Below are 277,054 nucleotides of genomic sequence, written 5' to 3'. Positions count from 1 at the left end.
GACACTTCTCAACATTATACCTCAGTGACACTTCTCAACATTATACCTCAGTGACACTTCTAAACATTATACCCCGAGGGACACCTCTCACCATTATACCTCAGTGACACTTCTCAACATTATACCTCAGTGACACTTTTTACCATTATACCTCAGTGACACTTCTCACTACTAAACCTCAGTGACACTTCTCAACATTATACCTCAGTGACACTTCTCAACATTATACCTCAGTGACACTTCTCAACATTATACCTCAGTGACACTTCTCACCATTATACCTCAGTGACACATCTCAACATTATACCTCAGTGACACTTCTCACCATTATACCTCAGTGACACATCTCAACATTATACCTCAGTGACACTTCTAAACATTATACCCCGAGGGACACCTCTCACCATTATACCTCAGTGACACTTCTCAACATTATACCTCAGTGACACTTTTTACCATTATACCTCAGTGACACTTCTCACCACTATACCTCAGTGACACTTCTCAACATTATACCTCAGTGACACTTCTCAACATTATACCTCAGTGACACTTCTCAACATTATACCTCAGTGACACTTCTCAACATTATACCTCAGTGACACTTCTCACCATTATACCTCAGTGACACATCTCAACATTATACCTCAGTGACACTTCTCACCATTATACCTCAGTGACACATCTCAACATTATACCTCAGTGACACTTCTCAACATATACCTTAGTGACACTTCTAAACATTATATCCCGAGGGACACCTCTCACCATTATACCTCAGTGACACTTCTCAACATTATACCTCAGTGACATTTTTTACCATTATACCTCAGTGACACTTCTCACCATTATACCTCAGTGACACTTTTTACCATTATACCTCAGTGACACTTCTCAACATTATACCTCAGTGACACTTTTCAACATTATACCTCAGTGACACTTCTAAACATTATACCCCGAGGGACACCTCTCACCATTATACCTCAGTGACACTTCTCAACATTATACCTCAGTGACACTTTTTACCATTATACCTCAGTGACACTTCTCACCATTATACCTCAGTGACACTTCTCAATATTATACCTCAGTGACACTTCTCAACATTATAACTCAGTGACACTTCTCAACATTATACCTCAGTGACACTTCTCAACATTATACCTCAGTGACACTTCTCAACATTATACCTTAGTGACACTTCTCACCATTATACCTCAGTGACACATCTCAACATTATACCTCAGTGACACTTCTCACCATTATACCTCAGTGACACATCTCAACATTATACCTCAGTGACGCTTCTCAACATTATACCTCAGTGACACTTTTCAACATTATACCTCAGTGACACTTCTCAACATATACCTCAGTGACACTTCTAAACATTATACCCCGAGGGACACCTCTCACCATTATACCTCAGTGACACTTCTCAACATTATACCTCAGTGACATTTTTTACCATTATACCTCAGTGACACTTCTCACCATTATACCTCAGTGACACTTTTTACCATTATACCTCAGTGACACTTCTCACCATTATACCTCAGTGACACTTTTTACCATTATACCTCAGTGACACTTCTCACCATTATACCTCAGTGACACTTCTCACCATTATACCTCACTGACACTTCTCACCATTATACCTCAGTGACACTTCTCAACATTATACCTCAGTGACACTTCTCAACATTATACCTCAGTGACACTTCTCAACATTATAACTCAGTGACACTTCTCAACATTATACCTCAGTGACACTTTTCAACATTATACCTCAGTGACACTTCTCAACATTATACCTCGGTGACACTTCTCACCATTATACCTCAGTGACACATCTCAACATTATACCTCAGTGACACTTCTCAACATTATACCTCGGTGACACCTCTCACCATTATACCTCAGTGACACTTTTTACCATTATACCTCAGTGACACCTCTCACCATTATACCTCAGTGACACTTCTCAACATTATACCCAAAGGACACCTCTCACCATTATACCTTAGTGACACTTCGCAACATTATACCTCAGTGACACTTCTCAACATTATACCTTAGTGACACTTCTCAACATTATACCTTAGTGACACTTCTCACCATTATACCTCAGTGACACTTCTCACCATTATACCTCAGTGACACTTCTCACCATTATACCTCAGTGACACTTCTCAACATTACAACTCAGTGACACTTCTCAACATTATACCTCAGTGACACTTCTCAACATTATACCTCAGTGACATTTCTCAACATTATACCTCAGTGACACTTCTCAACATTATACCTCAGTGACACTTCTCAACATTATACCTCAGTGACACTTCTAAACATTATACCCCGAGGGACACCTCTCACCATTATACCTCAGTGACACTTCTCAACATTATACCTCAGTGACACTTTTTACCATTATACCTCAGTGACACTTCTCACCACTAAACCTCAGTGACACTTCTCAACATTATACCTCAGTGACACTTCTCAACATCATACCTCAGTGACACTTCTCAACATTATACCTCAGTGACACTTCTTAACATTATACCTCAGTGACACTTCTCACCATTATACCTCAGTGACACATCTCAACATTATACCTCAGGGACACTTCTCACCATTATACCTCAGTGACACATCTCAACATTATACCTCAGTGACACTTCTAAACATTATACCCCGAGGGACACCTCTCACCATTATACCTCAGTGACACTTCTCAACATTATACCTCAGTGACACTTTTTACCATTATACCTCAGTGACACTTCTCACCACTATACCTCAGTGACACTTCTCAACATTATACCTCAGTGACACTTCTCAACATTATACCTCAGTGACACTTCTCAAAATTATACCTAAGTGACACTTCTCAACATTATACCTCAGTGACACTTCTCACCATTATACCTCAGTGACACATCTCAACATTATACCTCAGTGACACTTCTCACCATTATACCTCAGTGACACATCTCAACATTATACCTCAGTGACACTTCTCAACATATACCTCAGTGACACTTCTAAACATTATATCCCGAGGGACACCTCTCACCATTATACCTCAGTGACACTTCTCAACATTATACCTCAGTGACATTTTTTACCATTATACCTCAGTGACACTTCTCACCATTATACCTCAGTGACACTTTTTACCATTATACCTCAGTGACACTTCTCAACATTATACCTCAGTGACACTTTTCAACATTATACCTCAGTGACACTTCTAAACATTATACCCCGAGGGACACCTCTCACCATTATACCTCAGTGACACTTCTCAACATTATACCTCAGTGACACTTTTTACCATTATACCTCAGTGACACTTCTCACCATTATACCTCAGTGACACTTCTCAATATTATAGCTCAGTGACACTCCTCAACATTATAACTCAGTGATACTTCTCAACATTATACCTCAGTGACACTTCTCAACATTATACCTTAGTGACGCTTCTCACCATTATACCTCAGTGACACATCTCAACATTATACCTCAGTGACACTTCTCACCATTATACCTCAGTGACACATCTCAACATTATACCTCAGTGACGCTTCTCAACATTATACCTCAGTGACACTTCTCAACATTATACCTCAGTGACACTTCTCAACATATACCTCAGTGACACTTCTAAACATTATACCCCGAGGGACACCTCTCACCATTATACCTCAGTGACACTTCTCAACATTATACCTCAGTGACACTTTTTACCATTATACCTCAGTGACACTTCTCACCATTATACCTCAGTGACACTTCTCACCATTATACCTCAGTGACACTTCTCAATATTATACCTCAGTGACACTTCTCAACATTATAACTCAGTGACACTTCTCAACATTATACCTCAGTGACACTTCTCAACATTATACCTCAGTGACACTTCTCAACATTATACCTTAGTGACACTTCTCACCATTATACCTCAGTGACACATCTCAACATTATACCTCAGTGACACTTCTCACCATTATACCTCAGTGACACATCTCAACATTATACCTCAGTGACGCTTCTCAACATTATACCTCAGTGACACTTTTCAACATTATACCTCAGTGACACTTCTCAACATATACCTCAGTGACACTTCTAAACATTATACCCCGAGGGACACCTCTCACCATTATACCTCAGTGACACTTCTCAACATTATACCTCAGTGACATTTTTTACCATTATACCTCAGTGACACTTCTCACCATTATACCTCAGTGACACTTTTTACCATTATACCTCAGTGACACTTCTCACCATTATACCTCAGTGACACTTTTTACCATTATACCTCAGTGACACTTCTCACCATTATACCTCAGTGACACTTCTCACCATTATACCTCACTGACACTTCTCACCATTATACCTCAGTGACACTTCTCAACATTATACCTCAGTGACACTTCTCAACATTATACCTCAGTGACACTTCTCAACATTATAACTCAGTGACACTTCTCAACATTATACCTCAGTGACACTTTTCAACATTATACCTCAGTGACACTTCTCAACATTATACCTCGGTGACACTTCTCACCATTATACCTCAGTGACACATCTCAACATTATACCTCAGTGACACTTCTCAACATTATACCTCGGTGACACCTCTCACCATTATACCTCAGTGACACTTTTTACCATTATACCTCAGTGACACCTCTCACCATTATACCTCAGTGACACTTCTCAACATTATACCCAAAGGACACCTCTCACCATTATACCTTAGTGACACTTCGCAACATTATACCTCAGTGACACTTCTCAACATTATACCTTAGTGACACTTCTCAACATTATACCTTAGTGACACTTCTCACCATTATACCTCAGTGACACTTCTCACCATTATACCTCAGTGACACTTCTCACCATTATACCTCAGTGACACTTCTCAACATTACAACTCAGTGACACTTCTCAACATTATACCTCAGTGACACTTCTCAACATTATACCTCAGTGACATTTCTCAACATTATACCTCAGTGACACTTCTCAACATTATACCTCAGTGACACTTCTCAACATTATACCTCAGTGACACTTCTAAACATTATACCCCGAGGGACACCTCTCACCATTATACCTCAGTGACACTTCTCAACATTATACCTCAGTGACACTTTTTACCATTATACCTCAGTGACACTTTTTACCATTATACCTCAGTGACACTTCTCACCACTAAACCTCAGTGACACTTCTCAACATTATACCTCAGTGACACTTCTCAACATCATACCTCAGTGACACTTCTCAACATTATACCTCAGTGACACTTCTCAACATTATACCTCAGTGACACTTCTCACCATTATACCTCAGTGACACATCTCAACATTATACCTCAGGGACACTTCTCACCATTATACCTCAGTGACACATCTCAACATTATACCTCAGTGACACTTCTAAACATTATACCCCGAGGGACACCTCTCACCATTATACCTCAGTGACACTTCTCAACATTATACCTCAGTGACACTTTTTACCATTATACCTCAGTGACACTTCTCACCACTATACCTCAGTGACACTTCTCAACATTATACCTCAGTGACACTTCTCAACATTATACCTCAGTGACACTTCTCAAAATTATACCTAAGTGACACTTCTCAACATTATACCTCAGTGACACTTCTCACCATTATACCTCAGTGACACATCTCAACATTATACCTCAGTGACACTTCTCACCATTATACCTCAGTGACACATCTCAACATTATACCTCAGTGACACTTCTCAACATATACCTCAGTGACACTTCTAAACATTATATCCCGAGGGACACCTCTCACCATTATACCTCAGTGACACTTCTCAACATTATACCTCAGTGACATTTTTTACCATTATACCTCAGTGACACTTCTCACCATTATACCTCAGTGACACTTTTTACCATTATACCTCAGTGACACTTCTCAACATTATACCTCAGTGACACTTTTCAACATTATACCTCAGTGACACTTCTAAACATTATACCCCGAGGGACACCTCTCACCATTATACCTCAGTGACACTTCTCAACATTATACCTCAGTGACACTTTTTACCATTATACCTCAGTGACACTTCTCACCATTATACCTCAGTGACACTTCTCAATATTATAGCTCAGTGACACTCCTCAACATTATAACTCAGTGATACTTCTCAACATTATACCTCAGTGACACTTCTCAACATTATACCTTAGTGACACTTCTCACCATTATACCTCAGTGACACATCTCAACATTATACCTCAGTGACACTTCTCACCATTATACCTCAGTGACACATCTCAACATTATACCTCAGTGACGCTTCTCAACATTATACCTCAGTGACACTTCTCAACATTATACCTCAGTGACACTTCTCAACATATACCTCAGTGACACTTCTAAACATTATACCCCGAGGGACACCTCTCACCATTATACCTCAGTGACACTTCTCAACATTATACCTCAGTGACATTTTTTACCATTATACCTCAGTGACACTTCTCACCATTATACCTCAGTGACACTTTTTACCATTATACCTCAGTGACACTTCTCACCATTATACCTCAGTGACACTTTTTACCATTATACCTCAGTGACACTTCTCACCATTATACCTCAGTGACACTTCTCACCATTATACCTCACTGACACTTCTCACCATTATACCTCACTGACACTTCTCACCATTATACCTCAGTGACACTTCTCAACATTATACCTCAGTGACACTTGTCAACATTATACCTCAGTGACACTTCTCAACATTATAACTCAGTGACACTTCTCAACATTATACCTCAGTGACACTTTTCAACATTATACCTCAGTGACACTTCTCAACATTATACCTCGGTGACACTTCTCACCATTATACCTCAGTGACACATCTCAACATTATACCTCAGTGACACTTCTCAACATTATACCTCAGTGACACCTCTCACCATTATACCTCAGTGACACTTTTTACCATTATACCTCAGTGACACCTCTCACCATTATACCTCAGTGACACTTCTCAACATTATATCCCGAGGGACACCTCTCACCATTATACCTCAGTGACACTTCTCAACATTATACCTCAGTGACATTTTTTACCATTATACCTCAGTGACACTTCTCACCATTATACCTCAGTGACACTTTTTACCATTATACCTCAGTGACACTTCTCAACATTATACCTCAGTGACACTTTTCAACATTATACCTCAGTGACACTTCTAAACATTATACCCCGAGGGACACCTCTCACCATTATACCTCAGTGACACTTCTCAACATTATACCTCAGTGACACTTTTTACCATTATACCTCAGTGACACTTCTCAACATTATACCTCAGTGACACCTCTCACCATTATACCTCAGTGACACTTTTTACCATTATACCTCAGTGACACCTCTCACCATTATACCTCAGTGACACTTCTCAACATTATATCCCGAGGGACACCTCTCACCATTATACCTCAGTGACACTTCTCAACATTATACCTCAGTGACATTTTTTACCATTATACCTCAGTGACACTTCTCACCATTATACCCCAGTGACACTTTTTACCATTATACCTCAGTGACACTTCTCAACATTGTGCCTCAGTGACACTTTTCAACATTATACCTCAGTGACACTTCTCAACATCATACCTCAGTGACACTTCTCAACATTATACCTCAGTGACACTTCTCAACATTATACCTCAGTGACACTTCTCACCATTATACCTCAGTGACACATCTCAACATTATACCTCAGGGACACTTCTCACCATTATACCTCAGTGACACATCTCAACATTATACCTCAGTGACACTTCTAAACATTATACCCCGAGGGACACCTCTCACCATTATACCTCAGTGACACTTCTCAACATTATACCTCAGTGACACTTTTTACCATTATACCTCAGTGACACTTCTCACCACTATACCTCAGTGACACTTCTCAACATTATACCTCAGTGACACTTCTCAACATTATACCTCAGTGACACTTCTCAAAATTATACCTAAGTGACACTTCTCAACATTATACCTCAGTGACACTTCTCACCATTATACCTCAGTGACACATCTCAACATTATACCTCAGTGACACTTCTCACCATTATACCTCAGTGACACATCTCAACATTATACCTCAGTGACACTTCTCAACATATACCTCAGTGACACTTCTAAACATTATATCCCGAGGGACACCTCTCACCATTATACCTCAGTGACACTTCTCAACATTATACCTCAGTGACATTTTTTACCATTATACCTCAGTGACACTTCTCACCATTATACCTCAGTGACACTTTTTACCATTATACCTCAGTGACACTTCTCAACATTATACCTCAGTGACACTTTTCAACATTATACCTCAGTGACACTTCTAAACATTATACCCCGAGGGACACCTCTCACCATTATACCTCAGTGACACTTCTCAACATTATACCTCAGTGACACTTTTTACCATTATACCTCAGTGACACTTCTCACCATTATACCTCAGTGACACTTCTCAATATTATAGCTCAGTGACACTCCTCAACATTATAACTCAGTGATACTTCTCAACATTATACCTCAGTGACACTTCTCAACATTATACCTTAGTGACACTTCTCACCATTATACCTCAGTGACACATCTCAACATTATACCTCAGTGACACTTCTCACCATTATACCTCAGTGACACATCTCAACATTATACCTCAGTGACGCTTCTCAACATTATACCTCAGTGACACTTCTCAACATTATACCTCAGTGACACTTCTCAACATATACCTCAGTGACACTTCTAAACATTATACCCCGAGGGACACCTCTCACCATTATACCTCAGTGACACTTCTCAACATTATACCTCAGTGACATTTTTTACCATTATACCTCAGTGACACTTCTCACCATTATACCTCAGTGACACTTTTTACCATTATACCTCAGTGACACTTCTCACCATTATACCTCAGTGACACTTTTTACCATTATACCTCAGTGACACTTCTCACCATTATACCTCAGTGACACTTCTCACCATTATACCTCACTGACACTTCTCACCATTATACCTCAGTGACACTTCTCAACATTATACCTCAGTGACACTTGTCAACATTATACCTCAGTGACACTTCTCAACATTATAACTCAGTGACACTTCTCAACATTATACCTCAGTGACACTTTTCAACATTATACCTCAGTGACACTTCTCAACATTATACCTCGGTGACACTTCTCACCATTATACCTCAGTGACACATCTCAACATTATACCTCAGTGACACTTCTCAACATTATACCTCAGTGACACCTCTCACCATTATACCTCAGTGACACTTTTTACCATTATACCTCAGTGACACCTCTCACCATTATACCTCAGTGACACTTCTCAACATTATATCCCGAGGGACACCTCTCACCATTATACCTCAGTGACACTTCTCAACATTATACCTCAGTGACATTTTTTACCATTATACCTCAGTGACACTTCTCACCATTATACCTCAGTGACACTTTTTACCATTATACCTCAGTGACACTTCTCAACATTATACCTCAGTGACACTTTTCAACATTATACCTCAGTGACACTTCTAAACATTATACCCCGAGGGACACCTCTCACCATTATACCTCAGTGACACTTCTCAACATTATACCTCAGTGACACTTTTTACCATTATACCTCAGTGACACTTCTCAACATTATACCTCAGTGACACCTCTCACCATTATACCTCAGTGACACTTTTTACCATTATACCTCAGTGACACCTCTCACCATTATACCTCAGTGACACTTCTCAACATTATATCCCGAGGGACACCTCTCACCATTATACCTCAGTGACACTTCTCAACATTATACCTCAGTGACATTTTTTACCATTATACCTCAGTGACACTTCTCACCATTATACCCCAGTGACACTTTTTACCATTATACCTCAGTGACACTTCTCAACATTGTGCCTCAGTGACACTTTTCAACATTATACCTCAGTGACACTTCTAAACATTATACCCCGAGGGACACCTCTCACCATTATACCTCAGTGACACTTCTCAACATTATACCTCAGTGACACTTTTTACCATTATACCTCAGTGACACTTCTCACCATTATACCTCAGTGACACTTCTCAATATTATACCTCAGTGACATTCCTCAACATTATAACTCAGTGACACTTCTCAACATTATACCTCAGTGACACTTCTCAACATTATACCTTAGTGACACTTCTCACCATTATACCTCAGTGACACATCTCAACATTATACCTCAGTGACACTTCTCACCATTATACCTCAGTGACACATCTCAACATTATACCTCAGTGACGCTTCTCAACATTATACCTCAGTGACACTTCTCAACATTATACCTCAGTGACACTTCTCAACATATACCTCAGTGACACTTCTAAACATTATACCCCGAGGGACACTTCTCACCATTATACCTCAGTGACACTTCTCAACATTATACCTCAGTGACATTTTTTACCATTATACCTCAGTAACACTTCTCACCATTATACCTCAGTGACACTTTTTACCATTATACCTCAGTGACACTTCTCACCATTATACCTCAGTGACACTTTTTACCATTATACCTCAGTGACATTTCTCACCATTATACCTCAGTGACACTTCTCACCATTATACCTCACTGACACTTCTCACCATTATAACTCAGTGACACTTCTCAACATTATACCTCAGTGACACTTCTCAACATTATACCTCAGTGACACTTCTCAACATTATAACTCAGTGACACTTCTCAACATTATACCTCAGTGACACTTTTCAACATTATACCTCAGTGACACTTCTCAACATTATACCTCGGTGACACTTCTCACCATTATACCTCAGTGACACATCTCAACATTATACCTCAGTGACACCTCTCACCATTATACCTCAGTGACACTTTTTACCATTATACCTCAGTGACACCTCTCACCATTATACCTCAGTGACACTTCTCAACATTATACCCAAAGGACACATCTCACCATTATACCTTAGTGACACTTCTCAACATTATACCTTAGTGACACTTCTCAATATTATACCTCAGTGACACTTCTCACCATTATACCTCAGTGACACTTCTCAACATTATACCTCAGTGACACTTCTCACCATTATACCTCAGTGACACTTCTCAACATTATAACTCAGTGACACTTCTCAACATTATACCTCAGTGACACTTCTCAACATTATACCTCAGTGACACTTCTCAACATTATACCTCAGTGACACTTCTCAACATTATATCTCAGTGACACTTCTCAACATTATACCTCAGTGACACTTCTAAACATTATACCCCGAGGGACACCTCTCACCATTATACCTCAGTGACACTTCTCAACATTATACCTCAGTGACACTTCTCAACATTATACCTCAGTGACACTTCTAAACATTATAACGCGAGGGACACCTCTCACCATTATACCTCAGTGACACTTCTCAACATTATACCTCAGTGACACTTCTCAACATTATACCTCAGTGACACTTCTCAACATTATGCCTTAGTGACACTTCTCAACATTATACCTCAGTGACACTTCTCATCATTATACCTCAGTGACACTTCTCAACATTATACCCCAAAGGACACCTCTCACCATGATACCTTAGTGACACTTCTCAACATTATACCTCAGTGACACTTCTCAACATTATACCTTTATGACACTTATCAACATTATACCTTAGTGACACTTCTCAACATTATACCTCAGTGACACATCTCAACATTATACCTCAGTAACACTTCTCAGCATTATACCTCGGTGACACTTCTCAACATTATACCTCAGTGACACTTCTCAACATTATAACCCTGGTGACACCTCTCACCATTATACCTCAGTGACACTTCTCAACATTATACCCCAAAGGACACCTCTCACCATTATACCTCAGTGACACTTCTCAACATTATACCCCAAAGGACACCTCTCACCATTATACCACAGTGACACTCCTCAACATTATACCCAAAAGGACACCTCTCACCATTATTCCTCAGTGACACTTCTCAACATTATACCTCAGTGACACCTCTCACTATTATACCTCAGTGACACTTCTCAACATTATACCTCAGTGACACTTCTCAACATTATACCCCAAAGGACACCTCTCACCATTATACCTCAGTGACACTTCTCAATATTATACCCCGAAGGAACCTCTCACCATTATACCTCAGTGACACTTATCAACATTATACCAAAAATGACACCTCTCAACATTATACCTCAGTGACACTTCTCAACATTATACCCCAAAGGACACCTCTCACCATTATACCCTAGGGACACTTCTCAACATTATACCCAAAGGACACTTCTCACCATTATACCTCAGTGACACTTTTCAACATTATTCCCAAAAGGACACCTCTCACCATTATACCTCGGTGACACTTCTCAACATTATACCACAGTGACACTTCTCAACATTATACCCCAAAGGACAACTCTCACCATTATACCACAGTGACACTTCTCAACATTATACCCAAAAGGACACCTCTCACCATTATTCCTCAGTGACACTTCTCAACATTATACCCCAAAGGACACCTCTCACCATTATACCTCAGTGACACTTCTCAATATTATACCCCAAAGGAACCTCTCACCATTATACCTCAGTGACACTTCTCAACATTATACCAAAAATGACACCTCTCAACATTATACCTCAGTGACACTTCTCAACATTATACCCCAATGGACACTTCTCACCATTATACCTCAGTGACACTTTTCAACATTATACCCAAAAGGACACCTCTCACCATTATACCTCGGTGACACTTCTCAACATTATACCACAGTGACACTTCTCAACATTATACCTCAGTGACACTTCTCAACATTATAACCCTGGTGACACCTCTCACCATTATACCTCAGTGACACTTCTCAACATTATACCCCAAAGGACACCTCTCACCATTATACCTCAGTGACACTTCTCAACATTATACCCCAAAGGACACCTCTCACCATTATACCACAGTGACACTTCTCAACATTATACTTCAGTGACACTTCTCAACATTATACCTCAGTGACACTTCTCAACATTTTACCTTTATGACACTTATCAACATTATACCTTAGTGACACTTATCAACATTATACCTCAGTGACACATCTCAACATTATACCTCAGTAACACTTCTCAACATTATACCTCAGTGACACTTCTCAACATTATAACCCTGGTGACACCTCTCACCATTATACCTCAGTGACACTTCTCAACATTATACCCCAAAGAACACTTCTCACCATTATACCTCAGTGACACTTCTCAACATTATACCCCAAAGGACACCTCTCACCATTATACCACAGTGGCACTTCTCAACATTATACCCAAAAGGACACCTCTCACCATTATTCCTCAGTGACACCTCTCACTATTATACCTCAGTGACTCTTCTCAACATTATGCCCTAAAGGACACCTCTCACCATTATACCTCAGTGACACTTCTCAATATTATACCCCAAAGGAACCTCTCACCATTATAACTCAGTGACACTTCTCAACACTATACCGAAAAGGACACCTCTCACCAATATACCTCAGTGACACTTCTCAACATTATACCCCAAAGGACACCTCTCACCATTATACCTCAGTGACACTTCTCAACATTATACCAAAAATGACACCTCTCACCATTATACCTCAGTGACACTTCTCAACATTATACCGCAAAGGACACCTCTCACCATTATACCCCAGTGACACTTCTCAACATTATACCCAAAGGACACTTCTCACCATTATACCTCAGTGACACTTTTCAACATTATACCCAAAAGGACACTTCTTACCATTATACCTCAGTGACACTTCTCAACATTATACCTCAGTGACACTTCTCATCATTATAACTCAGTGATACTTCTCAGCATTATACCTTTGTGACACTTCTCAACATTATACCCCAAAGGACACCTCTCACCATGATACCTTAGTGACACTTCTCAACATTATACCTCAGTGACACTTCTCAACATTATACCTTTATGACACTTATCAACATTAAAGCTTAGTGACACTTCTCAACATAATACCTCAGTGACACATCTCAACATTATACCTCAGTAACACTTCTCAACATTATACCTCGGTGACACTTCTCAACATTATACCACAGTGACACTTCTCAACATTATACCTCAGTGACACTTTTCAACATTATAACCCTGGTGACACCTCTCACCATTATACCTCAGTGATACTTCTCAACATTATACTCCAAAGGACACCTCTCACCATTATACCTCAGTGACACTTCTCAACATTATACCCCAAAGGACACCTATCACCATTATACCACAGTGACACTTCTCAACATTATACCCAAAAGAACACCTCTCACCATTATTCCTCAGTGACACTTCTCAACATTATACCTCAGTGACACCTCTCACTATTATACCTCAGTGACACTTCTCAACATTATACCTCAGTGACACTTCTCAACATTATACCCCAAAGGACACCTCTCACCATTATACCTCAGTGACACTTCTCAATATTATACCCCAAAGAAACCTCTCACCATTATACCTCAGTGACACTTCTCAACACTATACCCAAAAGGACACCTCTCACCAATATACGTCAGTGACACTTCTCAACATTATACCCCAAAGGACACCTCTCACCATTATACCTCAGTGACACTTCTCAACATTATACACAAAGGACACATCTCACCATTATACCTCAGTGACACTTCTCAACATTATACCAAAAATGACACCTCTCACCATTATACCTCAGTGACACTTCTCAACATTATACCCCAAAGGACACCTCTCACCATTATACCCCAGTGACACTTCTCAACGTTATACCCAAAGGACACTTCTCACCATTATACCTCAGTGACACTTTTCAACATTATACCCAAAAGGACTCCTCTCACCATTATACCTCAGAGACACTTCTCAACATTATACACCAAAGGACACCTCTCACCATTATACCTCAGTGACACTTCTCAACATTATACATCAGTGACACTTCTCAACATTATACCTCAGTGACACTTCTCAACATTATACCTCAGTGACACTTCTCAACATTATACCTCAGTAACACTTCTCAACATTGTACCTCAGTGACACTTCTCAACATTATACCTCAGTGACACTTCTCAACATTATACTTTAGTGACACTTCTCAACATTATACCTCAGTGACACTTCTCAATATTATACCCCAAAGGAACCTCTCACCATTATACCTCAGTGACACTTCTCAACACTATACCGAAAAGGACACCTCTCACCAATATACCTCAGTGACACTTCTCAACATTATACCCCAAAGGACACCTCTCACCATTATACCTCAGTGACACTTCTCAACATTATACCAAAAATGACACCTCTCACCATTATACCTCAGTGACACTTCTCAACATTATACCGCAAAGGACACCTCTCACCATTATACCCCAGTGACACTTCTCAACATTATACCCAAAGGACACTTCTCACCATTATACCTCAGTGACACTTTTCAACATTATACCCAAAAGGACACCTCTCACCATTATACCTCAGTGACACTTCTCAACATTATACCTCAGTGACACTTCTCATCATTATACATCAGTGATACTTCTCAACATTATACCTTAGTGACACTTCTCAACATTGTACCCCAAAGGACACCTCTCACCATGATACCTTAGTGACACTTCTCAACATTATACCTCAGTGACACTTCTCAACATTATACCTTTATGACACTTATCAACATTATACCTTAGTGACACTTCTCAACATAATACCTCAGTGACACATCTCAACATTATACCTCAGTAACACTTCTCAACATTATACCTCGGTGACACTTCTCAACATTATACCACAGTGACACTTCTCAACATTATACCTCAGTGACACTTCTCAACATTATAACCCTGGTGACACCTCTCACCATTATACCTCAGTGATACTTCTCAACATTATACACCAAAGGACACCTCTCACCATTATACCTCAGTGACACTTCTCAACATTATACCCCAAAGGACACCTATCACCATTATACCACAGTGACACTTCTCAACATTATACCCAAAAGAACACCTCTCACCATTATTCCTCAGTGACACTTCTCAACATTATAACTCAGTGACACCTCTCACTATTATACCTCAGTGACACTTCTCAACATTATACCTCTGTGACACTTATCAACATTATACCCCAAAGGACACCTCTCACCATTATACCTCAGTGACACTTCTCAATATTATACCCCAAAGGAACCTCTCACCATTATACCTCAGTGACACTTCTCAACACTATACCCAAAAGGACACCTCTCATCAATATACCTCAGTGACACTTCTCAACATTATACCCCAAAGGACACCTCTCACCATTATACCTCAGTGACACTTCTCAACATTATACACAAAGGACACATCTCACCATTATACCTCAGTGACACTTCTCAACATTATACCAAAAATGACACCTCTCACCATTATACCTCAGTGACACTTCTCAACATTATACCCCAAAGGACACCTCTCACCATTATACCCCAGTGACACTTCTCAACGTTATACCCAAAGGACACTTCTCACCATTATACCTCAGTGTCACTTTTCAACATTATACCCAAAAGGACTCCTCTCACCATTATACCTCAGTGACACTTCTCAACATTATACCCCAAAGGACACCTCTCACCATTATACCTCAGTGACACTTCTCAACATTATACATCAGTGACACTTCTCAACATTATACCTCAGTGACACTTCTCAACATTATACTTCAGTAACACTTCTCAACATTGTTCCTCAGTGACACTTCTCAACATTATACCTCAGTGACACTTCTCAACATTATACTTTAGTGACACTTCTCAACATTATACCTCAGTGACACTTCTCAACATTATACTTCAGTGACACTTCTCAACATTGTACCTCAGTGACACTTCTCAACATTATACCTCAGTGACACTTCTAAACATTATACGCCGAATGACACCTCTCACCATTATACCTCAGTGACACTTCTCAACATTATACCTCAGTGACACTTCTCAACATTATACCTCAGTGACACTTCTAAATATTATAACGCGAGGGACACCTCTCACCATTATACCTCAGTGACACTTCTCAACATTATACCTCAGTGACACTTCTCAACATTATACCTCAGTGACACTTCTCAACATTATACCTCAGTGACACTTCTCAACATTATGCCTTAGTGACACTTTTCAACATTATACCTCAGTGACACTTCTCATCATTATACCTCAGTGATATTTCTCACCATTATATCTTAGTGACACTTCTCAACATTATACCCCAAAGGACACCTCTCACCATTATACCTCAGTGACACTTCTCAACATTATACCCCAAAGGACACCTCTCACCATTATACCACAGTGACACTTCTCAACATTATACCCAAAAGGACACCTCTCACCATTATTCCTCAGTGACACTTCTCAACATTATACCTCAGTGACACCTCTCACTATTATACCTCAGTGACACTTCTCAACATTATACCCCAGTGACACTTCTCAACATTATACCCCAAAGGACACCTCTCACCATTATACCTCAGTGACACTTCTCAATATTATACCCCAAAGGAACCTCTCGCCATTATACCTCAGTGACACTTCTCAACACTATACCCAAAAGGACACCTCTCACCAATATACCTCAGTGACACTTCTCAACATTATACCCCAAAGGACACCTCTCACCATTATACCTCAGTGACACTTTTCAACATTATACCCAAAAGGACACCTCTCACCATTATACTTCAGTGACACTTCTCAACATTATACCCCCAAAGGACACCTCTCACCATTATACCTCAGTGACACTTCTCAACATTATACCCCAAAGGACACCTCTCACCATTATACCTCAGTGACACTTCTCAACATTATACTTCAGTGACACTTCTCACCATTATACATCAGTGACACTTTTCAACATTATACCCAAAAGGACACCTCTCACCATTATACCTCAGTGGCACTTCTCAACATTATACCCCAAAGGACACCACTCACCATTATACCTCACTGACACTTCTCAACATTATACCTTAGTGACACTTCTCAATATTATACCTCAGTGACACTTCTCACCATTATACCTCAGTGACACTTCTCAACATTATATCTCAGTGACACTTCTCACCATTATACCTCAGTGACACTTCTCAACATTATAACTCAGTGACACTTCTCAACATTATACCTCAGTGACACTTCTCAACATTATACCTCAGTGACACTTCTCAACATTATACCTCAGTGACACTTCTCAACATTATACCTCAGTGACACTTCTCAACATTATACCTCAGTGACACTTCTCAACATTATACCCCGAGGGACACCACTCACCATTATACCTCAGTGACACTTCTCAACATTATGCCTTAGTGACACTTCTCAACATTATACCTCAGTGACACTTCTCATCATTCATTATACCTCAGTGATACTTCACAACATTATACCTTAGTGACACTTCTCAACATTATACCCCAAAGGACACCTCTCACCATGATACCTTAGTGACACTTCTCAACATTATACCTCAGTGACACTTCTCAACATTTTACCTTTATGAAACTTATCAACATTATACCTTAGTGACACTTCTCAACATTATACCTCAGTGACACATCTCAACATTATACCTCAGTAACACTTCTCAACATTATACCTCGGTGACACTTCTCATCATTATACCACATTGACACTTCTCAACATTATACCTCAGTGACACTTCTCAACATTATAACCCTGGTGACACCTCTCACCATTATACCTCATTGACACTTCTCAACATTATACCCCAAAGAACACTTCTCACCATTATACCTCAGTGACACTTCTCAACATTATACCCCAAAGGACACCTCTCAACATTATACCACAGTGACACTTCTCAACATTATACCCAAAAGGACACCTCTCACCATTATTCCTCAGTGACACTTCTCAACATTATACCTCAGCGACACCTCTCACTATTATACCTCAGTGACACTTCTCAACATTATGCCCTAAAGGACACCTCTCATCATTATACCTCAGTGACACTTCTCAATATTATAACCCAAAGGAACCTCTCACCATTCTACCTCAGTGACACTTCTCAACACTATACCGAAAAGGACACCTCTCACCAATATACCTCAGTGACACTTCTCCACATTATACCCCAAAGGACACCTCTCACCATTATACCTCAGTGACACTTCTCAACATTATACCAAAAATGACACCTCTCACCATTATACCTCAGTGACACTTCTCAACATTATACCGCAATGGACACCGCTCACCATTATACCCCAGTGACACTTCTCAACATTATACCCAAAGGACACTTCTCACCATTATACCTCAGTGACACTTTTCAACATTATACCCAAAAGGACACCTCTCACCATTATACCTCAGTGACACTTCTCAACATTATACCTCAGTGACACTTCTCATCATTATACCTCAGTGATACTTCTCAACATTATACCTTAGCGACACTTCTCAACATTATACCCCAAAGGACACCTCTCACCATTATACCTCAGTGACGCTTCTCAACATTATACCTCAGTGACACTTCTCAACATTATACCTCAGTGACACTTCTCAACATATACCTCAGTGACACTTCTAAACATTATACCCCGAGGGACACCTCTCACCATTATACCTCAGTGACACTTCTCAACATTATACCTCAGTGACATTTTTTACCATTATACCTCAGTGACACTTCTCACCATTATACCTCAGTGACACTTTTTACCATTATACCTCAGTGACACTTCTCACCATTATACCTCAGTGACACTTTTTACCATTATACCTCAGTGACACTTCTCACCATTATACCTCAGTGACACTTCTCACCATTATACCTCACTGACACTTCTCACCATTATACCTCAGTGACACTTCTCAACATTATACCTCAGTGACACTTGTCAACATTATACCTCAGTGACACTTCTCAACATTATAACTCAGTGACACTTCTCAACATTATACCTCAGTGACACTTTTCAACATTATACCTCAGTGACACTTCTCAACATTATACCTCGGTGACACTTCTCACCATTATACCTCAGTGACACATCTCAACATTATACCTCAGTGACACTTCTCAACATTATACCTCAGTGACATCTCTCACCATTATACCTCAGTGACACTTTTTACCATTATACCTCAGTGACACCTCTCACCATTATACCTCAGTGACACTTCTCAACATTATATCCCGAGGGACACCTCTCACCATTATACCTCAGTGACACTTCTCAACATTATACCTCAGTGACATTTTTTACCATTATACCTCAGTGACACTTCTCACCATTATACCTCAGTGACACTTTTTACCATTATACCTCAGTGACACTTCTCAACATTATACCTCAGTGACACTTTTCAACATTATACCTCAGTGACACTTCTAAACATTATACCCCGAGGGACACCTCTCACCATTATACCTCAGTGACACTTCTCAACATTATACCTCAGTGACACTTTTTACCATTATACCACAGTGACACTTCTCAACATTATACCTCAGTGACACCTCTCACCATTATACCTCAGTGACACTTTTTACCATTATACCTCAGTGACACCTCTCACCATTATACCTCAGTGACACTTCTCAACATTATATCCCGAGGGACACCTCTCACCATTATACCTCAGTGACACTTCTCAACATTATACCTCAGTGACATTTTTTACCATTATACCTCAGTGACACTTCTCACCATTATACCCCAGTGACACTTTTTACCATTATACCTCAGTGACACTTCTCAACATTGTGCCTCAGTGACACTTTTCAACATTATACCTCAGTGACACTTCTAAACATTATACCCCGAGGGACACCTCTCACCATTATACCTCAGTGACACTTCTCAACATTATACCTCAGTGACACTTTTTACCATTATACCTCAGTGACACTTCTCACCATTATACCTCAGTGACACTTCTCAATATTATACCTCAGTGACATTCCTCAACATTATAACTCAGTGACACTTCTCAACATTATACCTCAGTGACACTTCTCAACATTATACCTCAGTGACACTTCTCAACATTATACCTCAGTGACACTTCTCAACATATACCTCAGTGACACTTCTAAACATTATACCCCGAGGGACACCTCTCACCATTATACCTCAGTGACACTTCTCAACATTATACCTCAGTGACATTTTTTACCATTATACCTCAGTGACACTTCTCACCATTATACCTCAGTGACACTTTTTACCATTATACCTCAGTGACACTTCTCACCATTATACCTCAGTGACACTTTTTACCATTATACCTCAGTGACACTTCTCACCATTATACCTCAGTGACACTTCTCACCATTATACCTCACTGACACTTCTCACCATTATACCTCAGTGACACTTCTCAACATTATACCTCAGTGACACTTGTCAACATTATACCTCAGTGACACTTCTCAACATTATAACTCAGTGACACTTCTCAACATTATACCTCAGTGACACTTTTCAACATTATACCTCAGTGACACTTCTCAACATTATACCTCGGTGACACTTCTCACCATTATACCTCAGTGACACATCTCAACATTATACCTCAGTGACACTTCTCAACATTATACCTCAGTGACACCTCTCACCATTATACCTCAGTGACACTTTTTACCATTATACCTCAGTGACACCTCTCACCATTATACCTCAGTGACACTTCTCAACATTATATCCCGAGGGACACCTCTCACCATTATACCTCAGTGACACTTCTCAACATTATACCTCAGTGACATTTTTTACCATTATACCTCAGTGACACTTCTCACCATTATACCTCAGTGACACTTTTTACCATTATACCTCAGTGACACTTCTCAACATTATACCTCAGTGACACTTTTCAACATTATACCTCAGTGACACTTCTAAACATTATACCCCGAGGGACACCTCTCACCATTATACCTCAGTGACACTTCTCAACATTATACCTCAGTGACACTTTTTACCATTATACCTCAGTGACACTTCTCAACATTATACCTCAGTGACACCTCTCACCATTATACCTCAGTGACACTTTTTACCATTATACCTCAGTGACACCTCTCACCATTATACCTCAGTGACACTTCTCAACATTATATCCCGAGGGACACCTCTCACCATTATACCTCAGTGACACTTCTCAACATTATACCTCAGTGACATTTTTTACCATTATACCTCAGTGACACTTCTCACCATTATACCCCAGTGACACTTTTTACCATTATACCTCAGTGACACTTCTCAACATTGTGCCTCAGTGACACTTTTCAACATTATACCTCAGTGACACTTCTAAACATTATACCCCGAGGGACACCTCTCACCATTATACCTCAGTGACACTTCTCAACATTATACCTCAGTGACACTTTTTACCATTATACCTCAGTGACACTTCTCACCATTATACCTCAGTGACACTTCTCAATATTATACCTCAGTGACATTCCTCAACATTATAACTCAGTGACACTTCTCAACATTATACCTCAGTGACACTTCTCAACATTATACCTTAGTGACACTTCTCACCATTATACCTCAGTGACACATCTCAACATTATACCCCGAGGGACACCTCTCACCATTATACCTCAGTGACACTTCTCAACATTATACCTCAGTGACACTTTTTACCATTATACCTCAGTGACACTTCTCACCATTATACCTCAGTGACACTTCTCAATATTATACCTCAGTGACATTCCTCAACATTATAACTCAGTGACACTTCTCAACATTATACCTCAGTGACACTTCTCAACATTATACCCCGAGGGACACTTCTCACCATTATACCTCAGTGACACTTCTCAACATTATACCTCAGTGACATTTTTTACCATTATACCTCAGTAACACTTCTCACCATTATACCTCAGTGACACTTTTTACCATTATACCTCAGTGACACTTCTCACCATTATACCTCAGTGACACTTTTTACCATTATACCTCAGTGACATTTCTCACCATTATACCTCAGTGACACTTCTCACCATTATACCTCACTGACACTTCTCACCATTATAACTCAGTGACACTTCTCAACATTATACCTCAGTGACACTTCTCAACATTATACCTCAGTGACACTTCTCAACATTATAACTCAGTGACACTTCTCAACATTATACCTCAGTGACACTTTTCAACATTATACCTCAGTGACACTTCTCAACATTATACCTCGGTGACACTTCTCACCATTATACCTCAGTGACACATCTCAACATTATACCTCAGTGACACTTCTCAACATTATACCTCAGTGACACCTCTCACCATTATACCTCAGTGACACTTTTTACCATTATACCTCAGTGACACCTCTCACCATTATACCTCAGTGACACTTCTCAACATTATACCCAAAGGACACATCTCACCATTATACCTTAGTGACACTTCTCAACATTATACCTTAGTGACACTTCTCAATATTATACCTCAGTGACACTTCTCACCATTATACCTCAGTGACACTTCTCAACATTATACCTCAGTGACACTTCTCACCATTATACCTCAGTGACACTTCTCAACATTATAACTCAGTGACACTTCTCAACATTATACCTCAGTGACACTTCTCAACATTATACCTCAGTGACACTTCTCAACATTATACCTCAGTGACACTTCTCAACATTATATCTCAGTGACACTTCTCAACATTATACCTCAGTGACACTTCTAAACATTATACCCCGAGGGACACCTCTCACCATTATACCTCAGTGACACTTCTCAACATTATACCTCAGTGACACTTCTCAACATTATACCTCAGTGACACTTCTAAACATTATAACGCGAGGGACACCTCTCACCATTATACCTCAGTGACACTTCTCAACATTATACCTCAGTGACACTTCTCAACATTATACCTCAGTGACACTTCTCAACATTATGCCTTAGTGACACTTCTCAACATTATACCTCAGTGACACTTCTCATCATTATACCTCAGTGACACTTCTCAACATTATACCCCAAAGGACACCTCTCACCATGATACCTTAGTGACACTTCTCAACATTATACCTCAGTGACACTTCTCAACATTATACCTTTATGACACTTATCAACATTATACCTTAGTGACACTTCTCAACATTATACCTCAGTGACACATCTCAACATTATACCTCAGTAACACTTCTCAGCATTATACCTCAGTGACACTTCTCAACATTATACCTCAGTGACACTTCTCAACATTATAACCCTGGTGACACCTCTCACCATTATACCTCAGTGACACTTCTCAACATTATACCCCAAAGGACACCTCTCACCATTATACCTCAGTGACACTTCTCAACATTATACCCCAAAGGACACCTCTCACCATTATACCACAGTGACACTCCTCAACATTATACCCAAAAGGACACCTCTCACCATTATTCCTCAGTGACACTTCTCAACATTATACCTCAGTGACACCTCTCACTATTATACCTCAGTGACACTTCTCAACATTATACCTCAGTGACACTTCTCAACATTATACCCCAAAGGACACCTCTCACCATTATACCTCAGTGACACTTCTCAATATTATACCCCGAAGGAACCTCTCACCATTATACCTCAGTGACACTTATCAACATTATACCAAAAATGACACCTCTCAACATTATACCTCAGTGACACTTCTCAACATTATACCCCAAAGGACACCTCTCACCATTATACCCTAGGGACACTTCTCAACATTATACCCAAAGGACACTTCTCACCATTATACCTCAGTGACACTTTTCAACATTATTCCCAAAAGGACACCTCTCACCATTATACCTCGGTGACACTTCTCAACATTATACCACAGTGACACTTCTCAACATTATACCCCAAAGGACAACTCTCACCATTATACCACAGTGACACTTCTCAACATTATACCCAAAAGGACACCTCTCACCATTATTCCTCAGTGACACTTCTCAACATTATACCCCAAAGGACACCTCTCACCATTATACCGCAGTGACACTTCTCAACATTATACCCAAAAGGACACCTCTCACCATTATTCCTCAGTGACACTTCTCAACATTATACCTCAGTGACACTTCTCAACATTATACCCCAAAGGACACCTCTCACCATTATACCTCAGTGACACTTCTCAATATTATACCCCAAAGGAACCTCTCACCATTATACCTCAGTGACACTTCTCAACATTATACCAAAAATGACACCTCTCAACATTATACCTCAGTGACACTTCTCAACATTATACCCCAATGGACACTTCTCACCATTATACCTCAGTGACACTTTTCAACATTATACCCAAAAGGACACCTCTCACCATTATACCTCGGTGACACTTCTCAACATTATACCACAGTGACACTTCTCAACATTATACCTCAGTGACACTTCTCAACATTATAACCCTGGTGACACCTCTCACCATTATACCTCAGTGACACTTCTCAACATTATACCCCAAAGGACACCTCTCACCATTATACCTCAGTGACTTTTCTCAACATTATACCCCAAAGGACACCTCTCACCATTATACCACAGTGACACTTCTCAACATTATACTTCAGTGACACTTCTCAACATTATACCTCAGTGACACTTCTCAACATTTTACCTTTATGACACTTATCAACATTATACCTTAGTGACACTTATCAACATTATACCTCAGTGACACATCTCAACATTATACCTCAGTAACACTTCTCAACATTATACCTCAGTGACACTTCTCAACATTATAACCCTGGTGACACCTCTCACCATTATACCTCAGTGACACTTCTCAACATTATACCCCAAAGAACACTTCTCACCATTATACCTCAGTGACACTTCTCAACATTATACCCCAAAGGACACCTCTCACCATTATACCACAGTGGCACTTCTCAACATTATACCCAAAAGGACACCTCTCACCATTATTCCTCAGTGACACCTCTCACTATTATACCTCAGTGACTCTTCTCAACATTATGCCCTAAAGGACACCTCTCACCATTATACCTCAGTGACACTTCTCAATATTATACCCCAAAGGAACCTCTCACCATTATAACTCAGTGACACTTCTCAACACTATACCGAAAAGGACACCTCTCACCAATATACCTCAGTGACACTTCTCAACATTATACCCCAAAGGACACCTCTCACCATTATACCTCAGTGACACTTCTCAACATTATACCAAAAATGACACCTCTCACCATTATACCTCAGTGACACTTCTCAACATTATACCGCAAAGGACACCTCTCACCATTATACCCCAGTGACACTTCTCAACATTATACCCAAAGGACACTTCTCACCATTATACCTCAGTGACACTTTTCAACATTATACCCAAAAGGACACTTCTTACCATTATACCTCAGTGACACTTCTCAACATTATACCTCAGTGACACTTCTCATCATTATAACTCAGTGATACTTCTCAGCATTATACCTTTGTGACACTTCTCAACATTATACCCCAAAGGACACCTCTCACCATGATACCTTAGTGACACTTCTCAACATTATACCTCAGTGACACTTCTCAACATTATACCTTTATGACACTTATCAACATTAAAGCTTAGTGACACTTCTCAACATAATACCTCAGTGACACATCTCAACATTATACCTCAGTAACACTTCTCAACATTATACCTCGGTGACACTTCTCAACATTATACCACAGTGACACTTCTCAACATTATACCTCAGTGACACTTTTCAACATTATAACCCTGGTGACACCTCTCACCATTATACCTCAGTGATACTTCTCAACATTATACTCCAAAGGACACCTCTCACCATTATACCTCAGTGACACTTCTCAACATTATACCCCAAAGGACACCTATCACCATTATACCACAGTGACACTTCTCAACATTATACCCAAAAGAACACCTCTCACCATTATTCCTCAGTGACACTTCTCAACATTATACCTCAGTGACACCTCTCACTATTATACCTCAGTGACACTTCTCAACATTATACCTCAGTGACACTTCTCAACATTATACCCCAAAGGACACCTCTCACCATTATACCTCAGTGACACTTCTCAATATTATACCCCAAAGAAACCTCTCACCATTATACCTCAGTGACACTTCTCAACACTATACCCAAAAGGACACCTCTCACCAATATACGTCAGTGACACTTCTCAACATTATACCCCAAAGGACACCTCTCACCATTATACCTCAGTGACACTTCTCAACATTATACACAAAGGACACATCTCACCATTATACCTCAGTGACACTTCTCAACATTATACCAAAAATGACACCTCTCACCATTATACCTCAGTGACACTTCTCAACATTATACCCCAAAGGACACCTCTCACCATTATACCCCAGTGACACTTCTCAACGTTATACCCAAAGGACACTTCTCACCATTATACCTCAGTGACACTTTTCAACATTATACCCAAAAGGACTCCTCTCACCATTATACCTCAGAGACACTTCTCAACATTATACACCAAAGGACACCTCTCACCATTATACCTCAGTGACACTTCTCAACATTATACATCAGTGACACTTCTCAACATTATACCTCAGTGACACTTCTCAACATTATACCTCAGTGACACTTCTCAACATTATACCTCAGTAACACTTCTCAACATTGTACCTCAGTGACACTTCTCAACATTATACCTCAGTGACACTTCTCAACATTATACTTTAGTGACACTTCTCAACATTATACCTCAGTGACACTTCTCAATATTATACCCCAAAGGAACCTCTCACCATTATACCTCAGTGACACTTCTCAACACTATACCGAAAAGGACACCTCTCACCAATATACCTCAGTGACACTTCTCAACATTATACCCCAAAGGACACCTCTCACCATTATACCTCAGTGACACTTCTCAACATTATACCAAAAATGACACCTCTCACCATTATACCTCAGTGACACTTCTCAACATTATACCGCAAAGGACACCTCTCACCATTATACCCCAGTGACACTTCTCAACATTATACCCAAAGGACACTTCTCACCATTATACCTCAGTGACACTTTTCAACATTATACCCAAAAGGACACCTCTCACCATTATACCTCAGTGACACTTCTCAACATTATACCTCAGTGACACTTCTCATCATTATACCTCAGTGATACTTCTCAACATTATACCTTAGTGACACTTCTCAACATTATACCCCAAAGGACACCTCTCACCATGATACCTTAGTGACACTTCTCAACATTATACCTCAGTGACACTTCTCAACATTATACCTTTATGACACTTATCAACATTATACCTTAGTGACACTTCTCAACATAATACCTCAGTGACACATCTCAACATTATACCTCAGTAACACTTCTCAACATTATACCTCGGTGACACTTCTCAACATTATACCACAGTGACACTTCTCAACATTATACCTCAGTGACACTTCTCAACATTATAACCCTGGTGACACCTCTCACCATTATACCTCAGTGATACTTCTCAACATTATACACCAAAGGACACCTCTCACCATTATACCTCAGTGACACTTCTCAACATTATACCCCAAAGGACACCTATCACCATTATACCACAGTGACACTTCTCAACATTATACCCAAAAGAACACCTCTCACCATTATTCCTCAGTGACACTTCTCAACATTATAACTCAGTGACACCTCTCACTATTATACCTCAGTGACACTTCTCAACATTATACCTCTGTGACACTTCTCAACATTATACCCCAAAGGACACCTCTCACCATTATACCTCAGTGACACTTCTCAATATTATACCCCAAAGGAACCTCTCACCATTATACCTCAGTGACACTTCTCAACACTATACCCAAAAGGACACCTCTCATCAATATACCTCAGTGACACTTCTCAACATTATACCCCAAAGGACACCTCTCACCATTATACCTCAGTGACACTTCTCAACATTATACACAAAGGACACATCTCACCATTATACCTCAGTGACACTTCTCAACATTATACCAAAAATGACACCTCTCACCATTATACCTCAGTGACACTTCTCAACATTATACCCCAAAGGACACCTCTCACCATTATACCCCAGTGACACTTCTCAACGTTATACCCAAAGGACACTTCTCACCATTATACCTCAGTGTCACTTTTCAACATTATACCCAAAAGGACTCCTCTCACCATTATACCTCAGTGACACTTCTCAACATTATACCCCAAAGGACACCTCTCACCATTATACCTCAGTGACACTTCTCAACATTATACATCAGTGACACTTCTCAACATTATACCTCAGTGACATTTCTCAACATTATACTTCAGTAACACTTCTCAACATTGTACCTCAGTGACACTTCTCAACATTATACCTCAGTGACACTTCTCAACATTATACTTTAGTGACACTTCTCAACATTATACCTCAGTGACACTTCTCAACATTATACTTCAGTGACACTTCTCAACATTGTACCTCAGTGACACTTCTCAACATTATACCTCAGTGACACTTCTAAACATTATACGCCGAATGACACCTCTCACCATTATACCTCAGTGACACTTCTCAACATTATACCTCAGTGACACTTCTCAACATTATACCTCAGTGACACTTCTAAATATTATAACGCGAGGGACACCTCTCACCATTATACCTCAGTGACACTTCTCAACATTATACCTCAGTGACACTTCTCAACATTATACCTCAGTGACACTTCTCAACATTATACCTCAGTGACACTTCTCAACATTATGCCTTAGTGACACTTTTCAACATTATACCTCAGTGACACTTCTCATCATTATACCTCAGTGATATTTCTCACCATTATATCTTAGTGACACTTCTCAACATTATACCCCAAAGGACACCTCTCACCATTATACCTCAGTGACACTTCTCAACATTATACCCCAAAGGACACCTCTCACCATTATACCACAGTGACACTTCTCAACATTATACCCAAAAGGACACCTCTCACCATTATTCCTCAGTGACACTTCTCAACATTATACCTCAGTGACACCTCTCACTATTATACCTCAGTGACACTTCTCAACATTATACCCCAGTGACACTTCTCAACATTATACCCCAAAGGACACCTCTCACCATTATACCTCAGTGACACTTCTCAATATTATACCCCAAAGGAACCTCTCGCCATTATACCTCAGTGACACTTCTCAACACTATACCCAAAAGGACACCTCTCACCAATATACCTCAGTGACACTTCTCAACATTATACCCCAAAGGACACCTCTCACCATTATACCTCAGTGACACTTTTCAACATTATACCCAAAAGGACACCTCTCACCATTATACTTCAGTGACACTTCTCAACATTATACCCCCAAAGGACACCTCTCACCATTATACCTCAGTGACACTTCTCAACATTATACCCCAAAGGACACCTCTCACCATTATACCTCAGTGACACTTCTCAACATTATACTTCAGTGACACTTCTCACCATTATACATCAGTGACACTTTTCAACATTATACCCAAAAGGACACCTCTCACCATTATACCTCAGTGGCACTTCTCAACATTATACCCCAAAGGACACCACTCACCATTATACCTCACTGACACTTCTCAACATTATACCTTAGTGACACTTCTCAATATTATACCTCAGTGACACTTCTCACCATTATACCTCAGTGACACTTCTCAACATTATATCTCAGTGACACTTCTCACCATTATACCTCAGTGACACTTCTCAACATTATAACTCAGTGACACTTCTCAACATTATACCTCAGTGACACTTCTCAACATTATACCTCAGTGACACTTCTCAACATTATACCTCAGTGACACTTCTCAACATTATACCTCAGTGACACTTCTCAACATTATACCTCAGTGACACTTCTCAACATTATACCCCGAGGGACACCACTCACCATTATACCTCAGTGACACTTCTCAACATTATGCCTTAGTGACACTTCTCAACATTATACCTCAGTGACACTTCTCATCATTCATTATACCTCAGTGATACTTCACAACATTATACCTTAGTGACACTTCTCAACATTATACCCCAAAGGACACCTCTCACCATGATACCTTAGTGACACTTCTCAACATTATACCTCAGTGACACTTCTCAACATTTTACCTTTATGAAACTTATCAACATTATACCTTAGTGACACTTCTCAACATTATACCTCAGTGACACATCTCAACATTATACCTCAGTAACACTTCTCAACATTATACCTCGGTGACACTTCTCATCATTATACCACATTGACACTTCTCAACATTATACCTCAGTGACACTTCTCAACATTATAACCCTGGTGACACCTCTCACCATTATACCTCATTGACACTTCTCAACATTATACCCCAAAGAACACTTCTCACCATTATACCTCAGTGACACTTCTCAACATTATACCCCAAAGGACACCTCTCAACATTATACCACAGTGACACTTCTCAACATTATACCCAAAAGGACACCTCTCACCATTATTCCTCAGTGACACTTCTCAACATTATACCTCAGCGACACCTCTCACTATTATACCTCAGTGACACTTCTCAACATTATGCCCTAAAGGACACCTCTCATCATTATACCTCAGTGACACTTCTCAATATTATAACCCAAAGGAACCTCTCACCATTCTACCTCAGTGACACTTCTCAACACTATACCGAAAAGGACACCTCTCACCAATATACCTCAGTGACACTTCTCCACATTATACCCCAAAGGACACCTCTCACCATTATACCTCAGTGACACTTCTCAACATTATACCAAAAATGACACCTCTCACCATTATACCTCAGTGACACTTCTCAACATTATACCGCAATGGACACCGCTCACCATTATACCCCAGTGACACTTCTCAACATTATACCCAAAGGACACTTCTCACCATTATACCTCAGTGACACTTTTCAACATTATACCCAAAAGGACACCTCTCACCATTATACCTCAGTGACACTTCTCAACATTATACCTCAGTGACACTTCTCATCATTATACCTCAGTGATACTTCTCAACATTATACCTTAGCGACACTTCTCAACATTATACCCCAAAGGACACCTCTCACCATTATACCTCAGTGACACTTCTCAACATTATACCGCAAAGGACACCTCTCACCATTATACCCCAGTGACACTTCTCAACATTATACCCAAAGGACACTTCTCACCATTATACCTCAGTGACACTTCTCAACATTATATCTCAGTGACACTTCTCACCATTATACCTCAGTGACACTTCTCAACATTATAACTCAGTGACACTTCTCAACATTATACCTCAGTGACACTTCTCAACATTATACCTCAGTGACACTTCTCAACATTATACCTCAGTGAAACTTCTCAACATTATACCTCAGTGACACTTCTCAACATTATACCTCAGTGACACTTCTCAACATTATACCCCGAGGGACACCACTCACCATTATACCTCAGTGACACTTCTCAACATTATGCCTTAGTGACACTTCTCAACTTTATACCTCAGTGACACTTCTCATCATTCATTATACCTCAGTGATACTTCACAACATTATACCTTAGTGACACTTCTCAACATTATACCCCAAAGGACACCTCTCACCATGATACCTTAGTGACACTTCTCAACATTATACCTCAGTGACACTTCTCAACATTTTACCTTTATGAAACTTATCAACATTATACCTTAGTGACACTTCTCAACATTATACCTCAGTGACACATCTCAACATTATACTTCAGTAACACTTCTCAACATTATACCTCGGTGACACTTCTCATCATTATACCACATTGACACTTCTCAACATTATACCTCAGTGACACTTCTCAACATTATAACCCTGGTGACACCTCTCACCATTATACCTCATTGACACTTCTCAACATTATACCCCAAAGAACACTTCTCACCATTATACCTCAGTGACACTTCTCAACATTATACCCCAAAGGACACCTCTCAACATTATACCACAGTGACACTTCTCAACATTATACCCAAAAGGACACCTCTCACCATTATTCCTCAGTTGACACTTCTCAACATTATACCTCAGCAACACCTCTCACTATTATACCTCAGTGACACTTCTCAACATTATGCCCTAAAGGACACCTCTCATCATTATACCTCAGTGACACTTCTCAATATTATACCCCAAAGGAACCTCTCACCATTCTACCTCAGTGACACTTCTCAACACTATACCGAAAAGGACACCTCTCACCAATATACCTCAGTGACACTTCTCCACATTGTACCCCAAAGGACACCTCTCACCATTATACCTCAGTGACACTTCTCAACATTATACCAAAAATGACACCTCTCACCATTATACCTCAGTGACACTTCTCAACATTATACCGCAAAGGACACCGCTCACCATTATACCCCAGTGACACTTCTCAACATTATACCCAAAGGACACTTCTCACCATTATACCTCAGTGACACTTTTCAACATTATACCCAAAAGGACACCTCTCACCATTATACCTCAGTGACACTTCTCAACATTATACCTCAGTGACACTTCTCATCATTATACCTCAGTGATACTTCTCAACATTATACCTTAGTGACACTTCTCAACATTATACCCCAAAGGACACCTCTCACCATTATACCTCAGTGACACTTCTCAACATTATACCGCAAAGGACACCTCTCACCATTATACCCCAGTGACACTTCTCAACATTATACCCAAAGGACACTTCTCACCATTATACCTCAGTGTCACTTTTCAACATTATACCCAAAAGGACACCTCTCACCATTATACCTCAGTGACACTTCTCAACATTATACCTCAGTGACACTTCTCATCATTATACCTCAGTGATACTTCTCAACATTATACCTCAGTAACACTTCTCAACATTATACCTCGGTGACACTTCTCAACATTATACCACAGTGACACTTCTCAACATTATACCTCAGTGACACTTCTCAACATTATAACCCTGCTGACACCTCTCACCATTATACCTCAGTGATACTTCTCAACATTATACCCCAAAGGACACCTCTCACCATTATACCTCAGTGACACTTCTCAACATTATACCCCAAAGGACACCTCTCACCATTATACCACAGTGACACTTCTCAACATTATACCCAAAAGAACACCTCTCACCATTATTCCTCAGTGACACTTCTCAACATTATACCTCAGTGACACCTCTCACTATTATACCTCAGTTACACTTCTCAACATTATACCTCAGTGACACTTCTCAACATTATACCCCAAAGGACACCTCTCACCATTATACCTCAGTGACACTTCTCAATATTATACCCCAAAGGAACCTCTCACCATTATACCTCAGTGACACTTCTCAACACTATACCCAAAAGGACACCTCTCACCAATATACCTCAGTGACACTTCTCAACATTATACCCCAAAGGACACCTCCCACCATTATACCTCAGTGACACTTCTCAACATTATACACAAAGGACACATCTCACCATTATACCTCAGTGACACTTCTCAACATTATACCAAAAATGACACCTCTCACCATTATACCTCAGTGACACTTCTCAACATTATACCCCAAAGGACACCTCTCACCATTATACCCCAGTGACACTTCTCAACATTATACCCAAAGGACACTTCTCACCATTATACCTCAGTGACACTTTTCAACATTATACCCAAAAGGACTCCTCTCACCATTATACCTCAGTGACACTTCTCAACATTATACCCCAAAGGACACCACTCACCATTATACCTCAGTGACACTTCTCAACATTATACATCAGTGACACTTCTCAACATTATACCTCAGTGACACTTCTCAACATTATACCTCAATGACACTTCTCAACATTATACCTCAGTAACACTTCTCAACATTGTACCTCAGTGACACTTCTCAACATTATACCTCAGTGACACTTCTCAACATTATACTTTAGTGACACTTCTCAACATTATACCTCAGTGACACTTCTCAACACTATACTTCAGTGACACTTCTCAACATTATACCTCAGTGACACTTCTCAACATTATACCTCAGTGACACTTCTAAACATTATACGCCGAGGGACACCTCTCACCATTATACCTCAGTGACACTTCTCAACATTATACCTCAGTGACACTTCTCAACATTATACCTCAGTGACACTTCTAAATATTATAACGCGAGGGACACCTCTCACCATTATACCTCAGTGACACTTCTCAACATTATACCTCAGTGACACTTCTCATCATTATACCTCAGTGATACTTCTCACCATTATATCTCAGTGACACTTCTCAACATTATACCCCAAAGGACACCTCTCACCATTATACCTCAGTGACACTTCTCAACATTATACCCCAAAGGACACCTCTCACCATTATACCACAGTGACACTTCTCAACATTATACCCAAAAGGACACCTCTCACCATTATTCCTCAGTGACACTTCTCAACATTATACCTCAGTGACACCTCTCACTATTATACCTCAGTGACACTTCTCAACATTATACCCCAGTGACACTCCTCAACATTATACCCCAAAGGACACCTCTCACCATTATACCTCAGTGACACTTCTCAATATTATACCCCAAAGGAACCTCTCACTATTATACCTCAGTGACACTTCTCAACACTATACCCAAAAGGATACCTCTCACCAATATACCTCAGTGACACTTCTCAACATTATACCCAAAGGACACTTCTCACCATTATACCTCAGTGACACTTTTCAACATTATACCCAAAAGGACACCTCTCACCATTATACTTCAGTGACACTTCTCAACATTATACCCCCAAAGGACACCTCTCACCATTATACCTCAGTGACACTTCTCAACATTATACTTCAGTGACACTTCTCAACATTATACCTCAGTGACACTTCTCAACATTATACTCCAAATGACACCTCTCACCATTATACCTCAGTGACACTTCTCAACATTATACCCCAAAGGACACTTGTCACCATTATACCTCAGTGACACTTTTCAACATTATACCCAAAAGGACACCTCTCACCATTATACTTCAGTGACACTTCTCAACATTATACCCCCAAAGGACACCTCTCACCATTATACCTCAGTGACACTTCTCAACATTATACCCCAAAGGACACCTCTCACCATTATACCTCAGTGACACTTCTCAACATTATACTTCAGTGACACTTCTCACCATTATACCTCAGTGACACTTCTCAACATTATACTCCAAATGACACCTCTCACCATTATACCTCAGTGACACTTCTCAACATTATACCCCTAATGACACCTCTCACCATTATACCTCAGTGACACTTCTCAACATTATACCCAAAGGACACTTCTCACCATTATACATCAGTGACACTTTTCAACATTATACCCAAAAGGACACCTCTCACCATTATACCTCAGTGGCACTTCTCAACATTATACCCCAAAGGACACCACTCACCATTATATCTCACTGACACTTCTCAACATTATACCTTAGTGACACTTCTCAATATTATACCTCAGTGACACTTCTCACTATTATACCTCAGTGACACTTCTCAACATTATACCTCAGTGACACTTCTCACCATTATACCTCAGTGACACTTCTCAACATTATAACTCAGTGGCACTTCTCAACATTATACCTCAGTGACACTTCTCAACATTATACCTCAGTGACACTTCTCAACATTATACCTCAGTGACACTTCTCAACATTATACCTCAGTGACACTTCTCAACATTATACCTCAGTGACACTTCTAAACATTATACCCCGAGGGACACAACTCACCATTATACCTCAGTGACACTTCTCAACATTATACCTCAGTGACACTTCTCAACATTATACCTCAGTGACACTTCTAAACATTATAACGCGAGGGACACCTCTCACCATTATACCTCAGTGACACTTCTCAACATTATACCTCAGTGACACTTCTCAACATTATACTCCAAATGACACCTCTCACCATTATACCTCAGTGACACTTCTCAACATTATACCTCAGTGACACTTCTCAACATTATACTCCAAATGACACCTCTCACCATTATACCTCAGTGGCACTTCTCAACATTATACCTCAGTGGCACTTCTCAACATTATACCTCAGTAACACTTCTCAACATTATACCTCAGTGACACTTCTCATCATTATACCTCAGTGACACTTCTCAACATTATACCCCAAAGGACACCTCTCACCATGATACCTTAGTGACACTTCTCAACATTATACCTCAGTGACACTTCTCAACATTATACCTTTATGACACTTATCAACATTATACCTTAGTGACACTTCTCAACTTTATACCTCAGTGACACATCTCAACATTATACCTCAGTAACAATTCTCAACATTATACCTCGGTGACACTTCTCAACATTATACCACAGTGACAATTCTCAACATTATACCTCAGTGACACTTCTCAACATTATAACCCTGGTGACACCTCTCACCATTATACCTCAGTGACACTTCTCAACATTATACCCCAAAGGACACCTCTCACCATTATACCTCAGTGACACTTCTCAACATTATACCCCAAAGGACACCTCTCAACATTATACTTCACTGACACTTCTCAACATTATACCCCAAAGGACACCTCTCACCATTATACCTCAGTGACACTTCTCAATATTATACCCCAAAGGATCCTCTCACCATTATACCTCAGTGACACTTTTCAACATTATACCCAAAAGGACACCTCTCACCATTATACCTCAGTGACACTTCTCAACATTATACCTCAGTGACACTTCTCATCATTATACCTCAGTGATACTTCTCAACATTATACCTTAGTGACACTTCTCAACATTATACCCCAAAGGACACCTCTCACCATTATACCTCAGTGACACTTCTCAACATTATACCGCAAAGGACACCTCTCACCATTATACCCCAGTGACACTTCTCAACATTATACCCAAAGGACACTTCTCACCATTATACCTCAGTGTCACTTTTCAACATTATACCCAAAAGGACACCTCTCACCATTATACCTCAGTGACACTTCTCAACATTATACCTCAGTGACACTTCTCATCATTATACCTCAGTGATACTTCTCAACATTATACCTCAGTAACACTTCTCAACATTATACCTCGGTGACACTTCTCAACATTATACCACAGTGACACTTCTCAACATTATACCTCAGTGACACTTCTCAACATTATAACCCTGCTGACACCTCTCACCATTATACCTCAGTGATACTTCTCAACATTATACCCCAAAGGACACCTCTCACCATTATACCTCAGTGACACTTCTCAACATTATACCCCAAAGGACACCTCTCACCATTATACCACAGTGACACTTCTCAACATTATACCCAAAAGAACACCTCTCACCATTATTCCTCAGTGACACTTCTCAACATTATACCTCAGTGACACCTCTCACTATTATACCTCAGTTACACTTCTCAACATTATACCTCAGTGACACTTCTCAACATTATACCCCAAAGGACACCTCTCACCATTATACCTCAGTGACACTTCTCAATATTATACCCCAAAGGAACCTCTCACCATTATACCTCAGTGACACTTCTCAACACTATACCCAAAAGGACACCTCTCACCAATATACCTCAGTGACACTTCTCAACATTATACCCCAAAGGACACCTCCCACCATTATACCTCAGTGACACTTCTCAACATTATACACAAAGGACACATCTCACCATTATACCTCAGTGACACTTCTCAACATTATACCAAAAATGACACCTCTCACCATTATACCTCAGTGACACTTCTCAACATTATACCCCAAAGGACACCTCTCACCATTATACCCCAGTGACACTTCTCAACATTATACCCAAAGGACACTTCTCACCATTATACCTCAGTGACACTTTTCAACATTATACTCAAAAGGACTCCTCTCACCATTATACCTCAGTGACACTTCTCAACATTATACCCCAAAGGACACCACTCACCATTATACCTCAGTGACACTTCTCAACATTATACATCAGTGACACTTCTCAACATTATACCTCAGTGACACTTCTCAACATTATACCTCAATGACACTTCTCAACATTATACCTCAGTAACACTTCTCAACATTGTACCTCAGTGACACTTCTCAACATTATACCTCAGTGACACTTCTCAACATTATACTTTAGTGACACTTCTCAACATTATACCTCAGTGACACTTCTCAACACTATACTTCAGTGACACTTCTCAACATTATACCTCAGTGACACTTCTCAACATTATACCTCAGTGACACTTCTAAACATTATACGCCGAGGGACACCTCTCACCATTATACCTCAGTGACACTTCTCAACATTATACCTCAGTGACACTTCTCAACATTATACCTCAGTGACACTTCTAAATATTATAACGCGAGGGACACCTCTCACCATTATACCTCAGTGACACTTCTCAACATTATACCTCAGTGACACTTCTCATCATTATACCTCAGTGATACTTCTCACCATTATATCTCAGTGACACTTCTCAACATTATACCCCAAAGGACACCTCTCACCATTATACCTCAGTGACACTTCTCAACATTATACCCCAAAGGACACCTCTCACCATTATACCACAGTGACACTTCTCAACATTATACCCAAAAGGACACCTCTCACCATTATTCCGCAGTGACACTTCTCAACATTATACCTCAGTGACACCTCTCACTATTATACCTCAGTGACACTTCTCAACATTATACCCCAGTGACACTTCTCAACATTATACCCCAAAGGACACCTCTCACCATTATACCTCAGTGACACTTCTCAATATTATACCCCAAAGGAACCTCTCACTATTATACCTCACTGACACTTCTAAACACTATACCCAAAAGGATACCTCTCACCAATATACCTCAGTGACACTTCTCAACATTATACCCAAAGGACACTTCTCACCATTATACCTCAGTGACACTTTTCAACATTATACCCAAAAGGACACCTCTCACCATTATACTTCAGTGACACTTCTCAACATTATACCCCCAAAGGACACCTCTCACCATTATACCTCAGTGACACTTCTCAACATTATACTTCAGTGACACTTCTCAACATTATACCTCAGTGACACTTCTCAACATTATACTCCAAATGACACCTCTCACCATTATACCTCAGTGACACTTCTCAACATTATACCCCAAAGGACACTTGTCACCATTATACCTCAGTGACACTTTTCAACATTATACCCAAAAGGACACCTCTCACCATTATACTTCAGTGACACTTCTCAACATTATACCCCCAAAGGACACCTCTCACCATTATACCTCAGTGACACTTCTCAACATTATACCCCAAAGGACACCTCTCACCATTATACCTCAGTGACACTTCTCAACATTATACTTCAGTGACACTTCTCACCATTATACCTCAGTGACACTTCTCAACATTATACTCCAAATGACACCTCTCACCATTATACCTCAGTGACACTTCTCAACATTATACCCCTAATGACACCTCTCACCATTATACCTCAGTGACACTTCTCAACATTATACCCAAAGGACACTTCTCACCATTATACATCAGTGACACTTTTCAACATTATACCCAAAAGGACACCTCTCACCATTATACCTCAGTGGCACTTCTCAACATTATACCCCAAAGGACACCACTCACCATTATATCTCACTGACACTTCTCAACATTATACCTTAGTGACACTTCTCAATATTATACCTCAGTGACACTTCTCACTATTATACCTCAGTGACACTTCTCAACATTATACCTCAGTGACACTTCTCACCATTATACCTCAGTGACACTTCTCAACATTATAACTCAGTGGCACTTCTCAACATTATACCTCAGTGACACTTCTCAACATTATACCTCAGTGACACTTCTCAACATTATACCTCAGTGACACTTCTCAACATTATACCTCAGTGACACTTCTCAACATTATACCTCAGTGACACTTCTAAACATTATACCCCGAGGGACACAACTCACCATTATACCTCAGTGACACTTCTCAACATTATACCTCAGTGACACTTCTCAACATTATACCTCAGTGACACTTCTAAACATTATAACGCGAGGGACACCTCTCACCATTATACCTCAGTGACACTTCTCAACATTATACCTCAGTGACACTTCTCAACATTATACTCCAAATGACACCTCTCACCATTATACCTCAGTGACACTTCTCAACATTATACCTCAGTGACACTTCTCAACATTATACTCCAAATGACACCTCTCACCATTATACCTCAGTGGCACTTCTCAACATTATACCTCAGTGGCACTTCTCAACATTATACCTCAGTAACACTTCTCAACATTATACCTCAGTGACACTTCTCATCATTATACCTCAGTGACACTTCTCAACATTATACCCCAAAGGACACCTCTCACCATGATACCTTAGTGACACTTCTCAACATTATACCTCAGTGACACTTCTCAACATTATACCTTTATGACACTTATCAACATTATACCTTAGTGACACTTCTCAACTTTATACCTCAGTGACACATCTCAACATTATACCTCAGTAACAATTCTCAACATTATACCTCGGTGACACTTCTCAACATTATACCACAGTGACAATTCTCAACATTATACCTCAATGACACTTCTCAACATTATAACCCTGGTGACACCTCTCACCATTATACCTCAGTGACACTTCTCAACATTATACCCCAAAGGACACCTCTCACCATTATACCTCAGTGACACTTCTCAACATTATACCCCAAAGGACACCTCTCAACATTATACTTCACTGACACTTCTCAACATTATACCCCAAAGGACACCTCTCACCATTATACCTCAGTGACACTTCTCAATATTATACCCCAAAGGATCCTCTCACCATTATACCTCAGTGACACTTCTCAACATTATACCAAAAATGACATCTCTCAACATTATACCTCAGTGACACTTCTCAACATTATACCCCAAAGGACACCTCTCACCATTATACCCCAGGGACACTTCTCAACATTATACCCAAAGGACACTTCTCACCATTATACCTCAGTGACACTTTTCAACATTATTCCCAAAAGGACACCTCTCACCATTATACCTCGGTGACACTTCTCAACATTATACCACAGTGACACTTCTCAACATTATACCCCAAAGGACACCTCTCACCATTATACCACAGTGACACTTCTCAACATTATACCAAAAATGACACCTCTCAACATTATACCTCAGTGACACTTCTCAACATTATACCCCAAAGGACACTTCTCACCATTATACCTCAGTGACACTTTTCAACATTATACCCAAAAGGACACCTCTCACCATTATACCTCAGTGACACTTCTCAACATTATACCTCAGTGACACTTTTCAACATTATACCCAAAAGGACACCTCTCACCATTATACCTCAGTGACACTTCTCAACATTATACCCCAAAGGACACCTCTCACCATTATACCTCAGTGACACTTCTCAACATTATACCCCTAATGACACCTCTCACCATTATACCTCAGTGACACTTCTCAACATTATACCCAAAGGACACTTCTCACCATTATACATCAGTGACACTTTTCAACATTATACCCAAAAGGACACCTCTCACCATTATACCTCAGTGGCACTTCTCAACATTATACCCCAAAGGACACCACTCACCATTATACCTCACTGACACTTCTCAACATTATACCTTAGTGACACTTCTCAATATTATACCTCAGTGACACTTCTCACTATTATACCTCAGTGACACTTCTCAACATTATACCTCAGTGACACTTCTCACCATTATACCTCAGTGACACTTCTCAACATTATAACTCAGTGGCACTTCTCAACATTATACCTCAGTGACACTTCTCAACATTATACCTCAGTGACACTTCTCAACATTATACCTCAGTGACACTTCTCAACATTATACCTCAGTGACACTTCTCAACATTATACCTCAGTGACACTTCTAAACATTATACCCCGAGGGACACCACTCACCATTATACCTCAGTGACACTTCTCAACATTATACCTCAGTGACACTTCTCAACATTATACCTCAGTGACACTTCTAAACATTATAACGCGAGGGACACCTCTCACCATTATACCTCAGTGACACTTCTCAACATTATACCTCAGTGACACTTCTCAACATTATACTCCAAATGACACCTCTCACCATTATACCTCAGTGACACTTCTCAACATTATACCCAAAGGACACTTCTCACCACTATACATCAGTGACACTTTTCAACATTATACCCAAAAGGACACCTCTCACCATTATACCTCAGTGGCACTTCTCAACATTATACCTCAGAGGCACTTCTCAACATTATACCTCAGTAACACTTCTCAACATTATGCCTTAGTGACACTTCTCAACATTATACCTCAGTGACACTTCTCATCATTATACCTCAGTGACGCTTCTCAACATTATACCCCAAAGTACACCTCTCACCATGATACCTTAGTGACACTTCTCAACATTATACCTCAGTGACACTTCTCAACATTATACCTTTATGACACTTATCAACATTATACCTTAGTGACACTTCTCAACTTTATACCTCAGTGACACATCTCAACATTATACCTCAGTAACAATTCTCAACATTATACCTCGGTGACACTTCTCAACATTATACCACAGTGACAATTCTCAACATTATACCTCAGTGACACTTCTCAACATTATAACCCTGGTGACACCTCTCACCATTATACCTCAGTGACACTTCTCAACATTATACCCCAAAGGACACCTCTCACCATTATACCTCAGTGACACTTCTCAACATTATACCCCAAAGGACACCTCTCAACATTATACCTCAGTGACACTTCTCAACATTATACCCCAAAGGACACCTTTCACCATTATACCTCAGTGACACTTCTCAATATTATAACCCAAAGGATCCTCTCACCATTATACCTCAGTGACACTTCTCAACATTATACCAAAAATGACATCTCTCAACATTATACCTCAGTGACACTTCTCAACATTATACCCCAAAGGACACCTCTCACCATTATACCCCAGGGACACTTCTCAACATTATACCCAAAGGACACTTCTCACCATTATACCTCAGTGACACTTTTCAACATTATTCCCAAAAGGACACCTCTCACCATTATACCTCGGTGACACTTCTCAACATTATACCACAGTGACACTTCTCAACATTATACCCCAAAGGACACCTCTCACCATTATACCACAGTGACACTTCTCAACATTATACCAAAAATGACACCTCTCAACATTATACCTCAGTGACACTTCTCAACATTATACCCCAAAGGACACTTCTCACCATTATACCTCAGTGACACTTTTCAACATTATACCCAAAAGGACACCTCTCACCATTATACCTCGGTGACACTTCTCAACATTATACCACAGTGACACTTCTCAACATTATACCTCAGTGACACTTCTCAACATTATAGCCCTGGTGACACCTCTCACCATTATACCTCAGTGACACTTCTCAACATTATACCCCAAAGGACACCTCTCACCATTATACCTCAGTGACACTTCTCAACATTATACCCCAAAGGACACCTCTCACCATTATACCACAGTGACACTTCTCAACATTATACTTCAGTGACACTTCTCAACATTATACCTCAGTGACACTTCTCACCATTATACCTCATTGACACTTCTCAACATTATACCTCAGTGACACTTCTCAACATTATACCTCAGTGACACTTCTCAACATTATGCCTTAGTGACACTTCTCAACATTATACCTCAGTGACACTTCTCATCATTCATTATACCTCAGTGATACTTCTCAACATTATACCTTAGTGACACTTCTCAACATTATACCCCAAAGGACACCTCTCACCATGATACCTTAGTGACACTTCTCAACATTATACCTCAGTGACACTTCTCAACATTTTACCTTTATGACACTTATCAACATTATACCTTAGTGACACTTCTCAACATTATAACTCAATGACACATCTCAACATTATACCTCAGTAACATTTCTAAACATTATACCTCGGTGACACTTCTCAACATTATACCACAGTGACACTTCTCAACATTATACCTCAGTGACACTTCTCAACATTATAACCCTGGTGACACCTCTCACCATTATACCTCAGTGTCACTTCTCAACATTATACCCCAAAGAACACGTCTCACCATTATACCTCAGTGACACTTCTCAACATTATACCCCAAAGGACACCTCTCACCATTATACCACAGTGACACTTCTCAACATTATACCCAAAAGGACACGTCTCACCATTATTCCTCAGTGACACTTCTCAACATTATACCTCAGCGACACCTCTCAACATTATACCCCAAAGGACACCTCTCACCATTATACCTCAGTGACACTTCTCAATATTATACTCCAAAGGATCCTCTCACCATTATACCTCAGTGACACTTCTCAACACTATACCGAAAAGAACACCTCTCACCAATATACCTCAGTGACACTTCTCAACATTATACCCCAAAGGACACCTCTCACCATTATACCTCAGTGACACTTCTGAACATTATACCAAAAATGACACCTCTCACCATTATACCTCAGTGACACTTCTCAACATTATACCGCAAAGGACACCTCTCACCATTATACCCCAGTGACACTTCTCAACATTATACCCAAAGGACACTTCTCACCATTATACCTCAGTGACACTTTTCAACATTATACCCAAAAGGACACCTCTCACCATTATACCTCAGTGACACTTCTCAACATTATTCCTCAGTGACACTTCTCATCATTATACCTCAGTGATACTTCTCAACATTATACCTTAGTGACACTTCTCAACATTATACCCCAAAGGACACCTCTCACCATGATACCTTAGTGACACTTCTCAACATTATACCTCAGTGACACTTCTCAACATTATACATTTATGACACTTATCAACATTATACCTTAGTGACACTTCTCAACATTATACCTCAGTGACACATCTCAACAATATACCTCAGTAACACTTCTCAACATTATACCTCGGTGACACTTCTCAACATTATACCACAGTGACACTTCTCAACATAATACCTCAGTGACACTTCTCAACATTATAACCCTGGTGACACCTCTCACCATTATACCTCAGTGATACTTCTCAACATTATACCCCAAAGGACACCTCTCACCATTATACCTCAGTGACACTTCTCAACATTATACCCCAAAGGACACCTCTCACCATTATACCACAGTGACACTTCTCAACATTATACCCAAAAGAACACCTCTCACCATTATTCCTCAGTGACACTTCTCAACATTATACCTCAGTGACACCTCTCTCTATTATACCTCAGTGACACTTCTCAACATTATACCTCAGTGACACTTCTCAACATTATACCCCAAAGGACACCTCTCACCATTATATCTCAGTGACACTTCTCAATATTATACCCCAAAGGAACCTCTCACCATTATACCTCAGTGACACATCTCAACACTATACCCAAAAGGACACCTCTCACCAATATACCTCAGTGACACTTCTCAACATTATACCCCAAAGGACACCTCTCACCATTATACCTCAGTGACACTTCTCAACATTATACACAAAGGACACATCTCACCATTATCCCTCAGTGACACTTCTCACCATTATACCTCAGTGACACTTCTCAACATTATAACTCAGTGGCACTTCTCAACATTATACCTCAGTGACACTTCTCAACATTATACCTCAGTGACACTTCTCAACATTATACCTCAGTGCCACTTCTCAACATTATACCTCAGTGACACTTCTCAACATTATACCTCAGTGACACTTCTAAACATTATACCCCGAGGGACACCACTCACCATTATACCTCAGTGACACTTCTCAACATTATACCTCAGTGACACTTCTCAACATTATACCTCAGTGACACTTCTAAACATTATAACGCGAGGGACACCTCTCACCATTATACCTCAGTGACACTTCTCAACATTATACCTCAGTGACACTTCTCAACATTATACTCCAAATGACACCTCTCACCATTATACCTCAGTGACACTTCTCAACATTATACCCAAAGGACACTTCTCACCACTATACATCAGTGACACTTTTCAACATTATACCTAAAAGGACACCTCTCACCATTATACCTCAGTGGCACTTCTCAACATTATACCTCAGTGGCACTTCTCAACATTATACCTCAGTAACACTTCTCAACATTATGCCTTAGTGACACTTCTCAACATTATACCTCAGTGACACTTCTCATCATTATACCTCAGTGACACTTCTCAACATTATACCCCAAAGGACACCTCTCACCATGATACCTTAGTGACACTTCTCAACATTATACCTCAGTGACACTTCTCAACATTATACCTTTATGACACTTATCAACATTATACCTTAGTGACACTTCTCAACTTTATACCTCAGTGACACCTCTCACTATTATACCTCAGTGACACTTCTCAACATTATACCCCAGTGACACTTCTCAACATTATACCCCAAAGGACACCTCTCACCATTATACCTCAGTGACACTTTTCAACATTATACCCAAAAGGACACCTCTCACCATTATACCTCAGTGACACTTCTCAATATTATACCCCAAATTAACCTCTCACCATTATACCTCAGTGACACTTCTCAACACTATACCCAAAAGGACACCTCTCACCAATATACCTCAGTGACACTTCTCAACATTATACCCCAAAGGACACCTCTCACCATTATACCTCAGTGACACTTCTCAACATTATACCTCAGTGACACTTCTCAACATTTTACCTTTATGACACTTATCAACATTATACCTTAGTGACACTTCTCAACATTATACCTCAGTGACACATCTCAACATTATACCTCAGTAACATTTCTCAACATTATACCACAGTGACACTTCTCAACATTATACCTCAGTGACACTTCTCAACATTATAACCCTGGTGACACCTCTCACCATTATACCTCAGTGACACTTCTCAACATTATACCACAAAGAACACTTCTCACCATTATACCTCAGTGACACTTCTCAACATTATACCCCAAAGGACACCTCTCACCATTATACCACAGTGACACTTCTCAACATTATACCCAAAATGACACCTCTCACCATTATTCCTCAGTGACACTTCTCAACATTATACCTCAGCGACACCTCTCAACATTATACCCCAAAGGACACCTCTCACCATTATACCTCAGTGACACTTCTCAATATTATACTCCAAAGGAACCTCTCACCATTATACCTCAGTGACACTTCTCAACACTATACCAAAAAGGACACCTCTCACCAATATACCTCAGTGACACTTCTCAACATTATACCCCAAAGGACACCTCTCACCATTATACCTCAGTGACACTTCTCAACATTATACCAAAAATGACACCTCTCACCATTATACCTCAGTGACACTTCTCAACATTATACCCAAAGGACACTTCTCACCATTATACCTCAGTGACACTTTTCAACATTATACCCAAAAGGACACCTCTCACCATTATACCTCAATGACACTTCTCAACATTATACCTCAGTGACACTTCTCATCATTATACCTCAGTGATACTTCTCAACATTATACCCCAAAGGACACCTCTCACCATGATACCTTAGTTACACTTCTCAACATTATACCTCAGTGACACTTCTCAACATTATACCTTTATGACACTTATCAACATTATACCTTAGTGACACTTCTCAACATTATACCTCAGTGACACATCTCAACATTATACCTCAGTAACACTTCTCAACATCATACCTCGGTGACACTTCTCAACATTATACCACAGTGACACTTCTCAACATAATACCTCAGTGACACTTCTCAACATTATAACCCTGGTGACACCTCTCACCATTATACCTCAGTGATACTTCTCAACATTATACCCCAAAGGACACCTCTCACCATTATACCTCAGTGACACTTCTCAACATTATACCCCAAAGGACACCTCTCACCATTATACCGCAGTGACACTTCTCAACATTATACCCAAAAGAACACCTCTCACCATTATTCCTCAGTGACACTTCTCAACATTATACCTCAGTGACACCTCTCTCTATTATACCTCAGTGACACTTCTCAACATTATACCTCTGTGACACTTCTCAACATTATACCCCAAAGGACACCTCTCACCAATATACCTCAGTGGCACTTCTCAACATTATACCTCAGAGGCACTTCTCAACATTATACCTCAGTAACACTTCTCAACATTATGCCTTAGTGACACTTCTCAACATTATACCTCAGTGACACTTCTCATCATTATACCTCAGTGACACTTCTCAACATTATACCCCAAAGGACACCTCTCACCATGATACCTTAGTGACACTTCTCAACATTATACCTCAGTGACACTTCTCAACATTATACCTTTATGACACTTATCAACATTATACCTTAGTGACACTTCTCAACTTTATACCTCAGTGACACATCTCAACATTATACCTCAGTAACAATTCTCAACATTATACCTCGGTGACACTTCTCAACATTATACCACAGTGACAATTCTCAACATTATACCTCAGTGACACTTCTCAACATTATAACCCTGGTGACACCTCTCACCATTATACCTCAGTGACACTTCTCAACATTATACCCCAAAGGACACCTCTCACCATTATACCTCAGTGACACTTCTCAACATTATACCCCAAAGGACACCTCTCAACATTATACCTCAGTGACACTTCTCAACATTATACCCCAAAGGACACCTTTCACCATTATACCTCAGTGACACTTCTCAATATTATAACCCAAAGGATCCTCTCACCATTATACCTCAGTGACACTTCTCAACATTATACCAAAAATGACATCTCTCAACATTATACCTCAGTGACACTTCTCAACATAATACCCCAAAGGACACCTCTCACCATTATACCCCAGGGACACTTCTCAACATTATACCCAAAGGACACTTCTCACCATTATACCTCAGTGACACTTTTCAACATTATTCCCAAAAGGACACCTCTCACCATTATACCTCGGTGACACTTCTCAACATTATACCACAGTGACACTTCTCAACATTATACCCCAAAGGACACCTCTCACCATTATACCACAGTGACACTTCTCAACATTATACCAAAAATGACACCTCTCAACATTATACCTCAGTGACACTTCTCAACATTATACCCCAAAGGACACTTCTCACCATTATACCTCAGTGACACTTTTCAACATTATACCCAAAAGGACACCTCTCACCATTATACCTCGGTGACACTTCTCAACATTATACCACAGTGACACTTCTCAACATTATACCTCAGTGACACTTCTCAACATTATAACCCTGGTGACACCTCTCACCATTATACCTCAGTGACACTTCTCAACATTATACCCCAAAGGACACCTCTCACCATTATACCTCAGTGACACTTCTCAACATTATACCCCAAAGGACACCTCTCACCATTATACCACAGTGACACTTCTCAACATTATACTTCAGTGACACTTCTCAACATTATACCTCAGTGACACTTCTCACCATTATACCTCATTGACACTTCTCAACATTATACCTCAGTGACACTTCTCAACATTATACCTCAGTGACACTTCTCAACATTATGCCTTAGTGACACTTCTCAACATTATACCTCAGTGACACTTCTCATCATTCATTATACCTCAGTGATACTTCTCAACATTATACCTTAGTGACACTTCTCAACATTATACCCCAAAGGACACCTCTCACCATGATACCTTAGTGACACTTCTCAACATTATACCTCAGTGACACTTCTCAACATTTTACCTTTATGACACTTATCAACATTATACCTTAGTGACACTTCTCAACATTATACCTCAATGACACATCTCAACATTATACCTCAGTAACATTTCTCAACATTATACCTCGGTGACACTTCTCAACATTATACCACAGTGACACTTCTCAACATTATACCTCAGTGACACTTCTCAACATTATAACCCTGGTGACACCTCTCACCATTATACCTCAGTGTCACTTCTCAACATTATACCCCAAAGAACACGTCTCACCATTATACCTCAGTGACACTTCTCAACATTATACCCCAAAGGACACCTCTCACCATTATACCACAGTGACACTTCTCAACATTATACCCAAAAGGACACGTCTCACCATTATTCCTCAGTGACACTTCTCAACATTATACCTCAGCGACACCTCTCAACATTATACCCCAAAGGACACCTCTCACCATTATACCTCAGTGACACTTCTCAATATTATACTCCAAAGGATCCTCTCACCATTATACCTCAGTGACACTTCTCAACACTATACCGAAAAGAACACCTCTCACCAATATACCTCAGTGACACTTCTCAACATTATACCCCAAAGGACACCTCTCACCATTATACCTCAGTGACACTTCTGAACATTATACCAAAAATGACACCTCTCACCATTATACCTCAGTGACACTTCTCAACATTATACCGCAAAGGACACCTCTCACCATTATACCCCAGTGACACTTCTCAACATTATACCCAAAGGACACTTCTCACCATTATACCTCAGTGACACTTTTCAACATTATACCCAAAAGGACACCTCTCACCATTATACCTCAGTGACACTTCTCAACATTATTCCTCAGTGACACTTCTCATCATTATACCTCAGTGATACTTCTCAACATTATACCTTAGTGACACTTCTCAACATTATACCCCAAAGGACACCTCTCACCATGATACCTTAGTGACACTTCTCAACATTATACCTCAGTGACACTTCTCAACATTATACATTTATGACACTTATCAACATTATACCTTAGTGACACTTCTCAACATTATACCTCAGTGACACATCTCAACATTATACCTCAGTAACACTTCTCAACATTATACCTCGGTGACACTTCTCAACATTATACCACAGTGACACTTCTCAACATAATACCTCAGTGACACTTCTCAACATTATAACCCTGGTGACACCTCTCACCATTATACCTCAGTGATACTTCTCAACATTATACCCCAAAAAACACCTCTCACCATTATACCTCAGTGACACTTCTCAACATTATACCCCAAAGGACACCTCTCACCATTATACCACAGTGACACTTCTCAACATTATACCCAAAAGAACACCTCTCACCATTATTCCTCAGTGACACTTCTCAACATTATACCTCAGTGACACCTCTCTCTATTATACCTCAGTGACACTTCTCAACATTATACCTCAGTGACACTTCTCAACATTATACCCCAAAGGACACCTCTCACCATTATACCTCAGTGACACTTCTCAATATTATACCCCAAAGGAACCTCTCACCATTATACCTCAGTGACACATCTCAACACTATACCCAAAAGGACACCTCTCACCAATATACCTCAGTGACACTTCTCAACATTATACCCCAAAGGACACCTCTCACCATTATACCTCAGTGACACTTCTCAACATTATACACAAAGGACACATCTCACCATTATACCTCAGTGACACTTCTCACCATTATACCTCAGTGACACTTCTCAACATTATAACTCAGTGGCACTTCTCAACATTATACCTCAGTGACACTTCTCAACATTATACCTCAGTGACACTTCTCAACATTATACCTCAGTGACACTTCTCAACATTATACCTCAGAGACACTTCTCAACATTATACCTCAGTGACACTTCTAAACATTATACCCCGAGGGACACCACTCACCATTATACCTCAGTGACACTTCTCAACATTATACCTCAGTGACACTTCTCAACATTATACCTCAGTGACACTTCTCAACATTATAACGCGAGGGACACCTCTCACCATTATACCTCAGTGACACTTCTCAACATTATACCTCAGTGACACTTCTCAACATTATACTCCAAATGACACCTCTCACCATTATACCTCAGTGACACTTCTCAACATTATACCCAAAGGACACTTCTCACCACTATACATCAGTGACACTTTTCAACATTATACCTAAAAGGACACCTCTCACCATTATACCTCAGTGGCACTTCTCAACATTATACCTCAGTGGCACTTCTCAACATTATACCTCAGTAACACTTCTCAACATTATGCCTTAGTGACACTTCTCAACATTATACCTCAGTGACACTTCTCATCATTATACCTCAGTGACACTTCTCAACATTATACCCCAAAGGACACCTCTCACCATGATACCTTAGTGACACTTCTCAACATTATACCTCAGTGACACTTCTCAACATTATTCCTTTATGACACTTATCAACATTATACCTAAGTGACACTTCTCAACTTTATACCTCACTGACACCTCTCACTATTATACCTCAGTGACACTTCTCAACATTATACCCCAGTGACACTTCTCAACATTATACCCCAAAGGACACCTCTCACCATTATACCTCAGTGACACTTCTCAATATTATACCCCAAATTAACCTCTCACCATTATACCTCAGTGACACTTCTCAACACTATACCCAAAAGGACACCTCTCACCAATATACCTCAGTGACACTTCTCAACATTATGCCCCAAAGGACACCTCTCACCATTATACCTCAGTGACACTTCTCAACATTATACCTCAGTGACACTTCTCAACATTTTACCTTTATGACACTTATCAACATTATACCTTAGTGACACTTCTCAACATTATACCTCAGTGACACATCTCAACATTATACCTCAGTAACATTTCTCAACATTATACCACAGTGACACTTCTCAACATTATACCTCAGTGACACTTCTCAACATTATAACCCTGGTGACACCTCTCACCATTATACCTCAGTGACACTTCTCAACATTATACCACAAAGAACACTTCTCACCATTATACCTCAGTGACACTTCTCAACATTATACCCCAAAGGACACCTCTCACCATTATACCACAGTGACACTTCTCAACATTATACCCAAAATGACACCTCTCACCATTATTCCTCAGTGACACTTCTCAACATTATACCTCAGCGACACCTCTCAACATTATACCCCAAAGGACACCTCTCACCATTATACCTCAGTGACACTTCTCAATATTATACTCCAAAGGAACCTCTCACCATTATACCTCAGTGACACTTCTCAACACTATACCAAAAAGGACACCTCTCACCAATATACCTCAGTGACACTTCTCAACATTATACCCCAAAGGACACCTCTCACCATTATACCTCAGTGATACTTCTCAACATTATACCAAAAATGACACCTCTCACCATTATACCTCAGTGACACTTCTCAACATTATACCCAAAGGACACTTCTCACCATTATACCTCAGTGACACTTTTCAACATTATACCCAAAAGGACACCTCTCACCATTATACCTCAATGACACTTCTCAACATTATACCTCAGTGACACTTCTCATCATTATACCTCAGTGATACTTCTCAACATTATACCCCAAAGGACACCTCTCACCATGATACCTTAGTGACACTTCTCAACATTATACCTCAGTGACACTTCTCAACATTATACCTTTATGACACTTATCAACATTATACCTTAGTGACACTTCTCAACATTATACCTCAGTGACACATCTCAACATTATACCTCAGTAACACTTCTCAACATCATACCTCGGTGACACTTCTCAACATTATACCACAGTGACACTTCTCAACATAATACCTCAGTGACACTTCTCAACATTATAACCCTGGTGACACCTCTCACCATTATACCTCAGTGATACTTCTCAACATTATACCCCAAAGGACACCTCTCACCATTATACCTCAGTGACACTTCTCAACATTATACCCCAAAGGACACCTCTCACCATTATACCGCAGTGACACTTCTCAACATTATACCCAAAAGAACACCTCTCACCATTATTCCTCAGTGACACTTCTCAACATTATACCTCAGTGACACCTCTCTCTATTAAACCTCAGTGACACTTCTCAACATTATACCTCAGTGACACTTCTCAACATTATACCCCAAAGGACACCTCTCACCAATATACCTCAGTGACACTTCTCAATATTATACCCCAAAGGAACCTCTCACCATTATACCTCAGTGACACTTCTCAACACTATACCCAAAAGGACACCTCTCACCAATATACCTCAGTGACACTTCTCAACATTATACCCCAAAGGACACCTCTCACCATTATACCTCAGTGACACTTCTCAACATTATACCCCAAAGGACACCTCTCACCATTATACCACAGTGACACTTCTCAACATTATACCCAAAAGGACACCTCTCACCAATATTCCTCAGTGACACTTCTCAACATTATACCTCAGTGACACCTCTCAGTATTATACCTCAGTGACACTTCTCAACATTATACCCAGTGACACTTCTCAACATTATACCCCAAAGGACACCTCTCACCATTATACCTCAGTGACACTTCTCAATATTATACCCCAAATTAACCTCTCACCATTATACCTCAGTGACACTTCTCAACACTATACCGAAAAGGACACCTCTCACCAATATACCTCAGTGACACTTCTCAACATTATACCCCAAAGGACACCTCTCACCATTATACCTCAATGACACTTCTCAACATTATACCCAAAGGACACTTCTCACCATTATACCTCAGTGACACTTTTCAACATTATACCCAAAAGGACACCTCCCACCATTATACTTCAGTGACACTTCTCAACATTATACCCCCAAAGGACACCTCTCACCATTATACCTCAGTGACACTTCTCAACATTATACCCCAAAGGACACCTCTCACCATTATACCTCAGTGACACTTCTCAACATTATACTTCAGTGACACTTCTCAACATTATACCTCAGTGACACCTCTCACCATTATACCTCAGTTACACTTCTCAACATTATACCCCAAATGACACCTCTCACCATTATACCTCAGTGACACTTCTCAACATTATACCCAAAGGACACTTCTCACCATTATACATCAGTGACACTTTTCAACATTATACCCAAAAGGACACCTCTCACCATTATACCTCAGTGGCACTTCTCAACATTATACCCCAAAGGACACCACTCACCATTATACCTCACTGACACTTCTCAACATTATACCCCAAAGGACACTTCTCACCATTATACCTCAGTGACACTTCTCAACATTATACCCCAGAGGACACCTCTCACCATTATACCTCAATGACACTTCTCAACATTATACTTCAGTGACACTTCTCAACATTATACCTCAGTGACACTTCTCAACATTATACCCCAAATGACACCTCTAACCATTATACCTCAGTGACACTTCTCAACATTATAACCCTGGGGGACACCTCTCACCATTATACCTCGGTGACACTTCTCAACGTTGTAACCCAAGGGACACCTCTCACCATTATACCTCAGTGACACTTTTCAACATTATACCCAAAAGGACACCTCTCACCATTATACCTCAGTGACACTTCTCAACATTATACCTAAAAGGACACCTCTCACCATTATACCTCAGTGACCCTTCTCAACATTATACCCCTAGTGACACCTCTCACCATTATACCTCAGTGACACTTCTCAACATTGTACCTCAGTGACACTTCTCATCATTATACCTCAGTGACACTTCTCAACATTATACCTCAGTGACACTTCGCCACATTATACCTCAGTGACACTTCTCAACATTATACCTCAGTGACACTTCTCACATTATACCGTAGTGACACTTCTCACCATTATACCTCAGTGACACTTCTCGCCATTATACCTCAGTGACACTTCTCAACATTATACCTCAGTGACACTTCTCACCATTATACCTCAGTGACACTTCTCACCATTATACCTCAGTGACACTTCTCAACATTATACCCCAAAGGACACCTCTCACCATTATACCTCAGCGACACTTCTCAACATTATACATCAGTGACACTTCTCAACATTATACCTCAGTGACACTTCTCAACATTATACCTCAGTGACTCTTCTAGACATTATACCTCAGTAACACTTCTCAACATTGTACCTCAGTGACACTTCTCAACATTATACCTCAGTGACACTTCTCAACATTATACGCCAAGGGACACCTCTCACCATTATACCTCAGTGACACTTCTCAACATTATAACTCAGTGACACTTATCAACATTATACCTCAGTGACACTTCTAAATATTATAACGCGAGGGACACCTCTCACCATTATACCTCAGTGACACCTCTCAACATTATACCTCAGTGACACCTCTCACCATTATACCTCAGTGACACTTCTCAACATTATAACTCAGTGACACTTCTCAACATTATACCTCAGTGACACTTCTAAATATTATAACGCGAGGGACACCTCTCACCATTATACCTCAGTGACACCTCTCAACATTATACCTCAGTGACACTTCTCAACATTATACCTCAGTGACACTTCTCAACATTATGCCTTAGTGACACTTTTCAACATTATACCTCAGTGACACTTCTCATCATTATACCTCAGTGATACTTCTCACCATTATATCTGAGTGACACTTCTCAACATCATACCCCAAAGGACACCTCTCACCATTATACCTCAGTGACACTTCTCAACATTATACACCAAAGGACACCTCTCACCATTATACCACAGTGACACTTCTCAACATTATACCCAAAAGGACACCTCTCACCATTATTCCTCAGTGACACTTCTCAACATTATACCTCAGTGACACCTCTCACTATTATACCTCAGTGACACTTCTCAACATTATACCCCAGTGACACTTCTCAACATTATACCCCAAAGGACACCTCTCACCATTATACCTCAGTGACACTTCTCAATATTATACCCCAAATTAACCTCTCACCATTATACCTCAGTGACACTTCTCAACACTATACCCAAAAGGACACCTCTCACCAATATACCTCAGTGACACTTCTCAACATTATACCCCAAAGGACACCTCTCACCATTATACCTCAGTGATACTTCTCAACATTATACCTCAGTGACACTTCTCAACATTTTACCTTTATGACACTTATCAACATTATACCTTAGTGACACTTCTCAACATTATACCTCAGTGACACATCTCAACATTATACCTCAGTAACATTTCTCAACATTATACCTCGGTGACACTTCTCAACATTATACCACAGTGACACTTCTCAACATTATACCTCAGTGACACTTCTCAACATTATAACCCTGGTGACACCTCTCACCATTATACCTCAGTGACACTTCTCAACATTATACCCCAAAGAACACTTCTCACCATTATACCTCAGTGACACTTCTCAACATTATACCCCAAAGGACACCTCTCACCATTATACCACAGTGACACTTCTCAACATTATACCCAAAAGGACACCTCTCACCATTATTCCTCAGTGACACTTCTCAACATTATACCTCAGCGACACCTCTCAACATTATACCCCAAAGGACACCTCTCACCATTATACCTCAGTGACACTTCTCAATATTATACTCCAAAGGAACCTCTCACCATTATACCTCAGTGACTCTTCTCAACACTATACCGAAAAGGACACCTCTCACCAATATACCTCAGTGACACTTCTCAACATTATACCCCAAAGGACACCTCTCACCATTATACCTCAGTGACACTTCTCAACATTATACCAAAAATGACACCTCTCACCATTATACCTCAGTGACACTTCTCAACATTATACCCAAAGGACACTTCTCACCATTATACCTCAGTAACACTTTTCAACATTATACCCAAAAGGACACCTCTCACCATTATACCTCAGTGACACTTCTCAACATTATACTTTAGTGACACTTCTCAACATTGTACCTCAGTGACACTTCTCAACATTATACCTCAGTGACACTTCTCAACATTATACTTTAGTGACACTTCTCAACATTATACCTCAGTGACACTTCTCAACATTATACTTCAGTGACACTTCTCAACATTATACCTCAGTGACACTTCTCAACATTATACCTCAGTGACACTTCTAAACATTATACGCCAAGGGACACCTCTCACCATTATATCTCAGTGACACTTCTCAACATTATAACTCAGTGACACTTCTCAACATTATACCTCAGTGACACTTCTAAATATTATAACGCGAGGGACACCTCTCACCATTATACCTCAGTGACACCTCTCAACATTATACCTCAGTGACACTTCTCAACATTATACCTCAGTGACACTTCTCAACATTATGCCTTAGTGACACTTTTCAACATTATACCTCAGTGACACTTCTCATCATTATACCTCAGTGATACTTCTCACCATTATATCTCAGTGACACTTCTCAACATCATACCCCAAAGGACACCTCTCACCATTATACCTCAGTGACACTTCTCAACATTATACCCCAAAGGACATCTCTCACCATTATACCACAGTGACACTTCTCAACATTATACCCAAAAGGACACCTCTCACCATTATTCATCAGTGACACTTCTCAACATTATACCTCAGTGACACATCTCACTATTATACCTCAGTGACACTTCTCAACATTATACCCCAGTGACACTTCTCAACATTATACCCCAAAGGACACCTCTCACCATTATACCTCAGTGACACTTCTCAACACTATACCCAAAAGGACACCTCTCACCAATATACCTCAGTGACACTTCTCAACATTATACCCCAAAGGACACCTCTCACCATTATACCTCAGTGATACTTCTCAACATTATACCTCAGTGACACTTCTCAACATTTTACCTTTATGACACTTATCAACATTATACCTTAGTGACACTTCTCAACATTATACCTCAGTGACACATCTCAACATTATACCTCAGTAACATTTCTCAACATTATACCTCGGTGACACTTCTCAACATTATACCACAGTGACACTTCTCAACATTATACCTCAGTGACACTTCTCAACATTATAACCCTGGTGACACCTCTCACCATTATACCTCAGTGACACTTCTCAACATTATACCCCAAAGAACACTTCTCACCATTATACCTCAGTGACACTTCTCAACATTATACCCCAAAGGACACCTCTCACCATTATACCACAGTGACACTTCTCAACATTATACCCAAAAGGACACCTCTCACCATTATTCCTCAGTGACACTTCTCAACATTATACCTCAGCGACACCTCTCAACATTATACCCCAAAGGACACCTCTCACCATTATACCTCAGTGACACTTCTCAATATTATACTCCAAAGGAACCTCTCACCATTATACCTCAGTGACACTTCTCAACACTATACCGAAAAGGACACCTCTCACCAATATACCTCAGTGACACTTCTCAACATTATACCCCAAAGGACACCTCTCACCATTATACCTCAGTGACACTTCTCAACATTATACCAAAAATGACACCTCTCACCATTATACCTCAGTGACACTTCTCAACATTATACCCAAAGGACACTTCTCACCATTATACCTCAGTGACACTTTTCAACATTATACCCAAAAGGACACCTCTCACCATTATACCTCAGTGACACTTCTCAACATTATACCTCAGTGACACTTCTCATCATTATACCTCAGTGATACTTCTCAACATTATACCCCAAAGGACACCTCTCACCATGATACCTTAGTGACACTTCTCAACATTATACCTCAGTGACACTTCTCAACATTATCCCTTTATGACACTTATCAACATTATACCTTAGTGACACTTCTCAACATTATACCTCAGTAACACTTCTCAACATCATACCTCGGTGACACTTCTCAACATTATACCACAGTGACACTTCTCAACTTAATACCTCAGTGACACTTCTCAACATTATAACCCTGGTGACACCTCTCACCATTATACCTCAGTGATACTTCTCAACATTATACCCCAAAGGACACCTCTCACCATTATACCTCAGTGACACTTCTCAACATTATACCCCAAAGGACACCTCTCACCATTATACCACAGTGACACTTCTCAACATTATACCCAAAAGAACACCTCTCACCATTATTCCTCAGTGACACTTCTCAACATTATACCTCAGTGACACCTCTCTCTATTATACCTCAGTGACACTTCTCAACATTATACCTCAGTGACACTTCTCAACATTATACCCCAAAGGACACCTCTCACCATTATACCTCAGTGACACTTCTCAATATTATACCCCAAAGGAACCTCTCACCATTATACCTCAGTGACACTTCTCAACACTATACCCAAAAGGACACCTCTCACCAATATACCTCAGTGACACTTCTCAACATTATACCCCAAAGGACACCTCTCACCATTATACCTCAGTGACACTTCTCAACATTATACACAAAGGACACATCTCTCCATTATACCTCAGTGACACTTCTCAACATCATACCCCAAAGGACACCTCTCACCATTATACCTCAGTGACACTTCTCAACATTATACCCCAAAGGACACCTCTCACCATTATACCACAGTGACACTTCTCAACATTATACCCAAAAGGACACCTCTCACCATTATTCCTCAGTGACACTTCTCAACATTATACCTCAGTGACACCTCTCAGTATTATACCTCAGTGACACTTCTCAACATTATACCCCAGTGACACTTCTCAACATTATACCCCAAAGGACACCTCTCACCATTATACCTCAGTGACACTTCTCAATATTATACCCCAAATTAACCTCTCACCATTATACCTCAGTGACACTTCTCAACACTATACCCAAAAGGACACCTCTCACCAATATACCTCAGTGACACTTCTCAACATTATACCCCAAAGGACACCTCTCACCATTATACCTCAGTGACACTTCTCAACATTATACACAAAGGACACATCTCTCCATTATACCTCAGTGACACTTCTCAACATCATACCCCAAAGGACACCTCTCACCATTATACCTCAGTGACACTTCTCAACATTATACCCCAAAGGACACCTCTCACCATTATACCACAGTGACACTTCTCAACATTATACCCAAAAGGACACCTCTCACCATTATTCCTCAGTGACACTTCTCAACATTATACCTCAGTGACACCTCTCAGTATTATACCTCAGTGACACTTCTCAACATTATACCCCAGTGACACTTCTCAACATTATACCCCAAAGGACACCTCTCACCATTATACCTCAGTGACACTTCTCAATATTATACCCCAAATTAACCTCTCACCATTATACCTCAGTGACACTTCTCAACACTATACCCAAAAGGACACCTCTCACCAATATACCTCAGTGACACTTCTCAACATTATACCCCAAAGGACACCTCTCACCATTATACCTCAGTGACACTTCTCAACATTATACCCAAAGGACACTTCTCACCATTATACCTCAGTGACACTTTTCAACATTATACCCAAAAGGACACCTCTCACCATTATACTTCAGTGACACTTCTCAACATTATACCCCCAAAGGACACTTCTCACCATTATACCTCAGTGACACTTCTCAACATTATACCCCAAAGGACACCTCTCACCATTATACCTCAGTGACACTTCTCAACATTATACTTCAGTGACACTTCTCAACATTATACCTCAGTGACACTTCTCAACATTATACTCCAAATGACATCTCTCACCATTATACCTCAGTTACACTTCTCAACATTATACCCCAAATGACACCTCTCACCATTATACCTCAGTGACACTTCTCAACATTATACCCAAAGGACACTTCTCACCATTATACATCAGTGACACTTTTCAACATTATACCCAAAAGGACACCTCTCACCATTATCCCTCAGTGGCACTTCTCAACATTATACCCCAAAGGACACCACTCACCATTATACCTCACTGACACTTCTCAACATTATACCCCCAAAGGACACTTCTCACCATTATACCTCAGTGACACTTCTCAACATTATACCCCAGAGGACACCTCTCACCATTAAACCTCAATGACACTTCTCGACATTATACTTCAGTGACACTTCTCAACATTATACCTCAGTGACACTTCTCAACATTATACCCCAAATGACACCTCTCACCATTATACCTCAGTGACACTTCTCAACATTATAACCCTGGGGGACACCTCTCACCATTATACCTCGGTGACACTTCTCAACGTTGTAACCCAAGGGACACCTCTCACCATTATACCTCAGTGACACTTTTCAACATTATACCCAAAAGGACACCTCTCACCATTATACCTCAGTGACACTTCTCAACATTATACCTAAAAGGACACCTCTCACCATTATACCTCAGTGACCCTTCTCAACATTATACCCCTAGTGACACCTCTCACTATTATACCTGTGACACTTCTCAACATTATACCTCAGTGACACTTCTCACCATTATACCTCAGTGACACTTCTCAACATTGTACCTCAGTGACACTTCTCATCATTATACCTCAGTGACACTTCTCAACATTATACCTCAGTGACACTTCTGCACATTATACCTCAGTGACACTTCTCACCATTATACCTCAGTGACACTTTTCAACATTATACCTTAGTGACACTTCTCAACATTATACCTCAGTGACACTTCTCCACATTATACCTCAGTGACACTTCTCACCATTATACCTCAGTGACACTTCTCAACATTGTACCTCAGTGACACTTCTCATCATTATACCTCAGTGACACTTCTCAACATTATACCTCAGTGACACTTCTCCACATTATAACTCAGTGACACTTCTCAACATTATACCTCAGTGACACTTCTCACATTATACCGCAGTGACACTTCTCACCATTATACCTCAGTGACACTTCTCGCCATTATACCTCAGTGACACTTCTCAACATTATACCTCAGTGACACTTCTCACCATTATACCTCAGTGACACTTCTCACCATTATACCTCAGTGACACTTGTCAACATTATACCTTAGTGACACTTCTCACCATTATACCTCAGTGACACTTCTCAACATTATACCCCAAAGGACACCTCTCACCATTATACCTTAGTGACACTTCTCAACATTATACCTCAGTGACACTTCACTTATAACCCTAGTGACATGGAAAATATATGAGAAAGGGGAAAAACAATAGATATTTTTTGAACTTGTAAAAGTCTAACAAAAATAAATTTTGTATGAAACAATTGACGATAGAGGAAGAAAAACCTTGGGGTAATTGTGGACAAGTAAAACAGATATTAACAGAAATAAAAATATTCTACTTTAATCTTTATTCGAAAAAGAAAGTGTCCAATGAGGATGAGACGGATAATTTCTTAAATACTACTGAACTTCCTGAATTATTAGTGGATTTAAAAATGAAATGTGAAAGATATCTTAGCACAAGTGAAGTATTGAGGTATTAGTACCAATTAAAGTAAATAAATTAAAAGTTGTGGTTTATAAGGCATATTGGCCGGTTGTAAGGAAATTAAATATGAATGCTCTGAATTATATGCATTTGATCAAAGAGAATTTTTACTTCACAAAAACAAAGTACTTGTCACACGCAACGTAATATTACCGTTATTGGTATAGTACAGGTGTGATGGTTCAAATATCAAAATGGCAACAGTAACAGAAAGACTTCCCTGGCGGCGATGATAACATACGAACACGGAGCCAACAGATGAGGTTTCAACTGGTACTGGTATTATTATACTCTGCAAACATCAAGTACAATAACGTGGTAAAACTCCACTACTCCATTAACTAGATACTTAAACTCCAATACAATACAATACAATTCAACGAGATCTCCGATCTGAACTCAGTGCTGAACAACTCCCATATATATACCCACACTGTCTATAAATAGACCATTACATCAGCATACATAATGAGTCTGGAATTTACTATAAATTTCTAGAATGTTCCATTACCTTCTATTGCCTCCTACAGTGTTCTATTACCTATTCAACCAGTTTCTAAAAAAAATCTAGAATATTTCACCCAGACACAGTACGGTTCTAGAACATTCTCAGTTACACGGAAGTGGTAAATAAGTCGTATGCGACATGCCTCCCCTCTCAAGAATATTATAACATATAATATTACATGACTAGCAACGACGTCAATATTACGAATACGATAACAATTTCAAATAAAACAACAATACAATATATCAAATCGAACTGAATAAAGCTCTGAGTACATAAATTCGAAAATCACATACAGTGAAATATAAACAAATAACATTCTACTATATTGTTCAAAAGTTTCTCATTCCATCAATCTACTCAAGTGGTCCGCTACCACATAATAATTATATCCTTGCAGAGTCATCGCCCATCTCATCACTCGGTCATTTGCAAACTTGGCTTTATCCAGGTAAGACAATGGTTTATAATCCATCTGCAAAATGCACTCCACACCGGCTAAATATAGGCGAACTTTATTCACGCCCCATACAATGGCTAAACATTCCCTTTCTACAGTTGAATATTTCTTTTCTGCATCGGATAACTTCTTACTTGCATAAGCAACTGGATGAAGCTTCTCACCATGATTCTGCATAAGTACTGCTCCAATTCCTACCTGAGACGCGTCCGTCCGCAACACAAACGGTTTCTGTGGGTCTGACAACTTCAAAATTGGTTTGTCCAATAAGTATTCCCGCAAAGTGTTATATGCTTTCTCCTGGCCCGACCCAGGAATTCTACTGATGTTGCACTCAGAACACACTTGGATGGTCTAGCTCTTATGTCCGCTGCTCTTAGTCTTCGTAACAACTCAGATAATACTTGAACATGCTCATCCCAGCAGCTTAAATAAACTATCAGGTCATCTATATAGCTTCTAACCCCCTCCATACCTGACAATAATTTCCTGATTCCCCGCACCAGAGTAGCTCCCGAATTCTTCATTCCAAATGGCATCTTTAAAAATTCATAAGTTCCATCGGGAGTAACAAATGCTCTCTTTGGTATACTTTCTTCAGCTACTGGTATCTGCCAATAACCCTTACCTCTGCTTTCCTTTCCTTTTCTCGCTGTTCTGCTTCCATTCGCAATTTCTCTCTTTCACCTGCTTCCGCTTCCAGTCGTAACTTTTCCTTTATCTCCATTTTCCTCACCTCTGCTTCTATTTCCATTTTTGCCTTTCTCTCTTCCCTCGCCGCTTGTCTGTCAGCCCGCTGAGAACTCAGTTGCTCCAAAATAAATTTCCTTTTGTCTTCTCCAGTCATTCCCAGTTCATCCGCCCATTCCATCAACTCTTGTTTCTGTCATGAATTTGTTTTTGCGTATCTGTTGATCGACTTAATTAGCTGATTACAAGCGAATTGCTGTGTTATGTCTGTCATCGTTTAGGCAGGCAAGGTCCTGGACGGAACTTGGCTCAGTGATTTGGAACTAATTACGAGATAACCGTCGCTATTCGGACTACTATTTCTGACAGTTGGTATTTGTAGTTATTAATGTAGTGAACGATTAATCAAAGATATGACGTATTCAGTACTTAGTGTGATTGGCTTTATGATTGAAGGTTACGCCTTAGAGTCTTTTTTCTGTTTTGTAATTGGTTAGAGTTTTGAAAATGAATAAAGAGTTTTTAGTTGGTCTTGGCGAGTACAGCACGATAGACGCAGTCTAGTCCAGTCCTGGAGAGTCTAAGGCAGTCTAAGCACAGTCTTGGGCTAGTCTTGGGCCAGCCTTGCGATAGCCTTGGGGACTTTCCCCCAGGGCGCTGTGTCTTATAGAGTGTACGACTGACCGACTAAGACGAGAGTTGAAACGTATTTCGTTGTGTGTGTCTTATTTGACTGTAAAGCTTAAGTGACTTTCCCGATCCCGTACCTCAAGGGGACGAGACATAGAGACGAGACAAGATTCCCCCCTGACACGTGTGGAGAACCCTAGAGGAGAAGAATTTACCCCTGATATTTCGACATATCTTTCATCTCACTGGCCATATTGTCTTCTATATGTCTTCACTGTTCCCGGACGAGCCCCCAGATGTCACACGCAACGTAATATTACCGTTATTGGTATAGTACAGGTGTGATGGTTCAAATACCAAAATGGCAACAGTAACAGAAAGACTTCCCTGGCGGTGATGATAAAATACGAACACGGAGCCAACAGATGAGGTTTCAACTGATACTGGTATTATTATACTCTGCAAACATCAAGTACAATAACGTGGTAAAACTCCACTACTCCAATAACTAGATACTTAAACTCCAATACAATTCAACGAGATCTCCGATCTGAACTCAGTGCTGAACAACTCCCCTATATATACCCACATTGTCTATAAATAGACCATTACATCAGCATACATAATGAGTCTGGAATTTACTATAAATTTCTAGAATGTTCCATTACCTTCTATTGCCTCCTACAGTGTTCTAGTACCTATTCAACCAGTTTCTAAAAAAATCTAGAATATTCCACCCAGACACAGTACGGTTCTAGAACATTCTCAGTTACACGGAAGTGGTAAATAAGTCGTATGCGACAGTACTATTGCATTAATTGAAAAGCCAGGGCGGTACAGAAGTCTGTTAAAGAACTGGCAGCCAATTTCATTGATGAACTTAAATGTGAACTTAAATGTCTGAGTTCTGTCGGAGTTGATTGAAGGAAAAGCAAGCAGTGTTTGTAAAAGGACGAAATATGAATGACTATTGACGAGGTATACCACTATTCAGACCAGTCTATTAGTGCAGCAATACTGTTTGCGATAGACTTCGAAACGGTATTAGACACTGTTAGTTGGACGTATCTTTTTAGAAAAATTTCATTTCGGCCCACAGTTTCAGAAATGGGTAAAGTCTTTATATACTAATGCTAAACAGGGTGGTCCTCTGGTGCTTGAAACCCGGCTAGTGGCTATCCTCGGGGCGGACATCCGGGAATTTTCACCGCCTGGCAACTCTGGCGGTGAAAACAAAGGCAAAAAACTCGCTTTGGGATGATTGTTGAGACTCCTCTGAACAGTATATCAAGATTAGCCTACGTGTGTACCATATATCAATTTGGTTGTTCAGGATTACTTCAAAGTTGAGTTTGTGCTGTTTTCTCAAATTTTCATCGGCTCGACCGGCGTTCTACAGCAACGCTCACAGAGCCCGTAGAAATACGTGGTGCGCGAGGATTAGATCAAACAATGAAATAGAAGGGACCAATGTTTCGGTAAACTATTAAAGGAAGCAGCATTTGCCGAGAATTGTCTTGCTTAGATAAATGGAAATCTATACAGGAAAAACTGTTCCGGGTTAAACGGCCCACGTCTCCCATCAAAATAGTAGGAATACACATTTCCCAAAGGAAAAATAAATATTAACAAAGCTAAGGGCAATTTGAAAACTGCATTTGAATCATAGAAAATGTGAAATTTTCACTATTTGGCATATGGGATATCTCAATTCACCTATATCATGAGCAATAAAGCAATCGGAATTGATACAAAACAAGAGGTTCAAAAATTCTTATAGGGAGGGAGACAAGGTTGCTCGAAAAACAATGATGTGGGTTGAGATGCCAGACCTTCAAATACTGAAAAAAAACAGAGGCTACTATGGTAAAAACTACGTGACAAGTGTCATCCATATAAGTTATTTATTGAAAAACAGTTTGTAAACATATGAGGGGAAACATTATTCTTAAATGTATAAATGTATGTGGGAATGCTTTGGGAGAGTGAAACTAAAATGGACTACACGAATACAAATCAGATTATCTGGAACAATAAAAATATAAAAATAAAGAGGAAAACCCATATTTTATAGGGATCTATCTGCAAAAGATATAAATGTGTCAGATGTATTTTAAGTTGCACTTTTGCAGCAGCTGTAATCAAGACTCATGTTCAGCTTTGTATGATATGTAAAAAAAAAACTCTCATTGTAAGCATCATAGGGGCATTGATTTTTATAGGATTTGTGAGAAATATTATCCAACAGAATAATGAAATCGAATTTAGAAGTGGCCTCTATAATTCATTCAACTGGTTTTCTCTAGACAGTGCCAGTTCCTCTATTTCTGTGTGAACATTATCAGCTCCAGTATTTCTCTGTATAAACCTCTGTCTGACTCTCTTTCTCTCTATACAGATCAGTTCCTCTATTTCTCTGTGTAAACATTATCAGTTTTAGTATTTCTCTGTATAAACCTCTGTCTGACTCTCTTTCTCTCTATACAGATCAGTTCCTCTATTTCTCTGTGTAAACATTATCAGTTTTAGTATTTCTCTGTATAAACCTCTATCTGACTCTCTTTCTCTCTATACAGATCAGTTCCTCTATTTCTCTGTGTAAACATTATCAGTTTTAGTATTTCTCTGTATAAACCTCTGTCTGACTCTCTTTCTCTCTATACAGATCAGTTTCTCTATTTCTTTGTGTAAACATTGTCAGTTTTAGTATTTCTCTGTATAAACCTCTGTCTGACTCTCTTTCTCTCTACAGAATCCTGAAATTCAGAAGAAACTTCTAAAATGATTAAACTAAAATCTATGCTTGATTTGGTGACCGCGACCCACAGTACATCGATATTTCAAGATGATTTGTCGAAGAAACCGATTTTATCGTTTTTCACGGTGGTCAAAACAATCAGTCTTTAGAGGCGACCGGGACACGATTTCCTAGGAACCGATTAACGGCAAGAAAAAACAAAAAATCGACACATTCAAACTAAAATACAAATAAATATTAAAAGGTTATTTAAAAAAAAATAATAAAAACAAAAACAATTGGAGCCTCATTCCTACATCTGATTTTAATCAGATTGACTCGTGATATAGTATCAATAAATATCATGGCAAGGACAATATACCTATATTCTTAATATAGGAATAGTGTAAAGTCGTCACGAACCAAACAGGCATTGCAAGTCACACCCTTTATATACGTAGCATGGGACCCATGATATCGAACAGGTTTAATTACTACGTTTTACATGTACAGGCGTTTATAAAAGTATAAAAAACGGGATGAAATAGTACATGTTGTTGTATGTCTCATTTGAGTGTTCAATATATGTAAATATCAAATATAATATGAGGATGGGAGCGCAGCATATGGCGTGGATTTGTCTATGAAATTGTCATTTTCCTTGACTTGGATTTTAGAAAATTGCATATAAACCGCCGTAAAAAAATGTTTACAATTTTGAAACCAAGGCGAGTCAATAATATTTGTTGAAGATTACCATGTCTGCCAATTCCATCTGTCTGTGACAATTTACAATTCTATCGCGAGCAAAAGTAGTGCGTATTGTCGATATTGTTTGATGCATGCCAGCGTTGGCTGTATGCATAATATAATATATTTATTCCACCTATTAGAACTGGAGAAAAACAAATATAACATCACTGACACTGGAATTGCATTAAATAAGCTAATGAGAATTTTGAATAATAAACACAGTAAACAAAACAAAGCTCAAAATAAACATCTCTCATTTGTTTTAAATTGTTATTGTAGCGAGTTATGGACGGATAGAAGCTTTGGAATGATGTGTTATAATTGAAGAAATAAGTAGAAAATTGAACAGAGATGTAAATGTATACAGGAATAGGCCAATATATGGTATAACTTAAGTTGTCAAAGAAGACTCAATGGAAAAGGATCCTGGATTGAAAGTACAAAATAGAAATTACGGGATAGAAGAAGCCGAAAGAATGAATGTGGAAAAAACACCCCCTCGTGGATTTAATGTTAGTACACATTAATTCATTCATTAACACATTCATTCATTCACATTAGAAATGTCACTACTGGTTATCATTATTTAACTATTTGCTGTTTCAGTTGGGGTAATCGTGACAAAGACAATTAGAAGCGGCTACATAAGTTACAAAAGCAAGCAGTGTCATTTGTATTACTGTACTGTTCTCATAATCGGTCGAAAGGATACTTGGTAAACACTAAGTCAACATGTGATAGAATATTGGCATTTCTGCAGACCGGCCTATCCAAGGCTGGTTATGATCAGTTTCGTGCAAGCCAATACTATTGTAATGTATGATAATGATATGCATGTATAAGACAGCTAATTTGAATACTGTGACTTCAATCATAGAGTCTATGCTTTAATATACTAAGAATTGTTAAAACAATTTGTTTTGGGTAGATAGTCGTAAGCAGACTTTTTGTTAATTTCAGTTACATTTCGTATAGTACTAACTAACCAAATGAAGCTGTACTGTAACAGTAATATATGATACTGGTGAAGTAGTGTGGCGTTTATATCTAAAAAATATCTATAAAAAGTGCATATTGATTATTGGGTATTATCTACTATTTTGACAAGTGGCTCAAAAAAAGAAAAAGGTATAATAGAAACAATACATCTATTGTATAATATCTGTATTATTCCATGATTGTAACTTAAGACTGCCATGAACAAACGTGTCAAAACAATACGTGCATACCTTTAGTATTCAACCAAAAGCGATGAGTGTTCTTGCTTCGCGGATGCGTTTGACAATTCAATGAATTGTAATCTATCAAACAACATACATACCCAACCACAGATCTTTAAACAAAAGTTGCATAAAGATATTTGCAAGGCACAAACAAAAACTGACAACAAAACAATCCACACGAACAAAACAACTAACATTACACAGCATCGTATTCAAATCAATAAGAGAAAGATATACGGATCTCACGCTATACATTACTGTATAACACAGCATTTCTGGTTCAGCATGTAGCCTTTCAAATTCCTTCAGCTAAAGTTCGTCAGTGTCCATTTGGCACTAGGCAATTCGCAAAAGCAGCATCACTTTCACTGTAAATGTTCTGCCAAAAGTGGGTTCTTTTGAACCACAGAGTTTAGAATTACATTTGTCATCTAAGCCTAAAGAGGTCTAAATGCAGCATCTGTGCATCTGAAAATAACTATTAAAAACTTTGTTCTAGTCGCTATTTTTGGTGGAAAAATCAACAAATAGCGGCGTTCTTGAAGCTTAACAAGTCGTTATTGCCGGTGGAGAAATCAACACATAGCGTTCTTCGAACTTAACAAGACCCTATTTCTAGTGGGCGAAATCAACACATAGCGTTATTCAAGCTTAGCAAGTTGTTATTTCTGGAGGAGAAATCAACAAATAGCGTTCTTTCGATGGGGTAAACGTGCATTACAAGTGTTTTCAGTAAAGGAGTATACATGATTCGTAAGGCTGTCACATCTTAGCTGATTTGAAAAGGGTATGGGTCTACAGGTACCGGTGGCACACCTCCATAATAAATATTGTCAGTATAGTATCTTTGTTTCCCGGTCCAGTATCGCCCACGCATCAGTACTATTGTTAGGCTCTGTTTGGTACGCACAGATAATGCGTTATATATTACACATTCTAGAATAAATCTATATACGCATTATTTAATACACAATCAATGGTGTGACATACCACACAAGTATCAACGCTGTTCTGATAGCATTCCACTGGACATGTTCTCAACGTGCGCATCGTAACGCAAAAGTGGCATAAACAAGGATACTACCAGTGTGTGTGAACGAGCGTGAAATTAGATAGAGATGTTTACTCCAAATGATAGTGAACCATAAAATCTATGATATATATATACAATCATCTTTTCTTTTCATCACACACACATATATATAGGGCTTTTATTTTTAATGAACTTTTATTGAGGAAGATATGAATTGTTTGGAAATAGAGTTGGATTACCGCCTTACGTACGACGAGACATATGTTGATATCCCGCACGCCAATCTCAATAAATATGACATTTAGGAGCTGCACGTTTACATAGACTGTCTGTACTGTCTACGCATACAGGTAGTCATTATCGGGATTGCTGACCCTTATACAACTACACGACACGACACGACACTACACTACACTACACTACACTACACTACACTACACTACACTACACTACACTACACTACACTACACTACACTACACTACACTACACTACACTACACTACACTACACTACACTACATGCATTTATGTATAATAACATATTAAAGTAAACTGTCTGGTGGTCAGGTTAAAATCGTGATTTCATGTCTGATGTACGGTGTTACTGAGTAAATTGTACCTAATCATGCCCCAACAAATCCTTTGTTATAATAACGTGTTGTTGTCATTTTAATTGCATTGATTTGTATTAATTCCGAAGCTAATGACTGCGTATATATATATATATACAAACAAACAAACATTTGTGTTGCACTGTGTATGGCGAATCAGTCACCCAACTCAGTTTAAAGGTTTAATTTTGCAGTCTGAGAACCATCTTAACGTATGTTAATATTCAGAATAAGGTTAATTTGCAAGTGCAGTTCGTCATCTACTAACGTTTGCATATACCTAACAGGTTTTATTTTGATGTTATGTAACATGTGAAAAGAGAGCGCAGGCTTTTGTATATTTCATTGCATATTAAGAGGCTCATTTGAATATTCACAAAATTCGGGTCAAGAGTTTGAATGTATATATCACAAACATGGTAAGGTAAGGAATGTTTAATAACCGAATAGGGTTACAGACATAGGTCAGACAACATACTAATGCACCATGGAAGTGTGATCGTAATATACGTGACTGGTCTGTGTTGATATTCGAACTCCAAATTGAAGAAGATATGAATTGTTTGGAATGAGAGTTGGATTACCGCCTTACGTACGAAACATAAAATTATGTTGATATCCCTACGCATGTGGCATTTAAGAGCTGCACGTTTACATAGACCATAGACTATACATTTTCTACTACTAGTATATTGATTTGGCGAATTTCACTAGATTCTATAGTCAATTTCAACTATTTTGGTGATTTTCTCCTACAAAACCCATCATGGTTGTTATGTGCGTATTTTATGTAACTCTTTTGTGCAGATGAGCAATGCATCCATGGTCAGATCAGAAAAGAATACACGGATGTACACGTTGCACCTGATATAATGTGGATGCAACACTGGGTACCTGGGAGTTTCCCCATATGCAAATTGGCCTGTCTTTTTCTAACATTGTACAAACGCTATAAAGGACAGTTGTGTATATTTCAGTATTCTACGTCAGTCATTTTCAGTAATGTACCTATGCTGCGTTTATTGTTACATTGTAGTATTTCTCCAGTCTATATCCGGTTTGGCGACAAATATTTTTATTTTGAAGTTTAAAATCTATTGTTTCATTTATGGTGCAGTATTTTTCAGGAAAATCCAAGATAACTGCAACACCCAGTTTTGGGATCAGAATCCCATCATCCTTAAAGATTAATTTTGTTCAATCCGTCGCCGTTACTATTGTGCTGACGATCTTCATGTGGGACGTCTCACTTGTCTGTGTTTGGTGGGACTTTGATGCCTGGTTATTAGATGATGAGCAACACCAAAGAACTCTTCTATCACTACTACTATCTAAGCATAGCTGGCTAGAAGGAGAGTTGGTAATGCAAAGCGTTGTATAGTCTGGCAGGCCACCTCACCGGCCATTGTCCAGATTATCCCGCTGTCACTCCTCATCAAACTGGTCAGTGTCAATCATTTGAAAGAGCATGTGCCCCCACCACCGCCAATAATCGACCGAGACCAAGGTAGATGATCACAGAACATGGTCGACCACATTTGTTAAATGACTCTACCATGACCAGAGAAGATTTGGATGTTTGATGTATATGACCATGGTCAGATCTCCTCTCTTATCTCTTTCTCACCTTGACTATGATCAGTGGCACCAAATGACAGTTGAATCTTCTTTGACTATGGTCATATCTTCTCAGACTGTGGTTGACTATGGTCAAAGTGTACTCTACTGACTTTGATAATAACAGTGTTCAATGGTCAGTCACCCGAATGTCGAATTTCAAATATTAATCTAATATTAATCTAATCTTTCAGCCTGAGAACCGTTTTAGTGTGTGCTAATATTGAAAATAAAGTAAATTACACGTGGAAACAGTTTATCGTCCACTAACGTTGACATATAACTTACATATCTTGTCTTTATTGATTATGTTGATGCTATTTAATCTGTGAAATATGAGTGAGAGGTTTAGTGTATTCTATTGGATATTAAAAGTTTTGTTTGAATATTTGATTGAATGCACATATTACAAAGAAACTACAAGTAAAGAATGTTTTAGTTTCTAAGTGAACGAATTGGACAACGTCGGAAGCGTTTGAACATGTGTAACGTAAACTTGTTATAAATATATTTGTTTTGCCACCAGCAATATAAACATGCATGATATTAAATATAGGCTAAACATGTTGACCGAATTGTCATCACATATTTCGAACTCAAGATTGAACAAATATTGACCTCAGTTCATTAAACTGCAAAGTGTTTATTTTCAATAAATGTGTTATTACTGAAATCAATAATCAGTTTCATAACTGATCATCACCCGCATGTCCAAATTTTTAAAAATGTCAAAACAATCACAAAATTGGCTTTCTAAATAATATGCAAAGTATGAATCAAAAGTACATGCATATTTCAGGAATAGTAACGGTTAAAGCGGAGAGTCGTCACCTGCGCATGCGCTAGATGGCCATAGCGTGTCATTTTACAAACAAGCGTCTACCCATGAGCCTTTGCATTTTTAGCGTGTGTTGTCGATTGGGACTCAATTCCCGCACGTGCGCAGGTGACGACGACCCCCCCCCCCGCTTTAAATACATATGGCCACGATTTTCAACGTGCCACCAGGTTCAATAACGGCCATTGAACTGAAAGCGCCGACACGGAATTGACTGATGTCCTTATTAGAATATATTGATATATTAATGTTGCCACTCTCTGCGTGACAGACTTTTGTTTCACATGGGTACATTTACAGTAAACATGGCAACAGTCAACATCATAAGTACGCTATAGATGTCAATAATAAACTTCCTAATATCAGGAGGTTATTAATTTACAACATTGTAGCGACCGTTTTGTAGCAGTAATTAAATGTCACGTGACGAAATAATATGAAATTAATTATTAAGTCATCAATCTCTTGTTCAACCTTTCCCGATTAATCATTCATGAGTTTAGATAAAATTTAAATTAAAGCGATTATTCATTACATTAATGCAGTGAAAATGTTACGCAGTGTGAATTCATTACAAGTGTATACGCCATTTCAAATGGTAAAAGATGTGATATGTAGCAATTAAAAAAAATATTATACTTTCGACAACCATGATTACCGTTTTATTTTAGTGCAGGGTTTCTGGTTATATTTTGGCCGGTATCCCTCACTCTCGTGACAAGTACGGATATGATAAAGAGGAACTGTGTTTTAGCAGTTCAGTGTACTGTAATGTGAAATTGGCCAATTCGTTATACTATAATAAAAACAATAACAGGTTTTTTTTTATTTATTTCTAAGATATCATTACACTAGTAATTCAATGTAACATTTTTGCATTATTATATTGTATATACTACCAATAATACTACAATTATGAATAACACTTGCTAAAAATTATATAAATTGATAAATACGTCATATGCATCCCTCGTACGAGGCAAATGTGTATCTGTGTTTGTTTGTGTCACGATGAGCAATAATGTACTAGTAATATCTTCACGGGGGGGGGTGTGTGCTCGCGTTAGGTTTCACTTCTCTCAACATTCTATGGTATTTTATCGTTCGTGTTGTTTTGACAGCCCTGCTCGGTGTCGTGTAGAAATTTAAACACATTTTTGCTGACCGACAAAATATATATTGCCGACTTCAACTGCTATTTTCACTGCAATTCTGCGCAGTCAAGTGCAGTAACGTTACCAGTCGGGTAAATGTTTAGAATTGGCCATTATGACTTCCTTTCTTTATTTATCTCAATGTTGTTACATAATTGTTTTAATAATAATAATAATATTAATATTAATAAAGTAAAACTCATAAGAATATCATATAATCGATAACATTTCTTGTTTCTTCGATGCGCGTTGTCAGCGCCGTTACGTCACATGAGTTATGATTGCCGGTTTGTATGAAATTGATCCTGTTGTAAGAAAAGTTAGATGAAAACACAATTATATAGATTGTGACAATAACGGACAAATAAATGATCGGATATGGTAATTAACCTTAACAAGAATTGTATTCCGTCTTGTTGAAAAAAAAAACGTGATACTTCGGAACATGCTGATGGATAAACGGTAAGAATAATGAACCACGATGCATGGTGGGATACCCACTTTAGTTATTCAGGTCTCACTGCCATCGCCATATTTCTATTTTGAAAATTAATTTTACGTTGAAACAGTAACTGTACAAATATTGCGTAGACCACTTGGTATAAAATTGAACTCAAAAGTCACCATTTTGTATTTGCTTCATTTTTATTTCGACGCAGTCATTACAATGTGACATCTGTAGACTTGTAAGTGGTAGTTACCATAGTTTACTCACGTATCAGACTCAACTAACAAGCACACAGTTTATAAAAAAGTAACCCAAAACCAGTATTGAATAAGTGCTTGACCTGGTAACCATCGATGTTACCTCGCTACCATAGCAACAAAACACACCATCCATTGCATCTAATAATATCGCTCTGGAAGAGGAGTGGATAACAGCTCCGCAACGTCACACATTCACGATTCTCCTTTTTTCTAATATTTTTTTCGAATGATCGGTCAATTTTTGCTATTGTTTCAGGGGCGTTTTCAACAAATATTGTGCCATTTTCAATCGAAGACTCGAAAAAGTATATTAATTATAGCTGTCGACGAAAGAAACTGCATTTGCATAATAATAATCACGTCATCGGAGAATCTGAAATCGATTATATGCACCTGTCGTAATTGACAGGTGCCGGTTTCCTGCGCATGCGTTCTTTTTGCTGATTGGCTGGAGATGCTGTTCCTTTGAATTTTTGATAACTTTTATCGAACAATACTTTATTCCTCCTATTGACCGCCATCCACTGTTTGTCTCCATGTGAATTCCGATCATCACACCGTATAACTGCTACGGATGGACACTACTGAACCGCGTCGCGCTCATCTCAAAATGACGGACTGTATAGCGAATCAGCTTACGGAAGCGACGCAGAGACACGATCTCAACATAGACTACCTAACGCCAGAATACTAGTGTTTAAGAGCCAGAGTTAATTCGCTACATACGCGGAAAGTGATATATACCGATTCAATGTTTCGTCTGCATCAGCACAGTATACCACCACTCATGTCGTGAAACATTACTTCAGAAAAACAAGTCGCCATTTTATTCCTGTTACTGACATCGCTTAAAGAAAATATTTTGTTGGTGTGCAAATTATTTCGCATGGTGAGACCTTTAAAATTGTATTGTCACCGTCACGGTTTGCGGTTTGCGCATTTTCTATTTGTTTGTTTTTTTGAACTTGAACTATGAGTGCGTCCTCAAGCAGACATAATGTTGAACATGGCCCTCCTTCAGGGGTCAGTAGCAATACGGACGGAACTGAACAGGTCTCCGTACCGAAAAGGCACGACAATAAAATTTACATCAATGTTGGTGGAGTCAAACATGAAACTTACAAATCGACGCTGCGGAACATCCCCGACACCAGACTGTCTTGGTTAACACAGACTACCGCCAATAACGCCGATTATGACCCGGTAACCAAAGAATTCTTTTTTGACCGTCACCCGGGAGTGTTTTTGGCGATTCTTAACTATTACCGGACAGGTAAACTTCATTGTCCCAACGATGTGTGTGGTCCTCTTTTCGAAGAAGAGCTCCAGTTTTGGGGGATTGACGAGAAACAGATCGAACCGTGCTGCTGGTCGACTTACACGCAACACAGGGACGCGCAAGAGACGCTAGCGAAGCTGAACGGACCGGATTGGGAGGAGAATGACTTGGAGGAAGATGAGGAGGACGTTGCTAAGCGATTTGGAATCGAGGAATCGGGAGGTTTCGAGAAAGATACGTGGTGGGAACGATGGCAGCCCAGAATGTGGACTTTGTTAGAGGAGCCCTACTCGTCAAGATGGGCCACGGTATGTATATGTATGTCATAATGACGCTATTATTCTCACTAGAGGCGCTTTTGTAAAATAATTACGAATCATCACGCCTTATAATTTGACCTTGTTAATTTAATAGAGAGACAATATGCTACCTATAGTATTTTGATTTTCAGATCTTATCCATGCATTTTTGTTTTTCTTAACTACTGTTAAAACAGAAAAAGAGAAGTGCGGATGTAGGTTGTTTACTAACCCGCACGATTATCGATCGAAATCGTCTTCAATTTGTAAATACATTTCAGAGTTGGTATAGGTTCAGGGACGGAGTCGAATTAATGGATGCATGAAAGCAGCAGTTTATATTTTTAAAAACTTTATAAGGCTGACGTACGAACAAATTGTTCTTTCTGTAGTCGCTTAGTAACTTTACAGGTTGTGGTCAGGCAAGGTGAAACACAATGTAAGATGTCAAATACAGATGTTGGCACACGTATAATTCCATCGATAATTCCATCTCTTCATTATCACATCACCGAACCTTGAGAATACGGCGTGATTAGTTTTTTTTTTGTCCAGGGTAGACACCGACTTATGATACATATATACGTCGAATAAAACGCTCAGCAAACTTTTTTTGTTCGACCACATTTGCTGTCAATAACGGTGTTTCTTTTATATTTACCTGGGTCTTAGACACGTTTCTCGGGCGTTTTTGTTGTTGTACGAACCATAAACAAGGACAGATGAACACGTGGTCTTTGTATTGATTTAAGGGAATGGTATTTGTCGTATAAAAGTTGTTTGTCTAAAATTGGTCTCAACAGTGAGGGGAAATATTTCTCAATCTAATTTTCCACACATACAAACATATCACATTATGTATCTGTGTGTGATACCATTTAGAAATGTCCACATTTTTTAGCTTAAAATAAATGTTTTCTTGGCTGAGCTTTGTTCAATTATGTGTAGCCCAAATGGACCGAACGAAAGCTTGAACAATTCAACTTTAGCCAGTTATTCGAAACTAGAATACGTTTTGAAAAATTCAATAGATGGTCAAAAAATGCGTTGCCTTCTTGCGACGTACGTTCCTGTGACGTAATTGGGTGACAGGAAGACCGTTAATATCGTCGAAACTGGCCGTACTGTAATCACTCGCCAATAAACTCTAATGACGAATGACAACACAACCGAAATATACTTGTGAATCTAAACGACAATTTACGTAGTTTTGACGTCACAGCGCGTTGCCGCTAGAGGGCGGGACTTTTACGTACACCATTGAAAGCTGATATGTGTATCCAGAGACATCATAGAATCTGTTCTCTTTATCATTGATCCGACATTCACTACGACACAACATTGAAATGTAACATATTGACAACTTTATAGACATTACTGAAAAGTTTGAACCAAGGAGACAAATAAATTACGACATAACTGTCCAACACGTGTTATAAACTGGACGAACCAGTCTAGTTTAATCATGATTGGTATCCATTAGGTAGTGTCTCCTGCATATTTAGTAGTCTCCATATTTGGTAGGTATTTTTAATTAGCAAGACGTTTTGTAATATAGATGTCGATTTACATGAAAAAAATAAGATAATATCTCCCTAGATAACCTACATTGAAATTTTGGAAACTGTAAGATGTCTGCATATATCGGAAATAATGAAGTACAATGAATGGCAGATAAGGGAAACGACAGGTGTTTACAGTCATAAAAAGAACGTTATTAACATTAAATGTCAAACTTAACGATAACAGAATTCAACATTATGTCTGCAATTGAAAATGCGTCAACTAAAGATAATAAATGAAACTAATAGAATGGTGGTGTTTATTCGACGAACCTCGATCCGCATCGTATTTTTTTTCTAAAATGTATTACGTTTAACCCCAACAGCCTCTCGTGAAAACTTACAATAATCACTCACTGCAATACATAACGTAGATATCATATCACCAATCGTCAACATTCGTCTCAAAATGAACATGTGTTTTCACTTGTCGGTGTTAGTTGTTTTAAGCCTTAATTATAACATGCAAAGTCACGGAAAAGATTCCGGTAGTCACGTAGCACGAAAATGCCAATCAATGCTTCACTGTCAGGTAATTTCTCCCTTGATTGTCTTTAGTTTAGGTCAGGTGATTATTATTTTTTTCCCTGATGTTGTTTGCTTGTTTAGATTTTACCAAAATTTAATATCTTTACTATTTTGTGATAGGCGATAAAAGTAATGGTTGAAGCGCCAACGATCTACAGATTACTAATTAAATGTAATCGACTATTCACAAAACATTTATAAATGGTCGTACCACTATACATTCTCTTCGGTAGAAATATTGTGCACGATTTCACTCAAATATTTTACGAAGAATATTATATACCAAATAAATATTAACGAATGATTTACTTAGTCGTAGTCGTAAAGCATTCTGTGTATGCTTCAATTTCAAATTGAAAAACACCTGAAATCTGCGCATATTGATGGACAAGTCGCTCAGTTTGTTTAGTTAGATAATGTTTTTGAAATTCAATTGAAACTAAGCTAGGCAGGGCAACCCCCATCACCTCATATACATCGTGCCGTTCACCGAATAAGGTTACAATATTTAGAAATGATTTATAATTTCCAGAAAGTGTGGGAACGAGCACATAGTCAAATTGATTTTTATTTTGACGATTGAAAACCACTAAAAAGAGCAACAAAGAACACAGGGGATTTGGGGATGACGTCAGGGGGCGAGTTCCACCGCCGTAATTCCCGTGATTGACTGCGAAAACTGTGTAACTGTGACTGAAACACGTTGTTGATAATGGCGACTTGTCACAAACAGCCCCGAGACACCTGGATACTCTGGCAAGCATGGACAACGCCGCCGTGAGAATGTCAATTAAACATGGATGTAAGCATACCTTTGTTGAGATTTTTTAATTGCCAATGGCGACAGATTTGTTGTGTCTCTATGGTAACACGGCCGTAATTGTCGCAACAATGTTTTAATCCCCGATACTTGACGTCGTGTTTTTTTTATGAATGACACACGTCAAAAATAAAACTATACCCTATACTGAAGTAAGTTGTAACCTTTTTTTTTAATTATTAAAAACGTGTGTTTGTCACGGTCGTAAATAATGTGACTACACTGCATACACAACAAAGCAAGACAATAACGTATGGCACAGTTTGGCATTAGCGGTAAAACATTGATACACTGGCAAATCGACTTTTCTCGGAACAGTTTCTCTCTAGAATTAACCATAGCAACGGCAATTACCATGGTAAGGCCTTAACAATTGTATGAGAGTGTGACGCATTGGCATAAGTTGATGATGATTTTGAATAAAATAATATAAAATATAAAATCACCTAAATATATTTAATGTCCAAATCACTGAATTAACTACTAACACCCTGTTGTGAAAAAAAAAATATTATTGATATTATTGACTTTGTAGAATACAAAAATAACATAATATTTAGTTTTAAACAAACAGTAATTTGTTAAAACGCGTATTTAAAATTACCCTGAGTGTCATCCTGCTGCTATATACCATAATTTGTTCACCCAGCGTCACCACGCTCCGAGAAAAGGGAGATGTAAGGTGTATCTATTGGCATGGTAACCGATAATAACATTCTACGAAACTAACTTTATATATATTTCCTTGAACAGAATATTAAATCTCGAACTTTTTAAGCATATTCCTTGTATTTGCTCGGAGTACACCGTAATGGCATTCGGATAACACGTAATTTCATTGTTGTTGTTGTCCTTAACGTTATATATATATATATATATATATATATATATATATATATATATATATATATATATATATATATAGCAATTAATGACACTAACGTGACACGTGTATAAATACTATACTTGTGTTCTGAAGAGAACGTCTCTACTTTAAAACAAATCGACTGATAACGTCACATCGAAGTTCCGTTTATCAGTTGAAATTCCTTTTGAACATTACCATTTTGATACGCAGGTAAGCCAAATTATTGCTTTAAGGAACACTACCTGACCAGGGTGGGACTAGTACTTGTAATCTGTTAACACGTTAAATAGAAATTTGTTCGAAATTAGTTCAAACAAAATACTTACCGAATACAAATAATGAAATTTTAGAATATGACGTCAATAAAATTGATAAAAACATGATAAATTGAAAATAAAAGAGTAACGACCCAGCCGAATCAACAGCGGTTACTTTTAGTGCGTGTATTTTGCAAATCTCGCAGATTTAACAATTATTAGTTCCACGTGTCCGCTCTCCATGGTTAGTATTGTATGGAATGGGAATATTGATGCGCAATTTAAACGTGTCGATTTCACCTTATTTTCGGCATAACAAATGGTGCCATGCTTTTAACAACTCAAAATCAATGTACTGACGTCATTATGCCTTGCAGCATGTTACAGTCTGTTGAAACAAAAGATGAGAAGAGTGTTGACTGGGACTTGAAGATGTTCTCAATAGTGTGCATTACTAGAGGCCAACGACATTATGCATATAATCGTCATTCCCGACCACCGTTTACTTTGCGCTATCGCACCATCGGTCGATTCCAGTCAGTCGACTCGTGGAATTACAATTTATAGTTCACTTTCACTTTTATTTACACATACTTAAGAGTCTATATGTTTTATTAAGAGATAATATTTGTCAAATATTGATATAAAGTTGGAAGATTTGATACATATTAATGTGATATGTGTGTATGTATGTGCGCATGCGCATTTTCGTTGGAACCCCGCGTAACATTTTCCATTTTTCATGTGAATCATCAACGAGTTATCGATTGTTTTTGTATCTTTGGTGAATTTTTGTTTCGGTCTCGGTTATTTATATCAAAATCTCCTTAGTTTGTTTGTGTAATATCAACAATGTATTAAGGCATATATTTGCTTAAATGCATGCCAATAGCACGCACGCAGCCGCAAATACGCAACGTGTTCTGAATATTCAATTATCAAGTCGACGAATGAAAAGTAACGAGGAGTTCACATCAGAGGTCACAATGTGTCGATTCACGTACGACACACGCGTCGTGGGAGCATTGTTGTGCACGTGATCGCGGTTTTAGATAACATGGCGCATATTGAGACCACATCCGTTGCACACGTTCACCCCGGTACAGATACTGACAGAGTCGGCGATTAAATTGAAGATTTTTCTTTCAACGCGAAAAATTCAAAATATGATTTGAGAAATGATTTGAAAGTACCAAACCTCTTTTCATTGTATTTTCAATATGATTATTACTTATTAGAATCATATCATCTGGTAGACGTTTGGCTATATACTATATATACTAGTATCCATACCGGTCACGTGATTTGAACAAGTCGATTGTAGGATAATAACATGCAAGTGAAATCGAAGATAACATGTACTCTGTTACAGATGTATGAATTGACAATACCACAAGAAGAATTCGTGACAAGTAAAATCAATTCTTGGCAATGTTATATACATTAATTACTTAATTCATAGTTTCTATGCCATGAGTAATGAGAGTCAATTGAGCGATTTTAGTAAACAGCTTAAAGCAGACCGGGAACTCTATACAACTAGACAGAAATTTATTTTCTGGGTATAATCTTGTGCGGAGTTTGAAATAAGAGTTGTGCACCGAGTGTTATTAGTATTTGTACACATATATCTCTCGAATGTCGCCGCTGTTGTTTGGGTTAGTGTTACCATGGAGCTAAAAAAATCTTTTCACGGTGTTATCGAAATGACGTAATTATTTATTGACACAACACAAGCACAGCAGTAGGGTTACTAAAACTAAAAAAAAAACACTTTGAGCTGCACAATATCACAGCCTGAAGCCAGTGGATTCATTGAAACAGTCAAATTGCGTTATAGTTTTTTTGTTTTTTTATTTGGGGGGCGGGGGGTAGTGTTATCGCTCCGAATTGAAAAGCACAATAACCCAACCATATGGATTCCCTCAAACCGTTGAATGGTGTTATTTATTAATTGGCTTAGTGTTATCCCACTGAAGAGCGGGGTAACCCAGGTTCATGGATTCCCTGGAAACACTATCGATTGCACACATCTGTTTATGATACCGCCTACGGTTACCATGGACACGCATAGAAAAATCGAAAAGTCAACATTCATCCATGGACCTTTCTTCTTTCAAATGAGTTTTCGATTGTTCCGCATTTGAAATAATTAATTCTATCTACGACGAATGTTTCTAATGGGAATAAAACGTTTTATGTATAGGATTATGTACATACTCAAAACCGAAAAAGGTACATGTGTATAAGTATAGATAATATAACTTAACGAGATCTCGTTGAGAGTGAGAGAGCAGCGAGACTTGTTTTGGCCCTGCAAATTGTCTTTAATCATTCTCTGTCGCCATCGCTCCCACTATATTGCCAATGCAATATACAAAGGTCAGGCGAGAAATGAACGCGACGACGACAGATCCAGGTGGTTACAAAGGTCAGGCGAGAAATGAACGCGACGACGACAGATCCAGGTGGTGAGAATACTAGTAAGTACGATTTTCAATAGGTTTACACTTATAAACATCATTGTTTGGGGGTAGAATATTGTAAATCACTTATACCGCGTGAAACCGCGAAATGTTTGTGCTACATAGTTTGTCGCACGATGTCACTTCTGATCTAAACTTAATTGACATAAACACAACACGATATATTGGACCCTATTGGACTATTTAAATATTTAATGACTCACTTGATTAAGTCACTATTCGTTGATTGACCAACCAATCTCTTTCTCAACTCTGGGCGTTGCTCCTTATCTAAAGTTGCACAGTCTTATCCGAGGTGCAATATCCAGTTTACTCTGAGTATAAGTTTACAAATCATGCGAGATTCACAATAGCGGCTTACAATCTCATTAGGAATACAACCGTTGCGATTTACAATTTGCATATAAAAGAGAAAATGTGAGTTTAGGCATAGACCCTATGGTTTAGGGTAGGTATCGCGGTATTCGCATGCGTGTGTTTCTGATTGTAATACCATTTTCTGCATCGACTCTATGATTTTTATTTATTTTCCATAAATTTTCTCTTTTCTCCTGAATCGGTCAGTTTCTTTTTTGCAAATTGCCTCATTTACCAGTAAAACGGACACTGTCAGTTTCTTTGTTGGAAACTGGCTGATTTACTGCTAAATCAGACAGTTTTTTTTATTGAAAACTGACCAGGTTTACTGGTTAAGTTTTAGATCCCAGTTATTTTATTTTGGTGAACGCAAGAGTGCAACTTCCTCCATGGTTTTCAGTAGAGACCTTTTTTCTAGTGGCAAGTCTCCAGATCAGTAAAGTGGTGGAGTGTCATTTTATTGTCTGACGTAATGCGAGAGGGAATGCAATAATTGTCGTGTACATCCGGGTCTGTTTCTTTCTGACTATCATACATTCATACGTGTATTCAATTTTCCGTGTGGCTGATGATTTAATACCTGAAGGTTGTGACTGAGAAGTAGTGCCCTGTAACTAGAATACTTATAGCGAATCGAGAAAAGTTTTACTATATGAGGAGAACGTATATTATACACATTCACCACAATTACAAGACGCGTCACGTCGCGACGGCCACTTTAAAATGCGGCAGTCGTCGCGCTGCGCATGTGCGAGATATATGGGTCTCATATAAACAAAGATGGCAACTTTGGCTGTTGCGCAGATCAAGGAGTACGTTACCAAGCTTTAATTAGGCATTTTGTAGATGGTTGGAAGGTATCGAAGGAGTCACTGGCGGTAATTAGTTCAAGTCGCGTCCAGGTCAAACCTCATACTTGTGATTTCCATTAGAAGAGCGCATTGGATTATGGGAAAATCAATGTTTATCAACACAAATGTCGCACATGCGCGGCGCGACGACTACCTCCCTTTAACAATGTTTTGAAATCAGGATACCTGTCACCGAAACGGTGAGATGGAAACTGCCCATAATGCGATTACACAAAATATTGATATTATATTTATTGTTTATAAGGTTCAAATTCAAGGTTCGAATTCAAATTTACATGAACTTGGAATCTCGTCCCGGATGTGAGTTCAATGACCGGGTGAACTGAAATATAAAAAAAAAAAGGATTTAAGGGCGCTGGTCGTTGCGGCGCGTTGTGTTCGATATAGAAGGAGTATCGATAAATGAAATGAAATGTACAAAAAAATGGTAACTGACATTTAAAAAAAATCGAATTCTGTATCCATATTTTTCCATACTTAATCTTTGTATCAAGTAGATTGGTAAAATGGCTTAGATCACCAAGCTGGTTTCCATGGAAAACCCATACGCGCACTTGTCGCCATATTGAATTAATTGTTAGTAGAGCCGTCAACACGGTGGGTTGTGGGGAAAATCGATGTGGTTAGCAACATAAATCCGGCGCACGCATGGTAAGACAAACTGCATCACTTTAATTAATACAAATCTGATTACTTGTGATATCGAGAATCGTTCTATCTTAAATCGTTCGGTCGGTGTTACTCGGAACGTCTAGGGAACATCGATGGATGTTAAATAGAACACTACCAAATAATTTATATTTTAACAGAACAGAACATACACTTTTATATTCTTGCTTTGTAAACGCCCCCTTTCTTGGACGTCGAATATGATCGTGTGTACATTCCAGGGTACGAATCTGAAACATAAATATTAATGAAACGAATAACCGAAACTTATATTCTGTAATATGTAGACTCTTGTCACGTGTGTATTACGTGTTAAAATTTGAACAAAACCAAACACACACAAAAAAAAAAAAAAAAAAAAATTAATTGATTATTATTATTTTTCTCATTACTTCATTTTGTTAAACTTTTTATTATTGGAGGCGAAATGCCATATAATTATCCTAATGTTACCGTGGCCCTCTTTAACGACTGCGCGCATGCCGCGCTGAATGGCGAGAACTCGTCAGGTGTTTTCGACATGTCGACGAGTTGAGTAGTGCCTGCTGACGCCGTAAAAGCTTTACTACATACTTTATCAATAATTCCATAGGCACTTAAGGGAAATACAATTGCAGTCTCGTGTATTAGCCTTTATTTGAACCCCGGCACTTGAACGACGTGGATAGATACTCAATATTACATGGCAGTATATACCAAGTACTCTTAGCGCAACAAAGGCATTCCCTTCATCTTTATAAATATTTATAAATTTCAATGATCAAACCAGCCAATCAACGACGTAATTTGAAATGTTATAAAATTTATAACTATTTATAAAGATAAATAATAAAGATAAAGAATGCCTTTGTTGCGCCGAGAATTCTGCGGTCTATACGTCCACTCAACCTTATATCACAATTCCCGGTAACAGTTACTCGTACACTATTGAAACGCCCGGCGACAATCGCGCTCTGTCAAATATTGTTTTGCAATTATGTGTTTACTGTTTTTTAGATATTTTAGTTGCCCTCCCTTGTTGGTGACCCTCTGTAATTAGTTACGGTGAAATCACCGAGATTCTGTCATTGGGATTAGTTCTGGGTGTTGAACGATTAGAACAGCGGATTACCTATTTTGTTTCAAAATATTGTCGGTTACCAACAGACTTTGTTTACAGCACTGACATACATGTGTATTTACAAATAGAAATAAGGTAAATACGTCTAGGCTGTAAGACTTTGATAATACAATTTTGTTTTCATTGAATAGGTGATTTTCCGTTCAACTGCGAGATCTCGCGAGATGCATGAAAGACGCGCGTCGAACGTCTGTCGCAAAAATCAAACGATTTGATTTTGAACTCGCATTTCTTTGTTTTGTAGCTCACATCGACCAGCCGATCTTCGACGGAGGAATATTGCTTCCGAATACCCTCACTTAATTGAAATTGTCTATCACAAATGTGTACAGCACATTATTAAGCATGGAAATGCCCCCCAAAATACTTTCGCGTTTGTCGAATCCCACGCGATGTTTGACGCCACTACGACGCTATGACCTTTGTTTGTCCTGTTTTTACGTTCGATTTCACGCACAACGCGTGATTCTCGCAGTAAACGGAAAATGGTCTATTGTGAAATGTATTCATCGGCTCATTGGCTACATAGCATATTACTGGGAAGGGGAGGGGGCTCACATCACTCGTTGTATTCTGCTGGAAAAGTTACATTCATTGGCATCGAGAGACACATCACAGACGGGACTCTACTGGGCAGGATACAACTTTTTGGCATACTGGGGTGACCTTACGAGTGGGAATATGGGAGTCCATATCACATTTGCTGGACAGGTTTCATTCAAATATATGGTAATCCTTCCACTTTGTCCTTTCGTGACTATGGAATTATATGGGGGTAATATGGACATGTAACTAAGTTTATATGCAATAATGACATCAATGTTTGTAAAGAGCGCCCATGCAGATATCAACTGTTACCACTATCACTACAACAAAAAATGATTTTTACAAATTGTTTTGTAGCAGTGGACCTAAGAGGAGATGTTAGTAACTCGTATTGAATCCAGTGGACACTGCTCTACACACAAACAAACAAACAAACACATAATGGACAGTCATGTCCACAGGTATAGAAGACGACATTTGTAGGATCCTTGTGAAGTATAGTTTTCTACAGTTGTCAAAATAGCTGTTCCACTCCATGAATCATACGCTCTAACAAACCTATTACGTCACAGCTGATATTCAGGCGGTTAGGTTTTCGACCCGAAGTACAGTGACACTATTGCAGATCGTGTTCTGTACACCTGGTGTCGAATCGTGACAAATGGTCAACAAGGTTATAAATAATACCCTTATCTCAACACGTGTTTTATATACAATTTATCGACTCAGGTATCACAAGTATTTTGCTTAAACGATTTGAACATTATTGAAAATACCCAGAAGGTCGAGGTCCATTTCCACCCACCTGCCAATATGTCATCTATTTAATGGTACTATCGTTATGTCTGTCGTGTATTTTGTCGTTTTTATTTTGTTTGTTTCCTGTGTACTAGGAACGACTGGAAAATACAGAGCATATTTCGTTACTACTCCCGGCAGCTGAAAATGCGATTACTGATCGATCAAGCCATTTGCATGCCAGTGTTTAGTAGTGTTAAAGTGAACATACGTGATTATTATGGCAAGTTACTAATTGTTACAAAGGATTTGAAAAACATCGGCGAGTCTTGAAACAAAAAGCTTCAAAAGCTGCTTTTAGTATTTTGGAATTTTAACTGAATCTCAATTGACTGATTGATCGACCCAATGACGTCATAGATAACGCAAAGCCCCACAGCACGATTTTAAACGAAATAATTTGATATTTTAAGTTGGATGTAGATTTCCGGGGTTAACGTATTAAATGCTAGGTGCCTCGGAGAGCCTGCACGTTGCATTATGGGAGTGCATGATATACTGGACCAATCTAATTAAAATATTCCGAGTCTGTAGGTAGAGACTTTCCTTCTTTCTATTAGAATTGGTCGGTGATCGAGATTACAAGACTGTTTCAATTAGATTGCTATTTAACGGTCATTTGAATAAGTAACTTAAAAGGACATGTTTATATAGAATTGAAAGTTGTAGAATATCATTACAATCATCGCACCCACTCTGTTGTGGTTGTGGTACATGTGCCTTTATTTACAGTGACGTAATCATCGCATTGCATTGAGGGTAATATGTGACGTCAAATGGAGGGAATATATAATTCCTAAATCTACCCATGGTTCCAAGTTTGTTATTTGACAACACTGTTGCGTCACAATTCTAAAAGATTAAAGGAAACATTCACCTGTGCTATGCACGTGGTTTGTTATCATCATTTTATATTGTCTTATCGTGGCCGGGCAATATTATACTAGTATTTCAATGCTAAGTTTATCTACGTTATGTAAACACTGTATTTGACCTTTTTCAATTCGATACTCATTATAAAAGCCTATTGTATAAAATCGGGGAAATGACATATGAAATATAAACTACCTTATACAAACGTCTACAAATTTGCCTGCGACTACTGTCCTTGTTGCCAGTCAACATGTGACCAATACACACCCAGCCAATTAATCCGACCGCCCGTACCAGAGAACACTTTTGTTTGGGTGAAATATACACACAACACTTAATGACAAAACATTTCCTCGTTGTTTTTCTGTAGCTTTTGGCAGTGATATCCTTGATGTTCGTTTGTGTTTCCATAACAACGTTTTGCCTGGAAACGGTCAGTGATTTACAGGAGCCGGTTTACTCAGAAAATGCAGAAACGAATACCACTGAGATAATAGACTATAAACCAAGGGACGAACTATTTTACATCGAAGCCGTCTGTGTTACCTTCTTCACCGTTGAGATTATAGTTCGGTTTATATTTTCACCAAGTAAACTGGACTTCTATAAAACTGCACAGAATATTATCGATTTTCTGGCTATCGTACCGTTTTATGTGGACGCCATATGTAAGATTGCTAACGTCAATGTGAGCGGCACGGCTAATGATATCCTAAGCTTTGCGAGAATCGTCAGGATATTTCGTATCGGTAAGCTCACGAGACATTTCAGCGGATTGAAAATTCTTGTGCATACAATCAGGGCCAGCGCTAAAGAACTACTACTCCTTATCATATTCTTGGGGTTAGGAGTTCTCGTCTTTGCCAGTTTGGAATATTACGCCGAGAAGTGGTTAGCCGAGGAGGGTCAAACGAACGATTTCACGGACATACCAATCGGTTTCTGGTGGGCGGTCGTCACCATGACGACAGTTGGTTACGGAGACATGGTTCCGCGCACGCCATCGGGGATGCTTGTTGGCGCAATAGCGGGTGTCTTCGGTGTGTTGACAATTGCTCTTCCGGTTCCGGTTATCGTGAATAACTTTGCCTTATACTACACACACGCTCAAGCAAGAGCAAAACTTCCGAAGAAGAGGAAAAGAGTTTTGGTTGGAGCGGCAGATGCCTTAAAAACGCAAGGACAGACTTTTAGTAGCATTAGTGGCTATTCAACACAGTTCACAAACGAGGCAGAAGCAATACATGACAGTGTAAGCGAAAGTAGTGAGGACAGCGGAGTCAAAACGAGAAACCCTAAAACCGGTAAGTCCTGAACAGATTTGGAACATTTTAATTTACGTCATTATATGAATTACAAAGATAGTACACGTTTTCTGAAAGCTGTGCCTTCTAGCGACAAGTGCTTCTATGACATCAAAATGGCGTAAGCATTGACCGCATTTAAATTGACAACAATGTTTTTTTTATCATTGGACTACAGATAAAAACAATATCGACTGTGAATGGAATTCCTCCTACTCATTTACGTCACAGATGCGTTTGTCACTAGAGGGCGCAAATTATAGGAAAGGCGTACTCGTATAACATTGCGTCATCTCCATATAAAATCACTCAGTATGGAATCTACCTACCAACATACTCAAAATTATTTATATATTGCACGGTATTATACTTTATTGCGAGCTAAAATTGTTTTTATTTTGCTCGGTTACCCGATATATTCGTTTGATAGAATATTGAACTACAAGGCGCATGCCCTTTGGATTACTGGTACGTACTATAAATTAAGTGTGTATAAAGTTCATAATTTCATCATATTAGTATTTGGTGTGTCACAAAGACAAAAGACCCACCTGCTTCAGTCAAGTACTGTTTTTTTCAGGATGTCGAATTGTTCAACAAGACAATAAAACTGACCTCATGTAATTTCCGTTAGCTTTTCGATGAGTGGAATCCTTATAATTTTTTATTAGAAAGGGATGTCGGTAATACATTTTAGTCAGCGTTGAATACAATCGAGCACTTGTTTTAGTAAAACAATTATGTATGTTTGTTTGTTATGTGTGTAACACCTGCTGATCAAACGTCTGTTCTTATTCATTCCACACACATGCACAGACATGGCACGCTTTCCTATAGCATGTCGAATATAAGTTCAGTAGTAGGGAATTGTAGTCCTTGGTAATAATTCAATATAATCATTATATACCTTACCTACGATTACCTACGTCCATTTTTTTATATATTAACCTGGCATCTTTTACTAGTTTACATTGTATTATAACGCAAATATCTCGGTGAATAGATAGCTTTTTCTTTCCATGTAACATTCGCCACCATATTCCCTGATTCGGTAAATCCGTGGCCATTGGTGGAAAATTCATGTAGCCTTTGATAGATTTCAATGGTTCAGACGTCACTCCTACGATTATTTCGAACTTGGCGTGGATATCAATCATATATGACGTATTGTTTAATAGATGAACACTTTGTTGCGATCCTTCAACATATGACCGGTATGTTGTGTTCACGCAGGTTTCCCGGGGATACGGTTCTCTTCAAAGTCGACAAACGTCATAAGAACACCTGAACCTAATCCTGTTTTGAGAAATTCCGGTGAAATACTTCAAAGTGGACGATGTTATTTTGATCCATTATGCCAAAGTTCATTCAGATATCGCCATGATTGTTTTTTCGTACATAATTTTTAGCATAGATATTGCAATGACGTACACATGCTGGGGTGCTAGTAATAATATCTGAAACTTTCGAACTGTTCTTGTTTGCACGTCAGGCCTTTGCAGGTTAAAACGTTTGCATTCGTCCTCTGACACACATTTTACGTTGTTAGGCCAGACTTTTTTTATTCCTTGTTTCTCGAGTTTTTATAAGACAATTTATTTTTTTGAGGAGGGCGGAAAAAAAATAAAATTAATTCTTTTTTTCCATTAGATTTGTGTGATTCTCAAAGAATTGTAAGTGAGATCATTGATCGGAGAGAAGAAATGAAATAAAATGTTATTTCATGTATAACCTTGTTTCTCATCTGCGCGAGACTTCGGTACTTTGATCATGATACTCCCACGAAAATGCAACTTGGGTTTGTTATGCGGCGGCCGGAAAAAAAATGAAGTTAAAAATAAGTTTTTTATATCAATTTTTTGCACTTACAAGTCGGCGGACGCGAGAAATTACGCTGTAATAAAATTTTATTTTTATTTTATTTTCGGCTCCTGTTTATTCGACGGGTTCGCTAAACAAGGGATAATAAAAGTCTGGGTTTATCATGCTCGAAAGTGAGACTCGATGATGACAACGGTAGTAGCATCTGTTACAAAGTACACACAATGTATGCGAAATACAAATATGAACAGTATAACGGATTTCCACATTCTCGTGGTTATCTCGCTCTCAACGAGATCTTCAGTGGTGGTCATTTGCGTCTAAGGTCTATAAAGTTGAAAGTTATGACATGATTAATTAAGGCTACCGCCGCCTATATACGAAAACGATTGCACAATATTATTGTATACGTTACATCGCATTTCCAGAACTCTGGATTCCATTACCCATTAGTCAGCTGATCAAGATCTTAGGAATCCTGCGAAAACCGATTGTCACGGACAAGTGCGATTATAACGACAATCTAGTTTAAAGCTGTTCTTTTTTATCGTCAACATCTACCCATGGCCGCGGAGATAAATGTCCTAATTTCACCCATCAACGCAGTCAATATTTGTGCGATTTAATCAATAAAAAACCATGGAAACGACTTGGTAATTGGGTCGAGATATGTATAGCCACTCAATAACATTGTGCTTGTCAATGATAAAAGGGAAAAGTGGGAAATCCGATTGTACTCCGCGATTTATATACAACAACGCGGTATAAACTTTATCGCGAACGAGGTTGTAAACTGCAAAAATGTTTTTGAAGTAACTACCCTATCAACACCATATACTGTACATGGCAATAATGACCCACCCAGTTGTACATATAGTCCCTAAATTTGGATTGTTCGTACATTATCTATCAGAACTAGGAAGTTCGGGGGGAAAAAGTATGTAAATATCGTTTTTGGTAACTCGATTTGAATATTTATTACCATTATTTTTAATGAGATACCAATTAGTAAACATGTTTTCTTGTGGACTACAACTGTCTACGTTCCTTGGATTGAAAGGTCAAATACGGTATCACTGGCTGTACAAGCTAAACATCGAACTTACCATAATTTTTTTTCATGTCGTTTGCATGAATCGAAATAAGCAAATAAATTGCACCTGATTTGACATATGACATTTGATCGGCTTTCATTGAATACCAATCTTGAATAACAAATATATAGTTGTTGTTTAATTAACACATTTTCTCCGATACAAGTAAACTGTAGGCGAGTGGCTTGTTCCTAAAGATTAAAATATCTACAATGTAAACTGGGACCGCCCTAACATTTTTCGAAAAATACAATTTCAAGAATGGCGACCATTTTTTTGTTTATTGTATCTAAAATGGGGTTCACGTATATTGGGGAATTTGTCTAAAATAGGGTCCGCATGTTTCACAGATTTGGGCTAAACCGGGTTAAACTTTATACATTGATCTGAAATATACGTATTTCAGAGAGTTAATTTCAAATGAGCTCCGCGTTATCTGGGGATTTGGTCGAGAATTCGGTGTAAAATGGCGGTCACATTATTTCATGTGTTTACCTAAAATTATGTTTTTCAGGGATTTGTTCTAAAATGGGGTCGACAAATTTTGGCCTCGAATGGGTCCATTTATTCCAGGAATTTGATCTCATATGGGGTCTACATATTTCAGGCTCTCGAAAAGGGGTTGAAGTATTTCGAAGATTTGGAACCAATAGCAGATGAATTTTGATCTCTAATGAGGATCACGTGACGGTATTGTATACCCACGCCATAGGTTATGCAACAAACAACATGTTTGCGAGAACACGGTTTTAAAATGGTTTGCACAGCAATGTGTGTGTGTAACTAGCTGGCCAGCTCGATATGCTCAATCCATGGAGACACAGTCATGTATTACTGTTACATCGTACTGGCGAACGATTGGACATGTCTTTGTTATTTCTTTTATCCGTTTGCCCTTTAAATAGTTTCGACCTCGCAATTGCACCCAACATACGTTTTCGACAACAACAATTTAGCATTTGCAAATGAATGGTTTAACAGAGTTTATCGCTATACGCGTCACGAGTTATTGTCATTTGAACATGTTAACGCGTTAATTTATATTCGATTAAAGCGGTCGCACCTGCGCATGCGGCAGACGGTCACTTCTTCGCTTTAAGCTAAAAGTACTCTGTCCCTTTAAGTTAAAAAAAATATTATTACTGCTTCCGGTTCAAAATATAATATCGCGCACGAATGTAGAGTGTGTTGTTTTATATAACTAGCACTGAATGCAGGCTCACTAACAAGGGATTGCATGTGCCAATCTATATACATCCCCCAAGGCATTCTGGTTGGCGATATCAGAAAGCAGTCAAGGACGTTTATCCGTGAATTGATTTTTTAATCTCATTGAGCGTATTTTCTTCTTAAAATCGTCGATAATTCTGGCGTAGTTATTACCAGCAAATATACGAGATGTCATAACTGACCCGAAAATTTCTTTTTCAATATTTTGTTTTAAATATAAAACAAGATTCCCTTGTCCTAACGAGTTTTCCATTAAAAAGAACGTTGAACCAATGTGCACATTTTTTTTTTTGCAGAATGATGTTAATTTTTATTTGGGCTTCCTCCCTCTCGCCAAATGTTGGAGTTTTTTCATTTCATATAGTTTCTGACATGAAGGATTTTTTGTATGAGGTATGATGGAATCTGGTAATTCAGATGACATGTTCACGCCAGAGTGAGGCAATGGTCTTATACCCACTACCTCTTTGCGGCACCTGGTAGTACGGTAATGCCATAGTGAGGCAATGGTCGCATATCACTACCTCTTTGCGGGACCTAATAGCAATGCCGCAAGAAAGAAAGTAGAGTGATACGACCGACGAGTTCGAAAATTGCGAGATTTGGTGTAGTGTCGTAAATGGTGAACAAAATTCACGCCTCGAAAGAGATTTTTTAATTTAAAAAAAATATATCAGGCTTATCAGCGTTTCCGTTGAAACAAATTTGACCACCGATCAGTGTGTCATTGGTACATGAGAAAGTAAATCATGCAACAAATACACAATATAATTTTACCTGTTCACATGTATTAATCGCATTAGTGTTAGTTGTGAGGTTACCATGTTTGTTATTTTGTATTCCTCTGTATTGTTTGTTTGTTCATTATTGCAGATACTCTAAATTTGTTATTTATTATTACGTGGTTATAGTATTTATTTATTATCACGTGGTTATAGTATTTAATTATTATCACGTGGTTATAGTATTTAATTAGTTGTTTTGAGCGTATAAAGTTGAAAGTGATTCCAGTATAATGTTGTCGCCTACATCGGCTGAAAAGAAACTTATGGATTGCTTTTTCCGATGTTTGCTGACACTCCTCATAACTCAATCAATTATATTTAAGTCAATAACAGGCCATGATTACGTTCAATTACCGTCTATATTATGCATTTATTGAAGCCTAGATGCCTAGTGTAGAGAATATACTCTAGGAAGAGGGTCATATATGTTGCTGTCAGATTACAGTGATTTTAAACTTAACTGCAATGTAAATGAAGATAGCAAGATGTGTGGTTACCATGTTCGTCGTTGTCGTCGTTAACACTTTTCATGTGTCATTGATAACTCAAGTAAAGTTGAGTAAGTTAAAGTTAAAGCGGGAGGGTCGTCACCTGCGCACGCGCGGGAATTGCGTCCCAAGCGATGATAACAACACACGCTAGAGCGCAAAGGCTCATGGGTAGACGCTTGTTTGTAAACAATGACACGCTATGGCCGTCTGACGCATGCGCGGGTGACAACTTCCCTGCTAAAGTAAAGTAAAGTTGCCAAATCTAGTATCAAACAAAGTTACATTACAAATCTGTATGAAAGTCTCAATCAATTTCAAGTCTGGTGTGTCTCGCACACGAAATTTGTACCACCCCCTCGATAATCATTGACTATTCACGTGATCTGATTGTCTCGTAACGTAAATGATATTTGGGTTTATTGTGATCAACTGCGACCACAAGCACAAGCATATATACAAAACGGAATTTATATTAGTACGTCAAAAAAAAACTGTCAACAAATCAGCTACTCTCTGATTGGTTTGACTGTTAGGGGTTAAGGATGGTGATCCAATCAGACCTGGCGACCATATTAAAGCGGGGGAGTCGTCACCTGCGCATGCGTAAGATGGCCATAGCGTGTCATTGTTTTCAAACAAGCGTCTACCCTTGAGCCTTTGCCTTTTTTTAGCGTGTATTGTTATCGTCGCTTAGGGCTCAATTCCCGCGCGAGCGCAGGTGACGACCCTCCCGCTTTAACAACCATGGTGCTTCAGTGCTGCACAGTTTGCAATATTCTTTTATTAAAACTTGTTATCATTAGATATCTTCCTTCGCAAAACATTCACTTTGTCTGAAGAAAATGACGCGTCCAGTCAAATGGTCAGCCCTTAATCTGTTTCCAGACAAAAAGTATGCATACCGTTCACGAAAAAAATTTCCTATCTGATTTAATGAGCATAATTTCGCTCACTGAATTCTGCTGACCCAAATCTTATGATACTAGAAATGAACCAGTGTAGTGGCCGACGTGACAGGCATGAGGCCAATTCTTGAGAATTGTTCTTCGTTAGACAGCTGTGCCACATCTCAAGTGGCAGACAAATTAGCATACTGAGATCGAGTGGACTCTGCCGAGGAACGTGTCAACGGGGTTGTTGCCAGGGAACGATACATATAGTTCTTACAAGCTAATGTTTATTTTATACCATGTCTATGTTGATTCTCTGGAAAGAAACACAGCTATTCGAGTGACGCATTAAAACATGCATCGTTATACGTCATCGTTGGTGTTGTACACGTTACTCCGTCGCCGCCCGCGTCGCCGTCATGGTCTGACACACGAACTATATACCAGAGCCTGGCCGTAGACGACGATGTAAAGTATGCACAATTTTTAATGTTGAAGAGAGTGTATTTTCTAGTAGTAGAAAACAAACAGTATCACTACAAATGTCATCATTGTTAAAACAGTACCAGGCCTGTATAAGTGACTGTTCGTCATTTCAAAACTGACTGGCTAAAATTTTTGTTTTACTGGCACACGGTTCTTGCACCATATTTATTAAAATCATTTGAAATCATTGTTTTAGAAGTGTATTACATATATCCTCGTATCTGTAATATTACTTAGTTGTAGGGCGACACCAAGCATCGGGATATACATAGAAATGCAAATAATTCCATATGGAATTTTGTGCGATAAAAGAGCAGTGATCGTCGCACTGCGCATGTGCGACATTTGTGTTGATCAACATTGATTTTCCTAAATCTAATGCACTCTTCTAATGAAAATCAACGTACACTTATTTCCGCAGGCGACTCTGCTCATATCTCCCATCACCAAAGAAATTACATGATTAAATGCTTAGTAACGTTTTCAGCAAAGTCCTTTTATAGAGTGACTGCGGTTTCAGTTTATACTCTCAAAGTCGCCATCTTTGTTCACTGCTGTATTTTTACCAAGTAAAATCATATTTATCAAAGTTATTGTTCATACATAAGTTGTTGTTGTTGTTGAACACACTACACAGATTGTAATTTCATTCAGTTTCATAATTCAAGACAAATAAAGGGCAAAAATATAGAGAATATAGCAATTTTTTTTCTGTAACATTGTTGTGTAATCGGTAATTATGAAAAAATATTTATGGGTGCACAGGGAATACATTTTGTTATGAATTATTCTTAATATAAATCTTTTGAATTATTTTGTCAAAATCAGTTTTTTCAGAGTTTTTTCTCCCAAAAAACGAAATAATTTCACAATGTCGAAAACGGAAAGTGTTATAGGCGATCAAAGCAAGCGCACTATTACTTGAAAGTTGAAACATTCGATTTAAAATTGATACAGCACAGCAAAATGTAGTGACGATACCACTGTACTTGTGCTACTCAAAATCCATTTCTACCAGAAATACTCAGTGATCGATTAGTTGAAGTGTTTCCTAAAAGAAAATTGATTGTATCATTCTTTGTGAATTATCCGTCTGTAAATTAGTCATGATCGACCCAGAGACTCGTCGGTGATTGGAGTTACCACATATCGTATGTTGTCAATGGTAACGTCCCTGTTGATTTAATTATAACCTAAACGTCCCCTGTTTTACAGACATTTAACTAAATTATCACATAAACGACCACGCATTATATTAACTCTTGTTAATAATAATAACAAAACGACGCCATGTTGTTTTTTTCTCAAAGTTAATCGATCGATATGAATAATAATCGACACTTTGTATTGAGAGTGCAAAACGCTCGATTGTAATTTTGTTTTGCCACAGAACGATATAAAAGTCAATTTTGTTTATTCATTTTTTACTTTTTGCCTCACTGCCGATGAATATTATATACATGTATTTCCACTTATAAAAATATTTTCACGATCGATAATACAATTCTAATTAGTGGAACTACAGACTAATGATTATATTGTCATTAATGTATGACGTATGAGTAATTTCTATGGTAGTCACGTTTATATTGGCGATATTTATTGAAACGGCTCCACAATTTAACCAATCAAATCTACCGGCTTTGGAGTGGCGTATAACGCCTGGAACACTGCATAGATTCTAGGCGTTAGTTAGTGGAGTGAGTTATACTGAATGAAACACTGCATAGATTCTAGGCGTTAGTTAGTGGAGTGAGTTATACTGAATGAAACACTGCATAGATTCTAGGCGTTAGTTAGTGGATTGAGTTATACTGAATGAAACACTGCATAGATTCTAGGCGTTAGTTAGTGGATTGAGTTATACTGAACGAAACACTGCATAGATTCTAGGCGTTAGTTAGTGGAGTGAGTTATACTGAATGAAACACTGCATAGATTCTAGGCGTTAGTTAGTGGAGTGAGTTATACTGAATGAAACACTGCATAGATTCTAGGCGTTAGTTAGTGGAGTGAGTTATACTGAATGAAACACTGCATAGATTCTAGGCGTTAGTTAGTGGAGTGAGGTATAGTGAATAAAACACTGCATAGATTCTAGGCGTTAGTTAGTGGAGTGAGTTATACTGAATGAAAAATTGCATAGATTCTAGGCGTTAGTTAGTGGAGTGAGTTATACTGAATGAAACACTGCATAGATTCTAGGCGTTAGTTGGTGGAGTGAGGTATAGTGAATAAAACACTGCATAGATTCTAGGCGTTAGTTAGTGGATTGAGGTATAGTGGATAAAACACTGCATAGATTCTAGGCGTTAGTTAGTGGAGTGAAGTATAGTGAATAAAACACTGCATAGATTCTAGGCGTTAGTTAGTGGAGTGAGTTATACTGAATGAAAAACTGCATAGATTCTAGGCGTTAGTTAGTGGAGTGAGGTATTCTAGTGAATAACACACTGCATAGATTCTAGGCGTTAGTTAGTGGAGCGAGGTATTATAGTGAATAACACACTGCATAGATTCTAGGCGTTAGTTAGTGGAGCGAGGTATTATAGTGAATAACACACTGCATAGATTCTAGGCGTTAGTTAGTGGAGCGAGGTATTATAGTGAATAAAACACTGCATAGATTCTAGGCGTTAGTTAGTGGAGCGAGGTATTATAGTGAATAACACACTGCGTAGATTCTAGGCGTTAGTTAGTGGAGCGAGGTATTATAGTGAATAACACACTGCATAGATTCTAGGCGTTAGTTAGTGGAGCGAGGTATTATAGTGAATAACACACTGCATAGATTCTAGGCGTTAGTTAGTGGAGCGAGGTATTATAGTGAATAACACACTGCATAGATTCTAGGCGTTAGTTAGTGGAGCGAGGTATTATAGTGAATAACACACTGCATAGATTCTAGGCGTTAGTTAGTGGAGCGAGGTATTATAGTGAATAACACACTGCATAGATTCTAGGCGTTAGTTAGTGGAGCGGGGTATTATAGTGAATAACACACTGCATAGATTCTAGGCGTTAGTTAGTGGAGCGAGGTATTATAGTGAATAAAACACTGCATAGATTCTAGGCATTAGTGTAATATAATAAGTGAATACACTGTGTAAATTCTACGTGTTATTGGAGTTTGGTGAGTGGGACATGGCGCAGATTCCATGCATGATAGTTTTAGGAAATGTACATACATGTAAACATTCATAAATATACACTTCTTAATACCTCTTCTTAATTATTTGTAGCCAACGGTCAATCGACGGGAATTAGCGTAACATTCACAGATGAAGTAACAGATAGTCCCAAAACTACAAGAAAGAAATCACCTAATACTGGCAAGCGAGGTACTGGACGACGGGAAAGTTTCGTTCCTAATGGACTCGGGGTAGGAAGACGAGAAAGTTTCAGACCAAATGGTAGTATTGCAGGTAATGTCAGTTTCTGATTTGCCATTTTGATTCCATTTGAACATGTCCTTTGAGCTATCATGTTATCATTCACTAATTAAAAACGTAGTCCAGCAGTAAACATGTATTGTTTTTATGAAACGATCGTTATCGTATTTTAGAAATTAGTGATGGCTGTAATGGTGCGTTATTTCCGGATACATTTTACGGATTATCAAGCAGCTTTTAAAGTGCGGTGGTCGTCGCGCAGCGCGTGTTCGAATTTCATGTAAATAAACAATGTATTTTACACGCGTTGTATACGCCGCTATGAATCCCATATCGAACAGAACGCGGCGTGACGACTGCCGCCCTTTAAACATGTTGTTATGAACTCAGATTTCAAGTAGGTCAAACACATTTCAATTCAAACTTGACTGAAAATACCAGAACGCGAGTTTCACCTGAGTGATTCTTTCTATATCAGTAGAACATTTGTTTTTTTCAGGACGAAGTAAGTCTCTTCATGGACCTAGCAAAGGACCACCAGCAAGAAGGAGGTCTCTACTGCCCTCTATGACAGAAATCGATGTATAACATATTATGGCATCATCAGTTTGTTACGCAAAACCAATCCTTGAACCGATGGGGCTCAATGACGTCATTACAGCGTCTCTTTTCACGCGTGCCCTCGTCATTCGAGCATGACGAGCATTACTCCCTTACGGCGTGTGTGGCAAAATCTTTGTTGGTATCATCACCAACAGCACTCAAAATGGTACAACTGACGTCATTTCGTATCACTGATTTAAATATTATCTGACATTATTGAATGTTTATGGAATAAGAATACAGACGATGAAGCAACAACATAGCAAGGTGTTGCGAATCACCTAACGTTGGTGGCGCACTTACATTCGTTCAATTTTTTTTCACAATGTTATCATCCATATACTTTGAAATAATTTTCTATGAACGGTGCTCATGAAGTCTTTTTTCGGTCGTACTGCTCGTCGGTTGTTGTCATAACTACTAGTATATAAGTTCAACAAGCTGCCACATTTGTTACGCCACTATTTTTTCTCTCCACGTTATTATTAAAGCGGGGGAGTCTTCACTTACGCATGCGTCAGGTGGTCATAGCGTGTCGGGACTCAATTCTCGCGCGTGCGCAGGTGACGACCCTCGTCGTTCAGCCGGCTTTGAAGAATAGGTACCGCGGGGAAACAAAGGCCGAAATGTTTGATATTATTTTAAGTTGTAAAATACCTACGTGTCTTTCATGATATTTGTGTAAATATGCTAAATCAAAACTAATTTACTTGATAATAACAATATCAATACTTTGATAGTGTCGTGTGCAAAATCAGAACATGTGCCTTCTTTGGGACGTCATGTTATTGTACGTGTTGAAGCAGTGTCCACTTTTTTATGTGAACATCGCCCTCTTGTGTAGGCGATGAAATGCGAAGTGTTGATGGATATTATATTTTGAATGAACACTGGGTCAGTTTATTAAGATCTCTTCTTTAAAAATCATTTGTGAAAATGCCACCAGACAACATGTAATTGAGTGGACAACTTAAGAAACTAAATTAGTATAATTCTGTAACCAAATATTTCGTTAATTATATATAAGATTTCTCATGAGTGGATACACTTAAATTTTATTGAAAATATTGTATTACCACCACCACGAATCGTCCATTTTAAACTAAACTATTTTCCCTGTTCAGACAATGATCGCGAGTAAGCATCCTCAACGGGTTATGCGTGTATCTTACTACGGAAGTCTACAGGTCTACACTCAGTGTGCGTTTCAGCCACCATACTACTCCATATACCCAGTTACCAAACACACTATCGCATTCGCGCAGTTTTACTGTATAAAAAGTACCTTATCTAAAAGTTTTTAAAACTTAAGATTCATTTTGTAAGGGTTGTCGGTGAATGAAAAATAATTTATTTATTTATTGTACATGATTGCCTGTATTTCTATTTGCCGCGCTTTAAGCAGCGACTTCGATTTGAAATAAAAAACACACCTAATACTGAGTTGTTTGTATCACATACCCCATAATTGTTTGTCTTCACAACGAATGCATATACATTAAAACTTGTTTGTAACTGAAATCTGCGTATAATTGTGGGATGAAAGGCCACAATACAGCCATTTTTGACACACTACAGTCTCTCCATCGCTTCAGCTAAATACTCTGATATTTTCTAATTGTTGGGAAATGTGCATCCCTTTCGATATCTCATAACAAAGATGCATCCGATGTCTGTATAACACTGTAGTACTGGGGTAACAACTTGCTCACTATGACCTAGTCTATCTGCCGAAACACTTTGTGTAAAACGTACTATGCATATATACCACAAGGACATTTTTCAGTGAAATAATCTCTTCAGTTGCACATTTAGACTATTAAAATAAAGCTATTTGTGTGAGATGTATTCGATACATTTTAACAGTTATATAAATTGTATGAAAACAAACGGTTTTCAAACTTCAGTCGTTGATGGCACAATTTACACAATTCCCACAATTGAATTACTGTTGTATGCAAGAGAATTTTGTCATAGTCGATCATAAATTAATTGGTATCGTGTATTTTTCTTCTCGAATTATATCTTTATATTTTGTTTAGCTGTTTTATTCTATTTAATATGTATAATTTATAGTTGTAACTACGGTGCCAACTTATTGTTGATCTAAAGTAAGTATCTAGCGGCGAGCCTAGTGGCGTTCGAAATGAAAGTTTTATGAGCTCCTATACTTGAAATTTTCACATAAAAAGTGTCTATGGTGCCTCAAACTGTCAGAATTGCGTTGAATAAACATTGTGGGGTTGGGTTAGTTCCTGTCTGAGGGAGCGATTGTCAGTGTAAATATTCACCGAGGTAGTTGAGTTTGAGGTAGTTGCCGCGTCTATAAATTTAATGACCGCAGCACATTATCCCTGGATCTACGGCGTTGTCAGAGAGAGCGTTATTTATATTTGGTCGTTGGCTGCCTACCATGGCTCCTGCTATCCTCGGGGGCGGACATCCGGGCATTTTCTACCGCCTGGCAACCCTCGCGGTGAAAACAAAGATCAAAAACTCGCAGAAAACGGTACTTTGCGATGGTTGTTGAGAGTCCCCTGAACAGTGTAACAAGATTAGCCCTACGTGTGTAACATATATGAAATTGGTTGTTCAGGATTACTTCAAAGTTGAGTTTGTGTTGTTTTCTCGAATTTTCGATTTCGATTCCCGTTCACGTCAAATTTGATGTGTAATTTAGATTTTTACGGATAAATCAAAGTTACCAGTTTGTGCATGGTTCATCTGTTTGATGCAAAACAGTTCTGGGATGCGCATTCCTCCTGGAAAATAATAAATGCCACAATTACATGTCCAATTACTGTACTAGAATATTATAGTCCAACTACTTGTACGTAACAATGTATGTAATTTCAAAACTTCGAATGTATTCACTGAATTTAAAAGGAAACCAAACTTATAAAAATATATGAAAATTAAATTAAAACAAATACAAAATCATGTTCCTATTTATATTTAAATCTATTCTCAATATACCATCGATAAATTCTAGTTGAACACGCTTGAATGAAAAGATGTTTGGTGGCGCTGTATGGATTATAAGAATATACATTCAGGTCAGAAGTCAGAGGTCAGACATCGTCAGTTGCTTCCCAAATTCTCTGTATTTGTTTTCAGGTAAACATTAAGGGAAACTGATAAAGATACCACGCCAATAAAAGGGTACGATTTGGTAAATATAACTCCGTCGCGCGCGAACACGTGTTTTTATGGTTTAAATTAAAGAATACTTAAACAGTTAAAAATGAAAGTAATCTAACTTAAAAATGAGATTTGTTTTACTTTTGTTTATTAACAATGAAATTGAAAAGCAAGATAACTGAATCACATTGCTGATACTATAGTACTAAGAATGCCGGATACACCCAATAACAGTGTTAATCGTTAACTTGTTCATATCTAAGGCACCACTTATTGAAAAAGTTTTAAAATCTTCCGGGACCTCCAACGGGACCCGGTGGGTTAGCGCCAGGTCCTCCCCTTGGTCCAGGGGGGTTATGCCGTCCAGCTCCTGGTCCTCCTACCGGTCCCGGGGGGTTATGCCGTCCAGCTCCTGGTCCTCCTACTGGTCCAGGGGGGTTATGGCGTCCAACTCCCGGGCCTCCTACTGGTCCAGGTGGATTATGGCGTCCAGCTCCAGGACCCCCAACGGGTCCAGGTGGGTTGGGTCCTCTATGGTGAAAGCCTGTTTTGTAAAATAAAAAAGAACTGTATTAACTAACTTACAATATATATTATGTTTAAAAAACAAGTCTGCTTCAGGAATGTTATTCTATAGAGTAGTATCCGGAGCTGAGGCATCGTTGCATACAAATCCTTATTGACCCCGCTACACTTCACATGCCCAATAAAACGAGTAATTGCCAAGTAAAAAACTGCTGAAACAAGTTCAAGAACTCGACATCTTCCGACAACTTGAGGATGGGAAGGAGGTAGGCGGTGTAAAAGTGCAGTTTATTGTATTCCCCGGCTCTATAGGATATATAGTTTATAGACAGTTTCTAAGACGAAAATTCAATTAAAATGATAGGACAATGTAAACTACGTCCAAAATGATATTTTTAGAGAAAGCACAATTTCGATGCATTGAAATTAGAAACACCATTTTCTACCTTTATTAACAAAGGCATATGGTTACTAACTTTCTCTGTCGCTGCGTGTCTTTCTAGGTTGTGGATAGTGTAATTATGTTTAACCATATTGTGTCTTATCAGCGTGACGTCCTAGATACGACTTATAGGTAGGTGTATACTATCTAGAGAAACTGTGCTACTATCAACGCGGTGCTTCTGTGACGTTTCACGTCGTCCATGTTGTTGCTATCAGTGGTCGATCGGTATATTCATTTATTATTTTATATACGACTTCATTTTGACGTCAAAGAAATATTTCGCCGGAAGAGGGTGCGATTTATTAGGAAAGTGCTTATGGAGCTACAATTGTATATGAGACCTCAAAATAAATTCATGGTTAATTTTTAATTAATGGTTAATTATTGTGACAATGAGCTCTGCTAGTTTAAAGTATATGTGTATAAAGTCGCGACGTCACAAAAAGTCATTTATATACAAACAAACTATAGAAATAATGACAAAATACTGAAGAAATAGAGAAGGCATTTACACAAAGTAATAATCACTGTTTTAACAACACGGAAGATATTATATAATAGACACAATAAGACATATTAATATTTATAACACAATATAGCAATAATCCAGCGGTGAAATATTGACAGATAAAGTACACAAATGTAAAATATTATTGAAATAGTAATAATAGTAAAAGTTAGTATATATATGTTAGTGCATATTAATGAGATATTGATAGAATAACTGGTAAAATAATAAAATGGAATAAATATTAATATGATGAAGATATTATAAAGATGTTACAGAATATTTTAAAACACAGTGAAAATGAGTAATATTCAAATAATGATTACGTCATAAATGATATGATGAAACAAAAATGATATTTGGGGTGGAAATCTTAACTCATATCTAACAAGTTGAACTACTTGAAATTGACAGATTGTGTATATTTGGCGGCGAAGTAGTTTATAGCGTCAGTGTATGTCTTCAAAAAACTAATAAAGTGGCATTCGTCGTAAAAAAACACACAAGGCGTCAAATTTAAATTAATTTTGAGAAGTATCGAGACATGAGATTTGTTTCCTAGCATTTTTTTTTCAATTTTGAAAAAAAAATAATTCAGACTTGTAGGAAAAGATTAATTTTCTTTATGTGGCTAACAAATAAAAACTAAAATTACGGTATCAAAGATTTCATCATGATAAAACCTGCATCGCAAGCGGCACTTGACTAATACACGTAGCTCTGCCCCGCCATGTAAATATTAGATATACTAAGCTAACAACAAAATACCTTATCGAACTAAATATTTGTCTGACTAACGTCTACATTTTCTGGTGCAGGTAACACAGAGCCAATCATGCCGATTATCAACTGCTTGGATCTAATATTGTCATCATGTGCAGCTACAATAAACGTTATTACGAACAATGGCAGGGATTGTGAGAAAGTCGAACAATTTCTCAAAAATCTCCAGATGATTGAATTTTCAATCAGCTAATTAAATGCAAAATCATAGGTATCGGGAAGCTCATACAATCGTATTTCTATTACACAATCCCCTACAGTGAGATGAAAACTGCAAAAACATTTATTGGAATGCGTGAACAGTAATTTTATGCGTCGCCATGGATTTACATTGACAAGCACTTGCAAGCGATAATTTCTCATAATTTTGCAATGAATGCAACATAAGCAATTCCAAAATACCAACCCTATGATATTAACAAGTTACTTGATTATTACATTCGTCTGCCAGGTGGTGATTTGGAGCGAGAGCGAGAGCGAGATCGAGATCGAGATTTTCGACGGTGTTGCTTAGGTGGTGACCTCGATCGAGATCGTGAACGAGAACGAGATCTAGAACGCGATTTAGATTGTCTCACTGGCTGTGGGCCGCCTTTACCTTTTGGTGATCTGGAGCGAGACCTGGAGCGAGAACGAGACCGGGAACGGGAACGGGAACGGGAACGTGAACGGGATCGTGAGCGGCGACGAAACATGTTTCTACAAAAAATTGGAGATTGAAAACAACATAAGAACAGTAACACGATAAGAAATATTAAACTGAAAATCAAATTTTATTATCGGATATCCATAACATTCTTAGGAGGGGATTTTACTTGGTTCATGGAATTCAAATTGTCATGGAAGGTTGTCTTTGATGTAAGGTCAAATCTATTGAATATTGGTGAAGTTATGGATTCAGTTGCCATGGAGCCACAATTTGCTCAGTAAGATTATACGCTATTGAGCAAATATTATTCCTAATTTTTGCTTGTTTTTATAATACAGTTTTACATAAAATCAGCGGTTTGATAATATCATTCGTTAGTAATTTATAGCAAAAAAATAACAATTTGAAATAAAAAAGTATAAATCCAATATGTGTATTTAAAAAGGGGAGTAAATATTATCATTGATTGCAAACTAGAGTGGTACAAGGACACATTCTTCCTCAAATCCTTATACTAAATACTAATTGCAATACAAACTATTACTTGACACAAAGTTGGACATTCTTGTAGTTTATTCAAATTTAGAGTGGCAGAGCCTGGAATGTTTTTTTGTTTTATCTGAAATATATATTTTAAAATTATTTAAGGGAGATTTTTTTAGCATTTCATCGTGCATTCGCAGTCACGCTAATGAAAACAAGCAGAAATGAAGTCCGGACTTTGCCGTTCTAACATACTTACAATGTTCACACCCTTAGAGTAATTCAGTGTACGCTGTGATCGGTCAAAGATCATAACCACACCTTGTATATCATTTTATTTGTATTATTGCAATAACAATTATTACATACATTATATGACATGCATATTTATCCATTGACTGACACATGTATTTAATATGTTTATAAGTTATTTTACGATATGTCATGCTGGGTGGTGCATTTATATCGATTTTAAAACACGTGGTACGTCATCTACGATAAAATGTTATAAAGGCGGCAACAAAGTGGGGCGTTTACTATTATATAATATACTTAACCGAATGAATATAAGTTTTCGAGAACAAAAATATAAGGTATTTTTGGTCCACATAGAAACAGAAAATATCACCAAAGTAGAAATAACGCCATCATGTCAAAACGAGAATATAATGAATTTAGTAGTCCAAGAAAACAAAACAAACGACTGCCAAATAATCCACAAGTACAAAACCAGTGTCATATTACACTATAAACAACACGATGGTCAAATAAGACAAGTGATTAGGATCTCTGAGAGACGTCCTGCTATTGTAGTAATCATATTATTTATAATTTTGAGAGACTTTGTAAATATTATATTATTGCAATTGTACTATTAACAACTGTGTTATAAAATAGAGGAAAGCCTACACCATAAAGATATGTTATTGTAAACTTACCTTTGTGATATGCTACCTCGTGTGTGTGTGAAGTAAGATAGAGACGTCACCAAAGAGCACAGCGCGATAACTGATCTAAATATTTGAGATTAAGCAGACGCTGACCCTGCCACTTATTTGACCCGATACATATCGGTCAAGTACGAACACACAGTTAGATCGAATCTAATTGGAAGATGCAAGCGAAGTCAACAGATAACTTGATAATTAGTGATGAATTTATTAAATCATTAACTCGCGAACTTGTTTGTTCCTTCTATCATATGCAGACAGATGCAAGCTCGGTTTTATCATCCGGCGATATCGCCGTCCCGGTTGCTAAGCGACTCGCGGATTCCGCGTGACACCTGTTACCGTACCCGTAAACTGCCATATTTTACTCCACATTTACACCTCAATGTGAATTTAAAGGTGGGTTTTCAATAACTTGAAAAAAAGTATATATCTGATACCATATTGCTTAAAGCCCCATAAAGCAGGAACTATACATGAAACTATATTTAACATTTAAAAATACACGACAATCGATAATGAGTTTTATCGTGTTGTCATATTAGCTCGTCCTTACTCAAACCAAAGAGCCCCAACGGATGGAAACACACTAATGGATATTGACAACTGATAAAATATTGATCAAAAATGCGTGAAAAACAGTCAAATGCCAAATAACATTTGTAGAAGATTACGCCTAGCATTGCTGCCAGCTGACGTCATCGTGTAAAGGGTTACACTTTTGAATTCAAATAAACACGTTTCCAAGGTAGACGAATTTTTGATTAAATATATGTCGACCTCATCTGTCTGTTTAGTAACTCGGGCAAACAAAACAGGTTACACAGATATTTTGACAGATGTGTTCACAGTTATATAAGATAAACTAGCTAAATGCATCGTTGTCCAGTTCAAAATAATTAATAATTGTAATAGATGGTATAAATATACAGTCTATTTCCCCAAAATGTGGTTTGGTGTCTCGGTTAATTAGTTGTTGATGATTGGAAAATCTGCTGGGAGGGGGGGGGGGTGTACATTTAGGAAATATATTACACTTGGAGAAAACTCCGGAACAAACTATTCAAATATATTTTATGGAGGAAACCACAAAAGCCATTGCCGCCAAATTAACAGTTTATACAACATATTAAGGTGATTATTTTTGACGTAGATTCATTCTAACTATGCACACCGCTCCGTTTTATTGATTCATGTTCGATCGGCTCTGTAGTATACGCCATGCAAATGTAACGTTGTTGTCACCGAATTGGTAGAATATGGGCGGACTGTGGTGTTTAAAACGTGTGAACATGTGACGACCAACTATCATACGAACAAAAGCCACAATCATTGTTGACATGTACGACCATTATCTCAAGTCCAAATGTAATATGTCTGAACAACTAGTCATCGAAACAACCGAAACTCGAAACTGGTATTTTGAAGAAAATAATATTTGGTCAGTGGGCTGATTTCCGATTAGATGTTTTCTTTACTGGACACGCGAGTGAAAATAAAATAACATTACATAAATAATCATTAAGTCATTCTGAACACATTGATGGCACTATTCGTCGTGAGTCATTGTTTCAAACAGAAATCATCAATAACATATTATTGAGTGATGTTTGCTTCTTCCTCTTTTCCTCTAATTTGTGAACTCACTCTACCTTCACCCATTTTCTGGTTCCTTTGGATCTACAAAATAGTAACGTTGGTGTTCCATCTATTTTACCGTGTCTGAATTATTAGAACAGTGTAGCACATGGACATGCGTGTGTGATGGCGTGTCCGTTCTTTAATGCAATCAACTATATATAAGTGACAAACGACAAGCAACATAGTAAGCAAACATTTATTTGTTATTATCTAATCAATACTCATCGCTATGTGAAATTAAATATATACGTTAGACGCAAATGGCGAGCAAGACACGTGACCTAGGGTTAGGGTGTTTTCCTTTCGAATCGTGCTCAATTCTCTCATTCTCCAAGCCTCGACTAATTTCTGCCGTTGGCGGCGTGGTTGAGGGATCAGAATCACTGATTCGACGCGTTCAGTCGGTGCTTGGAGAATTCCATTCTCTCTGTGGTAAATAGTGGACGCGATTAAACACTATTTGAGGCAGGATAAAAAATAAGTCTTGCGAGATCTCGGCGGCCATTTACGTGATATCGAATGCAAGATACAAAGTGTATAATCATGAACATGGTTTTATTAAACATTATTATCCATTTATGAGAACTATTGAACTGCAAATGATTTCATTGAACCCCAAGATAAGGACTCGTTCGTTTTTATGGAGAAAACTACAGTATAAGTTACTGTTCATGCACAAGTTGTTGGACATAATACATAGTTTCTTTTAGTCATAATTCAAAACCAATGAATTGCAAAACTATTGGGAAAAAACGAACAAATTTCACAATGTCGAAAAAGAAGAAGTCTTTATTGTATTATTATTATTATTATAGATAAAGGAAACAAAATGAGAACCCCTAACCCTAACCCTAACCCTAACCCTAATCCCTAATCCCTAACCCTAACCCTAACCCTAACCCTAACCCTAACCCTAACCCTAACCCTATCCTAACCCACATCGTAGGCACAATGACAAACAGAAATTCCTAAATATGCAGTTTGTACCCGCAATGAATTGGCATTGAAACTGTATTCCCATGCAACACTCAAATTGTGATTGGTTATTGTCCAAAAAAGGATACCTGGAACAACTATTGTACGTGAGAATAACATACATAAGCATTTTTAAAGGAAGACATATACATCCGGGTTTTCCTGGATGCACAGTCCCGCACCCCTGGATGCACAGCCCTGGACCCTGAATTTGTATCTCTGAATACACAACCCTAGTTCCCTGGATGTACATTCCAGGGACCACACATTCGCTGTTCTCGATGATACGTAGGTTCATTTATTTCACGATATTTGTTCGAGTTTGATGTGCTGTATTGGTGTAGTGCTCCTACTGCCAATGGTTTCTGCTTTATCCATTATTCGTCTGAACAATAATTTCACCAGAACACCAAGAAACTGGAATATTTCACACACCGTTATCATAGAAACACCGATCCAGAGTCCTAGCTGGCCGCCAATGTCACTGATCAAATCGAATTCCTGAAAAAAAGAGAAATAAGTTTAATGGGTGGACTATTTGAAACCCGGAGGGGTATGACGATATTGGGAAAACAAATTTGCGAACACTGCAAATAGGGCAGTGAAGACAAAATATTTTAAACAATGCGTGTTTTAGAAAACAAAATGCAAATTTACCCCTCAAATATCAAAAATACACAGACTAAAACATATTTTGTTGGAATTTAATGAATAGATTATAAGAGCAAAAGTAACGTTAAGGTGATAATTTTAAAAATTGCAACTAATATGTTGTTTTTCACTGCCGTACATACGTTACAAAATATACCAAAAAAAAAGAAGATCATATTGATGAAAGTCGGTTTAGTAATCAAATAAAAACTTGATTGAAAGGTGAATCAGCGAAGCGGTGTGGTGATTGGAGATTGTTACTACGAAAGCTCATGGAAACCATTAATTTTGAGTCAGTCTAAAAGGTGATATATCACCTTGTCTATTTTGCTAATTGTATGGTTCCTATGCCTCTTCAAGAGTGAATTACTCATTATAATCAACTACAAATCGTTGATTCTGATTGGTCAACCGATCTTGTCGTGCGATGATATGATTGGCTAAATGCATTTACTTACAGAGTATGCAGGACTTTCTGTGATCGACTGAAAGTTCAGCTCCTTGAAGTAGATTTGCACTCGAACTAGGTTTTTTCTGTTGAGGAATATAATTCACATGGTACTATAGAAAACGCATCCCTAACACCGAGTCATCTCAGTGCAGATGTCGCACTGCGTTGTACACCGCAATGCATTAAAAAGTCAGATTTATGTTTAACTGAACAAGAAATCTAATATTCAGTTTTGACCAGCACATAATTTAGTCACAACCACCGGTAATGTCGTATCTCAAGTATTGACGCCTGACTATGAAACTCATGAAAGATGTCTTTGTATGCCCAAATATGATTTACTGTAATACATATCACAGGCGCCCTCTATCGCAAAACAAGCGAGAGTGGTGAAAGTTCAACACTGTGAAGGGGTTGTCCTACCTCTATAGTATGACTAAACTATAACGTCATACACTTACTGCGTTGGTTCACTGGTACCTGTACTACCAAATCCCACAGTATTCGGAATCCCATTCAGTCTTTCGGCGATACCATTCATGTCACTCTAAACGTAATAAAGTGATGTCGAATTTTAGTATAAAAACATACATTTTTGATTAGTGAACATAAATTTTGATTATTGTGAACATAGCGCCCTCTCACAGGGCTTTGTCACGAGTGAAGATGTTTATAATAGAACTATAATATGTTATATGCATGTAGAACCTTACCATGTAGTTGTTAGCTGGCCAACTTGAGAAGCTAGTTGACGCAATATATGTAGTTTCACTGTTAGAAAGAATAAGTCAATTAAACATGTTGTTGTCATATTACCTCAAACCCCGCTTATAGAAGTGTGCATGGAATCATGGGAAGAAACAGTATGCATTGCCGTGTGATAACTGTCATAAAGGTAATTAACAGGTCATACTTGTTTTCAACTCTGGAAGGACAATCGGAATCTACCAGGTGTGCTTGTGATTTACATAACAAAGGGTGTTTATAACTGCGGAAGGACAATTGGAATCTACCAGGTGTGCTGTTATTAACAAAGGATGTTTATGATCTACTGAGTTGCCTACGTGACACAGCTGCTAGCAAGATCACATTCTGATTGGCTCATGTGGAAACCCAGGTGGTGTCCCTAAATCTGGGCCATTTAGGCCTATAAATAGGCTACACTGAGGACAGTCGGGGTCCATTATTTCTACTGTGTACTCTGTATGTTGCTGCTGCGATAGACAAGTGATACAGGCTTCAGCCACCATTCTGTGAATAACAGCGTTCCTCTGCAAGCAAGACTCCTGTATTTATTCGTCGTTGTGTTACAGAAGCCATTTACTATCATCCATTTCTACATCCTGGAACTGCGAGTTATCGCCAATGCACACTTCCCGAGGCAATCCCTTATTTTAGTGACTTTATTCATTGTATTTTTCTGTGCTTTATTTCTTGTAATTATTTTTAGAGGTATTAAAGCCAGGAGCTTTAACTTGATATTTTGATGTGTGATGTATTTCCTTTCCAGTACAGTAACTATTGTCTTGTCTATCCCATACCCCCTGTGCAGTGTGAGTTCTGTGGGTGCCTTCTCATTAGCAATAAGTAGGCTGGGACAATGGGAAAAACGAGAAAAAAATATACACGCATATAAACTACCCCTAGTTTATGATTGTACATTATTCGTAATTAATTGAAAAAAGTACAACTTACGAACATGGCTGAGGGCAGTCACAATTCAAGTCACCGTACTGATATTGGACGTTTACTTCGTCAAAACACAACGCATCTACGAATAAAGCATAATATATAATGTGTCATTGCACAACATGGCTGATTTCACTTGCGATCTTGATGTCAGAACACGTCAGTTAAAGCGCGGTGGTCGTCGCGCAGCGCGTGTTCGAATTTCATGTAAATAAACAATGTATTTTACACGCGTTGTATACGTCGCTATGAGTCCCATATCGAACAGGACGCGGCGCGACGACCACCGCCCTTTAAAGTGTGTTTTCAAAAAGGCTGCACTGATGGTGCTATTTATTGACATACTGATTATATGTGCCGTCGATCAAGAGAAACTGAACTCAGGGTGCACGTGAAAACAAAAAAATACAACATGCCTGAACCATTATCGTAATTATCACATGGCAGTAAGATTTCCCGCATTGTTTCGTTGATCACTAGCACTGGATAGTCTGGATCACTACATCTACATGTAGCGATGAGATAATTCTGATAACAAGACTTCTCGCACGCCTTACCAAACAAAACATGACAGAGAGTGAGAGTTAAATTAATATACACTACATGTTACAAACAGTACGTACGATGGAAACAGAAATAACTTGGCAGACGCCATCAGCGACGGAAAAAAGAAAACGCGCGATCTTTGATTCAAGAAAACAAAGTTTCAATCATTTATAAGGTTTTCACTGCAGCAGACTTCATCAAAAAGTGGAAAAACAGATAATTCAGCGAAGTTAATGTGTAATACACACCACTCACATATTATCGCTTGTTACAAACACTCAGGAGCATTTTATGTAGGTACTGCTACATTTTCCAGTTGTTGTTACGTGTGAACTACGGCTATCCAAGTACCTTGATTCACGTTGCGGCATATATAATATTAAAACAATTCTATGCAGAAAAATGTGCGACCACTGCACAAGGTAATAACCTACTGTAATTGCACTGGAATTGATAAGATATTGATCTTATATTGTATATACACATACCTGTACAGTATAATCGACTCCAAATTTCCGTCTGTAAATGTTATTGGCGTAATACTGGCCCTGTCCACCACTCTCCATCTCAACACAGTTACCATAAGGCTGGGGTTCACGTTCAATTGTAACCTTAATAAAGAACAATGAATTTACAGCAGTGCGCATGTGCAGATTACGTCATCGCCAATTACTATAATGCTTGGTACCTGGCAAATATAAACGTGAAGGTTTCACACAGTACAAGGAAAGCTTGGTTATATTTATTTTAACATTTTACCTGAATATGCAAGAATATTCATGATGTGCACTTGTATGTGTATGTTTATGTACATGCGGATTTGTTTTATTAAAAAGGGATGAGTTTGTACTTTTTTTGTTTTGTATTTTAAAATTGTTGCAATTATTTTTAATCAACGAAATAACAAAATAAGAATTAGGCATGTGCGTTACAACTATTGCAAAATATATAACTCGTCAGAATGTTTGATAACTATGCGGTAGATGTTGCAAAACCCGGGCGTGGTCCCAACGGTGACCCTCTGATATTCCCAAACTCACCAGTCTAAGCCCGATCTCACTGGGAAACCCCGGGCGTAGTCCCAACGGTGACCCTCTGATATTCCCAAACTCACCAGTCTAAGCCCGATCTCACTGGGAAACCCCGGGCGTAGTCCCAACGGTGACCCTCTGATATTCCCAAACTCACCAGTCTAAGCCCGATCTCACTGGGAAACCCCGGGCGTAGTCCCAACGGTGACCCTCTGATATTCCCAAACTCACCAGTCTAAGCCCGATCTCACTGGGAAACCCCGGGCGTAGTCCCAACGGTGACCCTCTGATATTCCCAAACTCACCAGTCTAAGCCCGATCTCACTGGGAAACCCCGGGCGTAGTCCCAACGGTGACCCTCTGATATTCCCAAACTCACCAGTCTAAGCCCGATCTCACTGGGAAACCCCGGGCGTGGTCCCAACGGTGACCCTCTGATATTCCCAAACTCACCAGTCTAAGCCCGATCTCACTGGGAAACCCCGGGCGTAGTCCCAACGGTGACCCTCTGATATTCCCAAACTCACCAGTCTAAGCCCGATCTCACTGGGAAACCCCGGGCGTAGTCCCAACGGTGACCCTCTGATATTCCCAAACTCACCAGTCTAAGCCCGATCTCACTGGGAAACCCCGGGCGTAGTCCCAACGGTGACCCTCTGATATTCCCAAACTCACCAGTCTAAGCCCGATCTCACTGGGAAACCCCGGGCGTAGTCCCAACGGTGACCCTCTGATATTCCCAAACTCACCAGTCTAAGCCCGATCTCACTGGGAAACCCCGGGCGTAGTCCCAACGGTGACCCTCTGATATTCCCAAACTCACCAGTCTAAGCCCAATCTCACTGGCAAAACCCGGTGGAACCGATATGCCATTGTCTTCGGTGAACGGGTATATATTTTGTGGATGTATCGCTAAACGTATGCCGGCAGTCTCAGTTATATGCGGAAGATAGTTATCCTGGTCGATATCCAACTCCAACGTTAAACCTACGTGTAAAGAAATGGCACCTCTTTGTTATAAATCAATATATGTATGTACTTATGCACAAGTCATCACCAACCCCAGCCCCAAACCCCCACACGACTTCTAGTGAATTAAAAACATCTAGTACAGGAATATTAGCAAGATGATGTGAATGGCCATCAGTTTATGACAAGCACAGAGTGGTCGATATTTTTTGCCACGTTCCCCGATTTATTATGCAATCCCGGATTTGGTTTTGCGGTAGGGATACAAATGTATGGTGCATTAATAGTAGAAGATCCATTCTTTATAAAATATTATAATGTTGTTGCAGAAAACAGATACAACTCAAGCAGATAATAAATGTAATAATGTATTATCTATAAGCAAGTAATATTCATTCATTCATTCATTCATTCATTCATTCATTCATTCATTTATTCATTCATTCGTGCATGTATTCATTCATTCATTCATTCATTCATTTATTCATTCATTCATTCATTCACTCATTCATTTACATTCCTTGACCATATAATACAATGTTAATGTCTAGTGTTCGACAATTTTACATTTCTTTGATTTACCATACATTGCACCTGGTCTGTTTGTCTTTAATGGCGAAATACTGTCCGAGTTGAACACATAACAGTTGCCATAGGCTCCACTGGCAATAGGAGTAAAATTCCTGAAAATAAGCAGAAACTGTTTAACATTAATTGACATGGCTGACATCAACATTGAAAGGACGGTTGACACAATTTGTTGATTCCCCAGATATTACTAGAGACTGTTACCAGTACATCAGAAGAAATAACAGTTTACATTTTGAAACTTAGGACTACGGTTGACGAAATATGAAAATACTAGCAGATTACCAATACATATAATTCCTAGACATTTAATAATAATAATTTATTTATTTACCCTTAATTGTTACACATACAAATATTTACAAACAATGTTGTAATGAAAATTGTCATGGGTAAAAGGAGCCTGAAATAGCTACAGAGCTAATCGAGTCAGATCCTTTGACATTTGAGAATTCATGCGGATCTATATTCTACTAATCAAAGGAACAGAGAAATTTGACTTTAATCTTACTAAAACGAAAGGCCTTTAAACTATTTGTTGTAAATCCGTAAAGGTTATTTTACTGTTCGTTCCAAACAGTAAACGTTTACGAGTTTCTTTGTTCCCAACAATGCACGTTTACTAGGAGAGGACTGTTTTTCAGAACGAGATTGTTATCACGTGACTCAAGTGAAGAGCACCCTTGAATGTATGGTCCGTCATGAGCTAATCACGTGATTTGTGGATGAAAGCAACATGTACATGTAGTTTACTATACGTACATGAATCAGGTACGATTTCTACAAGTTATTGGCCAATTGTCCTTCTATACAAACGAGTTACGTAACACACGTACACTGTGACAACACACAACCCGCGATATAACTGCAAACTGAAAAATACCTAAAACTCGTCAAATTCACAGTAATACTCGGACGCTAATGGTAGTATTTTTTAACTATCAGTTAGGCTACACCGATTTAATTTTATGGATGACATCCGCGCGCGCATTAGTTTTCGCCTGTTCTCAAAAAAAAAAAAAATCTCTTACGACGAGTCTCCACAGATCGGTTTTCTGTCCGGAACTTGCCGACTCATATTGTCACAAAGCGCCGACTTGTCGTAAAACTCGTTTTGGACTACCTCAAAACTTCGCTGGTTCCCGGCGTCCTTTGCGAATGGTAGGTAGGACGCAGGTAACCAATCAGAATGCCGGATTCGTTACTAGTTACCGGTCTCTTGTGGCTTGGTACGCCATGACACTTGAAGCGGGAACCAGCCAACCTCAAAACCAAACTCCGCACAGTTAGATGCGCGCTACGTAAAGCGCAAAGACCTATGGGAAAGAGATTGCCTCAAAACATGCAAATTTTGCCATAAATGATCCAACATGGCGACCACACCACCAAAATACGTGAGCATAAAAGTTCAGAGGTGAAATGGAGGGATTGTTGTAGACTGGTACGCAATTGACATTGACCAGGGAGACGTTTTTACAGCTATACGAGAGGTCGGTAGCGGCAAGCGAGTTTCGCCCAGACAACTTTGAGAACATATTGTCCAGAGTGGCTGTCCCGCGTTTGTTCTGCAATGTCGAGAGAAATGGGAGAGGAGTGGAGGTGTATGGTGGCCTAAAAGTCGGTCAGGCGACAAATCAGTTCGGTTGCTTTGTCCGCATTGAAGTCGACAAAACTGCAACGAAAGCAGCAGAAGCTCCTTGGCCGAAGTCCCCTTACGGGGTGAAGAAAATTTTTTTCTTATTTTTTTTTTCATTTTCTGATTCGGATAATTTGCTTGCACACACATTCAGTAATATTTTGATCATATGACGCATTTTCATCAAGATACATGTACATAATTTTCTGCATCCACATTTTTGTTGACTCTCTGTTGGTGTTTTTTTTTCAATATCGATCCTCTTATAATTTGTTACAGAGTTGAAGTAGTTCTTGAGCATTTGTGTCTACACTTAGTCTATCTGAAGTGTCACTTTAAAAGCTGCAGTTTGAATGTCAAAGAAGTTAATTTCCATGTTACTGTTGACAAACTTATTGTTCATTTTTAATTATTTTTTTTCAATACAACAGTAAGTTTTTCTTTATTATTGAGTTGATGTATATGCCTTTGGCAAAGCTAACATCTGCATTACCCTATTGCCTTTTCAAAATCAAAGGTGATGATACCTGTGACAGTAATACAGTACGAAATGTGTACATATCAGCATGTGCCTCCTACAAATAAAGACTTGTTGTTTTTTTGATACACTGTGGTTAAATTCGTAATAATAGCTCCGTAGTCGTGTGGTTTTAGCAGCATTTTTTTTTGGCCGAATTTTTTTTTTTTCGCCCTCTCGCATTAGTTTTGGGGTCTTCAGAGGATGTCATCCATAAAATTAAATCAGTGTGGTGGCCTTATGCCAATATTGGACATGAACATCGTATTTGATAGACAGCTAATATGATAATGACAATAACTTTACTGCAAGGTCATACTTTCTTGACGTTCTTTATATTGATTGATTGATATTAAATGCATGTTTAATTGAATTCAATTTAGTTGCTACCGTTATCACCTCTGGAACACGTCGAATGAATTGTAACACATTGTACGATATTGTGTCTGTTATTAATGTCGTCACTCATGATTGACAACACGTACACAAATATATAGTCATTTTGATGTACTAGTAAGTTGATTTACATAACCCCCGAGTTCCATTGATTTATAATATATTCATACGATTCATTTGTATGAGTCATAATTCATTTTAATTATTTTAATTTAATTCCGTTTCTGATTATCATTAATGTGAGTTGCAATATATTTACCTCGTAATTGTTCAGGTTACCGTTTTTAATTAATTATGTGTTCCAATCATTTGATCACAGAAAAATACAATATTGTTTAATTATGTGTTTAATTATGTGTGATTGTACGATAATTAGTAGTTAATTCTAAATACACGACATCCTATCAACGTGAATTATTATAAACCCAGGAAAAGCAGTCAAACTATTCCCATGCTTGTGAGATGTGGATTCGTGTACGTACCGGCAGTTCACTGTCATGTTTATAATGAAAACGAGAACATTTGGTTTTTAAAACGCCATGATCAAAGCGACGAAAGCGAATACATTTTGCGCGATCACCAAAGACGTGTTCGAATTCAACGTGTCAATTTCTTAAATCGCCAAATTAGTTTTTTTTTCAGTTGCTTAAAGTTATGCTGGCAAAATGAGACGGAAGCGAATCATACAATCAGACTGCAACACCCTTAATTCAAAAATGTCAAAACTAAGTATTCGCCAACACCGTGCAGTTTCTGCATCTCTATTGTTTTCAATACACGCATACATACATTATATCGTCATAAAAAATACACAAAATGACAAATTACATTGGAACACGTTAAATATGACCAGGTTTAGCCATTTGATATAATATGTAATATTTTACTGTAATGCACCCCAGAATCACTGAGTACATTAACATCGAATGCATCTACAACACTTGTATTCTGCAGACAAATTACATATTTCAAGTTGTCATATAATATATCAGTGGTATCGCGTTGGCCCATTTTTCATTTTTAATATTCGACTGGGTTAATATCCGATGAGTAAACATTAGAGGCCTGAACAGATTTGTTCAGTGATTTTCACCTCGATGGATGACAGCGTCAACTACAATTGTATGTCAATTTCAATTCAAATAATTTTCAGTAAGTGATTAAAACAAATTGTAGGGTGTATAGTTGATTAACATATGGCAGATTTGGTAAAAGTTGCATGATTCTTCGCGCAGTTTTCTCTTGTCCGGACATTCAGTAGATATTGACTTTTCGCACGTGACATACACTTGCTGACTACCTTTCAACACACAACTATTGGTCTATACAATCTTGGAACTAAAAAAACGTCACTCAGTGCAAATAATGGCCTTGAGTATCGCCGAAATCTTGAAATTTCAAAGGAACATTATAGCTCTCTGAATGAATACGAACCAGTGTGAGCAGACGATGGTCCGGGAAATAAAGATGATATATAAACCGATATGATGATATCATAGACAAACGTAACAATGTTCGAATCGCAAGATTTTCCGCCACGAACAAAGCACGACTTGGTGAGCAAAGATAGGGAAGTTGTGCGAATATATGAAGCTGCTTGAATTTGTTTATGTGACGTAAATAGTGACAGGAAGCCGTTGATAGCGTCTCTAGATTCAATTTTGCTGGAAGTGTCATTGCTTCCATTATTCTACGCTCATACAACTAATTAGTTGTCTGAGTTCTACGCCACGTTGACGTCGTCACAGTAGCGCGTTCTCGCTAGAGGGCGCAAGTCATAAAAAGGTAAACTTACGCCGGGGTGCATGGATAACCTCGCCACACGCAATTTACCAACATGTCCTCCAATCTGTGTCCTAGTTCTACTTTCTCTTCTGCAGTTTTCCTGGACAGATAATGACGCAATAACTTCTTATATTTGTACGAATCGTCCATCTGTTCGTAGTAATGTTCGTCTTGCATCTTGGAATCCCAGTCAAACTAAACGAAAAAAACGCACAATTGAATCGCGTTTTTATTTTGTGGTGTGTTTTGTGCATTAGTGTTGATAATAATAATATGTTACATCAATTGATTTTTGAATTGTTCTGGACCATAAACCCTCGGAAACATCGAGTAAATTGGGGCGTAAATGTTTCCATCCTATTTAGTACGAACAGTACTAGTATGTTATTTATTGTCGCCCAGATAGTTTTGAAAACTGGTATCAAGTCTGAAGTTTGAGGACATAGTAAAAAAGAGACATGAAAAACAGTCCTTTGAATTATTCTTTCTTTCAAGGCTTCTATTATAATCAACTTACTTGTGTAGTCGTATATTTCGTTCCCTCCGTAGATCCCACAGTACTCTCCTCTTTAGCGGTAGATGAAAATGAATTAATTGTCGTGGCACCACTGGTAGTTGAAAATTCCGTAGTAGTGGTGCCACTGGTGGTTAAAAATCCCGTAGTACCCTCGGGAGTTACGTGTGCCATAGATGAAGAGGAATCGATAGTCGTGGTACCACTTGTAGTTGTAAACCCCGTGGTGTCCTCGGGAATCACGTTTGTCACAGATGAAGAGGGGTCGATGGTCGTGGTACTACTGGTAGTTGAAAATCCCGTGGTGCCCTCTGGAGTCACGTGTGTCACAGATGATGAGGGGTCGCTGGTTGTGATACCACTAGTAATTGTAAATTTTGTGGCGCCTTCGGGAGATTCGTGTGTAGCGGATGAAGAAGGGTGGTTGGTCGTAATACCACCGGTAGCTGAAAATCCCGTAGTAACTTCGGGAGTCACGTTTGTCACAGATGAAGAGAGATCGCTGGTTGTGTTACCACTGGTAGTTGCAAATTCTGTGGCGCCTTCGGGAGATTCGTGTGTTGCGGATGAAGAAGGATCGTTGGTCGTAATACCACCGGTAGCTGAAAATCCCGTAGTACCCTCCGGAGTCACGTATGTCACAGATGAAGAGGGATCGATGGTCGTGGTACCACTGGTAGTTGAAAATCCCGTGGTGCCCCCGGGAGTCACGTGTGTCACAGATGAAGAGGGGTCGATGGTCGTGATATTACTAGGCACATCGCGACGTTTCCTAACGCTAGCACCTCCATCACCAACACCACTAGCATGCGTGTTTCCTTGGCCTTCCCCATCATTTAGTTCGTTCAATTCGGGTATCAACGCATTCAGAAGCTCTGGGTCTGCTAGTAAAGCTGATAGTTTCACTGGGTTTATATTGCACACGGTAACAGCGGGAAAGTTGATGGATGTATTAAAGTGCACCTTAAGTTGGACGCTCACATCGCGATTCCGGAAGGCTCTGGCGAGCTCTGATACTTGCCAACAAAACACACCTAAACCGGTGAAAAAAACCATGGACCAGAGTAATTTACCAACAAGATTTTCTGACCGGTGGATATTTGGCAAACCATGTGAAGAGGAGTTGGCTAATAGATCACTGAACACATCTTTAACAGACTGATTCTTCTGGTCGTTACCGCAAGTACCCATCCCGACTGACAAGTATCACTGCCGACCACTGTCACTCAAATAAATACCCTGTTACTATGGAGATATGAGGAAACATTATAATGTCACAAAAAATAAATAAATGATGGCCAAGTATATATATGAATCATGCTCACCATTGTGAGATGCCCCACGATTTAGTTACGTTGGCGATTTATAGACAAAGGCGATGTTCGTCAAAACTATAATTGTCATTGATTTCAAAACCGAATGAGTGAAGTTCATTTAGTACACGTCAAATCAAAACAGGCAACACAGTTTAAATTCATTCCAATAGGTTCCGTCATAACATATGTGTGAGGCTATTATATTGTGATGAACACAATCACGGTTAATGCATATTAATATTAAAATGACATCTTTATACAAACTTACTGACAGCTCCGTGTACAAATAATGATTTCTGGACATTTAAGCAGTTTAAAATCGAGGCAGTCATTCTTTAACGTCAACTTACTATTAACCATTTATTTTTATTATTTTGATGTTTTGACCATATCCACTGGGTTTTTAATTCACGCATTTGACAGGGGACAATGAGTTCTATTGTCATTTAACATGTTCAGATGGATTTATTTTAACAAATTTTACTTATCAGTGAAAATAGTATTTTATTTCCCCATTTTACTGATGGTAAATTCAATTCAACTCATCAAAAATCAGTGTAGATACACTTCATATAAAACAGCCTGGAAACTGTTTCATAGCGAAAATTAATTACTGTAACAGCGTTAGCTAAAATAAAATAGCACTCAACTATCTGCCGAAAACAGAAGTAATTTTCTCATAGAAACCAAACTTTTCATATATGCCAATATTCAGTAACAATTACTTCCAGCGTTTACCTCATCGCTAAAATTTATATGCGGTTATGTGTGACCCTGTCGTACACTTCTTGTTTGCGCTGCACCAAGCAGAACGTATAATTTCCAAATTCATACGTATTCCTGCCTATACTGTACAGTACACGAGATAACGTGTGTTACTCACATTTCAGGAACAATCAAATACATTTCCCAACTTACATTCGGTGGATGAAACAACGGAAAGGCATATGCGCAGATTCTTATGAATTACCTGAACAACATTTGGGACATACGAGTAGTAACGTTTTAATTATTTCCATCTGACGAATACTGCTACGTTACCAAAATAAAGCATTTATTTGATTTGTTGTTTTTTGAATAAAAACAAGTATCTACTAAATTGCCAGTAGATACATGTTACTAATAAAATCATTATAAATTAAAATAAAGTTTGAATCAATTAACTGATCCTAGTTGTGCGATCATATTTACATATTATTCATAAGTTTGACCCTCGATTTGATAACTTGAACTGAAGATTACACGACGTCTTCATGCTCTTATTTTTATTGTTTTTATGCCATTGGGAAACAGAAAATGAGAAGAAACTTAGGATCGTAGAACATTTTATATTTTCCATTTGGACTACATTATACGCATATTCTCGGGTAGACATGGCAACCATCATCACCGGTGAAAATGCCCCGGATGTCCGCCCCGAGAATACTAGTACATCAAAATGTTGATACATGTTAAAGTTGGAAAAGACAATGTGAAATGATATTTAGTCCAGATAAAACGTAATATTTCAAGGAACGCGGAATATAGAACCCTCTATAATGCGTCCAAGACTTCTACGACCTAATTAGTTAATTATACATGCAATTCAATTTTGAGCATGGAATCTCAAGCGAGTCGTCTGACTAATACTCGAGTGCACGCGTTGAAAGGTGTACAGAACCACAACCAATGCTACACTAGCATGGATCATATAAATATAAAAGTATATTAAGTTTCATTTTGTGTGTAAGGGAAATAATTTACAACTACTCAGTCTGATTAAGTATGGTTCGTGTTGTGTGTGTTTTAGGAGGTGGAGTTAACAATCGAGCAAGATAGAAGGGTCAACATGAAATGGAAGGAACCAGATGAAAGGATTAGTAGATTTTTTATTTTTTGCATTATGATATTCTCGAGAAAGCAAAACCACCACTTCTATTCATCGCCACTCTGGAGATTGTGATCTTTATTTAACCAAGGAATACACATTTTCAAGAAGTTATTGTTTGTTTCTGTTTAATACAAATTTAACTTGAAATGACCGTAATTTTGGGGAATTATTTTTACAATTTCACGAAACGTTTCAGTGGACATATTTATTCAGTTGCAGTCAAATCGAGGGTTTAATTGGTTTGAAATAAATAAATAAATAAATAAATAAATAAATAAATAAATGAGCATTCATTTATGCAAATGTCTAGTATTGTTTCAAAAAAACGGTATACAAAGTATTTTTTGTGAATTGTTTCTACGAATTACTTGCATTATCTAACTAATTAAATATTTTTTTTGTTTTTTTATTAGGTTGTTTTAAGATGCACGTGTAATATTATACATTTTAGTGCCTACACATAATTTGGTGTCAAAAACTGATTTAAGGTTTGTTATATTAGAAACATTTTAAAAGTGTTATTTTTATTACGGCAAAGCGGAAGTGTACCATTTGACGTATTTAGCTAATAAACACTTTCCACAATGTTATTTCAGGTACATACATGTACCACATATTTTTTTAAACACGTTTTCAGTGAAAGCACTTTTAAGCACTTTTCGAACTTTTGTGATAACACAAACTTGTCAATGCGTATTTTCGTTTGCGTTGTGACAATTAACTGTTCTTTAAAACATGTCACCGCTCGAGACACTATTCCACGAATCGTGATCATCAAAATATTACAAATTATGTTATATGCAGAAGCGATACAATCATAAAACATTTAGTTTATGTGTAGTAACTTATAGTTACCCTGTTAAATTGGTCATTAATTATGAATTAATTGTCATACGTGGCTTATTGAACAGTTTTAATTAATTCGTCAACAGAGGGCGCGGTGCAGTGCCGACCAGAAACATACACGTTTGTTTTAACCCACACTGGACCGAGTGCGTTTCCGTCTCCATCCAATAGGGCGCCACAACATTCCCAGTACGAGGTAAACAAACTTACCATTATAGTACGCCAAGGCATATGTGGTTAAATGTTTATATGTGTTTTTTAATACTCGGATATTTAGTATAAATGTTGAACATTGGGTTGAAGCTCAGCACCTGGGTGTACTCCGCTGGAACAAACCCACGTACAGTCAAGTTCTTACTATTTTGCTGACAGGTTGGTGTACTACAGAATTGTTTGTATAAAGTACATAGAATATGTGATATCACAGAAGCACTATATTGAACATTAATTGAAAGTTTAGTCAACTATGCAAAGTATATTCATTATTATGTTCGACTATGACTGGTTAACATCGTATGAAACATTCCTTTGTCGACGAGTGACATATGACCTCTGATTTCGATATTTATAAATCCAGCCAACAAAATGTTAGACATATTATAAATCATGTTCGGTATCCCTAGATAATAGTTTTGCATTGTCGTGGTCATATACCTGTGAGATAAAGTCATGAAAATACAATTTTTGAGGCAAAATAGTATTAAACAAACCACATCATCAGGTAAGGTCTCAAACCTTTTAAATATGCTTGTAGGTGGAAAGCTCTTCAATGGCATCCAATTAGTCATGCAAGTATTGTAATTTCATAATTTTAATTTCTGGCGTGCTTCTTTTACAATACATAGTTTATTAAACACATGTATTTTCGAGTAAACTCATTTCAACATTTATTAATGTTGTCCCTGGATCATCGATCATTATACGAGTCATGATTTAAACCAGTGGAGTTGTTATAGTTACAGGGGGGGGGGTTTCCTTGGTTACATCATATTGCCCAAAAACTACTAATTCTTTTTAACGGCGGACAGACAAACAACTTAATATACTCAAAACGTTATTTTGGTCTATATTCGAATATGCAATGGCATATTCAGTGTTTATTTTCATAACCGTATTTATTTATTTATTTATTTATTTATTTATTTATTTATTTATTTATTTATTTATTTATTTATTTATTTATTTATTTATTTATTTATTTATTTATTTATTTATTTATTTATTTATTTATTTATTTGATTCTACATTGGCGAATGAAGGCCAAGCGTATTCTAGATAGAGTTATTTGTATTTTAATGATGTACAATTTTTCTTCTTTTGACCATAACCGTAGTTCAGAATTCGTGGAACTTTTCTGTACGCGTATGTCATTCCCAAATGACGATCAAACGTGTATTTAAGTAATATTTTTACGATTGCATACAAATTTATTATGATATTTAGGTTATATTTTCGAATATCCATGTAAATTTGTTTATTAAACCGTGCAACATTACGCAGTCACTGAATGTTATGGTCCCTTTCATCTTCGGAAGTGTTCTTAACGCTTGCTGCCTGAAACCACACGGGCTTAAGTTAAAGTTGAAGGGCGGCAGTCGTCGTGCCGCGTCCTGTTCGATATGGGACTCATAGCGATGTATACAACGCGCGTAAAATACATTGTTTGTTTACATGAAATTCGAACACGTGCTGCGCGACGACCACCATGCTTTAACAACTCACGGCAAAGCTTCTATAGTTCTAGTAGGTTTGCCACAAGTTGACAAGTCTCATGTAATTGTACATAAGCAATATAATCAATGAAAAACAGCATAATTTATACTAGGTAGTCCTAAAATGAAGGAGGGCAAGGGGGTAGCTGGTACAGTTTTACGGGGAATGAAAAGGGCTTTTTACAATTTACACGGAAAAAAAGACGTTTTTACAGTTTACAATGTTAAAAAATGGAACATTGAATGGTCCGAAGAGCATGCGCATATTACCCTCGTAATGCTCTTCATTCAGTTAGAGGGCCTTTTACGTCTTGACATTCAATTTTGCAGTGAATTGTGTCATCTAGTCGTTTTACAGTTTCTAAAATGTAATTTCCTGGATTATTCTTTACGATTTTTTTATTTGGATGTAAATTCTTGTACGTACCGAAAAAAATGACACATTTTTACAGTGCCAGTGTACGAAAAAAATATTTGATTGATTACGTTGTACCTCTAGCCTGTGATTACAGAATTACGGAATTTATTTTTTTAATTCACGTTGTACGAACAAAAAAATATTGCAATTACGTTGAACGAAATTAACCCTTGCCCCCCTCTAAAATGTTGGTCACATTTTCCATAACATTGGGGTTTTCAAGGTAGAGGGATTTCGTTGAGTTGCAGACTTGGCACTTGTAACAACGTTGAACGTGTGCACCAATGCATTGATCGTGATAGATTGGATTATATTTGTAAGTAGTTTCATTAAAATTCAATACACCTGCTCCGCCATTTCATTGACGGATAAAGCAAATATTCTTACAAGTTCCTTAACTTGGCGCACGATATATTGGGGAACTTATTACTTAGAAATAGCTAAACACGTTTGGGCCCGTACAAATGATAACAATCTAATGAAACTCTCCGAATCTCGAATAACGTATATACTCTGCAACGAACACGTTTGGCCGTCATTTGTTATTGGAAACACCGTCCCTCAACACCTTGTGTGTTGAGGGACGGTGTTGGAAAGTACCATAAACATATTCACTACCGGAAGACATCTTATATTTGCTTTTATTAAATCAAAATTGAACTAAACACCAGCATTGGTTAAATATCGAATATGAAAAAGTAGTAAAAAACATGAACATGCTAGCAATATTAAGTCACAATCAGACATGTTATTCGGAGCTCGTTTTATTGTTTTTACTACGGATTGTAACACACGAACGGCAGTATTCCCAAATAACAGATCTCAGATACAGATCTCACTCCCAATTTGAAGTGCGCCACCAGTGTTTGGATACAATTTGCCTCGTGACGTCACTACCATGTGCAGATTTAATTTTCAAGATGGCGGAAAACATGGAAGTAAGTCATTCTCTGTTCAGACAATCTCTAATTTTCAGTAGTTAATGCTTTCTCATTTAATTACGGAATTTCAGTTTTAGGCTGAGAGTGATAGTATTTGTGTTGTTCCCTAATCGCTTTGATCCGGCTAAAACCTGTGTTGTTTTCTTGAGAAGTTTGCCAGCGTTGGCCACGATGTAGAGTTGCCGCAATGTGCGGCGTCGGTCATATCTTTTGTTTTGAATGAACTGCGTGTCATTTTATTTAAAAACTTTTTTCGGGACACTGACATGCATCCATTATGTTAATACGTGAGGATTGACATTTCCGTAGACGATTTGATCATCGCCCGGGTCACATGATCATGTATACGCAGTCTTGTGTCATTTTGCCGGCACAGGCTACATCAACATTTCCATGATTGTTCTTCGATTTATCAATAAATTAGCCACTGGCACCGTGCCTAATTTTGGTTGAGACATTTGGTAAAGCCTTGTTATTTGCTGATAATTATATTAGTTTATGGTTTATTCCGCTCTATCCCGGGTACTATGGTTTCTGTTTGCTTCGACTGGTTATTTGGCGACCGAAAACGACCGGCAAATAATAAAGAGTGGGACAAGAAAAAAAGACGACATCTTTTTTTCCAATCAGTGGAAAATGGTAACGTTGTGAAGGTGATTTGCATAAGTTGGTTTCCTGTGTTTATAATAACTACATCTAGATGTCTCGTTATTATTATTCAGTAGGTTGTGCAATTTTCGATGGATATATGTACTAGCATGTCTTCAGTTGTGGTATGTAATACATGTACATTTCTTATCTGGGGTTTATGCTTTAGTTTATCCATTGAGGTATTCTGGGGAGTCACTCTATTTGTAGGTAAAAAGAAAAGGAGCGTGAACTGATTTTATTCGTAGTTTAGTCTTTTGTTTTGTATTTTGTATACACTGGCTTTCACTCCTACATGTATGACTTCTGATTCGTATTGTGAAAACCTAAATAAAGATCGACACTACAGGTTTTTTTCTATAAAAATAAGCAAAAGGGAGCACTGCAATTCAGAGGTGCCACCAAGTGTGGGAGATAGGGTTCTCCCTACCAGGGTGTAGGATTTTTGATAATTCTAAGTTAAAATTGGAGCATTTTATGGCTTCCTTGGGGCCAAAATTATTATCAGACAGGTCACTGTTGAAGACTGGCCACATGTGATCCCTGGTCTATCAGAATTTTATGGTTGCCAGAGGATCTCCCCAGGGTAAAGGGGGGCATGGCCATGACATGAGGGCGCTGTACCCCCGTTTCCTTGTTTGCAAAAATCCCTGGCACTACATAGCATTGTCAGTTTTCAAAATCTCAAGATAAGAACAGAAATGTTGAATAACATGAAAATTGGATGACTTCTGCGAAGTTTTAAGGAGTTTTTCTATTTTCAACATGCAGTTATAAATGTAAATTTCAAGTGAGCACTTTTTTTTTAATATCATGAGACCGATGATGCCATGTACTTTTGAATGCAGAAGATTGTGGAATAGTGGGCTTGTGGCCAAACACACCATTGCAATGTTATTCCGATGATTTGCCATTTAAGGTGACCAGCAAGTTGAAATGACTAGGTGTATCCATGTTCAAGTTTCAAAATAGTCTATTTTTCCAATCAGAGACGTTAGGCCATATACTATAAATTTGTCTGAATACAATTCTTAAAAGAAGCAATACCAATTTATCCGAAATCAGTTTTTGAGAAAAATTATGGTTTTAAATTGTCATTGTCATATTTCTGATTATTCTGAATAATTTGTGAAACAATTATGCTATGCCAGTGACTGGGTAATGTTAACTTTATTAACATGAATTATGACACTCGTGTTTACAAAACAATCCCTATATGCAAGAACAAAAATTAACACAGTTATAACAAAGAAAAAATATATAGCAAAATAAAAAATAAAAATCTCTACTCTATTTTTGAAAAGCATGTTGTAAGAACCACCACTTTTTTTTATTTGGCCTAAAGATACACAAACTATATCGCCAATTGCTCTTCATATTCTCATCAAAACTTGCTACATGAAAATGTCAACGCAATCTCTGATTATTAGTTGCCATGGTAAAGAAATCTTCCATTGACGGAAACATTTATATATCCTGACTGACAGGATACTTTGTTATATCTTGGATTATTTTGTAAATCTTTGTTTTAAAGGTTAAAAATGATATGCTGCTTTATTATTATATTCTATGGAAACCTATATACTATTAGGCCCATCTTTTCAAAATATTCTTAACCTGACAAAAAATAATGTTCTTCACTGGTGTGGATGCTACTTTAGAGAATACTTGATGAACAGTTACATACTAATTGAAACTTTAAATATTGCCATGTGATTTTTACCATTTTTCACAGAAAAAAAAACAGAATTACCCTAGAAATCAAGCTTGGAAGACATTTTGTTTTAAGAATACACAACTGATTGCTGTATCCAGCTTGTTATATACCATATTTGCAGTAATGGATAAAAGCATGTCTCCAATAGATTTTTTTAATCAAGGGAATAGGGGTGCAGCGCCCTCATGCCATGGCCATGCTACTTACCCTGGGGAGCAGATCCTCTGACAACCATATTCTGATTGACTGGGGATCACATGTGGCCACAGTCTTCAACTGTGACCTGTCTGATAGTAATTTTGTCCCCAAGGAAGCCATAGAATACACCATTTTAACCTTATAGAATTACCGAAAACTCCACACCCTGGTAAGGAGAACCTTCTCTCCCCCACTTGGTGGTGCCACTGAATTACAGTGCTCCCTCTTGCAGTTCTTTTCGAGAAAAAAACCTGGAAGCACATATAACCACAAAATTGCATTTCTTATATACTGTATCAATAAAATATTCATTGTAATGACCATAGAAACTCCTTTCTTTGATGCCAATCATGCAAACATGCTGAGTACATACTCGGTGAATGGTTGTATCGCACATTATACTGTCATTAGAGTACTATTAATGATGATTGTGTATCCAACCGTCACGCACATTTTCAATTTTGAAATTGTTTGATTATAAAATTGATGTGCTGACAAGATAATACCATAATTGAAATGTTTAAATAGCATTATTTGTTTGAATATAAACGTCAAGTTTTCGTTTATTCTTCATTCACAACATGGAACAGAAACAGGTATCTATTTTTCACTTCGTCGTTCTAGAGATTATTTTTGACCTTCTCGTCAATCTAGCATTTCTAGTTACTGTGTGTATTCGTTTCTGTCATCCAAGTGAATTCTGCTACTTTATGGAATGCATGATAGTCACAGTGAATTCTGCTACTTTAGTGAATACATGATAGTCACAGTGTATTCTGCTACTTTAGTGAATACATGATAGTCACAGTGAATTCTGCTACTTTAGTGAATACATGATAGTCACAGTGAATTCTGCTACTTTAGTGAATACATGATAGTCACAGTGTATTCTGCTACTTTAGTGGATACATGATAGTCACAGTGTATTCTGCTACTTTAGTGAATACATGATAGTCACAGTGAATTCTGCTACTTTAGTGAATACATGATAGTCACAGTGTATTCTGCTACTTTAGTGAATACATGATAGTCACAGTGTATTCTGCTACTTTAGTGAATACATGATAGTCACAGTCTATTCTGCTACTTTAGTGGATACATGATAGTCACAGTGTATTCTGCTACTTTAGTGAATACATGATAGTCACAGTGTATTCTGCTACTTTAGTGGATACATGATAGTCACAGTGTATTCTGCTACTTTAGTGAATACATGATAGTCACAGTGTATTCTGCTACTTTAGTGAATACATGATAGTCACAGTGTATTCTGCTACTTTAGTGGATACATGATAGTCACAGTGAATTCTGCTACTTTAGTGAATACATGATAGTCACAGTGAATTCTGCTACTTAGTGAATACATGATAGTCACAGTGTATTCTGCTACTTTAGTGGATACATGATAGTGACAGTGTATTCTGCTACTTTAGTGGATACATGATAGTCATAGTGTATTCTGCTACTTTAGTGAATACATGATAGTCACAGTGTATTCTGCTACTTTAGTGAATACATGATAGTCACAGTGTATTCTGCTACTTTAGTGAATACATGATAGTCAGTGTATTCTGCTACTTTAGTGAATACATGATAGTCACAGTGTATTCTGCTACTTTAGTGGATACATGATAGTCACAGTGTATTCTGCTACTTTAGTGAATACATGATAGTCACAGTGTATTCTGCTACTTTAGTGAATACATGATAGTCAGTGTATTCTGCTACTTTAGTGAATACATGATAGTCACAGTGTATTCTGCTACTTTAGTGGATACATGATAGTCAGTGTATTCTGCTACTTTAGTTAATACATGATAGTCAGTTTATTCTGCTACTTTAGTGAATACATGATAGTCAGTGTATTCTGCTACTTTAGTGAATACATGATAGTCACAGTGTATTCTGCTACTTTAGTGGATACATGATAGTCACAGTGTATTCTGCTACTTTAGTGAATACATGATAGTCACAGTGTATTCTGCTACTTTAGTGAATACATGATAGTCACAGTGTATTCTGCTACTTTAGTGAATACATGATAGTCAGTGTATTCTGCTACTTTAGTGAATACATGATAGTCACAGTGTATTCTGCTACTTTAGTGGATACATGATAGTCACAGTGAATTCTGCTACTTTAGTTAATACATGATAGTCACAGTGTATTCTGCTACTTTAGTGAATACATGATAGTCACAGTGTATTCTGCTACTTTAGTGAATACATGATAGTCACAGTGTATTCTGCTACTTTAGTGAATACATGATAGTCACAGTGTATTCTGCTACTTTAGTGAATACATGATAGTCAGTGTATTCTGCTACTTTAGTAAATACATGATAGTCACAGTGTATTCTGCTACTTTAGTGAATACATGATAGTCACAGTGTATTCTGCTACTTTAGTGAATACATGATAGTCACAGTGTATTCTGCTACTTTAGTGAATACATGATAGTCACAGTGAATTCTGCTACTTTAGTGAATACATGGTAGTCACAGTGTATTCTGCTACTTTAGTGAATACATGATAGTCACAGTGTATTCTGCTACTTTAGTGAATACATGATAGTCACAGTGTATTCTGCTACTTTAGTGAATACATGATAGTCAGTGTATTCTGCTACTTTAGTAAATACATGATAGTCACAGTGTATTCTGCTACTTTAGTGAATACATGATAGTCACAGTGTATTCTGCTACTTTAGTGAATACATGATAGTCACAGTGTATTCTGCTACTTTAGTGAATACATGATAGTCACAGTGAATTCTGCTACTTTAGTGAATACATGGTAGTCACAGTGTATTCTGCTACTTTAGTGAATACATGATAGTCACAGTGTATTCTGCTACTTTAGTGAATACATGATAGTCACAGTGTATTCTGCTACTTTAGTGAATACATGATAGTCACAGAGAATTCTGCTACTTTAGTGAATACATGATAGTCACAGTGTATTCTGCTACTTTAGTGAATACATGATAGTCACAGTGTATTCTGCTACTTTAGTGAATACATGATAGTCACAGTGTATTCTGCTACTTTAGTGAATACATGATTGTCACAGTGTATTCTGCTACTTCAGTGGATACATGATAGTCACAGTGTATTCTGCTACTTTATTGAATACATGATAGTCACAGTGTATTCTGCTACTTTAGTGAATACATGATAGTCACAGTGTATTCTGCTACTTAGTGAATACATGATAGTCACAGTGTATTCTGCTACTTCAGTGGATACATGATAGTCACAGTGTATTCTGCTACTTTAGTGAATACGTGATAGTCACAGTGTATTCTGCTACTTTAGTGAATACATGATAGTCACAGTGTATTCTGCTACTTTAGTGAATACATGATAGTCACAGTGTATTCTGCTACTTCAGTGGATACATGATAGTCACAGTGTATTCTGCTACTTTAGTGGATACATGATAGTCACAGTGTATTCTGCTACTTTAGTAGATACATGATAGTCACAGTGTATTCTGCTACTTCAGTGGATACATGATAGTCACAGTGTATTCTGCTACTTTAGTGGATACATGATAGTCACAGTGTATTCTGCTACTTTAGTAGATACATGATAGTCACAGTGTATTCTGCTACTTTAGTGAATACATGATACTGTAAAAACCCTCAAATAAGAGCCACTTTGTAACACTTTCATTTCTGGGTGGTGCTTATTTGAGGTAACATTTTGACAACTTTGTAGCCAGTGGCTCTTAAACCAGGGTGATCAAACTTTTTCATTGTGAAATGGGGAAGGGATAGGCAAACACACACACAACCAAAACAGACAAATAATTATTAATGATGTATCATTGCAATTAATTTATTCTGTAAAAATACTGTTATGGGAATAACAAATGTCAAATAAATAAGAACGGCTGCTCGCTGACCGTGCTGCTTAGCGTACACGACGATTCGACGTTTCACCGACAATATGTAGCGATGCCTGAAGTCACGTTTCACTGACAATGCGTAGCGATGTCTGAATTCGGATTTGGTAGCACTCTCAGGGTCTGACCCACACTTGTACTTCCGTTGTACAATTGTTTACCAAGTCTGGTACAGCAAACTCCAATTTTTTTCTTGAAAACTGGGAATAACTTGCGTGGCTGTGGCTGGCGTGGTGGTTGATTTGGTGACGATATAAAATAGTTTCGATAGAATTTTAATCTGACCAGCAGCGACAGGAGCATGGAACGAATGAAAAAAATTATGCCCAATCATTTGTATTTATGGCAAAAACAATAAAGAAAAACACGTCTTTCTATAGATTTTTACAGCTTGGGTATTTGGGCATTGTTTTAATTGCGCTAGACGTCTGAAAGTACAGCTTTGGTTTATATATTTCCTGTTTCATAATCAAGCCAGCTTATAATGATATGTTAATGATATTCACGTACTTCACAGTCCAGGCAAACGGGGTCAAACTATAGAAAGTAACAATTACATGTATTAAAAATAATTTCCTGTGACCAATCGGAGAAACTAAATCATTTACGAAAGCCCAGGCCTGTTACAAGGCATTTTCTGATTGGTACAAGTCCAGATTATTTTCAATTCTCACAAATAGCTAATTTAAATATTTGGGTCAGGCGGGTCACGTCGACTTCACTTTGCTGTAAGACAAGTTGATCGCGCAAGTTTGTGGAACAAATCCATTCGACTTCAATTTTGATTATTTTCGGCAAGAGAGTCCTCTCCAAACTAATGCCAGTTATTTTGTCACTTCCCTGAACATTTTGTCTCGAATCACCCCAAAACGAACGTCTCAAATGAAATGCCAAAAATAACCCAAAATCACGATCAGCGAGAGTGGGCTGTGTAATCATTACGTTCTCACAGTCGGAGCTAAGTCACGATCCCGTTGCCAGGACCGGATTAACACCTCTGTTTCCCCCCACGCTAACCAAATTTCCCCCACGCTAAGGAAAAAATCTTTTGTTTTCTACTGACTTCCTGTTCCGGTCCGTCTGTGAGAATGTATTTTCGATACCTCTGATTTTCCGATAAAGGCGTTCTACAATCGTGACGTTTTTAGTCCCCGTTCGGACGCAGTCCGAAAACGGGGACTTATGTTTTGCCCTGTGTGCGTCCGTGCGTCCGTGATCACCTGTATCTCGAACATGCATGGACCGATTAAGTTCAAACTTCACTCATACATCACACATTATATGGGACATATGCACATGCATTTTTTTCATGATCCGATTAACGATAGCCGAATAGCGGCCATTTTAAGGCCGAAAATGCATCAAAATCGCACATTTTCACCATTCCGGACCCGGATCTCAGTTATGCATGGACGGATTTTGTTCAAATTTGGTACATACATTAAACATAATAGGACCTTGATGCACGTCTTTTTTTTTTTTGGATCGGGTTCGAAATGGCCGACTGGCGGCCATTTTGTTTTAAAGAATTCAGTTCTGGATCCGTATCTGAGACATGCTTGGATTGATCGAGTTCAAACTTCACACACACAAGGTACATCATGTCACAAATATGTATGTGCATTTGTTTCATGATCTCATTAACGATAGCCAAATGGCGGCCGCTTTAAGGCCGAAAATGCATTGAAATCGCACATTTTCACCATTCCGGACCCGGATCTCAGTTATGCATGGACGGATTTCATTCAAATTTGGTACATACATTAAACATAATAGGACCTTGATGCACGTCATTTTTTTTTTCAGATCAAGTTCGAAATAGCCGACTGGCGGCCATTTTGTTTTAAAGAATTCAGTTCTGGATCCGTATCCGAGACATGTCTGGATTGATCAAGTTCAAACTTCACACACACAAGGTACATCATGTCACAAATATGTATGTGCATTTGTTTCATGATCTCATTAACGATAGCCGAATAGCGGCCATTTTAAGGCCGAAAATGCATCAAAATCGCACATTTTCACCATTCCGGACCCGGATCTCAGTTATGCATGGACGGATTTTGTTCAAATTTGGTACATACATTAAACATAATAGGACCTTGATGCACGTCATTTTTTTTTTTGGATCGGGTTCGAAATGGCCGACTGGCGGCCATTTTGTTTTAAAGAATTCAGTTCTGGATCCGTATCTGAGACATGCTTGGATTGATCGAGTTCAAACTTCACACACACAAGGTACATCATGTCACAAATATGTATGTGCATTTGTTTCATGATCTCATTAACGATAGCCAAATGGCGGCCGCTTTAAGGCCGAAAATGCATTGAAATCGCACATTTTCACCATTCCAGACCCGGATCTCAGTTATGCATGGACGGATTTCATTCAAATTTGGTACATACATTAAACATAATAGGACCTTGATGCACGTCATTTTTTTTTTCGGATCAAGTTCGAAATAGCCGACTGGCGGCCATTTTGTTTTAAAGAATTCAGTTCTGGATCCGTATCCGAGACATGTCTGGATTGATCAAGTTCAAACTTCACACACACAAGGTACATCATGTCACAAATATGTATGTGCATTTGTTTCATGATCTCATTAACGATAGCCAAATGGGGGCCGCTTTAAGGCCGAAAATGCATTGAAATCGCACATTTTCACCATTCCGGACCCGTATCTCAGTTATGCATCGATGGATTTTGTTCAAATTTGGTACATACATTAAACATAATAGGACCTTGATGCACGTCTTTTTTTTTTTCGGATCAAGTTCGAAATGGCCGACTGGCGGCCATTTTGTTAAAGAATTCAGTTCTGGATTCGTATCCAAGACATGTCTGGATTGATCAAGTTCAAACTTCACACACACATGGTACATCATGTCACAAATAGATATGTGCATTTGTTTCATGATCTGCTTAACAATAGCGGAATGATGGCCATTTTAAGGCCGAAAATGCATCAAAATCACGTATTTTCACAATTCCAGAACCGGATCTCAGTCATGCATGGATGGATTTTGTTCAGATTTAGCACAATGTGTTGTACATATGCAGGTGCATTTCGGTCATGATCTGCTTTGAATGTATATGTCACTCAAATATGAACGGAACGGGGACGTGTCATTGACAATGACTTGTTTACTTGGTTATAAAGACAACATTGGCAATGAATATCTCAACGTGTCCTTCGGTGTTTCGGCAAAAAAACATAGTTACTACTAAATAGTTTGTGAATTGGTCGATTGTGTGTCAGAAATTTAAAATAGACAAGTTGACAGTCACATTCACGCTCTCAAGTGTATTTCTTTCGTCTGTCATTCTTCCGTTCTCAATTATACTGGACATCAGGCAAGCTATGGGGATAATCTTTATTTGTCTCACACCTTCTGTGGGGCAATAACAATGCAGGGTGGAAGTGAGGCACGACAAGCTTGTGTCTGCCTGATTGTAAACAACCGGGCGGCTGGCGCTTATTTCTGGTTTCTTATTGACAAAACCACTCAACTCTTGGTGGCTCTTAATGGAGGGTCAAATGTAACAAATTTTCACTGAGTGGCTCTTAATTGAGGGTGGCGCTTATTTGCGGATTTTTACGGTAGTCAGTGTATTCTGCTACTTTAGTTAATACATGATAGTCACAGTGAATTCTGCTACTTTAGTGAATACATGATAGTCACAGTGTATTCTGCTACTTTAGTGAATACATGATAGTCACAGTGAATTCTGCTACTTTAGTGAATACATGATAGTCACAGTGAATTCTGCTACTTAGTGAATACATGATAGTCACAGTGTATTCTGCTACTTTAGTGGATACATGATAGTCACAGTGTATTCTGCTACTTTAGTGAATACATGATAGTCAGTGTATTCTGCTACTTTAGTTAATACATGATAGTCACAGTGTATTCTGCTACTTTAGTGAATACATGATAGTCACAGTATTCTGCTACTTTAGTGAATACATGATAGTCAGTGTATTCTGCTACTTTAGTGAATACATGATAGTCAGTGTATTCTGCTACTTTAGTGAATACATGATAGTCAGTGTATTCTGCTACTTTAGTGAATACATGATAGTCACAGTGTATTCTGCTACTTTAGTGGATACATGATAGTCACAGTGTATTCTGCTACTTTAGTGAATACATGATAGTCAGTGTATTCTGCTACTTTAGTGAATACATGATAGTCACAGTGTATTCTGCTACTTTAATGGATACATGATAGTCAGTGTATTCTGCTACTTTAGTTAATACATGATAGTCAGTTTATTCTGCTACTTTAGTGAATACATGATAGTCAGTGTATTCTGCTACTTTAGTGAATACATGATAGTCACAGTGTATTCTGCTACTTTAGTGGATACATGATAGTCAGTGTATTCTGCTACTTTAGTGAATACATGATAGTCAGTGTATTCTGCTACTTTAGTGAATACATGATAGTCACAGTGTATTCTGCTACTTTAGTGAATACATGATAGTCAGTGTATTCTGCTACTTTAGTGAATACATGATAGTCACAGTGTATTCTGCTACTTTAGTGGATACATGATAGTCACAGTGTATTCTGCTACTTTAGTGAATACATGATAGTCACAGTGTATTCTGCTACTTTAGTGAATACATGATAGTCACAGTGTATTCTGCTACTTAGTGAATACATGATAGTCACAGTGTATTCTGCTACTTCAGTGGATACATGATAGTCACAGTGTATTCTGCTACTTTAGTGAATACGTGATAGTCACAGTGTATTCTGCTACTTTAGTGAATACATGATAGACACAGTGTATTCAGCTACTTTAGTGAATACATGATAGTCACAGTGTATTCTGCTACTTTAGTGAATACATGATAGTCACAGTGAATTCTGCTACTTTAGTGAATACATGGTAGTCACAGTGTATTCTGCTACTTTAGTGAATACATGATAGTCACAGTGTATTCTGCTACTTTAGTGAATACATGATAGTCACATTGTATTCTGCTACTTTAGTGAATACATGATAGTCACAGAGAATTTTGCTACTTTAGTGAATACATGATAGTCACAGTCTATTCTGCTACTTCAGTGGATACATGATAGTCACAGTGTATTCTGCTACTTCAGTGGATACATGATAGTCACAGTGTATTCTGCTACTTTAGTGGATACATGATAGTCACAGTGTATTCTGCTACTTTAGTAGATACATGATAGTCACAGTGTATTCTGCTACTTTAGTGAATACATGATAGTCACAGTGTATTCTGCTACTTAGTGAATACATGATAGTCACAGTGTATTCTGCTACTTCAGTGGATACATGATAGTCACAGTGAATTCTGCTACTTTAGTGGATACATGATAGTCACAGTGTATTCTGCTACTTCAGTGGATACATGATAGTCACAGTGTATTCTGCTACTTTAGTGGATACATGATAGTCACAGTGTATTCTGCTACTTTAGTAGATACATGATAGTCACAGTGTATTCTGCTACTTTAGTGAATACATGATAGTCACAGTGTATTCTGCTACTTAGTGGATACATGATAGTCACAGTGAATTCTGCTACTTTAGTGGATACATGATAGTCACAGTGTATTCTGCTACTTTAGTAGATACATGATAGTCACAGTGTATTCTGCTACTTTAGTGAATACATGATAGTCACAGTGTATTCTGCTACTTAGTGAATACATGATAGTCACAGTGTATTCTGCTACTTCAGTGGATACATGATAGTCACAGTGAATTCTGCTACTTTAGTGGATACATGATAGTCACAGTGTATTCTGCTACTTCAGTGGATACATGATAGTCACAGTGTATTCTGCTACTTCAGTGGATACATGATAGTCACAGTGTATTCTGCTACTTTAGTGAATACATGATAGTCACAGTGTATTCTGCTACTTTAGTGGATACATGATAGTCACAGTGTATTCTGCTACTTCAGTGGATACATGATAGTCACAGTGTATTCTGCTACTTCAGTGGATACATGATAGTCACAGTGTATTCTGCTACTTTAGTGAATACATGATAGTCACAGTGTATTCTGCTACTTTAGTGAATACATGATAGTCACAGTGAATTCTGCTACTTTAGTGGATACATGATAGTCACAGTGTATTCTGCTACTTCAGTGGATACATGATAGTCACAGTGTATTCTGCTACTTCAGTGGATACATGATAGTCACAGTGTATTCTGCTACTTTAGTGGATACATGATAGTCACAGTGTATTCTGCTACTTCAGTGGATACATGATAGTCACAGTGTATTCTGCTACTTTAGTGGATACATGATAGTCACAGTGTATTCTGCTACTTAGTGAATACATGATAGTCACAGTGTATTCTGCTACTTCAGTGGATACATGATAGTCACAGTGTATTCTGCTACTTCAGTGGATACATGATAGTCACAGTGTATTCTGCTACTTTAGTGAATACATGATAGTCACAGTGTATTCTGCTACTTTAGTGAATACATGATAGTCACAGTGTATTCTGCTACTTTAGTGAATACATGATAGTCACAGTGAATTCTGCTACTTTAGTGAATACATGATAGTCAGTGTATTCTGCTACTTCAGTGGATACATGATAGTCACAGTGTATTCTGCTACTTTAGTGGATACATGATAGTCACAGTGTATTCTGCTACTTTAGTAGATACATGATAGTCACAGTGTATTCTGCTACTTTAGTGAATACATGATAGTCACAGTGTATTCTGCTACTTAGTGAATACATGATAGTCACAGTGTATTCTGCTACTTCAGTGGATACATGATAGTCACAGTGTATTCTGCTACTTTAGTGAATACGTGATAGTCACAGTGTATTCTGCTACTTTAGTGAATACATGATAGACACAGTGTATTCAGCTACTTTAGTGAATACATGATAGTCACAGAGAATTTTGCTACTTTAGTGAATACATGATAGTCACAGTGTATTCTGCTACTTTAGTGAATACATGATAGTCACAGTGTATTCTGCTACTTTAGTGAATACATGATAGTCACAGTGTATTCTGCTACTTTAGTGAATACATGATAGACACAGTGTATTCAGCTACTTTAGTGAATACATGATAGTCACAGAGAATTTTGCTACTTTAGTGAATACATGATAGTCACAGTGTATTCTGCTACTTTAGTGAATACGTGATAGTCACAGTGTATTCTGCTACTTTAGTGAATACATGATAGTCACAGTGTATTCTGCTACTTCAGTGGATACATGATAGTCACAGTGTATTCTGCTACTTCAGTGGATACATGATAGTCACAGTGTATTCTGCTACTTCAGTGGATACATGATAGTCACAGTGTATTCTGCTACTTTAGTGGATACATGATAGTCACAGTGTATTCTGCTACTTTAGTAGATACATGATAGTCACAGTGTATTCTGCTACTTTAGTGAATACATGATAGTCACAGTGTATTCTGCTACTTTAGTTAATACATGATAGTCACAGTGTATTCTGCTACTTTAGTGAATACATGATAGTCACAGTGTATTCTGCTACTTTAGTGAATACATGATAGTCACAGTGTATTCTGCTACTTTAGTGAATACATGATAGTCACCAGTGTTCTCCCCAGACTTCATGTCAAGCATCACGGCCAATTTGCATAACAATGCATCTAATTTGCATAATTTTTATTTGCATAGTAATCAGTTTTTCCCAACAAATATTGTCAATCTACAATTAATTAAAGACAAGATATTTTTATATCTGATAAATTTTATATCATTTTACTGCATTGTATTTTATGTTTTTGTATCAAGTCAAATAAAGTTTGAAATGGAACATCATAAAAAGGAAAAAAAATTGAAAAACTTGTGTTATTGCCAGTCAGTGAATATACTGTTATCCATGGATGTAACTGGTTCATCTTTGTGTACAAGTTTTTAGAGCCCATGTCAATATCGGTTCATATAAACGTCGGGGAATACATTTTTTGGTTAAATTTATAAAGTCGGCAAGATATCGAAATATGTTGAAATTAATAAATCAATAATTAAAAAAAAATTCTACAATGGCAGTTCGGCGATTTTTCATTGCAATATACCTTGCGAGTACAACGCTACGATCACCGTAACATTGTCAGCTGGCGGCATTGCGTTGGACGGGTATTCACCGCTGCTATTGCGATCATCGGTATCTGACTTTTTGGTGTGAAATACACAAATTGTTTATTAAAACGATTCATCGACGATTATCATAGGCATTACATCAAAATTGCCAACGAGATGTTGTTTTTAAACATCGCGGAAAATCATGCATTCTACGCCGCCATCTTTGTTACCTCGGTCAGAACCCCTGGTAACCCAGCATGCACCGGTCACAATGTTGCAACGTGCATTATGTCGCCTTAGGGCGGCGTTTTTCTGTACTAAGGCACCCTATGAATGGGGTATTTCCAGAGGTCAGAGTTTGTTTTTTCTCAATCCGTCTCGTCTGCTGTTGAATTATTCATACTTTTCTTTCCAATGCGACATAATTTCACTTGTTTTTTTTTTTTAATTTTGGGGTAATTAATGTCACCGGCGATTGAGTGATAACAAATCAGAGTGCAGCAAATCGGGGTTGATCTTCCCGACGTACGCCGTGACTTGTTTTGTCACATTGTTGCCGTTGCGTGCAAATTATTGCTACTCTAGTTAATTTTTTTTTTTGATTTGGAGGCTCTGCACCTTGAAAGACTTCGCAACATATTGCAGACTTCCATTTTTATCACTGTCTTTGTATGGCTAACAAAGGCAGGATTACCTAAATCGATCAATACATGTTATTGTTTTAAATACGTGCAAGACGAGACTGACACTTGTAAACAAAAACATAAGCATCACGGGCGAGTGACCAAGCGTCACGGACAAAGGGCAAGCATCACGACCGAGTGTCCAAGCGTCACGGTACCGTGTTGCTTCAGAGGCCTGGGGAGAACACTGGTCACAGTGTATTCTGCTACTTTAGTGGATACATGATACCATAAAAACCCTCAAATAAGAGCCACTTTGTAACACTTTCATTTCTGGGTGGTGCTTATTTGAGGTAACATGTTGACAACTTTGTAACCAGGGTCATCAAACTTTTTCATTGTGAAATAGGGAAGGGGATAGGCAAACACACACACAACCAAAACAGACAAGTAATTATTAATGATGTATCATTGCAATTAATTTATTCTGTAAAAATACTGTTACGGGAATAACAAATGTCAAATAAATACGACGATTCGACGTTTCACCGACAATGTGTACCGATGCCTGAAGTAACGTTTCACTGACAGTGCGTAGCGATGCCTGAAGTCGGATTTGGTAGTGCTCTCAGTGTCTGACCCAACACTCGAATCACTTGTACTTCCGTTGTACAATTGTTTACCAAGTTTGGTACGGCAAACTTTTTTCTTGAAAACTGGGAATAACTTGCGTGGCTGTAGCTGGTGTGATTTGGTGACGATATAAAATAGTTTCGGATAGAATTGATTTGACCAGCAGTGACAGGAGAAGACATACTTGCAAAGCAAGCATGGAACGAATGAAAAAAATGATACCCAATCACTTGTATTTATGGCAAAAACAATAAATAAAAACACGTTTTTCTATATATTTTTACAGCTTGGGTACTTGGGCATTGTTTTAATTGCACTAGACGTCTGACAGTACATCTTTGGTTTATATTTCCTGTTTCATAATCAAGCCAGCTTATAATGATATGTTAATGATATTCACGTACTTCACAGCCACGCAAACAGGGTCAAACTATAGCCCCACCCCTATATAACCAAATACGAAACGATACCGAGAAAGTAACAATTACATGTATTAAAAATAATTTCCTGTGACCAATCGGAGAGACGAAATCATTCACAAAAGCCCAGGCCTGTTACAAGGCATTTTCTGATTGGTACAAGTTCAGATTATTTTCAATTCTCACAAATAGCTAATTTAAATATTTGGGTCAGGCGGGTCTCGTAGACTTCACTTTGCTGTAAGACAAGATTTGTGGAACTAATCCATTCGACTTCAATTTTGATTATTTTCGGCAAGAGAGTCCTCTCCAAACTAATGCCAGTTATTTTGTTACTTCCCTGAACATTTTGTCTCGAATCACCCCAAAACGAACGTCTCAAATGAAATGCAAGAAATAACCCAAAATCACGATCAGCGAGAGTGGGCTGCGTAATCATTACATTCTCAGTCGGAGCTACATCACGATCCTTCAAACGTTGCCAGGACCAGATTACACCTCTGTTTTTCCCCCACGCTAAGGAAAAAATCTTTTGTTTTCTGCTGACTTCCTGTTCCGGTCCGTCTGTGAGAATGTATTTTCGATACCTCCGATTTTCCGATAAAGGCGTTCTAAAATCGTGACGTTCTTTACTTGGTTATAAAGACAACATTGACAATGAATATCTCAACGTGTCCTTCGGTGTTTCGGCAAAAAACATACTAGTAGTTACTACTGAATAGTTTGTGAATTGGTCGATTGTGTGTCAGAAATATAAAATGGTCAAGTTGACAGTCACATTCACGCTCTCGGTGCATTTCTTTCGTCTATCATTCTTCCGTTCTCAATTACACAGGACATCAGGCAAGTTATGGGGATAATCTTTATTTGTCTCACACCTTCTATGGGGCAATAAACAATGCAGGGTGGAAGTGAGGCACGACAAGCTCGGTGTCTGCCTGATTGTAAACAACCTGGCGGCTGGCGCTTATTTCAGGGTTCTTATTGACAAAACCACTCAACTCTTGGTGGCTCTTAATGGAGGGTCAAATGTAACAAATTTTCACTGAGTGGCTCTTAATTGAGGGTGGCGCTTATTTGCGGGTTTTTACGGTAGTCACTGTATTCTGCCTCTTTGGGTGCCCTCTGGATTTTTAGTTAGTAAATATGATATTGGGGGGGGGGGGGGCAAGAACTAGCAAACATTTACCATATACATCATAATGTGATTTTTACTAATTTTTCTTTTTTTGATAATTTTTAGTATGTGCAGGTAGGAATGTACTGCTCAGTCTCAGAGCTTATTGAGATTACAGTGTATTGTTTCTATATTTAGCATGTATAGTTACTGCATGTTATGCATCCAGCTCTATTGGTGTACGACATGTGATTCTAGTTTTATGACATGTGATCTGGGCTTCCAACATGTAATGTGGACTTTTGATGTGTGGTTCTCGACTTCAGACATGTGGCCCATCCTTTCAAAATGTAAAGCTAACCTCCAACATGTTCTGCGTTTTCACTGAATGGCCTTGGACTTTTAACATAAATTTCTTGACTTCCGACATGTGCTGTGGACTTTCCTGGATGTCCAACAATTCACCTCAGTGTACATGTATTACAGTGTACATGGATATTTTTTTTTGGTTCATCAAAACTTGTTTGTGTTAATTTTGGTCACAGATAATCTTTGATTTAGATAAAATAGTTGTGCATATATTTATTGGTGTATGACATTTATTTCTTTTATATATATATTAGGATAAATGTATAATCAAATTGTACTTGATGACAATAATTCCATTCAGTGGCAATTCATCTTCTGCAGGGTTCTCCACGGTTTGAAAATTAAACAGGGCGCGCCAATGTGAAGTGGGCGTGGCACATTTGTAACGTGCATCATTGGCAAGGATGTTGAAAAATGGAAACTAAAAAATCTATTAATCTCAATATTATTCCATATGCATAATATATATTTATTATTACAATATAAATGAGAATTTTGAAGAGATGTTATTAAGTAAACATCAGCATGTACAATCAGCTGATTTTAGCTTCACGATTCATCACGTGGCGACGTCAGTTGTTTACCAGTAATGATCGCGTCCAGAAAAAGACAACAAGTTTGTTAATTTATTTTCCCAAATAGATACATACATGCTTTATTTAATTTTTAGCAAAAATTTATATTTATGATTTATATTTATTTGGACGAAGCAAAATAGAATGTATGATGTCACACAAACGTTCGTAATTGGTTCATTAAAAAACTTGCATGAATGGCACCAGAAACCAAGGTGATCAAACTAAATAAAATGTACACAATAGAAGATTTTCGATCTGCAGTTAACAGTTACTATCAAAAATAATAGAATTAGGTATAAAAAACAAAATACATACTTAAAAGAATAATTTTCATTCGAATCGAAAGTTTGTTGATGTCTGCTTCGTTAAAAACAGCTATGACCCGGAAACAGTTCATTTTACTGTGTGCACCTTGATACTATGTAACGGTGCTTTTGATTGGCTAAAGCCACGCATTGACGCAAAAAACAACCAATCAGAATATTTGTTCCAAGTAGAACACAAGTAAATTTATTTCCTCCACTTATGATGCGAGTTGAAAGCATGGCCGTTTTATCGGGGATTTTAAATCGCGATTTAAAGAAAATTCAACTTTAAATAGTGACATTTAAATATAAACATTTACATGTTCAAGCAAGCATTTGTGTGGACTTCTTGGTGATCAGCAATGTCTGTGATGGTACGTCGACTGCGCTGGTCGTTTACCGATCATGCAAGTGCATAGCTGCCTTTGTTTCACTCGGCGGTGACGATGTTGCCGCTACAAGTCACGGCGTGAGCTTGGTTTTAACCTCCATGGTTTTAACCATAGACCTTATGTTTTAACAAATGGTTTTACCAATAACGATTTTATATATTTGATTTCATCCTGGCAGTAAAAATGTGGGTACGGTAATGCACTTTTCTAGGCCACATGTTCATTTTTAATCGTGTTGAAACAACTTTTTGTTCGGTGGTGTTATCACCTCACTGTGACCTGCTACGATGACAAGCCGGAATTTTCACACTTGCGCCGTAAACAATGAGTGTTGGCCTGTTTTGTAAACAACTCTTTGTCTTGGACCATGCAGGGGGCACAGGAAATATAACAGGGCGCTGACAATTTAAACAGGGTGCCAATTTCAGATAACAGGGCGTGGCGCCCTGTTAAAACCCCTCGTGGAGAACACTGTTCTGTAGTGGTGGTAATTTTGTTTTTGTACATGTACATGCTTAATGCCTTCATAATTATTTTCTGTTACAGATCACTCCCAGTGTTGAAGTTAAAATGAACGGTGAAGCCAAACCAAGTGAGGATGCTAAACACATCAAGCCTGAAGATATGACTTCCAGGGACTACTATTTTGATTCTTATGCTCATTTTGGAATTCATGAGGTAAGAATGGATTTAAAACTGTCATACTTCTGTTGATTTACTGACCTATCTATACAAATTTAAAAAGAATTTCATTATTTGATGGTGTAAATTTGCTTGCTTCGTGAGGGGAAGAATTCATCAGGATTTTGCCAAGCAGAAACAAATTATGAAACTGTGCATCGTAGTGAATGTCTTAGTGTTAGCAAAACAAATTCAAATACACAATCAGATGGGAAGCTAAAATGTTCACAAGCGTTCAGAAGTCCTGAAAAGTGTTTTTATTGAACATTTCCGATTACCAATAGTCCTGCAAATTCAAACATTTCACATAATCTATCATGCACACTATGATGTTGTTTGGGTATTCAGGTGTGCCCCAACTTTATATTGATGAGTGTTTAATTAAGTCAAATTTGTCTTAATCTGTGCGTTTATTTATTTCATCACAGGAAATGTTGAAAGATGAAGTGCGAACTTTGACGTATCGTAATGCTATGTATCACAATAGGCATTTGTTCAAAGACAAAGTCGTCTTGGATGTAGGTTGTGGTACGGGTATAATGTCCATGTTTGCGGCAAAAGCTGGAGCAAGCAAAGTTATTGGGGTAGGTTTGGATGTCAAATATTGCTAAAAACGTGTTATGTAAAGTCTGCAAATTTTGCAAAATCGTTCTTCATGTCTACTGTCATTTCATTGCGCTCTCAATTGGTAGAAGAATTTTCAAGCCTGTGATTGCCTTTATGTACCTGCTGGAGTTCATATCAAGTTTGTAGAAAGCTTTGTACTGTGAAAAAATAATATAATTGTAATGCTTGTTTACAGATTGAATGTTCCAGCATTGTGGACTTAGCTGAACAGATTATTAAAGATAACGGTCTGAGTGACAGTAAGTTGTACTAGTTTTATTCTAAAAATTCAATTTTGACCAATCAGGGTTATCACTTTACCGTATCAGTATGGTTATATATCAAGTCATGTTTTACCCTTTGCACATGTCATCTGAGTAGATGTTAGTTACCCGGATTTAAATCCTACCATTTTGTGACCAATGCATTGCTTGTTTATTACTAGTAGTTGCCATGACAAAACTCATCCTCTGTTTATTTTCAGCTATAACTATAGTGAGGGGTAAAGTGGAAGAAGTTGAACTACCTGTAGAGAAAGTAGATATCATAGTCAGTGAATGGATGGGATATTGTCTGTTTTATGAATCCATGTTGCAGACTGTTCTCTTTGCTAGAGATAAGTGGCTGGTAAGTAAATGCACACAAAATATCCACCTGGACTAGCGTGTGGTACATGCTGGTGTATATAGATATATTCTCATCAGAGGGTTTTAGATGACGATTGATTTTAAACTTTGGACGCACTTCTGCTTTGGTAGAATTAACTCAATTGCTATATTGTTTTTTAGGCAGAGGATGGGCTGATATTTCCAGACAGAGCTACACTGTATGTGTGTGGGATAGAGGATAGGCAGTATAAAGATGAAAAAATCAATTGTAAGTTATTTATTTGTGTAAAAAAAAAGTAGTTCTGAAGTTCAAGATGAAATCAGAAAATTGCAAATTTATACAGGCTGATATTTCTTAGCCGACTATTGCATGATGGTATGAAAACATACGACATTACGGTATGACAGCGTAAAAGGATTTTTATGTTTGAAAGTTGTTGACACTCACTTCAAAAGAGCCCTTGAAATTTTCACTTGACTCAAGAAATGGGCGAGAATGTACATCAGGACTATAGAAATGCACAATAACTTTGCTTTGTGCATGGACTGCCCAGCATTTACTTAATACATGTTTGTGTATTGTTTGTAGGGTGGGATAGTGTGTACGGATTTGACATGAAATGTATACGTAAAGTGGCAATATCAGAACCACTGGTAGATGTTGTCGATCCTAAACAAGTCATAACGAATTCTTGTCTTATCAAGGTAAGTTTTATTCATTCACATTTTACTCTACATTATATATATTATTGCATATTTCATACATCTCACCAGACATTCTCTAGACCACCTAGTTTAGTCCAGTTTCTCAATTTCATGTCTCATTTGCATTTAATTATTCAAATTATATACCCATTACACTATGGGCAAGGTTATAATAATTGTGCTATGTTTTGTCCCATCAGGAAATAGATATGTATACCGTAAAGGTTGATGACTTGTCATTCACTGCACCTTATCACCTGCAGTGTCGTCGTAGCGACTACATCCAAGCTTTAGTAGCATTCTTCAATATTGAATTCACAAAATGCCACAAAAGAACTGGTTTCTCGACAGGTAAGTTGAAAGTTATCACCGAGTCAAATAAAAATCTTATGACTCTTACAGTGTAAAGCTGTATAGTCAGAGACAAGAGATGTCAATATGTGAAGCAAATAGTGTTTCTGAACAAGGTTTTACAACTTGTATGGTGTTGAAGCAGCCAAACTATCACTCACTCAGTTATGTGTTTGTTTTGCAGCTCCAGAAGCCCCTTACACACATTGGAAACAGACTGTATTTTATTTTAATGATTGTTTGACAGTTAAACGTGGGGAGGAAATTTTTGGCTCCATTGCTATGAAACCAAATGCAAAAAACACAGTAAGTTACCTTTTTATTGTCACAATCACACAGTCCTGTCATTCTGTTGACAGTGCTGAGGCAGCGTTGGTTCTAAAATTAACTCTGCCTCATTATGATATGATGATTTCTTCAAATCTCTAATTTCAGTGATTTTTGTAATTTTTGGTTTAAAAAAATGCTATTTTTGACTTCCTTCTTTAAAATAGCTAGTCCAATTGCTTTGATATTTTTGTATGTAGACACCTTTGTCATCTGATTTGGACTTGGACTGATTTTTCATTTTGTTACAATAAGTTTAATTTTCTAGTTATGGTGAATAATTTTTTTCATTTTTGGTTAAAAAAAAAAAGGTTCTAGTGTCTTAGCCAACAGCTAGTTTCTTCATTTTTTGGTATGCACTTAGATGAAACAGCTTTGTATCATGTAAGGGAACTGTGGGTTTGTGTTTTTTGACTTGTCAGATCATAACTAAAACTATAGGTTTCAGCTATAGTAGCTGACCAGTTGATCCAATCAAACCTGACATACCGTAGGTGACATAATGCACTTAAACTAAATCAATCAGAAAGCTATATACATTGTAGCCTAACACCACAAAATACAGTCCAGCCAAAGACTTACAGCAATGTACAACGTGTATTTTGTGTTCACCAACAGCTCCACTGTTTCATATGTGAATAATGTACATGTGGAATACATTATTTAACATGTGATGAACAACGACTGAACAATTGTCTTGCTGTCGTTAACACATCCCATTCATTATACATGTAATGGATTATGTACATGTTAATTATAGCGTATAGCTATCTGTGTGTGACACATTAAACAAAATGTATTTCTTTTTTCTTTGCAGAGAGATTTGGACTTCAATGTTGATATCGAATTCAGTGGTGAACTCTGTCAGTTTTCTGATCAACTCAAGTATCACATGCGTTAAGAATCAACCTAGAAAACCAGCTACAGTACTCCTTTCATCCCTCCCTTCACCCCTCCCCTCACCTACTATGCATATATGCATATACACAGCTGGTCTATTATGAACATTTTTGTACCAATGTGAAGTAAAGTTATTAGTAATGGGCTTCACTAACGCAGTCCAGCGACATCCAACCTTTAATCATGAATTTTTATGTGCCACTGGATTTTATTAGAATTATCAAAAATAATAGAATTGCAACTATGATATCGTTGTAATTGTCTACATCATGTTAAATTAATTCCTAAAAAAAAAGTTGAAAGGGAATTCATTGTGTCCTTTCGTGAAGAGTTATTTGTTGCGATCTTTTGAGTCTTTGTCCTAGCCGACAATAAACTTGTAGCAGCCTTATTTTTTCACATTCCTGAAGGACTTTCCCATTGTTTTAAGAGGCTCAGATTTTGTAAAAATCGATGTATGTCTGCTTGGATTTGACTTCATTTACAATGCATTTCAGATTCATGTTGGCCATCTTGGATTTTTTGTTGTTGGCCATTTTGGATTTGTTATCAGCCATCTTGGATTTACTTCAGCCTTATTAAATTTCAGATGTGATCTATTTTAACTGTCATGATTGTAGATTTTTCTGTTTTCAACCATCACAGGCTTGGTGGTATCGAATCAGTTGGCCATTTTGAATGTATCTCTCACTGATGTGTTTGTAACCAATTCTTGCAAGCCAGCTAACATCGTATTATTAGAAGATAAGTTCTATTTATTGAATGTCAAATAGTTCTGTGTACATAATACAACATTTGACTGGATTTGAAAAGGTAGACTGCCATGTAGACTATTCACAGATACATTTACAGAGAGTTCTGCTGCATATATGATTATTTGCATTATTTAAATACTAAAATAATGATGTAATGTTTTCCCTGTTAATTCAATCTTAGTCTTACAGTACTGTTGAAGTCAGATGGCATACATTCAATAGCTGTTTGAACTACATGGGACAGCATACAACTAATAAATGTTGAAATTATTTTCTCAAAGCTCAGTAAAAAGGTTCTGTCATAACCTGTGGTCTTGCAAGCTACAGTTCAGAGGACAAATAAACGTAATTTAAATCTTGGCTTTCTACACAACGACTGAAATTTGTCTCAATTGTGTTTGTTTACAACATGTATGATTATCTATTGACTAAGTCAAGTCTTGTCTGATTGGTCATTGACAATGTTAATGTTCTTTTATTGTGATTAACTGAAACACCTTAACATACTTGAAAAAAAGTTGTCTATCAACAACACATTGTTTGGTTAATAGATTTGAAAGTTTTATATCAACCTTCCCGTTAATTTATGTGCAACCCACAAAGGTTACACATCTGGTACTTTCAATTCTAATTTCTCTCTTTTTTTCCCCCAAATTTCAAAAAGGTATATCAGAAATTATTGCAGTATAGTTGATTGCTGCCAGAAAGTATCATTTATGTGACTTTTAAAAATCTAAAAAAAACAAAACTTTGAATCTTGTTGGTAAAAAGTCGTCTTTAAAGATATTTTTCAAATAAAACTTTGGTTTCACTTGTAATGTCTGCCGTTTGTATTTTACTTTTTATTAGCGGCTTCCATGTATTTTTTCTCCCTTTTTTATAACGGGAAAACTCTTTGTCAGTTATATGCCTACATTTCATGTCATAACCGCTTTCACTTCACTCCAATACAAGACTCTATATCAGTAAATACAAGCATCATCAAGGCTTTATGCACATTTTTTTTTACCTTTGTAGAAACTAGAATCCTAAATGCATGATTTAAAAAAAGACCACATAAACAGTGTAATTCTAGTTGTGATTTAAGCATGTTTATTTTCCCGATATTCTGGACCGCCCTTCCCTTTTTATGACAGCCATCACTACTGTGAAGGACAATTCACAAGTTGGCCATCTTCACACAAATTTATTAGCCCCTCCCCCTTCCTCACTTGTCTTTAATCTGTGTAAAATTGGTTTAGAACATACAGGGAGTGATGTATTACAGTGGCTGCTGCATATATCTTGTATTTTGTCATAGTAATGTAACAATTCTTTGTGTATTAAAATATTAGAAAAGGAATGGGTATTTCTGGTCCTTGATTTTTACCAAAATGACTGAAGACATCAATTTGGTATCCTCAGATATTCTTCAGATGGATTCTAAGAGCTGAATCTCCTCCTCTGTGAATAAACCTGAACATATTCTGTCTTTGAGAGCTGAACCTCGTGCTCTGTGCATCGGTGGGTGTAAAATTATGCAATCTTGAATCGGATATCAACAAAAAGTACTATTTCCTACACCAAATGTGTACTGTCATATAAAGCTTAATTGAAATCAGTCCAGTCTTATTCGACAACTGGTTGTGGACTGTATTTACACCAAATTTGATTCGGTCAACTTAGAAATAATTAGAAAAGATCTACGGATACATATTTGAATAAACTGAATCCCAAATTAATAATCCCCATTTCAGATTCAGACGTTGTGTAATCTGCAAGAATGACATTCATGGATTGATGCTCGCAACAAATCAGTGATGTCACATAGCTACAGGTACTTGTACTTGTATGCATAAAGAAGACCAATAAACTCAGGTAAGCCAGAATTCGTTATTAGAATCGGTTAAATGTTTTACATGGTAGAGTATGACACCTCTTTCATCAGCCAAGGATAGCTTATATATTCAGGCATTACCTCCCATGCTGTTATGCACTTGTGATTAGATGTTTTCACATACAAACTCACCAGTATTCAAGAAATTAAATGTTTATTTTTAAATCATGCAACATTAACATCGAAAATAAGCAATTTAAAACATTTGTCAGATCAATAGTAGATATGAAGGTCCAATAATCAAGTTTGTTTTGTTTCTCGCTACTTATCTGAATAATAAATTGAGTAATAATAACAATGACGTAATTATGACAAAAAAAATGATTAGAAAAGTTTTCTTTTTTTTAAAAACAAAATGACTCGCGAGAACAGTTGATAATCATCATAAACCTCATTCTTTCCTGCGATTACCTGCAATGACAAAATTCTTTCACACTTATTTGAAAAATGTGTTTTGCTAAATATACACTAATACGGATATTCTGTAATTACACAAATGTATGTAATGTTTATAAAAAGAGGTTACTTCTGAGCAGAACATTATTCAACTATACTTCACTAAATTTTGTAATCAATACTGTCATTAAAGTGGGGGTTTCAAAGGTCTTGCTTGAACTGAATTGACAATTCACACACATTCCGAAATTATTCAAATCATGGAAATTCGATTTTTAAGAGAAGTATAAAAATGTCATTAGAGTGAAAAAGCGAGTTACTAATAACAAGAAATTCTCAATTCTATAATACATGATACATATTTCACTAATTCACAACAAAAAAACAGTTTGTGATATGTTTTCTAGGGTCACATTTCCCAGAATGCAGTGCAAGAATTAAATAATAAAATTACAATTATTAAGTTCTTGAGTTCTTTTTTCTATCAACAAATATTATTTTTTTTTGGAAATCGGATGCAATGAAATTAAAAAGTCCTTTTTATATTTCTACTTGAATTTTATATCTGAGTGGTAAAACTGAAACTTGAGAACTACGGCAGTTAATCATACAAACATAATAAACGTGTTGTCATGGTGACATGACCATAATATGAAAATGAATATAAGTTCTGCAATACTATATATATATTGGGGACTATGCAAGAATATTAGGTCAGTCTGACCTTCAGACTGGGAAACAGACAGTTTTCGTAAAAGGCGAAACTACACTATTATTCTTAGACAAAACATTCAAACCAATTATAATGTTTGGATGTCCATGTTGGGAACGTGCACGTTTATTTTAATTGGATGTAATGGAAAATTTTGCGCACGTGTATATTTATGTTTTGTTAACTTGAAGACTTGATGCAGCACAACAAATATATCCAAATGACCTTTTACACATAGCTGGCGTCCTTCTCTATGCTCTGGTGTAGACAGCAGCAAAATATAAGACTGCATATCTGAATAACAAAAGAAAAAGTTGTAACATAGAAACATCGTATGATTATATGCAGAAACAAAGCAGCCATTTAATTACAACGATGTCTCGAAGATTTAAAGCGGGGGAGTCGTCGCCTGCGCATGCGTTTTTAGCGTGTGTTGTTATCATCGCTTGGGACTCAATTCCCGTGCGTGCGCAGGTGACGACCCTCCCGCTTTAATATGGATGGGAGCATGTCAAATATTGTTGCTTGATACTGTGAGGTTATTACGAGGATACCTCAAAGTATGCACGAAGACAGTACGGCGGCAGTATCGACCGACGTGCAGCGGAGGTCGATGCGACGGTGTACTGTCTAAGTATACATCATGCCGAAGTACAAAATGTTTAGAACAGAACCAGCAAACTTCTTTGTATGGAGTCCGGTCAAACCCTGGTGGCAGCCATGTTTGTTTTTATTATTAGAGGACGCTTACGCGCGTAATCATCCCATATTTGGAATTCGCATTTCCTTATATGGTAGAATAAAAATACCCCGTAAAATACCGCAAAATTACGGCACGCTGTAACTTATGGCGTTACGGTGACAGATGTATAATAATACTATATATTGATAACAGATGATGATTTATTATGAACTGCGCTCTTATTTTTGTTCGTTTGCTCTGTATTAATATGTTCAATAACAATTAGCACACTTTCCATCCAACAAATACTACTGTTTTTTCTACAAAGGAGACATTCATAATGCAATTCGGTCATCCACGTGTGGTTTTAACAACAAATTTTAAATTTAAAAGGATGAACGCATCCCAGGAGTACTAACCTCGATACAAGCGATAGCAATGGCCAGGCCAAAGATAAGCTCAAGATTGTATTGTACCCATTCCAGCATCGCTGTCATGCAACCCTGAAAATCATAATAAAAACACATAATGCTATCATAAATGCACATAGGAGATGAGGTAGAAAACTGTGGAAATGATTTCATCCTAGATTTGTTATTTCTTCTTTTTTAACGATACTCCACCCAAAAGTTGCGTAATGGTCAATCCCCATACCTCATTGAATAACATTTGCGGGTTATTGGCCTTTATGGTTCCACGTGTGCATGCCGGGTAATCATTTGGATCGATGCAGCAGGCTCTAGGTACAGCTTGATGTGTGGTCTGGTCAGATAGGTACCAACGGCTTGTTTGCCAGTCCTGGTAGTCTCTGGATCCACAGCATTTCCACTGAGGAACAAAAGCAACACATCCGTGAGAATGAAATATATATTTTTTGTGGATCTGATATATAATCAAATAGGCACGTATGATTTGTGATTGCGATAAACCATGGTATCACAATGTATTAGGAATCGCAATCGTAACAATCACAGGTGTAAAGTAAACTCGTGAAAAAAAAAATGAAAGTAAATATTTTGAAGCCATAATAATAAGAATAAATACAAAAGGTGGAAAAGACGAAGATGCCAAACAAGTATTATAATTGAATTTCGGCAGTTCTTTAGACAGAGATTTCCGAACTTTCTATAAACTTGTTTATTATATCCACTTCACTCCAGTTGTCCACGTGGTATTAGCCAGTAATCGAGTCGCCAATGAAGGTGCTAAACTAGCTACGTGAGATGAGAGAAGAAACTAGCAAGTACGTGTGACTGAGTGCTGATACAAATGATGGAAAAGATACTTACATCTTCTTGTAGTGTATCCCATCCCCTAGTGTGGATATGGTAGTAACCATAGTGATAGTCAATTGAGCGTTGTAGATGATCGTCAATACTCCACACGATCTAGAGTAATACATAGTTAAAGATGAAGGAGGAAACAGAAGTTTGTTTTGTTTTTGTGTGTACATAAATGAAATGCGTGTATGTACTATGTAATTGTTTTAGTTTTTCCATGCACGCATGGTGCAAATACATGTAGACTGACGTCATCCCTGACGTCATTGATTCTCATTTCAATTATAGTACATTAAAAAAAAGGTATATGCGGAATAACTAACAATAATCATGTTGTATCGGCTACGTCATTATAACCACACTATTTGATGTAAGAATAACTTCAACGGCTCGATGTGATGACGTCCCTAACTTAAACACAGACTAACTGAGAACACGGAACTTAGTGTGTTCACTGTGACGTGCCCACACCACTTCATTGAAACTGTGGTGAAATGCGTGATAAAAACATACTTACAAGTTCATGGTAGATAATAGCCAGTATAGCAATAATTAACTGGACAACAAGGATGATGATAACGCAGACGAAGTACTGAAAACAAACAAATTAAGTACAATTACGGGGAATTACTTCTGCGCATACGCAATGAATGTGGTTTCTTTAAAATTAAATACATGTTCACAAGTCAGGTAGGTATAGTCAAATTTTGAAATTGATCTATATGACCGATGTTAAGATGTAATTTTTTTTCCAAATCTTAGGAACACAATTGAACGGTGCCGTTCCTCATTAATCGACAATTGAACTCCCACTTAATACTAGCTATCGTGAGGTAGACGCATTATATATAAATGTAAGTTCCGCAGTCACCATGCTGATGATTTCTTAGTTCGCTGTATTACACAGACCACGTACTGAGTTGATTTTTCTCGACGTGATGAACCATGGGTCATCTTTTCTAGGTTATACGAATGAACACAATGAACTTTCTGGGGATTCCACACCAGTGTACACACTAATGTAAATTGTGCTTTAACACCTCAACACATTTTGTAATTACCCACTCAGCGCTACTCCTTCCAGCGTTACAATTACCCTGTTTCTAAATATTGGTGCTTTCGGGGTATTGAAGTGAGTATAATTGTATTGGTAAATTTTAATAATTTGTAAACGCACTTTTATAAAGCGTTAAGCAGTTTTCTCTAATTTGTCTGTGTTTGTAATTTTTTAAAAGAATTACAATAGCAACTATGCATGACTTGGTTCTGTACAGTAGGATCCACAAACTCTGCTTACCAAAGAAAGAAGACATTTGCTCTCCCTGAGGGCACCGCAACATCCGAAGAAACCGACAAGGCAGATCAAAGCGCCACACGCGAGCAGCGTATATAACACAACTTCGTAGACTTCAGCTCCAAGCAAAGCCTCAAAGTATATCTGGTCGATAGCCATCCATAAGCACAGGGCTATTATCACCAACCCACATAGCTAAAAGAGACAAAATTATAATTATATAGCTAGGGTTTGATACTGTCTGGTTGGCGCTGAAATGAAAGATGATTTGAAATCGTGTTTAAGTAGAACCTTTCCCTAAACCCTAATGTTTGGATGTTTAGTCGTTCAGTGTTTACAATAAAGTAAATATCTCAAAATCGTTATTTTGTATTAACAGAAGACTAGACACCTAATCAATATCGATGATGTCGCCATCTTTGTACTCATGACGTCATATAAACGCTTTACCGCTAGAGGGCGCGACTTACTGGAAAGGCGTATGGTATCGTTGCTTTTTATTTGTTTGCATTATTTATGGCAAAGACAATAAAGATTTTTGTGGTGATATAGGTTATCTAAGATGTATTCGGTGATCCTTCTCGTCGACATTCTGCTTTCTATGCGTAATTGTTTGTTTCACGACGATGGTTGACATCCAGATGAGATCGAGGAGGTCGAGTATCAATTTCAAGTATCTGGCTGTCGTTTGCAGCAGCCATCCATAATTTTAAATTCTGCAAATTTCTAGAGAAGGTATATTTTCTAGACACGATAGATCTAAGATATTTTCCTAAGATTGGGAATAAATGGGAGTTATTTATTTGGAATCCAAATGCATACATTTAGCCAATGCACGTAGTCAATAAGTGGACAATATCTCTGAGATTGGAAGTGACTTCTCATTTGACCTGCCAAATCAAATGTCCTATTTGTTATACTTTTATCATTATGAGTTCATGACATCAGAATATCGAAAATGAAAACAAAAATTGGAATCACCAGACGATTATTCGAGATACAAGAGTTCCAATGAAAAATGGTCAAAATTATCATTTTTACACTGGTTTCTATGGTGTTTCTATGTCAAAGTTAGGCTCGGTGACATGCGATGAAAACGTCATATATTGATTATATTATTGATATTAATTTTAATACTGTGAAAACAAATTACATATGATTTAGTGAGTTTCCATGGTGATCATAGATTTTCATTATATACAATGGGAGGTTCCCTCCGAAGATACATTACGTAAATGTGCAGTAACATGTTCAGTGGAGTAATAATTGTATTCTCCATTTGTATAATTGTATTCGAATAATCGTCATTACGTCGTGATTATGGTAATGAATGCGATTAATTAGGATATGTATTATTGTCAACTTGAAGTACGTCTCAATGGCGAAAGATTCGACTCATTTGATTATTTCATGATAACAAATTCCGCAAAATTCCAGCGTGTTTCATTTAACGGAGTAAACTACTCATAATGAAAAGCTGCCACCTGTCATCAAGCATAGCTTCAGTATACGTGTCTCATTTTATTCTTCTTCAGAGAGACCCAACGTGAACCCAAAATTGGCGCAATTTACATTTTAAAAATTGTTATTTAGCCAAATTATATGTGGATCGTGAAATGGGGCATCCTATGACGCCTAAAATGTAATATGTATTTGTTGGAAATTGTGAAATAGCGTAGCTAATGGCGTGTTTGTTAAAAAATGAAACAAAGTTACTATGTTTATAATTGGATGAATGAGAATGAATTGCTAACGCCTGCCGCTATCAACGACACAGCGTAAATGTACGAGTGAAGTAAAATAGTTGCTATCTAAAAGAGTAGCACGTTATTTGCGAAGAACCTGAAGTCAATTCTATATTCTATACTTTTCTATTAAGGTTTTTTCTTCATTTATAATTTTAATTTTGGCCAAGTTGAAAAATTTAGAACATTCAAATTAATTTAAATTAAAAAAATGTCAAATGATTTCCATGTAAACTCTTGGCCAGAGCAAATAAACTGCTTTACTACGATTTCACGTGTGTATGGCCAGATATCACGTGTTCTTATGCATGTGCTGGTCATAGCCAGATTTATCGAAGAGAGACATAGGTGGCAGTCATCAAGCGGCTTGATAAAGAAATATGGAAATGAAGAATCATTGACAAAATTCAATATGTGTCATATCTCCTCCATGTTTGGGAAGTTCGCTGTGCATTCAGTATTAGACAAATCTCAGTCAGTGTTGTTGTCCCTGCATTGAGTGTGTAACACACTGATAGTCATCCCAAGTATATACGAATCATTAAACCAACCGATCAATCGTGGTTCCGGTGATCCATCTACGACCTTTGCACCAATATTTGCGTATTGGTATGTTTTACTGTATTTTGAGCAACGTTTTCCCATATTTTTCAAACATATAGTCAACAGGCAATGTAAATAACTTTAAGTATTTTTGAGTATTTTAAAAGTAAGTTTGTTTGATATTGCTAAATTTAACTTTTTTTTTCAATTTCGGCATTTTGCATACAGACTGGTATTTCATTTTACTCTGTAATCATTTTCTGTGTGTAAGCAGCCACAGACGTAACAAACTGATAACTATCATTATTAAATTCATTATTTTTGGGTTGGCGGGATGAGTCACTCGTACCATTTGAGACTACATATAATGACATTGAAATTTTCAGACCTACTGTAGTCTAGTTGCCAATTATTTGCGATATTATGAACCCTACATTAAAACAGATAAATATTAACCTTTGATAATTCAGACTGGACGATGCGACACTCCGCTCTTGTTACACATTGTATAAGTTTTAAAATATACTATTACCAAACTGATTTACGTATAATGTGAATTGTTTTAGAGACAAATAAATAAATAAATAAATAAATAAATAAATAAATAAATAAATAAATAAATAAATAAATAAATAAATAAATAAATAAATAAATAAATAAATAAATAAATAAATAAATAAATAAATAAATGACTGGAGCAAATAAATATACACGTTAGGATATTCGGTCATGGCTCTGGCATTTATGCAAATAATGTAAGAAGAATTTGAATTATTCCAGAAAACAAAGTTCACTGTATTACTAACATGACTCATGATACTAGTTAATATTAACAAAACTGTGGGCGACGAATTACTATGAAAAACATACCGAGTTACAGTGACTACAAGTAATTAGTACCTGGAAAATGCAAAAAAATGTGTGATTGGGGGTAATTTTGACATTTGTATTGAAAAAAATTACTAATGTTTGAGTATTTTATTTGTTTCCACATTGTTCGCATGAAACGTGGTGCCTTTGAAAGGTCACTAGCTTGATGACTGCATACAACACATCGCATATCTATGTAACAATCTTCCACATGTCGGCAGTAGGTTATTTGTATTGGCACATTTTTAGGTTGTCTATTATCTCAGTCAATAACGTGGGTGATTTTACAGTGCCGTCGTAGTTCGCTGCCCGATTTCAGGGGCGACTCGTATTTAGTCCCGGGGAGTATCATTAGTGGGAATATGTGTATATATTGCTTACCAATAATACTGTGTTTACTATTGATTGTTATTAAATATCGGTTCAAACATACTTGTGGACAATGTGGGTAACTTTTGAAAGCACGGGTTAAGAATTTCTTGACGATGAATTGGAACGTGCGTATATATTCTGGTTTGATTATTTCATTAAACGAATACTGGTATATTTGCTATCAGAAGATCTTTTTATTTTATGTTAAATCTGTTTTCTTATTAATACGCAATATTAATTATACAAAATTATTGTAGCATTGCCTCTTCAAACAATCATGGCTACTCGAGTAGATATTATTATTTTACGGTATTATACTAGTAGTATGCAAATTATCATCCAGTGGTTTGTCAACATATAACAGAGGTCAATAATTTCAATATTGTACCATCAGTACTGTATATTGACCGACCTCACTATTTGTTTAGTATATCTCGATAATGAATAATTGCATGGCATAAAATTGAATTTTACATTACCACGTGGTGCATATGTAAATTTGTCTAGCAGTACGCGGACATGTGCCTGTTTAAGCCACTTTGCCAACCGATGAACTGAATCATGATGATAAAATATGCAAATGTACTTACCCAAAGTATGAACGTAAACAGGAAAAAAAGAAGTCGAATACACCCCATACCAAGACCCATTTTGAATTCTAGTCTTGTCAATCACCTGTGAACCAATCGTATTTACAACATTGTTTTTAAAATCAATTGGTGTAACTCGCGCTGCTCATAGCGATTAGCATTCTGTAACATCGGTTCGAACAAGCATGGAAGTAAAAATAGTATCGTATTTCTCAATTTATTACGATCTCCAAGTATAAACAGATGGTCTAACACGAACTAAAACACGTCCTGTTATGTAAAACAGGAATTCTTCAAATGTATGGTTTGTTTCGATTGATGAAGTATTTTAAGTTTTTATGTACATGGTTTTTATTTAGTACATGTGTGTTCTGTTCTAATAGTAAGCATTTTAGAGGTTTGGAAGATTCCTAATATTATCTGTGATGGGCTTGTTTTCGATAATTGTTTATTGTATACCCTTGTGTATTCCACTCACAAAACAAACAGTTGACGTATTGATTAATTCGCTGTGAATAATTATCCTTGTTTTGCCTGATGAGACCGTGAATAAACAAAAAGATTAGTAAATTCGGTATAACTTCTATGAAAAGCAAAATGTTATATTGTATACAATATCCATGTTTATTCGTGTTTCGGACCTTTTATACGTTTACCTACGAATGGAGAATATAACACTTATGTATACGTTACTATATCTACTGTCTTCCACACCTCGTCTCCAAGCTAGCATTAATATTCCATGCGTGCTTATATGACAGCATGAAACTTCCCATACCCACTTTACCCAAATTTCAAAACATCTGACCAAAATTTGAGCAAGAAATTATTATTATCAAATTCATTTGTTCTTGTGTTAATGCCCCTTATGGCAATTTCCCGCTCAGTTCACATAAAAACAACACATAAATAGTTACTTATTAAGTTATTGAGTCAATAAAGAAGTCGACATTACAGACAGGCACGACTGAAAACCCACTTACATTGTAAAGTCATCTACACCAATTGGTGTATTTTGTATAAAGTAACCTAAATATTCCACAAAATTAGGTTAAATATGAATTAATGTCCATATCTTTTATAATAACTCTTCGAAAAAATGGGTTAACACAATTACGTGCAGTAGGAAAAAAAACAGCACGATGCCATATATTTGTTTTTGGCGTTGATGGTCCACTCGCAATACTTTTCAGAAAAATTCAGGTAGTTTATTCACTACCGCAGGGAAATATACAATGCAAATTTTATCAAATCGGTCGTCGAGTTGTTCAAAGTTAGGCCTTACATGTAATATTTAAAAAAAAAAATTTGGCTCTTGTTATGGTGGACACACCTGTCCGGACGCCATTTTGAAAACGCGACGTATATCGTTAATATTTCATACTTTTTTAGAATTTCACATGAAAGCTAACTAAAATCCAACAAATCACGTTCAAAGTGAACGCAAAAATTATAAACTACGAAATGCAATAATAACAATCAGTATATCGTATAATATTATTGACAACCACTGTTCACGTTTACTATGGATGTTAATTTTCAAATAAGTTTTGATAACGTGCGAAACTTTTCATCGGTATACCTCAAACAAAAACCAAAAAAACTTACAAAAAACATAGAAAAGACAGTCTTACCTTTATGATAATAGCTGTTAATATCCAGAAAATGACTGACTTATATTCACGTAAGCGGTGGTCTCTTTGGGGTCACAATTTCTCGAAAAACGTTTAGAGGGGTCCGTTAAAACTAACGCTGATCGCACGGAACACGAATCTGACCTCACCAGTTACTATAGCGAGTCAGGTATGGTCAGTATGGCGTTATCAAAGTAACCTTTGGACCCATCCCACTCAACAAGCTATGAAGAAAACATATTATTTTATTTCCATTTACAAATATTTTCTCGCAATTGTGTTAACTGCAAATAGGTTTTGCATTTATTTTTTTCTTATTATTTATCAGATTGAAGAAATATTAAAACGATATCTTCTGACTTTCCTGATACTGAAGAGGAACTGGAGGGAGGACGACTAACTGCTGTAATAGCCTGACGCTGAACTAAATTGTTCTTTATACCGAATATTATCAAAATAAATACCAAGCTACACAAATCTAGTGATTTATAACAAAAACATACAGGTATTCCAATCATATAATGCTTAATTTTCCGAATTTTCGATTCATTTATACAAATCAAATATCGTAATTCATAACTGGCTATGTACGACTACCGAATATTAATAAGTAAACCGATATAATAGCGTACCTAGTAGGCCAACATAATGACGTCATCTGCTGCCTATGCCCAGGCAGTGAGGTCACGTGACTCGTGCTGGACGGAAGCCGCCTACGTTGAAATGCCGTTACACCTACCTAAGCTCACTGGTTGAATCATAGGCACCCTATCTCAATCCACTCATGACAATTCACCCACTCAAAACAAATAACGGGAACAAAGCGAGTCATCATAGATGTAATTGATAATAATGGTACAAAAAAAACAAACAATTTAGGTGGGTTACTCAAACCTTGAAAGATTTTTTTTTGACAATTTTTTATACTTTTCAAAGTCTTATCCATGCACACACAATTGAGGCTGTCCACATACAAGGCATAATATTCTTGCCATAGAGGGCGACACACATATAATCCTTGCAATGAAAAGGTGGTCAGGATGTTCTGGCAGTCTCTTAAGGTAGAGTGCTATTGATACATATATATATCTTAAAATTGTGATGTACTTGTTTATATCTAGTATTAACAAATTTACATTTTCAGTAGTGATTTCATTTTGGTCTATGGAAATCACTGCTACATTGCAATTTTATGCATATTATTTGACAGTCTTTCTCAAAAATAAGATTATAATACAGACTAATACAAACATGATTGATTATACACTGATATAACACAAAATATTGTCTTTGTACATGCACAAAAATATGCACTTGTCAAAAAAAATAGCATTCTACCTGCAATGTTTTACATCATTTTGTCAAAACAATGTTTTTCCTGTTCCTAGATCATTATCTTCCAATTCACCATGCCACACATAATACAATACTATCAACTCATAAATGGGTAGGCATATTAAACATTGGTATGAGCTATTTCACTTTAAATCTGTGATACAGATCCAAAAGTATTGACAAGAATGTCAAGAAGACTCTTGAACAAACCATCCATTCAAGCAACCAACCAACATACATAAATCCAATACCACCAAAGTAATGTTTAGAGTTTATTACCCCCAAGAACAAGATACATCAAATGCAAAGCCCCTTATGCAAAATTAAAAATTACAGTACATAAACTTGAAATCAAGCATTTCATTCTATGTGATACACTCACTATCCTTAGTTACCTTCCTGTTATGCCTGTCCTTTGTCCTTCTCCATAATAGTTTGGAAATGTTGCATAATTTTGCTCATTTAACCATGTTAGTATACTAGCAGGGATTTTTTAAAACAATAGAACAGGGGTGCAGCCCCCTCATGCCATGGCTCCCTTACACTGGGGAGCAGATCCATTGGCAACCATCAAATTCTGATTGACTAGGGATCACATGTGGCCAGTCTTCAACTGTGACCTGTCTGATAGTAGTTTTGGCCATAGAATGCTCCATTTTAACTTAGAATTATCACAACCTGGTAGAAAGAACCCCATCTCCTCCACGTGGTGGCGCCGCTGAATTGAAGTGCTCCCTCTTGCAGTTTTTTTCTAGAAAAAACCCTGAATAGTATTAAAACACCATGAAGAATTAGCTGGCCATGTTTTTATCCCAATGGCAACTATCAGTTGATGCAGCATGAAAGAAGAATGAACACTGTCATCCACTGTTCAGAAAAATTAGCATATTTAGATTAGCAACGTGCTATAAATATCAACCAATCAATATCAGTCATACAAGCTAAATCAAAGCAACATCTCCAGACTAGTATAGAGAGGGACGCAAAACCTACAAAATGATTGGTAACCAGGCTACTATATTAAGGCCACACTCTACAACCAGCTGCCACTGAGACTAAAGAGCTTTATATAAATACACCTAGTGCTATCTATGAAAGTCCTGAGTGACACAAATGTGAGCCAACACAGTAAATAAAATTACAATATATGCAATTCTACATGTGAGAAAATTATGCCCATTCAAGTAAAGTAGGTGACCTTTTCTAGTATGCATTTGCTTTTTAAAATATTTGCTATTCAAAAATGATACTTTAAGCACACTAAAAATATGTACAAGTGGGAAGAACATATTGTTTTTTATAGACTGTGTATTGGTCACACAGACCGGGAATGGTGAGGTGTACTGGTCACACAGACCAGGAATGGTGGGGTGTACTGGTCACACAGACCGGGAATGGTGAAGTGTACTGGTCACACAGACCGGGAATGGTGAGGTGTACTGGTCACGCAGACCGGGAATGGTGAGGTGTACAGGTCACACAGACCAGGAATGATGAAGTGTACTGGTCACACAGACCGGGAATGGTGAGGTGTACTGGTCACACAGACCAAGAAAGGTGGGGTGTACTTGTCACACAGACCGGGAATGGCGAGGTGTACTGGTCACGCAGACCAGGAATGGTGAAGTGTACTGGTCACACAGACCAGGAATGGTGAGGTGTACTGGTCACACAGACCGGGAATGGTGAGGTGTACAGGTCACACAGACCAGGAATGATGAAGTGTACTGGTCACACAGACCGGGAATGGTGAGGTGTACTGGTCACACAGACCAGGAATGGTGAGGTGTACTGGTCACACAGACCAGGAATGGTGAGGTGTACTGGTCACACAGACCAGGAATGGTGAGGTGTACAGGTCACACAGACCACGAATGGTGAGGTGTACTGGTCACACAGACAAGGAATGGTGAGGTGTACTGGTCACACAGACTAGGAATGGTGAGGTGTACTGGTCACACAGACCAGGAATGGTGAGGTGTACTGGTCACACAGACCAGGAATGGTGAGGTGTACTGGTCACACAGACCGGGAATGGTGAAGTGTACTGGTCACACAGACCAGGAATGGTGAAGTGTACTGGTCACACAGACCAGGAATGGTGAGGTGTACTGGTCACACAGACCAGGAATGGTGAGGTGTACTGGTCACACAGACCAGGAATGGTGAGGTGTACTGGTCACAGACCAGGAATGGTGAGGTGTACTGGTCACACAGACCAGGAATGGTGAGGTGTACTGGTCACACAGACCAGGAATGGTGAGGTGTACTGGTCACACAGACCAGGAATGGTGAGGTGTACTGGTCACACAGACCAGGAATGGTGAGGTGTACTGGTCACACAGATCAGGAATGATGGGGTGTACTGGTCACACAGATCAGGAATGATGGGGTGTACTGGTCACACAGACCAGGAAATGTGAGGTGTACTGGTCACACAGACCGGGAATGGTGAGGTGTACTGGTCACACAGACCAGGAATGGTGAGGTGTCCTGGTCACACAGACAGGGAATGGTGAAGTGTACTGGTCACATAGACCGGGAATGGTGAAGTGTACTGGTTCCACAGACCAGGAATGGTGAGGTGTACTGGTTCCACAGACCAGGAATGGTGAAGTGTACTGGTTCCACAGACCAGGAATGGTGAGGTGTACTGGTCACACAGACCAGGAATGGTGAAGTGTACTGGTTTCACAGACCAGGAATGGTGAAGTGTACTGGTTCCACAGACCAGGAATGGTGAGGTGTACTAGTCACACAGACCGGGAATGGTGAAGTGTACTGGTTCCACAGACCGGGAATGGTGAAGTGTACTGGTTCCACAGACCAGGAATGGTGAGGTGTACTGGTCACACAGACAAGGAATGGTCAGAATGGTGTATATTATTACAAACATAGTTCTTTTTCTAGTTTAAACAATGGTGAGAATATAGGAAATAAAGTTAAAATAAAAGTGTACATAATACATTATTTAACAAACAAATAAATAAATAGTAACTAGAAGACATAAAACATTTCCCTTTAAAAATAGCTTTAAAAATTCAAGTCTAACATGATTCCATCTAAAACCCCGTTAATTAAAATGTATCAGTAAAAAACTGCATCAGCATAGGTTTGGATTATTACTGTTATTATATATTCTCTCTAATGTACAAGTTCAAATTTCAATTTAACAGAAATTATTGTGAAACAATTGTTATGTGATGTTCAACATCCATTCATTACAGTATCTTCTGAAAAAAAATGAGAAAACCTGTCTTGATTGTAAAACTAAAGCCTTAAATACAGCACTGGGGGGGGGGGGGTGTCCAAGAAAAATCCTGGCTACCACTTTATATTCCGAAATTGAAAACTATTTGGTATAAGTCAACTATCAAAATATCAAAGAAAAGTTAATTTTGGAATTTATTCACATAATTGTTTTATTTCTAGCTCCTTCCCCGACATAGGGTATAAACATATCCCCCCACCACTGTTTTGATAAATTTAAATTTCAGCCAATCAATTAATTTAATTTGATAAAAAGATTACTAGTTTTCAATTTGCAGCATGATTTTTGAGAAAGTAATGTTTTTGCTAAAAGTCACAGGCTTGAATGGTAAAATTTTTTTGGCATAATAATTTTTACAGAAAGATATATTCTTCTGTGAGTCCAAGATTGACATCTGTTCCAACATTTACCATGAAATGTTACATATATGGATTAATTTGATTGAAATTTTCAGGTATCCAGGAAAGGTGCTAATGGTGAAGAAAAAATTAATAATTATTATGTAAAATATTTTTATATATGTTTAAAATTTTTGTATGCAGTAAAAGCAGAAATAATGGACAGAATATGTGATGTATCAATACTCAAAAGTTTTGAAAGCATCGTATTATTCTAAAAAAAAAAAAAATATGAAATCGGAAGTCAGTGCAGTTTTTCATACACTGGTAGCGAAAGTTTGCTGTATCATTGCTTATAAAGTGAACATATATTTAGTAGCCCACATTATGCCAATATTCCACTGATACCATCATATTTGTTTTCATCAGTAGTGTTTTTCTATGAAACAGTGTAGATATACAAAAACTTGTATCGTGAAATAGGCTGATCTGATTATATAGCGCCCTCTACCACATATTTGGAGAAAATACAACTGAACACCAGAGGGAGCTGTTCATAGCTACTCTACAAGTAGCAGTCACATCTCACAAGCCTGGTTTTGTCAACATGATAAAATTCAAACTGTCATATTTAAAATATGGTTATATGATATTCAGTATTGAATATACAATAAACTATACACTAAAAAAAATCAGAAATGCCACATGATCCATTCTAAAACAATCTTAATTTCTAAAAAAAATATCAACACACATATCATGTTGATCTGCATAATTTTCAAGAGGAATTCAAAAAAAATTCAACGGAGAATGTGGAGCATAAAATACAATCATATCTGTTGTCAGAAACTCCTTAGTTTATATATAATATCTATGGAGAGATGGCACATAAATATTTTGGTCCAATCACAAATTTCTATATTTTAATAACATGTATTGTTCGTTTCGGTGTGTATATTGCAATCGTTTCTACTCTCTGTTAAAAAGACAAAACAAGAAATGGTGTAGCTTACATTGAATAAGCATAATACCTGATGTGATACTGGTAATCTACCCTTTACCATATGTTAACTCCTAATTTATTCACCACTAATGTTTGTTTAGATACCGGCAGACAGATTTATATTTCTGGCAAATCATAAGAAGAGTGACATATTTGGATGACCTCAGTGAAAAAATGTTATTAAAAAATATTTAAACATGAGTACAATCCAAAACTTTTAAAACATTTGGAGATTGGGAAATCTGGAGCTATGGTTCACCATAGCAGTGGAGATTTTCACACTATATTCAGACTTCACAGGTTGTGGTATTAGGATTATTATTTTTTTAGTTTAGCAGTCATTTTATGATTATAGAAGAGATATATCCATATTTCAGTTTAATCTCTAAATCTTCTTGGAGGCATATTGTCAGCAGTTGTTATATGTTAGTAGATTTTAGATCCATCAGTTTTTCAACTTGAGTTGTAGTTTCTACCAGCATACCGTTACATACCATTCTATATACTATTACAATCCTATGTGTGCTGATATTCTCTGCACTTGTCTATTACAACTGTCTAAAAAGACAAAGTGCAAATACCATTCCAAAAATCTGTAAACAAAGAGAAAGATTACATAATCTGTTGCAAAGAAACCATTATAAATATTATTATAATAAATTTGTCCATATTTGGGCATCATTGCTCTATCAGCTGATGTAGAAGTGCTTTATTGTGATTCATTGGCCCTGAATCGCATAAAATTATGATGGTTATGATCAAGTCAGTGTGTTGTCTGTGTGTCCCGTGGAGACTAGAGTTATACAATATGACCATTGAAGTTTAAAATAAACATATAAATCAATGTTATCACAATGAAATAACTATTTGAAAGGCAAAGACAACTTTTGTCACTTTTACAAATTACTATTTTTTCCATATTTGTTTAAGCATTTTGATTAAGACTTGTAGCCATTGAAGAATTGAATCTCTTTGGTTCAAAATTAACGAATAAATTATAGATAAATACATAAAACGTGCAAAATGAAAAATACTGGTGGGAAACAATTAAGACGTTCAGATAGTTAGAGACCAGTATTGATGTAATATCATAATAATAATAAACTCCCCACAGTGCTATATTGGATTCAGAGAAAATACTGCACATTATAATGCAAGTCTCACATAGACTCCTCGTTCAATAAAGTGTTTTGGGATGTTCATTATAAATGATATATTGTTGTGTACACTAGTTGAACATTCAGGGAAACCTTACAGCAATACAAAATCTATGATCAACTTTTTTTTCTGATGATGCTTATCAATATTATTTATGATCAGATGAAAATTTGAAGAGTCATAAGCTGCATAACTATAATATGAAAGATTTAGAATATGAGAATATACAAGTTGTGATATATGATGAACATCTCGTGTGAATTGATTCAAGTGAATTGTGGAATGTACACAAAGTCACCTGACAAAAATACATTTCTAGAATACTCGATTGCAACTTTGCTGCAATTCTAAGCGCACTTTCGGGTTTTGACACACAGACAAACTTGTACACGAAATTTCACACTGTATAACATACTGCACAATAAATAATATCTACAAATAGATTTGTACGCATTTGCAGATTACGGTATGGTACCGTATACTATAACAGACATCACTCTAATTCGTTAGCACGGTATAGGTCACAACTGAGAGACAGTCGTCTGACACAGTCGTTTGTGTTTGACTACTGGCATGTTCGACTTCCGGCAGAGTGACTGTACCTTCCATGTTCTAATTTAGACATCAAGGAAATTTACAGTCAATCAAAAAAAAAAAATGTTCACATGATAACAAAAAAATATATTTAATGTAATATGTATTTATTTTCTTAATTTTTGTTTTATAACAAAAAGTATATTCTAAAAGAAATAAAAACAATTTCAACATGAAATAATGTCTCAAGTTAGGGGTGCAGCTTATATCAAAGCTGCGGCCTCAAATATGATTTTTACGGTATTACATATGTATTGCATTTTTTAATGCATTGATAATCTCACTCATTCCAGTTTATGTAATCAAAGCATCCACTGTATTCTATGACGCCACTGATTAGAAATGCATTCAATTATATGCATGTATGAGAATATCTTTATTACATGTCACGGCACATAGATATCAAAATTCAACAGCCTCATCTGAAACATCCTTACTATGACATATATCTCACCTGTATAAAAGCTATACCCACGCCAACACCACCAATCACAAGTGAATTGTCCAAGATAAACTCGTAGACAGAATCAAAACAGCCCTGTTATAAAAAAAAATACATGAAATACTGATTAAATTTGTTCACATGGAAAGCATCATAATTGCAACTGTTAGTTTTCCTGCAATATTATCTATGACTGTAATGTATCGTACTTCCCCCGAGCATAAGCCCCTCCCGAGCACAAGCCCCTCTCGAGCACAAGCCCCTCCCGAGCATAAGCCCCTCCCGAGCATAAGCCCACCCCTCTGTTTTTAGACATTTAATGAGTTGAGCGCATCCCTGAGTATAGGCCCAGGGTGTTTTTACTGTCGACGACATTTATTAAAATATGCATGTAAAAAGTGTATTTCATTGCATCAAAACCATGATTGGTTTGACTCCTGCATAGCGGGTGAACATACGGAACATGGTTCGCACCTTTTCTATTCTGTTATTTACTCAGAATGAAACCTGATGTTGCAATACTGAAGTAATCCATATTTCATTTGAGTAGTAGTTTTCGAAACACCAAAATGTGATTGTCAAGTCGCAAAACCTGGTCATTGAACATCGTTTTACTTTTCCGAATAATCGTGTCCATTGAGACTATCGTGAAGGGGTGTAAACGAGCAAACTGTTCTTCGACATGACTTGTTGGTAACTGAATAGTTTAAATATTTCCTCTACCCTCAGTTTACCTTTCAAAAATTGAGAATCAACAGCTTTTAAGGAAAAAAATCACTATTTTTTTGTAGAAACAGATCGTATTTTAACATCGCGATAATTCACTTACACATTCCGTTGAAAAAAATACTTCGTCAATAATTGAAAAACTTTGTTTGTATGACACAGCATTTTGATTGATTAATGAAAGACGCGATCTGTTAGGTCAAAGGAAGTTGCTCAGGTCAAATCATGATGAAAAACACCATGGCAGAAATTGCTTTGTAATGAGTTTGCGTACGATCGAAAATATTCTACAACGAAGATAATGATAAAGATCTTGGTTTTGACTGTTTTCCCACAGACTCTACCCATTTTTCACTGTAAATTCAGACGATATGTTAAACCATATGTAACAAGCAGCCTATCGGCTGAGATAGCTCCGCTGTTAGAAATGCACATTTCAATTAAAGAACTGAAGACATCATCAGAAAATGAACAATATGTATAGTATCAAAGCAATCGGAAGTCGCAAGTCGAAAATATCACTTTCTACCAAAAATGACTAAAATATTCACCAGAATTAGAGAATCCAAGATATCATCACGAAATGAACAAATCTGAGAAAGGTCTACATGTAGTATCTAAATATGTAATATCAAAGCAATTGAACTATTGGTTTTTAACAAGAAGTTGAAAATATCACTTTTTACCAAAAATTACAAAAATATTCACGAAAATTAGAGAATTGAAGACATCATCACAAAATGAACAAATCTGAGAGAGGTCCACATGTAGTACCTATATATGTAATATCAAAGCAATCGGACTAAGTCTTGTGGTTTTTAACAAGAAGTCGAAAATATCACTTTTTACCAAAAATGATAAAAATATTCACCAAAATTAGAGAATTAAAGATATCATTACAAAATGAACAATTCTGAGAGAGGTCCACATGTAGTACCTATATATGTAATATCAAAGCAATTGCACTTGCGGTTTTTAACAAGAAGTCGAAAATATCACTTTTTCCCAAAAATGACAAAAATATTCACCAAAATTAGAGAATTAAAGATATCATTACAAAATGAACAAATCTGAGAGAGGTCCACATGTAGTACCTATATATGTAGTATCAAAGCAATTGGACTTGCGGTTTTTAACAAGAAGTCGAAAATATCACTTTTTACCAAAAATGATAAAAATATTCACCAAAATTAGAGAATTGAAGATATCAACATGAAATGAACAAACCTAAGAGAGGTCTACCCAAGGTACATATACACCAAGTATCAAAGCATTCAGGCTTGTAGTTTTCAAGAAGAAGTCGAAAAAGTAAAACATTGACACGGACGACGACGGACAATCACTCATATGATAAGCTCCGCTCGACAAAGTCGACAGCGGAGCTAATAAAATGTGTGTATTTTTTTTGAACATGTTTGTAAAAATTGTAAAAAGCGTTGTGGAAGTCAATGACGACTCGTAATATTTCTCAGAGACCGTCAATGTTTGGTTGGGAAGATGGTTATAATTTTAAACCCACCAAAAAATTATCTTTTCTGAGGTGGTCCTCGAGTATAAGCCCACCCCCTAATTTTCCCAATTTTACATGTTCAGGCCCCTGGGCTTATACTCGGGTAAGTATGGTACATGATTGCAAGATATTTAAACTTGATTGTAAACATTTGAATATTTTCACAATATTCTCTAATAAATATTGAAAATGATGTCCAGTAAAAATACATTTGTTGTTATATTTTGCCCCACACTAGAAAACAGTAAAAATAAATATCAATGTATTTCTATTCTATTCTATTCTATTCTATTCTATTCTATTCTATTCTATTCTATTCTATTTCACATTTGATTCACATTCTACTCACTTCAGTGTTGACTTGATCTGGATTATCAAAATCCGGTTCTAACTGCTGGCATTCTTGTAAATTGATAACATCTCCATCATCATTTCTTTTACAGCAGCTTGATGGGACCTTTTCCTTTGGCTCGCCAACCTGTTCTGCATACCAGTCACTAACCAACCATAGCTGATAAGCGTCTGTAGTGTTACCTTCCACACCACAGCATTCAAACTACAACAAAAATATTGAGAATATCAGTGAAATTATTTAACATTTAAATTAGACACTTTATATAAATAATACAAAATAGCATGAGACATTTTTCAGAAACAAGATAAATTACAGTTAAATTATATTAATTAAACATGGTTTTATAAAGTTTCACATTCTCCAACAGAATCAAGATTGGATTGATCACAATCAATGTCTATTCTATTGTCAGAGGTATGACTAAATTCACACATACTTGTAGAGTTTGAACTTGTTTAATATTGCGAAGTCCATCTCTCTTTATATCACATCACTTTCTGTAGCTTTTTAATACAGTATGGTAGTTATCAACAATGTCTATCCTTGTAGAGGATTTCACCAGTTGACATGTTAATGTCATTGTTCAGTGCATGATTTAGGTGTATGTATACACATACATGCATGTCACATGTACAACTGTGATACTTTCCAAAAAGTTAAGTCACAATAATACAATTCTAGTCCTACTATAAATAATTACTCAACGCCAGCCGACCATCCAAAATTGAGTTACCTTTACAGAATAACACCTCTTTGAAATGCGAACAATCATCGTAAAATTACACCAACCGACAGCGTCTATTCAGCTGATAATCAATGTAAATTGCCTTTCCAATTTTCCAGGCCACTACATCATTGACATAAATCAAGACAACTTACTTTTCGCTGTGTGTCATCCCATGTATCTGTAACACCTTTGTTCCCTTCCAAACCATATGCTTCTTTCAATGTACTTTGCATGGATTTTTTTACTGTGAATTTCGCCTGTAGAAGTGCAAAATGAAAACATAACCATAGCATCAACATAGCATTCTAATTCACAATTATTTTTGAATTTTCCGAAAAAAAAATACTTTTTATGTACTAGCATCAGGTAAAACTTGCAATGTCTAAATGTTTATGATAGCTTCCAAAAAAAAAAAAATGTCTGATTCTAATTTAAAATACAAAGAGATTGTTGGCAATTTAGCTAAATTAAGATTATGTTAATTCATGCATCGAGTCAAATTCGCTAAAATGGTATGGAGCTATTTCAACATGTTGTACAGTAATTGAATAATAAATCCTGCTAAACACGATTGCATTAAAAATGATAGACAGACACTGTCCCCCATTTGCCTTCTACCATTTTTCATTTTCTTTTGGAATGCCAAACAAAAGTGATAAAAAAAAAAAAAAAACGCACAGAAATGAATTTGTTAGTGAGAATATAAAATAACTGCCATAGCAGAATTAAATATTAAAGGGATCCTGAATGTTATGGGAAATATTTTGTAAAATAGGCATTCAAAAAATACATGGCTATGCAAATGATAAGAATATCTAATTATATAGTACACATTGTAGTACACAGGGTAGAATATACAAAAAGATATGGTGTCATGTTCAAGTAACGATCCTCTGTAATTCAATTAATCCTCTGATATTGTTCAATGGAAATTGTATTTTTATCTGATCTTCAAATTATACTGATGATGCATAAAATGGCGGCCATTTTGATTTACAAGTAGTGAAATCTGGGACATAAAAATGTATGTGAAGATGGTGACTCAATTTCAAATTATTAAAACGAAATATATCGGTAATACAAATATGATAGGTTGCGAACTCAAGAGCATACAACAATAAATATAATGAAAGGACCAGCTAGGTGGTTTAAGAGAGGGAATCCCCTCCACTGCAAGAAATTAATGTGATTTGCAACGCAATATTTTATATTTTTATCATTTGTGTCTGTAGCGGTATCATGTATTGAAGACCTATTATGTAACAAAGCGATACCTTCAAATACACAGAAAACTCATTTCTGCTAATGACTGAACTACTTTCACCATGCACCAGTACTTACATCATTCCTGTACGCGTAAGCCATTATACCTCCGACCAGTTCAGCAAAAAAGATGATCATTAAGGCAATAAAATACTGGGGGAAAAACAAAATAAAATCAATGTCAAAATCTCAAATTTTAATGTGACAAAAATATTTTCTGTTATTTTGTTGAAAGGAGAATTGTTTTATATACATATGTTTTTATTTAAGTCAAGAATAACCAGTAGCACAGTGATTGTAGAGTCTGACCCGAAATTGGTAGGGGCCGAATTGATATCCTACTGTAGGTCAAACGTCAAAAAAGAATTGACCTGTGCACTGAGAAGTGTGTCAAACTCAATAGGGAGGCCTAGACTCAGAGATTTGATATGAATGAATGAAAAACTTTGAATATGAAATGAAATTAAAACAAGCCATGCATGGCACAGTCCCTGTTAGTTATCAAATTTAAGATATATAGTTTTATAGTAATATAGCTGGAATATAACCATGTCAGGAATATGAATTTTTAACATTAAAATGATTGACATTTGTATCTGATCGTCAAACAAGTACTTGTCCATATTGAGAGATATTGCTCTGGAACAGCATTCAAAATCAGCCATTTTGAATACATGTATATATATAACATGATGTATAACGAATATATAAAATTTGAATATAATCAGTCAAAGCATTTAAGAGATATGGCTTTAGAAGCCCAATCATTAAAACAAAATGGCCGCCAGTCAGCCATTTTGAATCCAATCTGAAAAATAAAATGACATGCATCAGGAACCTGTAATGTCTAATGTATGTACCAAGTTTAAATGAAATCCATCCATAAATGCCAGAAATGCTTGATATTTGATGATTTCTTACCACAAAAATGACCACCATTCGGCCATTTTGAATAGGATCATCAAACCAATATATCTGTTCATCTATGACATGATGTATAATGAATATTTAAAATTTGAATATAATCAGTCAAAACAAGTCGGAGATATGGCACGAGAACCACATTCATTAAAACAAAATGGCCGCCAGACAGCCATTTTGAATTCGATCTGATAAATAAAGTGCATCAAGAACCTGTAATGTCTAACATATGTACCAAGTCTGAACGAAATCCATCCATAAATGCTTGATATTTGATGATTTTTTGGCACAAAAATAGCCACCATTTGGCCATTTTGAATAGGATCGTCAAACCAATTTATCTGTCTATCTATAACATGATGTATAATGAATATTTAAAATTTGAACATAATCAGTGAAAGCAAGTCAGACATATGGCACGAGAACCACATTCATTAAAACAAAATGGCTGCCAGTTGGCCATTTTGAATCTTATTTGAAAAACAAAATTATTTGCATCAAGGTCCCATAATGTCTAATGTATATACCAAGTTTGAACAAAATCCATCTGTAAACAGCCGAGAAATGCTTGATTTTGATGATTTTTTATCACAAAAATGGCCACCATTCGGCCATCTTGAATCAGATCGTAAAACAAAATGATGTGGATCAAGGTCCTCTAATGTCTAATGCATATACTAAGTTTGAACAAAATCCATCTGTAAACAGCTCAGAAATGCTTGTTTTTGATGATTTTTAGCACAAAAAATGGCCGCCATTCGGCCATCTTGAATCAGATCGTGAAACAAATTGACGTGCATATGTATACTATCATGTATGATGTATGTGTGAAGTTTGATTGTGATTGGTCCAGGCATTTCTAAGATACAGGTCCGGACGCACGCACAGACGCACGCACGCACGCACAGAGGTCAAAACATAAGTCCCTGTTTTTGGACTGCGTCCGAAAGGGGACTAATAAATATAGTAGGTTTTCTAATTTGTTTGGCCCTGCTCACAGTGTATCACAAGTTAAATTGATCACAAAGTGACTTATAAAAACCTCAGAAGCAATCTAGTATTTCATTTATGGGTTGGGGTGATTGGGTTGGAGGGGGGTGCATGAGAAAAACAACCAACCGGTATGTATTCATCACTAGGCATGATATGTACATGGCTCCATGTGAAGACAAAACTAGCTTAAATATTTACACCCACCCCATCATAAATAATGGCTCTACCCTAACTATTCTTAAGAAAGATGAAATGTAAGTTTTAAATTTCTTTTATCATATAACTGCATAATGCACAACATAGTATGCATTTTAAAACACTCTTACAATGGTAATAGAAAACTAGACATTCAGGGCTTGACTTTTAAACTTTTAAACTCACTAGTCTGTAATGTATATTGCCTATATTTACTGTAGTCTGTTACGACAAGTGAATTACTATTGAATTGTTTGAATGGCAATATGACTTGTCCCAGGCTACAGCTTTCCAGAATGGGACTATCTTTAGTGTCAAGACCTGCATTTATTTCAACCCTGAGTAATCCTATTCCTTGCAATCTCAAATACTGTGGAATACTTTATTTTCGCTGAAAAGGCTTTTTGGGCGTTTTTCTTGGAATTTATTTTCACTGATTTTTGATGAGTTTAATGTGAAATATAGGAAAAAAAGTATATTCGCTGGATTTTATTTTCACGGAATCATCCCTTCAGCGAAAATAGCGAAAATAAATTCCAAGCGAAAATTAAGTATTCTACAGTAAATTAAATAAATTCAATTTCTGAGAATTTAATTGAATTTTGAGACAACAACTGAATATTAGAACTGATGACAGTATATGTACTTAATATCAATTATTGGAAGCCTACTCAAAATAAGAATATACCTATTTTGATCCATTTTGCAATGAATTGTACTCCAGTCAATATAAGGATATTGACTTTAAAAAAAAGTGGGGTCACCAACCTATTTTTCATGAAAATTATTGTTGTATTTTGTCATTATTAGAACACTTTCACTATTGATTCCTATGATGGATAATCTATGCCATATCTCAAATTATTTGCATAAAGTGTCAGAATTATATATTGTGAGTGATGAGGTAATTTTATTAATAATAATCATTTCAAAAATCTCAGTTTTGAAAATTTATAAAAACATATTTGAATATTGTGTTCTAAAAATAGCAATTTTTGAATACCATATTTAAACAATTTCCTCAAAATAAAAAAATGCTGTTTCATAATACCATGGAAATACAGCACTATGACTATATAATAAACCAATATAAATTGTCAAGTGATTTATGACCAACTTTTCCACAAATTAGGAGTAGTCTGTCTTAACCTTTACACTACCAGTTCCCTGTTTCATCACAACTTCGTAAAATAGTCCTGTTTATAGTCTGCACTTTGATTGGGACAAAAAAAGCCAATTTTTGAGTGAAAACTGAAAATTTGGTCTGTTGGCTCATAAATTAAGATTCATTTCAGAAATATTGAAGAATATAAGAAAAGTGCAGACAAATTTGGGCGAGAAAGTCTTGCGGTGAAAAGGTTATAATTACCAATATCCTATCAAGTAGATGATTGACTGGGTGTGTATTCATTTGTGATAGTACAAGTCCAGCATTGAGAAAGTTACATCGCATGAAAGCTGATGGTTGTGATACCACTACACAGTGACCTTTCTCACCTCTACTGTCATTTTGCAATTCACATGTATACATACGAATGTACAAATGCTGAATTCTAGATAAAATTTGTTGAATTACAGCGAGTAAATAGCCAATATAGCGAGAATAATTCTCTACCATATTAGAAGTGAAAAAACAGAATAATCATACAATTGTATGGTGAGGAATGTTTGATTGGCTAATTATTTAACAGGGATAGATAGTTGAATATATCACTATATATGTAATTGGAACCGCTGTGATAATATAGAACTTACATCAATCATAACTTGCTGTGATTTTACATAGCTCAGTGAGTGAAGGTCAAATCAGCCAATTAGACAGACGCCTAAGAATCTAGCTATCACAGCATGCTTCAATTACTAAGATGAGGAGAACAAAATAAAGTCACTTTCTGTCGTCTAAGATGATTTCGTATTACATCATCAACAGATCCTAGAAAGCAAATGGCCACCGAAATCACACAGCTTTTTTATTCTCAACAAGACACTGGCAGCTATTTGTGTCTGAAGGTTTTTGATTTCATGGTATTTTATTCATATCATAGTTTAATAATTGAATTGATGTGGGGGTACATAATTTGTGATTTATCATATAGAAATTTTATTTACAGTTCAATAATTATGACTTATTATCAGGGTATAGATTCAGGTTTGTTTCGCATTTTTTTAATATCCTCTATTACCTAAAATGAAATAAGTTTTATCAGTTTTCCAGGACTATTTCATCAATTTTTTTTTTTATATCATCCAGTAATAAGATAGCTGGCTTCTTACACTGATCATTTAAACAATCCATTTATTTACATTTTAATAGTGATTCCAAGAGACCACTTTGCAATAGTACCAAGTATCAGTAGTGGCTTTTTACGCTGATTATTCATTTTAAAGAACTTTGCAAGACACCATACAAATTATTTGACTTTCCAGCGTATTTTATTACTGTATGATCTCGGCTGTACAGAGGAATGATATGTTACACAGTTGATGTACATCTTCTGATTACATAAGACCAATGGCCGGTAATTATACCCGGTACTATGTTATTGGCTAGTACGTTAATACTTTGTATATAAAAATAAACACTTTATACATACAATGCTAAAACAATGCAAAATAGCCAAAACCTTTTTTATCGAAAATCATTTCAAAAGTCAGGAATAGGAGAAACAAACATAAGCAGACTGCTTTTAAAAAAAAGTTTGGACATTTCACTCCAAAAAAAAAAATCTGATAAAACTTCGTTAAAGGTACAACAGTTGCCAAACAAATAAGTTTTACTCCAATGCGTCATCCAAATTTTTGATGTACATGAGCCACAAATATGGTTTATTTTCAGTTACAATTGAAAGTACATTTGGAATCACTAGCGGGGAAAGTAAAAAAATAACTTCAATATAAGCGTACTGAATGCATTCACGTACACACTTCTAACAAAACAATTATGATATCCTACCATATCTTGATTAAAGAAACAATCATGTGTATTTATGTTTGTTATAAAACCACTGCAGATATCACAAAGCTGTTTGCTGCCAACAGTGCTGGGATTTCCCCCAAGGCAAATTAAGATTCCTTTACATTCCTCATATTCAAAAAGGGTAACAAAACCATCAATTTCTTTTATACTGTACACTGCCATGTGATAACCATCATGAGTTGTTACACAGAAGTTAATGTTGGACATGGCTAACAAGTACCGGTAAATAATATGAAAATTTTAAACCTTTATGTGCCAAAGTCAATTTCAGGCACCAACCACAAAATAGCTCTTTTCCATATGAAGTGTTGTGAAAATTTCAAATTTTTTTTATCAAAAACTAGAACATTTTGTCTGTATGGTATAAAATTAAGATTGAATTCATTGAAAATTACAGAAAACGTTAACACAAATTTACCGGAATATAAAAAAAAAAAAATTGGCTCTGGGTGAAAGATTCCATGAAGCAGAGAGGGTACCTGAGATGTTTCCATGGCAACACTGACTTTGCAGTTCCCTTAGAGTGTAAAACCCTTCTTGGCAACCATTTTGAATTGTAAAAATGGCAAAGGCATTCAAAAACTAGTTTTTCTTCGGAATTCACAACAGCAAATCACAAAAATAATTGAGTAAAGTTTCAGGAAATTATTTTTCCCCATGACTGTTATTTGTGACTACTCTTAAAACATATACTGTAAAATTACTAATTTTCACTGGGTTTTAATTTAAATAAGCAAAATTAAAACCCAGTGAATAAATAATCCCTTTACAGTAATCTACCAATAAAGCATGTACTACTTTACATACATGTTCAAATGTACACTAAACACAAGACACTAGAAACATTCTCCATTTTGTTTATTCTGTTACTTAGCAACAAAGCCGACTGAAGAGGATTTGTGTTAGTTAGAATTTTGATGTTATCACTTGGTGGGATATTTTTAGCTACGACAGTATTCCACATGTTGTAAAGTGAAAATCCATTAGTTTAAATGCTGCATATGGTGATACTACTGTATAGGGATGTTTAGGTAATGTCAAACATTCAGGTCACATGTTATCCACCATGTGTAGTGCCAAGCTGAACAGGCTGTAAAAATTAGTAATTTATATCTAGAGAATCTAATTATTGACCCTAGCAACAGACATTACCATGGTTTCATTCTCTGGGTAGGACCATAATTATTTATGTGAATCATGTCTTGAACATAGAATTATTGACCCTAGCAACAGTCATTACCACGGTTCCATTCTCTGGGTAAAACCATAATTATTTATGTGATTCATATCTTGAACATGGAATTATTGACCCTAGTAACAGACATTACCATGGTTTCATTCTCTGGGTAGAACCATAATTATTTACGTGATTCATGTCTAGAACATGGAATTATTGGCCCTAGCAACAGTCATTACCACGGTTCCATTCTCTGGGTAAAACCATAATTATTTATGTGATTCATATCTTGAACATGGAATTATTGACCCTAGCAACAGACATTACCATGGTTTCATTCTCTGGGTAGGACCATAATTATTTACGTGATTCATGTCTAGAACATGGAATTATTGGCCCTAGCAACAGTCATTACCATGGTTTCATTCTCTGGGTAGGACTATAATTATTTATGTGATTCATGTCTGGAACATGGAATTATTGGCCCTAGCAACAGTCATTACCATGGTTCCATTCTCTTGGTAGGACCATAATTATTTATGTGATTCATGTCTAGAACATGGAATTATTGACCCTAGCAACAGTCATTACCATGGTCTCATTCTCTTGGTAGGACCATAATTATTTATGTGATTCATGTCGTGAACATGGAATTATTGACTCTGGCAACAGTCATTACCATGGTTTCATTCTCTGGGTAGGACCATACTTATTATGTGATTCATGTCTTGAACATGGAATTATTGACCCTAGCAACAGTCATTACCATGGTTTCATTCTCTTGGTAGGACCATAATTATTTATGTGATTCATGTCGTGAACATGGGATTATTGACTCTGGCAACAGTCATTACCATGGTTTCATTCTCTGGGTAGGACCATACTTATTATGTGATTCATGTCTTGAACATGGAATTATTGACCCTAGCAACAGTCATTACAATGGTTTCATTCTCTTGATAGGACCATAATTATTTATGTGATTCATGTCTAGAACATTGAATTATTGACCCTACCAACAGTCATTACCATGGTTTCATTCTCTTGGTAGGACCATAATTATTATGTGATTCATGTCTAGAACATGAAATTATTGGCCCTAGCAACAGTCATTACCATGGTTTCATTCTCTTGGTAGGACCATAATTATTATGTGATTCATGTCTTGAACATGGAAAAATTGACTCCAGCAACAGTCATTACCATGGTTTCATTCTCTGGGTAGGAACATAATTATTTATGTGATTCATGTCTTGAACATGACATTATTGATCCTAGCAACAGTCATTACCATGGTATCATTCTCTGTAGGACCATAATTATTATGTGATGCATGTCTAGAACATGAAATTATTGGCCCTAGCAACAGTCATTACCATGGTTTCATTCTCTGGGTAGGACCATAATTATTATGTGATTCATGTCTTGAACATGGAATTATTGACTCTAGCAACAGTCATTACCATGGTTTCATTCTCTTGGTAGGACCATTATTATTATGTGATTCATGTCTTGAACATTGAATTATTGACCCTAGCAACAGTCATTACCATGGTCTCATTCTCTGGGTAGGACCATAATTTTTATGTGATTCATGTCTTGAACATGGAATTATTGACCCTAGCAACAGTCATTACCATGGTTTCATTCTCTGGGTAGGACCATAATTATTATGTGATTCATGTCTTGAACATGGAATTATTGACTCTAGCAACAGTCATTCCCATGGTTTCATTCTCTGGGTAGGACCATAATTATTATGTGATTCATGTCTTGAACATGGACCATAATTATTAGAGAGGTTCGGATACACATTTTATATGTATATGTGTGCATAACATCGTTTCTGTGGTGACGTCATAGAATCTCAAGAACGTCCTCACATACACATAAATAGATTTTACATAAAGACAGCTGATTCCATGTATGTTGGGAACGTGTGCATTTATTTTCCTTCTGGGACAGAAAAGTGTACACACTCAGTGATTGGTTAATGTCAGCTGTATGCGGGATTGCATTTATATACCCAGACAATATTTAATCCATAATTCATAATTACATATGAAACTGACCCAACATATACACGACTGGTCATCAGGGACTTGCGTGCATGTGTATTTCCCGGTGTAGATTCCTATGTCATGTATCAGGTTAATTCATATTTCATGTATCAGGTTAATTCATATTTCATGTATCAGGTTAATTCATATTTCATGTATCAGGTTAATTCATATTGCATGTATCAGGTTAATTCATATTTCATGTTCATTGACCACATCAACAGTGTTTCATGTTTATTACTGTGCCGTCGGCAAGTCCATTGGGTGCCTCACCTCACCAAGGCCGATCAACACAAACATTGTTGTATTTTGTGATGCCATTTTGCTAATTATTCTGGTACAAAACAATGAAATTTAATTTTCTTCTTCGCAATACTCCTAGCACTGAATGTATCGTATTAGCTTTGATAGGCAATCTGAATCTTTTTCTTAAATCAGAAATTGACTGATAATTGATGCCCAGGCATGCCTAAGATATAAATCCAGACACACGCATGCATGGATGCACGAACGCACACACAGAGGTCCATAAATCCATAATTCCCTGTTTCAAACGGCATTCCAATGGAGACTAATAAGCCCAAAAAGTTAGAAAAGTTAAATTACAACCGTGTAATAAGCTGCACATCGAGAAAATTCATAGAGCTTTATTGGGTCTTGGGCTTATCATCTGATAAATTTGAGGATTCACCAGGATTCAAAGTACTGTGTTGAGCAGGAAAGAATTCAGAACAAAATTTAATCTTGTGAATCGACATTCAATGTTGCTCAAAAGCATCAAAGGAAATTCGAACACACAATAAAACAGAAAGCAGAAATTTGAATGTTTATTGTATATTTTCCCCAATTTGTTCAAATTCAAAACATCAAATATGTCACATATGAATGCTCTCAGAGTGCAACTTCAAAGCCAGATGAAGCAGATTTATAGGTTTTACAACCGTATTTAACTTAACCAACTGAAACACCAATATCAACTTTTGTATACTTTCACAAAAATATTTCACACAATTGTTTTTACAAATTTTGATCAAGACAAAGGGGAATGCTGTCCATCTGGATCAAAATTAGCAAAACAATCATTAAACTAGCAGCCTGTCAGACATTTCAATTAACTAATGATATCACTTTCTACCAAAAATGACAAAAATATTCATCAAAATTAGAGAATTAAAGATATCATCACGAAATAAACAAATCTGAGAGAGGTTCACATGTTGTACTTATATATGTAATATCAAAGTAATCGGACTTGTGGTTTTTAACAAGAAGTCGAAAATATCGCTTTTTACCAAAAAAGACAAAAATATTAACCAAAATTAGAGAATTTGAGATTTTGACATGAAATTAACAAATCTGAGTAAGAACCATCCAAGGTACTTGCATATCAAACATTTTGACTTGCGGTTTCGAAGAAGAAGAAGTTGACGATGACAACGGACAATCAGTAATATGAACAGCTCCGCCAAAAAAAACTGCAAAACGCACTTCCAATTTTTGCAGGAAAAGTTTCTGACAAACCAGTGAATTAATAACCTAGTGAATAACCTTGCAACATCAAATCCGCTAAAATTAAACCCAGTGAATATTTTTTTTCTCTACAATATGCAAATTACCTAATGCTGAAAATCATTTTAGGTATGGACCTTTTGACATTTAAGACACATGAGAAAGATTCCATAATCATTAAAAAGTATTATTCAAATTTCCTAATAAACAATCAGAAGATTTATAGAGATAACCAATCCTTCAATACTTATGTGCAATTGAAAGTCTCAATTAGGATACTGTTGTCTATATGCTGTTATTTATTGGAAAATTAGAACAACTTCTTTCATTATTATTTACATGTATAGTTTTCGATGATGATTTCCTTTGTGTATTAACATTCCTCCTGGGGAGGTGGTTAATCCCACAGAACTGATTCTAATTTCATTGAGTAATAACGACAAACAGCTAGGGATGATCTATTAATGGTGTTAAGTCATTAATTCATTCCCTTTCCACCCTGCTGACTTTTCCTCATCTCAGTTAATTGGTTTTAATTACCAGACTGGATGGCAAATAATTCCCCTGTGAAGATACGATTATATATACAATACATTGATTTTATGCTATTTACAGTGATACTGCCTTTCAATTTTTTGTTCTTTTTAATTTTTTTTTTATAAATTTGCCAGTGTTGTCATAGTTACATATACATGTACATGCAAATATTAAAACTGAATTTCACTATAATTGTTCTAACTTGACACTATGAAAGTAATTGACTGATGACTCATTTTCCATGATTCGATTTAAATCTCTTCTTAATCTCAGCACTGGAAATGTTTAACAATTTAAATGCTATTTGTTTGCCTGCTAACAATTTTGGTGCAAATATATTTTTTTTTTTAAATAAAATTACTATTACTATTTGAATATTACTATACTATTTGGAAGGCATAAGTCTATAAAATAATTACTTAAATTATATGGAAATTGAGACCTACTTTTGTTTTAAATTGATTGAGACAGAGCTTTGTTGCTGACACAAAAGAAAAAGCATATTCAATTTAAAATAAAAACTTTTGCTGGCCCCTCGTTAACAGGATTGCTGTGAAAGGTTAAAAAACGTTAAGAGTTGAAAGTAATACATCAGTATTACATCTATGGTACGACTCCCCATCTTTGTCCTTTGACCAATTTCTCACATGTGTGGATCGAAACGCATGAGAAACAAACAGACATATACAAGTCTATTTTGCAATCGTTGATAATGACGGTATGAATTGCGTAAATTACTTGATTTATAAAACCTCTGACATTCTGCCATCTCTTTTACTGAAAGCTATTTTTAACTTTTATGTACGCACTGTTTTGTGCGTATAAACTCAAACTGACATACCACGTTACTGTTATAGCAACTGCAGATTTAAATTCTAGTTCCACAAGATTTTCCATTATCTCCTCAAATAAAACACAACTAATTATCCACTTGCGAGGTCAACAGCGTCACCTCAGAGTGATTTTATTTGAGAGATTTTGTGAAGTTATACACGGTGCATTACACATAACGGCATCATAAATTCTCATAAACTAACAAAGGTACCATTGTACAGAGATAAAAAGATTATTAAGTGCAAAGTAAGGTGTAGTTACAGCGTAGTAAAATCAATGTAAACACGGTCTTTCATGCAAATTAGCGGTGAGAACCGATGAATGACACTGCATCATTACATGTGTATAAAACTGAGTGTGAAAAAAAATCAATAAAGCATGGATGTTTTCTAAATGCTGGGTAAACAAAACATACATTTTCATCCAGAATTACGGTTTGATTCTGTTGTAGATTGAGATATAATTGATGGTGAAATGTTTTTAAATTTAAATTTGATTTCTTCCTGAATAGCCCTCCCCCCTTCACATTCATGGTATTAATGATTTTTCAAACCACACTTGACTTACTGTCATCAGTAAACATTTATTTTCTTTCCATGCTCCACAGCAACCAAGAGCAGCCATCAATATTGCAATAGCTCCAGCTACCATCAATGTGTATGCTGAATTCAACAACAATGAACTCCCCATAATCGCCTTGATGCTAGTACTCTCAATATAAATCCATACCCCAACCCCAAGAACTGCACAGCCAGCAATCTGTAACCATAGAAACACAGGAGCACTAATAATAATAACAATAATTATCGTAAATATTATTTTTTTCAACTGAACTCTTGATTGAGTCCACACACTGAGTTGAAATTATTAAGGCAATATTTTAAACTGTGAAAGCAAACATCTGTGATTCATAAAAACCCAGCCTTGAACAAATTGAAATGCTTGCTTTAAGGTACAGTAGAATGATTGGAACTACAATATACAAGGAATTTGAATTTCAATGCATGAATTACAAAATCTATGTTGTCAAGGAGACAGATACAAAACACAGATAAGCATTAAAACTGCTCTTGTTCATCACCTCATTAAAATAATGAATCCGGAATATTGGTACAAATTGAAATGTCTAAATTTTAAGTGATCTTACCAGAAATATAAAATTGAAGAAAAAGATGAGAAATTTAAGACACTTGGCTCCACATCCCAACTTCTTCTTGATCGTCACTTTGGTTTTATCTGCAGACATATTGTTAGCTCTTCTTCTTTGTCTATTCTGTTCAGAGGATAAAAACATCATCTTGAAAGTTATTATGATCGACAGCCTGTGTTGAAATATGCCACTAATCCAAGGAAAAGATAGAACGTAGTGAGCACGGTGAGAGTCAGAGCAATAACGACAGCCACATGGAGTGCATATTGATTTGTATCCAAGATTACTTCCAAAGTTGAATTTGAGCTGTCAGGAATAAGAGGTGGTACGAAGCAAGGCTAATAGAGCAGTCATCTATCCATGACATCTCCCACACCCTACAATGCGTAAATAGTAACACACTCGCATCTCCAGAGAATTTCCAGTCTGCGCAACTCTTCTTACTAATTCCATCACCTTTTGTAAAGCCCCCCCCCCTCCCTCAATAAATTATAATTTGATAAATAATGTTATAATTTATTTGTTGAATTCTTAGTAGACTGCGTTTAAGGTTTAATATATCAGGTAATATCACATTCAATTTAATGATCAAGATACGTGAAAGCAAACAGTCTGAAGGTTTCTAAAGGAAAATACGTAACTGTTCTGTTTAAATTGGTCTTGAATAAAAGCTTTATACTTTGATAAAAGATGAAGCCATTTGACCTTAAAAAAGCAAATAAAAGTATATTAAGTTTCATGTAATGGTAAACAACATACAATTAAAGACTATGGAAGATACCACTCTTTGAAGGGGTTGCTAATCTAATGATGAGAGGGTCAAGATGAATATAGTTGCTATGATGCATCTTTTCACCATATCACTTAGTTTGCGGTCAAGATACATAAATTTTAAAGATCGGGTTTCAAGTCATCACTCCGAGAACGCTCGATTTACTGTTTCATCTTGAGGACGATGGCGAAGAGTTAAAGGTTATGACAGTGTACAATTATCAAAACACCTGTAAAACTGACAGTAACAAACCATTGATAAATTACCAAAACTACTATCGTATTCGCTCTATTAGATAAACTCAAAATCACTTCTATTTTATGCTAGATTATTGAAATATGATTTATTTTTACCATATCCTCTGTATTTTACATAAATATATGAAACATGATGCTATCATAGTATATATTCTCCTGTCGATTTGACAGATGAGTAGGTAGACAAGTAAGTTAGACCTGCTTGCCTGACCAGCACATGACTTTTTAAGGTAAACAAAGGATGTGCAGTTCCTTCTCCACCCTCTCACCTGACTGCCGCTCATAGTCAAGTTACAGAAACTGCCATGTGTAAGACAGCCCAAATACGAATGTCACCAGCCTGGCATTGCTGAGTGTGCAGTTGACCATGGGAGTCAAACCCACAATCTCCCTGATGTTGGGCAGACACGCTAACCATTACGCCACAAACCAGGTCAGCTAACCATGGGAGTCAAACCCACAATCTCCCTGATGTTGGGCAGACACGCTAACCATTACGCCACAAACCAGGTCAGCTAACCATGGGAGTCAAACCCACAATCTCCCTGATGTTGGGCAGACACGCTAACCATTACGCCACAAACCAGGTCAGCTAACCATGGGAGTCAAACCCACAATCTCCCTGATGTTGGGCAGACACGCTAACCATTACGCCACAAACCAGGTCAGCTAACCATGGGAGTCAAACCCACAATCTCCCTGATGTTGGGCAGACACGCTAACCATTACGCCACAAACCAGGTCAGCTAACCATGGGAGTCAAACCCACAATCTCCCTGATGTTGGGCAGACACGCTAACCATTACGTCACAAACCAGGTCAGCTAACCATGGGAGTCAAACCCACAATCTCCCTGATGTTGGGCAGACACGCTAACCATTACGCCACAAACCAGGTCAGTTAACCATGGGAGTCAAACCCACAATCTCCCTGATGTTGGGCAGACATGCTAACCATTACGCCACAAACCAGGTCAGCTAACCATGGGAGTCAAACCCACAATCTCCCTGATGTTGGGCAGACATGCTAACCATTACGTCACAAACCAGGTCAGTTAACCATGGGAGTCAAACCCACAATCTCCCTGATGTTGGGCAGACATGCTAACCATTACGCCACAAACCAGGTCAGCTAACCATGGGAGTCAAACCCACAATCTCCCTGATGTTGGGCAGACATGCTAACCATTACGTCACAAACCAGGTCAGCTAACCATGGGAGTCAAACCCACAATCTCCCTGATGCTGGGTGGACACGCTAACCATTTTGCCAAATATCAAGTTTTTTTATTATATTATACTACGATAATTCATTTTCTTTTTTTTTTCAATTTTAGACTTTTGGAAATTATGTAATTTTGATCCGAATTCATTAATAAAAATATCTAAATCTATTTTAAATATCATACAATTTAGGCAACAAGATGGCATTCAAAGAGTTTAATAAGATTTTAGAAACCCTACCACGATGAAACCACATATTTTACATGTTATTTCTTTTAAAGGCATTTCAAACAGCACACTTTTTTTGCCACAGTTTTCCCTGAAAGAATATGAGCACCTATATTTTTTTTATACAAGCTTTTACACCTTTATACAATGCATTAATGCAAACTAATATATTAGCAATATATTTAAACTTCAACAATATACCATATCATGGTAGAAAAGAAAATGCAAGAACTGGTCAGACATATAAGAAGCTTATTTTGGGAATTGTTAGCCACCAACTGCACACGGGGAATGTAACCGGCTTCCCCTGGATAAGAATGGCACAGGCCACAAAGTCAGATGCCAGTTCTGGAACCAGGAAAAACTAGAGAGTAACTAACAGGGAGTTAGCATTTAACTCTACAGAGCAATGCAAAGTGAAGTAAAGAGGAAATTGTATTGATTTACTAAACATAAAGGTCAGACCATTATACACAGGAGGGAGTAAGTATAAAGAAAAGTACTTCAGATGTTTTAAAATTAGGATATAAAAAGACAAATTAAGATTGCTCAGTTGTGTTTGAAACTGTTACCGTAAACCCCCCCCCCCCCGCCCAATTTTTTTTTTTTTCAAATTGAACAGCTCATGTTTTACTTTTTCCCCCTAGAGTCCACATATAGTAATACGTTTATCTAAAAAATTTACTTTTTTACATGTGACTTTGTATTTTCAAACATACTTTTGTGAAACTTTATTTATCAACATTAAAATTAGACACATTCAAAATTAGGGGTTATCACTGAATTGATATTAACTAATAAAAAAAGTAATAATTTTTAATACTAAAAAAAGTAAAACTCAGACTATCTGAGTTTTATATTCAAAGATGGAGAGAAAAACTAAATTTCAGTGAAACCAATGAAAATAGGGGAACAAAACTGAGAACATACAAACTATTCAAAGTAAGCTATAATATGGAAAATTATTTGCAAAACATTTCAAATTTCAGCCTCAGGAAAATGCTTTCAAAATTCCGTCTGAGTGACCACAACTTAGAAATAGAATTAGGTAGAAGAACAAAGCCCAAAACAGAATTAGAAAATAGACACTGTAATAAATGTAACACTAAAGCATTTCCTGCTATTTTGTACTGGCTATATAGAACAAAGAAAAAAACTGTTTGATGAGTGTTCAATAAATATTTACACAATGGATGTGAATTCCATATTTAAAAAGATTATAGAGAATAATATAGCTTTAGCAAAATACTTAAAGAGCACAATTTTTAAAACCACAGAAAGTAATTAATTTATTTTTTTTATTTTATTTTACTAACATTTTATTTTTATCTCTTATGTATTGTATGTATTTATGTTCCTTACCATACAAAAACCCTCTGAAGGTTTTTTAGTAGTGTAATAAAGTTATTATTATTATTATTATTAACATAAAATAAAAACCATGTATAAATGACACTCCTTTTCACATAATACTACACACAAATGTATCATGATAAAATACTTTTACTTCTACACTTCCTTTCTAATAATTCAACATGCTACAGTAACAGGATATTGTCAAATTAAAAATCATAACATATACCGATAGTGCTGACACCATCTTTTCCAGAATGGTACATGCCAGGGGTATCACATTCGGTCATAAAATTAAAATTCATAAAATCTTGGTCAGATCCCTTTTCAAAGAATGAAATATGCCAGGGTATAACATTCCGTTATCAAATTAAAATTCATAACATATTGTCGGACCCCTCTTCAAAGAATGAAATATGCCAGGGTATCACATTCGGTCATAAAATTTAAATTCATAACATCTTGGTCAGACCCCCCTTACAAAGAATGAAACATGCCAGAGTATCATATTAGCAAGAAGTCAAACTAAATAAGCAATGGGCACAATAAGATTGTTTAATTACATAAAATTAATCATAAGATGATGGATATACTGTCAGCAATGACTACTCTGACAGTTGATAAGGTCTGGAAGCTAATTATTCACCAATTGATTTTCAGTACTCATTTTGACAAATGATTCAAAAAGACACTGTAAGCATAAATACTAGACAGCCATAGTTGCCCTAGATTACCAACCATGAAGAAGACAGGGGCGACGGCACAAAATTTTGCATGGGGGGGGGGGGTGAGATCTGAAATCTAGACCCTCTGAAACACTATTTCCTGCATTTTGAGGGTTTCAACATGTTTTGGGAGGGACGACCCCCCAACCCCCAACCCCCGGTGCTGGCGCCACTGGAAGATTTGTTTATTCTCTTGGGTTCCGGCCATAAGTTAATTAATGATTTACAGTATTATTCAAAAGTAACGAAGTATAAATTAAATTAAATGTGCTAGTAATAGATGAAATACAGTATTAATTTATACTTTGTTAGTTTTAAATAAGACTGTAAATCATTGTCCTAGGTAATAACAAGGATTTATAAGATAGAGGTTGCAACTGGATTTACATAGCGAAGATTAGAAATAACAAAAATTGTGAGATGATGACAAAATCTAATGCAAAAATATGAGACTTATGTGAAAAACCTTGTTAGCGTTTTCACCGTCAATCTGTTTTTGCTTGTTTACAAAGTGTGTTAGATGTGTTTTGCCTTTTTCAATACAATGATACCTCAATAATCTCGCCCTTTTTTTTTTGGACTACACAATCAAATCTTTCCACTCGTACACTGCATTCTGCAATGTCAATGTTAGAACCATTGATGTTCGGTTGACACGCAGATGGAATTTTTCTATTATATCACCATACATAGATACTGTAGAATACTTTATTTTCGCTGAAAGGATGATTCCGTGAAAATAAAATCCAGCGAATATACTTTTTTTTCCTATATTAAACTCATCAAAAATTAGTGAAAATAAATTCTGTACGAAACGCCCAAAAAGCCTTTTCAACGAAAATTAATTCCAGCGAAAATAAAGTATTCCACAGTATATAGTATATCATAATCTTGTACATCCTTGTTAGCCGATAATTTAACCTTTCAATTTGTAAAATTTTCATTATATTTCATCATCATTTTGGACCATACGTTACAATTACAGATATTACTATTTAGTTTTTAATTAAAATATTCGTCAATTTTTATCAATATTTTACATGGGGCGGCCGATTTAGATGGCACTCAGGAGGGTTAAGTTATTATTCTATGACTTTCTGTCAAGTTTACATTCCTGTCAAAATCATAGAGACAAAAAGTTGAATATGCTGCTGTAAATAACAGTACTATAATGACACATACTGTGAAATAATTTATTTTCACTGGAATTAATTTTCGCTGAAAAGACTTTTTGGGTATTTTGTATGGAATTTATTTTCGCTGATTTTTGAATGTAAAATATAGAAAAAAAGGTAAATTCGATGGATTTTATTTTCACTGAATCACTCCTTCGGCGAAAATAGCAAAAATAAATTCCAAGCGAAAATAAAGTATTCTACAGTATCTATGCATGGTGATATAATAGAAAAATTCCAGCGGATGTCGATGCGATGATGTACTGTACATCTTTACCTTCCAAGAATACATCATGGGAATGCCGCAATCAAAATGTTTAAAACAGAATCAGTGAACTTCTTTGTGTGGAGTCCGATCAAACTCTGGTGACAGCCATGTTTGTTTTTATTCTTAGAGGTTGCTTACGTGCGTAATCATTCCATATTTGGATCTTGCATTTCCTGATATGGTAGGATGAAAATACCCCGTAAAATACCGCAAAATTATGGCACGCTGTAACTTATGGCATTAGATGTATGATAATAAGTAATATTTAATAATTGATCTTGTATACTTTTATTTATAAATTATGTTTGCTTACACAAGCACTTCCATCTTTAGATTCGCTTCTGAAGGAGCAACTACAGTGTCAGGAAAAATAAAATCAGTTAACCTTAAAAATTGTAATGGCTCAAACCTTACTCAGTATATAATGTGATTCTAGTTTAATAGATTAGATGTTATTGAATCAGTACTTAACTTCAATTAAATAAGTAATGAATGTACTATTGAATGATAAGATTACAGATAAATTTAATAATCTATATCTGATTTATTTCTCTCATTCTTAGGTTCAAAGCCTATTCATAAATGAAAATACCCAGAGTGGATAGTTCCAATTCTGGCAGTATTATAAATGCTTTTACCATAGGATCCTATGGCAGATATTATGCCATATCTCAAATTGTAGGCAGATGACATAGGCTGAAAACATTATATACAGGTATATACTTTTTGTTGTCTTGAGTCAAAGTGTCGAAAAATGCAATTTTTCTTTAACATTGTGTTCTATAGCCATTTTTGAAAAATATTAGAACAAGTTTCTCAAAATACATCACAGTAACACAAAAGAATGTTGTTTCATGGTGCCATGAGACAATAGCTACGTAATTGAACACAATCAACCAATGCACATTGACATGCGATTGATAAACAACAGGAACAAGGTTATTATGCAAATTAGAAAATTAATTTTCACAAATAACTTACTAAAACAAGTCATGTCATGTTGGTTTAATAGTAAACAAGCCATGCATGGCACAGTCCCCGTTAGTTATCAAATTTAAGATATATAGTTTTGTTTATAGTAATATAGCTGGAATATTTTTTAACATTAAAATGATTGACATTTGGATCTGATCATCAAACAAGTACTTGTCCATATTGAGAGATATTGCTCTGGAACATCATTCAAAATCAGCCATTTTGAATACATGTATATATATAACATGAAGTATAACGAATATATAAAATTTAAATATAACAAGTCAAAGCATTTAAGAGATATGGCTCTAGAAGCCCAATCATTAAAACAAAATGGCCGCCAGTCAGCCATTTTGAATCCAATCTGAAAAATAAAATGACGAGCATCAGGAACCCGTAATGTCTAATGTATGTACAATGTACCACGTTTGAACGAAATCCACCCATAAATGCTTGATATTTGATGATTTTTTAGCACAAAAATGACCACCATTCGGCCATTTTGAATAGGATAGTCAAACCAATATATCTGTTTATCTATGACATGATGTATAATGAATATTTAAAATTTGAAAATATTATCAGTCAAAACAAGTCGGAGATATGGGTCTAAAAGCCCATTCATTAAAACAAAATGGCCGCCAGACAGCCATTTTGAATCCGATCTGAAAAATAAATGATGTGCATCAGGAACCTGTAATGTCTAATATATGTACCAAGTTTGAACGAAATTCATCCATGAATGCCAGAAATGCTTGATATTTGATGATTGTTTAGCACAAAAAAGGCCACCATTTGTCTGTCTATGACATGATGTATAATGAATATTTAAAATTTGAACATAATCAGTGAAAGCAAGTCAGAGATATGGCACGTTAACCACATTCATTAATACAAAATGGCCGCCAGTCGGCCATTTTGAATCTTATCTGAAAAACAAAATTATTTGCATCAAGGTCCCATGTCTAATGTATATAGCAAGTTTGAACAAAATCCATCTGTAAACAGCCGAGAAATGGTTGATTTTTAGGATTTTTTAGCACAAAAATTGCTGCCATTCGTCCATCTTGAATCAGATCATAAAACAAAATGATGCGCATCAAGGATCAAGGTCCTATAATGTCTAATGTGTATACCAAGTTTGAACAAAATCCATTTGTAAACAGCCGAGAAATGTTTGACTTTGATGATTTTCAGCACAAAAGTGGCTGCCATTCGGCGATCTTGAATCAGATCGTGAAACAAATTGACGTGCATATGTATAATATCATGTATGATGTATGTGTGAAGTTTGATTGTGATTGGTCCAGGCATTTCTAAGATACAGGTCCGGACGCACGCACAGACGCACGCACACACACACGCATGCACGCACACATGGAGGTCAAAACATAAGTCCCCGTTTGCGGACTGCGTCCGAACGGGGACTAAAAATACTGAAATGAGTTGACCATTTTAAATCTGAACATAAATCAAAGAAAGCTTAGAAAGAACTCCCATGTGCTGAGAGTATTGGAGACACATTAAATATAATTCGAAATTACTTAGCTGAAAACTAATTATGCAAATCAGAAAATTAATATGACCAGATTTGAGTGTAAAACTAATGAGGTCTGCGCAATGTAACAGAAAATCTATGTTTCCAAGTTTAATTGAAATGTGATTAGAACCAACAAATTATGAATTATTATGCTTATTAGGGAATTAATATGAACAGATTTTTACCCCAAACTAATTAGGTTTGTACATTGTCCTAGAGCATCTTTGTACTAAGTTTCATTGAAATGGAATAATTAGTACTTTAGATATCAGTGTGAAAGCTTAAAATTGGTTAATTATGCAAATTAGGTAATTAATATGTACAGATTTTAACCCACAATTATTCAGGTCTGTCTATTGTCCTACAGCATCCATGTGCATTCATTGATATGTGATGTATAGTACCTGAGATATCAGTGTGAAAGTTGGTTAATTATGCAAATTAGGTGATTAATATGCACAAATATTTACCGGAAACTAATTGGGTCTGCATAATTCTAGATTCATTGAAATGTGATGATTAGTACTTTAGTTATCAGTAGAAAAGCTGAAAATTAATTATGCAAATTAGGTAATTAATATGCACAATTATTTACCCTAAAACTAATCAGGTCTCTGCATAGTCCTAAAGGATCTATGTACCAAGTTTCATTGAAATGCGATGATTACTACTTGAGATACCCGTGGAAAAGCTGAAAATTAACTAATTATGCAAATTAGGTGATTAATATGCACAAATATTTATCCGAAACAATCAATCTCTGCATAGTCCTTGAGTATGTAAGTACCAAGTTTCATTGAAATGTAATGCTCACTACTTATATCAAATGCTGAAAATTAATTAATTATGCAAATTAGGTAATTAATATGTACTGATATTACCATAAAAACTATCAGGTCTGTGCAGTGTCATATGACATCTATGTACCAAGTTTCATTGAAATGTAATGCTCACTACTTATATCAAATGATGAAAATTAATTAACTATGCAAATTAGGTAATTAATATGTACTGATATTACCATAAAAACTATCAGGTCTGTGCAGTGTCATATGACATCTATGTACCAAGTTTCATTGAAATGTGATGATTAGTACTTATATCAAATGCTGAAAATTAATTAATTATGCAAATTAGGTAATTAATATGAACTGATATTACCATAAAAACTATCAGGTCTGTGCAGTGTCATATGACATCTATGTATCAAGTTTCATTGAAATGTGATGATTAGTGCTTGAGATATCAGTGGAAAAACCGAAAATTGACTAATCATTATGCAAATTAGGTAATTAGTATCCACGGATTATTACCAAAAACTAATCAAAACCTAGCATTAGTTCAGAGCATGTATGTACAAAGTTTCATCAAAATCCAATGAGTGGTTGTTTAGATATCAGTGGAACAATCATGGAACAGCTAAAAATCAGCTAATTATCATGCAAATTAGGTAATTAATATGCACGGATTTTTACCAAAAACTAATCAAATCTGCGCATATGTTCAGAGCATCTATGTACCAAGTTTCATCAAAATCCAATGAGTGGTTGTTTAGATATCAGTGGAACAATCATGAAACAGCTAAAAATCAGCTAATTATCATGCAAATTAGGTAATTAATATGCACGGATTTTTACCAAAAACTAATCAAATCTGCGCATATGTTCAGAGCATCTATGTACCAAGTTTCATCAAAATCCAATGAGTGATTCTTTAGATATCAGTGGAACAGTCATAGAACAGCTAAAAATTAGCTAATTATCATGCAAATTAGGTAATTAACGAGCATGGATTTTTACCAAAACCTAATCAAATCTGCGCATTGGCCCAGAGCATCTATGCACCAAGTTTCATCAAAAACCGATGTATGGTTCTTGAGATAGCAGTGGAACAGTCAGACACACATACACACATACACACACACATACACACATACACACATACACACATACACACATACAGACACACTAACTGCAAAGACTCCCATTATGTGCTTCGCACATGGGAGTCAAAAACAAATGAAATGAAGTACAACGTAGTTGTAAAATTTGATTGCGTTCAGTCAATGCATTTCAGAGATATTTTCATATGATTTTGAAACAAACATGGTCCTGTTGAAGTTGAAGGTCAATGTATGTACCAAGATGGACAATAACTGTCTACGTATGACCAATATCTGGGTTCATAATGGCAGAAATGCTTGATTTTAATGAATTTTTAACATTAAAATGGCCGCCATTTGGCTATCAGATGATAAAACAAATAGACCAGCATATGTCTCCCAAAAAATTATGATGTATGTGTGTAGTTCGAATGTGATCAGCCGAGACATGTTTTAGAAACAAATCCGGGCAGACTGACAGACAGATGGATGCATGCATGTAGGTCAATCCGAACTGCTTCTGAACAGGGACTAATAATTAGATGTGCTGAATTTTGTTTTACATGTGTACTTAACACAGACAGACAGGCTAAACTCAAAGACTCCCCCTATCTTTATATTAAATTATATTTTTTTCGTATCACTTGTATTACATCAAAATTAACCAATTTCTAAATAATGTATAAAAGAACAACCCTTTCCAACTTTCCACCTTTGTTACATTGTAAATGAGGCTATGTGACACAGACTAACCTCCACAACTCATAGGACACTCACAGCGAAAACCCAACACCTTTCATGACATCACATCCTGCTGAAGAGCAATAAATTTAGACAGGTTCCTTTCAAAATAACATAGAACCACTAATTGAGAACACCGACCTGTACAAATGCTTACTAAGGTATAATTTATCGCAAATTGACTAATTTTCAAGTATGAATAACCTGTATTAATATAGGTGTACCTGAAAGCCATTTCAGGTTTGCTGTATGTTTGACAAACATGGTAGCATGAAAACTTGTATGGATACCCAATATGCTATGAGGATCCTAATTATACAGATAACATCAACACTCTTGACCTTGTCGCTATTCTGTAACTACGGTAACACTTTTCCCCAGAATCTGTGATTTGTATAACATTTTTGTGGACCATGGCATTGTGGGACAGCACTGTCTGAGATTTGTAAGAAATGTCTGGATTGCACTGAGATTTTTCCATAATCAAGTGTTTTCTCATCAAGAATACTGATCTAGTGTACTGTTCATCAACACAGTTTTATCTTCTTTATATACGTCTAACACAGATCTCTTGTGACCTGCCAAATAATATAAGACATTCAAAATTTTACAGTAATATAGTAACAAAATACACCTGTCCAACAAGACACATCCTCTACAGATGAATCACTTTTAATTAGAGATTTCAAAACAATGTAGATGTGTGTAAACTTTCTCGCCCAAATTTGTCAGCACTTTTTTCTTGTATTTTTCAATAATTCTGGAAATGAACCCCACATTTTTACTCAAAAAACTTGGCTATTTTTGTCCTAATTTTCTGAAGGAAATTGCAGACTATAGACGGGACTATTTTGTGAATTTGTGATGTAAAGAGGGAACAGGTGGTGAAATGGTTAAAGTGATGTCATTCAAGCCAACTCTGATTGGTTGTTCAGCTTTACAACTCACTGATGACCAGAGATCAAAACAATTTCCCTAACTCTCACTTACACCACAGAGGGCAGTACTTACAGGAGAGCTGTATTCCTTAAGTTTTAAGATACAAATTTTATAACCGTATTAACCATATTATAAAAATAGAACTGACATAACCACAGAACATAGTTCACCATGTGAAGCAGTTTAGGTGTGGAAAACATGAGCAGACAGAAACAAATCTGTTAATGTCAACAGTGTTACTTAAGTGTGGCTTGGTTTTTTAAACAATTTGTTATGAATATCAGGAAAGTTTACTTGCTGAACGTAGACTTAAAAACATTATTCAATGCCACAACAGTTGCCTGTCCCTATCCAAGTTTTTGATTCTGCTTAGTTTTATCATTTCAAACTACCTTATGTCAATTAATGCAGAGATAATGACGCAACTCAAATCAACGGTATTCCTGAATCATCACTCCAGGAAACAAAATTTTAGATCAGCATGTCCATGACAAGGTTGCGCTTTCTTTGTACAGCGACACTTAACATTTCAATCTAATTACGAGTTTCCTTCGTACATTTGCCTCGCTCTTTACCGTTTGTATTCATGTCAGTACAAGTCATTGTCTTGTAATATTTGCCAAACTGACAGCAATACTGCAATTAGTATTGTAGTGTCTGTCAATGTCTATATGAATTTAGTATAAACTGGCATTGTCATGGCAACTGTATAATAACAGAACGCAGTTCACTAAATTTTGAAGAATCTCAACATTTTTTCCATTCAGGAATCAAAGTAATTTGATTTGCATCATTTTGTTAGATTTAACAACTGAACAACACACTCTGCTTATTACAATATCCATGTTTTCAAAAACTCCCCTTTGAAGCAAGAATTTATTTTTAACATACTACATAAACTTGGGCTGTAAACGTTTAATTTATCAAATAATTCAAGCAAACAGTTTCAAGAAATAAAGTATTTTCATCGTGTTTCATTTTCACTGTTTTCCTCCTAGTAAAAATAAAAGTATGCCACAGCAAGTGATAGAATCTGTAAATCTAACAAGAGCGCCCTCTTTGGTGAAAACCAAGAATATATTATGTTCCACTATAGACTACTTTCCCCGGGAGCAGTGAGATTGGAGTGCAGTTCTCATGCAGCCAATTAGCTATCAGTGTTCATAGCCTCAAATCTTATGGTTGTTGTTAGCCAATGGGTTTTCTTCACCAAGTTTTTCCTGAAACGTGATGTATGAGGACATACTGTAAAATGACTAATTTTCACTGGGTTTAAATTTCACTGATTTACCATTTCAGGCATATTCAGTGGGTTTTAAATTCACGGTTTCGTCATTTAGATAATGTGTTCTATGCTAACTTTTACATATTCACTGTGTTTTAATTTAGCGCATTTTTCCAGTCAGCGAAATAAGCTAAATTAAAACCCAGTGAATAATTACCCCCTTTACAGTACTTCAATTACGTCAGCTGTTAGACTTGTGTGTGTAGCTTTGTTTATTGACAAGTACCGGTGCATGACCTGTGAACTGTGACCTGTGACCTGTGGATCTGGCCAACTCTTGATTAGACACTTGGAAACTGGCTGCATTTCTGAGAATGTTGAAGACTGGCAAATCTGTGTGTTTTGTTTACATCAATTTTGTATGAGTTTGAGCTGGCCAACAGGCAACATGTGTTTTTTCTGACCAGAATTCTATTACATACATGTGGTTTCATCAAGCGTAAAAAGTTACTTTACACCCCAAAACAGTATTGGTTTTCAGGAATGTAGTCTATTACAGGTTAGACACAATTATGCCTTAATAGTAGACAGTTTTGATGCCATGTTGTAGTACCATATATGGTATGTCTGAACAAGATGTTGCCTACTTTAAATGCAACATGCAACCCTCATATAATTAGTAAACGCATTTTAATTATTCACTGGTTTTTAATTTTGCTATTTTTGCTGATAAATAAAATCCACTAAATGAAATCCACATGAACATGTGAAATAACAACAGAACTCTTTGTTTCCTTTCAAAGTTTGTGTAATTAAAATCCAGTGAAATAGCTCAAAACATCAAAATATTGAAAATAAATGGTTTTACAGTATGCCCATATTCAATTAGAAGCTTTGCATTTAGACAAGATATTGCCTACTGTAAATACCTGGATGATATTGTATACAAAACCAGATATACATTTTTATCAGACAATCGTTGTATGCAAGATAGACCATTTACTATTACTATAATGTTCACACAGGTCAAGCTTCACTAAGCAGATGCTCAGATTCACAATTACAGTAGTAAACTTATTTCATTGATCACGTTATTCGAGTAAAATCATTTTTATGGCTGAACGTTTTGTAACTTTTAGTGGTATGCATATTCAAAGTTACATATCCCATATATTATAAATCATTAAATCTCAGTTAGTCTATAACCAAAGTTGTATTCATGACCAGAAATGTTATTATTAAGCAATAAAATAAAACATTGTCATCAAATCTTAGTTTTTAAAAAATTTAGGTACAAGATAGTTCTCATTTACGGAAATAAATCACAGACTCTGTTCATATTAAAATGACTCTCAATAAATCTTAAGCAAACCAAATCAGTCAAATACTTTTGGGTGCAAAATAATTATGTTAATGAGGCTGTTTAATAATAGAGGTTTTCAGTATGCTTCAAGGCAGTATGGTCACTCTGACTGCTGTAAAGCAGAGGTCAATACAATCCTGTACTGTCCTACCTTATTGTTACAATTATTAATTGTTACCTGACAATCTATTTTTTTTTAATTTAAAAACAGATAATGGCTCAAAATTGCAACAATAATAGAATGAATGAATGCTTGCGTTCCAGTGATGGTATGCTATTTCCGTCGATATGATAATGATATAGAGCTGCCATGTCAGACGTAAACAAAAATTGAATGTGAATAATCTGAAATACCTTCAAATTTGGTGATGTATATTCCGAACAACTGCAAATACGTCACTTTCCGAACTGAATACTACTGATTCTGGTGTTAGGCGTATAACAATGACTAATAATGCTTACAAGAAATTTAGACAATTTCTTAATTGTCACACATTTGTCAACATATGGGTGTGTACATCAATGTAAAAGAGTTAACGAGTCTGACACGTAGCACATTACCCTAGTGTGAAAAGGATTCTGAAATTTATTGAGTAACAAAGCCACCAGCTTTCACTAATATACAAATGTTATAGTCTCTATAGTTAGCTATGAATACTGATGATTCAGGAACACGTTAGGGTTCTTGATAGTTTGATTGAACTCAGTCAAAAGGGCCATAATGATATACAACATGATTTAATAAAACTGCTTGCTTTTTTATGTTCTTTTTTTGTATGTTCCTATGGATAAAACATTAATCTCAAAATATCTAGGCCTTAAACATTCAGAACCATAGTCTTGCACATTTCGCATTGGCAAGCCAGGGCACAGAAAATGCGCATAAAATATTGTACTTTAAACAAGCAGCCTATCGGCTGAGATAGCTCCGCTGTTAGCAATGCACATTTCAATTAAAGAACTGAAGACATCATTAGAAAATGAACAATATGAATAGTATCAAAGCAATCGGACTTACAGTTTTTAACAAGAAGTCGAAAATATCACTTTTTACCAAAAATTACAAAAATATTCACCAAAATAAATTAATTAGAGAATTGAAGATATCATCACAAAATGAACAAATCTGAGAGAGGTCCACATGTAGTACCTATATATGTAATATCAAAGCAATCGGACTTACAGTTTTCAACAAGAAGTCGAAAATATCACTTTTTACCAAAAATGACAAAAATATTCACCAAAATTAGAGAACTGAAGATATCATCACAAAATGAACAAATCTGAGAGAGGTCCACATGTAGTACCTATATATGTAATATCAAAGCAATCGAACTTGCGGTTTTTAACAAGAAGTCGAAAATATCACTTTTTACCAAAAATGACAAAAATAGACACCTAAGATTGTAAGGACAGTCACTATGCATTTTCTCTAATCACCTTCACTCAGACACAATGCATCCTGAACACCTGGGATTGTAAGGACAGTCGCTATGCATTTTCTCCCATCACCTTCACTCAGACACAATGCATCCTGAACACCTAGGATTGTAAGGACAGTCGCTATGCATTTTCTCCAATCACCTTCACTCAGACACAATGCATTCTGAATAAAATTAAGGCCTTGCATATATACATACACAAGTATTATTTTAACTCTATAAACTTACACACATGACACCAAGATATACGGAATGGCTAATGACTGCAGAGTAATAGCCGGCAACTTTTAAGCGACAGTGTTGTCAAAACTGAGCGTGCTGTGCCCATTCCACTGTTCTGTTATCATTCCTCAGTTCTGTGGTTGGTCTTTACTTACATTACGCACATTACCTGCTATCCTCAGAGGCAGAGCATTGCTAAGACGCACACCCCTGTACCACGTATTTCCATGAGCTCTGCACACGCTACTGAGGAACACGGAACGCTGAGCGAAGAGCCGGTGAAAGTTCAAGAAAACAATGGGAACTCAACTTTGAAGTAATTTTGAACAATCAAATTTATATGAGTTACACACACAGGGGTAATCTTGTAACACTATTAAAGGGAGTCTCAACAACCATCACAAAGTACAGTTTTCACTGTGATGGTTGCCATGTGGTGAAAATGCTCGGATATATGCCCCTGAGAATATATTGTACTTAAATGTCACAAAAATCCGTTAATTATGACATTATTTATAAATTAATGTTTCAATTTACTAGCTTGACTGTAATTGCGCAACTGGCTTTTAGCAGGTCTCTAAAACTAACCAATATCAATATAGATTCACTCGCAATGTTCAAGCCCTCCCTATGAGCTATTCTGACAACAGTGCCATTTTCAAGAGAGTCACATGTTAGCTTTGCTCTTAAAAGGATTTGTGCATTTTATTTCCTGTCAGTCTGCTCGCCTCTAGAGAATCGTTCTGTGTTATCACTAAGCAGATATGTCTCATATGATATGCTCCTGTGATTTGTACAACGAAATGCTATTCAGATTTTCCTAACAACCAAACGACATACACGTTCTGTCACTTGTAGTTGGCATGGCGTGGCATAGATCACAACACTTGAAATGGCTTCAGGTTGATCGTGGCCATTAAAAAGCAAAATTTTGTTTAACGAACGAAAAAGGCTTAAATACATGTTGGTGACTTTAAGAGTGTTTTGAAAAAGTCATCAAAAATGTGTAACTTGACAGGTAATGGAACAACAGAATATGAAGGAAAATATCAGTAATACACGAACAGTTCCAGTAGATCATCTTCAATGACAACATCAATAATTGCATATAATTTGACAAATGTGTTTAAAATTCAAACTTCATTGATTGATACGCAACATACATCCTTGGTTGCCTGTAATTAGTGCAAGCTATAAAAACCGAAAGAACGAGCGAGGAATTCTTAACTAACATAACATCAGAACTAATTAAGCCGAAGGTAGAATCCTTCCCATTTTATCTATCTTAAAACAGTAAATCAACATAACATATTGCCCATATATATCCTGAGAAAGTACATTGAAGGTGTTCAGTTTGAGAGGATAGTCTATGTATTGATTGATTAAACTGACAATACCATAATGAATCCATCAATGTTTTTTTCATTACAAACCTAACTGGCTTCATTACATTAGTATACTCTATAGATTTGATTCCTACTTAACACCATCTCACCTTTATCGTTTTCGCACTTTATTTTAAATGGGTGTCATTTGCATAATGATTATCCCTGCCTATAGTCTACGCTAAAACACAACAATTTACAGCGAGATTTCAAATCTTTCATTCTTAATTATTTTGTTAGTTAAAATTCCAGCAATGCCGTATTTGAACTATTAGTAGTGCAAATAATTATGTGAATGACAGAGGTCTGTTTCTGGTTAAAAAAAAAAATCACATTTTTAAGATCCAGCATACAATAAACGCAAATCTTGGTTCAATATACTCTTATCACCCAGCCTATACATTCCACCAATGAGAAGCAAGGATTGGAACACAAATCGTCAGCGATGGTCACCAAGAGATAAGAGCGAACGAACGACCTCTTCTATTAGACCAAATATGCTAAATAATAAATGCATTATCCTGCATTTGCTTTGATCTAAGAAATGATGGAATATTGATTAATAATCATCCATTTCTTCTTGTTTTTTCCCAATTGATAGCACCCGATAGTGACCCCATAAAAGACATGCACATATAAGCATGCCTTTACAAGTTCGTAAACTACATTTTTATAACACACATACTCTAGCATACAAAGGTCATGTTTTCTACCTAACTGAAAATCTGATGTAGTTACGTGCCAAAGGTTTATTTGATAACAAATTAAATATATTTTTGAGAATGAAATCTTGACAAGTACACTCAGAATTATTGGGACACGCCCACAGCACCATGTGTGTTTTTACTACTAAGACATTATGCTAAAGTGACATTTACTACAAGAGTTCAACACGTAATTTGATGAATTTTAATTCAACAATTTGCAGACAAATTTACCCAATTTACACATTTGTCTATCAGTTGAGAAAATGAGAATGCAGGAAACAGACTGCTGAAAGAGACAAGATTGAAAGAACCTTTCACGATGGCTGCCATTCTACTGTAAATACAGAAAGAGTGTCACTTTATTTTTTACATCTGTATCCATCCACAATTTGTTGGCCAGTGACAAAGTTTATTATATTCAGAAATATTTTTCTGGTCATTTGTGATCCAAATGGAGTTTACCTTTTGACCACCAAAGTCATTTTTGGAAAATATTAAAATATTGTGGCAAATACATGTACATCTTAATCTAGAAGAGTGTTTATAATTGTTTCAGACATTGTTCAGTTCATTTTTTTCTGTCATTGAAGATGTTTTAGAAAGTATAATATATAGCTTTCATGCACCACTGGCTGCCAAAGATATAGTAAAAATGGTCATCTTGTAGCTAAGCATGAAATTTACATTGGAGTATTTGAAGAGCGCCCTCAATGTTGTAGGTGTCCAAGTCTGTTCAGCAGCTGGTAGGTAAACAGTGAATTTGACAACATCATCATTATCATCATCAGTTCAAACAGTCAGATAGAATCTGATTTTACATATACTGGAATCTTTTTTTTCATTCAAGCAATTTACAAGGGTTGGTATAGGAGACTTGATTACACAAGGGTAACTTCTCCTTTTTTTGGAGTTTAATTGGCCAAATAACAAAAGTGAAAGCACATAAACCTTAAAATAAACTCTCATGCATGCCCTGACTATTAATGGCAACCATTGTGAAAATCAATGAAGAGCAAATCCCATTTTAGAATCTTTATTCTACAAAGCAGCTTCATTATTTCACATATACGTACCGAAGTTTTTAAGTGAAATAGGAAACAATTAACACATTCAATGCCCTTGGATTTCCCATGTGAGTATTGCTCAGCATTGTGGGTAATTTCCTACACTAACTCCTGCAGGTGTTCCCTTATAAAACGGTATTTACATCCCTGAGACTTGCAGGACTATATAACATGCAACATTACTGTCCAGTTCAATAACTCTCAGAACATTATAGTATTCCCCGCCAAAATTTTAGTTCCACATGTTGAAAATTTGTATTTATTTTTTTTAAATTGTTTTTTTTTTTTGAAGCAGATCGTAATAATTTCTTATTAGCTATAGGTCTTGATCAAACTTTTGAAAAAAAAAAAAAGATAGTGTGAATAGTGACAACAGTTGATTTTGTCGCTTTACTTCAAAATAAAAGTACAGTTATAGTAACAAAAGAAATGAAAGATGTATAAAAGAGTCAAAACTAATTAATTACATATGCGTGACCTGTCCAATATGAACATATTGTATGTTGTTAACCATAAAACATTTCAATTGTGTGCAGTTATGACGTCTTTTTAACTCATAAAACACAATCAATGAGTATAAATCATTTGTGAATGCACTTTAAAGCAGTTGTAAGGAAATAAATGAAAGAACATAAAATAAGCTTATCCTTAACAAAATCACATTTGACGTGGAAGATCTCAATAATTATGTACATTTAATCACCAATTTTAAATATCATCTATGTATTGAAGAAAATCATGCAAATTAAGTTAATTATTATGAAATATTTATCAGAGAAAATATTTATTTGGAACATTTGCAGGTTGTAGTTGAATCAATATGCAAATTAACTAATTAATATGCACATGCTTGTAGAAAAAATAATCAGTGAAATAAGCTTATCCTTAAAAAAATCACATTTGACGTGGAAGATCTCAATAATTATGTACATTTAATCACCAATTTTAAATATCATCTATGTATTGAAGAAAATCATGCAAATTAAGTTAATTATTATGAAATATTTATCAGAGAAAATATTTATTTGGAACATTTGCAGGTTGTAGTTGAATCAATATGCAAATTAACTAATTAATATGCACATGCTTGTAGAAAAAATAATCAGGTAAGTCCGTTTCACAACAAGAACTTAATCTTGCTTTGATACAACATTTTGCACATTTTCATGTATTTTTATAATATTTTGAACAGAATGAACATAATTTTTCACTGCTACATACAATTATTGGTCATTTATATTTGACAAAATCTGAAAAAAATGATATAAGGGTTTATTTCGTGAAGGTGACATAAGCTGACTTCGGCAGTTCCAAAAGGGTTAAGGAAAAAATATAGACACAGACCAAGTGAACTTTAAATAAATAAAAGAATCAATCACGATGTAATTTGTTAAAAGACAGCGGACATAAATCCTGTGAGGAAATGTTAGAGAAGATTAAGACATCACGAAAGACAGGTGCTTTGATTCTTACAAATGAAAAATGGGACATGTTTACCTATATAAGATGTATTAAAATGTCCAGACCTTGCTATCACGGAGTTATATAAATTTTGACTCTAATTTCTCAGAGCATGTTTTCTGTGACACTTGTTAAATTGTCACATGGATCTAAAATAAGACTTGATTTGTATCAACTATTATCAAAACCTGCAAGGACTCTTGATTGCAAGTCAACCATGTTTCGGACACAATCATGGCATTCGTTGAGTAGGGTTTTCCCAAATGAATACTATAAAGGTGGAGGATCGGGCATTTTTTTTTTAAGTCTAGAAATCTTGCATAAGCAATTTGCTCTCACAAAATTTTGCCAACAGGAGCTTTAAGAAAAAAAAAAAAAAAAAATAATTAATAATGAAAAAAAAATTAGCTGAATGACAAAATATCAAAGAATTCAGAATCTTTGTCTTAGTAATAAATTTTTGCCAAAGATCTGACAAACAGGTATTTGTTCAGCTGCGATCTCACATCAGAAACCCTGTATGGTTTGACCTATGAAACACAAACAGTGCTGTACCATCTATGATATAATTGCACTTTTCACAGTTTTAATAATGTACACAAACATACTCACTATTCATGATAATTCAATGAGCCTGAAAGGTCAAAATTTCAGGCTATTTATAGTAAGAGCATAACTTCCTTCTGGTGGCATTACATATATTATATAATGTTTATTTTTATACTAGTAATTGATATGTTTTTTATCAAAATTACAAGGGTTTATGATTCACCATGAATTAATTTTTTGAAATCAACAATTATAGGTCTTCTCTTCTGGTCAAGACTAGTCAGACTAATTTTCTGGCCAAGACTGGACAGACTAATTTTCTGGCTAAGACTGGACAGAACATTTGCCTGATTATTTCCTTAATCAACTCATGCCTTAAAATGGTTGACATTTGGCCATCTTGAATTGAATCGTGAAACAAATGCATGTGCATTGTTCAATATGTTGTCTGATGTATGTGTGAAGTTTAAACTTGATCAGTCCAGGCATATACAGAACTGAAAATGCATTCTTAAAAAACAAAATGATCACCAGTCGGCCATTTCAAACTTTGAAAAATAAAATTAACAGGCATCAAGGTCTAAGTACATTCAATGTATATACCTAGTTTAAACCAAATCTGATACGGTTATGAAATAGTAAAATTATGTAATTTTGATACAATTTTGGCATTAAATTGATGTTCATAAAAACAGAAGCACATATATAATTAAAAGTTGTACCAGAATTGTCTCGCTATTTTCTCTATTCCTGGTGATTTTCATATCTCTGTTTGTTGGAGTTTTATTCATTCACGCACAGATATATCTGATAGAGGAAAGTAATATTTTTTTTAGCTCAAAACCAAGGGAGAGAAAAAAAATAACGATGAAATTATAAAGAACATACCTATTTTTATTGCCTTTCATATGCAAAGCTGAAAGCTTTAAATTCAACCAGGAAGCACTTATGACGTCACTGCAATTACAGAGGCGCACGATAAAAATACACACACGTTTTATTTCTTTTAATGGGTGTAATTATCATTCTGATTCGTGGGCATGTGCTGACCTATTTGCTCCTGGAGGTCGTTATCATACACTCACATATGCCTTTCGAAATAGGGAACTATTCAAACATCTCTTGCACTGACAACAACATATGTACAAAATAAAATTGCACAGTAAGACAGGAAAGAATTTTTTTTTTTTTTTTTTTTTTTTTTTTTTTTTTTTTAAATTATTTTTTGTGCCAGGCGACAGTTCCGGACATTGAGTGTCACTGTTGTCTCTCCTGACTTTTTTTTTTGTATGTGCAAATTGCAAGTGCTAGTGACGACACATAGTGCATTTTGCCACAGAAGTCATATTCATGTTTGGGACTACATGACAGGGCTGTGTGGCCATCTCTCTGTCAAATGGCAATTTGTAATGCGCTATCCTGGCGTCAACCAGGCCCGGTCGAACACAAGCACCTGCGGACCTTAACCAAGGTTCCCCCAAAGTCGCATTCGTTAGTGAATGAATCTCGGCCAGTGGAATTGGCCTTCCCATTGAGTCTGTGGCACACTCACCCAGGGTAGGGGTCGACCTTTTTGACGTTCAGCCTATGGTAGGATTTGAACTTGGGTCTACCGATCATGAGTCTGATGCAATAACCACTATGCTACCAGTGACCGATTAGGAAAGAATTAGGAAAGAATTAACAATCCACAGAATGAGAACGTATACCGTGCATATTGAAAACCATCACTGAGACGACACAATGACATAATATGACCACAGAGCGAGAACCAATTTAATACATAAGTGAATTTATGAGACTTAGCTAGCAGGAGGCAGTATATCAAATAATTTTTTTTTTATCAAATATATCATTAATTTCTTTGCAGGTACATGTAATCACTAAAAAATAACTTCATTACTAATCTATCAATGAATCAAACTATAAAATTGGAATACACCAATAACTAGATTCAGCGTTACATGGAAAATGTAGAAAATCTGCCATTTTATTCAGTCATGTATGTTCGTAGCTAGTTGTGAAATATGTAATAGTCCTCCAAATCTATCATGCCATGACTTAACAGATAAATGTTTGATTTGAAATGTAACAAAATCCCGAAAAAATTGTTGTGGCTTATTGCATATTGTTTACCAAGTCTGCAACTGTGAGTGTTAAGAGTCAAACAATGGCAATTTTTTTTTTCTGAAAAGGCACAAAATTGATATTTTATATGTAATTTTTTGTTTGCACAGGCGACATTTTTACTCATTAAAACTTTGTATATACAAAATGTGTAAGCCTGAAATATACAATGTATACAAGTGTTAGTGCAGACAACGTTGGATGGTAAATTTAATCAACCTCGGCTCGGTTTATTCAATTTGTTACAACACAAGGATGAGAAAACATGATACAATAACACCTTATTTGAGATCATGCAGATTCATAGGACCAGACATTCCTTCTCAGATTTTGAGACAGATTATTTATAACCATTGTTAATTCTCAGTGTAGATCAGACATATTGAGAGCACTAGACTTCATTATATTTACAGGACATTGCATTTGTTGCACAGATCCCATCCCTAAGCTTTCTTTCTCATCAGAATAATGAATAATGACGTCTTCAGCACAGTACAGGTCTTTGGCAAGGGGTCGTGACAAATATAATCGGACAGTTCTGAAAATAGCAAGTTCTGAAAACAGTGAGATAAACCAAAGAACCAAAGTCAATTTTCTGTCACCATTCACAAAATAAAATCACATAAATTGTTGCCATAATTTTTTTTAAATAAAGACCTGTAGGCAAAAAAAATTAAAGCGGGGGAGTCGTCACCTACGCATGTGTCAGGTGGCCATAGCATGTCATTGTTTACAAACAAGCGCCTACCCATGAGCTTTTGCGTTCTTAGCGTGTGTTGTTATCATCGCTTGGGACTCAATTTTCGTGTGTGCGCAGGTGACGACCCTCTCGCTTTAAGTTTATTGGTTCAAAAGAAAATATAGAAAATGTACATATATGTGAAAAATGCTGCATTACAATTTTGGTATGAACTATTACAGCAAAATTTGCACATGATAAAATTATGGCTATTTAATTAGCAAAAATAAGGGTTTTCAAGATAAAGTTATGCAAATTTTATAACCATGTATCATATGTGATGAAGATCTCACAGGAAATGAATTCTTGCACTTTGAAAGCGACCCCTTTTTGTGCAAATCAATTGTTGTTCTAACCAATAGCATCCCAGAATGCAGTGGACGCTTGGAAATGTCTGATTGCATAAATAGAAATAAGTGAGAATAGACGTAATACATTTTTTGAAAATATAAGCCATAACAATATAAAAGAAAAGTCTGAAATAAATGCAAACCAGTTTTGGCTTTAAGTACATTTCTTAGCCCTGGATGAGCAAATATCTACACCATTTTAAATATCACCACTTCTATTCTTATCATCTAACAAAAACATATCAGTATTCTGTGGTCATAGTTGACCACAAGTTAATATCATTTAAATTTCTTGTTTATATTACATAAATAGAAGCACGTGCAGGACATTCAAACTGCCAAACAGATGTACATTCACTTGCCATACCCGTAAAATTTAATTCAAGTATAATTATGGATTATAATGTATTCAAAAATATTCTATTCTACTCTAACTATGTATTCGTTCTATTCTATTCTATTCTATTCTATTCTATTTCACCCAATACTTCAATTTACTTCAAATCTGACATTAAAAGTTGACATTATGAATATAAAAACAAGAATGATAATGAAACCAAATGACAATTCTTAGTCAAGTACATATTTACCATGTGATGTCGTAATCAATTACAATGTATCTTGATGTGCTAAACATAGAAAGTTTGTTTATACAGTCATTTTAAACATGTCCATTTACACATCAGTGTCGCAACAATAAAATTCAAAGGATGATGACAACGATGATATGTCTGGAACTGACTCTCCTATTGGCTGAGCACGCAATTCTTGCAGTATTTTTTTTCCCCATGAACATTCATTTTTAAATATAATCGTACACTTGTATTCATTATTAGTTACCAGTAATCTTGATAAAAAGAGTATATTTATCATAATAATAAAGACTAAAGATGCATAATATGCATCTGCTATGGTTCTATAACTTATTATTATACATCTGTCGGTCTGCCTGTCGGACAATTCTCCTACTGTACTGTCTTCGTGCATATTTTGAGGTATTCTCGTAATAACCTCATATTATTATACACATGTCACTGTCTGCTGTAATTTTGCAGAAATGCACAAGGTATCTGCATCCTACCATATTTGGAAATGCAAATTCCAAATACAGGAAGAATACATGGTATATTTCAAAATTTATAGTAAAAAAGTGCCGCTTTAGCCATCTTGCTTAGTTGTGGTTTTATCGGATCATCCACGGTTGCATCTAAGCATAGGTTGTTATTTCAGCTGTACTGTTCTTCATGCACATGTTGTGGTATTCTTATAATAACCTCATATTATTATTATGGAAATGAAAATAGAAATTAAAACTTTTTTTTAAAAATTGTGGACCAACTGCGAAATTACCACCACTGTTCTATTCTGAGGTGTATTCATTGTTCATTATTCATGATATGCAGTGATGTTATGAAACCTGGGAGTGAAACACTTCCAAAAGAGGAGAGTATAGATGTGCACTTGCAGTGATATCTGCTTAAAACAGGTCAGATCAAAAGCAGCCATTCTTATTGGTTGGCAGCTTACAATTCATGCTTCTCCTATTTATCACCTCAAAAACCAGAATATTCGGAACAGACCAGTCGTGGTAGTTTCGTGTCAACGCGAAAGGTTCTACAAATTTGTTCTGAAGAAATTATATAAAAAAAATTGCCACGACTTGGCCACACTAATCAACATGTTGCAATCTGGTGGTAGTAACTGAGGCATCTGTATCCTACCTTAGGAAATGCATTATAAAGAAATGATGCATATTGTAAAACTTTCAACACTAAACAGTTGGACCAAATGATGAATAATAATGTTATTATGAAAATACCACAAAGTATGCATACTGGTATATTAAGTGGTTCCTTTGGAACAATGTGCAAGAATAAGGTTATCACATTAATTTGCTTAGTACATTACTGCAGCACTGTATACTTTGGTTTTCTTGCATAAAACATAGTGTTGTGCAAATTTTGTTGACATCATTGGGCCATTCCAGTTTATATCTGCACCCCCTCCCCCCCTGCTGATGAGCTTGTGTGTTTACTTGTGTGAGTATATAAGGTGGATGGCTACCATTAAAATGGATCACAAGATTTCTTTGATTTTTACTACAAAATATTTGTGGTTTTTATTTTATGGTCACTGAACTATCTTTTGTACAAAATATGGGCCAAACATCCCTGAATATGTTGGTCTTGAGCCAATGACCATTGATCTGAAAATGTTGGTCTTGAGCCAATGACCATTGATTCCTTTCTACAGCAAAAACATTTTGTCAAAAAATGAAAAACTTCTATCTGGAAATAAAATTTGTGGTTATGGTTATCATAATTATTAGAAAATTCTGATGGTGATCATTTGTTTTTTATGAATAATGCTTAAACCTCTCTATAGATATTCATAAATACTGTTTTTACATATATTAAACGATTTAAATTTCCAAAAAAATATTACATATGATGAGTGTCCAAATCAATAACACTTTTAAAAAACAAATAATTGTGAACATTTTGTTATCTCTATTTAATGGTTGAATGCCCCGTAAATGACCTTAAATAATCATCACCAATGCTATATAGCTTTATATTAAAAGTCTGGAGTAGTTCATGATTTTATTGACAATTTGTTATAGGTATCAGGGTACATTAAGTTTCATGTGTATTGATATCATTTACATAATGTGCTATTCTGAGTTCATTGAAAAAAAAAACCCACTTAGATCAAAACAATCATACAGTTGTATAAAACATGTGTTCAATGTCCGCAAATATTATCTGTTTTAAATATCTGGAATGCATCCAATATGAAACACTGAGAAGTGCTCAGAATTATTAATACAAAATAAAAGTGTCATGCACATTTACTAGAATTTCAAAAACCATGCTCAATTGCCATATGCATCACTAAACCCGAAAACATGTTGGAAGCCAAAATATCTGGTCTGGCTATCAACCCTTTTAATAATATGATCTCTATGGCAACAAATAACAGCTGCAAAATCACATTTTAAGGTCACAGATGTACTGCAATAAAATTAGTGAAAAAATAAATAAATAAAACAGTTGTTGAATTGATACCATCATCATATTCAATATTTCCAAAACTACAAAACAACATTGTGTACCCACAGCACTATTGGAAATGATAATTCAATAATTTTTTTATACTCAGCATTATGTAACCAAGACAGTAATATTACCTTTGGTTGATGTCGGTCTACTCAAAGGGGAAAGATTTATAAGTAGCTGACAACTTATGCACATAAAGACATCAAATATGTCGACATGGAAACCTCTCTAAGCATAACCAGAAGGCCACACATTATTTTTATGAAAGGCATTAATAAATCATACAATTTGTCATCACCCTAACCTCTGTAATATGTGGATTAAAAAAAATATGATGGAAAGCCTGACAAACTAGGTACAGCTTATGCCCATACAATTTTTATGAATAAAAGCACGGAAAAGGTTGACTTCATATCAAAATAGATTATATAAATTACACTCCCATGAAGTCATGTACATAAGATGAAGTAATAAACCATTCAGTCAGGTGACGTGAATTACGAATTAGAATATCAAATGAAGAAGTAATAAGAACGGTATTTAAATTCTTCATCAATAATACCAATGATGATTGCGTTTGCAACAAGGTATCAAATAAAGCTATAGTCAGACCATATATGGTAATGTACATTATCTCAGCTGAAGTATGTTTACATTATTATAAGATGCTAATATAGTTCATACTCTAAACATAATGCAACTATTATAATCTTGCCCATTGAGAAGATAGATAATGAAAAACAAATAAGAATACTGTTCTAGAATGGCAGAAATGCTTGATTTTGATGATTTTTAAGTATAAAAATTGTCCCCATTCAGCCATATTGAATCCTGATGGTGAAACGAGTGGACGTGCATATCCTCCCAAAATGTATGTATGTGTGAAGTTTGAATGTGATTGACTCAGACATATCTAAGATACAAGAGAGACAGCACTGACAAACACACACATAAGTTCTCTTACATGCAGACACCAGAAAAATGAATGTATTGAGGGGGAATAACAGAATTACAAAAAAAACTTTATATAAAAATAAATAAGAATAGCCCTATGTTTCACTAATTTCTATACATGAGCAGTTGTTATTCTGTCAAATTACGCGTAAACAAACAATGTGACAACCACTGCCCTTTAATGCAACCTTTAATAATTATATTTTGATGTACATGGTCACATACAGCATTAATCCTAGATTAAATTCTAATAATGTAAGGCAGGTGGTTGACCTTGAAAATTATATTTATTTAATAATAATTTTACCTTGAAAGTACAACCTAAAATATATATTATCTAGTAATAACAATGACAAAGTTCAATATAGAATTAATATCAAATCAATTTAATCATTAATTAATAAAGTATTCAATTTTTATATATTTAAAGATAAATTTGAACAAGCAGCCTATCGGCTGAGATAGCTCCGCTGTTAGCAATGCACATTTCAATTAAAGAACTGAAGACATCATTAGAAAATGAACAATATGTATAGTATCAAAGCAATCGGACTTGCAGTTTTTAACAAGAAGTCAAAAATATCACTTTCTACCAAAAATGACAAAAATATTCACCAAAATTAGAGAATTTAAGATATCATCACGAAATGAACAAATCTGAGAAAGGTCTACATGTAGTACCGTATCTATATATGTAATATCAAAGCAATTGAACTTTTGGTTTTTAACAAGAAGTCGAAAATATCACTTTTTACCAAAAATGACAAAAATATTCACCAAAATTAGAGAATTGAAGATATCATCACAAAATGAACAAATCTGAGAGAGGTACACATGTAGTACCTATATATGTGATATCAAAGCAGTTGGACTTGCGGTTTTTAACAAGAAGTCAAAAATATCATTTTTTACCAAAAATGACAAAAATATTCACCAAAATTAGAGAATTGAAGATATCATTACAAAATGAACAAATGTGAGAGAGGTCCACATATAGTATCTATATATTTAATATCAAAGCAATTGGACTTGCGGTTTTTAACAAGAAGTTGAAAATATCACTTTTTACCAAAAATGACAAAAATATTCACCAAAATTAGAGAATTGAAGATATCATCATGAAATGAACAAATCTGAGAGAGGTCTACCCAAGGTACATATACACCAAGTATCAAAACATTCAGGCTTGTAGTTTTCAAGAAGAAGTCGAAAAAGTAAAACATTGACACGGATAACGACGACGGACAATCACTCATATGATAAAGTCGACAGCGGAGCTAAAAAAAAATCATTTGTTAATAATTAAATAAATAATTATAGTTATTGATTAATTTTAATGTCAGATCTCCTGACCTACCTAAGGCAGTATGTATATACAGATATAGTAGTTGTTTTCAACCTTGGAAAGAAGGGAAAAAAAACAATAAAAAAACACAGCTGTTACAATAATACATACACTGGTGGAAACCATATCAAGTCAGGTTAATGACATTGTGTGGAACAGTCAAAGCAAATCTTATCATAATTGAATTTTCACCATAAAAAAATAAAAAAACTTTTGACCTCAATATTGCATAGAGTGTACCAAGTCAAATTACTCTCAGGATTGAAAAATTATGAACAGCGTTGAAATGTTGCTTGATATTAGAATTGGCAGCTGAATCTGCTGTACGTGTCGGGCGTAATAATACTCAATGACGCTTTTACATCAACAATAAATGATAACTGACAATGTAAATCACATCCTATTCTGCCACACACTAACACTTGTTACAAGTCAATGTCGCTCATGTGGTGAATAAAATAGTTGAAATATCAGTCAACGTGCATGTATGTACTGCGGATATAATTTAAATGACTTTGTGGGGCAGGAAAATGATGACCATCAAATTATATGCATGGTTACCATGTTGATCCTCGAGTATAAAGGGTCACCCATTTATAATAGAAATATGTTATTTTTAGTTATAATTAATGCCAAGTGAAATGGAATCAAAGATTATGAAAAAATATTCTACCTGTATTGTGGTATTTTTAGAGTGGCTAAAAATTGTAAATATCAGTAAATAAGTTATTTTTTGATATCACAAAACTACAACCCATTAAGCCTTCTTCTCGATTTTAATCCAATCAAGCTGAAAGTATCCAATTATAGAAACGGTTGGACTGTTTTTGTTTACATTTATGGTATGCATATATGTTTTCAAGCAAATGGCATGTTTATTATTCAATATCAAAATCAGATTACAAATAAAGCACTAGTCTTCCCACAACCACATCTTATTATTCCTATGCAAAGTATACAAGCTGTATGAATAAATTGTTTACATGGATATCAAACATGCTTAATAGTTACTGTGGTGTTTTAATTATTGAGGTTTTAATTAATTTATTAATAGACAAAAATCTGTAAAAAATATATATTAATGAAGAGCTCCCTAAAACTTTACAACTAGCCTAAAAGCAATGATGTTTTTGTTATATTGCATTGACAAGTACCTTCTCTGCCCAGGGGTTTAACAAATGCACTTAATAGCAGGCCATCATCATGTAACAACAGGCCAAAGAAAAAGAAAAAGGCTCTCGGCAGCGCGACCGGCGTAGGCGGTCAGGGGAGAGACCAGAAAGTAGACGGCCAATTTGGGCTTGTAGCAGGAGGCCATATGGCCGGTGGCTGGCTCTTAATGAAACCCCTACTGCCACTATATGCATCTCCAGTAATAATATAGACTGTTGTAAGTGTAACAGTTGTTGTTATGTAATACGCTGCACATGCTCGAATCACAGTCGCTCAGGTGTTGAGGGACTGTGCTCGAATATAGCATAAATGACAAATGTATATTACACATGTTGTATACATCACATGGGACCCACAGTAAATATGACAAGTATTTTAATGAGTTATGGGTTAAACGCTCAAATTTGTTTGCAGGTTAGCTTTTTGAATGCCATAATTTTTCCCGTGTGAGATTTTAGTGGATCATTTTATTAATATTAATCTGTATATAATTTCAAGTTAGGACCAAATGGACATAATTCCATTTTCTTAAACAACATTTTTGTGCATGGACATATTATTCAGATTACTTATGTGTTTCTGCAGATTTCAAACGATGTGCCAGTCATATCAGAACCGTCAAGTCCCTGTGTCGACAGACATCATTCATAAATTAAAATTGCAAGTAGTAAACACGTTTTATTACTTTTACTGAGAAAGTTATTTGACTTATTCGTCTCGACATTCATGCGATTTAAAGAAAGTTCAAGACGATGGGGATTACTCGAGTCGAGACTCAACATGCACACCAGCGACTTTATGTTCCCTCCAGTGGGGAAGGGTCGCACCACGGGCCGCCGATGGCCGACATGATGAGAGTGTACATGACATGATGATGAGGAGACTGCGGTCGACCACAAGTTATGCAGTCGATAAGCGACTAAACACCCGTCTCAACGGTCGTTATGTTGTTATGGTGTAGGTAGTACTGGTTACCAAGTCTTGAAATCGGTTACTAGGCTTCAAATTATAATATTAAATGAAAAAAGAAATAAATTTACGGTCATTCAGCCTATCAAGAAGCACTTTCGAATCACTCGTTCCCGCGACTATCGTTTCAAAATCCCGATAATGCATAACATAGGAGATTTTACCACTTTATGGCGACTGTGTGCGTAAAATATCAACAAAAGTCATGGCAACTTTGGGGAATTTGTTTTAAAAAACGCGTTTCGGGTACAAAATTATCAAAAATACGTTACCTACCTTACGATCCTTGTGTTTCCCAGCAAGGGCGTCGACGTCAAAGAACAACATCGGGCACTTTCACACATAGAGGGCGCCGTCACAAGCGACGGCCCGCCGTAACATTCCCCCGTTCCGCTACTGGGGGCAGTACGAGTTTCCCAATAATGTTAATCTCACCAGAAATATGCGATTAATTATATGCATTACGTCAATTCATTATTACAGGCTCTGTTCGCTTTCTATGGGGAAACCCAGGTTCTCAAATATCATTAATATTCCAGGAAATTTTTTTAATTTTTCATCACAATATTCTGTAGGGGATATTCTGTATACAATATAATTGGGTTTCTTCCATGTTGAAAATTTTATATCGTGTCAAGTACTAACACATTTATTTACTCTTGGAGCCTTGAAGTTGCTTTTAACAAACTGTAATGGATACTATTTGTATAGATCTCACTCACTTGTTGACTCTGGTATGTATTACAATACCACGTAAATGTGATGCTTTGGAACGATCCCGAATTCAGTTGCTTGGAATTTGTGATACAGTATTGTCAGATATCACACCACGTGCCGGGAAAAATAATGTAACGATGAGTGAATATTTCATTATTGTGACATTAAGCCTAGTTGTGGGACAGCTCGTGGGTTACAGTGTGTGCTAACCTCCTTGTTGAATATTGATATATCCACTATAATTTAACATTGCCGAGGAGGGTTTCCAGTAATGATAGTAAACACATATACCATTATATCTCATCGAAGATGAAGTGGGTAGTGCGAGTTGTATATATATATATATATATATATAAGAAATTCCACCAAAAACTACAGCGTTAAAGAAATACGGCGTGTCGTTCATTAGAATAAGAACATTTATCAATAACATGCTAGTGATGTTGAGATTTGTTCACTGCATCGTTTAACAAGAACAAAAATTTGACCGAATTGCGCAAAATAATAGCAGTAATCTAAGATGATGACGTAATCTGTCAAGCATGGAAGGATTTTTTCAAAACAAATATGTTCATGCGTTACTATGCCAGTAAGACGCTTAGAGATGAAGAAATGAACACGACACTGAAGTCGAATCGTCGAAAGAAAGACATAATGAATTCAATTAAAGCCATATTGTTTTGTCCAAAGTAAGAGCAATGTCATGCCACTGTAATGACATCGGGAGTTAACCAAAAATGCTCGAAATGTCGGGTGCCACTGAGGACAAAGTAGTAAGCAAAATGTACCTCACGCCAAGAATAATCATTTACAGCGACATCCAGTAAAAAATTGTAAAAGTAAAACATTAAAAATATTGACACTCATCAAAGATAATTAATCTTATATCAACATGCTGTAATCGTGACGTCAAGTGTGTATTACTCCACGTCACGTTCTTATTTGCAATGAGGAACTTCACAGAGAAAACCTGAGAAATGTCTTTGTTTAGTTTTTGAATACGGAGACAAGGTGAGCACCATACAATTGGAAAGCAACAGGAATTCATTTTAGTTCCAGATATTTCCATAATATAGTTTTATTTCGCACTGGCCAGCTTCTGTTCTAGTTTTGTGTCGACACTATTGCAGTTTTCACTACTATGTTCTTGAGTTTCTTTTGTCATTACATTTAACGCCTTGTTTCTGATAGCACAAAGGATAAGTTGACTAAGTATTTTATTGAAAAAAATACGAATAGAGTAAAAAAAAAAACGTGACACAGTAAACTTTTTTCGACAAAATTTCTACAGTTCCCACAAAAACGAAATACATGTGAAAAATAGACTATGAGGGCGGTGCATGATTAAGCGGAAAGTGGCGAGATGAATTGTTCGAGTAATACGAAAACATCGAGTTATTAAATTGGCAAATCATTAGTATATCAGAGTATTATACATTATCAACTTTATCCGTGGGTACATAGCTCTTCTTGTGACGGTCTTTAGTCTTTGTGATGGTAATTTAGTCATTTCTGATATATTTTCTGTCATTAAATTTGTTCTTTTCAAATATTACGATTTTTTTTTATCTGCAATGTCATTTGGCGCAAGAATAGCTATGGACCCACAAGTATATCAACTTTGTTTTAAGGAAGACATTCTGCAAAAACAGTGGTGCTATTTAAACCACGAGATTGATTGTTTTCGTAATGGAGTAAATCATTAAACATTGTGAAGGGTACTAGTGTGCAAATTATTTTTTCCCCCTTCACCTATTATGTGAGATATATATATGTGGCTGTTAACTGCAGATATATCAAGAATTGTTATTCTAATTCAATACAACTGGGTATACAGCTGTATAGAAATAATCCTAGACCTGATAAGATTTTGGTGAAAATCTACTAAATCTAAATTTGGAAATCTATTAGTTGAGTTACTGTGGTCAGTTCGATCAGTTTTTTTTATATATCTGTTCAACATAGAATCATGTGTTTTAAGATAATACTTGCCTGTGGTGAGTGTAGTAATTTGCATACGACGAGATGTGTATTTGATTGCTGTGTGTGTCAGGTCAGGTATGTAGGCATCGATGTGTCTGTACCACCAATATCTTAAAAACAGTGATGCTTTATGATAATGCACATCCCTGGTAAGATTTCAGTGGAAATCTGTGTATGTTACTAATACCCCGGTATATAATAGTTTTATACACTGCCCTACTCTCAAATGCAATGCCAATCTTTTTGGCAAAAAACCATTGAGCAACAGCCCAATTGGCCCATTTTTTAAGAAAACACAAAAAATACCATTGCTACCTTGTTACTTATAGTGTAATGTTACAATAGTTGTAGAACTAGTTGTAGAACAAAAAAAAATGATTTTATCGCCACGTAATAAAAAGGTATGGTCACATTATGAATGGTAACACACAAGACCACATCACCACGGATACACTGGATGGCGTAGTGCAAAGCACCATGGGACTATGGACAAATCTACATGCATTCACAACAATGTAATTTACTATAGGTAACTTTTTTTTTCTTTAATTAGAAAATGTGTTTAAGAAAAACAATGTGATTAAAAGAAATACAACAGTTTGCATTGACTGATACACTCAAAGAGATTTGTGGGTAAATAGGGAAGAAAGCTCAGAAACATGGTAAATATAAAAAGCTTCAAACTTCTACATAAATACATTCTCAGAACACAAAAGCTTGCTTTTAATGGGAAAACTATGAGGTGGGATTTTCAATCTCAAAAGCATACAATATATGTATACTAGTAATTAAAAATAAAGTATTTTCACTTTACCATCTACCCCTATATTTAACAAGTTTTGGTATGATCATTTTATATTTCTTGCAGTATTCCATTTATATATATTTATACAATATTTTAAAAGCACAAATAGTAAAATACATTTTTTACTTAAAATCAGTTGAGGTTAATAACCTTTAATCAAAATGTAGTCATGTAATATTTTTGAATTTTTATAAAATTGTTTCTACGAAGCAGATTAAATCATATAGTGCAAAATTCTAGAAGTTTGTTCTCTTGAATCATGCAAATGACATCAGATGATAATTTGACAATTAACAAATACAAGACAAGTATACCAGTCATGTGACTGATTGTTAATTTAGACTATAAACTTATACCCCTTAATAAGATAAGTGCAAGAATCTAATGTGTGCTAAAGAAATTAAAAATATCTTTAAAATATGTTCAAAGATTCGGCAAGCATATACAAAATAATCCATAATTACTGAATTGGTCAATATAAGATGATCTGTTCCCTTGTGACAAATATACCAGCATACCAGTACCTTAGAAGCGCCACCGGTGGTAAGATTGAGAATTGTATAGAAGAGTATATTAGATCGACAGTCAACACTTTCAGTTAAAAGAATCAAAGCCAGACCAAGATAACATTTTTAGTTTTAAATATGTAAATGAGGGCAGTCTTCTCTGAAAAATTGTTCACATTTACTATCAAAATCAGTACAGTGTCTAAATTATTATGTTCAAGTGTGACATTTTTGCCAAAATTTTTTAGGATGCAATGAAAACAATTTGAGGTTGCAATAATTCAAAAAATATATGTCATTATATTCATTACATGTTTCCATTGTATACCATATACCATGTATTCAATATAGAGATGAAACTACGGAATACTGCAACTACAAAGTATTTCTTAAAAACTTTTTCATCTGTATGACTGAATTTGATGTATTGTTGTCACAGCAAAGACTTTCGAAATTTGACAAAAACAAATCCATTTGGGGGGTAGGGGGAGAGACTTAGTTGAATTTCAGCCGATCTCACAATCCCATTCTATTGTTGAATAGTGTTTATGGAATGTACTGTACGCATACCTCTAGCAAAATGAACTACTGCAATGAAAACAACTTTATATGCTATTAATCACAATTTTTGTACACTAGTTTAGATTTTTTACACCCTTGATACGGTGTTAGTATAAACTACAAATTAATAACTATAATTTATAAATGTACATCGATCAATATTTAAAACCTGGTCAGATAGTCTTTAATTATAGTGAAAGCTTGACCAAATGATTGATTTATATTAATTTTTTTTCTAATTGAACAAATATTCTTTTTTGAGAGGTTTAAAAATGGTACATCAAAGTCAAGATGTAACACATTGTTCAAAAATAAAAAAACAAAACAATTAAAATAAACCAATTCAGGCATAATAATCAACTTTTTGCAGTTTCATTCAACTTAGAAAAAACTACAGGAAAATTTATTTTATACCAGCTGGATATTTATAAAAAAATGTTTTTGAAGAATCTAATAAAAACACAATGTGTACGGTAGTAACCATGGCAACACCAATACAGGCATCTAGTCATCATCACCGATATTTCTACACAGGCAGATAGCAAAAATCATTCCAAACAGCTGTGAATGAAAGAAAAAAAAACGAAATGTATTAGTAATTCAAATGTTTAAATTTATGCATATAAAATATGGAACAAATGAATGCTCAACAACAGCTTAAATTCAGGAATCTGAAAAGTTAAATATTTCTCACAGCCTGGTTACTATTCTCTTACCGGTACTTTATTGGATCTTGCTCCCGCCCCGTATTACTGTAGAATACTTTATTTTCATTTGGAATTAATTTTTGGTATTTTCGCTGAAGGAATGATTCAGTGAAAATAAAATCCAGTGAATATACCTTCTTTCCTATATTTTACATTCAACTCATCAAAAATCGGTGAAAATAAATTCCATACAAAACACCCAAAAAGTCTTTTCAGCGAAAATTAATTCCAGTTAAAATAAAGTATTTTACATGCTGATCAACTGAATATGCTAATTTTTCAAAAATGGACGACTGTTATATGTCATCAACTGATAGTTACTATAGAGACAAAAGTGTGACCATCCCATTTTTGGTGAAGGTTGAATAAATTTACAAGATTAATAAGCGAAATCTAGAAAACATGTCCAGACTATTATAGAGAGAGACGAAAGACCCATGAAACAAGAGAAAGTTAACCAGGCTATATTTCCCAACACAGTTCACAATCTGTATTTGTTTTTCATCCAATGGTTTCAATGCACTTTCCTCAGTGTGTGAGCGCCCTGACTTTCGTGACAAACATGAAAAGTATGTGGTTGAGCGTACAATCTATGTCGCTTGGTGATGATATAATGCCAGATGTAATCGCTGTGTTTATCATTCACATCATTTACTTTTGTCTGAACTTAGCAACATGGTTGTAATACATCTTACCTGTAAGCAAGCCACTCCAATGCTGACACCCCCAAGTATGTATACATTATCATGGACCCAAGATTGGAACTGATTAATACAACCCTAAAAAAATTGACAAAAATATGTACAATAATTATAAATAACCAGATCTATTATTACACAAGTCATATTAATAAGTGTGATTAAATCCTAACCTTATTAACTATTAAGTCCTGATACAGGATATTGTGGTTTAATACTTTATTACAATACTAATGACTCATAGTGTCTTAGATATTGGATGAGGAGTTGATAAGCTGCAATATTATCATATACTATAAGACACCATCATTATGTATTATATGTTTATTCTGGAGAGATATCATAAATTTTCGCTTGTTTTTACATCTAAGACAGGTGTACAGTGAAATGCTATTGGCCCTATGGAACTGTGGAACATACAATATTGTTATCGCTCTACATTGAAAGACGCAGATGATGCAGTAGATGGATTGAAATATGTAATTGATTGATTTGTGTGCCATCTTTTTTCATTTGTTTATGCAATTTCAAATCAACATAATATCTCTCACAATACTGAAAATGTGTAATAAAATAACAATAGCATGTATTAGTGAACAATAAGGGTTGTACAACATTTTATACTAAAACTTATTAACCAACCAGTCCCTGTATAGGGTTGGGTTAAACAACTAACTAAACTACCGTATTACTTATTTATTTATCCTCTGCATAAAAATGTCACATTGTTAAATACTTAACCTTATTAACTAAACAGTGTCTTACCCGTGTGTTCATGTATTTTCCAGCCCAGTCTACATTTTCCATCTCGTAGCACTTTTCAGGATCAACTGGAGTTGCACTCTTGTAGTTAACAATCTTACAACAGGTCACAGGATAAGCCAACGGGCTTGACTCAAACCAAGATGTTTCCTGATAATCCTCATAACCATAGACACCACAGCATTCAAACTTTATATAAAAAAAATTAGTTGAAAATTTTCAATGAGCAGAGAGCACATATACCATGTTATTTCTCGTGTGTGACCAACTATTTTAAAATCTGAAGAAAAAACATTCCCTGTCATTTGATTTTAAAACACTCATAATGTAATACCGTTCATAGAACATCTGCAAGCAGGTTGATGAATATGTACTCTATGTGAGTACAACTCATCATAAAGTGATTTCCCATAATCTAGTATTGTACTGATAACTGAAGAGTTTCATTGATGTATATCCAGAATCCCAGAGTACACGTGTCAAGTACTTAATACTCAAGACACTGCATTCATAAATCTGAGCAAACCTTGATGTACATTCAACACACTCTTTGACTCCTTAGTTAATTCAGGTCTTATATTAACAGAACCTAGGTATGACCACTATGCAACAGAATTCTCACATTGCACAAATATCCCTTTTTAGTAACACAGTATGGTTTATTATTTAAAATGTATTCACTGTACATATATTCAGCAGCATTGGTTAATAAACAATTGTAAATACAAAGCTATGTTTTCAGAGCAAGTAATAATTAAGAAAGCCAGTATCAATAAGGAAGGTCGGCTCATAACCTTCAATGGAGAAGTAACAATAATTGTTCAATACCGGGTAGTAACACATTTGAACAAGTTTTACAAATTTTCTAATTATGAACTCTGATTGTAATTTTTCAATACAAAATGACTTCCAAGATAGGGTATAATGCTATGGAAATACCATGATTGAAATGGAAAATGGTCAAAATTGGAATTTTTTGTTTCTACGGTAATATTATTCCTTCATATCTGTAAATTTTCCTCGCTGACTTGGAATTAAAAAGTCTTGTCATCTCTCATATTTTAGTACGCCCTAATCGGAGGAGAGCTGGTCACATAGAATGGAATTGATAATATACCCCTCAGTTTATGTCGGCATTCCAATCTAATAATGTCTGCATGTACGACAATACTGAAAACACATAGTGCTGGCTACACAATTTGAATATGTAAACAAACAATGAAAATTGAGAAAATAACTGTTGAGCCAAGTTGCTGGATGATGTGCTTGCCACTGAGACCATGCAGATATGCCACATGATTAGTAAGTTAAACTTCTGAATTTGAGACGACAAACCTATTATTAACTAAATAATACAACTACTGTAGTATACTTTATTTTCACTTGGAATTTATTTTCGTTATTTTCGCTGAAGGAAAGATTCCGTGAAAATAAAATCCAGGGAATATACTTTTTTTCCTATATTTCACATTTAACTCATCAAAAATCAGTGAAAATAAATTCCATACAAAACGCCCAAAAAGCCTTTTCAGTGAAAATTAATTCCAGCGAAAATAAAGTATTCCACAGTATTTTTCTTATGTTATCACTGCGACAACTGCGAACTTTGTATATTGAACAGATTACATACTTCCTAGATTAGTTGTATTTATTTTGCAACTGAAGCAGAATTTGCATACGCCAATGTCTGACTTTAAATATTGTAGTAAAGACAAACAATGACTCAATGGGTCGGATTTTTATCAGTATAACTTTCAGATTTACTTTTTTGGCCAAGTTATTCAAAATTGAAAGTGATTTAACTAATTTTTACTGGCAATTTAACAAAACATGGATTAACAGACATGCAGACATATTTTTACTCAGACAACAACAATTTTGCTCGATTTGACGACCCAACAGGATCTACGAATGACACCTGTTTGAACTGATCAATAATCATAAACTTACAATCATGAATCACATAGCAATTTGAACACTTACAATAAGTTGTGCTTCATTCCATGCATCAGTGACATATTTCACATTACCATAATCTTCCATAAGAGTCTTGTTAGCTGAGGTTATAACATAGCTCTCAAGTTCAGCACCATAAATGGACGCTAAAATCCCAGCACTCAACTCCACAAGGAAAATAATCAGCAGAAATACAAAGTACTAGGAATGAATACAAATATGAGTATATCAATGTCATGGTTATCATTAACGTCTTGAATCTTAGTTTTCACCAAGTTTAAAGTAGGCCAAAAGTGCAATTTCTAAAAAATTACACATCCTGGTAAACTCAAAGAGAATTTCTTTTTTACACTTTATTCGCAATGCAAGCAATTGTTATTGAAATTCAAAAACAGTTAATCATGAAAAAACAAGTTACACATATAATAGTGAATCTTACTGCTGTTATACGGGAAACAAAAAGTACCAGGATGTGTGACCTTGTGGGGTCATGCGTATGAACTTATTATACATTTGCAACTTTTTGTCACAATTGTAAGTAAAAAAGCACTCATAATTGGTATGAAGCTATGAAATTAAGTATTCATTAGAAAAAAAATGTCCATATTAAAGCAGGAGGTCATCACCTACGTATGTGCTGGAATTGAGTCCCGAGCGACGATAACAACAAACGCTAAAAAAGCAAAGGCTCATGGGTGGACGCTTGTTTGTAAATAATGACACGCTATGGCCGCCTGACGCACGCGCGGGTGATGACTCGCTGCTTTAAGTAAACCGATATGATATTCTTATGTAAACAAAGCTATTCCATTTGAAGCCAATGTCATTGTTTTAATGTTTAAAATGCAAAAAAAAAGAAATATTTTGGTAAAGAATTTCTGATCATTAGTTTAAAAATCTTACTATTGAAAACTTACACATCCCAGAAGACACCTGCTTTCTTTAATGGCTCCACAACAACCACAGAAACCAACTGCAATAACAACCGCACCAGCGGCAATTAGCATATACGCAGAGTTTACCACCAACGGGTTATCCAGCACGCCGATGAACTTCTCACCATCCACTGTGATCCATATTCCTACACCACATAGGGCTATACCTGATAGCTATAATATATCAAACAAAAGGTTATGACCCAGAAAAAATAGAAAACAAATCAGGCAGATTATATTTTCATTTACTCTATCATGCACCAGTACAATATTTTATCTGCTCTATTAGTAGCACATGCGCTTATGTAAATGAGAGTGACTGTGAAATGAAATGTACCGGTAATGCGTTTCTGTGGTCAAATAAGGGTCATATTTTAATGATACACTAAATATATACTAAATACACTTATTGATGTATGTTTGCTTCAGATAGATAGTTAAGTTGATTGAGTAATATTTATTTTGTTGAAAATATTAGGACAATGAAGAGGTGTACACAAAAATCCTTGCAGGTGAACAACTGCTGTAAGGAATTGCGCCCTCTAGTGGAGAAATAACAATGTTCTTTCATGAAGAAAAACTAATATGTACAAAATTGGCATTGAACTGAGTGACATTGAAAATAATGAAAGAACAGCAACCTTAATTAATAAATGAATGAATATATGGAAATAAAGGTGATTGGATAACAGTGACTAAAATATAATATAGACAGCGCCCTCTATATTTAAAAAACAAATATGAAATCTTACCCAGAAAATGAAGTTGAAAATAAATAGGAGTGCTTTCATGCACTTTAGTCCGCAGCCTTCAACCATCTTGAACTGTGATCTTTGTTATTGCCTAGGGAATAAAACATATAAACAAAAATACAGTTGTTGTTGATAGACAGGCATAATCTGATGCACACAATGGCACATGGCTAGGCAGTATTGTTCCCAGGGATTGTAAACATATTGGTTTGACCATTCATTGATTAAAATATCATGAAACTTATGTTTTTTCATTTATGATACTTTCATACGGTAAATGAAAAAAATTCAGTTTGAAATGTCATGGAAAATGGTTAAAATGGTAATTTTATATTTTTCTAGTGAAATTATTCCTTCATATCTCAAAATATTGCTCGGTGACATGTATTTAAAATTTTTTATCCTCTTTCATATTCTAGTACGCCAAGCTGATTGGAGGAGAACTGCAGGGCCCCCCAAGTTTATGCAAATCATGCCACCATTCCACTCTAATGGTGTTTGCACGTAGGACACAGTACCATATGTTGCCTACAGAATTTGGATCAAATTTGGACATCAAACTTCAAAATTTTGAAAGCCAAATATGGACATGGTCAACAACAACTTATTACTATGATGATCAAAACAATACTTTCAATACAGATGCAGAAACCCACAACATGCAACACAAGCAGCGGACAAGATCGTGTTCGGCCTGATCGATAATACAACACAAATGAAGCACACAAACGTGCAACCAGGTTGGCAGATGACTGTACGACATCCAAAATATTCTTGTCAATAGACAAATTTTGTATAGTTACTTATTTGCTTAGCCCGTTGACCGCTGCGCTGCAATGCTTGCCGATGAGTCCACATGGACATTAAAATCAGCAAATGATTTTGACAAGTAAACTCCTGAATTCAAGATGACAAAATAATTATTAACTGTAAGCTGTGGGGTATATAAAGATTTGTTGGATGTAGTAATTATTCACTTCGGCTGCACCTCGGTAAATATATAATTGTTGGATCAGTGAGACAAATCTTTATATACCCCTCAGCTGCAGTTAATAATTTTGTAATATTTAATTTTGAATTCAGATCAAACTGCCTCAAGCAATAGAATTTACTAAGATGTTAGTTATCACCAACATAACAAAATTAATATGTAAATTGGACAGTAAAAGTGGCATTGGGGTAGAATGCTACTCACGCATATTTTACATTTGTGTATATTTTAGCATATATAACAGTAGCAAGTTTTTGTGTCAAAATCTGTCTACAATTATTCGTTTTAGTATATAGTCAACAGTAGGTGAACTTTTTTGGTTCAATGTCATTTTGATTTTTAAAAAAAATTATATGAATCAAATGCCATTTTAGCAAGGTTTTTCCATAGAAATGTTGTCAATTTTTTAATACTTGTCATCATCAAAAAGTACCCTGTAAGACTTGTATCTTTTTTCACCATATGTCACGAAGCAAAATTTTTAGATATTGATACATATCCATGCCATAAGAAACAATGGTAATATGCCCTAAAAAAGACAAAACATGCTATTATCACTGTATTTTATTGATTGTTTTTCTGTGATCTGAGTACTATGACAACATGTTTTATTTCATTTTCTTAATCTTTATAACATGATATATCAAATACGTAAAAATAAAGAAAATGACAATACTTTTTTTATTTGTACAGCATTCTATCTTAACTGATGGGAAGAACACGTACTGTGTACATTTTTTCAGTCAGGCATGTTAATAAAATCATACCAGTTAAACTTCATATGTACGACAGTTAGTGACTTGCATGTAGCGGTTGTTTACCCTCACATTTGCAACTTCACCATTGGGTTGGCCCTTACAATTGGGCAATGTTATGCAAGCTTCCTAATCAAGGATCCATTTATTTCATTATGTATAAAATAGGAAGCAAATCGACTTTGAAATTTTTAGATTTTTACGTAATAAATTAATCATCAATTTGTACATTTTTCCACAATGACTAAGGATTCTTAACAAAGTAAATCGAAAACTGTCAAATATAATTACCATATTAATAGTAATCATTTGTTTTTAAATTGGCTGTAATACTTATATAATCAATTTCATGTCTGCGTACTATTTCAAACTAACAGTAAATGCTAACAACTCAACATTTACAACCTGGAGGAGGTAGGGTTTTCTGAATAGGAGGGAGGGGGGGGGGGGTTATTTACTGTATATTTTAGCTGTTAAAAGCATTCTATAATGTTTGTAAAATTTACGGTCAAAATCTTCATTAAATCAGAATTTTACTTAATTGTTTGTAGAAAAAACAATACTGCACACATGTGTATCCGGATCAAAATACAAATAATAATACACAGTCGGTTGCATTACATGATGACGTAAGTTATTCATAAAATACAAAGCATCATATAATCATAGGATACCAGCTGTAGCTGTATGGGAGAGCTTCATCTATGTACGTCATATCCATACAAATAATATTTTGTTTGTTCATAAATAAATTATATTTATTGTACAATACAATTTAGTATTATGTTCTATGTGTCAATATTAATATGTATTTGATTTTTACAAAAATAATGACATTTTTTTTTTAAATCTTAAGACACAAATAAACTGACTAAATTGAAATTTATCAGAGTGAATAGTATCCTGGAGTAAAAATTCTTTTACTTTATATTAATTCTTTATCTAATCCATTACAGCAAGTATGAATGGTACAACAGTTTAAGTAATGTAAACAGCTTTATTAAATTTAAAAAACAATTTATTGCTAGGGAAAATTATGAAAATTTATAAAAAATGTGCATACTTGGTGAAATCAACAATTAACTAAATATATACTCTTCCAAACTGGCTGGTTATGATATATTGCATACAATTATTAATAGAACCAGATATAAAATATTTGACCTCAATATACAGGTATACAAAATTAGTTTCAATGTGTACTATAAAACCTTTTTAGATCTTGTAATTATCACATGAAAATTTGAGTCAAGTTTTCATTGATTAAATTCACCCACACACTGTGATAGCGATGATAAATAACACACGCAAACACACACGCACACACAGACATTGGAATGACAATACCTCCCTGTCTGTGCTTTATATATACACAGAAAATGAAAACTTGAAAATTAATGTATGATCATTTCCAAATATTTTCCAATGGTTATCTGCTTCAAAATAGATAGGGCAAACACAAAGCATTATTTCTCAAAAATGTTTATTGAGATAAGGTAAAAGATTGAAGAATTTCTGTTCATCAGCAAGCCAACTTTCATAGTTATATGGAATTATTACATACACGAGTTGATCATACAAATATACCCACATACATATTGATGCGTACATGTGTATATCAAAAATGACAAAATGATTATTCAATTTTGAAATCTCCTTTGAAAACTGCATGCCAGAATAAATAGACAATGATTGTCATTTCCATTGTGTTTATTGTTAGATCAGAAAATTATTTCTGTCATGCACGTGTGTATACAAGATTCATATCAACATCTACATTGGGTTAGGATGTCAAAAATATAATGGCTAAGATAATGTGCATGAACGGTTATCTAAGGCTATAAGTGCCCATTGGGGTGAAAATCTCAACAAAACACCATTGTATTCATTGTACATTTGAAAGATTTACTACATATATATTCATAAAGCTTACAAAATTTGGAATGAGCACTGACATATTGATTAAACCTGCAACATTCAGCCCATTTAAAAAAAAAAAAAATTGACCAGAAATTTTTTTTTTTATGCAAGGTCTGACTATATTCATTCTTTTTCACATAACAATCAATGTGAGCACATCCAGAGATGCTATTCTCGAATAAATATTTAAATTACTGACAAATTGATGACATGGGAACATTGACCAATGTTTTCACACTATATTCACACTGCTATCAACGAACAAAATATGTAAATTTATCTTTTATTTTTCATTTCATAGTTATGTAGTTATACAAAACGTTATTGCCACATACTGTTAGAAAATTATAATTCTAAAAATGCAATAAACTAGACTCCCACACATCTCACTGAAAAAAATTGAATTCAACCGACTGTAAAACGCTGTACGAACAGGTTCGATAGTGTTACAGATGTACTTGAATGTTTTTCTTATTTGCGTGTCAGGTTCATGTCGTATTTGAACATTTTTGTTCACATTGAACGCAGAAGTGCTATAGTACGTTATGGAAATAGAATCCCATCTCTGAGCACAAACGTGCGCCCAACGCAAACAATTTATTATTGCTATTTCTGGCTGCAAAAATATGTTATCTTTCATTAAATTATTTTTTCAAGCAGGAAAAAGATGTATACATAATAAGTTCATCCCAAGAATACCGCAAAGTATGCCTTCAGGCAGTACATGTACATATTTGATATGATCACTGTACTGCATTCGTGAATATATACGGAATAACCTCATTATTATATTGTATTCAATGCTTTTTCAGTTGTATGTGTATATATTATTTCTGATGGTTATAATTATATATAACCTATGGTTGAAAATTTTGTCTTGAAAAAGACATAAATTTATGTAACAAAAAACCTAAAAAATATTCACTATTCGCAATTGGTAAATAGTAATAACAGAATCCTAAATGCTGTCTAAGGACAATGAGTCGTTGGTTATGGTTGTTTTTATTACACATTCATTCACTTGTTAATCTGTTTTATGAAACACCACCTGTTTTGATGCATTAAGGAGACATATTGGGATAGTAAACTGTCAAAGTGTTAATATTTAATTCAAATATCGTTTTTGGTAAATATTTCAGTTTTGAGTGTTTCACTTTCATGTCTACAGTGTGTGGAAAGTGCTTGAATAATTACGAAACATTCACTGCAGAAATTTCGCACTGATAATGTGGCACTAAATATTATCAGCAATTCAACTTTTTTTATAAAATTAGGAAATATTTTGTAAAGATTTTGATTGAAAATTTGTAATTTTTTATGAAAATGTCAGTTACAACCAGATAAAATCATGAAATATTCTAAGTGGCACTAAAGTCACAAAATTGAGGAGAATTCCAAGTTCAATCTGAATCTCCAAACAAATAAAACATAGTGAGGAACAAATCAGTTGGTATCCCTGAATAATTATCAACCAGTAGTTTATTTTTAAAATGTAATTCAAGTGTCACGGTAGCATGCAGGTGGGGTGACCTCTGACCTCTGTCAGTAGTTTCATAGTTTATAATAAGCTTGTAAATTAACTTTACAAATATTGCTCTTGTATTTGTTGACCTTATTATAACAAAAATTTCAAATATTTGATTGGAAATCCGGTTTGTAGATAATTGGGGGATGTCATCAGATGAAGCAATTTGCATAATTGCACTTGTGTTCCTGAAATGTGTAAATTGTGGAATTTCAATCAAAACAGCAGAGTAAACATATTATGTTAATTAACTGTGTATTAACAAAAATTATAAAAAAATTAATTAACAAAAGGACTGAAAATTTGTAGAGTTTAGATCAATTTGTATGTTTTGTGTTTTGAGATTCTAAATATTAAAAAGAGAAAAATTCTGAAATAACCAGACTGAGTGACACAGAAGTATTGCAAATTTCTACCGCTTGAAAAACATTTAAATCCATGAAATAAAAATGAATAAATTTATAATCAAAAGCAAACCAGAAAGATTACCATATTATTAGATTGTCTACACACATTTATAGAATTTAGAGTCATAATTTATTTATTATGCTATTCATTTTTCTTTCCAATCATAGCAATTTATAGATCTTTTATGCATTGTGGATATACAAATATAAAAAATAACCACAAAGATATTCCAATACTCTAATTAGTAGCACATAACGAAGACAATAATGAGCATCTTCTAATCAATGTGAAAAGCATGAGCCTTTAAACGTAATTAGATGAAGTTCAGACAATTGGTCTACGGGATAGTTACCGTACCACAGGATTTGACTGTAAAAGGCATTATTTTAGTGTGATGCATGAGTGATTTTCTATTATTCATTTGTTTTTATTAGGGTATTTTTTTATTACTCACTTTTTTATTTATTTTCATTGAATTTCTTTTTGGCTCATCTTAAGTCGAAGAACAGTAATGGCAAGTCTTAAAAAAAAACAGTTTCTATATTAGCATGTATTTATGACATCATGAATTTTCGAATGTTTTACCCACTTTCAAATGGTAAGAAAAGAAATAATTTGGCTAAACGTAATATTATACTATAGCAGTGCCACAGAATGCAGACTTGTCAAATTAACAATTTGGCTAAAGTTATTTTAACCTAGTAAGGTGGGTCTTGCAAATATGTGGTGTGTATTTTAAAGTACGTATATATGTACAGTATATGTCTTAGATTCTTATTCAAGTTCGATAGTAAAAGTAGCAGGCATTACCTTAAACATACACAGTCATTCATCGTTACATGTACCGCACCTTAAATGACAATGCTAAGATTGAAATGCAAATGCTTGAAATCGTTTGTGGTGCCATAGGTATCTGAAGAATTTTTGCAATACAGCCCACCACTTTGATGCGTGGACAGATACAATGTATCGGTAGATTATACAATTAAAAAAACCTGTTGATTCAACCACTTTCATATGATTCTCCTGACACAAATCGATTTAGTTTCTTTTCAAATATTAGATAAATTAAAGCAGATATTCCAGAATAAGCAGATATAATCAGATTGCATTCGAACAATTTTAAATTTATGAGAGGACTGTTTAATGTGGGTAAAAGTATCGTGTATGTTAATAATGTGTTATGTCGTTATTGATGTGTTATTGCATTCCATTGTTGGAAACCCTGGTTTAAGACCCATCCCTTCGACCTCAAAACATTTGTTTCTGGTTCTCAGATTTAAAAAAAAGGTACAGCCTTAGCTATGCATTGCATTTCTTCCTCCATTTTTACAACCATATTACATGATAGTATAAGCATAACAGTGTGAACTGTCTTGGCTGCAATGTGGATCCTGAAAGAACTGTATCAAGTTGTTTCTTTAAATGCTCATGATTTTATAACTTAATATATTGTCCACCATTTTTTTTTGGTGGTGACAGTGACACGAGATATAAAAATAGTATTATATAATTCTCAATATCATTATTATTTTGTTTTTCAGTTATTTCAATAATGAATTGAATAATATTCCAATAAAACGAGCCAAAATACACTTCCAAATAAAAAAGCAAAAATTGTTTTCTCTTGAGCTGTGACCGTAACATAAAAAAATCCTTCATTTTAAATTATATATCTTGTCTTTCAATTAACACAATAACTCAGCGTGTCAGTTTATTATTATTTCTCAATTCAAAGAATATTCTCTCTGCTGTTTTATTGCTATTCCATCCACTGTATATGCTTGGTATACAATACATAACTGGGAATACTGTACCATATGGTTTAGCTTTCTCATAATTACCCCATTAAGTGATAAAAAGCTGTAAGCAAGGAATCCAATCCATTCATCCACATATATATATATATATATATATATAGTAGGTCAACATCTTTCAGTTTATGACATGCTACATATACTTCTAAGTGGTAAAATTGTGACTTCACACTTCCTCAATTTATACAATTGTACATGTTTTTATACTACGATGTTATACACATGACAAAAAACAAATAAAAAGCAGTATTGAGTGGGCCAAAACATCCATCCAATTTAATATTTGTTTCTAAGATGTGGTAAAAATGTCTTCTATCGTATCTCAAAAAGGTCTTTAACATACAATGCATCATACTGAAGAATACCTATATTTTTCATGGATTATTCAGATCAATATATTGAATATAAAATAATACATGGATTTGTATTGAAATTATTCTCAAATTGATAACTTTCTGCAATTTCTTATTCAGTTTTTATCTAAAATTTACTGGGAAAATGACAATTAAAAAATTGATTTTTAGTCGATCAATGTTGTATTGATTGACTTATTATTATAGTCAAATTTATGATAGTATTCAGTTTCATAATTTTAAATATAACTAAATGTTGTAATGCGAAATTAAATATTTGTGTTTTGGTATATTTGAGGGCATTTACATGGACAGTATATTATAATCAGATGAGCGTTACAGACATAACCGTCACTATAACTTCTTAGTCTAATCAAATTTCTGTCGCTACAGAATTGGTTTGCCCTGCAAATTTAAGCTGATTATAAATTGACAACAATAACATACATCAGTGGCAATCCTATAAGAACACAAAGCACTGTGTGTTGTAGACATGTGTTCTTTATGACATGCATAATTACATTTACTGCAACATTCTGTAAGAATATAGGTTTATTAAATCATTGATCCAAATCATAATTAACCTGAGAGTGACATTATGTAAACATTTTTAGACTAAAATTTCCATTCAACATTTTTTTGAATCAATAATTGCATAATTTCAAATGTGTTACAGATTTTGATTACAACTTAAAAAAAAATAAGGGGTAAATTTTGCAGGTTCATTCAGTTTTATGCTATGACAAATGCAGGTCAAAGTTCAAAGTACACAGCAGAAAAATCTGCAAGAAATAAAAGTATGAGTAATTAAATAAAAATGTTTCAGAGAAGTAGTAAATAATTGTTTAAACATTTATAAAAAGCACTCTGCAAGATGTTATGATACATTGAAAAGCGAAAGTAAAAGTGCATACACACATGGATTTGTTGAGACCTTTGCTAACGCCCAATTCACTCTTATTATGCGGTGGCCATTGCTGACTATTTGCATATTTGCATATATCTGCAGCAAATCATACATATTGTATCATTAAAGAGGACCCAAAATGGACAAATGAATGTGATTGGAACACAAAATAAGTCCGGAATTCCAAACACATGATGAGAGCGAATACAGATCACGGTGTCATCATTTAATAAAAAAATTACAGATTTAATCACTATCTGGGAAATCCTGGCAGAATTACAATCCGTGTAGTACAAATAGTAATATGTATCATTGCTGCATTTTTTATGCAAAGTGAAGAATTTTTTTTTCTAAAATTGACTTATTTCTAGCAATTTAAACTTCTAGTAAAATATTATATGGTAAATATAATAAGATAATCGTGTAGGTTAATATGCACACCAACAGACAACATATGTAAATAAAACAGGGATAAATCACAGTCTTAGGACAACTGAAGGGGCCTTTAATTAAGAGTTAATTACTATATATGTATTTTAAACCAGTCAGTTACAAAATAACACAACAGAATGTGAATTACCATCAAACGTAAATGATGATAAAATTAATAAAAAAACAGTCAACATTGGAAAAATGTTTCTTTACTGTCTCAGTGTTCAAAGAAAGTAAATATTTATGCTAAAACACTTATCGAACAAATTAGTACATTCTATTTTTCAAAAAAATCTCTTTACAGTCATTACATTACTGGTTAATGCCATGCTCTGAGCCAAGCTGATTGTGTGAAATACAACAATAAAAATTGACATACTATGGTGGGTGACTGAATAATAGGTGTAAATATATCATGGGTGTTTACTACATTGACTGGTCACATGATCAGGATTCCATTGTTTAGAAAGTTGTTGCTGGAAATGAATTGTGCATGATTAAATATAACCCTTGAATGCAAAATTGGAAAATATTCAATGTACATTGTTATTATTTTAGCTTCAATATATGCTTGGTGATACCATAGACCTTAAAATGGTCTATGGTGATACATGTTCGTGAGTTCACTGCTCTGTTGAGGACAAAAATAACGTACTTTATCTAGAATGTTTATTGCTTTCAGGCTTTCACTAAAAGGAAATTTTGAAAGCAATTGAATCACGTCTGTATTTCTATATGAAAAAAATGAGGCATATTACATGGGATATTAATATATAGGGAACTTCAGTATGTGTTGTGAATAGCTAATACGTCGAAGACGTGTAATTATATCTGTAGTTCCGTTACGCTAAACAAATCAGTGAAAGTAAACATGGCTGATATACTGGTTTGAATGTACACGTATTGACGCAGTTCTACAGTAGTAGGACACCTGTGGGTCAATGTGGCACGGTTTATTTATCAGTACGAATTTATTTGTTTAAATGTTTATTATTTTTTCCTGCACTGGTCAAAGAAATTGAGATTAATTGAAAGACACGTTCAGTGTTTTTATTTTTACTCCATTCTATAAACGAGTTGTGTATGTAATGTATACCAACGATTTAGTCTTATCATTTACAATGTACAATTAACATAACGTACAGTTGTGTCCCGGGTAGAGTCGGGAGAGAGACACGTGTATAAGAGATCACATTTCTTAACGTACCGTGGGCCTGTGTTACCAAATCGATCGTGTTGTGACACTCCCAAGACAAACATGCCATCAAACAACAAATATGTGGTAAACAACGAAGAGACAACCCCCACTAACAACACAAAATAACTGAACTCGTCGAAATTAACAACATTCCGTGTTCCCACCTGGCATACATTTTGACAAATCAGAAACAATGTTCACTTACCTTCACCTGTACGGAGACCAGTCAGATGGGGCACTGCTACGTTACGCACCGATGTCCGCTGGGGTGTGGTCAGCTATTTCAGGCCAAGGTGGGAAAATGTGTACCGGCGGGTCGAAACACTTTCACATGCAAATCGGCAAGCTATTGTTAGTACAATTTGCATAACAATAATAGAGAGCTCCATTAGAGTCTTGTTGTCGCAGCCGCTGGTGGGGGCATATAATGTAAAATGACTAATTTTCACTGGTTTAAATTTCACTGATTTAGCATTTCAGGCATATTCAGTGGGTTTTAAACTCACGGTTTTATCATTTAGATAATGTGTTCTATGCTAAATTTTACATAATCACTGGGTTTTAATTTAGCGCATTTTCCAGTCAGTGTAATAAGCAAAATTAAAACCCAGTGAATAATTAACCACTTCACCGTACACGAAGTCATTTGATGGCTTACAATCCAAATAATCGGAGATAAAGATTTTCTCAATATGCGCCGATGAAAAAAGATATGAATAAAATATAGTAAAAAAAATAGTATTGATATAATTAATTAAATGTTTAAAACACACACGTAAGTGACGCCAGAGTTTTTAATTACACATGGAAGTCAAATTAAAACTCATTATTTTAGTGAACTTACCATAAATATATTTACTTTTTTGAAAAGTTGTGAGTTCAAGAGAAAATCATTATCATAAAAAGTATTCCCGAACTCAACAGAGCAGTTTTGAAAACGGATTCCATCCAAGTTGCACATCCCTAACAATTGGGGGCGCTCCACATAATTCACTTTCACACCGACAACTGCACTGAATGTCCCCCTTTTAAAGCGCGGTGGTCGTCGCGCAGAGCGTGTTCGAATTTCATGTAAATAAACAATGTATTTTACACGCGTTGTGTACGTCGCTATAAGTCCCATATCGAACAGGACGCGGCGCGACGACCACCGCCCTTTAATTTATAAAATACAGCCAAGTACTCCATTAGTTCAAGTTGAAGCCAATGACAGCTAATTTACGATTCTCTGGTCACCGCGCGACTAATCTATACCCCATGACAGCGCGGCTTTTACAACGAACTTGAAAAAAGAAATAAACAACATGATGAAAGTCCAGCTTCCCATTGATTGGGGGGGGGGGGCAAGGGGGGGTAGCTGGTACAGGTTACAAGAAATAATTACGGCATTGACGTTTTTACAGGAAATAAAATGAAAGTTCCATTTACAATATATAAAAAATAGTTTTTTACACTTCACAGATAAAGCAAATTCCTAAATTATATTTTACGTTTTTATAATATTTTTGATAATTTGAGTTTACGAATCAAAATTGGAAATTACTACGTTTAATTTGGAAAATGTTTTATACGCTTACAAAAATTAATATCTTTGTACAAATTACAGACGAATAAAATAGCTGATTACATTTCACACCTTGCCTATGTCTACGAATTTACGTTTTTTTTTATTTATTTAAATTACATTATTACGAAAATAAAAACAATTGGTTACAGCTTACGTAAATACCCCTTGCCGACCCTCATTGATAATAAACGCATTATCGACAACTACGAACTTCATATAGATATCAGTTGTATTTAATAACTCTGACACAATCATTTTAATATAACATATAATTATTCATTAAACAAAACAAATAAGAATATAGTACAATCACTGAGATATTAATTTGTGGACTAATGAAAAACCAACACGACAGGAAATCCGTCAAGACAAAATAAGCAATAATTTACAAAAATAATAAGGTGCCCATTCCATAAAAATGCAAAAAATGGAATTATACCTGTACTTATAAAATGGAACATACTGTAAAACCTTATATTTCCACTGTCATTTAATTTCACTATTTGGATATTCACTAGGTTTATGCTCGAGATTATGGCAGGGAAATAACGAGTTCTATTGGTGTTTATATGTTCACGGATTTTACCCATAAGCTAAAATAAAACTAAGAGAATAATTAATGCATCTATAGTACTAATGAATGTGTTCGACGTATTATTTTCAGTTTAACGACGCAGTCCTACAACACACAACCTCTGGTGGTCTGATCTTTGAAAGCCCTTGACATATGGCGCCAATGTGATCAAGGGACGTACGAAGAGATGGTCAAGTTAGCTGAATACATATCTGCGACAGAGAGTGTGTACTAAGTACTATGCTGGGCCATATAATATAGTAATAAAGCGATTCATTATATAATAAAAAAATATTATCGAATTGTATATAATTGTATATATATTGTATATAGGAAAAATGGAACCAATACGGGTCATTTGTAGGTAATTTGTGCTTCGTGGTCAACCTCCAGTCGGCGAATCAATGCGGGTTTTATGACCTAACAGTTATTTATTTATATTGTTGGTGTATTGTTACATGTATCATGTGTAAGTATTGGTTACAAGCCTGTAGCGCATAATGATATTTGTAAAGTACTGAATACTGTCATCATTGATGGCTATGAATCGGAAATACACGATAATCAGCAAAGAACGGAGATTTCATACTTCAGTCTTCGCTTTCAGGATACTACAACTTACAGTTAATTTGTAAATAACAATGCGAGCAATATTAAACAAAACGAAACCATAAATCGATGTCTACACAAAGAATTAAATAAATGAAAAGTTATCAAGGTGAAGTGATCAATGCACACTACAGGACTGGTGAATCGTCCAGGTCATCTAATTTGCATATACAAGTAGTTACGTCATTCGAAGGGACGAGGGTCACAGCATAAAATACAAAATGGGTGGTGTAGTCAGATACTAGTAGAGATGATTGTCTTTACTCAATGGCACAGCACAAACAGTAACCAGCAATTACACCAATCAACTACAGAAAGTCAGAGAAAATAAAAAAAAAATTATTAGGAATAATTTACTTTATGATGAAGATGTGTCATACAAGTCCGCAATCGTATGCAACTTTTGAGATAGAGGGCAATGTGTTGACCAAACAGACATTCGTAAAAAGGGAACCTCCCACCTTTAAACACAATTACTTCAACCATAATGTTTCTGAACTACACACAATGTATTTTACTCCAAGTCGTGCTCGTCCACTCTTCCTATCGGGAGGTGTAGACAATGGATAAACAGACCACATGAACGTAAAAAAAAAGAATGACTTGTGTTGCCAGTTGAATGCATGCGAAGACTGAAATATTAAAATATACATGAAATATGACACGGGAAGAATTGTGTTCATTTGCATCTATTAGTCTTTGCTTTCACATGCCCAATAATATTGCTATTAGACTGCGTTCTATTTTGGTAATTTCGTTAATTTTAAGGCCAGGTATAAACGAGAAAACAGATGAATCATTAGCAAAAGTAACAAATCTAATAGACGACATGCGGGTTTAGCTATCACGTGGAATGTTTGTCCGACTACGTCATACAATCTATAGCCTCGTTCGTAACCTGTCGCCCAATAAGCGGCGACTGAACAATTGCATCATTGTGTGGCATAGCTAGTAAACATTTGATTTCAACATCGCGATAGTCTGAACAAGTTGTATTCATTTGGATCATTTGTTTGTATGTTTGGAATGACGTTAATAATAGATCACGTGACCGATTGCGAACGAGCCTACAATTTGATGACATAATCAGACACGCTGGATTAATTACTGATATCAAGGTACACATGTATACCTGTAGTGCCGCCACTCCAACAGCGATGCCAGCAGCTATGTATACGTTGTTTGTCACAAAGTCTTTCAGTGCGGTCACACAACCCTGCAGGAAATGAAGTCACGATTAATTAAAATCGCTGATTATTTCGACGATAATTAGTGAATGGAATGTACTAGTATTTTGTAGTTTGATCCAATTTTGCTATATTTTTTCTGATTTTTTTTTCAGATAAAATAGACTCAAATAATTTTCCAAAAAAACATAGATTGCTCAGTTCCAAAAACATAGATTGACAAACTTAGAAATATTTAGCATAAATCCTTATTCTTTCACGATAATTTTAAAGATTTTATTGTTTTATCTAAAATCATGCATTCTATTTTAATATATTTTTTTGTCTTCTAACTATCAATCTTATGTAAATGGTGTAAAGAACAGAACAGTTCGTCCCATCATATGCTAGGGCTTGGTGTTCAAGCAAGTTTGAAACGTACTTCGATAAAACTGTTACTATAATACAAACAAGTGCAAAGATTTCGGGCACTTGTTTCTTGAAAAAACGGCATGAATCAACAACGAAAAGCATGATAAAAAAGACCTTCAATTTTGCTCGAACTTCCCTAAATAACTGAAAATATATCACGATGAAACCACGTAGCCTACACGATTACGATTCACCGTTCACCGAGCCTGAAAACACGAATGAAGTGGGCGTGGTTCGTTAGTGAATAATTGTTTATATATTATATAGAATACCTCGCCATTGAAGTAGTCTGGGTTTTCGTCATGGCATAAGGTTAGATTGATGTATTTCGCGGATTCTAGGCTTTCTGTCGTACAACAGCTATCGGGGAAGCCCTGGTCTATGTGTTCATTTGCCCACGCCGTGTATTCGTAATCATCAGGTCCATTGATGCCACAACACTTCCCCTACAAGAACATTTGAATATTATGATGAAGATTACACACATGACAGTAGTACTAGTAGTAGTAGTATTGATAGTTAATATATCATGTAAGGTACTATATTAGGGAAGTACCTTACAAGATATATAAAAATTATCATAACCTGTCTAATATAATTGTTTTCCCGACCACATTTGCGATACTTTTTGTATTGTGAATGTTTCTGCTAGCAGTTGTAACATTTTTACATGTGGAACATAGTTATATTTTCTGGATTATCTCGAAAATGCCTAAAATAAAACGAATAAGTTCACCATCGTCAATTGATTCGATAAGACGCTCAGTGCGTTTAGCAACACGAATTGTAAAACACTACAAATGTAAAAATACTTTCACTTACCAAACGTTGAATTGTATCCCACGAATCCGTCACTGCCTTTTGTTCTCCATACATGACGAGCGTAGAGTTTGCAGCCTCTAGAATGTGAGCTTCGATGTCGGAAAGGCCGAAGTAAAATATCATTCCCGCCAATGCTATTTCAGCCAGCAACATCAGCATGACCAAACACGTGTACTGTATTTTAATAATAGAGCATATATTATACTATAGTAGGAGGTACTCCACAGCTGAAGTATCGATTGATTATTTGTCTCCAATAAAACCCCAATTTATTTATTTATTTATTTATTTATTTATTTATTTATTTATTTATTTATTTATTTATTTATTTATTTATTTATTTATTTATTTATTTACCGAGCACACACACCGTATACAATCTAGACTACGTTCATATTAAACTCACCATGATCAACATTGCTTTTTTTTCCATTATTGCTCCACAGCATCCGAGAAAAGCCACTACCGTCACAACAGCTCCGACACCAATTAAAAGATACACCGCACTCTGTAAAAACGCATTGTCTAGTACTTCTAGGTATGCCGGGAAATCCAATAAGATCCACACACCCAGTGCCACCATGGCCATTCCACATAACTATGCGGGTGAATCAAACAGAAGATACAAATAATCGCACGAGTTAAAGTGTGTTGTGATTGTAACCACCACAGTCGTGCGCATCTTTTAACGAGTTACGTCATTCCATTAGTGTGGTCTTTTCACGATTCCGTTGTAGTAAGGGCGGTGTTTACAAGATTCCGTTGTAGTACAGTGTGGCGTTCACACGATTTCTTGATAGTGGGTGTGGCGTTTACAAGATTTCTTGCTAGTAAGTGTGGCATTTACACGATTTCTTGGTAGTGAGTGTGGCGTTTACAAGATGCATGTTTACTAAGTGTGCGTTTTAAACAAACATTTATACTACGTGCGATGCTTCAGTGATTTCTTTGTACTAATGTGGCGTTTACAAGATTATTGTACTACAAGATCCCTTTGTACTAATTGCACCATTTACAAGATTCATGCGTACTTTGTATAACGGTTCACTAATACAGATACAGGCATAATACAGGTATACAGATAAAGAGACAAATGTGGATTTACAGAAATAATCGAATGACGTAAATAATAGATCACGTGACCAAGAGTGGAAATAGTTAAAAGGACATGGATCTTGTAGTCTCTACTGCACAGTAAATGCTTACACTTGGATTGATCAATCAGTTTTATCTCTCAACTCAATATAAACTAAGCTTTAATCTATAGATTTCCGTTGAACTCTGAATACAACATCATATACGAGGACTTTGCAATGCGTATATCAACATGTGTCAATAAATATAAGTACTAACTCACCCAAAAAATAAAATTGAGTAAAAACAACATATATTTTATGCATTTTGGAGTTTTTTCGGATTCCATCTTCGTCTTTTCCGTTTCTCTGGAAATAAAACATTACATTAATGAAGTAAAGAGAAGACACAAATCAGTACTTTAATTGTTATCTGATTTTTTGATAATACTCCATGTAGCTGCATTTTGTGATTACCGAACAGCGCCACCACATGGCTGAATTCACAGTAGGGTACAACACCACGGATGAACCCTTCTTATACACACATATGCGCCAATTCCTTTCTGTCAATACTTGGTTGATAGTTGAACGTAAAATCACACCTGACATATATGACACGCCATCAATTTTGTACATACAATGATACTCGCATGCAAAATTGCATCGGTGAATCTAGCCTGACACGATCGCGTGAGTTGCGCCTTACGCGGTGCTCCAAACCACAGTCCCTCTATCCCTGTAGAGGGCCTGTGTCCAAACCAAACAAAAGCCAAGTGGTGTCTGCTCGACTGGCGAGGGCTCCACTCACGCCTACATGTCAGGCCACCGTGAAGTTTGACATTTTGATAACATTTATTTGAAGGCCATACATTTCAATTGTTTACTGAAAAAAGAAAAACCCTGACAATTTTCAAAATTATCGACCATTTACGGTTTTAACGAATGTCAGCCACCATATAAAATCAGAATTCACTCGGACGTAGTTTCACGCGGGAGCTTACTAAGTATTGCTGCCAGTGGCCATATAAAGTTAGAGTTGGGATTTCTCTGACAAATTTGCACAGTGTTTGCTTAAATAACGACGTCATTGAGAATGTGAATCGTCGTGACACCCTTGGTACTTAATGTGAAGTGTCGTTAACAGCCAATTCGTTTACATTGCCCCTACCACTTCCTACCAGTCACTTTCAGAACAATAAAAAGTTCTTTCATTTTCAATTTGTGTAATACGTTTATGTAAACCCTGTGACACATAGCAAACATTTAATGTTGTAGAAGCATATGGTGTAATCAGGAAACTATTCGATGTATCATAAACCATGGAAGGTACTAACGTTAGTACCTTCCATGCATAGACCAAAGAATACTGTAGTTTCTACTTTTTTTGCATAAACTGTATACATGTAGTGTGTGAGTTCACATAATGCCGTCTGGCAATCCCATTACAACTTGAACATTTCGGGCACCACTCGCCATTAATCCTGTTTTCATTCCTATTTGTAACTTTAAATGAATAGTTGATGATATTGAATAATGGGCATTTCGTTTGCTGTACTTGTGCATTGCTTTAGACAGCGTTGAGGTTTTCGATCTAAAATGTAGAGAACACTTCCAGTGTTGTGTTGGTGTTTTATGCTTCACTGCCAATGTCAGTGATCACGTGATTCATTTTGATAGAACGTATATATACGTTATTGGTTAGACGTTGTCCGACTTTTCCACATTTTGTTTCTTTTAAAACTTCACGATGGTCAAATATGATTAGTTAGTTATTATAATTTATATATATATATTGACAACTCACCCCCTCTTTTAACTAGTTACATACATAGAAACGTTGTTTGAATCATCTGCATGGAATTAATCGAAAAATGTGTGAATGGTCGGAAGACTCAAATATATTTTTTTAGTATATTGGACAACGTATTAGTCATATGTTGGGCGTTGGTTGAGCATGGCACGCTATAAAGTCATAAGTGTCACGAGGATATTAGTTTTACGGTCACTTTTACCACGCTGCCGTTGTTAGTGACTCAACGACATTGAAAGGGTGCGGTCACACTCTCGCAAAAATCAGCAAATGTGTACACCCATAAATGACACCAGCCAGAATGGGAAATGACAAACTGCATATACAAAAGTTACTGGAACATAATTACAGAATGCCAGCATGACTAAAAGAGTTATCACGTGTGACGAAACTCACGTCAATGCCTGGAGTCATAACAACTGAAGTCAGTATACCAACGCGGGCTCATAGGTCTTGTTACGCGCAGGTGCGACCCGTAATAAACACTATCGAGATATACGTGCGTATCATAAATCCTTGCGATCAAACTTAAAATAAAAACAAATTATTTTATGATGTTATGTTTAACCTATACACCCGTATAGTGTTTGTATACACTCACTCTTTGCATAATCAGCATAAGTTTTTATCAACAACCAGAAGTGTCTAAAGTTTTTTCAGCGAAATCGTGAAGCAAAACATGATTACAACATGTTGACATGATTGATGTCGATTACGTGTCTTACGTACGTGTTATGCGCAAGCAAACAGAGCAACAAACACGAAACTTGGTATGCGCAAATATATATAGAAATTAGAATTTTGTAAAAAATTCGAGCAATAAATTAAAATAAATTGAAATTCACACACGCGTTATACGGTAAAGCGGTCAAGGTTCTCCAGTCGTTATTGATATATTATTTATACCTAATGACACTTGTCACGTTGACGCAGTAGTGTTATGTACATGGTGGCATATGACAAATAAAAATATACCGTACGGTCGCAGCAATTACGATTAATAGACACTCCTGTTTTTGGAGGTGCGACCAGCGAGCATATTAACACATGTTAGTTATACAACTAGCTTTAATTTGAATATTTGAGACATACTAGACCAACTTCGGTGGACTTAATAAGAAACAATCGACCCCTCAAAAATAATCGAACATATTTGTATAATACGATGTTCAAATTCCCGCCTAAAAAATGACACCGAAAGTTCAAATTATACCGCGTTTTGCTTTAATATGTGTACAATAATATTATGAAGGTATAATAAAGACACCCAGAGCGGTGTGTTCATTTTTTTTGTCAATACGTACTGTCATTGCACTGGTACGTTTATGTATGTACGTGTCTTGAAACTAGTAAGTCCGATTCAGTTATAAAATCCCCATTTTTGAAAAATAATGCGTGACTTTTATTTCGTGAAAATGTGCCCGTTCTCAAGAAATTAGATGCCCTGAAGTAACGTTCCCGTTTGTATAATCCAATAGCGGTTGTAAAACTCTCCCGTGCAGTTTCTTAACAGTCATAAATCGATAAGGAAATTGGACAAGGAAGTAACAACCTGAAATGTGAGAACATTCTATGTTTCTGAAAGAGCCGTATGACAATTCAACTGGTAGACACCCAACACAACACGTATGAAATTCCAGAAATGTCGCTTTCATTGTTTTTTTGTTTTTTGTTGGTTTGGCATTTTGAGTGTTGCCATGGCGTTTACGGTCAAAGTTACGGTCTTTGTCTATCATACATTTTGTTGGGACTTTCTAACTAGGTGTTCTACCGTATACGATGTACTAGGAGTTTGACTTACCAGATATTCAGAAATAATAATCTCAAATGAACAAGTCAGTAAACTGTGTCTCGGAACTTGGTACAGGTACAGCTGCCTGGAGTCACGTTGGTGTAACTTTTACTGTAATGAACCGTGGCGTGAGGTCAGTTGGCAAGTCCTGACTTATAAGTGACGTCACTCGATAACTCTAGTTAATGATTTACGTTCACCAAACGTCTAGCAACGCTGTTTACGGTGTTTACTTCAGTTTCAATGACTTTTACTGTAATGAACCGTGGCGTGAGGTCAGTTGGCAAGTCTTGACGTATAAGTGACGTCACTCGATAACTCTAGTTAATGATTTACGTTCACCAAACGTCTAGCAACACTGTTTACTTTCAATGACTATGTGTACCACGGTAAACTGTTCTTTTTTTAAAAACTCAAGACATTTGTGATTGTTTTTCATGTGAGCTTTTGACATCAGTCCATTCCACTATATGTCAACAAATTAGCCAGCCAGAAAAACAGTCTCGATTTCAAAATTTCAACCATTTTTCGCTCACAAAATGACCGTCTTTATACATGTCGCAATAGGAATATCTAAAACCCTTGTCTCCCTAGAAACAGATTGTATCCAGGTGATTTCAAGACTTTGTATTGTAAACTATGGCATATTACATTACAGCTCAGGCTGGTATATCAATCAGAGTAATTCTTACCGTGTCTGACACTTAAATTGCCTCGTTATAATTACGGGTCATGGTAGGACCATGGAGCTAGAAAGGGTCTTCTAGCGCCATGGTAGGACATCGCGGATTTTCATAGAGAATAATAGTGCGAGGGGTGTTTGGGAAACCTGAAATACAGGCAGAGCTTTGTTCTCAAACAATCGACAGCTATTTTAATTATGTTTAATTTTTTACTTACTCAATGTATTGCAAAAAGTAATGTAGCAAAAATAGTACAATTTTTGGATGGTATTTTCTGAATGCGCCTTGCATATCTCATATCGCTCACATTATTACATATTCGTGTCAGTGTATGGCCATGGCGAGTGTTCTCGATCACAACATTTATCTGAACTTCTAAAAATGTTTTCTCGATGTCCAACTACAGGTATCCTGCTGTCCGATTGCATACATAACACCTTAATTATCACTATAAACCCACCGTTTATGTTTTCTTTTAAACAAATAGTACTCTAATATGCATTTCGTACCAAGTCAAGTTGATAGAGTCTCAACACATGTCATTTTTATACAATACAAACTGCTGCACAAATAGTAAAAAGTTACGGACAAATTTTTCTGAAAATAAATAAATCATCGCTTGATTTAAAATTTCTGTGGGAAAATATCGCATGTACTATATATATTTAATATTTGAGGTAGAAACAGCAAAGTTATGTAGTTTTCGCGAAATGATGTGATCATTCTATATTCTTAATTTCTTTATTTTGGACAAGTTTACGTCCAATAACTTTGTAAGTGAGTTCTATCCCAATCTGGGTAAAATTGTTTTCGCGAATACGAGGGAATAAAAGACTGTTAACCTCACTTGTTGGTAAAAACGAAAGCAAGTGCTGAAGTGAACGACATCGGCGCTATTCAAAATGGCGTCATCCATATGCTGGATGATCATCGTCTGTGTATTTATTTCCAATTGTTCTGTTCACGTTTGTGGTGGAACAAAACGGGTAAGTGTATAACAAGTTCAAATATACGTATCTGTGTTTTAACTAAAAATATGGTGGATATGTCTATTGGTTATAATGGATTCAAATAAAATGATACAATACAACAGAGGGGATGCAGCTTCTATTAGCACATGGAAAATTAATCTCAATTGTTCAAAAAGAATGGGTGTGACTTCTATTAGGGGCGTGGTTTTTAACACAATTTTTATGCTACTTAGTATTCAAGTATAGCAAAATTAGGAAAGCTGACTACATACATACAGCATTGGTGGAGAAAAGGGTTGCATAACCTCACCATTTTAAAAAAATGTGTAAATAAAAATAATTTTTGGATTAGTGAAAAAAATTTGAGTAAGTTACAGCAAGAATTAGGATTTGAAATGCTAACAGCTATTTACCAAGACTTATAGAGAATAAGGAATTTCCATTTGGTCAAAATAAACAAAATCTTGGCGAGGGAAATAAGTGTTCAGTAGGTTAATAAAATCAAAAACGTATGAGAATCATGAATATATAAGTAAGCAGCAATTAATTTGCAATAACTAGTTTACAGTTCTAAAACAAATTTCCTATAGGTAACCATACTTGTCCGACTTGACTAAGTGCCCATGCTCAACTACCCCCCCCAATATTTGGGGCGTTTCTATTTTCAGGGCCCATTCCATATTTAGTTCACCTTTCAAAAATTGCTAATTACCAGTTTGTTTGTTTTTAATCATGCCAATTTTCTGTTGAAATCAATTCCAACAGATCAATATTTTACTTCCACATTGCGTTACCAGAATGCCTTCAGGGATTTGCGGAAAGCGGAAATTGTTTTGCATCGCTAGTTCTCATATGATCAAAGAAATTTGACAATGAAGAAAATGAGATCTTCATTTATCTGCCTTTATCTTTATCACGGCCGACATTGTCATGTCAGGGCCATTCATACATCTGTTTCATCCAACGTGACCCAAAACTCTGATTGTATCTGGAATTGTCTACTTCTGTAATGTTTGGTTAATTTTTCCTGAAACGCATTCGAAATAATTAGCTCGTTAGGACTTATTGTTTAAAGAAACGAAACGAAATTCTACACATACGACACAAATAGAAGATGAAAGCCATTTTCTATTAAATGTTCTCTCTATGCTGATTTGAGGGAAGAGATGCATGTTCGTGGGCACTTGGGAGTGAATTTTTTTTTAGCTTTTTATTATCCAAGCAGTCTTGGCTATAGACTGTTACAATTTTGAAGAATTTTGAATAGTGGAACATACTCAAACGACGATTTTAAAATATAATTAACAGGTGCAAACATTCTCTCTTTTGAATGCTTAGCAAGATTTAGCAAGGCTATACATAAATAATAAAGAAGAAACATGGTGAAAAAAAGTAATGACGGGATCTCCATACTATGCACTATATTTAACTTTTTACGAAACGATAATACATTTAAATTTGGAACTGTTACAGCCATTTTAATTATGAGCACTAGCAAACTTCTCACTGAGTGAATTGTTATGCAAATTAGCAATTATCTCAGCTTCTTTTTAGTGCACATCCCAGAACTTAAAAAAAAAAATAGCTCCTAGACGCTTTGACCTTTTGTTTTGAAATTTTCACAAATGATTGACAATGTATTTATCTTCAAAACGCCGCCGGGGCATTGTTTTTGGTTGAACAGTGTTACAACAATCGTACAGACAACTAGCCTGGGTGTTAATTTATGCATAAACTTGAATTAGTGAAATTTGAGCTGCTGCCCAGCGAAATTGACAACTGATAGACAGTTTTCCAGATGGCACTTACTTCATAGTAAACATATGTACCCGTAAACCAATTTTGACAGGAAACAGAGGCATGGTTTAGAAGCTAATTTTTTTAAAATCACTTTTGACCAAAAAAGCACATTTTTGTGCATATTTCAAACTACAGTGTCCATAAAATAAAAATACTTACAAAATTTTTAAATTCATACAATAAGCTTTCTGAAAATATATAGTTTTGTGGACAAGGGAGGTCATCTTGGTTTCCTAATTAACTAATTAAACTACCTGTCAGGTAAACTGCATCTCTACCTTAAGAAACAAGTTCCTTCATACCAGAAAGGTCATTACAACAATTGACAAATCTGATATTGAAAACACTGTAGACATTCTAAAAACAAAAGATAAACAATCACTAATTAATTTGGCAAAGTATATCTTTGAGTGCTTCAATTTATCGGAAACATAAATCCTAAAAATTATGTGCTAGAGCTAGACTTCACATACGGATTCTGATAGTGATTTCTTTAGCCAATCACAATTAGTTAATTCGGACCAATCATGTCCAAGGCTACTGATAGTTACTGACCAATCCCACATGGGATTAATTTCCGCGCCTTTTACCGAAGGTCAAATATAAGTTTATTTAAAGACAAAGCAAATGTATGTTTTTCAGTAGTCTTTGTTCCCGTCTTCAATAAATGTTGCTGCTCTGTTCTACGTAATTGGTTGTGTTTTTGCATAGTCGTCTGTTGCCGAACCGTCTCCTAAAATACAGTTTTCTCGTACGCTGCATTTTTTGGTGCCGAGACCAGGATTCCAAGATGACATCTCCACAGCCAACTTCTTCGCCATCGCTATCCAAGCTACGCGCAACCCGTTCAGCACATCGTGGCCAGATAACCAAACTACTCAAACGTGTCGATGAAACCGTCACAGCGTTTCCCTCAGACCCCAGCGTCGACGACCTAGACTCGCTCAGTGTCCTGCAAGAGTTACTCTCCAGGAAATACGCTACACTTGTCGACATCGATAAAGAAATCATCGGCAAAACTGAAGAAGAAGACTTAGAAGCAGTCATTATCGACTCTGATGACTACCTCAATGAAGTTCATGTTAAAAAACACAAGTTTGGTCGTTTCATCGAAAGGAATTCGCAACAAGAAAATCAACAGAGGGCCCCATGAGAACCAGAAACAACTGCAGAAGCCAGTTCTATCTCAACCCCGGCTCCAATGCAACATAACCAGTCTATCAACTTGCCGAAACTGTCGTTGCCGTACTTTGGAGGCGACTTATTAACGTGGGTGAGTTTTAAAGATTCTTTCTACTCGGCTGTACATGAAAACTCGAATCTACAAAATGTACAGAAATTCCAGTATCTCCGTGCACAATTAACAGATGAGGCAGCCCACACAATTGAAGGGTTAACACTGACCAATACAAACTACACCCAAGCTATGGACTTACTAGAGCACCGATATGGACAGCCTCACAAAATCATAAGCCCCTTCATGAGATCGCTTTGGGACTTGCCCGAACCCTCAGAAGATTACCACAGTCTACACAACTTCTACGACAAATTAGAAAGTCACATCTGTGGACTCAAGTCACTCAGAAAAAAAGAAGACTCGTATGGTGATCTTTTAGTGCCAATTGTTATGGATAAATTGCCTGGCCAAATTCGCAAACAAATCGCGTGCGACCACGGTAATAACGAGTGGACTTTGCCAGATCTACGCAAGGCAATACAGAAAGAAATAGAGGCTATACACGCTGGAGACGCCACTGATGTACAATCCAATTCCAACCCCGCCGTCACCGCAGCATTCTACACTAGAAGTGAAACCACGCGAAAACAGTTTATCTGTAAACCGAAGATTTGTACTTTCTGTAAAGGATCTCATCCGTCTAACGAATGTAAAGAGACATCACACCTCGTTATGTAACAAATCAATATCAAACCATGGCAACACTAAAGGTTCCAATACGTCCGAAACTCACGTGACCTGAATGACTTTTGAACCATGAACAATGAACCCTTGTATGTTTGACTTAAACTTCTAACTTATATTCAATATTTAGGATTGATCGTATTTTCATAGTTTTAATTATCCTTGTGTAAGTTAGTATTTCATGTGCAAGTTAATTTCTCGTAACTTTCTTTCGTATTATTCAGTTTTTATGTCTTCGATTCGTTTCAGTATTTTTTTCATTTTTACATTTGTATATTATTACATTCGTTGTTGCCCTTACTTTCGCGCCCTAAAGACGAAGCAAATGTATGTTTTTCAGTAGTCTTTGTTCCCGTCTTCAATAAACGTTGCTGCTCTGTTCTACGTAATTGGTTGTGTTTTTACATAGTCGTCTGTTGCCAAACCGTCTCCTAAAATACAGTTTTTCTCGTATGCTGCACAATTTAAGAAATGACACCCATAAACAAAAAATACCAGCTGCTTTATAATTTTTATAATTGATATAACTCATTAAGATACCTTTTTCTGTTTTTTTTTTAACCATTCCTTATTCTCCGTTTTTATTTTTATTTTATTATGTTTTCATTTTGTTTTCATTTTGTCTTGCCATTTTGTATGTATCTGAAACTTTATTGTATTTTAAAAATCCAGATCGTAAACAGGATATGATTTCAATAAAGGCATTATTCTTATTCTTATTACCATGGTAATGACTGTAAATAGGGGGTGGGGTGGGGAGGGGATGGGTGGGTGTAGGAAAACGAAACTTGACCAGTATATTTAACTTTCAGTTGTGTATATAATGAAACAGAACAAGTTGTTAATAATAAGTGTGAATTTTTTTTGATAAGTCAAAGACTAGAATACAGTACAATTCCACTACTTGGACATTTGTTAATATAAGATGCCAGATTGATATAAGGTTTTTTACTATTTAAATTAGTATTTACTTTATAATGGTGCCAGCAAATGAAACAAATCCCTATAATAATGATGTCATCCTGTGCTTGAGGTAATGATGATGTCACTAAAGTCACCCGGAATTGTGTAATTGCTTTTAAGGTTACATACCAAAAACAATTCTGCTCACAGTTTATTAGTCCCTGTTCGGACGCAGTCCAAAAACGGGGACTTATGTTTTGACCTCCGTGCGTGCGTGTGTCCGTGCGTGCGTGCGTCTGTGCATGTGTCCGGACCTGTATCTTAGAAATGCCTGGACCAATCACAATCAAACTTCACACATACATCATACATGATAGTATACATATGCACGTCAATTTGTTTTACGATCTGATTCAAGATGGCCGAATGGCGGCTATTTTTGTGCTAAAAATCATCAAAAACAAGCATTTCTCAGCCATTAACAGATGGATTTTGTTCAAACTTGGTATATACATTAGACATTATAGGACCTTGATGCACATCATTTTGTTTTACGATCTGATTCAAGATGGCCGAATAGCGGCCATTTTTGTGCTAAAAAATCATCAAAATCAAGCATTTCTCGGCTGTTTACAGATGGATTTTGTTTAAACTTGGTATATACATTAGACATTATGGGACCTTGATGCAAATAATTTTGTTTTTCAGATAAGATTCAAAATGGCCGACTGGCGGCCACTTTGTTTTAATGAATGTGGTTCTCGTGCCATATCTCTGACTTGCTTTCACTGATTATGTTCAACTTTTAAATTTTCATTATACATCATGTCATATATGGACAGATATATTGGTTTGACGATCCTATTCAAAATGGCCAAATGGTGGCCATTTTTGTGCTAAAAAATCATCAAATATCAAGCATTTAGGGATGGATTTCGTTCAAACTTGGTACATATGTTAGACATTACAGGTTCCTGATGCACATCATTTATTTTTCAGATCGGATTCAAATAGGCTGTCTGGCGGCCATTTTGTTTTAATGATTTGGCTTCTAGAGCCATATCTCTTAAATGCTTTGACTGATTATATTCAAATTTTATATATTCGTTATACATCATGTTATATATATACATGTATTCAAAAAGGCTGATTTCGAATGCTGTTCCAGAGCAATATCTCTCAATATGGACAAGTACTTTTTTGATGATCAGATACAAATGTCAATCATTTTATTGTTAAAAAATCATATTCCTGACATGGTTATATTCCAGCTCAATTACTGTAAACAAAACTATATATCTTAAATTTGATAACTAACGGGGACTGTGCCATGCATGGCTTGTTTGTTCATGTTGTCTAAGTAGTTTTTGGAAATGGTCCAGTGGTCTATGAAAAATGTAACTGATATTTTAATATACAGTAAATTTGAAGAGAGTTAGTGCAGCTAAGTTTTTCTGTAGACAAATTGCCAGCAGATTTGTAAATTCATTTTTGTCAAATGTTGGCTACAAATAACACTGTAATGTGACATTTCATCTGACTGTTTCAATTTCACCACTTTGAGTCAGAAATGATGTATTTTAGGATCAGTTTGAAATGACATAAAACAACCCTGTCTTGATTTGCTCACCCACCAACAATACAATGTTGCATCATCATAATTTATACTTGTATCACAGTGATAGTAAGTTCTTTACGTAACACTGTTATCTCAGTTATTAACGGATTCGGCTGATACCCCGCCCATCCTAAACCCCGCCCATGGGCGATGTTTCAAATAGTGGGCGATGTTTTGGTCCACACATTGCCTGACTGAACCAACAAACATTTTTACAGACCCCAATTTTCCCGTCCGACATCTTGTATCGAGCGCGCTATTTCAAATATGACGCTAAAATAATTCACTGTGAAGCCGAAAAGCATTAAAAACTTCAATAAAACCACAGTCCCGTGATAGAGGGACTGTGATAAAACCAATGCTGTAAACGAATTGTTGTTGCGTATTATTACACTCGAATAAAGTCTACGCTTGAAAAGAATGTTATTTAGAAGTTTAAAATATCCAAGCCTTCCTGGTTCGAGCCTCTTGGTTGTTATCAGTAATGTTTAATCTTTGTCTGTATCGCATTCCAGACAAAATGTCGGTAAACAAGAAATGGGCGAACTAAAATGTCTCCTGCGTTTCACATGCGACATGATTATTTATTAAAAAAACACAGAGTTAAGCGATCATGTACGTTCTATAAAGCTACACATAATCTTGTACTGACGTGTTTTTTCTCCAAAAAAGACGTTCTCTTTCAGTTAACCCCCAGTTAATAGCTCTTCGCGTTCATGGTATTTGTGAGAGTTGAAAGATTTTTTGAACACATGACAAGTAACTATATTGATTTACGTACGTTACGTCATGTACGTTCTATAAAGCTAACCTTGTACACATAATCTTGTACTGACGTGTTTTTTCTCCAAAAAAGACGTTCTCTTTCAGTTAACCCCCAGTTAGCTCTTCGCGTTCATGACATTTGTGAGAGTTGAAAGATTTTTTGAACACATGACAAGTAACTATATTGATTTACGTACGTTACGTCATGTACGTTCTATAAAGCTAACCTTGTACACATAATCTTGTACTGACGTGTTTTTTCTCCAAAAAAGACGTTCTCTTTCAGTTAACCCCCAGTTAGCTCTTCGCGTTCATGGTATTTGTGAGAGTTGAAAGATTTTTTGAACACATGACAAGTAACTATATTGATTTGCGTCAAGCTGGGTGGCTCGAATTTAAATATCAGTGCGTGAACTCAAACGCGTGGTTATTAGAGTTCAGTCGAAGTGTACGTGAATATTGCGATCGAAGTGCGCTGTCCAGAGTTTATTATATTATAGTAAAATTTAACTTGACGCATGGTATGGTTTATATTACATGTTCACTTCATTTCGAATAAAAAAATCACCATTGGAACATTGGTGAATCACAAGTATTTAAAATATTTTCTCGACTTTCCGTAGATACCCGACTACTATCATTTTTAATGATGTAAATGCGCCAATGTTTATGTTTGCGTAATTATTACGAATGCAACGCATTATCAAGTCGGTAATATTGAAATATTCACAGACCCAATACCCCGGGTCAGCATCCTAACAATAGTAAAAATTAACTTGAGTTTGCGTAATTATCATGAAAGCAATACATTTAATACAAAGTTGAAATATTCAGAGCTGGTACAATATTGTAAACAAATTTGCGTAATTAGAAAAGCAGTGCACTAAGTAAACGACGTTGATATATTCAAAGCCAGTACAGAGTTGCATACAAGTTGCGTAATTACAGTACCGTCGGATATAATAAAAATTTTACTAGATCGACGCGCGGACCGCAAAAGAAAAAGGTTGCTAAGATAACGCGCCAGTTCAGCGCGTGACTTGGGGTCAAACTTCGGTCAACACACACTTGATGCCAGTTTCGCAAAGAAGTACTTCAAGTTCAATTGCGTCCCAAAATTATGTCGCTAATCACTCGGTTGTCGCATCGTGTGTTGTGTCATGTCCATGATGCACCCCGTTTCGACTTTGACTTGCTTTTCCTTCTTAGTGCATGTTCTTGTTCACGTAAAATTCGACCTCTCACCAATGTATTAAAACACTTTGAATTTATACTTTGCATGATTATATTTGGTCAACGCGAAACATTATTTTTTCTAGACCATTTCTATCAACGCAGGGTTATTTTTTTAGACAAGATGGGCCTCGTAATATCTGCCAAAAGATCTTTTGGTCCACATTTTTCTAAAAAAAAATTCGAATCCTCCATAAGATCGCCCAGGGCGGGGTATCAGCCGAATCCGGTAGTAGTCCTAGTGCAAACATTTTTGGTATAAACTTGCTGCTATTTTTTTACTATGTCATGGAGAGTATGAGAATAGGATTTACCTATATATATTACCACCTCCACAAATATGTGTGAAAGTTGATTCAAATCTTTATTTTCATTTTTACTAATTATGTCCAGTTCTTTATTTTGAGACTTTCTGGCTACTGGCTTATTCCTATCCTGATGGTGGATGATATAGTCATGTTGTGTTCTCTTGTATATTTCAGGTGGAAAGCTTCATTGATTCTGACACTGGAAGTAATCTTATGTTACCAGTTCAACATGCAATCGGAGTTGGTAAGTTTTCCAGCTATGCTACGCTGTCAGTAGTAAATGAAAATATTTTTTAAAATGTACAAAAATGAATTAGTGAAATAATAATTATATGGAAAATGTTTTTATTTTCGTTTTCTATCAAGTAATAAGTTTACTAAAACTAAAAAAAAAAAATCTAGAGAAGCCTTGGTTATGAAAGAAACCAATCATTTGCAAAAATAAACTTACACCTACACCTTTTGTTAATGCCATACTAATGTTTCTATTTACAGGTAACAATGTTGAGTTTGTAAACCGAGGTGCCCTGTTATTCCGCTCTTTAAAGAGTGTGTCAGGAACATTTCAACAATTATCATCTTTATCAGTAGACTTCAGAGAGCAGTTAAGGGTGAGTGATGGTCCTAGTGCGTATGTTTATAAAAAATTATATGGTATCAATATTTAATAATCGATAATCATTTATGGATTTAAGGATTTCCAATCGATTGAAGATTATGTCATTTCCCTCTTACTTTCATTATTATTGGTTCATGCTATTAGGGTACAGAGAATTTTTGCCAAACAATTTTTCAAGGTCCCTAAATATCATGGAAAATGGCGAAATTTTACTTGATGTCATGGGTGTGAAACAATTAAGCCATGTAACGTTATTAGTATCAATCCTAATTTTCTTGATTATCAATGTACTTAAGATACATATTTGTCACTACTCATCCAAAAGCTCACCCATGGGTGACATTTTTGGGACATCTATTAATTCATGAGTCATAGAAAGAATCATTCTAGTGCAGAATTTAGTAGCAGAAATCTGCTGTAAGTATTCTAATTATAGAGTCGTTTTTAAAAATGTTTTGGTCTTTCCTGGCACCTAAATTAGAGTATAATTTAGTTAGTCGCTGATGCTTATTCAAGAATACAATGTAAAATCTTGACTAACAACTCTATTTAACAATGAGTTGTGAAGTGTCAATGTCAAGTGTTTAATACTTCTTCAATAATCAGTTCATCTCCCTAAAATCTTAAATTTACTTTTCAAAAACTCGTGTCATTTTTCATCAAAATCATTGTAAAAGGTTGCACTCCAACACTTGTAAATCACTTGTGCTGTGTTCGCCATTTTAGGTGCTATACGGAAATCCCAAAATATGTGAGGCAGGCACCAAAAATGTCTGTGCCTATTAAGTGGCTAATTTGCATATTAATTATCTCATTTGAGCCGGTGTTTTGCAAAATCTCAAAAACTTAAATTCCGGTAATACCTTAGCATAATTTACTAATTAGCTTGATTAACATAGTTTTGGGGTGTGTTTATGCATATTAAGTAGCTAATTTACATTTTGTCTCTTGCAGCATGTATACATTGTAAGCAAAAACTTCAAAATGGATTATGATTAAATTTGCTATATATTGATACTGAACATCATGCTGGCCGATAATCCTAACCTCTGATGCCATTGCTCTTTTACTGACAGTTGGGAATTTTCATTTGCCTAAATATTTTTTTTTTTATAAAACAATGATAGCATATATTCTGTATTCACACATGAGCTTTGCAGCGTTTAACATTGATTGTTGTTCAATTTTCAGGAATCTTCACTGAATAAGAACACACTGTATCGTATTCGAGTACCAACAAAACTAGGAGCATCATTTGATGATAGTAATGTAAAATATGTGTCAACTTTTATCAAAGCGGTAAGTACATGTGAGGTTTATTTAGCTTGACCTGTACGCATAAATTATGTTGATTGTGGCAGGTTTTATTCAAGCTCCAGGTATCCAAAGTTATTTATTCTTCATAGCTCTAGGTATTCCTGAAAGTTCCTGATTTCTGATAACTCTTGGTATCCCAGATTGTTGCTGATTATTGATAGCTCTAGGTATTCCAGGCTGTTTCTGATTATTGATAGTCCTGGGTATCCCAGTTTGTTGCTGATTCCTGATCGCTCCAGGTATTCCAGTTAGTTCCTGATTCCTGATAGCTCCAGGTATCCCAGTTAGTTCCTGATTCCTGATAGCTCCAGGTATCCCAAGTATCCCAGGTTGTTGCTGATTCCTGATAGCTCCAGGTATTCCAGGTAGTTCCTGATTCCCAATAGTCCTGGGTATCCCAGTTTGTTGCTGATTCCTGATAGCTCCAGGTATCCCAGTTAGTTCCTGATTCCTGATAGCTCCAGGTATTCCAGTTAGTTCCTGATTCCTGATAGCCCCAGGTATTCCTGTTAGTTTCTGATTCCTGATAGCTATAGGTATCCCAGGTTGTTTCTGATTCCTGATAGCTCAAGGTATCCCAGTTAGTTCCTGATTCCTGATAGCTCTGGGTATCCCAGTTAGTTCCTGATTTCTGATAGCTCTGGGTATCCAAGGCAGTTCCTGATTCCTGATAGTCCTGGGTATCCTAGGTATTTCCTGATTTCCGATAGCTCTGGGTATTCCAGGCTGTTTCTGATTCCTGATAGTCCTGGGTATCTCAGTTTGTTGCTGATTCCTGATAGCTCCATGTATTCCAGTTAGTTCCTCATTCCTGATAGCTCCAGGTATCCCAGTTAGTTCCTGATTCCTAATAGCTCCAGGTATCCCAAGTATCCCAGGTTGTTGCTGATTCCTGATAGCTCCAGGTATCCCAGGTAGTTCCTGATTCCCAATAGTCCTGGGTATCCCAGTTTGTTGCTGATTCCTGATAGCTCCAGGTATCCCAGTTAGTTCCTGATTCCTGATAGCTCCAGGTATTCCAGTTAGTTCCTGATAGCTATATGTATCCCAGTTAGTTCCTGATTCCTGATAGCTCTGGGTATCCCAGTTAGTTCCTGATTCCTGATAGCTCCAGGTATCCCAGGTAGTTCCTGATTCCTGATAGCTCTGGGTATCCAAGTTAGTTCCTGATTCCTGATAGCTCTGGGTATCCCAGTGAGTTCCTGATTCCTGATAGCTTCAGGTATCCCAGTTAGTTCCTGATTCCTGATAGCTCTGGGTATCCCAGTTAGTTCCTGATTCCTGATAGCTCTGGGTATCCCAGGTAGTTCCTGATTCCAGATAGCTCCAGGTATCCCAGTTAGTTCCTGATTCCTGATAGCTCTGGGTATCCCAGTTAGTTCCTGATTCCTGATAGCTCTGGGTATCCCAGGTAGTTCCTGATTCCAGATAGCTCCAGGTATCCCAGTTAGTTCCTGATTCCTGATAGCTCTGGGTATCCCAGTTAGTTCCTGATTCCGGATAGCTCTGGGTATCCCAGGTAGTTCCTGGTTTCAGATAGCTCCAGGTATCCCAGTTAGTTCCTGATTCCTGATAGCTCTGGGTATCCCAGTGAGTTCCTGATTTCTGATAGCTCTGAGTATCCCAGGTAGTTCCTGATTTCTGATACCTCTGGATATCCCAGGTAGTTCCTGATTCCTGATACATCTGTAGCTCTTTTTTCTTTTTCTACAGTGTTCATTATATGAATCAAAACTGAATGATTTAATCACAGTGACCATTGATCAGAAAGGTGATATCTTGGGAGTCAGTATTGTACCCTTGGTGGGAGACTGTAAAGGTCATGACATTGATGAAGTCGATCTAACACATTTCAACACCAGCGTGGAGTTAGCAACTATTATTACTGGACCTGTGTAAGTCAAGTATTTTATTCATAGAAAAACAAATTTGAAAATAAAAATTGTCCTACAATGTGTGAGATTTGGGTATTGTAACATTATGAGTTCTTATAATTGGACCTCTTTGTGTGCATAGATTTGCATCCTGTATCTTGATATGGCCTTGACCAATTATGTTCAATCTTCACACATACATCATGATATACATTTGTTTTGTGGTTTCAATCAAAGATTGCTGAAGAACGGTTATTTTGGCACAACAAAAATCAAGCATTTTTGACATTTCAGAACTAGATTTCAGCCATTTATGAACAGATTTTCTTAGTATGGTACCTTGATGCATGGAATTTTGTTTCACAGATTGTACTTAAATAATGATCATAACCCTGGGGTCTCAACATGTAAAATAAGGGAAAATTGGAAAAGATGAATATTTTTTTGGGTTTAACATTGTAACCATATTACATGTATCTGCATGAAAAATTATTCAAATAACATTTTTCATTCACATGTGCCAGATTAGGGGTAATATTATGTTTTTTTGTCATCGATTTACAATATGCACATTTTAATACAATATTATTTACATACCATCTGAATTTATGGTGGAAAAAATATTATGTTTTTGAGCACCATTTGCCCTGAAACATTGTTCTCTGACCTGATAGGTAAAATTTGTCATTAACCAATTAGAATGCTGTGTTGTACTGCTGAAATTCTCCGGAAATATTTTTAACGCAATGCAGAAGTGAATTACCGCAATGCTGAAATATGATCTGTTGCTACTGATCTCATCAAAAAATGGCAAAATTGTTTCCAAAAACTGGTAATTCGCAATTTTTGTGTGTATTCAGCATTTTTCACAGCCATCAACAGATCACGTCAAAGCATAGTTTCCCCATTCACACTCCTTTCGCGATAGTCTCACTGGTTACTTCAATTATTTGAATAGTAAAATGATGTCCAATGGCCAGTTTTCATGATATTTTTGGCATTTCAGATGCTACCTTTTCCCAATCAGTCAAAGAGGCATGTATTACTGTAGTATTGCAATATTGGGAAAGTGCTAGTACCATGCATTTTTCACCGTGTACTGTAAGTGGAATTTTTATGTGAAAGCACAAACCAAATGACCCTTTTCAAGTGCCACCATACACTAAAAAAAAAGGAGAACTACCATACCAATCAAAATTTTCATGCAATGAAACATACTTTTTACACACATATTTTAATGAACAAACAATATCTTATCTTTATTTTTTTAAGATTAAACCAATTATCAACACCTAGTAAAAACACCCTGTGCTTTTCCTTAATAAATGTCTACAAATAAGGGGCTGGCTTATACCCAGGGAGGAGCTTATGACAGGGGAAATATGGTAACATTTGTTTCAGGACTGACTGACTGTAATACAGTTTATCAACGAGGACTTTCTCATGTACTGGTAATACCATACCTTGTTTACTCTTTCACAATGGAGACTGTCCTGTTAATGCCCTATTTGGTTATCAACAACAATATTTATGTACTGGTAACCTTATTGGACCTTATTTTAGTAAAGTTGACCTTAACAATATATCCATGTTTCTTGACCTACGATGTTCTGCTTCAAGTTTTTGAAGTAAAATTGTTGAAATTTAGTTTTTCTTTCTTTTCTATAGTCCTGAAACACAAGCATATATACAGAAACTAGAAGAAGAAAAGGCACAGAGAGAAGGAAAGGGAAACTCAACTGAACAAAAATCATTCTTTGGAAAATATGTAAGTGATGTTTATAGCTGTTGATACTGAAGCATTATTTTTACTACCGGTTTCTGTATTAAAACTAACCCCACACTGGCATGATGTTCCTGTCTTAGCCAAGGTGCAAGGTCAGATTTAGATGTTATGTATGTAGAGCTATGTAGTTATGTGTAATATGAAGCCAGTTAACAAGATAAATACAATGTACAGTTAACTGTAGCGATATGAATACAACCATGGCAATTTACAATCTGCATAAATACAATGAGACATATGTGAATTTACAGGAATAATCACACAGCTAGAACATTGAGTCACATGACTAAGTGTGGCAATATTACCATTACTGCACGATAATTATTACTGTATTTTAGTCTTCTATTACATTGATAAAAACATAAGAGAATGGCTCACTGCCACCAGATGGCGCTGTGACCAAATGCAACTACTGGCACTTGCTTGAGTGAATTTTTTTTTATTTTCTCATTTCAGTGGATGTACATTGTACCAATAGTGTTATTTTTAATGTTATCTGGAGCACAGGATCCAAATGCACAAAGAGGCGGTGGTGGCAGTTCATAGCCAGCATGGATGCGATTATATTGCAGTAAACCTGTCCTGTTTGTAAAGCATTGAACATCATCTCAGAGTGGGCTTGGGAATTTTCTATTAAAACCATTGTACAGCACCTAGTTGTAAATTTAAATCAGTGCAATTGAGGGCATCAATCAATTGGTCAGTCTGAGCATGGACCTACGAACCCAAGGATGAACAGCAGACATTAAAAGATGGTTAAAATCTTTTTGTTTTTGCTAATCACTCTTTTGTCCTATATGTTTGAAATATATGATTGAGGCCACCAAAAAGTTAAAGCTTCTACTCCCACAGAAGTATAATTAGTTTGATCATGGAGGTATTAACAGTTTATACTTCCATGGTTTGATTCAGCGAAAGATGCTGTGCACACTGCCGATCTTATTGACTTTCTAGTTGTTAAATGTTTGTGTTTTTCATGGTATAAACGGCTGTGCTTTACATTGCTTGTTTTTTCACAGTGAATCTATGCATATTTCAATTTTTCACTTTGCGAATTTTATCAGTCATCCATGACACACACTGTGTTTGTCATCGTCATTTGCGTCTTATTGTTTTCAATCTCAATGATATATGTTGTCAGGACATTTCACTATTACACATAGATATTGCACCTTTGCACATAGATTTTGCACTTTTGTACATGTATATTGCACCTTTACACATAGATATTGCACTTTTACACAAGGATATTGCACCTTTACACATAGATATGGCACTTTTACACAAGGATATTGCACCTTTACACATGAATATTGCACCTTTACACATTAATATTGCACCTTTACACATGAATATTGCATCTTTACACATGAATATTGCATCTTTACACATGAATATTGCATCTTTACACATGAATTTTGCACCTTTACACATAGATATTGCATCTTTACACATAGATATTGCATCTTTACTACACATAGATATTGCATCTTTACACATAGGTATTGCATCTTTACACATAGATATTGCATCTTTACACATAGATATTGCATCTTTACACATGAATATTGCATCTTTACACATGAATATTGCACCTTTACACATAGATATTGCACCTTTACACATAGATATTGCACCTTTACACATATATATTGCATCTTTACACATGAATATTGCACCTTTACACATAGATATTGCACCTTTACACATGAATATTGCACCTTTACACATAGATATTGCACCTTTACACATAGATATTGCACCTTTACACATGAATATTGCACCTTTACACATGAATATTGCACCTTTACACATTATTGCATCTTTACACATGAATATTGCACCTTTACACATGAATATTGCACCTTTACACATGAATATTGCATCTTTACACATGGATATTGCACCTTTACACATGAATATTGCATCTTTATACATGGATATTTTAGTGTTCAGAAGCAAATAGTAAGTGTCAACACAAATAATGTTATTCAATCATATATGTGTAATATGTACAAAGTAAATATCACAAGCGCTCATTGTAACAAAGAATGAAAGAAAGCTGTTCATCCTGGGGTTTGTAGGTCTGAGCATCCTTCGTGAAACCTTTTTTTACAAGAGTTTTATGCATATTTATTCTGTCTATGATCAGATCAGTTGATAGACAAGTCCATGAAGGAATAGAAGCTATATTCAAAATCCAAAAACAAGGACTTATAATTTGGGTACTGTCAGTGTAAATATTACAGGTGATTCAACAGTTCTTTAAATGATAACATTGATCCAAAAATTACTGCTCTACTATATTGGTTTGTAGAAATGAGTACAAGTTGTGACATGTTAGTCAAAATAAAACATCGTGCCCACACATGCTCCATGCATTCAATTATTATAGGTGAACATACATATTATGGCTTAATAGTTTAGCTATAATTTCTGACTAAACAGAAGTTTTCCATCAAAACTTGTGCTAAGGTGTACATATACTTCACCCTGTATTGCAGGTACTGTGTTTACTCCATTAGAAGTGCATTCAACAATAGACCAATTTCTGCGTTATGCGAAATCTATGTAAACAAGCCATGCATGGCACAGTTCCCGTTAGTTATCAAATTTAAGATATATAGTTTTATTTATAGTAATATAGCTGGAATATAACCATGTCAGGAATATGATTTTTTAACATTAAAATTATTGACATTTGTATCTGATCGTCAAAAAAGTACGTGTTCATATTGAGAGATATTGCTCTGGAACAGCATTCAAAATCAGCTATTTTGAATACATGTTTATATATGATATGATGTATAATGAATATTTAAAATTTGAATATAACCAGTCAAAACAAGTCAAAACATTAAAACAAAATGGCCACCAGACAGCCATTTTGAATCCAATCTGAAAAATAAATGATGTGCACCAGGAACCTGTAATGATTAATATATGTTCCAAGTTTGAACGAAATCCATCCATACATGCTTGATATTTGATGATTTTTTAGCACAAAAATGGCCACCATTTGGCCATTTTGAATATGACATGATGTATTTAAAATTCGAACATAATCAGTGAAAGCAAGTCAGAGATATGGCACGAGAACCACATTCATTAAAACAAAATGGCCACCAGTCGGCCATTTTTAATCTTATCTGGAAAACAAAATTATTTGCATCAAGGTCCCATAATGTCTAATGTATATACCAAGTTTGAACAAAATCCATCTGTAAACAGCCGAGAAATGCTTGATTTTGAGGATTTTTTAGCACAAAAATGACCGCCATTCGGCCATCTTGATTCAGATCGTAAAACAAAATGCTGTGCATTAAGGTCCTACAATGTCTGATGTATATACCAAGTTTGAACAATATCCATCTGTAAACAGCCGAGAAATGCTTGATTTTGATGATTTTTAGCACAAACATGGCCGCCATTCGGCCATCTTGAATCAGATTGTAAAACAAAATGATGTGCATCAAGGTCCTACAATTTCTAATGTATATACCAAGTTTGAACAAAATCCATCTGTAAACAGCCAAGAAATGCTTGATTTTGATGATTTTTAGCACAAAAATGGCCACCATTCGGCCATCTTAATTCAGATCGTGAAACAAATTGACGTGCATATGTATGATATCATGTATGATGTATGTGTGAAGTTTGATTGTGATTGGTCCAGGCATTTCTAAGATACAGGTCCGGACGCACGCACAGACGCACACATGCACGCACGGAGGTCAAAACATGAGTCCCCGTTTTCGGACTGCGTCCAAACGGGGACTAAAAACAGGGCAAACAAAGGTCATAACATCATAGTGGCGTCAAAACATTGCAAAGGATTTGAAGATAAAACAATAAAGTAGTAATGATACATAAATTTAACAGTCAATTTTGATGAAGTACCAGTAAGAATATTTCAATGCCACATTCCCCTCTGAAAGATAGTCATTTTGGTTTATAAAAAAAGAGAAAGTGAAGTTCAATCAAGTCGTCCAAATTTTTGAGGCAGACATTCGTTGTATACTGGATCATGAAATGTGACCATACTGAGCTTGGTCATTTATTACGTCTTGTCAGTGTTTTCATGAAATACTTGCGTCTACACAGTAAATAGTCACAAACCAAACTTATTGTTCAATGTTATCATTCAAGGAACCATGTAATTTGTTTTTAAATTAAAATTTGGCACATCATGGTAACTGTTTTGACATGGTCAGGTCTATTTTGAAAAAGTCTTTGTATGATTATTGTGTATGTTCTATGCAAAGTGCACATGTATTGCATCATTTCTATTTTTTGTTCAAAATTGGATATCAGGTTTTCAGATTGAGACATGATTATTTCACAATGAACTGTATTGTGTTTTTGTGCTCTTTAGTAAATAGATGGGTTTGCTAGAGTTACAATCTAGTAAAATTTTATACTGTGTAACATACAATTACAGATTTCCTTCTGCAATAAACTAAACAACTTTGACAAATATGCGAGTATATTTAATTTTTTTTATTTCATTTAAAATAAAATCCCATGTGACCACATGCATTTGCGGAGTTTTCTTGGTTAAACGCAAAAGTAAAACAATTCATGATATGTTTACATTGGCAGACGGTAAAAGTGTTTAAAATTAGTTGAAGTCAACACTACAGTTTTTTTAGTTCATGTCTGTATTGATTAATTACATCTAGGTTGTAAATACTTTAATATTGAAGCCTGATATGTAGGGTTACGCACATCACTGCAAATGTGCAAAACTTCCCAATTTGAAAGACAAAATTATTATTCAAAGGGTTAAAATCAACACAGCTGAATATGTAAATTTAGAATGAGTTGAAAGATATTTCACATGCACAGGCAGTTAAAAATGTTCAGAATAAATAGAAAAGTTGAAAAAATGTTAGTGCTACAGCACACGTTTGATGTTTGGATCATGTACACAAATTGTGCATATGTTGCTAGGTGTCCCATATCAGAACTGTTCATCGTCAAAAGAAAAAGAATTTACTCACATACATTAAGTTCACAATTTCAATTTAAAGTGAAAAGAAGGTTGCATATAAAGGTAAAATTATACATTACAGTTTTCCTAACTTGTAACTACATGTATATCATATTTTCATCAGACTACAGTCCAAGGTTTTTCTCAACTAGTTAAACTCAAATTCTCAATTTTTCTTGTGACCAGACAAAAAATAAAAATGTGACCTACTGAATGATAAAATCAAAATTGTAGCACAGTTGTATTCAGCATACGGTAGGCTTTAATGCTGTTGGTTGAAAACATAAATGTTACACCCCCCCTGAATAAGTGAATAATAACCTCTAAATCCTTGTACCAAGTTTATTTATACCTGCTCTACTGTCCTATTTTACATACAACTGTGGTGGACAAGTTGTCACCCTAATGTGGTAACTTTGATTCAATAGATCTTTCCCTTGTGATGCACTTATGTGACATCAAAATGATACACCGGTAGATAAATGTATGTTCTATGTCCTTCAAATAGGTAACCCTGATTGGTTGTTTAGTTGAACATTTAGAATTGGTAAATTCTCTCAAATTTTTTTTTATTGACGGACGGATCAAAATGATGATGTAACAGCTTATTTTTTTACCCATTTTACTTTACCACAATTGCCTCATATCTAGTGGCTAGTTGTATTCAGATTAATACTTTACTACATTGCAACGTCAGCTGAAAATCAATATAATACAGTGTATTTTCAAAATAAAAAAACAAGATAAGTTAAAAATGTTAATGCACCTTTGGTGATGGAATATTGTACATTGTTGTATCATTTCACTATATAAATACGACTTGCATAAATGATGCGTAGCGTGCGTTTGAATTTCATGTGTTGTACATGTCGCTATGAGTCCCATACCGAACATGACGCAGAGCAATGACCACCGTCCTTAAGAGTTTTCTATATACTAATAACTGATATGTACATTTCCCATATTGTCAATAAATCATAAACACTTATAAAATAAGTGTTATCCTTAATGATAAAGTAATACTGATAATATAACTCATAAATGCATTCAATGCGAGAATGATAACACTAAAATAAAAATGCTTACTTTAAAAATACTCCTCGCATACCCAGAATAAAATCAAAAGAGCCAAAACATTTATTTGATATTTTAGAGAGATATATTAATTTGCACGTTTACTGGTTTAAAAA

At 36.2% G+C, this 277,054-nt stretch overlaps 9 protein-coding genes across 11 annotated transcripts; 3 read left to right on the top strand and 6 right to left on the bottom strand.

The window, feature by feature from the left end:
* Nucleotides 1-78,560: 78,560 nt before the first annotated feature.
* Nucleotides 78,561-103,710, top strand: LOC100374549 (potassium voltage-gated channel protein Shaw-like). Its single transcript, XM_078014284.2, has 4 exons — nucleotides 78,561-79,498; nucleotides 91,616-92,549; nucleotides 102,589-102,771; nucleotides 103,238-103,710. Exons 1-4 carry the CDS (start codon nucleotides 78,884-78,886, stop codon nucleotides 103,324-103,326), a joined length of 1,821 nt encoding a protein of 606 aa, XP_077870410.2. The 5' UTR covers nucleotides 78,561-78,883; the 3' UTR covers nucleotides 103,327-103,710.
* A 2,903-nt stretch (nucleotides 103,711-106,613) lies between these two features.
* LOC100374396 (uncharacterized) lies at nucleotides 106,614-110,895 on the bottom strand. The gene is made up of 3 exons (XM_002740589.4): nucleotides 110,814-110,895; nucleotides 109,342-109,442; nucleotides 106,614-107,026 (listed from the first exon to the last, which is right to left on the bottom strand). Exons 2-3 carry the CDS (start codon nucleotides 109,436-109,438, stop codon nucleotides 106,767-106,769), a joined length of 357 nt encoding a protein of 118 aa, XP_002740635.1. The 5' UTR covers nucleotides 109,439-109,442; nucleotides 110,814-110,895; the 3' UTR covers nucleotides 106,614-106,766.
* A 2,849-nt stretch (nucleotides 110,896-113,744) lies between these two features.
* Nucleotides 113,745-125,405, bottom strand: LOC144364018 (uncharacterized). The gene is made up of 11 exons (XM_085497563.1): nucleotides 124,218-125,405; nucleotides 123,711-123,895; nucleotides 119,361-119,461; nucleotides 118,633-118,796; nucleotides 117,267-117,389; nucleotides 116,649-116,784; nucleotides 116,239-116,314; nucleotides 115,257-115,314; nucleotides 115,005-115,090; nucleotides 114,551-114,626; nucleotides 113,745-113,942 (listed from the first exon to the last, which is right to left on the bottom strand). Exons 1-11 carry the CDS (start codon nucleotides 125,403-125,405, stop codon nucleotides 113,745-113,747), a joined length of 2,391 nt encoding a protein of 796 aa, XP_085353689.1.
* A 5,866-nt stretch (nucleotides 125,406-131,271) lies between these two features.
* Nucleotides 131,272-156,596, top strand: LOC100376795 (protein arginine N-methyltransferase 1-like). 2 transcript variants are annotated; one of them, XM_085507735.1, is made up of 11 exons: nucleotides 131,272-131,314; nucleotides 132,040-132,090; nucleotides 150,870-151,001; nucleotides 151,433-151,588; nucleotides 151,807-151,870; nucleotides 152,095-152,237; nucleotides 152,399-152,486; nucleotides 152,808-152,923; nucleotides 153,124-153,274; nucleotides 153,459-153,580; nucleotides 154,419-155,106. In XM_085507735.1, the coding sequence occupies exons 2-11, from the start codon at nucleotides 132,058-132,060 to the stop codon at nucleotides 154,500-154,502; spliced, it is 1,089 nt and encodes a 362-aa protein (XP_085363861.1). In that variant the 5' UTR covers nucleotides 131,272-131,314; nucleotides 132,040-132,057; the 3' UTR covers nucleotides 154,503-155,106.
* Nucleotides 156,597-158,022: 1,426 nt separating this feature from the next.
* LOC102803745 (CD151 antigen-like) lies at nucleotides 158,023-167,391 on the bottom strand. The gene is made up of 8 exons (XM_006823859.3): nucleotides 167,251-167,391; nucleotides 165,617-165,701; nucleotides 161,500-161,691; nucleotides 160,720-160,794; nucleotides 160,212-160,310; nucleotides 159,577-159,750; nucleotides 159,342-159,425; nucleotides 158,023-158,534 (listed from the first exon to the last, which is right to left on the bottom strand). Exons 2-8 carry the CDS (start codon nucleotides 165,674-165,676, stop codon nucleotides 158,469-158,471), a joined length of 750 nt encoding a protein of 249 aa, XP_006823922.1. The 5' UTR covers nucleotides 165,677-165,701; nucleotides 167,251-167,391; the 3' UTR covers nucleotides 158,023-158,468.
* Nucleotides 167,392-168,844: 1,453 nt separating this feature from the next.
* LOC100374248 (CD151 antigen-like) lies at nucleotides 168,845-224,922 on the bottom strand. Its single transcript, XM_085500616.1, has 8 exons — nucleotides 224,814-224,922; nucleotides 192,323-192,448; nucleotides 191,743-191,934; nucleotides 180,051-180,125; nucleotides 178,862-178,966; nucleotides 177,977-178,183; nucleotides 175,404-175,487; nucleotides 168,845-173,790 (listed from the first exon to the last, which is right to left on the bottom strand). Exons 1-8 carry the CDS (start codon nucleotides 224,862-224,864, stop codon nucleotides 173,746-173,748), a joined length of 885 nt encoding a protein of 294 aa, XP_085356742.1. The 5' UTR covers nucleotides 224,865-224,922; the 3' UTR covers nucleotides 168,845-173,745.
* A 2,834-nt stretch (nucleotides 224,923-227,756) lies between these two features.
* LOC102803521 (tetraspanin-18-like) lies at nucleotides 227,757-245,563 on the bottom strand. Of its 2 annotated transcripts, XM_085500610.1 has the most exons (8): nucleotides 245,431-245,516; nucleotides 240,973-241,038; nucleotides 234,920-235,010; nucleotides 234,150-234,341; nucleotides 233,260-233,433; nucleotides 231,280-231,465; nucleotides 230,512-230,595; nucleotides 227,757-229,670 (listed from the first exon to the last, which is right to left on the bottom strand). In XM_085500610.1, the coding sequence occupies exons 3-8, from the start codon at nucleotides 234,983-234,985 to the stop codon at nucleotides 229,614-229,616; spliced, it is 759 nt and encodes a 252-aa protein (XP_085356736.1). In that variant the 5' UTR covers nucleotides 234,986-235,010; nucleotides 240,973-241,038; nucleotides 245,431-245,516; the 3' UTR covers nucleotides 227,757-229,613. The 2 variants fall into 2 exon arrangements, with proteins under 2 accessions (XP_085356736.1, XP_006823920.3); XM_006823857.3 differs by lacking the exon at nucleotides 240,973-241,038 and having other exon boundaries at nucleotides 245,431-245,563.
* A 1,310-nt stretch (nucleotides 245,564-246,873) lies between these two features.
* LOC100374095 (tetraspanin-18-like) lies at nucleotides 246,874-255,332 on the bottom strand. Its single transcript, XM_002740587.4, has 7 exons — nucleotides 255,083-255,332; nucleotides 251,753-251,837; nucleotides 250,802-250,993; nucleotides 250,396-250,569; nucleotides 249,846-250,019; nucleotides 249,108-249,191; nucleotides 246,874-248,283 (listed from the first exon to the last, which is right to left on the bottom strand). The coding sequence occupies exons 2-7, from the start codon at nucleotides 251,816-251,818 to the stop codon at nucleotides 248,236-248,238; spliced, it is 738 nt and encodes a 245-aa protein (XP_002740633.2). The 5' UTR covers nucleotides 251,819-251,837; nucleotides 255,083-255,332; the 3' UTR covers nucleotides 246,874-248,235.
* A 1,309-nt stretch (nucleotides 255,333-256,641) lies between these two features.
* LOC100374629 (ER membrane protein complex subunit 10-like) lies at nucleotides 256,642-271,523 on the top strand. Its single transcript, XM_085500596.1, has 7 exons — nucleotides 256,642-256,742; nucleotides 265,450-265,519; nucleotides 265,771-265,886; nucleotides 267,086-267,193; nucleotides 268,925-269,106; nucleotides 270,754-270,853; nucleotides 271,328-271,523. The coding sequence occupies exons 1-7, from the start codon at nucleotides 256,659-256,661 to the stop codon at nucleotides 271,415-271,417; spliced, it is 750 nt and encodes a 249-aa protein (XP_085356722.1). The 5' UTR covers nucleotides 256,642-256,658; the 3' UTR covers nucleotides 271,418-271,523.
* Nucleotides 271,524-277,054: the final 5,531 nt, after the last annotated feature.

This window comes from Saccoglossus kowalevskii, chromosome 1, assembly GCF_978046115.1.
Source record: "Saccoglossus kowalevskii chromosome 1, keSacKowa6.1, whole genome shotgun sequence".
NCBI lineage: Eukaryota > Metazoa > Hemichordata > Enteropneusta > Harrimaniidae > Saccoglossus > Saccoglossus kowalevskii.
Note: the sequence above shows the minus strand (reverse complement) of the source record. Positions and strands in the feature narration are given on the sequence as shown.

Coding starts and splice junctions, on each gene's coding strand:
- LOC100374549 (XM_078014284.2), top strand. CDS start 78,884: ATGAGTGCGTCCTCAAGCAGACATAATGTTGAACATGGCCCTCCTTCA. Junction 79,499..91,615: donor ACTCGTCAAGATGGGCCACG/GTATGTATATGT, acceptor GTTTTTCTGTAG/CTTTTGGCAGTGATATCCTT. Junction 102,772..103,237: donor ACCAAATGGTAGTATTGCAG/GTAATGTCAGTT, acceptor TGTTTTTTTCAG/GACGAAGTAAGTCTCTTCAT.
- LOC100374396 (XM_002740589.4), bottom strand. CDS start 109,438: ATGTTTCGTCGCCGCTCACGATCCCGTTCACGTTCCCGTTCCCGTTCC. Junction 107,027..109,341: donor TCGCTCCAGATCACCAAAAG/GTAAAGGCGGCC, acceptor TTTACAAAACAG/GCTTTCACCATAGAGGACCC.
- LOC144364018 (XM_085497563.1), bottom strand. CDS start 125,405: ATGGGTACTTGCGGTAACGACCAGAAGAATCAGTCTGTTAAAGATGTG. Junction 123,896..124,217: donor CGAAATATACGACTACACAA/GTAAGTTGATTA, acceptor TTTTTCGTTTAG/TTTGACTGGGATTCCAAGAT. Junction 116,315..116,648: donor TAATTACGATAATGGTTCAG/GCATGTTGTATT, acceptor CTTTATTCGTAG/ATGCGTTGTGTTTTGACGAA.
- LOC100376795 (XM_085507735.1), top strand. CDS start 132,058: ATGGATATATGTACTAGCATGTCTTCAGTTGTG. Junction 132,091..150,869: donor CTAGCATGTCTTCAGTTGTG/GTATGTAATACA, acceptor TTTCTGTTACAG/ATCACTCCCAGTGTTGAAGT. Junction 151,871..152,094: donor AGATAACGGTCTGAGTGACA/GTAAGTTGTACT, acceptor GTTTATTTTCAG/CTATAACTATAGTGAGGGGT.
- LOC102803745 (XM_006823859.3), bottom strand. CDS start 165,676: ATGGGTCTTGGTATGGGGTGTATTCGACTTCTTTTTTTCCTGTTTACG. Junction 160,795..161,499: donor GCAAATGTCTTCTTTCTTTG/GTAAGCAGAGTT, acceptor GTTTGTTTTCAG/TACTTCGTCTGCGTTATCAT. Junction 160,311..160,719: donor CTATTATCTACCATGAACTT/GTAAGTATGTTT, acceptor GTATTACTCTAG/ATCGTGTGGAGTATTGACGA.
- LOC100374248 (XM_085500616.1), bottom strand. CDS start 224,864: ATGTTGTTCTTTGACGTCGACGCCCTTGCTGGGAAACACAAGGATCGT. Junction 180,126..191,742: donor ATAAATGTTTACTGATGACA/GTAAGTCAAGTG, acceptor TTTTTCCCCCAG/TATTTTATTGCCTTAATGAT. Junction 178,184..178,861: donor GGGATGACACACAGCGAAAA/GTAAGTTGTCTT, acceptor TTTTTGTTGTAG/TTTGAATGCTGTGGTGTGGA.
- LOC102803521 (XM_006823857.3), bottom strand. CDS start 234,985: ATGGTTGAAGGCTGCGGACTAAAGTGCATGAAAGCACTCCTATTTATT. Junction 233,434..234,149: donor GCAGGTGTCTTCTGGGATGT/GTAAGTTTTCAA, acceptor ATTCATTCCTAG/TACTTTGTATTTCTGCTGAT. Junction 230,596..231,279: donor GAAAATACATGAACACACGG/GTAAGACACTGT, acceptor CAATTTTTTTAG/GGTTGTATTAATCAGTTCCA.
- LOC100374095 (XM_002740587.4), bottom strand. CDS start 251,818: ATGGAATCCGAAAAAACTCCAAAATGCATAAAATATATGTTGTTTTTA. Junction 250,994..251,752: donor TACTCAATTTTATTTTTTGG/GTGAGTTAGTAC, acceptor TCACCCGCATAG/TTATGTGGAATGGCCATGGT. Junction 250,020..250,395: donor GGGATACAATTCAACGTTTG/GTAAGTGAAAGT, acceptor ATGTTCTTGTAG/GGGAAGTGTTGTGGCATCAA.
- LOC100374629 (XM_085500596.1), top strand. CDS start 256,659: ATGGCGTCATCCATATGCTGGATGATCATCGTCTGTGTATTTATTTCC. Junction 256,743..265,449: donor TTTGTGGTGGAACAAAACGG/GTAAGTGTATAA, acceptor TGTATATTTCAG/GTGGAAAGCTTCATTGATTC. Junction 265,887..267,085: donor ACTTCAGAGAGCAGTTAAGG/GTGAGTGATGGT, acceptor TTCAATTTTCAG/GAATCTTCACTGAATAAGAA.